Raw genomic sequence first — 285,162 nt, 5'->3', positions numbered from 1 at the left:
CGGTATGATTGTGATGGAATGGTGTTACATGTGTAAAAGTAATGGCGAATCAATTGAGCACCTTTTCCGAGGTGGCGAGGGAGCTATGGACGGGTATTTTCAGTCAAGCTGGGCTATTTTGGGTCATGCCTAAGAGTGTGACAGAACTTTTAGCATGTTGGAATAGGCATCATCATTGTCCTCAACTTGAAGCGACATGGAAGATGGTTCCTTTGTGTCTATTGTGGTGTATATGGACGGAACGGAATGAGAGATGCTTCAACAACAAGGAGAGAAATGTGGGGGAATTATGGAATTTTTTTGTGTTTTCTTTAGTTCAATGGCTGGCTGCTATTGTACTAAAGGGAGGGAATGTTCATGAGTTCTTATTTTCTTTTCAGCTTTCTAGAATGTGATTAGGAGTCCCTTTTGTATACTTCCTGTGTACATGGGCGTTGCCTAGTTTCATTCAATCAATAAATTTCTTATAAAAAAAAAAAAAATACTTAAGGAGCAAAAGAAAGAAGTGTTTTTAAATCCTAATCAATTTCAAATAATATTTTTTTTTTACAAGTATATAGATCTTATTGATAATATTGGCAACAGAAAGTATACAAGATAAACACCTAATCAGAAAAAGAGAACAATACAATAAAAATCAATAGATGTCAATGGCGTGCACCCTAATCAATTTCAAATTTTTGACCCCCAGTATTACTAAATAGAAATATGGTGCATAAACTTTTCATACAATCTTAAAGGTAAACTAAAAGCAAAAACCAGAAAGAAAGCTACTATTTAAGATTGAAATTCTAACCACCAGAAAAACATTGACTTGAAAGCCACAAACCTGGTGAAAACATGATCAAGCAGGTTTGGATTCCACAACTGCCATCCACTTCGAAAAGGTCACTCCATAACTTCAATAAAACCCAAGTTTCACGTAATAAAAACTACGATGAAAAGTTTTATGAAGCATGAAAAATTCTCAAACGACAACAACTGTAAAAAACAAGAATCTTCCATTCAGAGGCAAACAATATTCAACTAATTGCTGGTATTACTATTGGGAATCAACATAAAGGGTTTTTGCAAAGTGTCAAGAAGATCGTGGTATTGAAGTTTCAATTAGAAATTACTATAATCAGGTATTTTTTTCAACATGATCAAGGTTTTTACATGGCACATGATTGACAGAAGGAACCCCATAGGTAAAGGACACTGCAGCTAATAATTATCTGAGGATATATACAGGTAGTAATGATCATACTACATATGTTTCCACAACCACACTGAAGACTAAAAAGATCAACATGGAACCAAGCAAATCAAATACAGAGAAGGCACAAAAATAAAAAAGCTAAACACAAACCCCCAAAAAAAAAAAAAAGCTACAAGCAAACTAATTGTAGTTACAATGGCTGGAAGAGGTGGTATAGCTTTCGAAAAATTTCCAGGACTTGATGCCTTAATTTATGAGGTTGGTTTAGTTTGTTAAAGTCTACTTTATGTTTTTTTTTCACACTTGGGCTACAGTGGATCCTGTTAGACCACTTTATAGTTGCTCTATTAAGACTATAAAATGATTGCTGTTGATCACATGATCCCATTGCTTCCAATGGTGGCAGAGGTATTTTGTCTAGTGATCCAACTGATCTAATTTAGTGCAGGTCATTTTAAGAAAAATCATACTCGCCCACCTCCTTTATGTTAGTTGCTAAACAATCAGATACCACAAATCCTGCAACCATGATGGTTTGATTTTTATTTTTTATTTACAAGTACCACGTGGCAACAAGTCAATTAGTATCTTGATGTTCCCAACCAAAATAGAAGAGTAGGGGATCACAAGCCTATATTATTGTAATTTACTACATTTTATCTTGATTCTAATGCTTGACTGACAACCTCATAGTCATTTAGGCTTGCATCTTAAAGATAAGAAATTCATCTTGTACACTACATACTAGATACATTATTGACATGTCAAAAATTGGTTAAGAGTTTATGCAGGTACTTCAGACATACAAATAGTCACAGAAGTGTACAAAGCCTATAAAATCAAACTAGTGCCATAGGTTGCACCACAAGCATGCCATTAAATCCCACCTTAAGTGTAGAAAAACAATGGATCAAATTCACCAGACTGAAAATGCCTAAATATAGTCTCACCCATATGTTAGAAGCAGAATGCAGTTCTGTTAACAAGTAGTAACAATTTTGCAGGACTCCAGCGGCAGCAAACAAACCTATGTGGCAAACACCAATTCCCTAATAAATCAGCTTTGACTCACAGATTGGCAATTCAAATAGACACACCAAAAAAGTTAGAATGAATGTTGGCTACAAAAAGGGCATGGACATGCCCCAAGCCTTTAATATAAGCCAAAATCCATTGAGCAAATAATCTAACAAAATAACCTGCTCAAACTAATCCGTACATTCCTTTCTCAATCACTGAATGAACTTCAGAGATCAAAACAAAATGTTAAATCAAAACCTTCATTCCTTCAAGAATATCCCATTCTTGATCACCAGGATTATTACAGAAGAAGTAACACATTTCAATTTCTACTAAACTTTCCAAATTATCCTTTAACCTCAATACCTGTAACAAGGTCCCACATTGGGAATATGAATAACCAACAGAGTAGGTATTATAAAGTAGTCATGGGTGTTGTCCCACATCGGCTACTTTTAGATGAATTTGAGCTTTATAAGCAATTTTTGGGAGACTTTATACTGACTAATCTTTATAAGCACTTTCCCTGGGTTGTTACATATGGCATCAGAGTCACCTAGTAAGACCAATCACGTTTTTTTTTCTAGTTAGTAAGGCCAATCATGTGATACTACTAGCACTGCATGACATGATCTGGATGAAGATGTCAAGAATTTAAGAGGGAGAATCTGTAATACCTTAGTCCCACATTGGGAATATGAATAACCCATGTAGAGTGGATAAAATAAAAAGGTAAGTCATAGGTACTAAGTCCCACATTAACTTACTAGGTGAAGCTAGGTTTTATAACCGATTCTAGAGAAGTTTCAACTTGACAGTAGCCTTTTTGACTATATATTGCAGGTGTCTAGGACTTCCCCTAGGTCTTACAATACCCTACTTCTAAAAAAGAATGTAAAATACTCCACAATCCATCAGCCCAAACCATCTTATCTGCGTATCTCAAGGATAAGGAAAAATGAATGACCAAAACTGCACTAATCATAACTCATAATTAATTTAGTAACCTAAACTAGTATTCAATACAATTCCCAGTGGAACACACTCAAATTTCCTCCAACTATCCTACTTGTTAAATTTCATTTACAAAACTCACAAAAAATATCGAACCATTCACGGTTCTACACAGCATGATCGGTGTGTCAAGAAGGAAATAAAACAAACTTGCAAAAAGTCACCAATTTCAGAAAAATCAATACTAAGAAGCGAACTTTTTCTACTAAAAAAATATGCCATCCAACACATTCTTACCACATCCATAAAAGGAGACGGAGTAAACCTTTCCACTGAACTTTCGGCCAATTTGTTGTCTGCTTCGCCGAAAAAAGACAGGTTGAATGGTAAATCTATTGTGGAAAAAAAAAATTTCACCAAAAATCAATTTTAACTTTAAACATAATGTTAAAGTCTTAAGTGAATAATAGCATTATGCATTAGTTTTCACATTAGAAGAAAGATAACTAGATGTGAGAATAAAATTTATCAAAATTATGGAAGAGAGCCTCTTCACTCAGCCAAATACTAAATCAGACGCTTTATCCATGCCACCAGCTAAAGAAATGAAACTTCGTAACAGACTAAATAAAATACACAAGCTTAGTTGCAGGCTGCAGTACATTGGGCGTTAACAACTTGGTATCAAAAACACCCAAAATGTGAAGAACATGTTTCTTTTTCTATAGCCAGTTTTAAGACATTACGGAGCATCCAGCAGAATTAAATTCACACCAAAACAAGCTTGAGATCTTAATATCTAAACTGGCAAGATAACAACCGCAGCATTATTTTTTGTTTTATGGTTAATATTTGCTCCCAGTACCATGAGTATTGCGTGAACTGTCATTAAAGAACCCACCAGATATGTACTGTGATCCTCATACTCATCCAAACAAGTTAATATGCAGAACCCACTTCTACCCTGGATAATCAAGTAATAAGAACGATCATAAGCTGCCTTCCATTCTGCTTCATCCAATTCTCTCTCTATTTTTATCCTTGGTAGTTGGAGTGGAAAGTTAATTAAATAATCTTAACTATAAATAATGTCATTCAATCATGACTTCCACCTGCTAATTGAGTTTTCAAGGCCTCTAGAAAAACTAGAGGGCATCCTAAGTTCATCTAGATAGGTGTTTCTCTTGTATACATCTTGTGCACTTGAATAGCATCTTTTGGGCTTTCTAATAAAGATTTCTTACTTTTAAAAAATTTCAAATATTTCAGACTACCTGCATCTCCTGGCAAAACTCAAATTTGCACTACAACAATCAGAACCTCAGTGAGTACCTTGTGTGTTGCAACTTGTTCAATATTTGCTATTCAATTTCAATTATGAATCATGAACATATAAATTTTAATATAAAAGCAAATATACATATACAGGTGGTACTTGTGAATGCAAAGAAGAAAAGGAGCTGGAAACAAGTCAGGCAGGAACATTAGATGCCATAACTAACACTGAGTTTTAGTGTCTGGACAGCTCAGAAGGGAACAATGACTAGTATCAGGCCATGGTAACAAGAACTTAAAATGTACAAAAATTTCTAGATGTAAAGGTATTGTTAATGCATATTGATTAGCTTTCAAGTATTCTGTTCATGATATCAGCACTGCTCAATGGGTAAACCATGCCTTGTAAATTGTATAGGCGAGAGAGGCCATTAAAATGATACATATAAGAACCTCGGAACTAGATTACAAATATGAAGCCACCAGCACCATAAAATGCAAGCACAACCAGAGGAACTCAGTGTAGCATACTTCTGGATATTTTCCTCTCTTTTATAGTCTCCACGTGTATGATGGTCCTAGTCAAAATTTTAGGCCTTGTTTGTTTTCCAAAAACATCTCATCTCATCTCATCTCATCTCATCTCACCTCATCATTATAACTTTCCCAAATCCCCACACAAAATAAAATAAACAATTCAACTTTTTCAAATTCCAAAACAACAATAATATTAAAAAATATATTCTAACAATATTTTATTCAACTTTTTAACTTTAATCTCAACTCATCTCATCTCATCTCTGAAAACAAACGAGCCCTTAAAGTTTGCAAATAAGAACTTCAATCTTATAAAAAGAGGATGGTCCTAGTCATCATGATAAAAGTTGGAGAGGCTACAAACCTGACACAACTTTTCCAGATGCAAATCATTAACAAAACCAAGCAACCATATCAGACGGCTTTAATTTAGCTATGAAACCATATAAGAGCACAAAGATAAATTCAGGAATAAGATCAGGAGAATTGAAAGATCCATTCGCAAATGATACTGACAAAAATTCCATCTCAAGCATTACAGGTAAGCATCACATGCACAAATGAAATGACAGCAACTAGATAGTGCTAGTTTTGACATAAAACTATCCTGGTGCTAAATATAGATTTCAGGGTCAAAAACCAACAAACTTAACTGCCACAGCACTTCAGTTCCAAAGCCATCTCCATAAACAGGGCAGCAACCTGCAATGACAAAACTAGCATAAACCACCCTGAAAGTAAAAAATAGGCATGATGGGCTAATAACATATTTCACTAAATGCAAATTCCACAACAAATAATTGAACCCAGCTCAGCAATAGTCCATGTTTGAACACATACGTATCAGTCAATGCTTATTCCCATGGCCATCAAAACTGGTATTCTTAGACTTGCTTGCATCTTCAACTGAGGAAGGGTCACTTGATGATCTAGAAAAAAATAAATATTATATTATATATAAACAAAAGACAATAAGAAATGAGATATTTCTAGCCAGTTTAATGGAATATCCAAATAATGAAACACAAAAATGCTAATAACAAGATGTGAGATGACTTACAATTTCTGTTTCTTTGCATTCTGTTTGATGGTCCGTACCATATCCATAGCCATCTTCTGGTGCTCCCTTGTTTGCGAGTGCAGTTCCAAGCCTCCAACTGTTTGGCAGTCAACTTTACAGATTCGGCACCATCCTGTGCTAGCTGCCTTCCTCTTCCTTGGGTTACCGAAAGACTCTGTGTCTCCCTGTAGATATTGATAGGCTCAAAATATAGACAGTGAAACTTTTTTTTATTGGTAAAATACAGACAGAGAAACTGATGCCAATAAATAGCTCTACATACAAAGACCAAGAAAGAGCATCTGCATTACAAAGGAGAAACTTCAAATATGATATAAGAAAATTAAAGGTGGAATAAGCCTAATACAGTGAATTGAATAGGCTTGAGAAAAATGTAAGAATAATGAGTGCAGAAAACTTATACTCAACTGTATTGATTCCACGATCATTTGGAAATCCCTGAAGAGAAAAACTGCTCCTAAATCGTGGATGACCTGGCCTGTTGCCTGCACCAAATGATTCAAAGTCCCCCAGCCCAGGCAGTTCTCCCATCCGTGCATGACCAGGATAGTCACCAAAACCAATTGGTTCTCCCAATCGCAAATGACTAGGCAAGTTACGTGGACCCAAATGTTCACCCATTCGCAACTTACCAGGACCCTCAAACTCACCCCTCTGCAAATGACCAGGCAGAATAGGAAACCTGCTTTCATGGAATGAATTGCCAATTGGATCACCAAACCGACGTGATTCCTTGCCATCAAAATCATCTAGGCCCGACTGGCCGGGAATGCCTCCAAAACCACGTGATGATATACCATGGTATTCTCTAATTGGACTTCTAGGAGTCAGACCATTCATGTGCCGTCGAGCATACCCAGTAACTGGTCCAAGAAAATCTGGATGATTACGACCAGAATCTGGCAAACCAACAGGTCTGTCTCCTCCATCATATGAAGGCAAGAATCCTGAGTGGGCACTGCCAGCCCCAGGACCCAATTTGAAACCAGTATCACTATTTAGCCCATAGGGTCCCATCTCACGAGGCCTTGATGAATAATTCCCAAACTTTGGTACAAACTCTGCATCCAAATGAGAAGGTCTGGGGAATTGTTTGAGACCATCTTCAAACTCTCCTCGGTCTGCACCTTCTCGGCCTACAAAGGAATGAAAACGGTCATCTGGGAAAAGCTTCGACCTGTCATCTCGAAACCCATGTGTCGATGAGGAATCAAGACCAAGTGCACCATTACTTCCCATCACACCAGAAGGCTGACCAACTGAACCCCGTCCCAGAGACCCAGGAAGATGTGGATCAGGTTGTCTACTATCCATGTAGCTTGGCCTATGATTTAGAAACAATTCAGCATCCATCGGATTAGTGTGCCGCTGCTGACCCATCAGACCTTCAGGGCCATGTGGTCTAGCCATCATCCCGCCACGTGAATCAACCACACCAGGAGGTAACATACCAAATGGTGGCCCTCCAACAGATTCACCTTGAGACACTCTGGAAGCCGCAGCATTTATAGGGAGTGCATGCCCTTGACCATGAGGCCCTTGAGAAACAACAGGTAGCGATTCAAAGTTTCGCTGGGGAAAATCATAATACCCCGGTCCCCTCCCAAAGGATGATGTGGAGCCAGGGCCTAAGATGCCACCAGGTGGGGTTTCAAGAGACTGCTTTGATGCAGGGGGCTGCAAATGCTCAGGTGTGTGCCCATATCCTTGTGGCCTAAACTGAGCGGAAGGGTGCCCTCCTGGATGTTGGTGATGTGGAAGCACAAAAGGAGGCGTTTGTAACAATGGAGCACCGGGCGGCCTTGGTTGGAGAGAAGAAGACCCAAAATGCCTTCCCTGATCAGCAATTGCGCCTGGGTGAGAAGGCTGTATAAAGCCCCCAGAATGCACCTGACTGGGTGGAGGAAGACCTTTGTATCCATCAACTTCGGAACCTTGAGAGATGGCTCCTTTTGGGATAAAATTCCTAGCAGGACTACTTGAGACAGGAGCTGAAGTCGTAGTCAAAGTTTGTGAGGCTTCATTAGCACCCGTTGAAGGATGCTGAATCACACTGGCATCCTTCTCCAATTTCCCACTCAGTTTTTCTATTTGTTCAGGTTCATGCAATGGGGGATTTTTCAACAGAAGATCGTCCTTTCTCTCCCTATCTTCTGAAGCAAAATTGCCCAAATGTCTTGGGCTTACTTCAGAAACATCTTTCTTGATCTCAGATACAAGTTCACCTGATTTACTGACATTAAAGTTCTCCAAATTACTTTCCACACCCTCTTCCTTCACCATCCGCTTAACAAGTCCTCCATTTTCCAGGACATGAGATTCACAATCATCCTTGGACTTGATATCAGATTCAGATTTCATATTTTTAACTTCACTAGCATCAACTTCAAGAGCTGATGTTGATGCTGGATCTAAATCATTCGATACCTTTTTGGGAGCATTCTCAGAAGATAATTCAACTGCTCGGTCGCCCATGCCTTTCTCAAATACATAATCGCCTTGCCTTACGGACATTGTTGACCTTGAAGTTGCCCCAGACTGCTGTTCAGTAGACACTTGTACTTGGGTCTCGCTCCTGAGCATATTGTTCAGACTTGCAGATGGTTGGCTTGCACCAGGATGCAAAGGCCTAGCCTGAACACCACCAGCATACTGTGGATATGGCTGTGATTGTACTGCATGATTTGGTACCATAGGCCTTCCGACAACATTTTGAGAACCATGTGAGAATGCTGCATTCTGCTGCAGTTGTGGATAGGCATGAGTATGTTGTGCATATGAATGAGGCGGGACCTGGGGCCTTAATGGAGATGGGGTAGGCATTTTTTGCTGCAGAAATGGACTTTGCGGTACGAAAGGCTGCTGCTGCTGTTGCTGCTGCTGCTGCTGCTGCTGTTGCTGCTGCTGCTTCACATGTTGCTGAGCCATAATCTGTTGACCTGGCTGTATAGGAGGGCGCTGGTGGATTGGGTGTCCAGATTGTTGAACTGGCTGCTGTTGTGCAGGATGGATGTTCTGGACTTGACCTGGCAATGGCAACAAAGCAGCCTGTTGCTGATTTGGAATTGAAGCAGTAGAAGGGGGTGGACGCATAGGAGGATGTTGTTGAGGGAATTGACTTGGAGCTTGACCAGAATGTTGCTGCTGTGGATGAGGCCCACCTTGAGGGTTCATGTGCATTGTATGCTGTTGTGGGGCTACTAGATGCATTTGCTGGTGAGGCTGAGGATATGATTGATGACCCGTGACATCATGGGCTGGTGGATGCTGCAACTGAGGCTGGACATTAGGATTTAGGTAGGGATGTGGCTGGGAATGTTGTTGAACTGGTGCTTGATGATGAGCTGAATGAGGTTGGGGTTGTAAATGTTGCATCTGATGATGCGTCTGTTGATATTGAGGCACCATTGCATGTTGCTGTGGTTGAGGTTGGGTGGGATGGGGATGAGCTTGGGGATACGGCTGGGGATGGGGATGAGCTTGGCCTGGGGCTGGCTGATGAGTCTGTGGCTGAATTTGAGAATGTGGCAGCACTGCAGTCTGTTGCTGCTGTTGCAGGTTAACTTGTGCCTGGTTTTGAAGTTGAGCAACTGCTGGAGCTTGAGCATGTGTTTGTGATGGAGGCTGTACAGCGGGCTGAGGTTGTGGTTGAGATTGAGGCTGGACGAGAGTCTGAGGTGGTGGTTGGGATTGCGGCTGAAGCAGAGGTTGATTCTGACCAGCCACTTGTGGCGGATGAGCTTGCAAGTGCTGCTGATGGTATTGTGGAACTCCCGGCTGTTGATAGGGGTAGTACTGCTGATAATGCTGTTGATAGGGATCATATCCAGGATACTGCTGATAGTATTGTTGATACTGTTGTTGTTGCTGATACCACTGTTCTGGAGTTGGAACAGCAGACTGAACTAAAGCTTGTGATTGAGAATTCGGGTTTGCTTGCTGATTAGGATCCTGTCCAGAAGCAGTAGTTGCTGCAGTTTGAGTAGTCTGGGCCTGGGTAGCTGTTACACCAGCCTGAGTGGCAGCCTGAGTCTGATTGGCAGTATCAGTTCCGCCAGCGGCTGAAGTATCCTGAGCACCCTCTGCCTGCTGCACCTGAGGCTGCACACCCTGTCATCAAACAAGATCAATGATAATCAACTAACCAAAAAACAATTGAGCAGAACATACTTTTAATCAATAAAAATGGGAAACGAAAATTAAGGTTTTCCGACACTCACAGGACAATTTTGGGCATGTTCCTGTACTTGACGATGCACAATTTGGATCCCACACCTGTTGCATACAACAGGAGAATTGCCAAATGCACATCCAGTACAATGAGATGTGCACTCAGATAAAGGTCCCTGCCATGTGCATCCACTCCTGTGGTAGAGACAATGAACTGCTATTTTGCCAATGGTTTCGGCAAGAGTTTTATTTGATTCTACAAGCAGCTGCAATGAGAAGTTATAAAAAATTAGTATAACCGGACAAGAGCATGCATGGGAGTATGATAGAGCATGATGGTGTGAGAAGAACCTTGGAATCTGCTTCAGTCACCAAGTAGCCATCATAAGGGCAAGCCCGTGTAGTACTCACAATGTAGGTCAAACAGGGCTTGCAGTATAAATGAGTGCATTGTGACTGTAGCGCCTCATTTGGGTAAACAAGCAAGCGACAGACAGGGCAGAAGTACTCTCCAGCTAAAGTTTGAATGTTTAATATGCACTCATTATCAAATCCCATGCTGACCTATAAGAACAGCTTCAACTGCCACAATGCATCGACACTTTCACCTAAATTTAAGTTTTACATAGAAGAAACAGACTACTGTCCAGTACATACCTCCAAGAGTTAAAGTTTATGCTACACATCATTGTTGAATCCAATTACAACGTAAGATTCCATGATTATTGTAAACAAAAACAGAACCACAATGCAGCAGGCAACAGTGCACTTGTGGTTCTATAGAAACTTCATAAACAGCTAGAAAAGCAATAGAAGTCTATGCCCGTGTAAAGAGGATAAATAATGAACAAAGAAGAGGATGTAAATCAAAACTAAGGGTCTCATCTGAGCCGAATCAAGCAAGGCCCTAGGAATAGAAATATAGATTACAGCTATTAATCTACACTGACTAAAGATATACAATTATATAAATGCTACACTGATAACACAGTTGGAAGTAACAGGTTCAGATTCCATTGACAACAGTAAAAAATAAATAAATAAAAACTAAAAAATTACCAACATAGATTGGAGAAAACTATGCATCTTGACTAAACAAAAAGGCAAGCCAGAAGAAAAGGAATTATACAAATCTCTTTCACCAGAAACGCAAATCAATAGACAGCAACAAACAGGAACACGAATTATAGCATGGACAACTCATGAAAAAACAAGCTTAGTTGTCAGCAAGCGGCTACTAAAATAATTAAACAATTTCTCAGCAACCAAAAGATTTGCAGAAAAGGATGTGACTATAAATCTCACACCTGAACTTATCTGAAACAGTGTCAGAAGTTTATTCAATAACCTAAACCCTAACCAAGCTATGCCTGAGAAAAATTATTAACACCAGAAAACCAAATTAGGGCACCAGAATTCAACTTAATTCCGTGTACATTAAGAAGAAGAAGAAGAATACGACCAAGTGATTAAGGAGTAGCACCAACGAATTGAAGGGCGAAGATTGATAATGTAAGCAGAGATTGTTAGAGCGAATGAAATGATTCTCTAAGAAGAGTGGAGACAGGGACTCATCCGAAAAAAAAAAAGAAGAGAGGGGAAACACGGAGTGACGCGACGCATAGACGTAAATGTGGGCATAGTGGGAGGGCGATGATTTTATAGTGGTGATGCCAGTAAGGGCTGAACAAACCGACCCTCGACCACAGACCGAACCGATGGTATGAAATATGCCTTGGCGCTGACCGATGGAACCGATTAGGGTTCAAAACATCGACCGAGAAAGATCCAGACAATCAACGATCGGTCTCGGTCGGTGTCTTCCAACTCATTAGAGCAAAGAATTATCACCATCCTCTAACCCAAACCCATATAATCAACCAACCACAAGTCAATTTTCTCATAACATCCACTGCCAACACTCAAATCCCAAGCAATTATTTTCTATTTTCTTCCTAAGAAACCTCCCAACTCGCCAAAACCCACTTTTGTTTTGTCTCAACACAGCTACTAGATATCGATGCTCCTGTTGAGCAGCACGACTCCCGTAGAAGAAAATCAAAATAACAAAAAAAAAAAAAGAAGAAGAAAACAAATTTTTGTGAAGATAGAAAGGAAGGCGATGTCATAACATTAGAAATACCTTATTAGAGCTCGAAGAGAAGCAGAGAGGGCCGTTATTCGAAGCTTAGGGTACCACGGGCTGTAGAAACATCTTCTTAGACTTTGTTGGCTTCAACGAATAAGACCACTGAAGGATGATAGCGATGGCGACAGAGACAGGAACGGTGGCGGCCACTGTGAAGACACTGAAGAAGAGAGACTTTTGAGCAGAGGAGCAGCGTATGAGGAGTGTGCGAGCCGATGAGATTTGAGAAATGTAAAGCGAAGGGTCTCCAAAACCCTGAATTTAGTATCAAAACGGCAATGTTTTGTTTATTACATTCTTTTAACGATTTATTAATATTATGAATTCTGCTACGTAATTACACAAACATCTTTCTAGAATGCTCGGTATCGATTCAGTGGTGCAAGAGGAAGAAAACATTCAAGAGAATACTTGCAAACGAATAAAACTATATAACATTAAATTTTTATTCACAGCATCTTCAACTACACGCATGCTATCCCCACAACGGCAGGTCGTCGATGAGATTAGAGAAGCGATAACCCGACCTAATGGATGAGCAAAGTCTCATTTGATAATCGATATCAACGTGACTCGTTTTTTTTAAATAAATAAATTAAGAAAAAAAAATACACATAAATGCACTAGATGTTAGACTTAAATAAAATTCTCTAATGCGGAATAACACTTTAGAAACGAGAATTAAAGGGTTTAACGCCAAGAAATCTTACCTCCAGTCATTGATGCAATTCACTGTATTTGTTTCGGTTTTCACTGTGTTTGGCTCTTCCAAACTCTTCTCTACTCTATTTAGATGGTGTATTACCGAAGGGAATTGAGTGAGTGAGTTTGGAGACCAAACACATGTATTTATAACCGAAATTCCCATCAAATTTCGGGTTTACGTGTCCCACGTGATCCTATTTTCATGGGATCAATTTAAATTGAATGGAGGAGTGTTTGACCACTTAAAGGACTCTTAAGATGATAGACTCCCACTCACAAACGTCTTCATGAGAAAGAATCGGTCAACATTCTCTCACTTGGTCAACACTCCTGATCTTAAACCCATCAATAATCTTCATTTAAGTTATAAATACATGAATCATGGCGATAGGTCCTCTAATGACGAGTATTACCTTCCATGTATTACTATGTATTCATTCTTTACAATTTATGTGGGAACAATCTCTTAATGAATAAACCCTATGTTTATTCTTGGTCCAATACAGATAAATTTTCTCAAAAATAAATTAAGGTGCACATTAATATGAGAAAAGAACATCAAAATGATTAAGAATTTCATTAAAAATAACATTGTTCATACAATGAAAAATTACATAATGGAACCAAGTCCCATATTCACTATATGATCCTTGAATTTCAACGGTGGCATGCCCTTAGTCAAAGGATCAGCGATCATTAGTTCAGTGCTTACGTGCTCAATGACCACTTTATTTTCTTTAACACGTTCCCTTATGGCTAAATATTTAATGTCGATGTGTTTACTCCGACTCCCACTTTTGTTATTCTTAGCCATAAAAACAGCAGCTGAATTGTCGCAATACATTCTCAATGGCCTAGAGATTGAATCCATAATTCTAAGCCCAGAAATGAAACTCTTAAGCCATACACCATGTGAAGTGGCCTCAAAACAAGAGACGAACTCGGCTTCCATAGTAGAAGTGGCAGTCAAAGTCTGCTTGGCACTCCTCCATGATATAGCTCCACCGGCCATCAAAAATATGTATCCTGATGTTGATTTGCGTGAATCAACACAGCCAGCAAAGTCAGAATCTGAGTAGCCAATTACTTCCAGATTGTCCGTTCGTCTATACATAAGCATGTATTCTTTGGTCCCTTGAAGGTACCTCATTACTTTCTTTGCAGCTCTCCAGTGGTCTAAACCTGGATTACTCTGATATCGTCCTAACATTCCCACAGCAAATGCAATGTCAGGTCTTGTACAGACCTGAGCATACATTAGGCTTCCGACAGCAGAAGCATATGGAATGTTCTTCATTTGTTCTCTTTCAAGGTCGTTCTTTGGGCATTGATTCAAATTGAACCTATCACCCTTCACAATGGGAGCTACACTTGGTGAACAATCTTCATCCGATATCTCTCCAAAAATTTATTAATATAGGTTTCCTGAGACAGACCCAAGATGCCTCGAAATCTGTCTCTATGGATCTTAATGCCAATGACATAAGATGCCTCACCCATATCCTTCATATCAAAATTTTTAGAGATGAATTGTTTCACTTCATGCAGCAAACCCTTATCATTGGTTGCTAGCAAAATGTCATCCACATATAAAACAAGAAAACATATTTTACTCCCACTGACATTCTGGTATATACATTGATCCATAATGTTTTCTACAAAACCGAATGAAGAAATTACATTATGGAATTTCAAATACCATTGGCGAGATGCTTATTTTAAACCGTATATGGATTTCTTAAGCTTGCAAACCAATTGCTCACCATCACTAGAGGGGAATCCTTCAGCCTGTTTCATGTAAACCTCCTCCTCTAGATCTCCATTGAGAAATGTTGTTTTCACATCCATTTGTTGCAATTCAAAATCAAAATGGGCTACTAATGCCAAAATAACACGCAAGGAATCTTTCTTAGATACGGGAGAGAAAGTCTCCGTGTAATCGATTCCTTCTTTCTGAGTGAATCCCTTAGCAACGAGTCTTGCCTTGTATCTCTCAATGTTGCCTAATGAGTCTCTTTTGGTTTTAAAGACCCATTTACATCCAATGGCTTTTACACCATTAGGCAACTCAACAAGATCCCAGACTTCGTTACTCTTCATGGAATTCATCTCTTCCTTCATGGCATTGTACCATAATTCTAATTCTTTGCAACTCATGGCTTGTGAAAATAACTCGGGATCATTTTCGGCTCCAATGTTATAGTCAGATTCTTGCAGATACACAACATAATCACTAGGAATTGCTGATCTTCTTGCTCTAACAGATCTTCTTAATGTTGCACCATCATCTTCCTGAGAAGTAGTATGTGGTTCAACTGGTTGTTCAAAAGTTGTTGGCAACTCTTGAACTACCTGATCTACTAGAGTGTCGTTAGCAACTTGTGGAACTTCAATGATTGGTAGTTCAACACCAGTTGGTACTTGAGGGGTGTTGTAAACAATAACCAATCTATCACTTGAAGTGGAAGGTTGAGATTCTGAATGATCATTCTCAGGAACTATGTTCCTGGTTTGATCGCTCCCACTGATCAAGTCATTCTCAAGAAACTTTGCATTTCTTGATTCCACAATCCTAGTACTGTGAGATGGACAATAAAATCTATAACCTTTAGACCTTTCAGCATATCCAATGAAATACCCACTAATGGTCCTTGGGTCTAGTTTCTTCTCTTGTGGATTATAAATTCTCACCTCAGACGGGCATCCCCAAACGCGCATATGTCGCAAACTCGGTTTCCAACCTTTCCATAATTCAAATGGCGTTTTAGAAACAGCCTTGGTTGGAACTCGGTTTAATATATACACTGTCGTCTTAAGTGTTTCAACCCACAATGATTTAGGAAGATTGAAGCTGCTAAGCATACTCCGCACCATGTCCAATAATGTTCGGTTTCTTCTTTCTGCTACACCATTCTGGTCCGGTGAACCAGGCATGGTGTATTGGGCAACAATCTCATGCTCTTGAAGAAACTTTGCAAATGGCCCAGGTGCTTGTCCATTCTCAGTGTATCTACCATAATATTCTCCACCTCTATCTGATCTCACAATCTTAATTTGTTTACCGCATTGTTTCTCTACTTCAGCCTTAAAGATTTTAAAGGCATCTAATGCTTCGTTCTTGTTATGAAGCATGTAGAGATACATATATCGTGAGTAATCATCTATAAAAGAGATGAAGTATTTCTGACCATATGAGTCCATGTCTGGACTACATATATCAGTATGTATGATCTCTAATATGTCTGAACTCCTATTGGCACCTTTCTTTGACTTGTTGGTCTGCTTTCCCTTTATGCAGTCCACACAAGTCTCAAAATCAGAAAAATCTAGAGTATTAAGTACCCCTTCATTTACTAATCTTTTAATCCTATCTATGGAGATATGGCCTAATCTCCGGTGCCATAATTTAGAGGAATCCTCATTAATAACACATCTTTTAGTGCCAGTGTGAACATGCATTGAATCATAAGTGGTATTGTTTTGTAAATTAATGCAGTAAAGACCATCAGACAAGGTACCATTCCCAACACAATCAGATTTATAAAATAAACTGAATGATGAATTTGAAAAATTAAAGGAATATTCAAAAGGTACTAGTCTTGAAACTGAAATCAAGTTTCTAGAAAAACTTGGAACATAAAAGGTCTTCTCCAACTTTAAAACAAAACCACTAGATAAAATTAAATAGCAAGTTCCAACAGCTTCCACATGCGAGCCCATCTTATTTCCTGATAAGATGCTTCGCTCACTTCCCACTGGCTTCCTTAGGTTTTGCAAACCCTGCAAGGAATTCGAAATGTGGATTGTTGATCCAGAATCAATCCACCATGTGTTAATATTGACATTAACCATATTAGATTCATAACAAACAAGTGAGGTCGAATTACCTTTGTCTGCAAGCCATTTCTGGAATTTGGCGCATTCCTTCTTCATGTGTCCCTTCTTTTTACAGAAGAAACACTTGGAATCTTTCTTAATACCACCTTGCGGAGGTATTTTGCCTTTTCCCTTCAGTTTGGCTTGATTTTTGCCCTTTCCATGCGTTGCCAGCATTGCACTTTCACCCTGTTCCATCATCAGTCTCCCTTCCTCTTGAACACACATGGTCATGAGTTCATTAATTGACCATTTATCCTTATGTGTGTTGTAAGAGATTTTGAAGGGTCCATATTGATGCGGGAGTGTGTTCAGGATGTAGTGCACTAGGAAGGACTCCGACATTTCAACCTCGAGTTTCTTCAATTGAGCCACATTGTCCCTCATTTGCATGATGTGCTCACGCACACCTTTCACACTGGTGAGTCTTAGGGATGAGAACTTCATAATTAGGGTGCTTGCTAGAGCCTTGTCTGAAGTGACAAATTGTTCATCAATGGCTTTTAGCAAGTCTCGGACCTTTTCATGCTGATCGACAGAACCACGAATACCAGCTGATATTCTAGTCTTAATGAACATCATGCTTAGGCGATTAGATCGCTCCCATCGCTCATAAAGTGCGATGTCTGCTGCATTACTGGTATCAGTTACAGCTGGTGGTTCGTCTTTCCTAATAGCATAATCTATGTCCATCCACCTTAAATGAAGAAGAATTCTCTCCTTCCAGACCTTATAGTTATCTCCCTTAAGTTCAGGAATATCATAACGAATATCAGAGAAATTTGTAGGTTGTGAAACTGCATATAGATTACATGTTTATGTTAAAATTGAGGCCTAAATAAATATTCATGTTTTACCAATGTAAATCATGCCTAAAAATTGAATCTAATGACATAAAATTGCCTGTGGGCTAAATTTTAATACCAGTAGATCCAATTATTCTATATGATAGAATTTTATCAATATAATTACTTAATTCATAATTCTAAAGGGTATATGATGAATTTGATGTGTATTCTATCTTAGACTTTTATGATAAAACTATCAAATTATTTACTTCATTCATAATTCCTGTGGGTAATTAATAAATAACTTGATATTTTATCCTAATTAATAATATAAATATAATAAAAATTCCTGTGGGATAAAATTTATTATATTTATGTATAATTAATTACAATTAATGTCTAATATTTCTTATGTGATCCTAATCAATCATTATAATTTTACTTAATTAAAGATGCTGTGGCTATTATCTAATTAACATAAAACTATATGGATCACTAGACATTTAAATTACATAAGACTAGCTTAATATTATGAATTACATAATTTTAACTAATACTCACATGTTATAACTATGCACAAAAGATTCATAATATAAGCATAAATATTGCACAATCTAGATTATAATATTATGCATAACATTTAATCTCATGCTCTAAACTATATACTCATCAAAAATTGCATGTAAAAAGCAAAAATTAATCAATTTATGCAAACTAAATATGAGCATAATAAACAAATATCCTCAATGCATATAATTAAAAATAAAAATAAAAAATTATAAGCACAATGGGCATAAACCCAAAAACCCACTATTCAACCCATTTAAAAATGGCAAAAAAAAAAAAAAATGTGTGCACCAAGTAAACGACATGTCGTTTTTCTAGAATGAAAAAACGACGTGTCGTTTTCCCCATTTCTTAAAACACAGACAGCCTCTAAACGACATGTCGTTTTACTGAAACTCAAAACGACATGTCGTTTACCTTCAGGCTTGATAAACGACTACCGAATAAAACGACATGTCGTTTTCATCAATTAAAAAACGACGTGTCGTTTTTGTCATTACACTTGAACGAGCTCCGAAGCAAAACGACCTGTCGTTTTCATTAAATTGAAAATGACGTGTCGTTTAGTGGTATACGGGAATAAGAATCCTTATGCTAAACAACATGTCGTTTTCATCAAAGTTGAAAACGACCTGTCGTTTAGCAGTACCGAATGAAACCAAAGCAGCTGTAAACGACATGTCGTTTTCAACAAGCCTGAAAACGACATGTCGTTCTCGTCGTCTTCTACCTCCAAACGCAGCGCGATTTTCGCGTTTTACAGTGTTTTTTCACGTCAAAAATGATGTTTTTAATCCCAGAAAGCTTAGAAAAAATATTTCTTTATGATTTCTAAACTTCTTTCAAATAAAAAACGTCCAAAAATCAAAACCCAAAAAAAATTTCAATTCACGGCCAAAAAACAGAGGAACACGGTTTTTTGAATTTAAACATCAAGACAGAGGATTTTAATGCTCTGATACCAACTGTTAGACTTAAATAAAATTCTCTAATGCGGAATAACACTTTAGAAACGAGAATTAAAGGGTTTAACGCCAAGAAATCTTACCTCCAGCCATTGATGCAATTCACTGTATTTGTTTCGGTTTTCACTGTATTTGGCTCTTCCAAACTCTTCTCTACTCTATTTAGATGGTGTATTACCGAAGGGAATTGAGTGAGTGAGTTTGGAGACCAAACACATGTATTTATAGCCGAAATTTCCATCAAATTTCGGGTTTACGTGTCCCACGTGATCCTATTTTCATGGGATCAATTTAAATTGAATGGAGGAGTGTTTGACCACTTAAAGGACTCTTAAGATGATAGACTCCCACTCACAAACGTCTTCATGAGAAAGAATCGGTCAACACTAGAGCCTAGAGATACTTTTGAGCATAAAATAAAATTTAAAGAAAAAAAAATACACATACTAGTGATAACTTTGAGGGAGCTACTTATCATTTTCTATTTCTTTCACCATTTCTTTCTCCATCGGACATGTTTGAAGAGTGAAATATAATGAGAATTTTATAAATAATATTTAAATAGTTTAAATTATGGAGTTTTGAGAAATGAGAGAGAAATAGTTGAATAAAAAAATATTATAAAGTTAAAATATTGTTACAATATAATTTTTAATATTATTTTTATTTAGGAATTTGAAAAAGTTGAATTATTTTTAATTTTTTGTTTAAAAAATTAAAAAAATTGTAATAATTAATTTGAAAAAATTGTAATAATTAGTCTAAAAGCATTTGTGTTTGAATGTTATTTGGGAGAAAGATAGAATAAGATGATATGAGAATTTTGAAATGAAAACTTTTTTTCCAAACAAGCCCTAAACTGTATTCCACCGAATACTTTATTTTGTTAATCAAAATATTGTAATTAAATATTTTTAAGACACTTTACCCCTTTTTGCCAATATTGATATGGACTGACATTTCTTATAATTTTTTAGTCTAAATATTTGTTATAGCTTGAAAATAGATAGATACAACTGAGGTTGTTCGACTGGGTCGAATTTTTTCTGGCTTGGTCCAAAATCTGGTTAATCGGATTCCGAATGCGATTTTCAAATCGAATTTTATCTAATCCAAAAAGCGTATCATCCAACCTATACTTATCCGTACTGGTTATGGATATGAGAACCGAGTATCGAATTTTAAATCCGGTACTCACAACTATTATGATTGTTGCCATTCACGAACAATGCTGGAGAATTTAACCGCAAATACAGAAGGATCTTGGACATGTTGCCGTTGATCTCGAGAAACAGCTATGGCATAGCATCTCCCAAACCTCCATGGCGCACTCCTTCTCATCTTTGTCTTCCACCATCTCTTTCTCTTCACGTTTTGGCAAGGGGTTGGAGCTTTGAGACTTCTTTACGATGGCAGTGGCCAAGTCCACCAAAGATATCGATTCAAGCCTCATCTTGCATGCATATAATAAATGAGTGGGGCTACTCTGCCACCCCACTTTTACCGCTGGACGTACCGCCCAATAGTTTTTTTTTTTTACATTTTTTTAATACATTTTAATATTTTTTAAAAATAAAAAAATACATCAATACACTTAAAAATCACTTCCTTAATCACTAAATTTAAAAAAAAAAAAAATTTGACCAACGGTCAAATAGAGTGGTCAAAATGAGAGAGCAAAGTAGTTTTATTCTATAATAAATACATAAACAATTGAATATATAATATCTCTTAATAGCTTTCGCAGAGAAAATGAAAGTAACGAGGTTTTATATATCGCAAGGCATCAAATGAGCAACGGTGGTGATTAGTGGTGTGCAACTAATTGAGATGTATTATTGCATGTTTTATACGTTTAAAATTAATATATTTTTAATTGTTTTATTATTGGTTTTAGATAATAAAAAATAGAAAAAAATTGATTAAGAGACATAAATTCAAGTTGTAATTTAAATTGATTAATAGTATAATTTATGCTTGATTTTAATACTTGTGATTTAATAATGTTCATTTCCATGCACAACACATTTTTCATATTTTAGTCTAGTTTTATTTTTTATCTTTAATTAATTATTTTATCTCTTTTTGTCTAGTTTCATTTTTTGTTTCTTTAATTAATTATTTATTTTGTTTGTCTAGTTTTATTTTTATTTTTGTTTTTATTTATTTATTTAATTTGTTTTTTTTTTAACAGCCCCTCCTACACGACATGTCGTTTTCTAATAAATCTGGCCTCTACCAAACGACATGTCGTTTTGTTCATGTAGTTTTGGTCTATCTTCAACCTCCAGCATGCATGAACAGCCACCAACCCAGTTGCACCGTGCTCTGCCCAGCCACCACGAAACCAGCTCTGCACAACCCACATGCACGGCCACCTTGCTGGCAGCCATCCACCACTGCGCTACCCCAGCCGTACCCAGCCACCTACACACGGCAGCACCACCGTCTGAAGCTCCACCTGCTGCAGTCCTCAGAGTAAACTCCATGCCACGGCCACCACCATGCACGCAGTCAACCTGCACAGCGCACTGCACCTTGCCCGTGCCCAGCCTCCTCCGTGAACCACCACTTAACGTCTCAGCCATCTCGGTTTCACTACCATGGCACCTCACCTGACCACAACGGACCACCCAGTCACTGCCATGCATCCGCTGCAGCCACGGCAACACCCGCATAAAAGACTCTGTTTTACTTCTAAAAAACAGAGCATCATTTGAGGATATCTTGGGCCTCAAACCAACCACCCTTCTCGCCATGAAGCTCCTCCACATCCAGAGTTATTGAACTCCACGCTGCACTGCTCCTCCACGTCCAGGAAACAACCAACAAGCCACCTCTCCATTTCTGCAACCTCATGAAGACCACCGTAGGAACAACCTCCATCTCTCCCTCTCGCTCAACACTCTCTCCCCACCTCTCGGGCTCTCTCAATCCCGTTACACCGAAAAAGAAAAAAGAAGTAAGTAATGGAGAAAACAGAAAAGAAGAGGGGAGAAAGAACCGGAAGCTAAAAAGAAAAAGAAAAAGAAAAGGCAACACAGCAAGTCAGCAACTGGCATTTCGGCGGGGCATGGAAAAGAACAAACAGCAAGATGCGGAATGAGACAGAACAGGATTCAAGCAGAAAAAAGAAAATTAAGAAAAGAAAGAACCGCAAAATGGAAGAAAGGAGAACACATGCAGAGTGCAAAGTGGAGACACATTCGGTGGAGAAAAAAAAAAAATGTCTATGGGCGAATTGAATAAAGTAGAGAGAGAAAAAGAACCAGCAAAATCACATGCATTTTCCTTTTCGGTCTGGACGAACGGCTAAAAGCAAGAAACTTTAGTTTTCAAAAAAAAAAAAGCAAGAAACTTTCGGCGCGAGTAATTTCCTGAGTTGAGGACCTGGGACGCCGAAAGCAACATTCATTCACAGTGATTTTTGAAGCTAATATAAAGGCCTGAAACGGATGAGAGAGATCGTTAGAAATTAGGAGTAAGAGTAAGGTAATTTTAGTTTGCTCAGTTTTTTCTTCTTTAGCTTTCGGAGAGAACTCAGGTGAAGAGAGGCAGCGCGGTAACGCAGTTGAGAGCCTAATGGAACAGTCGTTGTCGTTGCCAAGCTTCCTCCTTCTCCTGTAACCTCCCATTTTTAATTTTAGTTTTATTTTATTTCAGTCTGAAGTTTATGAAAAATTATTGCAATCAGTATTCATTTTAATTTCAACTCATTTAAACTACTGTCATTTATTTTTCTCACACTTTTAATTCCAACATTTAAATTTATGTCATTTAATTTTCTTGCACTTTAAATTCCTGATATTTAAATTTATGTTATTTATTTTTCTGCACTTTTAATTTTCAGTCAATTAATTTCAGCAATTTTAATCTACTATCTTGCATCGTCCTCTTTTCTTTTTGCAGATAAGATGATATGAGTTGAGATTAAAATTAGAAAGTTAAATAAAATATTGTTAGAATATATTTTTTAATATTATTTTTATTTTGATATTTGAAAAAGTTGAATTGTTTATTTTATTTTGTATTAGAAGTTGAGAAAGTTGTAATGATTAGATGAGATAAAATGAGATGAGATTTTTTTTGAAAACAAACGAGGTAAATTTCTTACTTTTGAAAACAAACATGAATCTGGTTCACGACCAGTAAATTTTAATTTCTATTGCTCTCCTCCATTCATTGTATATATCATCAATTTTATTTTTATTTTATCATTGCAAATATTTTCATCATTTTATACGAGTTTGATTTTTAAGCATTTTTCATGAAGAGATGATTTAAGAATTTATTTATAATTATTACGCAACACTCTCATGTACTTGATATAATCTTTGTTTTGTTCATTTTTTAGTGAGTCAGCAACCGAGCCAGATTTTTTTCTGGTATGGTCCGGAACTCGAAAATCCAAGTGAATCCAGGTAGTTATATGCTCAAATTGGATTCGGCAAGTAAGATTAAACTGGATCTGGTATGACCCGGTTATCCGTAATCGGATTTTATTTATAAAAAAAAAACACACACACACATAAAAAAACACGAAAAAAAATTAATTTTTTCAAATTTTATAAAAAAAATTATATATAAAAATTATATTTTAAAGAAATTATTTTAGTTTGTATGGAGCACTTAAGGATGGATCGAACTTACGCTTTGATATATCATTCCATAATTATATTATTCTAAATTCTAATTACAAAATTAATAGTTATTACAAACTTTTTTCTTCTCTTTTGGATTCAAGAGCAAAAAAAGGAAAAGAAATGATGTCTTTTTTCTTTTTCTTTTTTATCTTCCAGCAAGGTCTTTTGGCATTAATTAGAGATGGATAATTTCAAAGAGGAAAGAACACGCTTAATTTATGGAGATTGTTCAATTAATATTACTGAAGTACGTAGTTGATGTACTAGCTAACTATATTAGATGATCGGTTTCATATAATCAAAGATAAAAAAAAAAAGGATAAGATCATCATCCAGGTTTATGGGGAACATTGAACAGTACGAACTTTATATATTTCAGATAAACTTATCTTGATCAAATTATTCTCTTTTTAAATATATAGGTACGACATACGTACTCTCTCCTGATACAAAAAATTCATTGTGCATGGAATGCAACAGACTAGATCAACATTAATATAAAAATCATGTATGCATGCTACATACGTACTACAATAATATTAATGGATGGAGAAGATCAACATTAATAACATCTTGATATTGTTGTGGTGTATTATTATTTATTTTATTTTTTGTAAATTGATGTTTTACATTGTGATGTAAACAACAATGTAATATGTAATGTGCAAGTATTGTGTGTGTTGATGTATTATTATTTATATTGTATAAAAAAATCATAAAGGCCTATAAAAGAAACCTTTTGAATTGTTAACAAGATTTTAAAAAAAAATTAAAATGTGTTTAAAATGTTTTTTTAGAAAATTTGGGTATGATATGCGAATTTAAAAAAAAAAATACTAAAAAAATATTTTTAAAAGTTTTGAAAAGTAAAAAAAGAAAAAAAAGAAAAAAAAAAGTAACTGATACAACCCAGATATCCAGGTTTACATCCGGTAATCGTCTGGATTTTTTTCGGACTTTTATGAACAGATAATCATCCAATTTTTAAAACTCAAATCCGAATCGGATTCTACACCGTTAATGGTGATGTCCCAACTATGATTATAGGAATCCACATTACCCTTTTTCGTGTGGTTAACTATTTAATAAATAATGTGTGCATCGTGCAGAAAGTACACACCTCGTAAAATGGTGTTTGTGGGCATATATATAAATATATATATATATTTTTTTTTTATTTATTTGATGGTAGATGGTTGGCTATTTCATAGGAGAATGTGTATATTATGCAGAGTGTGTATATTATGCAGAGTGTAGACGTTTAAGGGCTCATTTAGATTTAGAGATGAGATTATATAAATTGAGATGATTTGTAAATAGTAATAAAATTATTGAGTTTAGATAAGATGAGATGGTTTTTGAAACTTCTGGTGTTTGGGTTAAGAAGTGAGATGATATATTTTAACTTTTTGAAGATTTGATACATGTGGGTCTTACCAATTATAATTTTGTTTTATAAATTAACTTTTGCACTGTGCACGTATCACATGCATCACCCACTACTTGCACAGTGGAATCAAAAGTGCACGTAACATCGTGAGCCTCCAACTGTGAGCCCGGTGATTGTCGGTGCCTACTGCCGTAGCAGGAATGGTCTCATTGACCCACGGAGGTCGTGCTCACTGTGGCCCCAAGTCATGGTGGCCGTGAACATAGCATGCATCCATGAGGAGAAAGGCATGCAGCAGGTGCACATTGTCGTGCACCCAAAGAGGCCTTCCCCGTGGATTCATGGGCGAGTAGGGCCACCACCGGCCAACAATAGGATGACCAGTGTTTTCTGTCATCGGCAATGTGTCAGTCGATTGCCCAGGCGACGCTGTCACCACCTACTTCTCCATCGGTCGTTTTCTGATGAGGCTGCCAGTGGCTACAACTGGACATGCCGGCATTTTCTATCATTGACGTGATGGTCCCCGGCAATAGAAAGTGCCAGTGGGACCTTCCCCACCGGTCGCACAACAGCAAACTCCGGATCTCGCCACGAGCTTCTCGCCCAAGGATGGAAGATCTAGCCACCCTCCCTCTGCCACGAGCTTTTCGCCCACAAAATGACTAAGGCACTCCTCAGCCATGGAAGGCCCTCGCCACACCATCTCGCCACCCTCCCTTGTTCACAATATGCTTATTTGCTACTATGACCATTTTCTCACCTCACCACAACTGGCAAGCTTCTTTGCCTAGTGGACTCTATCACCGCAAGAATTTCACTTTGTCATCAGTGAAGTGAGATGATTCTCAATCTGATGAAGTAAAACAAAGCGTTTGGATGAGAGAGTATCTCTCCGTACAAAGTGAGATGATCTCATCTCTAAATCCAAACCAAGACTAAATGGTGTTTAAGGGAAGATTACTTTTTATTAATTTTACGATTCCTTGAAACTTCAAGAACTTATAACTTTAACCGGCTCGCTTTCTCTCCTTGTACACAATCATCTTTTGTTTGCAGTCTTTAGTCACACTCTCTTTGATTTATTATTCTATCTATGCTAAAAATGTTATAGGGATTTTGGTTTTGGGTTTCTAGCTTGTTTCTTTGTTCCAATGTCACGCTCTAGTGTCGATTTAATGAACATCATCTCCTCGTCAATCATGCAAGCATGAACTTGATTGAGACCGGAGAATGACAAAATTGAGAGTCAAGATTTTATGGGAGGAAATACTGCACAGTGGTATACTACTCGTAGAACTCGCTAGTATGGTAGGTCTCGAAGATCATGGGGTAGTGAGGGAAGTGGTTGCGTTGGTAATGGAAGGTAGGGGTGCTACTCGGCCCCTATGGGGTGGGGGTACCCCTTCCCCGCACCCCGCCTTGCATGGGGTGGGGGGTGGGGTTTTCACCCTCGTCCCCCGCCCCGGTGGGCGGGGTGCGGGGCGAATTGGAAAATCCATCCTGTCTCCTTCTACTTAAAAAAATACTATATTTTATTTGATATAAAAATTATTTATAAGTGCAAAAGTAATTAAAAATATATTTATAGACCCAAATTATAAATTTAAATTTTGTAAATATGACTATAATTTTAAAATTATGCAATTTTTAAATTTGCTAGTGCATATTTTGTATAAATTGTAGTATATTAGTTTTTAAATTATGTAGTTTTTAAATTTGTCAATGCATATTTTGTGAACAAGTCTAACAAATTATAATATATATATTTATATATACACAATTTGTAAAATATAAATATATATATTTATGTTTATATATATATAAATGTAAGCGAGGGCTGGTTGGCCACTCGCCTGCTAGGCCTTAGATGCGGGGTGAGTGGAAGCCCGCCCTACTGCCCACCCCTAGTGGAATGGACAAATCCAGATTTTGAGGCCGACGACATGTTGTCGTAAGTCCGGGTATAATTCAGGTACCAAATTTCCAGGTTTTAAAAACCCGGATTTCACCGGGTACCGATCCAGGTTCTTACCCGAATTAATCCGAGCTGGTACCCGAATCACATTTGATACCCGGGTCCGATCAGGGTAAACACGGGTATCACGGTTCGCACACAAATGAACAGTCTTAGATACAACAATACAACATGCAGACTCTGCTACATGTATCTCCATCTTATAGATAATGACATAATGTATACCCAGATATTAATCATAAAAAGTCTATATGTTATGTTATATTTATCTTGTAAGTTTTAAAAATTTATTGAATAAAAAAATATATATAAGAAATCATAACCCAATTGTACTGGACAAGGGAGACAAAATGGAGTTCAAAGGCTTGGGCCAAGTCGGTGGGGATCTGTTGGGCTCCTCACCAAATTGTCTAACAAATTGGTAAGGTTTGATAGTTCTAGGCACGTTGCCCTTGCTAGGAATAGCCAGCAGGGTCCCACAGCCCTCTACCCTGCCTTTGTCCGCCCTGCCCTGCCCCGCCCTTCATGTTGGGGCAGGCAACCCCGCTCTACTAAGACATATATTTATATATAATTTATTAGAATTATATTCACAAAATTATATTGTCTAGGCCTCCTATATAAATGTTGGCTTAGGAGGCCAAGACAATACAATTTTGTTATATTTACAAATTTAAATTTACAATTTAAATTATGTGATAATATGGGCTGAAAAATATTTGTTTGGATCCAAAAATAGTTTTAGATCCAATGGGCCATGGGTACCATTGGATTGGGCGAGGCGGATGAGATATCCGACCTTGCCCTTGGGCACCGGTCCGGGGGTGGGGTGCGGGGAAGCCGCCCATGCAGGTTCACCCCTAGCCCTTGCTGCCACAATGTCATAATGTCGCATCACTGGGAGATCATAACAGATACTATGCATTTCTATAATGAGAAATGAGAACTTTTAAATGGAAGTCTTATACCACACATCTATACTTAATTAATATGTGATTTATCACTTAATGCATTTTTATCTTAATGCTTAAATATGTGTGTATTTAAATAGAATAACAAAAATGACAAATCACATATGGGTTATGTGCAAATGTGTGGTGTAAGACTTCTTGTAGAATTTCCTTGTAAGGGGACTATTAAGGTAGTTAACTCATCTCCTTAAAAGGAATCTGCAATGAAATTCTGGAAGCATCTGAACGCCCTCTGCACTACTAGAATTGATATTGGTCCCAAGATTAGTTACTAAATTACAAAGGAATTATGTACAAATGAAATTCGTCTTCATTTTGAGTAGCTTGTATAAACTAATAAAAGTCCACTGGACTATTGTAAAAGTAGCTTTTCATATACTTGTAAATTCTTTTCAACAGAAATATGTCTTTTAGACCTTTCCTCAAATACCTGCTCTGCATTTTTCATTCTTTTCCTCTTTATGGTATCACAAAGCCAATAAAACTCATGCTCCTTCTTCATTCTCAATACAAAATGGATTTCAATAGTCAAAACTCATAAACATCATCACTTTCTTCCCCACCACCCCTCAACACCTCCATAACCACATCTGCCTCTCATTTCGTCACTTTCAAGCTCGCCATCAACAACTACCTTATATGGCGAGCATAGATCACTCCTTTCCTCAAAGGCCATCAGCTGTATGGTTATGTTGATGGTACTATCCCCACTCCTCCGACCACCATAAATGATCAACCCAATCCCGATTACTCTCGTTGGCTCTTATAAGACCAACTTATTATTTCAGCTCTTAATTCTTCTCTTACAGATACAATACCCTTTCATGTTTTAGATTGTTCTACATCACAACAAATCTGGACCACCTTGCAAACTTTATACGCTACCCAGTCTTCAGCCCATGTCATTCAAACACAATTCCAGCTTGCAACCTTTAAGAAGGGCTTGGAAAGCATATATGAATATTATAACAAAACAACCTCCCTTGCTGCATTTCTTGGTGCCACAGGTCACCTATCTCTGCCTCTCAATTTCTATTTACCTCATGGTTAGTCTCGGCTCAGATTATGAGTCTGTAGTCACAGCCATTACAACTCAACCAGATGCCCTTTCTTCCCAACAGATTTATAGCTTCATTTTGAATCATGAAGCTCGTTTGAATTACCAAAATCAGTCACTTCTTGTTGGTACCCCACTTGTCACACATGCTACTCAACTTCAACCTCTCTTCTCACCCAATAACTCAAATAGAGGTTGAAATCATTTCTCCCGTGGTGGGCATCATGGACGTGGCCGTGGTGGTCAACCATCCAATTTCTTTTATCGCCTAGATACACGCCCTCTCTACCAAGTCTGTCAAAAACCTGGGCACACTGCCCTCTCTTGTTATCATCGCTTCACTCACACGTACCAGCCACCTCCACCCCCTCACTTCAAGCTAATTTCACTAATCTGCCCTCTCCAAACCCCTCAACCACTTCATGGTTTCCCGATATTGCTACCATGCATCATTTTACTTCTGATTTTTCAAACCTTACACTGGACTCTACACCATATAAGGGCCCTAATCAAGTCTGCATAAGAGATGAATCCACCCTTCCAATACAGAACATCAGCTCCAGTCAAATTTCCTCATCTTCTGGCAATTACCTTATTCATAAGATTCTTCATGTCCTTTGGATCACAAAGAATTTAATTTCTGTTCGTAAATTCTTAAATAATCCAGTATTTTTTTAGTTTCACTCTTCTTTTTTTGTTGTGAAGGATTCCCGCACTTAGGTGGAACTTCTTTGGGGTCTCGTTAAAGATGGACTATATGTCCTACCAATGGCTTCAACCAGCATGGAAGCATCTGCACCAGTCACCGAGTCTCCTTAGGCCTTCATAGGCGAAAGAACCACTTCTCAAGTCTAGCATGCTCGTCTTGGGCATCCGTCCTCAAAAACTACTTCTCTTGCCCTTAGTTAGTTTAATCTTCTTGTCTTGAATAAAAATATGTTGTCTCCATGTCCTGCTTGTGCTTAAGCAAAATCTCATGCATTACCTCATCCACCTTCCCCCCTTCAGTCTACTCAGCCTTTTCAACTTTTGTTTTTAGATGTCAGGGGTCCAGCGTATGTGTTGTCCTCACTAGGATGCCCTTTTTATTTTTTCAGTTGTTGATGACTTCTTAAAATATGTCTGGATGTTTTCAATTCAAGCAAAATTAAATGGTTCTTCAATTTTTATAGTTTTTTTGCGATATGTTAGTAATACCTTTCCCACTAATGTCATATCCGTACAATCAGATTAGGGCATTGAATTTCACCCCCTTAATTCCACACTAAAATTTTTAGAATTTCTTACTGAGTAACATGTCCATATTCCCATGCCCAAAGCGGTACCGTTGAAAGACGTCACCGTTACATTGTTGAGACTAGCTTGTCTCTCTTGGCTCGTGTAGTTGTTCCCCACAAATACTGGGTTGAAGCATTTCAAACTACCGCTTACTTAATCAATCGCATGCCCACACCTCTCCTTTAGAATAAATCTCATTTTCAAATTTTATTTCAACAATATCTAGATTATAAAATTTTAAAGGTTTTTGGCTCCGCTTGTTGGCCCAATTTGAGGCCTTTTATCAGTCATAAAATTGATTTTAGGTCTCATCTCTGTGTTTTTATGGACTACAACCCATATCACAAGGGATATTCATATTTACACTTACTTATGGGTCGCACCTATGTATCTCTTGATGTCATATTTTTTGAAACATAGTTTCCTTTTAAACCCACCTCCCTTTTGTCGTCCAACCCATCTTCCACACCTCTAATCTCGTCTATCATGTCTTCTCTGCCTAGTTCACCTTCTATTTCCATATCTGGGCCATTGTTTCCTAACACATCAAGCCTCACGCCCTAAAGCCCATCATCAGGCCCTCATCCCTTAAGCCCTAATCTACTTAACCTAGGCCCTCATCCTATGTTCCCTATCCCTTTGTCCAATTCTTCTTCCCCACTCTACCAGAGCACTTTAATCCCTTCGACACATCATGTTTCTTCCCCGCCATCTTCACCTTCTAAAAAATCCTCTACCGAATCACTTCATCTTTCCTCGTCGTCGTCTTCATCCCATCCTCTCTGCTCCATCTCCTTCTACTCATCTTCATCCCATGGTCACTCGCTCCAAATCTCAAATCCACCGTCCTTATCTTCGCATAGATGGTACAATACTATGGCCTCAGCCCAAGCCCTCTATTTCCTTCACGGTCTCCTCTTCCATCCTAAAGGAATCATCTTCGTATACTGAGGCCTCGAAATGGCTTGAATGGCATGTGGCCATGGTGGCCGAATTTCAGGCCTTACTCCATAATCATACTTGGATTCTGGTGCCCCTTTCCTCTAGTACGTTATTGGCTCGAAGTGGGTTCTCAAAACAAAGCGTAGGACAGATAGAACCCTTGAACATTGCAAGGCACGTCTTGTGGCCGAGGTTTTCCATCAGCAACCAAGGCTTATCTACACAAAGACCTTCAGTCTTGTAGTTAAGCCCATCACCATTCGACTCATATTGTCTCTTGCAGCTGCTTCTCACTGGTCGTTGCACCAACTGGACATCCAGAATGCATTTTTACACGGTGACCTCGAAGAGGATGTGTAAATGCAGCAGCCACCCGGATTTGTGAATCCTGACCTTCCTTCTCACATCTATAAGTTGACTAAATCTACTTATGGTTTGAAACAGACCCCTATGTTTTAGTATATGTTGATGACATTGTTAGTCTTGCTTGGTTTTCTAAGCTTACAGATTGGTTAGTCTTACTTGGTTTTCATTGCTTTAAATCTGACTCATCATTGTTTATTCAAATTGTTGGTTCTGATTGTATCTATGTTTTAGTATATGTTGATGACATTTTTGTCACCGATTCAAATAAATTGCTCATCATTGATTTTATTACTGCTCTTGGGTCCTATTTTCCTATGAAAGATCTTGGTCCTTTACACTATTTTCTGGGTATAGAGGTCACTAGAAATGCCAAGGGTGTGGCTATTTCCCAGTCCAAATACATCACAGATTTGTTGCTGTGCACAAATATGCACAAATCCAAACCAATTGCAACCCCTATGTCTTTCAAGGCTCGGCTCACTGCACTTGAAGGATCCTCCTTTGAGGACCCTCAGCTGTATTGCAGTGTAGTGGGCAGCCTTTAATATTTGGCCTTCACAAAGGCCAAATATCTCATTTGCTGTTAATAAGGTTTGTCAGTTCATGCACTATCCACGACTGCCTCACTGGCAGGCTGATAAGAGAATTCTTTGTTATTTAAACAATACACAACACTTTGGCCTTCATTTTAGTTCATCTTCTTCATTAACACTGTCGATCTTTTCCGATGCAGACTGGGCGGGTTGCCATGATGATCGTAAGTTCACGGGTGGGTTTTGTATTTATTTTGGTTCTCATCTTCTCTCTTGGGGCTCTAAGAAACAACCTACAGTTGCACAATCCTCCACTGAGGCTGAATACAAAGCAGTTGCAAATATTGCGTGTGAACTCATTTGGCTACAATCTCTTTTACAAGAACTTGGACTGTTTCTCAAAGATCCTCTAACTTTATGGTATGATAACCTGGGTGCCACTTATTTAACTCTTAATCCCATTATGCATGCCCGTACTAAACATGTAGAACTCGATTATCATTTTGTTCAAGAACGTGTGGCATCTAATCTCTTCAAGTTTCTTTTCTGTCAAGTAAAGATCAACTTGCAGATATTTTCACTAAGCAATTAGCAGTAGCTCGATTTGCACAATTACGATCTAATCTTACCATTCATCCTGTTGAGCTTGGATCGTGGGGGACTATTAAGGCAGCTGACTCATCTCTTCAAAATGAATCTTGCAATGAAATTCTGGAAGTATTTGGCACCCTCTGCACTAACAGAATTGAAACTGGTGGTCCCAAGATTAGTTACTAAATCACAATGGAATTCTGTACAAACGAAATTCATCTTCATTTTGAGTAGCTTGTATAAATAAGTCCACTAGACTATTGTAAATTTAGCTTTTCATATACTTGTAAATACTCTTTAATAGAACTATGTCTTTTAGACCTTTCCTAATATGTCTTTTAGACCTTTCCTCAAACACCTGCTCTGCATTTTCATTCTTTTCCTCTTTAGGCCAGATTGACAGCACACGCATGCAGATGAAGTATTTAATTAAAACAGATTGGGTAATTAAAGACGATGGCTGCAGCTTCTACAATATTGCCTCTACACTGTCTTGCTTTTTCTGTCACCTTTTCTGTCACCACCTTTGTAGATAAAAGATCATGCAAATCGTTATTAGAGACGTCGGAGACTTGAAGAAATCAGCCATGATTCACAGGACAGGTATCAAATGCTAATGCTTCACGTACCTTATGGAAAAAGCGATAACTGAAGTACGCAATCAACTTATAGATATAAATTTGTCCCGTTTTCATTGCTCACAATATTCTCTCCCTCGTGTCGTCGTCTCCTAGTCAGAAAGCGAATTCCTGGAAGAACTGAAAGTAATGTGCATCGAAACTTCTTACGCCAGGACAGCAGGCACAGTAACACAGAACAATCTATTAAAAGAAAAATAAAATGGTTTCATGGGATAGTTTTCTGGTTTGATTTTCGAGGTTGTTATTATATGTATGTTGCTGCGGCCTGAGCTTATCCCCAGATGGACCCACAAGAATTTCGATGATGTTTCCTGCTGGGCAATGGCTATTAATTATGCATAATTTTGGAATAGAGCAGTAGCATGGCATCGGCATGGGTTGCCATTTTCCGAGTTTGGTTCTTGAGGTTTACGCTACCGCTTGTCGGTTGGCTGGCTAAAAAACATGCGAGCAGGGAAAACAATAGCACTTTGACTTGAACTCCAAGGCACGGGAAATTCGTGTTTGGGGTTGCATTCTGTCGCGTGACCGTGTAAAAGACACTCTTTTTCCCCGCAAAAATTATAGGAAGGGCAATCGAAGATGATTTGGACGTAATCTAGCAAGAAAAATTCAGCTCAACAGTCCTATTTCACATATATATTGAGGAAAAAAATATAAAAGGATAAAAAATAAAAGTAAGATTGCGTTTGGATGTTGAAATGAGTTGAGTTGAGTTGAGTTGAGATAATAAAATATTGTTAGAATATTATTTTTTTTTATTATTATTATTTTGAAATTTGAAAAAGTTGAATTATTTATTATATTTTGTATTGAGATTTGAAAAAGTTGTAATGATGAGTTGAGATGAGTTGAGAGGAGTTTTAATTCCAAACGTACTGTGTGTTGTAAGGTTGCTGAGTAGAATAACTCATAGAGAAATTTTATTTGCAGTCCTCACTTCGAGATTATATGTGCAAACTCTTTATTAAATAAAAAAAAAAAATCATTTTAAGAAGAATATTTTGATAATTTTAAGATACATATGTTTACTCACTTGACGATAATCGAAACCAAACTAAATATCTATGAGACAAAAGTTTGTAATTGTTAAAAGTAATGGTGTAATCTATACCATTATCTAACTTCAAGTTAATAATCATCTAATTTTTAGTAATAATAAATATTAATTCAAGAGCTATTAAGCCATTATCTAACTTCAAGCTAATAATCATCTAATTTTTTACACGCCATCAGATAAATATGAAAATTGATGTTATAGTTTCTAGTACTTTTTCATTTATTAATGATAGACGAGATGTCGTGGTTTGAATGATTGAAAATTGACACTAAAATATATCAAATTCAAGTAGTAATAGATACACATTATGATGGGGTGTAGATATATAATCTCCCGATCTATTAAAATTATAATGGTGTTAATAAAGAAGCCAAATTAATAATTCTTGGATCCATAAGCCCCACCAATTTGGAAGGAGAGGTATGAAATTCGAAGTGTTGTGGGCATGGCAATTTGTTATTTCATCGATAAAAATGAGAAAATTACATTTTATTTCCAAAAAGTTACTTCTTTTATAACACAATCTTTGAATTGTTAAATTGTCAATTTAGAAGATATATAAGTAATAATTTGCTCATATTTTGAGATTTGATCTGATAGGATAATTTATATATATATATATATATATATATTTTAAGGAAAATTATTATCATTCATTCATCAGATAAATTTACATCCATAACTAAATACATTTTGGAATAACCTCATATCAAATATGACATCATAAGCCAAAATAGTGTACTTGGAACTCCAACAGTACACTATTTTCTTTCGTGATTGGTCTGGTATTCACTATTGCTGATATTTTCTACAGACAAATGTCTAAGAGACAACATTCTCTGCTTAAATGGAGACTCAACCTCACAATTTATAGAATTACTTAACTTTCACAGGTAAACATTTGAGAGACGATTTTTTTTTTAATTTTAATTAACAATAAGAAAACAAAAAATGAAAATAGTAAGATAGATGTGAAAAAAGACGGATTACATGGTTTGAACCAACTCTGGTAGATTTCAAAATTTGTGATGACCGGTGAAAGTAACACACTTATCTATTTTCAACCACAAGGTTAGATCTGAAAGGTCTGTGGTGGCGAGTTCAATGATTTTATGCACGTGTCAATAAGAGCTGCTGGAATGGATGGTGCATGAGGACCACGCGCAAATGTGGGTGGCATGTGAGAATCATGTGCGGTGATTTTCGTAAAGCCACCACTTTTCTCCGAAACGATTTTCAACATGTGAATCTGTTTGTGCCGCGCGTATCTCTTGAGAGTTACTGAAAAGCTTTAGATATGTATTTTTTTCCTTAAAAAAAGTAAAATAAAATTAAGTAAAAGAAATTTTGATAGACAAAATGAGTTAATGGAGAAAGGAATGAAGGAGAGGGAAGAGGAGGACTAGGAAGCTGATGCCTCCCTCCTCCCCTTTCGACAAAAATCATATCTGACACCTTTGATTTTTTACAAGAGAGAAAGAGGAGGAAGGAGACGCCTAGAGTTTTTTCTTTTGGCTATGGGCTATATATTGATAAAGTGCCTATTGTAATTTATATTTTAAATTGGAGATTAAGGGTAAACTATTCGCGAATGATAAAAGAAGTGATAATTTGACAGTAAACACCACTTAAATATAAATTTTTTAAAATTTTGAATCTTTAAATTTTTTATTTAATTATTATCTAATCATTATAATTTTTTCAAACTTTTAAATAAAATATAAAAATAATTCAAAATTTTAAAATTAAAATAATAAATAATAAATTAAATAAAAATATTTCTCTTTGATTGTAATCTTAGGAGAACCGACACAATAATGGCCCCTTGCTTCAGATGATTTTTCTGTGGTTTCAACAAGAACAACTTCTTTTTCATTGTTATTTAAAGCACTGGTAGAAGGTTGTTTTTTCTTAAGATCAGCAATCATTTGATCTATTTTTTCCAGAGTTTTGGCCTGAGGGGTTTTGAAATCAATTTTTTGCCATTCTTCTGGTAAAATTATCAAATATTTTTCAATTTTTTTCTTTGACTGATCTTTGGGAGGAACCAAAGGAGTTTCAATTTTGAAAACAAGATTAGAAGTAAAAATAGGCTTTTCAACCTTTTCTTCAATCCTATCTAGCTGTTGTCCGATCGTGTGGAGAGCAAGATTTACAAAATTATTCTGATGAATAATATTTTTTGTTTCTTTTATAACCTTGTCATTCTCAGGATCTTTGGAAACAGTTTCAGGGATTTTAAAAGGAGAAGCACACCGACCTTCGCACTTTAGAAGCCTGCGAACATCATATTTTCCCTACCCGACAACCCAAACTGCACTCACGCTCTCTAGCAAACAGGACTTACCAAGGATACTAGACAGATAGAAAATATATTGAACCAACCAAAGTAAGAACTTAGGGTGGGAGTTGTGGAACAACAAAACGAATGAAATGAAGAGAAGTAAGTACTTCAGTATCTTTTCTGTCTGTCTAGTACCATAATTGTTCATACACTGATTGCTTTTATTTTCCTCATATTTATTTTCTGAAATGCATTACATGCATATGGTTGGTTTAACCGACCATATGCATGTATGCAATATGAAAATAGATAGAAGAAAATAACAAAATATCATTAACATAAAACTTAGTAAAATTACAAAGTTTTTAAAACAGATAGTGCAGATTTGCACTTACAGAAGTTAGAACAAGTTGAGAGCAAAAGATGGTAAGAGAATGAAGATGGTAGGAGAGATGGAAGATAGAATGAGGCGAGTGAGCTCTGCCTAATTCTGAAGCAAGGTTCTCCTTTTATAGCACAAGGAGTTCCTGTTTACAATAATTAAAGAGAATAGTGAAAGTAGATCCGTGAATGAACAATGAATATTGTTTTGAGCACGGGTATAGTCTGGTTGTCAACTTTATGTCTTCGGCTGTCTCTGTGAGTGACTGCTTTTGGCATATAGTGGCAGTGCAGGGGCCATTATTGTGTCGTTGCGGAACCTTACAAATACTTTGGTCATGATTCTCCAGATACCCCAAGACTATCTGAAAATTAATCATGCTATTGTTGAAGACTGACCGTCCAAAAGACTGATCGAGCCCTTCTTTTGATAATTTAACATTTTGTGTCAAAAACAGATTCCGCAACCACACAATAATGGCCCCTGCACTGCCATTATATGCCAAAAACAGTCACTCACAGAGACAGCCGAAGACATAAAGTTGACAACCAGACTATACCCATGCTCAAAACAGTATTCACTGTTCATTCACGGATCTACTTTCACTATTCTCTTTAATTATTGTAAACAGATATTCATTGTGCTATAAAAGGAGAACCTTGCTTCAGAATTAGGGAGAACTCACTCGCCTCATTCTATCTTCCATCTCTCCTACCATCTTCCTTCTCTTACCATCTTTTGCTCTCAACTTGTTCTAACTTCTGTAAGTGTAAATTTGCACTATCTGTTTTAAAAGTTTTGTGATTTTACTAAACTTTATGTTAATGATATTTTGTTATTTTCTTCTATCTATTTTCATATTGCATACATGCATATGGTCGGTTTAACTGCCTACATATAATTGTTCATATACTGATTGCTTTTATTTTCCCCTATTTATTTTCTGAAATGTATTACATGCATATGGTCGGTTTAACCACCTGTTCTTACTTGTGCATATTCTAATTACTTGCCTCCCTTCTTTTTCAGTCTCCCTTTTGGTTTTGCTGTTTTGGTATCAGAGAAAACAGGAATCCAATACATGTAAGCCAAGTTTCTTAATTACACTGAAAATATCACTATAGGTGTAATTTTCGTAATTGAGGAATCCAAAGGCATCAGTAAGTTCTTCTTTCACTTTATAAGCAAACAAGCGAGATAAACCATCCTTAAATCTGAAAATGAAGTTTTAAAACAAGAATTTTTATTATTTAAAATAGACAAACAACTTGATCAAGATATTCATTCTGATAATAAACAAACAAATGATTCTGGTTCAAGCCATAATAATGTGGCTACTGACAATCAGATATGTTTAATCCGTCAAATCATTCCTCCTAAATAGTTTTCAAGGGATCCTTGACATCATTAGTCTGCGGATAACTTGATAGGCATCGTTTGTTCTAATTTCCTTAGATCTAAATATTCTATCAATTTTTTAATATTTTTTAATTTAAATTATTTTATTAATACTTATAAATTATTTTATTATTATTTATAAATTTATCATCTCAAGCATGTAAACGAGGTCTAGTTTTCGATCCAACAAAATAATATACAGAAAAAAATAAAAAGAAAAATAAAGTACCAGAACAACAATTGCACGCAAGTTCTGTACACCGATGGGACCCTGAATAGTGAATACCTAATATTATAAATCCACGTTAGAAACCGGGCAAAGGAGCAAGCCAAGCTGTCGGTCTTCTCAAATCCATTCCCAGCTACCAGCACGGTTTCTTCACTTTGACTCGATTGCAAGGCTCGGACGTATCACTATCCCACAAATACACCGCCCTTTCTCGCTTTCTGCCTCTCATATATTCGATCAAGTTAGTAGAAACTGCTTTGGTTTGATCTAAGGCATATGAAATCGCTACTCCCGGTGTGCTAAGGTACAGAATCTCCACTGAAAGTCGATGATTCTGATATTCTGGCTATTTCATTTATGGCGTTTCTACATTTATTAATCGTATTTACTTGGCTCTTTTCTGAGCTATTTTCATGTAGACTGGTGCATAATCTGATGTGCTCTCAGTACGTTTCTAATTATGATCATGTTGTTCCGAAATTATTTACACAAAAATTTGTATTAGTGTCCGTGACTCCGTGGCTACTAGAATTGATGAAGATATTTGAATTTTATGACGCGGTATATGTTAGTGTTCATCTTCTATTATGAACTTGGTTATGATCAAGGCAGTCGAGAGTTTTAAGAATTGAGTTAAACAAGAAATAGATTGTGCATTGACATGTGAGTTATCTAACTTTTGAGAGGGGGGAGATTCGGATTACACTTCATCATCAAGTAGACAAGATCATTTTCAACTTGTATGACTCGTTTTGCATACGTTTTCAACTCTTGTTTTCTACCGTTTTCTAACATAGTATATGCTTTTGTTAAAGGAAATGAGAATAGCTGGTTGAGCTCTGATTTATCTACTTGCTTGAGTACGATGGAGTTTCTGTCTCGGTTTAATCTTAGTTTTCAGAGGCCATGTGCAATTATTTGGTTATGGATGGCTTTGGTACTCCTGCTGTGGAACAGTAGACAAGTGGTCTCAGATTCCAATTATTTGATTGGGCTTGGAAGCTATGACATCACAGGACCTGCAGCTGATGTTAATATGATGGGATATGCTAACACAGAACAGATTGCATACGGGGTTCACTTCAGGCTCCGAGCTCGCACTTTTATTGCTGCGGAGCCAGAAGGGAATCGAGTAGTATTTGTAAACCTTGATGCTTGCATGGCTTCACAACTTGTAACAATCAAGGTGATTGAGAGGTTGAAGGCAAGGTACTTAATATACTATATCTCGAGCAATGACTCTACTCTAGTGATCAATACAGATATTTTGATAGCAAAAGTAATTTATATGCTGTGTGATGTCTAAACTCTTATATTCTTGGAGGAATTGAAAGCCAAGTTATTTAAAACCTATTGTGATTGGTGCCAGAGATGAAGTTACAGGAAGGAGGTCCATGGCCCCCAGCCCCAAAAATAGTCTGAATTTATTAGGGTTTTTTTTTTTTATTATTATCATTTTATTGATTACAACCATCCAAAAAAACTCTAGTGCAGTCTGCCTCCTACTTTCAATTCCTAGCTTCGTCCCTAAGCATTGCAAGGTGTTTTCAAAGGGAATGAACTTCACTTAATGTTGCTAAATGCCCAAATCTGAGTTTATTAGACATTTCAACTTATATATTCACCTAACTGAAACTACTTACCCAAAAAAAATATTCATCTAACTGAAACTGCCCTATCATTTTATTTGGCAGGTATGGTGACCTATACACTGTAAATAATGTAGCTATTAGTGGAATCCACTCACATGCTGGTCCTGGTGGTTATCTCCAATATGTGGTGTATATTGTAACATCCCTTGGATTTGTACGGCAGTCATTTGATGTCCTTGTTGATGGGATTGAGAAAAGCATTATAGAAGCCCATGAAAACCTCCGGCCAGGGTCTGTTTTTGTAAATAAGGGTAAGGGAAAGAGCTCTTATACTCACTGCCTCCTTTGGATGTCAAAATGTCCCAATGGTCTTGTACCGATAAAAAAACATGTCCTGATGTTCTTGATTTTCTCTCAACTCTTTTTCTCCCTCTCTCTTTCGAAAGGCTTCTTCCTTTAGTTTTTGAATTTTAGAAAATGCTTATCTTGATGGCTGCATGGTCTTATTTTTTTCTTCTACTATGTTGTGCCACCCTTGTCTGGTGTCTAGAAAAAGTATTTGTTCATCTTTTTTAGCCAATCATTGTTGAGATGCAGACTTAGGTTTTGGTTTTTCGACTCACAGGAGAGCTCTTAGATGCTGGTGTAAGCCGCAGTCCTAGTGCATATCTTAACAATCCTGCTGCAGAGCGTGCTAAATACAAGTATGACGTTGATAAGGAAATGACCCTTTTGAAGTTCCTAGATGAGGAGTGGGGTCCAGTTGGTAGCTTTAACTGGTTTGCAACTCATGGAACTTCCATGAGTCGTACAAATTCATTGATAAGTGGAGATAACAAAGGTGCTGCCGCAAGATTTATGGAAGACTGGTTTGAGCAGAATGGTCTTGAAAGCTCATATTCCAGTAGATTTGGAGCCAATGGAATCCCACAAAGAGTCTCAAACTTAATTCCTGACCTCCATTCTAACCGTAAGTTACTAGTTCTCACTTATAACTATAGTGAATTTACCTGTCAATAAATTCTGGAATCTGTACCATGCTGATCCATAGATCAATCGACATGCTGACACCTCTTGTTCTGTAAATCACTAATGAAGCCTGCGCTGTTGGGGCAAGAGTCTGTCAAGGGTCTGAAGTTCATTATTGCAGATGAAAAACATCTACCAGATATGAGTAGTTTAAGAATTAAAAGAAGTATGGTTAAAGTAATTAAAAACCTTATATTACTTATTTCAAATACCTATAAAAAAAAAATTACTTATTTAATTATTTTTTGGCTTTGTTTGGCAAATGATTAAGTTTTCAAACTTTACCGGCATTAACATATGCTTTGGCAAAAGGCACTTGCTTGATGCCTGCATTTGTGCTTTTTACTTGATGTCACTTACACATGGACCCATGGTGGTTAGAGATGTGACTCAAACATGTGCTCCTCTTGTTCTCTGGATTATCCCTTTTGAGATGAAGTCAATTTTGTTTGTCCCAAAAGAAGACTCTTAAAATAGTGATAATAATAATAGTAATAACTCTGTTTTGTCATGTTTTGTAAGATTGTCCTTCTACCTCTGGCATAGATTCTTGTAAATCTCTGTCTGCCAACCCTCCATCATGCTTTCTAGTCGATTAATAGGTGCTCTGCAGCAATATTTAATAGGTTCAAAGACTATTGGTGCATTTAGCTGTTAAAAGTTGGGTCTCACTGCTTCTGAGTGTTGTGGGCTTGATGAAAAATGTCTGCCCACTGGGTATTGGTACGTGGATGAAGGTGATTCATGCTAGTGATTAAGATATATCAGCTTCTATGTTAATATATGTGGAAATCAAGCAAAGATGAATATTTTATTCTGAATGCTAGCAAAAACAAAATGAATAGGTTAAGTTAATATTGGAAATTCTGAAGTATGCAAACTTGGATGTGATATAGATAGTTACAGAATTGTTTACCGACAAACATGATGTCAAGTTGGCACATGTATAGCTGGGATTTTGAAGGATCAAAGTGCTGCAATCTAGGGCACAACTAAACCGTATATTAGGAAAATAAAAGGTGGGATGCGCTTTAATTTATTTATATTTTGTATTCTGTTTCTTTTGCAGACCATGAGTTACTGGAGCTTGCTGCTTCATTCCAGTCACCTCCTGGTAGACCAGCAGGCAGCATTCTGAGTGTTGCAAGACGTGTCAGGGGTGCTCTGAGGCAGGCTAATAAGCCTGGATTTGTATCTGCTTTTTGTCAATCTAACTGTGGTGATGTTAGCCCAAATGTTCTTGGAGCATTCTGCATAGACACTGGGCTACCTTGTGACTTCAATCACAGTACTTGTGGTGGGAAGAATGAGTTGTGCTATGGCCGAGGACCTGGGTACTTATCCCTCTGTGTGCTAAGATCTTTCAATGTTTTTCCTTTGTACCATAACATAAATGTATCTGATGTCTATGTGAATTCTAAATTGCATATATGGTGAACATGGCAGTTACCCAGATGAATTTGAAAGTACACGTATCATCGGAGAGAGGCAATTCAGAAAAGCTGTAGAGCTTTTCAACAAAGCATCTGAACAGTTAACTGGGAAGATTGACTATCGCCACACTTACATAGATTTCTCGCAACTTGAGGTGACACTTCCTAAACAAGGAGGAGGTTCTGAGGTGATAAAAACATGCCCTGCTGCAATGGGATTTGCATTTGCTGCCGGAACGACAGATGGACCTGGAGCTTTTGACTTCAAGCAAGGAGATGACAAGGTACTTGGTAATAGCAATTCTTATGGGCTGAGCATTGTAAAAATGCTCTTGTACTGTTCAGATTTGCATGTTTTGCATGGTTACTGTATACTCTGATGTGATTTCAGGGAAATCCTTTCTGGAAGTTGGTGCGCAACGTACTCAAAACACCAGACAAGGAACAAGTTGATTGTCAATATCCAAAGCCCATTTTGCTTGATACTGGTGAAATGAAGCAACCATATGATTGGGCTGTAAGTTGCAGGCTTGTTTGGACATAATTTATATGAGTGCACATATTTTATGTGAATAGATTGCAATAATTTAGGCCTCGTTCACTTTCACAAAACATCTCATCTCATTTCATCTCATCTAATCATTACAACTTTTCCAAATTTCCACACAAAATAAAATTAACAATTTAACTTTTTCAAATCCAAAACAACAATAATATTAAAAAAATAGATTCTAACAATATTTTATTCAACTTTCAACTTTCATCTCAGCTCATCTCATCTGCGAAAACAAACGAGGTCTTAGTGTCTAAACATGGTCAAGTTCTTTTGTTTCCTATATCAAATTATCTTAATCAGCATGAGTCAGTGTATACCAGCAGTAGTTCTTGTGCTGTTGTGTCAATAAGTGGTACCTGGATGCATTTTACAAAATTTAGATCCGAAGTCCTTTAGCATATGTGCTTGTAGCCTGTTTCTAGAAATGATAATTTCTTAATTTCCCCATGTACAGAATATCATTAGAATGTGATGGTTATGGAGTTTTAGATAAATGCCATCTGACTATTTCTAGCTTTTTTATTCATATATGATTTCCCCAGAATTGACTGATTGGTTTCTATTTGTAGCTAGATAGCTTTCTTGTTATGCATCTCATTGTACTTGGAATGCACCTCTTGCATTTTTAATGAAATTCTTTGTACTTGTAAAAAAAACGAGATGTGACTGATTTGTATAACTCATTTGAGTTCAGATATGGGAAAATTGTGGTTTCTTTTTGAGGTAGCTAGATTGTAGAGGTTGGGGACATGCACATAGTCACAAAGAAATCCAAATACCTGAGGGTAGCCATAAGGTTTTGCATGCATTTTTATAAACTGTTTTTCCTGAGAAATGATGCAATGGCATCACATTGGGGTTTTGTTGAGAAACATGCTATTGGAAGATTGCAACCATTTGATTATGAAACTTCTTCAGGACACTATCTTATCTCTGTCAAAGAGTTGCAAGTAGTTTTTTTTTAATAGTTTTTATTCCACTCTGTCTGATTTATAGTTACTAGTAACCACAAAATATTTTGTATAGATTTCTTCTGAGACCACCATTCAGTCCCCCCCCCGCGCGCGGGCAGTGATAGTATTAGTTACTAAATTTTTCTTTTTATCCATGATTTCTGCAGCCTTCAATACTTCCAATTCAGATCCTCCGAATAGGACAGCTCGCCATTCTCAGTGTACCTGGAGGTAGTGGTTTGCCTTTTTTATTCCTGTCTTCTAGTGTAAAGTTAGTTATATTATCAAAAGATTCATGTTTAGCTTTCTCAACCAATTCTTACACTATATTGTAATGGGGTACTTAAATTAGGCATTCACAGATAATAATAATAATATGAGTAATGCTATACACCACACTCTCATTCCACTTTCATCCCACTATGTTAGATGTGACACAATTATCACCATTAGATGATAAATAATCATCCAATAAAGGATCATCCAATTGTGATAAATATGCCACATCTTTCATAGTGGGATGGTAATGTGGTGTATAGAATTTTCCTAAAAATATTACTGATAAATAATAATAATAATAAGGACCGCATATATGTCTTCCTTGGCAATCACTTCTTTCAGTTGCTTCCAGAAATTAACTACACATTTTTGCTTCTTTATGTTACATTATTTGTTTCTTTACACTAATGATTCTTTATGATTGTTTATGTTGTATAGAATTTACCACAATGGCTGGGAGGCGTCTCCGTGATGCCGTGAAGTCGGTGTTTACAAGTGGTGGTCATGGACACTCCGATAGCAATGTTCATGTTGTTATAGCAGGGCTAACTAATACCTATTCACAGTATGTGACCACCTTTGAAGAGTATCAGGTGCAAAGATATGAGGTTAGTCTCGGTTTCATGAAACAGACATGCATGTGGGGATATATATGGATATATACATCTATATATATATATATTCAAAGTAGAGTCCTGTTACCTATGAAATGCTATTATAAGTGAACTCTTAGGTAACATTATTTAATATTTTCAGTTTAGATAATATTATACCCAGCAAGGGTGACAGGGAGTTGGGCAATGTTACATATGACAACTTTGCATATATAGAACTTGTTTTGTTGTTCATCAACCGTGAAATAGACTACTTATAGAAAAATAGATTACTCATTGTTATTGCTTTATTTCCTTGTTTTTAAGATTTGAGCTGAAGCACTTTCCAGAACCTGATCCCATCCAAATTATTACAGCCAAGGCGCTCAGGATCAGTTTAGAGGCTATAATTGCTTGTGTGATTTCATAGGATAGAAATGTGTGCCATATTGGAATGACTTTAAGATGAGTTTCTTATATACCTTTTCTAAAGCTACTCCTTCAGACAGAACACAGGTGGTCTCCTACAAAACCACAATAAATAATTGTATTGCAATCAAAGTAGTTCTCGGACACCAATTTGTGTTTTTGTAATGCAACAATTGTTACCTATAGTTCTTTTCCTTTTTTTCTTTTTATTGATGTTTTACTTCTCAGGGAGCCTCTACACTATATGGTCCACATACACTCAGTGCCTACATTCAGGAGTTCAAGAAGCTTGCAAGTGCTATCATTAGTGGTCAAGCTGTTGAAGGAGGGCCACAACCCCCGGATCTCTTGGATAAGCAAATAAGCTTACTTACCCCGGTTGTGATGGATGCAACTCCTCGTGGTGTAAACTTTGGGGATGTTGACTCTGATGTTGCTAAAAATTCAACCTTTAAGAAAGGTGACTTGGTGTCGGTTACCTTCTGGTCGGCTTGCCCCCGAAATGACCTCTTGACCGAAGGTACATTTGCCCTCGTGGAGATCCTCCGTGGAAAGGATACATGGGTTCCCGCTTATGATGATGATGATTTCTGCCTACGTTTCAAGTGGTCAAGGCCGTCCCGACTCAGTACTCGGAGTCAGGCAACATTAGAATGGAGAATCCCAGAATCCACACCACCCGGTGTGTACAGGATGAGACATTTTGGTGCTTCAAAGAGTATTCTGGGATCAATACGCCAATTCGCAGGTACATCTAGTGCTTTCGTGGTAGTTTGAGGATCTCTCTACTGTCTATATATCTAAGAAAGTGTTTGAAGGTATTTGTGTGGGATATATATCTAAGGCGAGTGGTTAGGTTGAGCACGTCTTTGTTGTTGTGTATAAGGCAGTGGCTACAGCCTTCAGCTATCAGGTGTTACTGGATCATATTCCTGTATTTGTAGCATTAAACTCATTGCATATTTTGTACCATCAAAGTTGAAAATACTAAAAGAATTATGCTATTTACAATTTTGGTGTGCAACGCAGCAGCACCACTTATTATTGTGAGACCTATTATAATCGTAGAATAAGTCAAATCGCTAACAATTTTTTATATAAATCGATGTGACAGGCTTCCATATCAACATTGTGGTTGGAAAGTTTGCAAGTATATTTATTATGTTATATAAAGTCATTTTTGCATATTCTCGTATTCTATTGATTTGATTAGTCAAAATAATTATTTTATATTAAAAAAAGTGATGCAGTCAATTATATTAATAGTGTACAATTACTTTATCTATTCTCGTAGAATTTTTCCTATTGAATACCGAAGTATTTCCTAGTCTTTAAAATCGAGCCTTTTATTAATTGAATTTTCAAATTTAATTATATCAATTCTCCCGTTGTCTTCTTAATCGTTTTTAGCCTTCAAGAATTTCACAAGTAAAAAAAAAAAAAAGAACTTAAAAATCCCAAAGGTCAAAACGCTAACAAAAAAAAAACCCAAAATATAAAATAGGAAAAAACAGTTTAAAAAATTAAAAATAATAAACAAAATTAAAAAACCATAACTCACAAAAGCCATTATTATCCTTTGTTTGTCATAGGCGTGTGTATTAATAATTATATAAAATGTGTATATGTGTGTGTGTGTATATATAATTATATATATGAGGTGAAACTGCAAATATTAGCAATAAGCTTTTTAATAACCATTCTTTGTATTATTCCAAATATGCATAAAATATTTGCAAAATTATTTGTTATCTTTTGCTTATTTACAAATTATTTGATGCGGTGGATGAATAGAATTTGAAGTTTTGAACCTACCATTGCAACTTTCCTTGAGACACAATTACCAATCACCCCAATACTATTAATTCCGACAATCAGCCATTTAAAATTACCAAGAAATTACAATATATCCCTTTACCTTAAAAATTTATCTCTATTTAAAAAAATTATTATTATATTTTAAAATTTCTTATTACATAATTTAATTATTTTTTCATGATTTAGTGTTATTTGAAAAAAATGATTTTTAAAGAAATTAAAATAAAAACCTCAAAATTTTTTAATATTTTTCAATTTTTATTTTTTGTTTTTATTAATATTAAGGATACGTATGTAAGATTTTTCACAGAGGACATTTTTTTATTATTATTAAAATTGATAATTTGGAGGGATTATAAATTTGACATGAAATTTATTATTTTCGTATTTCTTTCAATTAATCCCGTTCGTTTATACTTTACTTACGCGGAGACACTCCCAGTAGCAGCGCTGAGCAGTAAAGAGAGTAGGAGCGAATATTAGGGAAGGAATAGGGCCGGAGTCTCTTCGACGTTTCGAATCCAAAAATCCTCAAGGTTTTCAGAACGCTCCAATCTCTGCGTTGCCTTCATTATAACTCTCAAAGAACACAAAGGAGAGCGAGAGAGTTGGAGAGGAAAAATAAGAAATGTCGGTACAACAATACCTTGAAAAGCATATGCTGTCTCGGAAAATCGAAGACGCTGTCAATGCCGCTGTTAGGGCCAAGTCCCCCGATCCCGTCCTCTTCATCGTAATTCTCTAGCTCTTTCTCTCTTCACCTCCGTTTGGTTCCTGAGAAACTGCATACAAAATCACACTCTGACTAATTTTCAGCTCCTAATAGGACCGTCTAACTTAATTTAGTCGAGATCTTTATCTGTGATCAATGAAAGCTGAAGAATATAGGTTTTGAAGCTCCGGCTTCTTTCATTTTCAATGATTTTATCGGCAACCGAATAGAGGAATTTTATTATTGATTATTGACTATTCTATAGTTTTTTTTGTTCTTCTTCTTATTTTCTGTTATTTACACTCTCGTTGCCGATTTGCAGTCCAATCATTTGAAAAAAGCGGTTCCGTCCGTGATCACGAAGATCAAAGCGAGGCAGATACTCGATAGCAGAGGAATTCCAACGGTTGAAGTGGATTTGTACACAAACAAAGGGATGTTCCGAGCCTCAGCCCCTAGCGGCTATACTACCGGAATGTAAGGTTTATTTTGCATTTAAAGTATCGTGTTCGGTTGCCGAGAAAAATTTCTGATAAAAATGAAAGTGAAATTTGGAAGTCTAAGATTATTTTATTAGCACATCGACAGAGAAATGAATTCTCGATTATTTTTTTCTTTTCTTTTCCTTAGTTCTCCAAGCAACCGAACAATGTGAAACTACTAAGCTTCTGTTTTTTTGGTTGTGAAATGCTCTTAAGTTATATATTTGCAATCAAAATTGTATCCAGCATTGATGAATTAACAATTGCCCATTTTAGAATTTTCTTCAGGTCGTAATATAGCCCATTTATGGTCATGACCTTGAATCATATGTGATTTGTGGCAGATGCCTTCCAATCACTTTTACGGCTTCACCTTGTTCCAAGTTCTCTAAATTGATGACACGTCTTCATTTTGAACTTAGATTTCAAGTTGGGTTGAACGTTATTACCTGTGTAAGTCATGCCAATATGGCTTGAATCATGCCCCTATAGATTTACTTGGGTTCACTATAAATTATGCAAAATTTCTGTGTGCTGTGTGTGTGTGTGTGTGTGTGTCATGCCCCTATGGATTTCACTACAAATATTGCAAAACCTGACTCCCTGTGTGTACGTGCGCATGCGTGTGTGTTTTTCTCAAGGGCACAAGAATAACAGTTCATTCAAATGTCCCTAGTAACATCTTTACATATATAATTTATGCATTCTTTCGCTTTAGGGAATTCTTTTTTTTTTTTTTATAAGTAAAGTAAGTATTATTAATCCAAGAATGGGCAACAACTGTCAATTACAAATAAGTATGCCCTATCTACGAAGGCACATTAGAAACTAAGAAATCATGAAGGTCCATGCCATTAAAGTCCACAGAAATGACCCAAGTACAAAGAGTCCTAAAAAAGAAAACTTTTAGCTCTGCCATAGATCTCTCTTTGTCTTCAAACGTCCTCTCATTTCTCATTTCACTTTAGGGAATTCTATAGCTTTGGAATACAATTTATTATCATGCTGTCAAATTCTGAATGTCAATCCCAGGTATGAGGCTGTTGAAATACGGGATGGGGACAAGGGAACATATCTTGGAAACAGTGTGACTAGAGCTGTTAAAAACATCAACGAGAAGATATCCAAAGCATTGATTGGTATGGATCCAACACTTCAATCTCAAATTGATCATGCCATGATAGACCTGGACAAAACAGAAAAGAAGGTAGTATTTTTCCTTTCTTATGTGATTCAATGTAATTAGGTACTTATGCAAAAATTCTTATTGTGTGACATTGAAACACAATTTTATTAGACATCTGTTACATGAGTATGCTTAAAATCTGCACAGAAGAAATCATCACAATGATTTTCACATCAGGTCTGAATCTAGTTATTCTCATTTGATAGGTCTGAATCTAGTTAATTTGAGATTTTTTTTTATAAGAAGACTTCCTTAAAAGATGCAATCCAAGTACACAGAAAGTGTACAAGAAATAATTCCTTTGCAAGTTAGGCATGATTGTTTGTGAAACTTCATTAACAGGCCAATTTAGTGAAAATAATATTGGACATTGATGATGAAATTATTAATGCATTTTTCTTAATGCAATGTGGAAGGGGAACCATTCTCGTTGAATACATAATGATTTGGGGTCAAATAATTCAAAAAACACAAAGTTGATAATCCTTTTTTTTTATAGGTAATCAAAGATAATATATTCATAGAAATAGGCATAGCCCAGGTACACAAGAAGTATACATGAAAACACGCCTAGCTAGAGGGTACAATAGAAAGAAGAAGATCATGGACACTACGTCCGTTACAAACTATAGCCCCCGCCCATAGGAACAATGTCTTAAAAAAGAAAACTTTAAGCTCGTCCCTTGTTCTCTCTTGATCATCAAAACATCTAGCATTTCTCTCCCTCCAAATGCACCAACACAAGCATATTGGTACCAATCTCCAAATTGCCGCTACCTAAGAATCTCCGTGTAGTCCTGTCTAGCTTGCGAGGAAATCCACCAATCTCCAAGGCATAACCCAAGACAATCCGACTCTTGAGAAGAAATCATCCCATACAGCCTTAGCCACCTCGCAGTGTAAAAGCAGATGATCAACAAAGTTGATAATCCTACTCAAAGGGTTTGTTGTGTATTTGACTTTTGTCAGTATATTAATGAGTGTACTTTTTATACTGCATAAATAAAATGGGTCTAATGGCCTTTAGTACCATGAATATTTTATTATTCTCCATGCAATCCTTAATTTTGATGTTATATAATTTTTTTATGGGGAAGATTGCCCATCCATTTTTTTAGCGGTGGATTTGCTTTACTTTACGCATTTTTTTAGGCATTATGTTTCTTAGTTATAATCTTCTTGTAGAGTGAACTTGGAGCAAATGCTATTTTAGCTGTCTCAATTGCTGCATGCAAAGCTGGGGCTGCTGAAAAAGAGGTGTGGTGAAATGCAATTTTTATGTGCTTCGATTTATGTACTACTTTAAAGTTCTGAAAAAAAAATACTAGGTTCCCCTGTGCAAATACATTGCTGATCTTTCTGGCGAAACCAACATGACTCTTCCTGTCCCTGCCTTCACACTTATAAGCGGCGGAAAACATGCTGGGAATCATCTGTCCATTCAGGTATAAGTTGGCAAGGTTTATTTAACATCTAGATACATGTTTTTTTTTTATCAGTAATCTAGATACATGCTTATCGTGGTGTCTGGAGTGAGTTGTAATTTGCGTTTATTTTGTTTTTGCTTTTGTTTTTTTTTTTTTGAGTTTGTCAATGCGGAGGTGCCTTTTTTCTAGTTAGGCCAGTGCCTTCATATCATCAGGTTGCATCAGGTTATTTCTCACTCATTATCTAGTCCAACATTATCTGAAATACTGGCCTAAAGTACTGCATGTTATCATTTGAAGATGGACTTATCAAATTTTTTATCATTTGAACAATAGTGTGTCCCCTACATTCTTATAGCACTTCACAGTTAAGCTTTCATGCCAAGATTTAGTGTCGTATTCATGTGTTCATATGTTTTTTTTTTAATTGCTTTTCCATGGAATACCACCATTTGGAGGAGCAAGGCTTCCATGAGAGCTGCTTATTTGTCTGGGTTACTGTAATTGGGAAGATTCCTACTTTGGATAATATAAGAAAGAGGTGTCTTATGGTGATAGAAGGGCGTTGCATGTGCAGAAGGAATAGGGAATGCATAGATAATTCATTTTTCCTCTGTGAGGCAGCTAGTTCATTATGGCAAGCTGCTTTTAGTCTTGTTGGACTAATATGGGTGATGCTTGGGTGGGTGGTAGATCTGTTAGCATGCTGAAAATGGCAATTTGAGAGTCATTACAGTGGGTTATTGTGAAAAATGATCCTGCTTTTGATGTGGTGCATATGGAGGGAAAACAATGACCGAAATGTGAATTCAGTTGGGGGGAGTTTGTTAAATATGTCAAATTTAAGGTGGGCGATGGATCAAGAATACATTTTTGGCATGACAATTGGTTTGGTGTGGAAGATGATCCCTATCTGTATTCTATTGTGTATTTGGAAGGAACGAAACGACCGGGCGTGCAAAGATAGGGAGCGCTCTTTGGAGGAGATTAGATTACTGTTTATGGGATCAAAGATGAGTTTAAATTTCACTTGGTGAAATGGGCCACAATTTGTTCCCCTATCAAGGAAGGAGGTTTGGGTATACGGAATTTGAGAACTTTCAATCAAGCCTTGCTTGGCAAATGGTTATGGAGATATCACCAAGAACGGGATGCCTTGTGGCGAACCGTTATTGCGTTGAAGCACGGGGAATCTTGGGGAGGGTGGTGTTCTAATGCAGTGAGTGGACCTCATGGAGTTGGGCTTTGGAAACACATTAGAAGAGGGTGGGACACATATGCAACGCTTACTTGCTTCAAAGTCGGCAACGGATCTAAGGTAAAGTTTTGGCATGACTTATGGTGTGGTGATCGGGCACTCAAGGATGTTTATCCACAAGTTTATAGCCTAGCAAGAAGGAAAGAAGCTTCTATCGCAGATCTGATTATCTCTTCCCATGGCTCTTCCCAATGGAACCTCACTTTTCATAGAGATGCACAAGATTGGGAGATGGACGACCTTTCGGCCTTTTTTGATTTTGTGTATTCCACTAGTGTGTCGGGGGAAGGAGAAGACAAGTTATGTTGGCGTCCATCTAAGAAGGGAGTGTTCACGGCTCGCTCTTTCTACCATTCCTTAAACTTGCACAACTCAATCCCGTTCCCATGGAAAAGCATTTGGAAGACAAAGGCACCGCTAAAGGCAGCTTTTTTTGTATGGACAGCATCTTTGGGGAAGATTCTTACCATAGATAACCTAAGGAAACGTGGCATTATCGCTATAAATTGGTGTTACATGTGTAAGAAGAGTGGTGAGTCCGTTGACCATCTATTACTACATTGTGAGGTTGCCATGTCTTTATGGACAGATGTCTTAGCACGGGTGGGGTTAGCGTGGGTGATGCCGGAAAGGGTGTCTGATTTTTTAGCCTCTTGGGGAGGTATTAGGGGCAACACTCAAATTGCATCCATATGGAAGATGCTACCTATTTGTCTATGGTGGTGCATTTGGAGGGAGCGGAATGCAAGATGCTTTGAAGATCAAGAAAGATCAATGGAAGAGCTTAGAATTCTGTTTTTCAATACTTTACTCCATTGGTCGATTGTAATTGATTTTCATGGTAGGTCTTTTCATGAGTTTCTTGTATCTCTAAGATAGACATTGTGAACGTGTTCATGTATATGTCCCGTGTACTTGGACACTCTATGTCTCCCTTTTGATCAATAAAAATTTGTTTACCGATCAAAAAAAAAAGATTACTGTTTATTAGAACTCTCTTTCTTTGGGCCAAAGCTGTAGATTTCAATAGCCTCAATTTTCATGCTTTTCTTTTTTCTATTTATTCCCCCTAAATAGGTGTAATCTCTTGTATACTACCTGTGTACTCGGGCTTTGCCTATTCATATTAATATAATATAATCGTTTACCTATAAAAAAATGACAATTGGTGTGGTGAGTCAGCTCTCAAGAAAGTCTTCCCTTCACTTTTTCAGATTGCAAGGCAGCAAGATGCAACTGTGGCTGATTCTATCTCTTTTTTGAATAATAGTATTCAATGGAATGTTGATTTTTTGAGAAATGTGAATGACTGGGAAGTTAGAATGTTGATTTTTTGAGAAATGTGAATGACTGGGAAGTTAATGTTATCTCAGATTGTTTTAGTAGAATATATGAGTTGAAGATTGTCCAAGGAAGAGAGGACAGATTGATGTGAATTCATGAAGGAAATTCCAGATTTTCTGTTCATTCCTATTATAATGCATTAATCTGTCAAGGCGTGTATGTGATTACCCCTGGAAAAGCATTTGGAAAGTTAAGTTGCCGAGTAAGGTGGCTTTCTTCTGTTGGTTGGTGTCTCATGATAAAATTCTGACTACGGATAATCTACGGAAGCGTGGTTTTTGTGTTGTAGATTGGTGTTCTATGTGCAATAAAGATGGTGAATCAGTACATCGCTTGTTTCTACATTGTGAGGTGGCTAAAAGTTTGTGGCATGAGATTTTTGGAAGGATGCGTATAGCTTGGGTGATGCCTAAGCAAGTGGTGGATTTATTAGCTATTTGGAGAGGAGTTGGGAGGAGTCAATGTATTGCTACCATTTGGAAAATGATTCCTTTGTGCTTGATGTGGTGTTTATGGCTAGAAATGAATGAGAGATATTTTGAAGACAAAGAATGGTCATTGGAAGAAATTAGGGAATTTTTTTTCAAAACTTTATGTTTATGGGCTAAGGCTATTGTAATGGATGGTGAAGATATGCTGGAGTTATTTTAGTTTGTTTCTGTCTTTTTAGCTTTTGTATGTAGGTATTTCCTCTTGTATACCTTCTGTGTACTTGGGCTATGCCTATTTTTGGTAATAAAATTCTTATTAATTATAAATGAGTTCTTGTCTTTGCTTTTTTAGTATTAGAATGTAACTAGATGTTTCTTTTGTATACTTGCTGTGTCCTTGGGCTTTGCCTATTACATTGTGTTTAATAAAAATTTGAATTTATAAAAAAATATATATATATAATAATAAATAAATAAATAAAAAAACTGACCGAAATTTTGAAGATAGCACAAGGAGCAAGGAAGAACTCAAGGCTTTGTTTTTCAATTCCTGGATTTTCTTGATTTCTTTTCTCTCTACTTAGTTGTATCTAATGTATATTCCCCGTGTATTTTGTTGATTTCTTTGTTTGTTTGTATTGATCATTAATAAAACTTATTTTACTTATATATCTGTTGTTAATGTAACAACTACAAATGACCCACCCGTGGGTAGCCCAAGTGGTAAGTGTGAACTTGTGTGTATGAGCCACATGTCATAGGTTCGATTCCTCCTGGGATCAAACTACAATTTATGTGGAAGGCCATGGTAGTAGGTTGTTGTGCTAGTCTCCCCGGGGGCTTAGGTTCCATGGGTGAGTCCTAAGGGCTCTGCCGTGGGGTGGTTCCCCCGTCATAAAAAAAAAATATAACTACAAATGAACTAAGAAAAGGTTGTAATGCCTTGGTCATCTCTTGCATAAATGTGCTAGGTGCTCTTCATATATCGAAAGCACTGTGAGCCATTCAAATAATTCACCGAGTTTCTTGAACTTGGTTTTTCATTTATTCCCACACTGTATATTTATTACCCAAGGGAAAAGAAACCACGAAATATGAACTTGGCCCTTGTCTCTCTTTCATGTAATTTTCATTTATCTCTTAAATGAAAAGTAATTTTCACTTAAAAACAATCAAGTTTGGTGACTTTTAATTTAAAGCTGTTTCTATGTCAAGTCTATGACATTATGTGGCTCGTGCTGGGGATGCTTCCTTCTATTTTGGAGATATCTAGTAATCTTCCCAGTGCAATGTAAGGTTTATTAGAGCAGCACATGATTGGGAGGTTGATACTTTTGCTGGATTTTGTATTCTGGTATATTTGATTAATTTGGGAAGGAGAGGTGGAGACCAAGCTTATTTTGGCTAATTCCAAGAGTGCAAGGTTCATTGTTAGATCATTCTATAATGTCCTTGTTACTCAAACAATGCCTTTCCCTAGAAGGATATATGGTGGACTAAGGTCCCTCCAAGAGCTGCGTTTTTTGCCTGGGCAACCTCTCTAGGAAGATTCTCACCATGGACAGTCCAAGTAGAAAAAGATATTGTTGTAATTGAGTGGTTCTGCATGTGCAAGAGGATTGGGGAGATTGTGGATCATCTTCTAATCCATTGTAAGGTAGCTACTACATTGTGGAGTGACTTTTTTGTTGTGTTGGTTTTCTCTTGGGTTATGCCTTGTAGAATGGATCTTTTTTACCCTTGGAGAAACGGCTCCTACTTTCGAAACACGGCTGTGAACAGACTATAGAGGAGACCAAGACTTTCTTTTTTTAGTTCTCTACCCCTTTCGTTTACTTTTATAGACTTTAATGGGCTTAATTTAACTCAATTTTCTTGCATCTCTTCCTCTGTCCAGATAGCTATCTCTATTGTATACAACCTATGTACCTGGAGCATGTCTTTTGAGCTTTTAATGAAATTTTTATCACTTATCCAAAAAATTTAAGTCTATAGTTTCAAACCAATGCCCCGGCATCATTATACTTTTTATCTTCCTTTGTTTTAAAACGCAGCCTTGGATGTTCACACTTGACTTCCAATCATTGTTGAGAGAATTGTTACTTAAATTAATTTTAACTTGAAATATCATCAGGAAATCATGATTCTTCCAATCGGAGCAAGCAGATTTGAGGAGGCACTGCAAATGGGCTCTGAAACCTATCATCACTTGAAGGTATATGATCCTTTTGATTGCCTTGTGAGGATCATATTGGATGTATATGCTCCTTTTTGTGCTAAGATTTAGTGGAAAAGTAGAGAACAAGCGTGATTGGAAGCTTTGAAATCTTATCTCTATAGTTTTTTTGTGCAAGTTTTCTTGGTTGTCTACATTTTTCTTGGTGCAAACATACTATGCACCCTATGTAATCTCAGAATGAATATGAAGTTTCATCCTATGGCACTTTCTAGATGACTTAATTGCCTTGTGAGGATCATATTGGATGTATATGCTCCTTTTTGTGCTAAGATTTAGCGGAAAAGTAGAGAACAAGCGTGATTGGAAGCTTTGAAATCTTATCTTTCATAGTTTTTTTGTGCAAGTTTTCTTGGTTGTCTACATTTTTCTTGGTGCAAACATACCATGCACCCTATGTAATCTCAGAATGAATATGAAGTTTCATCTTATGGCACTTTCTAGATGACTTAAGAATGAAGCAATTTCCGAGTGTTATCAATTGTCTTGTTATATACTCAATTTGATTGTCTGCATTGAATAGTCCAGTTCTATTCATAAACAGTTGTGCATTACACATGGTATTTTCTCAAAAGAATGTTTTATGGAATTTAAAAATGTTAAATGTAATGAGATGACATGCTTCCACTCATTCATTTTTTGTAATTTCTGTAATAAAAAGGCAGGCTGTTATTACCGAAAAATATGGTGCACATGGATGTAATGTTGGTGAAGATGGTGGCTTTGCTCCAAACATCTTGAGGCAAGTTTTTCTGTATATTTCAATGAAATCCACCCACTTCCTCTCCCTTTAGTCCACAAAAAAAGAATTCCAAGAAGGGAAAGGAATACTTGCCTATGCTATACATAAAACTGTGCTTTTTCTGTTTCTTAAAAGTCGCTATCTGCTCTTTTGACTTCCAAGCTTCTGTGCATCATTTTAGAGAGGCACAAGGTGTTCTTTGTATGATATATTTTTATCTATTGGCAGCTTTAGAGAAGGCCTAGATCTTGTAAAAGAAGCTATCGGCAGAACGGGGTATGATGAGAGAATAAAAATTGCACTTGATGTTGCTGCTACTGACTTTTGCATAGGTGATTTATTCTTTGCTGAAAAACTATTCCTTCAGCATATAAATTGAAATAAGAATTCGTTCATAGTTGACTATCATGTTGTTTGTTCCATTTAGTAGTATTTTTCAGTATCCATTGCATAATAACAATTAAATGTTAAAATATTTAAGGTACATTGAAGAGATACCTTGTTCTGACAGATCTATCCATAATAAACACCTGCTTCCATGCTACCAAAAATTCCTATCTATTACTCCTGCACTGTGCATTGGGTCCATTTACTAGGATGTGCTTTTCTGAACGAACATTTCCTGCCCTATTATCCACTAAAGATTTGCTTTCTCTTTTCTCCATAATTAGGCACAAAGTATGATCTGCACAGCAAAGTTCCAAATAAGTCAGGGCAGAATTTCAAGTCAGGAGAGGATATGATTGAGTTGTACAAAGAACTATGTGTTGGTATATTAGCCTGTTTTCACTTTTTTTTTCCCCCCCTCTGCTGCCTTATTTCTTCAACTATGACTTAAATGTTGTTTTCTCTTCTATGGGTTCTTAGAGTACCCAATTGTATCAATTGAGGATCCATTTGACAAGGAGGACTGGGAACACGTCAAGCAATTTTCCGGTCTTGGAATTTGTCAGGTTTGTTTTGTATTGCATTATATGCGATCTTTGGCTAGAGTCATATGTAATTTCTTCGAAATTAAATTCTGCCTACGTAAGGCATGATGCTGTGGTATTAGGTCCCACATTTTGGAGGGAAGTGTATATACAAGAAAGTAAATACATTTGGATGCTAGGGGTTGACTTATGTTGTGGCTTAACATCTGTGCTCAGTATATCGTCCTCCAAAATTTACAGAAGCTGTTCTGTTGGATGCCTCTGTTGCTGTTGACTTTTTTTTCCCATGTTCACCTAAAAACATTTAGGCCAGATCACTTTTACTGGGTGGTTTTGCAGGTGGTAGGGGATGATTTGTTAATGTCAAATCCACAACGTATTCAAAGAGCAATACAAGAATCGACTTGCAATGCTCTTCTTCTCAAGGTATTTAGCCATCTTCATATCAAAATTTGAGGCTGTGGTATTTTTTAAGTGATTGTGGTCATTTTGTTGATGAAACGATTGGGACCACCCTGATCTTGAGAAACGAGGACAAGGCTTTCAGTGCAACTTTCAAAGTCTGATGGTTTTCTTGTTCAACTTTAGGTAAATCAGATTGGGACCGTGACAGAGGCCATTGAAGTGGTGAAGATGGCAAAGGTTGCTAATTGGGGAGTGATGACATCTCATAGATCTGGGGAAACTGAAGATTCTTTCATTGCCGATTTATCCGTTGGACTTGCCACTGGCCAGATCAAGGCAGGTGCTCCTTGCAGAGGAGAGCGGCTGGCAAAGTACAACCAGGTACGCTTTCTATCCAGAATGCACTCATTTTTTTCTTATTGTGTTTCCAGTTACTTAACAGCTGAATTTAGAAAATCACATTGACAGTTAGTATCAGTGTATCACTAACAGCACAAAGCCCTTGATTTTTCTTTAATGCACAAAGTGACAAGTTGGATCTGATCCGAGGATATGCTTCAGTGGATGGAAACTTATTATCCCCGTGTCTATGGTTTTTATACAAATTTAGACAGTCTGGTCAGTTTTTATGGTTAAGATGGGAGGCAAATGAGATGCAAAACTTACAGCTTAGTTTCTTGCAGTTGCTTCGAATTGAGGAAGAGCTTGGGGAGCAAGCAGTTTATGCTGGTCAAGATTGGAGGTCGTCATCCTGAACAGTCCCCACAGGTTTTACCCTAGGCCGCGCCCCCTCGGCATGTTTTGTTGGGGGTGGGGGCTTGTTGTATTTAAAAGAGTTCGTATGTCTCATCAATTCAAGTAGATTGGGTGTTCTGTTGCAACGGGTGTTCTGGTTTTTCTGTTTTGCTTGTGAGTTGTGACAATTTTCCTCTTAAATTGAGTTCTTTCAACAACGTAAAAAAAACTAGTACATTAATTTGGCTTCAAGTTTCACTGTACATCATTACTTCAATTTCGGGAAAGTCATGAACACACTCGAGCAGGATTATTCAAGCCAGTGTCATGGATTTACTGTTTAATGTTCCAACCAACTATTCATTATTCGAGTACCAAATATTTTGGAACATAATGTCACAACACCTCAGAGGAAACTCAGGAGAGAAGCAGGTGCTGAAAGTAGGACACGAGAATTTCACGCAGCCAAGTTACTTGGACCTTACCTCGTATAAATTAAAATCCTCATAGCCAAATAGTTAACAGTCCACTCAATCTATTCTTGTTCATTCTGAGTTTTCCGAAACTTGAGATCAATTTTCAGAAACCATAAATACTACAAACCAACAAAAATACATACGACAGTTCCTCCTAATCTAAATCACAAAACATAAACAGATCCATCGGATTTGTAGAATTCTTCTAAACCGCCAATCGATTGCCCACAAAGATATAAAAACCAAGTATAAGAAACATATTCTCAACTGGGTTTTAAAACACGGACAAATTGCGTGCACGGGGGGGAGATTGAGTTGAGTGCTACATAAAACCTAAACTTTAGGGCCTTGTCTCGTCTTCGTCCTCTTCTATCTTTGGAGCCAAGTAGAACCTAATATAACCCATCTCTGCAATCTTGTATTCAACCACCACAGGAAGCTCTGAAGACAAGCTAATCGTAACCATGCTCGACAAAGGGGTTGCCTTTGTAAAGGAATTCATATACCTCAGCGCAAACGTCAATGACACTGGCTCATTCATCTCTATGATTGTTGCTTCTTCCGGCTGCAAATTTCAGGTAAGTCAATCAAACTCGGATGGAACTAAAAATGCAGTAATACCCATGTACACGTTTTCATCAAGCCACTTCCTGGTGCTAAGATCGTATCAATAACACTGGAGAAACTAACAACTATACCAATAGACCATACCTTGTCTACCGTGGTATTCTGCCTGCAAACAATATTTGCTGTTCCAATATCACCTCTTGTGGAGAACTTCACACCTTCCTTAGTCACAGAGATGACAACTGCAAGCACAAATAGCCCAATATGTTTAGAGAAGTACACAATGGGATGAACACTTGGAAAAAAGAACTACAAACTCACAAGTCCAACAACAAACCCACAGTACCAGTGTCACCAATACTGCTGAGATCTTTGCAAATCCTAGCAAACTCGGCTGAAGGCATCCGAACAATAGCATGGTATTCTGCCTCTGGAATTCCAAGGTGCTCGCTATCAATGTCCATCAGCTTCATCTCAAAATCAGAAATCTTGTCTTGCGCTTTTATCCATCCCCGAATGGGAAGCAGAACAATCAACCAGACAAGCACATGTCAGATAATTCAGAGTTAATTGTTCTTTTTTTTCCCTTTCCAAATTATAGCATGCTTATACAGTTTTGAGCCACTGGAAATTAAAAGAAACGATTAAAAGTATAAAATGCAATCTCTACCCGACTCCTTTTTTATAAATCATGACAGGAAAAACGATTTTGTTGTTTAGATTCGAACTAGCATTCATCCTTTAAATTTCCCAGAAGACCTTTCGTTTTTAAAGAAAGGGGGACATAGAAGAGAATTGAATTGACAGAAAGATCTTAGCCATCAGTTTCTCACTGAGAAAACAGAGTCAAATAAAGTAAGCACGAATTGAAACTTATATGTACTGGTGCCCTTATATTTCTAAGGCTTAATTAACCTCAACTAAATTTGTTTTCTAACCAATAAACCATGACTAAATGGAACTACATAATTATGCGATGGTCAAATAATAATAGTAATTTCTTCTCGAAGCCCTACTGACATTATAGGATTAAAAATTGCATCCCTCTTTCTTACAACGTGTTCACAGCAACCAAACACAGCAAGTTGTCTTGAGAATCTACAAATCAACCAACCAGCAATTTGGACTAGCAGGACTATACCCCACTTAATTTTAGTACAAAAGCCCCAACTGCCACTAAAGCCCTATGATTTTCAAAATCGAACCTACAAAAATGAAGGATCTCAAGAGCCCAAAAAAAAAAAAAAACACTTACTGGGGCTCTCGAACATGAAGGTGACGGTGTCGCTACCATCGTCGGCCTTGATGGTGATGATATCATCGTTTCCAGCGCACTTCAGCATCTTCGACATGTTGTTGAGGTTCATGCCCATGGAAATGTTGCGGTCACAGCGGTAGTGCTCGAAGCCCTCGGATCTAAGGAGCAGAGCAACCAGAGCAACGTGACTCGAGTCCATGGCCTGGAGCGAGAACCCAGTGGCCGAGCAGTCAAAATTGGCATCGTTAACCAAGTCTTTGATGGACTCCATAACCTTCTTCATGAGCGAGCCCTGTACTAGACGGAGTTCCAACATCTTTCTTGGATTTTTCCTTAGGCTTAGGATTAGGATTAGGGTTAGGGTTTGAGCCTTTGCGAGGGAAATGCCGAGATGGTGACGAAAAAGGCGGGTAGATTTTCGAGCGGGGTGACGGGGTCGAAATGCGGGGCGGATTATATAGCGTCAGAGGTATAGTGGGAAAAGTCTTTTGAATTCTGTAGGGTTCAATCAGTGGGTTCGAGTGTAATTTCGTTCCCGCCATACGATTTCTGCAAAGCGGATATTGATTATTTAATATCTAAAAAAAATCTATATATCATGGATAAATATTTAATATCTATATATCTTATATAAAAAAATTTACGCATTGATATAAGAGGAATGCTTTGGAGCAGCCGGAATCCGCAGCATACCATCTAAATTTTTTTTTTTTTTTCACTCAATATACTAGGTGTGCGCCGGCTTTCATAAACAGTAAACTTATATTTATATTTTCTCTTGATATAATGTAATACGATCTATCTATCATAATATATTATTGATTAAAAAAATACACCAATCGGAAAGATTTTTGGATAGAAATTATCGTGCAGTGCTGTCCATCGTTAAATCGGGGGCTTCTAGAGCCGTACTATAAAGCAATAATAACGAAGGTAATGCACGAAAAACAATATTATGGAAAATATTAAATATAATAAAAAAAAATTTACAAAAAAAAAATTATTTATTAATATATTAAAAATCATAAAATTTAAAAAAAAATTAATAAAATAATTTTATAAATAAATTGTGTTTAGTTTTCTATTTTTTCCTTCTTATTTTAATTGGTTAATTACAAATACAATCTTCGTCGCACGTTTTTGCTAAAAAAATAAAAATAAAAATAAAATTCCTATATTATAAATTTCATGAGTTTGGTGGAATTTAAATTTTTTTTTTTTAAAAAGTTATATTCTCAAGTGATGTGTATTGTGTATTAAGTGGTGGAATTTAATTTAAATAAAAATTTATTATTTAAATGATGCATATTGTGTGCTTTACACGTAAATTTAAGAATAGAATAATTCTAATTAAAATAGTTGCAGATGAACAACAGAGTGATATAAAATTCCACCGAAGAGTGTTAAAAATTGGAGGCATTATCTCCAAAATAATAAAAAAAATAAAATAACTACTTCACCTTGAAAGCAATAAAAATTGTTAGATCAGTAAAAGTTAAAAAAGAAAAAAAGAAAACAACGAATACAACCAACCCTCTAGGCACTAGCTAGTAGCTGCCTCAGTAACTAACGTATATATAGACGATATATAAGCATTTTATTTTGATGGGAGAATATATTTAAACCATATTTTGTTACTCATGATGATTGATAGATTGTTTAATAACTGTAACATACGGATCCCATAAAATAGTTTTAGTCTATTTATTTAATTTTAGTCTAGTTATTATTTATTTATTAAACTTTTTTTTTATTTATCAAATAGTATTAGTATTATTTAAGGGATAAATGTTGGTAAATTATCAATTTAGATTTTTCTAGGTTTTTGAATCTTAAATCACGAATTTCCCTTAAAATGTACTTTTAATTTTTATCTTAAACTCTCATTGACCAGATAAATTTTAAGTGTTCATCTTAGTCTCAAATTCTCAATACCAATCCCGCCACCATCATCTCCATTCAGAACCTATTATACACACAATCCGTATAAATCACAACTTCTTCAAGTCCCTTCGTGTTTATAGATTAATCATCAAACTCTGTCAAATCTTATTTTAGTAGCCATTGTTCGACCCAAACACAACATGTCTATATATATTCAACCATTCCTATGCAAATTCAACAACACAATGTTGGTTTAAAGGGGCTGCAAAAGAGACAATAGTGAGAGAAAAGTTTGCTTCAAGGCGCATTACAATGTCGCTTTCCTTAAGACAATATTCGCCCCCACCAATAACGATACACATACGGGTTACAAGCGAATTTGTCTCAAAGATACAATGAAAGCTCAGAACAAGTCTGTTTATCTAACTGCATTATACACACACGAAATTAGATCTCGAATACCCTCAGATTTTGCTATTCAATCAATAAATTATAAATATGTTATCTCGAGAACAAACAGATTCTAACAAGTTTTGAAGAAGTGAAAATTTTGAGAGAGAGAGAGAGAGAGTTCGAAATTGAATTCTGAGATCCTCAAATGGCAGGCCAATGGGTCTATTTATAGATAACCAAAGGTTGTGAGCGAAAAGTCATTACGCTTCGTGTATTTGAAAACTGTTCGGAATAGGTGTATATATATATATATTGTGTTTGTTGCCATATTATATAACAGTTGGACTTGGTCCAATGGTCACCTCGTTTCCATTACAACTGGCTAGCGTGAGTTCGAGTCACATAGGGGCGCATTTGGGGAATTTAAATTTGGTTTTCCTATGCCTTGTGCATGTAGCTCCTTCTTTTGCATTGCTACGCCTCGTGCACGCCCACATGCAGTGCATTGCGCCCTTGAGCCCATGAGTAGCAGTGCTTCATGGTTTTCATAGCATCACTGTAACCTTCCCCATATCTCCACCATAGTTTTCCTCTTCACCCCTTGTTTTATGTTGCGCCATCGTGACTCGCTGCTGCCAAAGCCACCACCACGTTCAGCCTCCTCTCTCGGTCAGTCCCAAATCCGTCTCTGACGATATATCTGTTTCTTCGATTCTCCTTGGATAAGCTCTACCACCCAAGTCTTTTGTTCTCCTTTGTATGTTTTATTGAGTGAAAACTGAAAGAAGCCCTTTGTATTTCGTAAGCCTCTGTGATGCTTTTATGGTTTATTTTCTACTTTTTCCAAAATATCCATGTTGTACTATTATAATTTTCTAGGTAGTAGAGTATTCTCAAAACTTGAGAATACTCTACTATTATTTATTATTTTATTATTATTTTTCACTTACTTTTCACTATTATTTACCATTATTTAATATTCTATCATTACTTTTTCATTATTTTTCACTACTATTTACAGAATATTTGAGATCACTTCACTATCCAAACGTAACTCAGACATAACATAATAGTTATTAAAATTAGCATTTTCTATAGTATGAGTTCAAATATTAAATGGAGCATCATGATACGATTCCTATAATTCTTAGTGATGTATAGTATTTATTTTAGGTAATGAGTTACAAAGAGAATATTCGGAATCAACATTTCAAAGTAAGTAGCTTGATCATAAATTAGGATTAACATACATTAGATAGTTATATATATTATTATTATTATTAAAACCATTTCTTTGGAAGTCAATATTTACGTATCATGTATGTCATCATATTTGCAAGCACCCTGCCATTCATCATGTTTCATTCTGCGTATTATAGTTATGTATGTATTATGCATGTCATTCATCTCACGTTATATAAGACACGCAAGTTTTTATAAGATCAAGTATAAGATAAAACCATAACATTTAATCAGTTAGTCATTCAAACGCATGGTACCAATGCAGTTTTAGGATGGGCATGCAAGCCATTGACTTAAGCATGGTCCACCGTAATATGCTAGAGTAATGCATAGTCGCTTTCCTTTACTGCAGCAGGAGAAGTTAGTGCACAACTTTATAGAGTGGGTTAAGTATGTTGGCCAGCTAGATAAATCAGATAAATCAATCATGTATAGTATGAACATCAGTATGATTAGTCATGATTTTAATTCTCAACATGAAATATTTTATGAAAAATCTTATATTAAATATGTTTATGTTATGATGAGTTTCTTACTGAGTCATCGACTCATTTTAGTTTTTGTTTATATTTTTTAAACCACCCCAGGTAAGCATGATGATGAGTACAAGCAGATGGACCAGGCTTAGTTGGAGCAGTTGATTAAATTCCAGACTTTTTAGAATAAACTATTTTGTTTATAGTTTATTTTATTTGAAATTATATGGATACATGTTTATATTAAATAATTCTTTCTATGAAATAAGTGTTTATTTTATTAAAAATGAGATGTCTTGACGGGATTTTTTATAAAAATACGTGACACTCATAGTCTACAGGAATGGAGTGTTACAATAATACTTTAACATTATAGATTTTTCTACTCCTTAATATTGCATGATTGATTAAACTGCTCACACTCTATATGATATATTTTTTACAAGTAAATTGTTTGAAGAGTTATGCCTAGCTACATGGGTTTGCGACTCTGCGTAAACGAATACACTGTTTATATGAGGGTCTGTTTACATGGATCCTGTGTGCCAAGCAATTTTCTTGTTTGAAATACCACCTCAACACTAACAACTATTGGGCACGTGTCTCTTGACAGTCACGTTTGTGTTGCTTATAAATAGTAAAACAAAGACAAACAAAAAATCAAATTTTGGATTGACAGTTTGTGTCGAGGAGGGAGTCATTGGGCGATGGCACAATTGCACAATCACAACCTACTGATGGAGGTAATATGGAATGGAGGACGAGGACAGATCCCATCCCAACCTAGCCCAATTCATTTGAGTGGAGAAAAGATATTCCAATCCTATGTGAAATTACCGTTTGTCTTAAAAACTACTCTGTTTGTATACCATAAGAGTATCTCATATTATCTGTGAATAGTACTGAAATAATAGTGAAGTAGTCTGAAAGTATCTGAAAATAATTGTGTTTCCAAACAGACCCTTAAACCAATGAAAAAGAGATAGATTTAATTATTTATATTATATTCTTAATATTTCTCCTCATGTGTGGACAAGACTCCTTATTAATGAGTGAACCCAATACATTGAATATTAAATTAAATGAGATAGAATATAGAGTAAAGGTTTGGACTCAGAACCTTTGCTATGATACTATATTAAATCACCACTTATCCCAAAAACTATGAAAATCAAATCAAGACTCCAATATTCCCCATCACGTGTGAGTCAAACTCTCCCTCAATGAATGAGCCCAAATGTTATATATATAATTAATTGGGTAGAGCGTAGAATTAGGGTTTAAACTCATATTCACAATCCTTACTGTTACTGATATTACGCGCATCAGATTTGAAGTATTCAAAGCTCCACCAGATTTTACGTTGCTGATATTGCGCATCAGATTGGTGGCTTACGTTGTAGTATTTTTTATTTTCAAAATAGTTGTTGTACTGGAACAGAGTTAATAAAATCTCTCTATAAATCGTACACGCTGTATACATTGTAAAATTAATGGAACAGATTTTTTGCTCATGCAACTTTTCCTCTGTTAAGCCTCTGTTAAATTCTACATGGTATCATAAAAGCCGACAAGACTCATGTCTACTTTGATCATTCCCACAATGTCTCCCTCCCCAAACACCAGCCTTCCCACCTTCAACCCATCTTCCTCTGTCAACCTTACGAAACTTACACGTACCAACTAGCCAACATGGAAAGCCACCATATTACCCTACTTCAAAGGCCAGAAAGTCTTCGACTATATCGATGGCACTCTCCAAAAGCCTGTTAAAACCATTTATGCCTCTGATGGCTTCACAACCCCAACCCAGCCTATGATTTTTGGGAAACCCAAGATAACCTTATCATTAGCTGCGTTAATTCTTCCCTATCAGAGGAAGTACTAATTTAGGTTGCTCATTGCAACACATCTGCTGAAGTTTGGTCAACGTTAATCTTGGCCTTTGCATCACAGTCTCGAGCCAAAGCAATACATGTTCGCTCTCAACTCTCTACTCTGAGGAAAGGAAATCAATCTACCACTGATTACTTCATGACGATCAAACGTCTCACGGATGAATTGGCTATTGCTGGCCAACCTTTGCAAAGTGACGATATTATCACTTACTTACTTGATGGACTAGGTCCAGAATATGATTCTCTTGTGTCTTTGGTCAATCACCGTGCTGACTCCCTCACCTTGGAAGATCTTTATTCCATGCTTCTAACGTGTGAGGCCCTCATTCAACATAATAACCAACTTCTTTCCTTGCCCACTGCTTCGGCAAATGTTGCCACCAAGCAACAAATCTCTGGCGAAAGGGGTCGTGGCCACTTTTATACTTCTCGTCGTCCCAGAAATTACAAAATACTTGTTCTCAGTTCAAAAATTTTTTCAAGATAATCATGTTTATTTTGAGTTTCACAGCTTTTTTTTTCTACTTAAGGATTACTCGAGGAATGTCCTTCATAAAGGATTCATGTCTTATGGCCTTTACTGCTTCTCTCCATCTCTTCAATGCTGTCTTCCTTCTGCTTTTATTGGTGCACGGGTCTTTGTTGCGGACTGGCATCGTCACCTTGGTCATGCTTCCTATATCACTGTTTGACATGTGCTTAATAATAATAATAATTTACCTGTTGGTTCTAATAATAGACAAAATGTTTGTCCTGAATGTGAGATGGCTAAAAGCCATAATTTACTTTTTTATGCTTCAACTCATCCTATTTCCAAACCACTTGAATTAATTTATTCCGATGTCTGGGGGCCCAGCTCGGTTATTTCTAGCTATAGATCTCGTTATTATGTTTATTTTTTGGATGTCTTTACCAAATTCATTTGGGTATTTCCTTTAAAATTAAAATCTGATGTAGAATCCATCTTTCTTCAATTTCAACAATATGTTCAAAGGCATTTTGATTCAAAAATTAAGATTATTCAAGCTGATTGGGGAGGTGAGTATAGACAGTTAAATCAATATTTTAAAAAATGTGGAATTCAACATTGTTTAGCTTGCCCTTACACACATGAACAAATGGGTTCAATTCAACGTCGACATCGCCAAATTGTTGAAATGGGTTAGCTTTGCTGGCTCACTCAAATTTACCCAAACCTTATTAGGAAGATGCTTTTTTAACTGCCACTTCTATTATTAATCGTCTCCCTTCTAAAGTTTTAAATAACAAATCTCCTTTTGAAATGACCTATAATCAGAAACTTAACTATTTGTTCATGCGTGTTTTTGGATGTGCTTATTGGCCAAACTTGCGTGCTTTTAACAAACATAAAATTGATTTTCGCTCTAAAACTTGTATTTTCCTTGGTTACAGTCTCTCACACTAGGGCTAGTAATGTCTTGATTTAGCCACATGAAAAATATATGTATCACGCCATGTCATTTTCGATGAGTCTTTGTTCCCATACCAAAAAGGATCTTCAGTTTCTGCTCCTCTTGAACCATAAATATTTTTCCTACCATCCTCTCTCTGTCACCTAAGTACTTACACTAAGAATGCAGATCCTATCATACTTCCACCTGATCCGTTGCCAAGCACTCAGATCATTCCACAAAATCAGGAAAATCCGGATATTCCGTTATCATTGTCACAATCGGATGCTGCCTTCGTACCAGATAGGAATTCTATTCAAAATTCAAGAGATGTTACTGGAACCACAAATGCCATCCTGAATTTTTCTCCAAATGGAACCTGTTGCGCAAGTTATACACCAGCAACCAAACCGTATGATGACAATATCTCAAACACAATCTCTCAAACCGAAAGCATTGTATGTTGGTATAGCCTGATACCCACTACCTCATTGTTTAATTACTAATCATGTTTTTTGTCCTACAAAACCAACATGTTTTTCTGAGGCCTCTAAATATCATCAATGGCATGAAGCCATGGATATTGAGTTCAATGCCCTTGTAAAAAATGGCACGTGGGATCTTGTCCCATCCAAAACAAGTAAGAACCTTGTTGGCAACAAATGGGTCTTCGGAATTAAAAGATATGCAGATGGCAATATTGAGCGTTTTAAAGCCCGACTGGTGGCAAAAGTGTATCATCAACAACCTGGTGTGGACTTCATAGAAACCTTCAGCCCTGTGGTTAAACCAGGGACTATACGGTTGCTTTTATCTCTAGCTGTTACACGACAATGGCCTATTAAGCAAATTGACGTTCACAATGCATTTCTACATGGTTTACTACATTAAGACGTTTATATGCAACAACTACAAGGATATGTTCACCCTGATTTCCCAGAACATGTTTGCCGTTTAAAAAAATGTTTATATGGACTTAAGCAGGCCAAGGCCTTGGTTTTCCAGACTAACCGAAAAATTGCAGCACATGGGGTTTGTTGGATCAAAGGCAGATCACTCATTATTCACTCTTCACAAGATTGATTTTTCTATCTTCATCCTTCTATATGTTGATGATATAATCATCACTGGAACGTCTTTCGAATAAATTAATTTATTTATTCAGCAACTGGGCTCGACTTTTCTGGTGAAAGATTTAGGCAAACTTTCCTATTTTCTCGATGTAGAAGCATTGTTCGATGGCAGTGATCTTTATTTATCACAAAGGAAATATGTAGCCGACCTGTTACAACGGGTAAACATGCACGAAGCTAAGCCTTGTTCAACTCCAATGAGTACCACATGCACTTTATCTAAATACGATGGCACATATTTTTTAGATCTGCAACTTTATAGAAGCATGATTGGTGCTTTACATTACTTGGGTTTTACTTGTCCAGATATTACTTTTGCAGTGTACCGTGTTAGCAAATTTATGCATCAACCAAAGGATATTCACTGGCAAGCCGTCAAACGGATTCTTCAGTATCCAAAGTTCACAGTTGGCTATGCACTTTATTTCTATAATAACTCAGATCACTCTCTTCAAGGATTCAGTGATGCAGACTAGGTTATCGACAAAGATGATAGACGTAGTGTTGGAGCCTACTGTATTTTTCATGGATCAAATTTAATCAGTTGGAGCTGCAAACAACAACCAACAGTTGCTCGTAGCAGCACAGAATCAGAATATAAATCACTCTCAAACACAGCAGCCGAATTAAGTTGGATCCAATCGGTTTTGAGTGATCTGCAGCTTCCCTTAAAAACCAGTCCAAAATTGTGGTGTGATAATATTGGAACAACTTATTTGTCATCTAATCTAGTTTTTAATGCAAGAACAAAACATATTGAAATTGATTTTCACTATATTCGGGATCAAGTTTTGGCAAAAAAACTTCATGTCTCTTTTCTTTCCACAAAAAATCAGATTGCTGATTTATTAACCAAACCATTTTCTTCGGTTCGGTTTCAATATTTACGTGACAATCTTCATGTTCAAGAATTGTCCATTCGATTGAGGGGGCGTATTGGAGATAAAAGTTGAAGTATTCAAATAATCCACCAGAATTGATTTATCTTGCTGTTATTGATATTGTGCATATCAGATTTGAAGTATTCAAAACTTCACCAGATTTTATGTTGCTGATATTGCACATTAAATTGTTGGCTTACGTTGCAGTATTTTTTATTTTCAAAATAGCTGTTATACTGGAGCAGAATTACTAAAATCTCTCTATAAATCGCACACGCTGTATACATTATAAAATTAATGAAACAGGTTTTTTTGCTCATGCAACTTTTCCTCAGCCTTCCTTTGTTAAATTCTACAGGAGTGGATCCTCCCGTCCTATTACTCTTTTAATATTTAACTTCGAATAGACTGTTACTATTTCTTCAATTTACATTATAAAGTATAAACTATCAATATGTTTCACTTTTTCAAGATTTAATTGTTTAAATAAATCAAAAGCTGATAAGCTGACATAACTTAAATCTTTCTAAATAAAAAAATATTTCCTTAATGTTAAAAAAAAAAAAAAAAGAACAATTAGGAATCCTCGGACCCGTAGCATTTTTCATTTTCATTGATTTTATCAAAAGTTTAATTAAATATAAAATACGATGAATTTTATTAAAAGAGAACTGTTGAATTAGCTAAATAAATAAGTGTAAAATTTTAAATTATAATAAATAGATATATTTCTTTAAATTTAAAGGATTACTATTTATTCATCGAATCTATTTTTTATTTATTTTTAATCTTTAATGATTTTTTTTATTCACGTTTAATCTTTAATTGTCTTGTAATAATAATGTAAGAATTAAATTAAATTATTAATTAATATATAATTAATATAATTATAAAATATGAAAATAAAATAAAATATTATTATTAAAAAAATAATATTATATTATTATTTTAATAAATTTAATAACTAATTCAATATAAAATTATAGATAAAAAAATTTTAGATATATAAAAAATATGTAATTTTTATCAAAATTTAAATACGAATTTAATGAATCTAATGCCAGTGGAAGCGATTTCCTTCTTCCAACTCTTCCAGAACTGCCTTTCCATTACCAAATTCCTGCTTTCCAGCCTTTCTTTGCAGATTTCAATGGTGGATTTGAAGCCCCAGACCGAAATTTAATTCGCTGAGATATTCCTCTGTAGCGCTTTCGTGGCTTGTTTCGCCGAGGTACTGCTTGATCTCTCTGGTTTTGCTTACTTTAGTAGATTTGTTATTTTAGTTCACATTTACCGGTTTGGTTGATTTAGTATGGTTACCAAGTGTACTAAGCTCAAAGAACTCACTCACTAATCTGGTTGTGGAGAATTTTAAATTAAGCCCAGGTGCTAGTTTTTTTTTTGCATTTTTATTTTGGAAATTTAGTTATCTGCTCTGTACTCATTTTGGTTCTAGGAAATGTGCTATGGGCCACGGCTGCATTATAAAGACATTAATAGTCCTTTACGACTAGCTTATCATCCAACACTGTTATCTTCATTTGTTTAATCTTCTTGGACTTCCAATACCCTTCTCATTCTTGAGCAGTTTGAAATTCGGCTTTGAAAACGTGTTTTGTTTCTAAACATTTTGCATTGTGATGATACTACAAACCTGCAACTTGACCATTCAAGACGTTGATTTTGAAATGGGTGCATTGAGCTGTTTCCGATTAACTAAGATAGAATGGGCTTACATGGTCTTTACTTGATGATTTTTGCTTTTAGCCCAAGTTAACGTGTCAGCTTTTCACAATCTTTTGGAATTTAAGCAGTAAGATATGATGATGCATGCTCTATGCACATGGGTTCTTTACTCATGGTATGGTTTTATCTTTGAACAGTAAAAAAAGAGATGGTGGAAACCAAAAACAAATAAAAGAGAAATAAAAAGCAGAACGATCTATAAAACAATTGATATAGTTGGAGTATGATTCTTCAACTGAATTAGTACCCGCCTGTGTCTATCTCCTGTCAAGTATACTCACCAATCACAATGCTTCTTTGGAATCACACACATATTCATGCACACATACACCACAATTAGAACTCAAAATATGAACTGCTAAAGTCAGGCTTCAGCTTAGTAGATGGAGTGGGTGTACCCAAATATACGGGTTTGGTGGGTACTATTGCTATGGAAGAGGGTTTGTCGGCACTTTGGAAAGGCATTATTCCAGGATTACAACGCCAGTGTCTTTATGAAGGCTTAAGGATTGGCTTATATGCTCCTGTGAGTTTATATGCTTTTTTGATGAATATGATTGATTACTCGGTGATAATTTTTTATTTGTATGTGTAAACTGCATGCTGGACAGGTCAAAACATGTCTTGTTGGCTGTGAATTTATTGGAGATGTTCCTTTATACCACAAAATACTTGCCGCTCTTTTGACGGGTGAGTATGAATAGTGACTGCCCTGCTTGCAGTATAAAATTGTACACAACATGCATAAAATTTGTGTTCTGTCCAGTGCTCAAACTATCATCGCCATTCCCCGGTTTTTTAATTTACTGAGTCAATACATTTCACAGCAAACTCTTGAATTTTTTGAATGTGAAAATTTTATTACATTTTTACCTTGACAGGTGCTATAGCAATTGCAGTGGCTAATCCAACTGATCTTGTCAAAGTTCGACTTCAAGCTGAAGGAAAACCGCTGGCTGGGGTTCCTAGGCGCTATTCTGGAGCTTTGGATGCTTATTTCAACATAGTGAGGCAGGTCAGTTTACATGCTAACATGGATATTTTCTCTTTTAGCTTCTAAGTGAATTAAGTGTAATCATCTTACAAAAATTAGGAAGGATTAGGGGCTCTCTGGACTGGGCTTGGCCCAAATGTTGCCCAAAATGCTATAATAAATGCGGCTGAACTAGCCAGTTATGACCAAGTTAAACAGGCAACATCCTAATGTTAGGTCTTTTCGGTTGAATATGTAAGTTGTTGGGTTCAGTTCATTCCAAAATGTCCTAATTCTCTATACTTATGCAGATGATTTTGAATATTCCAGGGTTCATGGCCATGTTTTGACTCATTTGCTAGCTGGTCTACTTGTTCTTTTAGCCATAAATCATACAGTTTAGAGTCCTCAAATAGTCAATTGCCCTGCTATAAAAATATTATAGGATTTTCCATTGACCAAGTAAAAGTTATGTCTTGGTTGATGGGTATAGAATTTCTCTTTCACGTGTCCATGGAGTTTGAAAAGTCCTCCACATCTGATTTCTCTCTCTCTGAAAGTGAATCATAGACGTTTGTTGAAATTTTGCACCTCTCAGGGAAAAATCATGACACAGCATTAAACAATAAGTATAATTAACCATTTTGGATTGGGTAGTAATGGACCAATTAAAAACAAAAGAGTCACATACTGTCTCTCATGCGTGTAACCTTGTAAACAGTGCTAATAACACCGAGGCATTTTAAAAATTTCATGGTGACAATAATGATGGCGATGATGACAATTTTGCTACATAAATGAATGTGCATGTTTTCTTTGCATTGCCAAATTTTTTCTGTTATTGAAGCTGGTTTCCAATTGTAGCATAATCTGCATAGTTTTTTGCTGCAGCCTTTAGTGTGGCTATGCTAATGAAGGATTGTGATCAAATTTGTTTCTTATCATATGAAGCAATTTTTTTATTGTATTTTAAGGATGAGCTAGTCAGTCAATATTGGCTTGGATGCCATGCTTGTTATGTTCCAGGTGAAATCTAGAATGATTCAACATACAAAAATACATTTGATTGCTTCATCAAAACTTTGAAGAGTGAGGTATGTTGAGTTGTCTTGGAAGATAAAAAGAAAATTGTCAATAATATTGGCTCTCTCTCTCTCTCTCTCTCATATACAGTGCAGGATTAGTTAAATTGGAGGGCAGGCATGTGCCATACGCTTTAAGTAATAGGCTAGGAGCAAGCTTCTGAAAATAACTTATCATGGGAGTTTTTTCTTCCGAATTGTATCTTATCCTCCTTAGAAACAGGTTGTCCGATGTAGGGTGAAGCTGTGAATTCAATACCCTCTGGCCCTCTGCGTGAGTGTGCAATTTACAAAATAAAAGTTCGATTAAAAGCCTGACATAAATGTTTGTATGAAACCATCAGTTGCAGTAATTACCAGTAACTCTTTGAAACTAATATATTGCAGGGATTTTTTGCCTTTTATAAAGGGGCTGGGAACTTGGAATGTGATTATGTTTCTAACCCTTGAGCAAATAAGATTTCCAAATGATGTTCATGCATCTTGGTATTGAGTTTTGGCTAAATTTGGGGCGCACTGGCATACAACTGATTCTGGAAATTGTTTTCTATACCACCAGCTGTTGCAGTTAGAGCATACTAGTTCTTGTGTCTTGCATATTGAAAATGCACTAGAATTTGGAATATTAAATAATTTAATGCTAGAATAAAAGAATTGCTTATGAACAAATGCTAGCAGGTTATGGTAGGTTTCATTCTGTTGGACAAACCCAATCACTTTAGCATACAGTATACTTGAGAAAATAGCATTGGTTGACTTGAGAAATTACCATCGACTAGGATGGATTTGCCGAGATTTTGGCCTCGGCTTTTGGTAAAAAATTGACCACGGCCTCCTGCTTTTTTATTTGTACCGTCCAAAAGTGGACCAAGCTTTCTTTAGTTTCACTTTGGAGGTTCTCATTCATGGAGTATTGATCTACTACTCAAAATTTTGTTTCACTATATCTCCAGTGGCAATGAGTTCCATTGATCCCGATTTGCACAACTGCATGTCATTTTTAAGAGTAATGCTACATACAGTCGTGGAATGTATAAACGCTGTGCAATTACGTTGAAAAAGAGTGGAGTCTACTATTAAAAAGTTAATTTCTTTTTATTTGGATCTCATATTTATTCATTTTTTTTAAAACGACTGCACGACGCTTGTACACTCACGACTACAAGTATCATATCTCCATTTTTAATGTAGTTCTGAATTGGACCAGTGAGGTTCATACAATAGTGGGTGCGATTCTGGAACAGCAGGTCTGTGTTTGCATTCAAGTTTTAGCAGGCATTGAACCATATGATGGTTCTCAAATTTGAAATATCCTCCTTTTTAACTTTTTCTTTTTAAAAAGTTATTTTCTTGTTGATCTTTCCATGACTGTCAGTCTTTGGAAAAGCTTAAAAGCTATGAAGTGTTTTTTTAGTCACTTTGAGGGTTTGCAGTGGCTTATATTGTTAAGCTACCTACTTGCAAGGTGTTACTTAAACAACTCTATAATGAAAAATCTGGACTGATTATTTATCGAAAAATTATAATTACAGTCGTGAGTGTGTAAGTGCCATGCAATCATTTTGAAAAAGTGAATAAATATTTTAATAGTGAATTTTATTCTTTTTCAAAACGACTGCATGGTACTTTCTCACTCCACGACTGTATGTAACATTATTCTAATTTATCTGCATGACAGGCCAAGAAATTCTTCGGACAGTGAAGTCTAAAATCCATACTTTAAAAAAAAAAAAAAAAGTCTAAATCCATGATATTCCTGATTGAGATTTGGCAAGCGGGAAGGCAGAGCATGTGCTTGGAAAATGTTTCTTCATCCGTTCTAGAATTTCTTTTCCGGAGAGATTAGATTACCTCTACATTTTTTGTATTGTACCCACTCTTTTATATACGGTGTAGTTTTTGTAACAATGAATTGCCAAACTAGATTTACTTGAAAGGGAGTCCATTGTTTCTCTAGGCCCCTTTTGTGATGGCACAGAGCTGTTTTCCTCCCGTGTCCTGATGTATATATGATTACGTTGGAATGAGAGAAACCATCATATTGTGCAATGTTCAATATTGTTGAGTTTTTTCTTTTTCTTTTTTCACAGTAACATCCTTATCAACCAGGACAATAAGGTGTTAATTCTTTCGAGCGGAATGAAATTTTCACAAGTTCGGATCTTTTTTCGTCTTATGATCTATGTCAAATTATTGTGATTGAACCTTTATGCCGTTTAGGAGACTAAAATCTCTTAACATAATTCTACATTCAAGATTAAGAGCTTAAGATAGCTGTTCTAGAAAATTATAGGGAGAGAGGAAGGACTTTTGTTTGCACGTTCCCTATTTTTTTCAGCAATCACAAAACTACGGTAGGTAAGATTCTTATTTAAAGAGTTTCGAATAGCGTGGTTAATTAAATTTTCTAGAAATTAATTAAGTATCAATTGTGGAGAGTTAATTGACTGTTTAATGTGGAGACTACATGGGTAATGGGGTAGCTATTTACTAACACTAACCTCAAAACAGAGCTGTAATCTATAGCAGGGTTAACGTTAATGAACATAGAGTTTCATCTCCTTTGGCATAATTTCTGTGGACATTGGAAAACATGACGTCCCATCCACCAAACTAATCGAGTAAAAGTTCCTGTAACTAAGCTAAGACCATGATGGTAAACTGCTGTCCATGTCATCATCATCTGCATAGGAATTTTATGTCATTAGGTTTGTTTAGATCTCGTCCCGACTGTAGATTATTGTATACTCTCATCAATTGGTCGGATTCACTCGAGTTGATTTGAAATGAATATCATAAACTATGGTTTCTAGTACATAAAAATGGCACTAGATCCATCAATTAATCATGTCTGTTTAATCCAAAACATAATGGAAAAGCATCAGTACTTGGGACAAAACGAAGTGGTCCTAGGTTCTTAAGCCTAGAATCTCTAGGAACAAAATCCAACTCGAGAATAGCAAAAGGTTAAACATTAAATTCATCTCGACTTCATCACAGCCCTAATGATCTAAAAACATCAGCAAAATAAGCTAAGCTAATAATTCCAAAGGGTGCGTTCCACTCTACCTTATGTCCTGGCGACCAGATAAACACGAGCCCTGATGACTGACCCGTTGCCAAGCTTGAATCCAGGACTAACTGGGAAACCCACGATCTGACCCGCAGGTACTCGCCCACCGGGAAATTTGACAACGCTCTCCATATACTGTGGATGGAACTCAGCTCCACGACTCGCCTCGAACTGACTCGGTGCCGGGTCGAGAGAGAAGGCCAACAAGTGAAGCAGCCACACGGCCTTGGTGAGCATTAAGAACTCGCCGTAAAATTGACTCCTTGGGTGGTTTCCGGCCAGGACCTGGCGGCGCTGTTCTAGGTCCCCAAACAAGGACTCTTCCATCTTGGGATGAACCACGGCGAGGTACTTCTTGGAGCAGAACTTGCCGAAGTGACAGGTGGGCATGATTCCGAGAAGCTCGGAGGGGTCCATCGCCTTCATGTCGCGGTACTGGGTGAAGCAGTCGCGGCGATACTGGTCCGGGTTGAGAAGGGAGGAGAGGCTGCCGTCCATGTAAAAGGTCTCGTGGTCGAATCCTTGGAACACCTTTCGGCAAATGTAGGATTCCAGAGCATATTTGGCGTGCTGTGTTGCAACGACTGAGCAAGCTGCGATGGTGGCGGTAGTGGATGTAAGATCGTCGGTGGCATTGGCAGCAGCTTCGATAGAACGCACGGCTGCAGCAATGTCCCAGTGGGCAGAGCGCATGAGGGAGAGGAGGAGCATCGTGAAGGACTTGGATGCGTCTTTCACCTGCTTCATTGTGGTCTCGAAAACTTCTGGTGCTGGCCCTGCCATGACTGGGACCAGTAAAATTATGGGTATATCAGAGTTAACATTCTCTAGGTGATTCATCCCACTCGTTTGAATTTCTAAAGACCATAATCAGAAGAAATTAAAGAACTTGGATGAAGAGTTTTTATCCTAAGCAATAACCTGTCTTTGAATGTCTACAAAGCGGTGTTTCGAAGTGAAATCGGTACCCATTTATGGGTTGTTTTTACCTTGACCTTGAGGAGCGGAGACGACCTTCCGCTTCGAATAGTGAGACCTGGAGCTTCCCTTCTTCCCGTTGGTTCCAGTAAGGCTTAGGCTCGAGACCGCAACGGTCCTCAGCTTCTCCTTGAGATTCTCGACCTCCACTTCCCTCAGTTTCACCTCTCTCTTCAGCTCCTCCACCGCCGCCTCATACGGCGCCACCACCTCCCTCACCGTCGCAACCCCACTTCCTCTCCCTCTTCCTCTGCTCTTCCTCCGCGTGCTACCACCAGTGAGGCTGGTAGTCCTTCTGAATCTCTCCCTCAACACTCCGAGCTTCCTCAGCTCTCCCACCACAGCTACGTCCGCCACCCTCATCTTTTCTGGGTCCCAAGGGCAATGCGCTTCTTGTAGACTCGCGTACGCTCTCTTCATCCCCGAAACCGTGTCGAACACCTCGTTCATTAACCTCTCCATCTCCACCACTCTTTCTACTCTCACCTCCTCATTCATCCCCTCCCAAGCCTTCAGGCTTTCCTTTTCTTCTTCTTCACTTTCTCTTTCTTCCTCCTCTTCTTCTTCGTCCTCGTGCTCCTCCGAAAGTTCGTACTCGTCATCGTCGTCTCCGACTCGATTCTCGCCAGAACCGTGGCGACCGGCGGCGAGTGGGTGCAGCAAACAAGAGGCCGCGACTCGTTGAATCAGATCCGAAAAATTCGTCACCTTGCCCGCCATTTCCCTTCTCCCCTTCGCCTCGACCCGTCCGTCCCTGTCAAACAGTTCAGAGAAGAGAGAGAATTAAGCGGTGGATCAGCTAAGCTCACGCAGTGACTCAGCGAGTTGTATATTATTAATTCTCCCACTCTCAGCGCTATCGACAACAGCACAGACTGCCCATGAGGGTGCGCAAAATAATGAACAACCACCCCACAAAAAAAACAACAAAAGAAATGTGTAACTTATGAAGCTCATTTAAGGTAATCCTAACCTTATGTAATACTTCGAGACCAAAAAGAAATAATCTTTACGGCTGTTCTGGATCTCAGTAGAACGGCCTCGAGAATCGAGACTGAAAATCTTCAAATTGATTCTTTTCCAGGCTCTCTCTCAAGTGCACTTTTCTTTCCTAGTTCGCCGGGAAATTGCGGCCGGTGCCCCAAATGAGGCACTCCGTTCACCGGTAGACAGGTAGCCAAGCGGCGAAGCTTCGAAGGAGTGGACTTTGTCACTCTGAGGCCAGGAATGCTGTAGCTAAAAGGAGAATGGACAAGACATCTAGTGCAAGCTAGAAAATATCTGGGTCGTCCACGTGGGTTGGATACCCATTTATGTTGGTGTATGGTACAGATTGTGAGCCTATACTTTTAGAAAATAAGGACCACCAGATAAAATGGGAATCTATAGAGTTTGACTCTGTTGAAGCCAGTCACGTGGACGTCCTCGTTAATAATAACTACTTATAATAAGGTGGGGGTGTCTTTTGCTTGATCATGAATCTAGATTATTGACCAATGAGTCCATAATAAGCCTTTTTTTTTTTTTCTTTTTTATCATATTACAGACCCAATATGTCATTTCTCTTGTATCAAATCCAAATTTAGCAGTTATCATCTCATCATGTTTGATGTTGCAGTCAGAAGATAGGGTAGCATCTGGAAAGACTCCGGAGAAATCATTTTCGCAAAAACGGATTTTATCGGCAGTGTGAACTCAAACCTTGAGAAGCTATAACAGCTTTGATGGCCGTCAAAGAAACGAAAATGACTGTCTAGAAAAAATAATCCTAGAAGGGGACTCAACCATTACCATACGAGCAATCTCAAACTACTCTCCAATGCTGAATTGGATTATGAACTCCATTATCAATGATATCAAACACCATCTAAGCAAAAAAAATCCATCGATCATAAAATCGATATTCGCATAATCTGACGCAATAAACAGCAACAATGCAAACCTTTGACAACATCCTTTTAATCCAAATTCTCTCTTCTTTGTTGAATTTCCATGGTGAAAAAGACCCACCTTATCTACATGTATAATCAAATACTTCTAACTTTGTATTCCTATATTATGGTTTTTATATCAATGCCAACTTACTCCAAAAAAAAAAAATCCAAATTCAGCATAAACAACTAACAATTAACAATGCAAAAAGAAAAAAAAGAAATAATGCCAGAGTTTCTAAAGATGATGAGTAGCAAAACTCTTTTTGTTCTTCCAATAGAATGAAATGATCTAGGAAATGATCTTCTATATTTATATGTTTGTTTAATCTTAATTTATATAAGGTAGAATATCAAATGTTGCACTAAAAAAATCCAACTTTGCATGTCATCTTACATGTATCCAAACATAAAACAAGAAGAAATTACGACTCTGGGGATCTAATGATCCATCTTAACTGCCAAATCCAAGAGTACACGATCCCTAATCCACAATATATAGAGATCAGCATAAGGGGAACAAAAGGAAGCCTTTCACCAAAAAATATGGAATGCAAAAGCTGGCCCCATATCTCAACTACCAAAAGACCAACCAGATAACTCTTCTCAATACCCCTGATAACAAACCCTCCTTTCTTGGCAGCCACGTTGGCAATTCCTTTTAATTCCAATCGACCAGCTTCTTTCTTTATGGGTGCGGTTGCTTTAGCTTCTTCACCATCAGTGAATTGTGCAGAAAATACTAGCCACATTATAATGGAGTACAACAGCAGAAGGAGTACTTTAATTGGATATTCTCGGACTTCAAAGAGAAGAGGAAACAATGAGTAGCTGGATACTGCAAAGAAGTAGAGAAAAGCATTACTAAATTTGGTGAACAACTATGAAGTTAAGAAGTAAAATGCCAATAAACAAAATATCTGTCACGGTTACAATTCAGAGTAGCGGTATTATCAATCCTCATAAAGTTGCGTCTTCGGACCATTGTCGTGGTATCGACAAAGGACTACCCTTGGTTCCATAACCTTTCAACCCATCCCACATAAAAAATTATAAACAAATAAATACTTGAAAAAAGAGTGAATGCGAAAGTAAAGGTTATTTAGGTAGAACAGGTATATTAATTCATGCCAAAGCCCTAAATTATTAACTGTTAATCTATTTGACTGTTTCAGAGGTTCTAACTGATCTATTTAAAAGAGCTCCATCACTTCAAAACTCAAACTACTTAGACACTCCCCTACATAAAATTAGAAAGATGCTAGGTCTACAAAGAGAATTACGAAACTTAACAAGCTAATGCGTCTTGATGTTGTACGTCATGTCAGTTTGTAAGTTTTATTTTTTTAATTCTCTTTGAAGACCTAGCATTTCTCTAAAACTTACGACTACCAAAACAAAATGATAAAGTTTCAAGATTTTTCTTTGGCCTAGCATAGCATTCACAATACTTTCCTTTTCTTACCAGATCTTTTGGAGCTAAGCTCAACTTAAAAAGGTCTTATCTGAGAACTACACCATCACTTGTTCATGATTACCCCTCAATTTAGGGTCTTAATTATTTTAGAACTGAAGATATGATTGAATTTTTCAGAGTTGATGTTTTAAATAAAGATTTCGTGACTGCTGCAAAAACAAGGAAAGTGCTTTCTTTCCAGTTAGGATTAGCAGTACGATATAAAATGGCTTCACATAATAATCATCCAGCAGAACTATCAAGTAGGATAATATGAATACTAAGCACTGTGAAATTTATGCATAAAAGTGAACAGTACTTGAGTTTATGGCCAAGGCCACACGGTGAGAGAAAATAATAACTCTAATTTCCCGGGCAGGTGGGGTGAGGTTTGGGAGACCAAAGACGGAACCCTATATGGTACTGGTTCTACCTTCTCCCAGCATACACAAGAAATCATGCCAAGGGATTATGCTTGCTCAGGGAATTACTTAAATCCAAAAAGCGATCCAAAACCACATATCAACTAAAGATGATTTTTAAAGCAGTATTAGAAAAGAGGCAGCAGAAGGAAACCGCCGAGATAAAGATACAGCATCAAGAAAAAACTCAGACCATAACATATGCACTCTGAGGCAAAAAAAAAAAAAAAACTAAGTAGGAACCAAAAGACTCACAAGTAACCCCTACTAACTTGTAACGAGATGACAGGAAGGAAGAAGCATACCAATGGATAGCAAGTAGTAATGCCTTGCACTGTCCACATTCTGCACCGCAACAGTGGCAAGGGGAATCACAAAGTGAAGCAATGCTTTCTCATGAACATGCCACCCAAACAAGAAACCACAAGTGTATGCATAGGCTACCCATCTAGTAACCATCCCTGGCCGGGGTTCTCTCCAAGCCTTAATAAGACAAGGGGATAGGGCAAGCAAGACAATTATAAAGGTCGCCAAGGGGGTTATCTGCCATTTTATTCATTCAAATTTAGAAATTAAGTCTAGTTGACATTTAGAAATAAAATTAGACAAATTTAAAAAAACAAAAAATAAACAAAACAAATAAATTAGATAGACAAAACAAATCTCATAATAAAATAACCTAACCCTTCCTCCCAAAAGTGAGAAGTGTTGAATCATCAATCAGTAATCTCTTATAAAGTGGCCAGTTCATGAATCCACAAATAAGCTTAAGAGTTAATTAGAGAGCTTCCCTCCCGCAACTAGGTTCTATTGTCCAAATATTAGAATGAGTAACGCCAAATGACAAGAGCCAGTGAACTAGAAAATGGTGAGGAATGTCCTAAGATCTATGGCATCCAGTTCACTCTGATCACTGCTCAATTATGAGTATCTTATTCAAGCTTTCCCTATAGATTTACCTGAGGTAGTATAGAAAATGGCGAGGAATCCCCAACTAGCCCCCCAGTGAATGAAGCTGCCGGTGTCGGGATGGCGAACCCAAACTTTCTAAGGAAAAAAGCGAGTAATTTATCTAAAATAATATAAAACACCCAAAAATTTGGAGCCCAGAATGCATGGCAAAGCCCTCTGCCAAAAGGAAACATGCGGTGAAGGACTTGTTGTATCTGCAAGGCAAGAATAAAATATCTATAAATATTGAAGAATAAAACAAGCGATGAGTGATAGCTTTCAGCTGTTAGTTGTCGAGCAGGAATATTATGCTTATGCTAATCACAAAAACATAAGCTTTAGGCAAATTTCTTTCAGACGAAATCATCATTAAAGGGCAGCATGCTTGCATTACATTGAGCCCACAGTGACTCTCTCAACAAAACTTAATTTGCTTCTCATAACTTGAGATTTCATAGACACGATGAGTTCCACACCACAAGATTAAGATGTGCATAAACATAAGAAGCCAAAGGAATGTTTGTCATGAAAGCAAAAGTGCACCAAGCTCTCCTTTAGAGACCTTCAGTGAAGACTGCCAAATAGGTCAAGTTCGTGAACCAGCATGTTTCCTTTCATTGTCCTCCTTTATCCACTCTTTAACTGACTGCACTAATGATCCTTCAAATGCAACATATGCTAACAAAAATCAAGAGTATCAAAGGAAAAATAGGGAAGAAAAGGACCATTTAATCCTATAGAGAACTATTTCATATAAGAATTACAATATGTCAACACTGGGATGTACACACTAAGAATAAGATTAGCAAAAATATGGGTATGTTGCTAGCAATGAACACGTGATTATCACACAGTAAGATTCTTGAGAGTGAAAAAAACTGTCCATTAGACCAAAGATACTCATTTTGAACAGCTTTCTGACTGCATCAGCGTGTGCATGAGGCTTCAAAACTGAGTCAAACATGTTACACTTGTATGACACGTGTCCACATGCTATTAAGAGAGTCACAAACTTAGATACTATTAACTACTCTTGTTTCTTTTGCCTCACCTAAATAAAATACATATGCTCAAACACTAGCATCAGTTAATTTCTGTCGAAACTTGAAAAAAATTAACAAAAATAAGACAGAGAAACCTCTATTTCTACTGTAGAGGTTTAAGATCAATGTTGACAAGTTTGACCATATCCTTTAAAATGTAAAAAATCCACGAAGGAATTGAATATTTTGATAATCAAATCCTGTATACACACATTCATTATAATGAATCTTGAACCTCCATTTTGTACCTTCAGCTCTTAATACATTTTAGAAAAATACTAGGTTCATAAAGCGATTTTGCAAAGGTAAATTTTACGGACTGATGTGGCTAGATTTGACACGTTATATCTTTTTTACAGTAGAAAGAGCTTTATAATCTGATGTACTACAATAAGCCACATCAGTTTGTGAACTTACATTTGTGAGATCTATTAGTGGACCAAACATTTCTGGATTAAAGATTCCTTTGCATAATTCTTGTAGTTTGTTCCCTAAACTAGAACCAACCAGACTTCAAAATGTAGTCAAGACACAGATAATTAGTACAACTTACATAAACATGCTTATGGGTGAGTTTTTGTTCAATAATGATGTTGTCACGTATTTTCTAGAAATATTTTCTTAATTGAGGATTTCTGCTTCTTTTTCTTCTTTTTGTGCTTTTAGTTGGGAATCTCAAAGACAACTCTTTGGATTCACATCAACAAAAAGAAAATAACTGTTTTTGTTTTAAAAAGAAAATTTTCTAGATCAACATGATACATTAAACAAGGACATTATTTCGCAAGATCTGACAAAGCATAAATGCAAATTTTAAGCTTTGAATAACCAGCTACAAGCAGTGAATGATATGCTATTAAGTTTTTTCCACAAAGGCAAAAGCATAACAGAATGGCACATAAGAGCAACATCGCCACCTAAAATAAGCATTACAAATAAAATGGCATAACAAATAAGAGTTAATTTACCTGCCCATGATAGACAAATGGTGCATAGGCTGCCACAAAAACTGCCGTAACCACCGCCGCCAAAGCCGAAAGCCTGCGGAGGCCCCTCACCAATCCACCACAACAATAATGCCGCAACAAGTAGACAAAATAAACCGGCGCTGCCACTGCAAACAAGTGCTTGAAGCACAGCAAAACCGCGAAGAAAAACCCACCCATCAAGTCCCTCCCTTCCTCCAAATATGAAAGCGATATGAATAAGAACCCCAACAGAAATCCATTGTACTGGAAATGGACATGGTCCACAATCACAAGCATTGGGGACCAAATGACCAATACCCAGATCAAAGTTCTCCTCTTCGAATCCAAAACCTTAGTCAATCTATAAACCCCATACAAAATACACAAATCAGACAAGATTACAGTGATTCTCTGGAACAAAACCACTGTGTTGGAGCTATAGTTGAGACCCTTTAGCAGGTGAACGATTTGGGGGTCGATGAGGTTGGCGAAAATGGAGAGGAAGCGCTCAAAGAAAGCAAAGAACGGAGGGTAGTCAAGAGTCCAGGGGCTGGTCTCGTCAGAGTACCACTGGGAGAGAGGCAGGGAATGAGTGAGAGCGAGCCAGTTGCGGTGAACCTCGAAGTCCGTGCTGTGGTAAGAGGGGATGAGGAGGAGCTTTACGCAGGTGGCTATGCCAAAGAACCATAACAGGTGTGGCATGGATGTAGCTCCTTGAAGACCCATTTTTTGGAAGCCCGTGAAGCCAAGACTCACTCAGGCATCCCTTCGAACACCTTGATAACGTTTAAAAAGATGCGCAAAATAACGAACAGCCCAAAGAAATGTGTAATTAATGAAGCTCATTTACGGTAATCCCAACCTGCTGGTATACTCCTAGAGCAAACAGAATGAATCATTGTTGCTTCTCTGGATCTCAGTAGAACAGCACTGAGAATCGAGACACACAGCCAATGAAACACAGCCACGTCAGTTGTTTAACTTTGTTAATGTGAATGCAACTACAGCAGAGCAAATGGAAAACATATGGAAATGTCTAAAGCCCGTCGCTCAAGATCTCTCCCCCGTCACTCTCAGGCTCTCTCTCTCCCCTCTCAAAATCAAACCCAAGCAATAGAAAACAGAGCAGAGGACACCCAAACTGAGGTCTCGGTATCTGATATCCGTTTCACTCTGCCTCAGAGGTCATTTTTTCCGAACCCAAACTCCAAATTTCTTTATCAACCACTCCCTTCTAAAATCTGAAATGTCTTTTAATTTTAAATGTTAAAAAGAAAATAGGATAACACAGGACTCAATCCCTCAAATTTTTTTTTTGATAAGTAATAATCTTTATTGATGTGAATGAAATTAGACGATGCCCAAGTACACAGGAAATATACTAAGAGAGGCACCTAATTACATTCTAGTAGACTAAAAAGAAGATAAAAAAACTAATGAACATTCCCTCCCTTCAATACAATAGCAGAAAACCACTGAAAAATAGAGAATACAAAAAAGTTCCAGATTTCCCCCATTACATGCTCCTTGTTATTAAAACAACTGTCATTCCTTTCCAACCATAAACACCACATTAAGCACAAAGGAATCATCCGCCACACGGCTGCTAATTGGACACTACTATGAGATTAATACCTCAAATATCCCTCAAATATCAGCGCAAAAAGATTAATTTTACGTACCAAAACTTCCAGGTATCTTCAATCTTTAATTTTCTTCAAAATAAAAAATAAGAAACTCGCATATATGATTTGAAGTAAGCCGATAAGGCTTCCGTCCAGGCCCTTATCTGAGAAAAAAATAAAGCCAAATGTTGGGCAGGAGGTATAAGGAGAGAGTCAGTCCCAAAAGAAGGTCATCCTTTCAACTAAATCAAGGATAAAAAGAGGTTTGACAGGGACAGAAAAGAGAGGTTTTAGGCGGTACGTACCAGTTGTTTGCCGAGTTGAATAGCAGCAAGCCGGTAGCTAGGGTTCTTGCCGAGGCAGCTCCCACAGAAAACACACACGTCTTGAATCTTGATTTCATTGGAGGCTGCGCCTGCCGCCTGGCGTGTTCGCTGTTGGGTTTAGTATTTTTTTTTTTTTTGGGTGATGAGGGAAGGGAAGGAGGGAGGGAGAGAACGTGAACATGTTTTTGTTGAGGAGAGAGCGACGGAGGAATGGGTTTTATGAGAGAGAGAGTTTGCCGAGAGTGAGGAGAGAGAACGCGACTGTGGGGGAACAACGTTGGTATTATTCGACATCAGGATCTACATTGATCAAGACTATATAACGCTCTGCTTACCCATTGGATCAAATTTGAATTTTTTTTTAAAAAATATATACTTATCCCATTGATCAAACTATGTAACGCTTTGCTTACCCAATTACATAGTACGTTTATCCAGAGAAACGTTGCAAACCTCCCACAAACTATATAATTCGCCGTTTGCAATGCATTTGAAAAAAGGGTTTATTATAACTTTTTCATAAAGTATATGAGTGTTTTTTAGGATATTTTTTTATAGAGTATAGAATGTGGGATGGTGAATAGTGACTGATGAGAAGAATTTTGACAAAGATTTTCCCTTTGGTTGTTGAGAAACACACAAAGGGAAAAAGAAAAAAAATAAAATAAAATTTTGACAAACATAGCAAAATTGATAACCAAACTTCAGGAAACATATTGTTCTTCATGATAGCATGGTTCTCAAAGCGACCTCTAATATCCGAAACAAAAAAGTCAGATGGCACATTAAAGTGTTTTTCCCCTTTGGTAGGCAGTACTAGCGACAACCAGCGAAGTTGAAAAGGGTCATGACCACCACTTCAGGAAAGACAGCAAACAAAGTATCAGCAAGAAAAACACCAAACCGGCATTTTTCTTGTAACAACTTGCTTCAGCCTTTTGAACTATCTGCAACTGCAAGCACCAAAGACAGAGAAGTACTATAAGACATAAAGCGAGACTTCCCACTAGAACTACTAATGTTTCAATGAAAATAAACTACAAAGAATAATATATTCTTGATCAGTTCAAAAAGAAATCAGAAAAACTTTCACTTTACTTTTCTATGTATATTTAAAGGCATGAAATCCCTATTGCATGAGCAGTAAAACATCTCTCTCCATATTCATATATAATCTCGAACTGTTAATTCATGATTGTATTGCATTGGCATAATCCCTTTGTTTTCTTAATCCTTTCCCATGTGGTTCTAAAGATGATGATATAAATGTGACAGATTAGATACAGCAAATTGAACGTTATCAACCCAGTCAATAGATATGACGACCCAATATAAAGGAACCAAGAGTATGACTAATGTCAGAAACTGCATGGAACTCAACATTAGCAGAGAATCAAAGCCCAGTTACCTTTTCTGAGGTGGTTCCAATGATTTGTCAAATATGTAATGATCAGCAACATGGCAGTTAGCAACGGTGATGTCTCTTTGCTTCGTTGCTTCGGCATTTTAACAAAAATCTATCATGCCGTTATGCAAACCCAGTTCCAATACCAACATTCAAACGACAACAGAAAGAATCTCCCATTCTGGGGATGGTAACACTGAGCCTCCCCTGTTGGAAATCAAAGAAGACCCAAATCCAAAAAGAACTGAAGTGGTAGCAACTAGCAACTCCTGATTTCTTCTTGACACTAGTTTATATTAAGCAAAAGTAAATCAAATTGAAAAAAGGAAATTCTTTCCCGATTCTGCATTTATGGGTCATAAATGAACTTGCCATCAAGCCAAACGCAAGGAATGTGAGCTATCTTGGACCAGTCTGGCCCTTGATCCTTCTTGCAGCGTTCTCTTAGCAAAGGACATCCATTGATATACAGTTGCAGGAGGGAGGGAGGTAGCCCATCTTTTGGAAGGGAAGTGAGCTTTTCACACTCGAGGATCCGAAGTTCTGTCAGAGAGGTCAGGACTCGAAAGCCTTTAGAAGACAAATATTTCAAATTCGGGAAGCATCGGATAGCAAGGCAGGTTAGAGAGGAAGGTAACATCATTTCTGGAAAGGACACGAGATCGATGCATCCACCATTGATGCCAAGGTGTTTTAGAGAAGTAAGCTTGTGCAACCCCAACTCAAACAAGGCTTCATTGATGTTGAGATCATGAAGGTACAGTGATGTTAAGCTGGTGGGAAAACCTTCTTTCAGAACAGATACAATGCTTGGACATTCACTTATTTTCAATAATTTAAGAGAGGCGAGGTTGTATATTGAGTTGGGCAAGGTCTGCATTTTCTCACAATTGAGAATCTGAAGAACTCTCAGGTTGGCAGGGAGTAACCCTCCATCCTGGAAGAAATCAAGTGCTGGACATTTGGAAAGGTAAATCTGATCTAGATGGCTGAGGCTATGTATGCCTGTGGGTAAGGAGTTTAGGTTTTCACAACGTGAGATCCCAATATATTCAAGAAACGAGTTATGATGAAACCTCTTTGCTATTGACTCCAGCTTTTGACAAGACCAAATACGGAGGTATTTAAGTGTTGCAGGTAACTCTCCACTTGATGTTAAGGATTTGAGTGATGGACAACCAATAATTGTCAAATCCACAAGTGATGTGCTGCTACTCAAACAATTGGTATCACCATCGTCCAGTAAAATCAGCATATTCTTGCAATGTTGTATCTCTAGCTGCTTTAGAGTTGGAGGTAGCTGGCCTATAGCAAAGTACTTCACTGAATCACATCTATCAATTAGAATATACTCAAGACACGTACCGTTGTACATCACTGTCTTGGGTAAAGATCTCAGGACAATGCAATTGCTGATCATGATTTCTTTCAATGTGGATCTAAAACCCAGTTGTAACTGCTCTTCTACGTCTTCTGCCACAAAAGAAACTAGTTTGGGACAATTAGAAATCTTTAGAACATGAAGACATGGTAGGGGTCGTTTTAATCCTGCACCATTTGACCAGAAAGGCATCAGCTCCTCACAACCATCAATAGTTAAATCTTCTACACTAGTCAGTCCTTCCATGGTAAGCCCTTCTATTTGACGTGTGAATTCTGAAATTGTTGAAAGACACTTGAAGCTTAGTGAGCTGAAATGAAGCTTACTTCTGCATATCACCCCTTTGGATTGCTCAATTTCTAGTTGGCAGACTTGTGGAAAGCTTGAAATTGTAACCACCAAATTCCAACATCCATTTATCACAACTTTTTCAAGTAAAGGAAGGTGGTTTGGTAACTTCCCCAATAACTTGGGACAATTTTGAATATAAAGCTGTCGCAATCGTGGGAAGTCTCCATAAGGGATCCAATTTTCCCATTCCCACATATCATCAAAATACAAAGTCTCCAAGGATATAAAAGGTTGGGAACAACTTTCCCCATACAACTCGAGACCAATATTCTTCACGCTGGTCATGCCTCCAATGAAAAGAACTTTGAGTGATAGTAGTTGTCCAAATGGTGGCAATGATACACATTTTTTACATTCTTCAATCTTTAAAAACACCATATTTGGAAATGAAGGACGTCTAAGCCAAGTTGGAAATTCTACACCGCCATAGCACTTGATAGTGAACTCTTTCAAAGTATTGTGAGGTTGTAGCATGTCAAGTACCTCTAATTCAATTAGTTTGTGTTGTGACTCATCATCTTGTGGCTCAATAATGTTGCTACTCCATTCAAACATCAACCCGCTAAGATTGGGCTTGCCAATGAGATTGGCATCCCTGGCATCCTTGGATTCAATCACGTTCTCCAATCTTGAAATGCATAGCATCCCTTTAAGATGAGATAGAGGCCCTAGCTCCTTTACTTTGGAGCAAGTACCTTTTCCAACAAACATATTAGACAATGTTTGAAGAGAAGTTAATTTACCTATTTGAGGAGGCATTCCTTCCAATAAATCTGCATTTAGAATATTGAGATGGCGCAAATTGAGTAGGTTTGCAAATGTTGAAGGTAATTTCTCTATAGGACAATTCTCTAATAGCAGTGTTTGTAAGTTATAGAGAGTGGTTATTGATTCAGGCAGGCTTTTGATTTCGGTATGGGAAAGATCAATGTAACGTAAATGCTTCAAATTACCAATTGAATCTGGTAGCTCAGTTATGTAATAGCTACTCAAAGAAAGCACCCTCAAGTATTGTAATTTTGGTAACAACTGAAGAGGAACAGTACAGCTCAAGTAACAGCACCTTGGAGAGCTTAGCAAAGGTAGAAAGGTATGTAAGTATATAAGTTGATAGAAAACCTCAAACTTTTTGGTGCCATCAAATGAACTGACCACATAAGACGAGTGCCGAGCCTTTTTGGAAATCTTTCCTTTGGTACTACCCTTGGATCCATCCTCTATTTTAAAAAATGTATCTCCTGCAATTGATTGAGCCAAATCATTGATGAGGTCATGCATAAGAAATCGTGACTTATTCTCACTTGATTGTTGAAAAAATGATCTTGACACCAGATTGCAGAAATACTCGCTACCCAATTCTTCCATTTGCTTTTCCCCTTCTTGCGATTGAATTAAACCTTCTGCCATCCATAACCGAACCAACTGCTTCTCCTCAAACTCGTAGTCCTTGGGAAGTATTGAACAGTACGCAAAACATCTCTTTAAATGTGAAGGGAGATGATGGTAACTCAACATAAGAGCCGGAATAATGCCACTTATCTCCTCTGGTATATCCCATATCTTACTGTTCAATACTTTTTTCCACTCATCGAGGTTTTGTGTACTGCGTAAGAGGCCCCCGAGAGTTTTAACCTCTAAAGGCAAACCTTTACATCTCCTTACTATTTCCTCCCCAATATATTCAAGGTTAGCATGCATGGAGAAGTCTTCTGTTTGCAATGCATGTGTAGTAAATAGAGACAAACAAGCATCATTTGACAACAGTTGCAAGCGGTAAGCTTGAATAGTACCTATCATTGATGAAACTCCCTGATTTCGAGTTGTGATGATAATTGCGCTTCCTGGACCACCTGCTTGGAAAGGAGCGCTTAGGCGATAGTCCAATCATGGTAGTTTTCATTCCAAATATCATCCAGAATGACCAGAAACTTCTTCCCTTTCAAGTTCTCCTTTAGTTTAACTTGTAACAAATTTAGATCATCCTCATCACAACTTTTGGAGCTTATAGACTTTAAAATTGTTTTTGTCACCCTAACGACGTCAAAATCTTCAGAAACACAAACCCATGCTTTCAGATCAAAAAATAATTGGACTTTTTCATCATTGTATACATGCTGGGCAAGAGTTGTCTTTCCTATACCACCCATGCCAAGAATAGGAATCACAGAGACTTTAGCATCGCTACATTTCTCACTTAGCAATAACTCAAGTATAGCCTCTTTATCTTTTTCCCTTCCCCAAAAGTGAGTCTCAGTCACTACAGAAGTCGGAGCCAGTGTACCTCTTATTTTATATGGCCTACGACCAACGTTCTCTTTCAAATTCAGTTCACCTTTCTGTGTTACAATATCATTGAAGCGAGCAGTTATTTCCTTTATCTTTGACCCCAACCTAGTGTTGATCTTAACAGTTCTTGGAGTTAAAGCAGTACAACAAGAAGGGATGAGATTCCGTACCATACTAGTGCTAGCCTGATTTTCATTCATGAATTTGCGTCGCAAAGCTTCTGTAGCGAACTCATCCAGTATATCTTCCACATCGTGGGCCAGATCTTTGAGATCATCCAGCCACTGTTTCACAGCCCTGCTAGTGTATTGCTTCTCCTCCGCATCGTCAAGCACGGCCTGCAATCTTGACAAAATTTTACTCCACTTGTTCAGCTTTTCTTGGATTCCCTCTTGTCTTACAAAATCCAGCAACTCCCTTGACATCTGTTGTAACAGCATCTGAATGAACGCAGAAAGGAAGAGCTCTCCGACTGCCATGGTTTTCTAAAAGTTTTTTTACGAAATGTATTGTTCTTTGAGCTATTCTGGGCATCAGTCCATATCCGCAGCACACGTTTTTTTTTTTTTTTCACTCAATACACTTGTCCAGCGGATGTTATGTACAGTAAAATATAATTTATATTTTCTCATTTTCGAATATTCAATACCGTGGGCTAATTCTTATTATATACAAAGTTTACATAATTTGGAAGCTAGAAACTGTACGGGAAAAGAAAGTAAGACAAGAAGTTAGCCAAATATACAGGAATAGTAATGCTAAGCCGTGGAGTAAATGTTTATGTAAATGTCGGTAAAAATCGTAATTTGCCGACATTTGTTAGGTCGATAATTAGCGGCACATATGCCTATACGTCGATACTTAAATATATATTTATCGTTTGCGTAAATGTTGACAAATTAGAAATGATTTAACGGCGTTTATATTTCTTGCAGTTATAAATATGCCAGAACAATAATCTTTTATAGATGGTTATAAATATGCAATACTTAAGTGTCGGCGCTCGAGTTGTGTCGATAAACAAACGCTAGTAATAGTGTTATCGGCATTTATTGTCAAATTGCTGGCGTTTATGAGATGCCGGCAAATTACAGTTTTTTTTAAGTTAGTATGTAATTAAGTATCGTGAAGTAATTTTAAAAAAGACTAGAGTTTATTATTAAAAAATTATTATTATTTTATGTAAATTTTATATTTATTTACTTTTTTTAAATAATTACAAGATATTTGTGTACTCACTACTTGAATGTGTGTCTAGAGGAGGGCTTTAGTCAAAAAGTAATATTATATATAGTTATAAAATAGGCAAGTATCATATCGTCGTTTTAAAAATAATAGAATCTATTATTAAAAAATTAATTTTTTTTTTTATATAAATCTTATATTTATTATTTTTTTTAAAATGATTCATTCCGCAGTTACCATTTCTCTTATCGTTTGGATTCGAAGATGAGTTGAGATGGATTGTGAATAGTAATGAGATAAGTTGTGAATAATAGTGAGATTTATGAGTTAAAGTTGCTGAATAGTAATAAATAGTAGTGAGATGAGTTGAGATAAATTGAGATGAATTAAGATGAGCTGAGATATCTTTCGAATCTAAACGTCTAAATATTGCGTCTGGACTCTTCTCACAAACACTGGGTAGATACTAGATAGGAAATGGTCAAGCAGTCAAAACAGTTGTGTTTTGCAAGAAGAGTACTGCTCTAGTATGTGTTTTTTTTATGTTTTTTTTTAATTACTTTTTTACAGATTTTTTTAAATATTTTTTAATATTTAAAAATAAATAAATAAATTTGAATATTATTAAAAAACTCTTTTTTAATTATAAAATAAAAAAAATATTAAAAAATACTTCATTAATCACGAAATAAAATTTTTTATTTTATTTCATAATTAAAAAAATATTTTTTAAATATTGTGAATTTTTTTATTTTTTTAAAATATTTAAAATTAAAAAAAAAAACACATAAAAAATACATGCTACAATCAACGGTAACTCCAGCAAGAGCAATCAGCAATGACTCTTAACATTATTCTTTGCGAGAATCGAAACGAGCCCCAAGAATGCGTTGAGCTAGAAACTCGCGGGATGGCTAGAAGGAGCTCAGGCCCACATCGCAAGGCCCAGCGTCTCATGAATTTAAAAGCCCCATCACGGGACCCACGATAAAGGCTGGCGAGGTAATTAGAGGAGGACAAGTTAAATCAGTCAAGAGAACCTAAAACCAATTAATATAAAAGTCTCATTACATAATATGTAATGTTGAGACTTCGCGAAATAACTAGAAAGACTTTAATACTCTCATAGGGGCCCGTGGGGTGCCTTCTTGGGCCTGGACCTCCATGGCCCAGCAAGACACTTGAGGCCTAAACCATCTCCCAGTAAGATCCGGGGTGAATCACTAAAGAAAATATCTGTCCAATTATCTCAGTATTGTTAAGATATTCATTTATTCATTTAAAATAGATGGATAACTCAAAATAACAAGGACTCAAGTTTTAAATAATAGATGAGACAGTTAATCCGAATTATTCTAAGAAAGCAACTTCTCTATTTAAAGAGATCAAATACGTTAATAAAAGTCTGAAATATTTTAGTTCTGAGATTAAACATATCGTTACTGATTTAGGCATTGAAAGATCTTCTTTACCCCCAAGTCGGCTTGCTCTTTGGTTGTAAGAGGTCAAGAGTGTGCAACAGTAAAACATCTCTTAAAAATAAGATAAATATTTTATTTAAATAAGGTTAGATAAAAAAATAAATTTATAAAATAACATATTTTAACATAATATATATAATAATAAAATTATTTTTATTATAAAATAAATTTAATAAATTATATAAAATTATCTCAATTTATAAATTTATTTTTATTTATATTCTGATTTCATATGCTAGATGTTTCACTGAAAGAGAGAAGAGTGAAAAATTGGCTCCGGCGACCAAGCCGTAAGCCCGTTTCTATCTTTGGGTTGAATTGCCCAGAAACAGACAAATCCCTCACGTGTAAAGACGAATCTGCTACTATTTTTTGTTGGGATTGTACTGGAACAATCATTTGATTAGGATAATGCTAGTAGACCCAAAATGATCTCCTTATTTTACATTTACAGACTAAGTGTAAATATTTTATTTTTAATTATTTTTGAAGCATCTATAAATATTTAAAAAAAAAACATTAATTTATTAATAATCATTAATTTAATTATTAAATAAAAAGAATATAGTATCGACTATACATCACACATTATTAATGAAATATCATTTTCATCAAATGATTTATTATACACATCAATTTAATAATAAAATAATTACTCGAATTGAAACCGCCGATAACGATATTTCACAATTTTACGATGGTTGCAAAACAATTGATTTCCTCGAACCTATTTTTCTTCGTTTTAGCTCGATCCAACATCATGAGTAACATAATTAAAGTTTCTTTGACTTTTAGATAAATGGTCTGACTTTTAGACTTTTTCTTTACCCAATTGCGATCATCGTGCTCAATAATTCAATACAAATGGTAGGGTACATATTTTCTGTCCTCCTAATCAACCATAGCCATCAGCTCTGACAATGGATAAGCTTCCCAAGATATTTCTTTAAAAAGTTCTGATTTTTTTGGATCACCAAAAGTCCGTACGCAATAAAAGCAAAGCAAAAGACTGATAGAAAATATCTACCCTTCGTTCTCTTTCTCTGCATATAAGCCTAGGTCTACCTCTGAATTCTTCCTCAAAAGCTCAATACGAAAAAGGAAAGACTTTGTAAGCTTTGTTTAAGGAGCAAAAATGGCGTATAGTGGGAGGCCTAATAGGAGCGACGTTCATTTGCCGGCGGAGGAAGAGGCGAGATTGGAAACTAAGACGAGAGAGTACTTCGATGAAACGGCTCCAAAGCGACACACCAAGCCTCAGCGTAGTGAGTATTCTTCTAAGTATGTCGATGCCATCTCTTCTAACAACAAAAACAACAACGACGATGTTATTCCCGAACTCGTCGAGTTCCAACGTCTCGAAAACGATCCCCAGGTCGGTTAGAAAAGCTGATCCTTCAAGCCCCTGTTTCTTAGACACCTTAGGTTTTGTGAATTCTGGGACGTTCTGTAATATCGTTTGTTTGTTTTGCTCTGTTTGGGAAAGCAGAAGCTGGTCTACAATGGAAGAGAAGCGACGGAGGAGTTTGTGGAGACAGAGTATTATAAGGATCTCAACGATGTCGACAAACAACACCACACGGTATTATTACTTACCCATTTACTATTTTGTGTACAATTCACCACTGATATCTACCAAAATGATCTACATTGATTGCCAATTTATTATTGAGGAATTGGCTTGACATCTTTCACATTGAGCAATTCTCTCTAAATCGATTTTACGAGATGAGTTAGACCATTTCTCAGTTAATAGGCAAAAGAAAAAAAAGAAGAAGAATGCTCAAATGAATCAAGTTTTTCCATTCATGGATTCGATTAATGGAGAGAAAGTAAAAGGCAGAAAATGCTTAAGTAGTTTCATTATCGGTTATTACAATTGGAACGACAGATTCGTCAAAAATTACTGAGGTACTGCTTTGGATTTGCATATTTAAAACTATATATGATATTATTCTTATTTAAATGGACATTTACTTAACATGTGGGATGATGAAAATTAAGATCAAAGTTGTTGTATGAATATTGTCAACCACTGCAGACAGGAACAGGGTTCATCAAAGTGGAGAAAACTGATGGCAAAGGCTTCAACTTAGCACCTGATTCTGACACCAGCTACCACGGCTCTTGCCAATCCAACCCAGCCACCAATGAATGGATCCCCACATTTGATAACATGGTACACAAGTTTTCTTGCTTTATGAGCATTTTTAATATATATATATATATATATATATATATGATATGAAATTTTGTAAATTTAATGCGTATGAATTTTTCTTTTTCTTTTAGGTAACTCATGCTTCAGACAAGCCAAACAGGAGCGACAACAACTAAGTTGGGAAGATGGGTGCCATTGTCTTCAATAAAAGATCTAGTTGTTGTTTCATATTTTCTTGGAATGTTGTTATTGTAATCTCGTAAACAAATTTCATTTGAGGGTGGTAATTTAAATGGCAAAGGTAGTGATGAATTTGGATAGAAATCCAAAGCTCTTGTCACGGAATTTAGCCATTATTTGTATTCAATGTTGAACTCAGAACTCTTTTTTTAAGGAATTTTATCCCCTTTTTATATGAGAATTTCTTATATCTAAATATTAAAAAAATTCGAAATAATAATTGTTTTCCTTAAAATGGTATTTTCTTTATATAAAGAGTGAAGAGTTGTGGCTTCTTCAAAGACAAGTTGGAATATTTATAATCCACCATCAAAATTAATAATGATAGTTAATAATTATTTAACAATCAATTACATATAAATCCTGTTGTTTTATTAAAAATACTTTTAATTTTATATAGTTTTTAAATGACATTTTTATATATAAATAGGAAATCTTTATTAATAAGAGCAAAAGGAGTTCCACATTGATGAAATATGGCTTATATTATACTCCAGTGATGTACAAGCTAGCTGCAAAAACAATGTCTCGCTTTATGGCATTGGAAGCGGTTTCCATTTTCTTGTAGAGAGCAGAATTACCCATAATGGACGCAGCATTTTTAAATTCGCGGCATGTCTCATCCAGTCTTACAATGGTGCGTACTATCAGACCTTCAGGGACATCTGTAAGTTCACAGATATCTGCAAATGGAGTTCCCTGCCACAATAAATTAAAAAGGAAAAAGAAAAAAAGAGAACTTTGTGAGATGCTGCTGAGCCACTCCAAAAACAAGTGATATGGGGATATATGTTTGTTTAATTTGAGAGTTCCTGAAAGAAAACCTTTGCCCATTCGTAAACCACTTCAACAAGACCAAACTTGAGATTGTCTTTGACATACTCTTCAGGGTCTATCTGTAGTTGGAACTGGGCTTGAAGCTCCCCAAGTCTTATTGCTGTGTCATATAATCTGGAAAGAAACGCCATCGATGGTTATCAAGTAAACTAATTATCATATCTTTACAAAAAACAAGGATAAAATGATTTGAGGGAAAATTGGGAGAACTAACCTCTTTTTGGCCTTAGAAAGCTTAGGTATAAGGGAAGGTTCAGAAGTATTCTTCTGTTGAAACACAAAGGCAGACATTAATGCCACCGCTTCTTCTGGTTCCAGATCGTCCAGCTGATTCTCAAATAAACATTCTGTGCAAATCAACTCCTCCCCTGAGTTCATCTCACATGCAACACGGCCTTTTAGTTGAACAACAAGGTCAGCATCTATACAGCCAATTTCCTTTAGAACATCTATCTGCAAATGCATGGCGTAAAATGTTGAGCAGGTTACTGGGGAATTGAGTGTTGAAACAATTTACCTTGGAAGATCAAATCATAAGATAAACAATTATGAAGAAAGATGAATGCCATGGAAACATACCCGGCCCTGAAAATAAGGCATCTGTTGAAGTGCTTCATCTGACATTTGATATCTAAGAGCATTGACTTCCTCTCTGTGCCCCTTTATCTCTTTTGCTAATTTAATATGTTCTTCCAATTTAATACACCCATGACACTTATTCTTTGCCATCTTTTCCAATAGGGCAGTCCGCTTCCTGTAAGCTTCAACGATGGTCACGTCTTTCAACTTCAGATCTGAAATAGAATCACCAAGTGTTTAAATATACCCCCACTATCAGATTAACAAAGCTAATTTGCTTGATGTTCATCAGGAATGAATGCGTTTACAAGTCAAATTGTTTACTTCCCAAAAACTTCACTTATTAAGCTCACTGACAAATGGCCGTACCTTTCACCGGATCTAGGGCTGGAGGGTACTTATTTCCATCAATCAGATTCAATAGCTGTTGAACCGTCTGGGAGAAAGCAACACTACTAACATTTTCAAGAAGCCGAACCTGTTCAATTTTGATTTTGCTACCGCATATGCATAAAAACTCTCTGCTATCAGCTCCTCTAACCTCATAACTCATCCCAGCGGAAGCACCATAGTAAGGCAATTTTATGTTGATGACCCCTGATCCTTTATGAGAAGTGACAGTAGAAAAACCCTCATCTCCAAGGGGACGTTTTGCTTTTGGTGCCAAAAAATAACCGTCTGGGAAATCAGAACTTCTTTTATCTTGTGAATTACTGCTAGCAAGGGGAATTTGTGCTGTTGATGGTAAATCAGGTCTCAACACTAAAACAATGTACTGCTCGTTATTAGCAGAAAGTGCTTTCACAACAACTCCAAGCAAGTGGTCCTGGGACTGGCAATTATGAATGATATAGGTTTAGCTTCCCTAACCCTCACAAACAATTACATGGAAAATTATTTATAATGTAGTTTCATGTGCTTAATGTGCTGTAATACATGAAGTATGAATCTAACAGCATATTCCGCTAATGTATGGCTGCGAGGGTTACCAGCATCACAACAGCACTAGTCAGCCGTATAAACATGGAAAGTACCAAGCCACCTCACTTAACTTTGCTATTAATGTCTCTCCCTCGAGGGTGAATTGTAAAAGGCAAAGTAATGGTTACAGAAAAATCTAGTGTTTTTTTTTTTTTGTCAAATCTTAGTTGTAATTCGTTCATTTTTGCTTCTATATATTTTTTGTCCCTTTGTATTAAAAGTATGTCTTCCATTATAATATGCCAACCAAAACCAACCCGCATCAGATGACGGTATCAGTTCTGGTCCCCAAAGTAGTTCCCGGTTCAGGGTTCAGAGGGACAATGCATGCTGTAGATTGAGCATCACTAATCAAGAAAATACAACTGTATACCAGCAAAAACATTTTTTAATAAGTTAAACCAGCAGGTCCAGCACACACTATAAATAGGAACTCACCGATTGTGATTTTACTACTACCACTCTTCCAGTAGTAAGAAATTTTTGGGCAGAAGGGGACTGCATGACGGCGTCAGATATCTTGTTGCTATGTTCTTCAGCTTCTGAGTACATCTCATAGTATTCCTCAATGGCTGGTTCACCTTTTATACATCTACATGCAAAAAAAAAACAGACTTCAAGCATTATACATACAATGGAAGAACAGAAAAAGAATCATTTGCATAGCATTTTACAAATAAGCTGGAATAGTCCCCTTACCCTCATGTCTCAGATTGAAACATGCAGAGGACAAAGAAGGAAAGGATTGACCCACCCTAAGAAAAATGAACCGATGTCTGGTACATCCATATGAAATTGTTAGAATATAATGAAATTCTCAAACAAGTCATCAATGCTACTTCCAGGCCTATAGGATGTATAGCGTGACCAAAACTTTAGTGTTAAGGGTCTCCTTTCCCCTTCATAATATGTGAAATTGAAGTGGAGCCACAAGGACCTTGTCTGAAATCTGTTTCGTTGAAATAAGATGCTTCAATTTTTCCAAGATCAATACAAGTTTTATTATGCTGGAAACTCGTACTTCTTCATACCTATGAGTTATATATTGCTCCTTCAGTCTACTTATAAAAAAGCATTCCGAAAAGTATAAGAACCAACTTTAAAGAATGAACATCCAAAACATGGAGTAAGAGAAGATTCCAGGATAAAGTTGCATATTAACAAAAAAAATAAAAAATTATGAAGCATTATGTCCACCAATTAACAATCAAGATTCTGTCGACATACTCAATTGTTTTTGTGGGTTGAGCAAGCTTTCGCATCAGAAGTTGTTCTTTCTCAGGAAGTTTTTTCTGAGCATGGAATTCAGCAAAGCTTCTTTTCAGCATGTCCTCCACCTGTAGTTGAAGTCCCATCCAAACTTAGTTAAATGAACTCACTTGATTGGTTAAAAAGAGGCTGGGAAAAAACTTAGGAAGGGCAGTAATCTATAACAGAGTGCAGGAGACGATCCCTTGGACCATGAAAGTGAAAAGTCAAACCCTTGCACAACTCTCGGAACATGTAAGGTTCTTGAAAAACGAAAACCTTGATGCAAAGTCAGTCCCAGAAAAGTTTGTTGTAGATACAGTTACTCACCCCCAACACTTTGGCTATCATGCTGAAAATATTTTACATGCACAAAATCTTTTTATTGCTTTCCATTCATGTTTTACAGAAGGTATGATGATGAGTATCTGAATGGACATCCTAAGCTACAGAAGTTTGGAAAGAGGCTCTGTTTTCTCCGAGAAAATTTTATCCACGATCCTTTATCAGAAAAACGTTGAAATTAATTGAATGTCTACCTTTAATTCTTCAACACGAAGAAGATGCAGGATCATGATATAGGTCAGCCGAAACTGAGATTCAAGCTTAGTTGCACTCCCAATTAAAACATGCTTCAAGTCGCACTCCTCTGGGATTTCGTCACGGCACATTATAACAGCTGTACCAATCTTATCAAGTCCTCTTCTGCCAGCACGACCTGCCATTTGAGTGTATTCTCCTGGCAATAATTGTCTAAATTCCCTGCCATCAAACTTCCTTAAAGAATCAAAAACAACCTGCAAAAACCTTCATTACGTCAAAATTGAAAATGCAAAATTTCCAGCCTGCAACTAGATAAAGCATAGCATATGAGTCATATAATGCCTTCACACTATCATTACATACTCCCGTTTATAATTTTATGGTAAAGCACAACTAATTTCATTATGATTGTTAATTCTCAATGCTTCTATTTCTGAAACATTTAACTATACACACAATCATCAGATATTCCCATTTACAATTTTGTGGAAAAGCCCAACTAATATCATTATGATATTTACCAAATTCGAGAGGCCTTCAGGGTAATCACCAAATTGCTGCAGTGTGGAATATGATTCCCTTATGTCTCATGTGGTGTATTTGGCTGGAAAGGAATGGTTGGAATTTTGAAGATCGAGAATGCTCTTTGGATGATCCTAGATGTTTCTTCTTCCATACCTTCTTGTGGACTTCTGTCATTGTTCTCAATGGTACTAGTTTCCATGATTTTCTTGTATCCATTTCTAGATCCTAACTTGTAGCTTGGTTTACGGTATATGGTTCGGTCGTATTATAAGGTGTTGACTGTTCAGCGAATTCCTCCTTTTCCTTGGAAGCGTATTTGGAGGTCTCATGTGCCTTCCAAAGTTGCTTTTTTTATATGGACAGCATCGCTTGGGAGCATTTTGATGATGGATAATTTGAGGAAGCGTGGCCTTATTGTTGTGGAGTGGTGTTTCATGTGTAAGAAGCATGGGGAATCTGTGGATCATTTACTTTTGCATTGTGAGGAGGCTAAGGCATTGTGGGATGAAGCTTTTAGTAGAATCGGGTCGGCTTGGGTGATGCCTTTGAGAGTGGTGGATCTTCTGGAATGGGCTATATGGTTGTTCTCAAGTGGCTGCGGTGTGGAAGATGATTCTTTTGTGTTTTATGTGGTGCATTTGGTAGGAAAGGAATGAGCAGTGTTTCAAAGATAAGGAGCGCACCTTGAAGGATATTTGGAATCTTTTTGTGTACTCTTTATTGCAATGGTTTTCTGCTTTAGTGATTAATGGAGCTTCAGCTCATGACTTTTTGTTGTTGCTTTCTACTTCCTAGAATGTAATTAGGTGTTATCTTTTGTATATGCCATGTGTACATGGGCTTCGCCTATTTCATTCGTTCTAATAGAATTTTCTTTCTTACATATAAAAAAAAATCAATGTATACTTGGGCTTTGCCTATTTACTTGATAAAATAAAATCATATTTTACCTATAAAAATATCATTATGATTGTTAATTCGCAATGTTTCTACCTCTGAACATTTAACCATACACCAATACAAACAATGCAACCCCAATGTCCGCAGACCACACATCTTTGCTAGGTGATAATGCAGACAACTTCAGGCTTCCAGTCAAAACCATCATCTAGGTTATGTAAAAAATGGACCAAAGTTAAGAAGCTTTAGCACAACCATGTCCATAACAGCTACTCTGCTGCTTGATGCTTACATTGCAAACAGAATATGTACTAATTATCAACGCAACACCAAATTAAAGGTTCATAATGGGAAAGCCTGCCTAGAAAGTGTTGTACTTGGGCTAAGCCTTTGCACCCTTCAATAAAAGTTTTGATTACTTATTAAAAAAAGTCTGTCTAGAAAGTGTTGATAAATAGAGGAAAATGTCTTCTCGAAACCCCCCCCCCCCCCCCCCCCCCCCCCACATAAGATTAGAATGATGTCTGAAGTTTGCTTATAGCAGCAATTACCCAAAATAATAATTGACAGAGAGAGTGATCTTAAAAGACCCCACGCAAATCCAAAATATACAATAAATTGTAAACCTAATCTGACTTTTCATGCTGTAGCAGTAAATAACTTCGAATTAAGGTAAAATCATAAAAAGGCATCACCGTTCTAGCTGGAGCATTAACCCCCATTGCAAATGTCTCTGTTGAAAATAAAACCTACAAAATACAAACACAGAAGCATCAACCCACTATAACTTCTAAGACGACCGTAAGAAATCAAATACACACAATAATAGTGGCTAAAACTCGGTCTAATTCTTTATAAAGAATTTGATCGCAGCATTTTCTTAACATCTTAATAGCATCAGGATAGCAGCAGCAGCATGTTGAAAACCCTAATCTGAACATTATAAACACTAAAACAGTCCAGAAGTAAGACGTATTTACCTTGACCACACCACGGCAAAAAAGCATTTCAACAACTTCCTTAACAATTGGAAGCAACCCTGCGTGATGGACACCAATTCCTCTATGAAGTAGGCTTTGAACTCTAACAATCTGCACATCACAACATTTTATTTCCTGCAAAACTCAAATGCCGTATAAATTGACAACGAATAATCTTTTAGCTGCCAACCTGTGGCAAATTCCTGTCAGACCCCTTCAGACGGGAAAATGCTTTGTCACAGAAAACACGAATCTCACTTTTCTCAGAACTGCTAGTGAGATCAGTCCCATACAAACTATCAGCTGATTTATCACAGCGATTCTTTGAGAAACAAAATATCACCACCTACACAAACAAGGCAAGAAAAAGCTCGAGTTACATAACATTTTAGGCCCCGTTTGGATAGTGAAAATATTTCATCTCATCATTACAATTTTTTCAAATTTCCACACAAAATATAATAAACAATTCAACTTTTTCAAATCCTAAAGCAATAATAATATTAAAAATAATATTCTAACAATATTTTATTCAACTTTCAACTTTCATCTAAAACCATCTCATCTCACTATCCAAACCGCACCTTTGTGATAACAAATCCTGTTTATAACCTCTTTTGGAAGATGCAAATGGGGTTACAAAAGATAGTGCTTCCCCTTCCTGTGCTACGGAAGGAACAATAGGGCCAGACAAAGCGACACGACAAGGATCAGTGGGGGGTGGTGCAAAGTCAAGCAATGTTGGTGGAGGGGAGGAACCTGTAATGGTGGCAGAAACAATGGACACTAGCGGTTTGTCGTTGGTGCCTCATGTGAGGGAAGGTTTGGAATCGGGAGTGCAGTTGGGTACGGTGGCTGGAGATAATGTTGGTCCCTTGGTTTCTATCCCTCCGTTAAACGATATAGCGAGTTCACCATCAGATTGGGTTCTGAATAAAGTTAACGGACTTCAACAAATCCTGGGGCTTTCATATGTAGAACAGGGAGAATATGAAGATCAATTTAAAGCTCTACTCACTGCGATTGAGACAAGTTACGCGCTTGAAATCAAATCACATTTTAAGAAAAGCAGAGAATTAAAGCATCTTCTATGTTCAATTAATTACGATGCTAAGGGAGGTAGCTCAAGTCGAGGGAAGAATAAAGGGAGGACATTGTGAAGACGATCTCGTTGTGGGATGTTCGGGTCGAGGATTAGTTTTATGGAAACAAGGGGTTGGGGTTGGGGAGGTGTGTCCAATTCAGGCTTTGTGTATTTTGGGTAGGTTTCATGGGATTTTTGGGTCATTAGGGGCTCTCTTGTATGGGCTAGGTGTTTTCTTATATACGTCCAGTGTACTTGGTTACTCCTATTGATTTATATATATAATATTTTTACTTAAAATAAAAAAAAATAACAAATCCTGTTTATGATAAAAAAAAAAATAAGCACATCAAATTTTAAAAATAATTTCATACCAAAACCAAATTGTAAATTCATCTTTTTTACTAGTATCCAAATATCACCATAAAGGAAACGCCTCTAAATTATCAGGGCTCCTTCAAGAACAGCAAGTCGCAACTGACCATTACCAGGGCAATTAATAGAGTAATCTACCATTTCGTAGATATTGCAGTAGAAAGAGCACGTTTCTTGTGAGAAACAAATATTTTTTTTTATAGGTAATCAAAAAGTTTTATTCATAGAAGTAGGCAAAGCCCAAGTACATGAGAATAACCTAATTAGAGTTTACAATCGAAAGTAGAAGATCATGGACGCTAATAAACTGAAGATGATGAAGATGAATAAAAGAATAAGACTTTTTTTGCCTTCTCCATATTATGGATGAAAACGGGAGAATTTATCAAAAATTTTCCCAAAATTTAGCTTTTATAAACTTCAAAAGTTTTCATGTTTTCATTTATATTTTATATCTAAGAAAGAAAGAAATCCAGTATTAACACATAGTCTGAAGAAGTTCAGAGCTTCGAAACCAAAGTCTGAAGAAGTTCTCAGTGACATATTCAGAATTACCAAAATAAAACATAGCCTGAGTAACCAAGATAAACTGAAGGAAGATGCATTCTAACATACAGGTAACAGTGATTTCTTTGATAGCTTGTTAATAAGCAACAAGCACAAGGAAGCATCAGATCTCCTTGACCCCCAACTATTCTGGCCGTTCCCATTTTTCTGGTTCCCCCCACCAGTCCCAGGTAAGCTTCCCTGAAATTGGCTACCAAAATGTTTGTTCTGTTTTCCCCGGCTAGAATGTTCAGATCTCTGAGATCGATGCCCGTCATGAGTAGCTGAGGCTCCAGCATAAGATCCACTCCTACCGTAAGATCCAGTACCACCTACAGCAGTCAAAGCCTTTTTCTTGAATGCGTCTTTAGCAGCCTTTAGTCCTTGAGGCATAAATGTTTCACTTTCACATACTTTGTAAAGTTCTCCAGAATAAAATAGGCAATGCTCCAGTGGTACTGGTCTTTTTGTAGTCCTGATAACAAAAACACAATAGCAAAAACTTACACACAGGAAATTCATAATGTAAATTTTCTTTCTGCTGCGTTCGTGTTTATGCAAAGCAAAAAGGAAAAAAATATCAAAATAAAGCAAGAAAAAAAGCGGTAATGTTAAAAAATAAAAAAACCTCAAGATACTGAAAATAAATTGAATGCCAGTTAGCATACCAATTCACTACTTACACAGTTAAACGGATTTCCTTCTGCTTAGTCCGACCAATCCAGTCAGCAAACTCAACTGTGTTTGGCACCTGTAAAATGGTGATAAATACTTCATAAAACATGTTAACCATCTTGATGCTATAAAGAGAGAGAGGCATGGCAAAAACAAGTCTAAACAACACAGAAATACAACTAGGGCTGCAAATGGTCCAGTCCGGCGATGGACCGAACATTTTTCCGGACCGGACCGGACCGGACTGAACATCCAAAGGGACCGGACCCGGTCTGGTCCGGTCGGTCCGACCTTTTTTTTAAATAATTAATAAAAAAAATTATTTAAAATACTAAATTAAATTAAGTGACTTATTAATGTGGATTATGTAACAAACTCAATAAAAAAATATTTTATATGGTCAATGATAATAAATTAGATGAAAATTATATTATTAATTTATATAATTACTATATAATTAACTAATTGATATTATATATTTATTAATTCATAGAATATTAACAAGTGTTAATAGCATATTTAAAATTTTATATTGTTAATAGTAATAGGTTAGATGAAGATATATATAAAATATTGTTAATTTATAGAATATTAACAACTATTAATAATATATTTAAAAATTTATATTGTTAATTGTACAATTATTATATATAAAATATATATAAAATATTTTTATTTTATTTTATTTTTCATTCGGTCCGGTCCGGTCCGAAAAAGCCTTAGACCGTGGACCGGACTGAATGTTTTCGGTCCTCTAAAATGTGGACCGGACCGGACCGGTCTACGGTCCGTTCGGTCCGACCGGACCGTTTATCACCCCTAAATACAACTGATAAATATCATCACGAGCAGAGCTGCTAGAGAAGTATAATTATGTGGTAACAAACGAATTTGTCTGGAAGAAGACCTATTAACAACTAATTTATAATATCAGGAATTAAGGCGTTCACAGTACAGTGTTAGACAAAGTATGTAACCAACTTCACTTGTTACCCAGCATGCTTCCATCCATGCAATTAACTTAGAGCAACCTCCACTCACAACCGAGGAAGGAGGTTCTGGAGGTAGCATTTCAGACATTGAGTAAGCAGGCAAAGCAATGCTAGAACTGAAAGCAACTTCATCAATTCATAGATCTAAAGCTTAAATGAAAGTTACATACAAATATGGACCAATGGCTACAACTCATCATAATTTCAAAGATTGCAAAATCTATGTTAAAATCATTGAAGTTTCATAACTTACTATCAAAGCAATTAATCTCAAAAGAACTTTTCATTAAGTACATGCATATTAAACAGAGACAAATACCGTGGCCGAAAGAAGAACAAAATTTATATGTCTTGGAAGCATGATTATAACTTCTTCCCAAACAACACCTCTTTCAATATCATTGACATAGTGCACCTCATCGAATATAACCTGTTTCCTCATAGCGAAAAAGCAAGAAAAAATCCTCAGGAGACTATAGAAAATACAGAGAATGGCAAAAATAAATGGAATGACACCACTTTATCTGAAAAAGGAAAGGCAAAAATTACAGTTAAAAATGAAGGATCCCTTTTACCCATTCAATGTCACGTATAATATCCGCACCCCGGTAGAGCATTGACCTTAATATCTCAGTGGTCATGATTAGACAAGAAGCCTCTGGCCTCAAGCTAACATCACCAGTGAGCAGCCCAACATCAAATTTCCCACAGAAATCCCTATATTTTTGATTGCTGATGGTTTTTATAGGTGCAGTATATACAGCTCTTGTGCAGTGCTGCATGGCATTATAATCAAGAAAAAAAATTAGGATAAGAGTCCAATACTTGACAGCAGCACATGCTTGAATTTTAATATTCTAATACATGAGGTGGAGTCTCAAAATTCAGGAGATCAGAAAATCAATATTTTTTTTATCAGTAAATACATGAGATGAATTTTTTGTTCTAAGAATTTTATTACAAAATCAATATACCACATTCAACTGCTAAATCACTTAAATATTGGTGGCAAAAAAAATAAAATACAATATGACATCAGTGCAAGGTCCAGTCATACTTTTGATGCCAAAGCAAAAGCATATTCCGCGACGACTGTCTTTCCAGCTGACGTATGAGCAGCGACAAAAACTGATTCTCCCTTTTCGAGATAATATATAGCCTGTAATTATTAAAATAAAATAAAATAATCTCATTTAGGCCGCAGATAACATGATTCTCAGCCACTCTTTAAGTTATCACAGTTATAAAGAAAATAAAAGAAAAATTAAATAGCACCATGCACAAAGGATTTACACTTGTACGAATGCATGTCAACAAAAAAAACCTGCATACTATTGTAACACAAAAGCTTTGATGACAGTAGCAAGAAAACCATTTCTTCACAAACAAAATATAGATGTTGCAAAGAAGAAACAGCAATATATCCCTCAGTGCTTCATCTCCTAAACAAAATCATGTTTATGAACTAAGAATTTTCTAGCAGTAGAAAACTTAATATATAAATGGATCGTAGAAGAGATATTTTTTTGATCGGTAATCAAAGTATTTTATTCATAAAAGTAGGCAAAACCCAAGTATATAGGAAGTATACATGAGAAATACCTAACTAGAGTTTACAACTGATAGTAAAAAGTCAAGGACACTTAGTCCGTTACAAACAATAGCCCCCACCCATGAGAACAATGTTTTAAAGAAAAAGACTTTCAGCTCCTCCATTGTCTTCTTGCAGTTTTCGAAACTTCTATCATTTCGTTCCCGCCATATACACCAACACATACAAATAGGGACCATTTTCCAAATTACTGCGACTTGTGAATTCCCTCGGAGACCTCTCCAGCTAGCTAGAAAATCCACCAATCTAAAAGGCATGACCCACGATACGCCAAGTCCTGTAAAAAAATAGTCCCACAAGGTCTTCGCCACCTCACAATGTAGAAACAAATGGTCTACTGATTCACCCTCTTTCTTACACGTGTAACACCAGTCCAACACCATTATCCGACGTTTCCTTATGTTCTATGGTGAGAATTTTGCCCAATGCTGCCGTCCAAAAGAAAAAAGCGGCTTTGGAAGGAGTTTTTGTCTGCCAAATGCTCTTCCATGGAAATGTGTACATGCCTGGACTCGTTAAAACTCTGTGGAGTGATCTGACAGTGAATTTAACTTTCATGGAAGGGCTCCAAATCATCCGATCCATGGTACCCTCGGTCATACATACAGAATACCAATGCTACATAGAACTTTGTAATCTCCTCCAACTCCCAGTCTTGAGCTGCCCTAATGAAATCAACATTCCATTAAGGGGAGCCACTAGAAAAAAGCAAGTGGTCTGCTATCGTTGCATCCTTCACTCATGCAAGCCCAAATATGGCAGGGAAAGTGTCTTGAAGACTTCGTTCACCACAGCAGTTATCATACTAAAATCTGACACGAGAGTCATCACCCACTACAATATGTGTATGTTTCTGGAAAAACTCCCAATTTTTCCTTGTGTATTTCCATATGCCCACCCCATATGGACCATGTACCTCGTTCGAACACCAACCACCACATGCCTCCCCAACCTGTGCATCTATAACAGTCTTCCACAAGACCCACTTTCGTGTCAATACCGCCACAACCATTTACCCAATAGAGCTTGGTTGAACTTCATCAAGTTGCGAATCCCCAATCCACCCCCAGAAATTAGAGTATAAACCATTGACCAATTAACCCAATGGAACTTGAACTCATCCCCCAAAACACTCCACAAAAGGTTGTGTTGTAACTTCTCAATACGGTTGGCAACCTTTGCTGGTAGCGGGAGCAAGGACAAAAATAGGTAGGTAAGTTGGAAATAGTGCTTTTAATTAAGGTGAGCCTACCATCTTTAGACAAATACACCTCTTCCAAGATGCCAGTCTGCGTTCCACCTTTAAAGGGAGCACTCAAAGGTAAGCCAAGATACTTCAGGGGTAGAGAAGATACCTTACATCCCAAGAGGAAGGCTAGAGCTGCTGCTTCGGGAACAGTCCCCACTGGTACCAGTTCAGACCTTGAGAGGTTAACTTTTAAACCTAAGACAGCTTCGAAACAGATAAGTAGAGCCCTCACAAGTTGGATATGCCTGAGATTTTCTCCGCAGAGATGAGAGTATCATCCGCAAACAATAGATGAGAAACATCAATAGAGCCATAATTACCATTCCCCACCGAAAAACCATAAAGAAACTCACCTTCCACGAGGCCCACAATCATTTGACTAAGAGCTTCCATGACAAGTAAAAAGTAAGGGAGAGAGTGGATCCCCTGTTTCAAGCCCTACGAGTCAAAAAAACCCACTGGTGAACCATTCACCAATATAGAAAAGTGTACTGTTGAGATGAAAAATTCTACCCAATTTAATCATTTCTCACCAAAACCACATATTGTAAGTAGATAAAATAAGAACTTCCAATCTACATGATCATAGGCTTTTCTATATCTAGTTTGCAAAGTAACCCTGGTTCTCGAGATTTGAGTCGTCCATCCAACACTTCATTAGCAATTAAGACCAAATCCAGGATTTGTCTGCCTTTGACAGATGCATTTTGCAGCTTCAAGATTAACTTTTCCATCACCGTACTCAAATCGGTTCGCTAACACCTTGGATATAATCTTGTAAACCCCATTCACAAGGTTGATGGGACGACAGTCTCAAACATCCACTAATCCCACCTTTTTAGGATAAGTGCTAAAAAGGTAGCATTTAGACTTCTTTCAAAACTAGCATTACTATGGAATTCTTGAAATGCCTGAATAAGGTCGCCCTTTAACACTTCCCAACAGGTTTGGAAAAAGCCCATTATGAAACCATCAGAGCCTGCGGCCTTGTCACTAGCCATACCTCTAACGACTTTGCGTACTTCTTCTTCAAAGGGCCTCTCAAGCCACCCTTCACATTGTGGATCTAGTACAAAAAAAGTCAAACCACCTACTGTCGGTCTACATGGTTGTTGTTCGGCTAGTAGACGTTCATAATATTGTGTAATGTGGTTCTTGATAATTGAATGGTTCGAAGATACTGCTCCATCTATCATCAACTATCAATAGCGTTTGTTCCTTCAGTGCGAATTAGCCACCCTATGGAAGAACTGTGTGCACTTGTCTCCCTCCTTGAGCCATAGTGCCTTTGATTTCTGTCTCCAAGAGATCTCTTCCATCAATATGACTCTTTCAAGTTTTGTAACTATCTGACTCTTGCGAGTTGATTCGGATTCAAAAAGAGTTCTAGCCTCCTCCTCACCCTCCAAACCCTGTAGCTCCTCTAGAAAGGAGTGTCACTGTAGACCTACAGTGCCAGAGACTTGTTCATTCCATTGCTTCAAATCTTGTTTCTGCACTTTTAGCTTTTTCGCCATTATAAAGCTTGGAGAGCCTTGGAAATCATAAGACCACCATTGTCGTACCCTGTCTACAAAACCGTCAGTCTTAAGCCACATATTTTTTGCATTTAAAATACCTTCTGCCTCCGTGGATGCCTCCACAGTCAAAGGATGGAGAAGTGGTCTGAGCATACCCTAGGTAATCTTCTCTGAGTTACCTCTGGAAAATGTAACTCTCATTCTGGAGTTAGCTAAAATCCATCAATTCTCGACCAGGATGGAGTTCACGTGTTAGACCAAGTATACGAACCTCCCATGAGCAGAATATCCATAAGTGTCTGCTCTGAAATGAAGTAAGAAAAATCCCTCATAGCAAGTGTGATGTGGGACATACCTGATCTCTCACTCGAGAAACGAGGGACATTGAAGTCACCCCCTATGCAACTTGGTAACTCCTACCAACTAAGAAGTCTTGCCAATTCTTCCCACAAAGACCTTCTTTTCGCATCAATATTAGGGTTGTAGACTCTGGCAAAAGCCCACTGGAAACCATCCTCTACATTCTCAAAGGAGCACGCCACAATGAATTCACCCACACAGTCCTCTAACCTTTTCACCGCCCTTTTATCGAACATAATAAGAACACCCCCAAATGCTCCTTTAGAAGGCAGATACAACCATCGAACATGACGTCCCCTCCACAAACTTCGAACTATTTTCCTTGTAATAAATTCTAGCTTGGTCTCCTATAAACAAATGATATCACCTTGCCATTGATGAAGTAAATTTCTGACTTGGAGCCGTTTGTTGTGCTCATTCAGCCCCCTTACGTTCTAAGATATTATTTTTGGTTTCTTATAGGATTCATCGTTACCCGTCCCTTGAGACACCCCCAGCTAGAGCTTCTCAGCTTCTCTCCCCTCCATCATCATTCATAGCCCATGCTAGCCTTTTAGAGTTATTTTTCTCTTTTTTTGTCCAAATTAATAGCAAGATCCATTGTAGATTGCGCACCTCCAGCTTCAATAGCTTAAGTAACGCCAAAAATTTTTCCTCAAAACCCTCACATGTTATCCCCATACAATGCTTGATCTCTTTGGCTTTCTTAATTATCCAATTTGACACCCTCGGATGAAACAAGTTCAATGGAGTAGGTTCTACCTAGGGGTGTAAACCGGTCGGTTCGGACCGGAGAAACAGACCGGACCGACCAAATGCATGGTCGGTTTCGGTCCAGTAAATAGGGAAATTTCGGTTTCGGTCTGGTCCCGGGGTGGAGATTTCCCGGACCGGACCGACCGAATAAAAAATAAAAATAAATAAAATATTATATATATTATTTATATAATAATTATACAATTAACAATATAAAATTTTAAATATGTTATTAATACTTGTTAATATTCTATAAATTAACAATATTTTATATAAATATTCATCTAACATATCCCTATTAACAATATAAAATTTTAAATATGTTATTATCATTTGTTAATATTCTATGAATTAACTAATATATAATATTAATTAATTAATTATATAGTAATTATATAAATTAATAATGTAATTTTCATTTAATTTATTATCATTAACCATATAAAATATTTTTTTATTGAGTTTGTTACATAATCTACATTAATAAGTTACTTAATTTAATTTAGTATTTAAGAGGGTAAAAAGTTCTGTTATGATGGGGTTTAGAAAGACAGTCCTTATAGAATCGAAGATATTTGAGTTAGTGCATGTAGGAAGCAGAGCTCTATGTATCATTGAGAGGGGAAGGAAGGTGACTAAACAGTTGGTAATCAGTTTCACCACTGCGAGATGGGTTGTGCAGTCTCTTGAAGGATGTGGTCAAGCAGATGCCAAGAAGGATTACATAAAAACCTTCAGTTATGGCAGCAGTGCATATATTGCTCAGAGATCCTCTAATGCATTCGGTAGACATATGGCCTTTGTGGAATATAGAGGTGGTGGCAGAAGAAGCATCATCATTGTCCCTGAAGATGCTGGAAGTCAAGGATGGAGAAGGCTGGCGTTGGAGATCAGTGAGATGAGTGGTGGTGGGGTGAAAAATGCAGGGGAGAAATATGGGAGGGAGGTCCCCAATCACTTTCCTGTACAGAACAAAACCTCATTCAAGACCTATGCTGAGGCCGTAGTTGGTGTTGATCCAGCCATGAGAGGAGCTGCTACTAGTCCAGATTTTGAATTGAAGGGCAATGATGGAATTTTGAAGAAAAAGGACAGAGTGGAATGGCATGACAGAGATGTTTACACAAGAAGGGATCAAGATCCTCTGATCAAGGGGAAAGTAGCTAAGAAGATTTCCCTACTTAGAATAAAGGAGGAACTGATAGCTGAGAGGGAGAGGCTCACGAGGTTAATTGATAACATTGAGTTGGACATGGGCTTGGACCAGGGGTCTGGAATAGTAAGTGGAGCACCTAAGGCTGTGAGAACACAAGTGCAGATGTTGGGCCAGCAGAAGGTAACAGGAGGAGTTGGTAGACCAGACAAGGAGTGGGCTGTTCAGCATACAGGCCCAAGAAGAAGGCTTGGAGAAGGCAGGTCTGGAGAAGGAGGGCCCGAGAAACAGACATGGAGATGGAGGGCCAAGCTCTCAGGCCCATCCACGTACGAGGTGGGGTCATCATCCGGCGCGTCTCTACCGGCGACGGAAAATCACCGGACGGGACCACCACAGACTTGGGCGACGGGAGCAGGCGAACTGGTGGCTGGTATCCCGGATGATGGGGGAGTGACGGCGGCGCCGCCGTCAAGCTCTAAAGAATCTGATACGGTTCTCGAAGCAGAAAATGTCGTCGAACCTGGTCCAACAACCACGAAATATCCACAGACCACGCCGACGGTTGAAATGATCACTCTCTGGAGGTCGGAAATGGACTGTACTGAGGTGAGGGGTGGTGAGGTTGTAACGGAGACAACGGGATGCGCGTTGGCGCTGGTTCCTTTCGATGGTGAAGGGGGACCACCACAGACTTGGTCGACGGGGGCAGGCGAACTGGTGGCTGGTCTCTCGGACGAGGGGGGAGGGACGGCGGCGCTACCGACAAGCACTAAGGAACCTGTTACGGTTCTCGAAGTAGAAAATGATGCCGAAGAGCCACAGATCACGCTGACGGCTGAAATGACTGGCCTATTGAGATCGGAAATGGATTTTGGTAGTGCAGGGATAGCAGACACAGCTTCCTTGGCGTATGAAGATGAGTGTTGCTGGGAAGACCCTCTCCCACTGATATCCCTGCATCCGTTTAAGAACAGTAATTCTCAAGCTTCAAATTGGGTCCTGAACAAGGTAAAGGAGATGCAATTCAGCATGGGGATTTTATGCAATGGTTTTGAGGACCAGCTCATTGCTCTCTTTGTAGCTATGGAAGCTGGGAAAAATAGTTTGGGATCACCCAGGGAGCTTGCATCAGCCAAGAAGCAAGCAAGAGAACTCCATAGACTGGACTGGACAGTAAATGATGGAGTAAATGGAAAGAGCTCTAACCGGGGAAGAGTGAGGGGAAGGGCAAAAGACGTGGTTTTATGAAACCAAAGATTGTTTCTTGGAACGTAAGGGGGCTGAATGAGAAAGACAAACGTCTTATAGTTAGAAATTTGCTTCGTAAATGGAAAGTGGACGTTGTATGTTTACAAGAAACGAAACTTGCGGTTATTTCTCTGCGTATCATTAGAAGTTTGTGGGGTTGTAGTCAAGTGGGATGGCATTATTTACCGTCCATTGGAGCATCTGAGGGCATATTAGTAATGTGGGACAGGAGGGTGGTGGAGAAAATTGAGGACTTTCTGGGAGATTACGTGGCGGCATGCTCATTCAAAAATGTCAGGGATGGTTTTCAGTGGGCATTCGCTGGAGTTTATGGGCCTAATCTTGATCGGTCCAGAAGTTTATTATGGGATGAGTTGGCCGGTATTGGCAGCGTATGGGACCTACCATGGTGTATCGGTGGTGATTTCAATGTCACTCGTTTTCCGAGTGAGAGATTGGGTGGTTCGGGTTTCAATCCATCTATGGTAGAATTCTCTAACTTCATCTCGGAGCAAAATTTACAGGATCTTCCTCTTGCAGGTGGCTCTTTCACTTGGTCTAGCAACCGAGATATTCCATCTTGGTCTAGGCTAGATAGATTTCTAATCTCACCGGATTGGGAGGCTCATTACCCAGACCTTATTCAGAAGAGATTACCTAGGCTATGTTCGGACCACTTTCCCATCCTTTTGGACTGCGGAGGCATTAGAAGAGGTCCAAGATACTTCAAATTTGAGAACATGTGGTTGAAGTCTGAGGGTTTCCTGGACAGAATACGTCAATGGTGGTCATCTTATCAGTTTCATGGCAATCCTAGTTATATTTTGGCATGTAAATTAAAGTCTTTGAAAAAGGATTTAAAGGAGTGGAATGCACAAGAGTTTGGCAATGTGGAAAGCCAAAAAATTGTTCTCTTGGAGGAGCTTAAGCGCTTGGAGGGTGTGGAAGAGGAGCGGGTACTACTTGAAACCGAGCAGGCGCGCAAAACTCAAGTAACTGCAGACATTGAACGGTTCTATCTTATGGAAGAAATATCTTGGCGACAAAAATCTCGTGCTTTATGGTTGAAGGAAGGGGATAGATGCACCAAGTTTTTCCACCAAGTGGCCAATTCGAATAGGCGGAACAATGCTATAGAAACTCTGATGATAGACGGGGTGGCCTCATCCAACCAAACCGAGATCTCAGATTACATTGTCAATTACTATGATAAGTTGTTTTCAGAACAGTTTTCGTGGAGGCCAAGACTTGATGGACTGGCTTTTGATGTTCTTGATCCGCAGGCGATGGAACAACTTGAAAGGCCGTTTGAGGAGGTAGAGGTTAGATTGGTAGTTAAAGGTATGGCGGGCGACAAAGCCCCAGGTCTGGATGGTTTTACCATGGCCTTTTTTCAGTCTTGTTGGGATGTACTTAAAGAAGATATCATGGGGTTTTTCCATGAATTTCATGGAAGTGGGCGATTCGAGAAAAGCCTCAATGCAACCTTTTTAGCACTCATCCCTAAAAAGCCTGGTGTAGTAGAGGTGAAAGATTTCCGTCCCATTAGCCTGGTGGGCGGGTTATATAAAATCTTATCCAAAGTATTGGCAAATAGGTTGAGCAAAGTAATGGAAAGTTTGATCTCAAAGCCTCAAAATGCCTTTGTTAAAGGTAGACAAATCCTAGACTCAGTACTTATTGCCAATGAATGCCTGGATAGTCGTATTAAGTCAGGAGAGCCCGGACTTCTTTGCAAGTTGGACATGGAGAAAGCTTATGATCACGTCAATTGGGGATTCTTACTTTATATACTTGAGAGATGTGGCTTTGGCATTAAATGGCGTACTTGGATCCAATACTGTATTTCTACGACCTGTTTTTCTGTATTGGTGAATGGAACATCAAAAGGCTTTTTCAAAAGCTCCCGAGGATTGCGACAAGGGGATCCCCTCTCTCCACTTCTTTTTGTTTTTGTGATGGAAGCTTTTAGTAAGATGATTGCAGGGGCAGTGGCGGGTGGTTTCTTATCAGGATTCTCAGTTGGTGAGGCAACCTCAAGTTCGATAAACATCTCACATCTCTTGTTTGCTGATGATACTCTAATTTTTTGTGAGGCCAAACAAGAGCAAATCCGAGCTTTGAGGGCTTTTTTATTATGCTTCGAGGCCGTGTCAGGGTTGAAGGTGAATTTGGCCAAATCTGAGGTAGTGCCAGTGGGGCTTGTACCCAATGTGGAGAGTTTGGCGTCCATCTTGGATTGCAAGATATCTCAGTTGCCCATGAAATATCTTGGTTTACCATTGGGTGCGGCTTTTAAATCAAAATCCATATGGGATGATGTGCTAGAAAAAATGGAAAGAAAATTAGCCGGTTGGAAGCGGATGTACCTATCCAAAGGGGGTCGGGTGACTCTCATCAAGAGCACTCTCTCCAACTTACCAACGTACTTTCTCTCATTATTCCCGCTCCCCGCCAAAGTGGCTCATCGTATGGAGAAACTTCAACGTGATTTCCTTTGGGGAGGGATAAAGGATGAGTTTAAATTCCACTTGGTGAAATGGGCCACAATTTGTTCTCCCATCAAAGAAGGAGGCTTGGGTATTCGGAATTTGAAATATTTCAATAATGCTTTGCTAGGCAAGTGGTTATGGAGATTTCACAATGAACAAGAGGCCTTGTGGCGAATCGTCATTGCTTTGAGGCATGGAGAATCATGGGGAGGTTGGTGTTCCAATGAGGTGAGTGGGCCTCATGGAGTTGGGATATGGAAACATATTCGAAGAGGTTGGGATACATATGCAGCACATACTTGTTTCAAAGTCGGAAATGGAGTGAAGGTAAAATTTTGGCATGATTTATGGTGTGGTGATCGGGCACTCAAGGAAGTTTTTCCTCAAGTTTATGGCTTAGCAAGAAGAAAAGACGTATCAATAGCGGATTTAGTTCTCATCTCCAATGGTCTTCCACAATGGAACATTACTTTCCTTAGAGATGCACAAGACTGGGAAATGGATGAATTTTCGGTGTTTTTTGACCAGGTATACTCCACTCGTGTGTTGGGGGAAGGAGAAGACAAGATTTATTGGCGCCCTTCTAAGAAGGGAGTTTTCACAGCACGTTCATTCTACCATTCCTTGACCATGCACACCTCAGCCCGTTCCTTCCCATGGAAGAGCATATGGAGGACAAAGGCACCTCTAAAGGCAGCCTTTTTTGTTTGGACAGCTTCTTTGGGGAAGATTCTTACTATAGACAACCTGAGGAAACGTGGAATCGTAGTTATGGACTGGTGTTATATGTGCAAGAAGAGGGGCGAGTCCACTAACCATCTCTTACTACATTGTGAGATTGTCAGGATCTTGTGGAACGAAGTTTTTGCTCGATTGGGTTTAGCTTGGGTGATGCAGGAAATGGTATGTGACTTTCTAGCCTCGTGGAGAGGTATTCGGGACAACCCTCAAATTGCATCCATATGGAAAATGATACCTATATGTCTATGGTGGTGCATTTGGAGGGAGAGGAATGCAAGAAGTTTTGAAGATCAAGAGCGATCGATAGAAGAGCTTAGAAATCTGTTTTTCAATACCTTACTTCATTGGTCGATTGTAATTGATTTTAATGGCATGTCTTTTCATGAATTCCTTGTATCTCTAAACTAGCAGGCACAGGCGTTGCTCTTGTATATGTCCCGTATACTTGGGCTTTTTGCCTCCTTTTGATCAATAAAATTTTGTTTACCGATCAAAAAAAAAAAAAAAGTATTTAAAATAAATTTTTTTTATTAATTGATTTAAAAAAAAAAATAGGCCGGAACGAATGGACCGGACCAACCGGTATACACCCCTAGTTCTACCCCCTCAGCAGAGGACTTACCCCTTCCGGCGTCCACCCACCTTTCAGCCGTCATCACCTCTCCCCTTGTAACCTCAAAAACAACCATAGCCCTGTCCAGTGCACCCTTCTCTGAATTACCCAGGCCTCCCACTGTCTAAGTCAACAAAAATGGGTTTCTCGGGTACTAGACCATTTTCTGACGCCGATATGCCTCCTTGCACGGCATGAAGGTCAGACGACTGCCCAGACGTCGCCGATTGGAGTTTCAATGGCTTCCCGCCGTGCTCTAGCCCTCCCGACGAACCTCTTGTCGTCTCCTCTGCAGGGATCTGAGATATCTCCTCCACCGGCGCCAAGGATGGCACCTTCATGGTAGTGGTGGCGGGATGTGACCCAAAGAGGGCCAACGCATCGTTTTGTGTCTTGCCGGTGGATGGTGTCTCTGCCGTCGTCGAAATCACTTGTTGTGTAGCCTCCTCTGACGTCAAAAGCCACACTGGCATGCTGACCCCGCTGCAAAGATGGCCAGGAACAGCCCCAGGAGTTGCATCGACGAGGTCCCGTGCCGATGATGACCCAGCATACCAACAAGCCCAGTTGAGGATGTGGAGCCTTTCTCAAAGAAGGGCCTAGTTCTTTTCAAGCACCATTTCAGTTTGGGCTGGGCTTGGCATGTATAGCCCGTTTGGATCTTGGCTTTCCCTTTATCAGGCCTTAAGTGCAGTCCATTTCCTTTAGACTTTATCAGCTTAGAACCAGTTGACCGTTGGCCTTGTTCCAAGCCCAAGGCCTGGCCCGGCTCCATTTTAGTTGAAAGAGTTTCTACAGCTTTCGTCAATAAAATGATTTCTTCTTTCAAACCATCAAGGACTCCCTACATCTCCCTTTCCACTGAGGCAGCGTGGGACAAGCTACCACCACCCCTTTCAAGAATAGTCCCTCGACCATTCTCTGCCACCCCCGCATTTTCTTTTTGCAGCAGCACCAAGGAGTGGCTTGAACCACCCATTACAATCGGTTGTTTCCTAGCGCCGCCCCTCGCTTCTTCTGCATACAAGATTTCCTGCCTCCCCAGCCCCTTTCCTTTGTCTGCTGCTTTGTCCATGGGTGTTGCCGACGTCGGCTTCGTATTTACCAGAACATGCATATACAGAGCATGTTTCATTTCCTTGGAGAGGTATTTCCAACCCCCCTTTCGTACCTTCTGGGATCACCAAAGGACCACTATGCCCACTGCCGCCGTATTCAGTTACTTCTAAGTACCGCATGAAGTCATTCGAACGACAGTGTACAAACCGAGCCTTCGTACCATCCCGATACGACTTGTAAGTTCTTGCTTCCCTCCGATGAGGTGCATTCCTCCACTACATTGGCCAGCCAACGAGCACTGCTTTGAGAAAAAAACATCTCTTTGGTGGTCTTTCGACTCCTCTATGTGATACGAAACCAGTTCCCCCCCTCTAGTGATAATACAAACACCTTCGTCTCTATCAAAAGGTGTTTTATAAAACCCATCTTAAACGAATAGCAGCTAAAACCAGTAGAAATCTTATGGAGTATAGTTCTGACAAAGGTCACCAGAGCAATTTTCCATTGTAAAAGTGTATGGAGAGAAAAGTGTACCCAAATAGACAATTAGAATGGTGCAGAAGAGATATGCATGGACCAAATACCTCTTTCTGAAATTTGTCCAATTCGAAAGGGAATTCTAATGCCATATCAGGAACAAGTTCATAGAAGCGCTCTGCAATCCCTTCACTACCTCCAATAATAGCCCAGGCCTGCTAGTTGACAAAGTTAAAAAATAAAAGAACAACCAACGGCGAAAGAGGCAGACTGCACAGCAAAAACATGAGATTCTCAAATCTAAGAAAGTTACCTCCTGCTGCTGTGCACCACCATCACGATTCCCATCCAATGTTAATGTTGATCCTCCTGCTTCTATTGACAAGATATCATCCAACAGAGATAATTCTGGCTCATTGGCACCAATGGATGCATCATCCTTAGTTTCTTCAGTTTCTGATTTAACAGATTCAGCTTCTGATGGTGCACCTTCACATTCAGCATTGGAAATCAGCCCTAAAAAAGACTAAAATGCTTGCAAACTCATCTTCCCTAGGCTAAGTTAGGTTGCCGCTCGGATAGACACCACTCAATACTATCTAGTGGTGACCAATTTTCCAAGTTACAACACATCTAGAAAAGTGATACCTAGGTGTTTTGTACGTGGAAATGTAATTCTTGTAGAAAACCACTAAATTATTCAAATACAGTAACATTTTCCTGGAACCATTCCCATTATAGAAAAAACTGTTAAACGAAAGCAAATCCAAAATTAGAAAACAAAATAAAGGTTACATGTCTCCGGACCAATGCCTTTCCATTTGTAAAAGGCTAATTGACTTTGTAATCTTAGGGCTCGTTTGGACACTTCGAGTATCTCAGAATTATGTGAATAGTAATGAAATGATCTGTAAATAGTAGTGAAATGGTTTTAGTTAAGATATTTTATTGGGTTTTGGGAAATGAGGGAGAAAAGTTGAATAAAAATATTATAAACTTAAAAAATTGTTTGAATATTATTTTTTAATATTATTTTTGTTTTGAAGTTTGTAAAAGTTGTAATGATTAGATGAAAAATTTGAAAAATTGAAATTTAAAAGTGTTTTGTGTTTGAATGATGTTTGGGATGGGAACTTGTGAGAAGTTTTGAGAAATTCTCATCTCATCTCATTACCCAAACATACCCTTAATGTACTTATTTTCATACTTTCTTACTTTGGCATAGCCCTTCGTTGGGCTTTCGCCCTTCACCTATAGGGTGCAGCTTGGCTTGATTTAAACTTGAAGTACCCAGAACATATATAAGCACACTGCAAAATGAAAAGGGTGATGCATATCCCTAGAGAAAAAAATGAAGCAAGCTATGTTCATCTTGCATTTAAACCAGGAAAATTTGCAAGAGGTTCATAGTAAATGACCTGTAACATTATGGGGTTTTTGTGTTTTTATGTGCATCCCAGTTAAACTGCTTTAATCTTGAACCCATAAATAAACCAAAACTATTTAAAGTATGTTTTATGTTTCTTTCCCCAGTAAAGCATTAATCTTATTTAAATTCAACAATAATCCGAATCAAGTCACAATCCTTACTCTAATAGTTAAGTACATCTCAAGCGCTCATGAGGACTCGAACCCATGGCTCCACCCCCAACAAATACCAAATTCTGAAACCCGATAGTGAATGACTTAATAACACCAAACTTCTAATGCAACTTATAATAAAAGTTATGCTTCTTCAACCCTACATGCATTAGAAGTTGGACAATGCATTTGTTTTAAAAGAAGTAGATGAAAAAGAATTCATTGCTTTTCCCTTTGCCTACCTTAATGAGAGATCGAGTGGAGAGAGAAAAACAAATAACTTCTTTTAGGGCCTATTTTTCAATCTCTTCATAAGTGGAGAGACTTGGAGGACAGTACAGACCGTCCGTTTAAACCTTTAAAACACAATCAAAATCGTAACGAAAAACAAGTTTTGGAGATTTCTCTTCCCTCTCAACAACAGATAGTGGGGGCAGATTGACTTTTTTTCAACTCCTCTATTCTATCCTCTCACAAAACTTCTCGCCGAATCAAATTGGCAAACCAACTATAATCCAGTGTAAATCCAAGGATATTCAAACTCTACTTGGATCAAGACCACATACAGTTTGGCCCTCGAGTTGGATATAAAAATCATAGTGAGCAGGCCACCACAACCATCTCATTTAATAACATCCCTGATATATGTATGAGATGAAAAATTTATTCGATGCAATACTAGAAAAACCTCACTCATTCATAAGCCCGAGCTGAGCAAGCCTAGCTCAGCTTCATGGCAGTTTTCACATGAGATCATACTTCATAAACGTATGAATCCATGAAAAAATATCCAAGTGTACATAATACATACCATCTCCCTCAGATTCAGGGACAACATCCTCTTCCCAAGCCTTCTTGAACAAGTCATCAAACTGTACAGATAACTCACCCTGCATAAACAAGTACCACACATCATAAGCCAACCATAGAACTATAACAATTCATGACCAGACAACTACAATCATTCATAACCAGGGGATTGAAACTTGAGGTGGTGGGGGGCAAGTTGAATTAACGATAATTGCTGCCACCCCCCTTAAAAAGACCCTTAATATTTACTTTACATTACTTATTAAAAAAAACTAGTTGTTTTACATTTTTTTAATTGACACTAAAACCCTTGATTTTTCTCAAATTATTAAAAAAAAAAAATCTACTTCAATATAATTATTAAAACTATTTGTTTTACATTTTTGTTTTAACTTGACACAAAAACCTTTTAGTTTCTTTTTTTCTCAAATATTTTGTGGGGGAAGGGGGGCTTTAAATTCATCCATATTCATGACACTAGGAAGTCCAAGCTTGAGTGGGGATTTACATATAAAAAATAAATATAGTAACTGATAGATTTTTACAAGTTTCGAAGCAAAAACAACACAGTGGAGCAACTCACCAGCTTCTTATCGTTTGTACTCTTGAGACTTTGGTCCTTACAAACATTCCACGAGTATGGGTAAGCCTAGAGAAGAAAGTGATAATTCACGAAGGTTGTTAGTAATAAAATAGAAGAATAACACAGTAAATTTTTTAAAAGTTCTATGGATAAGTGATAAGTAGAAACCTTGAGATTGCCGAGGTCTAGTCCTTTCTTCAAGCTTGGAAGACTGACCTGAGCAGGGCCGCCATTCATAACTTCACGTACCCATTCACCGTTTAAAGCACCTTCAGGAAGACTTCTTTCTAAAGATTGAGAATCATCCAAACCTCCAGGACGAAAAGGTCGGTTGTTGATGCTTCCCCTTAAAAAATCTTTTGTAGGTCCAGCTGCACGAGGCAATGAGCCAGAGTCTTGAGCTCCAAGCATTAGTTCTGATACATCCACCTAAAACAGTGTAATAAACCAACTCCCAGGCCAAAGTCAGAAACAAAGACACCAATTGAGGATAATACCAAAACCAGATAATTCTCTTGGTGTTTTATTATCAATCATAAAGTAGCAATACAAAATGATGGAACTGTTGTTAAGCTAAATGGAGTATCTGGGACCGACAACACATGCATTGAAGAAGTGAGGACCTCATACCTCCACAGAATTGGGTTCCCAATTTTCTTGCATCGATCCCTTCTTCTTGCGTCTAAATGGTAACTCCCATCTAGGAACCACAACAGAACGCGGTAATGATGGCTCTGGGTGTACTTTTGCCTCTTCAAACCAATCAAAATCCCACTGCCTTCCAGATTTTTCAGGAGAAAATTCCTCAGGGTCTAATCTTGGTGAGAGATATGTCTCTTCTATATATGCTTTAATGGATTTGGGTGTTTCCTTAGCAAATGCTGGTGGCTGAAACATAAACTAGATAAGTTATTAATTAAAATAACAAGCGCCCCTTTTTGGCACCAGATCTTTTTTAGTTACTGAAAATGAATAGGCTGAAGGTAAAGCGTCTTAAATTAACTTGAGACGATAGACATTTCTCAAGGCATTAACAACAAAAAGTTTTCAAACACCCAAAAAAAGTCCTGACTTCGTTACTTAAAACTCTACGTTTCTAATTGCAGGTCCAATTTGAAAGTGTATGCTTCCCTTAGCTTCCAATATTTATACAACTTATATCGATATATATTCCAAAATCTCCTAGCCAGTTAAAAGTTCAAATGCATGGGTGCCAAAAGCAAAAAATGCATAAAACTGAAAGTGTTGCAACCAAATTTAATAGAAACGAGTGCCCAGAATTATCTCTTATGCATGAAATCAGACAACCAAAATAGTTCTCAAACTAGACAACGATTATATACATCTGTAAGTGATTAAAGCAAAATCACATCGTAGCGAAACCCTAAAATCCATGAACCATAATAGAGTTCAATAGGCACAAAGTGAATTAAACGAACTGTATAGAGCTATTTATTTCTGAAGCTTAGTGTGAGACGAGACACTGACCGGAATGAAATCAGGGAGCAACTTGACAGGGTTGGAGTGCTCAACCGTTGAGATGGGCTCCACCCTGAGATGGCCACTGTGGCCGGAGAATCCGACCCGGAAAGATAGCTCGTTTGCTGCTTCGATTTCATCCATCCGATGCTCCATGGCCTCAGACTTTTCGCTCGGAAAACCGAGTTTTTGGTACACACTGCTGGTTTTCTTGTTGGGTTAGTTTTTGGATTCGCAGGGTTTTTGATTTTCGCGGGTTTTGAGTGAGGAGTTGGGAAGGTATGCGGTATATACTAAAAAAAATTAATAAAATATGAAATATATATAAAAAAATTATTTTTTTAATAATAGATTTTTTTTATTTTTTAAATCTTTATATATTTCACAATTATATATAAAATTACGTATATTAATAAAGATGCATCCAATAAAAAATACAAATCTATATTTAACAGTATTTTTTAATTTGATTTAAATTAAATTAATTTAATGTATCTACGACAATCAATTTAAAAGCTACATTTATAGATTGTGTGGAAACAATTATCGAAGTTTGTGGTCTGCGACGAGAGAATTATACAAATAAGCATTCAAATGCCTATACAGAAAAGTACTGTTTATGAACCATTTTTTGATGGAGAAATTACTTACATCAGCTTACTGTTAATGTAATCCTCAACACATTTAGTGTTGTTGAGTTTAAAAAAACAAAAAACAAAAACAAATACAGTATGCAAAGAGTGCGGCTGATGCGTAGCCGTGCTCTTTTCAATAATCTACCAAAAGCATTCCACTTGATATTAATTAAAATTCTATTATTAATAATAAACATCAATTATAGACATCTATACAAATTACATGAGGAATGTTTCAACAAAGCATAAAATATTGTTGGCATTGCATAAAGTTATGTAGGAAATACTATATTCAGAAATCAAACCATATTTGGTAGTTTATAAGCAGTAGCAACAATCTCATGGAACTTAATATCGAGAAAGTACAAATTCAGTGGCTTGAAGCAGGAGATTGGGTGGTTTAAGACATATATAACCAGAAGACCATTTGTCCTAAAGCAACATACAGAGAGAATTGCATTAGTTCCAACTTCCATATGAAATTATAAAAACCGAATGTTAGAAAATTGAATAATTGTATGCATAAACCCTTCAAGTGTTTAGAAAACAGACCAACAACGAAAAGTTTGTTTCTCATGTTTCATTATTTCTGAGTTTAGTATCTCAGCTTTCATGAGAGAAGCTAGCTGCATTTGGTTTCTTCATCTTGACATAGACCAAGTGTTGAAGTTTCAGTTATATTGTTGGAAATAAGAAGTGTTATTTTCGCTAAAGCGGAAGCATTATCGTGAACGTTAGTTTCAAAAAATTTAACATTCGAAAACGATTCAATCTCTCTTATACAAATGACTTCATTGTTGTTTGAATGAGGAGAGAGAGTATTCTGAGACTGTGTTTGTGTTTGAATTTTATTATTTTGAGTTTTTTTCAACTCAGCATATCTCTCTCTTTTTTTTGATAGATCTATTCATTTTTCTTCTCTGATTGAGCAGCATTCAAATTTCTTCTTACTGGATATTTTTCAAGCTCTTCAATGTTTATTTATAGAAGTAGTTAGATAAAAATGAAAACAATTAGTGTTAATAATGTTTAAATGTATTTCTCCTTTTAATAATATCGTCTTATCAATCAACATAAGGTTATGGAAGGATATGAATTTTGCGTCGATTTCAAGATGTAATCTGAAAAACAATATCAAATATGTGAGTAGATATGTATAAATAAAGAGATATGATATATAACAAATATTATAAGCATTTATAGCTAAAGCAGAAAAAAAAATCAATTGATTCCAAATAATAATTTCATATAGATTATATTAAATGAATCAAATGAGATAGCACGCTTTAGATTATAACAAATCTATTAAAAGAAGTTAATATGATGAAAAAGGAAATATTCATACAACAAACATATAATGTCAACAATTTATTTTAGCTACAAGTGCATTTATATAAATATAAACAAATTTAATAACATTTTTTCAGATGATATAGAAGGGACCATACTAAAAAGTAGAGGATAAGTAAAAGAACAGTAAAAATTGAGAAAATTGACAACAACCATCTTGAAGAACAGTAAATTAAGAATAAAAGCAACAAATATGTAAAAAAACAAAAAAAACATTAGAAAAGATCTTCCTTTAATAAAAAAATATTGACCTTTGCATTAAGACAGAAGAGATAAGAGTATTTTCAATAATTTATGATCTCTAAATAGAATACGCATTATGAAGCATTTTTTATATGAGAAAAAATAGAACATGCCAGAAAGTAAATGACAAATAAAAGGACTGTGGAAGTAGAGAAAATTAACAATAAGTGGAATGCATAAGAGTGAAATAAGAACAGAATATCTGTTACAAATAACACATTAAAAAGAAGAACATAATAATTGTATAATTATATTTGTTAAATAAGACTATATTAACCAGATGTAATAAATAAAATCAATATTTACAAAATTAGAAATTAAACAGAATAAAATACTGCATCAAATGAAATTTCTTATTAATAGTCTTATTAATAACAATATTAATAGCGTTATCAATATGAGATTTGTTAATAATATAAAATCTTATATTTAACAATTAATATTAGATTTTGAAAATATCAAACTTAATTATTAATAAATTATATTAAGCAACAGTATATTAAAGATATTAAGTGATTTAATAAATATGTACATCTATTTAAATTATTAATAAAATATATTTTCTTACTTTATGAAGATTTATAATTATAATAATAAAACTATTATTGTTAATTTTAATAATCCGTAGACTCTGAAAGGTACTCCTCGAAGGTGGCTGTGTATCCCAACATGTTCTCCAGCGGCCTTAGGCTGCCTTTCTGCAGTCCAGCTCGTGATGTGTTGGACTACCTGCACTTGGCACCTGTCCAGCTCCACTCATATGCGTGGAGGATCCTAATATCATGTTGCATCATTTTGTGGCAGGCGTTGGAGGAGGTAGGTTTCGAGTACACTTTACTCATTGCGCTTGAGTTCCTCCTTACCAACAATTTTTTGAAGCAAAGTGGCAACACATGCAGCTTCAGGTCCATTCATGAGTTGGCTTGTTTGGAGCTGCAATATAACAGGGTGAAGGGGTGGAGTCGGCTCTTCTTCTTTTTGTCCAACAAAGGGTGGGAGTTCTCAGTCAGGCACGTTAACCAGCATGACTATCCTGTTTGCGCCATCTAGGGGGTTGTGGGTGACGACAGGAGCTTCAGACCATCAGTAACTCTCGAGGAAGTGAGTCGGATCGAGGTCATTCGTGCTTGGGTGAAAGCCCATCCAAACGTTGTTTTTTCGAGGTCTTGCTAGACGAGGGCAACCTTCGACAATACTTGCATCCTTTGACTAACATGCATTTAGCCAACTGGACCGTACCGATGTAAGCGATTGTGCCTTATGTCTGTAGAGGTTCCCCTAGCCCGCTAGTGGAGGGAAAGGGGAAGAAACCCAGAAGGGAGTCTCCTGCCAAAGTAGACTCCGACGAAACGTCCATTCCCCCTCTAAAGCAATCTTCTATTGAGGTGCTCGTTCCGCGGCCAAAGACATCGTTGCCGAATAAGGTGGTGGTGACCGTACCGCCTTCTCACACCACGCCTTCTTCTTCTTCCCCACGAGGGGCGAGTGGCTCTGATTATCTTCAGCAAGTTTGGGCTAATCCTTTGACGACCAATCTTATACAGTCTAGGGGGTTCTCCCAACTATTTCAGAGGCTTTTTCTCCGACCATGCTGGGCAATGTGAGGGTTATGAAACTGTCGCTTGGAGAGGAGTTACTCTCCATGATGGGGTCCTTTTGGACCGTCCTATTTGAGAGTCCCAGATAGTGCCCCCGTCCCCAGACATTAATATTGAGAGGGTTCCTTCACCCTTATTTAAAGAGCGTCCTGCCGAGAGTGAGGATCTTCTTGACCGGGTTTCTATCCCAGATTCTCCAATTGTTTATTCCCCTAAAGTCGAGGCTGTCTCGACCAAGCCCAATTTGGAGGGTGAGGGAGGTGATGACGTAGTGTCTAGGAGGGAGATAGCGATGGTCGTGTCATGGGCCGAGGGGGTTCTGGCAGATAAATGGTGATAAATAAGAGGAGATATAAAAATGATGTATTTATAGTTATTTTTTTAATATATATGATATATATATATATCGGTTGGATGGATGGCCAGACAATCCCACCGCCTGGGGCCAGCACCTACCTCCCGCTTTATGCATGGGCGGGCAATCCCATCACCTAGGGCTAGACGGGCCATACATGACTATTCCTTTCCATCGAGTCTCTTAAGCCACAAACACTACTAGCAACAATTCACATAAAATACATACGGCCACAAATTTCATTCAATTTAGGGGTGACAATATGTGACACGATCCGTTAACCTAACACGAACACGACACGATAAAAGCTTGTTAGTATTTAGTCTTAACAGGTTCGGGTCAAAATAGATTGATTTGTTAAGACACGAAAGCTTAACATATTGATAATGGGTTAACCCATTATAACTTGTTAGACCTGTTAAGAAAGTTAAAATTATAATTATACCCTTATACCTAAAAAATAAAATTGTTGGGATTTTAATTTCGATATTTTTATTGTTTGGATTGTAATTTTGGACTTGTTATTAGTTTTATATTTTTTATTATAGATATTATGATTTTAATATTTATATAAAATTGTGTTAAACTTAATTAGATCAAATGGGTTAATCTTGGATCTGTTAAACCTATTGACATAAACAGGTCAAAACAAGTTGACACGACACGACCTATTATATTAATGGATTGTGTTAAGATTTGAGATTTTGACACTATAAGCTTAATGGCTCGGGTTAGAATTGACCTATATAGTATAATATACATATTTTGACACGACACGAATATGACCCATTAATACAATTTGACACCCTTATTTCAATCTCGAGTATGAAGTACTCCATGTTGGTCGATAAGAGAATGAAGCTACTCATTTACTTGCAAAACATACTTATTTCGTGTGGGACACTATACAACAGTAGCATCTATCTCCAGATTTCATTCAATCTCGGATTCTATTAGATGCTTTGTTCTAATGAAGTTGCTTGCGCTAGTATATTTTGTTCTTCTTTATGAATGAAACATATTTGTTAAAAAAAAAAAAACACATACGTGCTAATTCCCGCATTTCAGTTCTTCACGTTCCCTCGTTGTTTTACCACTTGGCGAGCGTTTGCTGGTTCCCACACAAACCGCAGAGAGCCCAACCGGATGGATGCTTCCACGTATTCACATAGGTGGTAAGTGGAATTCAATCGAATTGAAGGTAGTTTGGCGTCCGCTTCTCCAGAAGCTTCCCCAGGGCCCTCCCTATAAATACTTTCCGCTCTCAAAACTAATAATATTTAATCCACATAAACTAGCAGTGAAATAGCGAGGGTGATACCGGTCTCTGCGATTGCGTGCAAAACTCGAAGGGGGAGGTTTCTGTGCCATCGGTTGCTATGGTAAGTTCTCGATCGTTAGGCTATCTGAAGATGTTGATTTTCTGGACGTCGCTGCGCTCTCAGTTTCGATTTTCTCTTTCCTGAGAATTTTTAGTATTAGATTGTTCTTTCTCCGAGAACTTTAATTTAGGGTTTTTCCATTATTCCGGATAAATTAAGGAATGCTTGTTGATCCTCTCTGTTCGATCAAATCGTGCGGCACCTCTGGTAAAGATTGATTACGAGAATAATTATTGATTTTCTTATACCGAAGATTCTTTGTTCTATGGATTGATTTCTGATTCTCCATACTGATAAAAATTTAATAACGAAAATCTTACGGCCAGGATAATAAGCCTTAGTCATGAAGACGCATTCTCTATAAAAAACAAAAAAACAAAAAAAAGAAAGAAAATGAAGAGATTTTCTAGGTAATATTTCTATGCTGATCCTGGTACTTATGTCACGAGAAATAAAACCCTTAGAAGAAAAAGTTATTGATTTCACGTTCTAAGTATTTTCGATTTTTTAAAAGAGAGGATTAAATTGGTTTTTCCAAGGTTTCAGATGTATAGGTTGGTCTTTTTTGACCATTGGTTTCTCCTAGAGGATAGTGTATTCTTACCGAAAACATGTTAACTTACGAAAAGACAAATTAGTGTGTTTCAGCAATTAATGCTTTGCTTGTTAATTGGTTTCAATCGTGGTCGATGCCAAGAAAACTGAGAATTCAGGCTTTGTTTGATTTAATAAAAAAATTGTTCGTGGAAATGTATGATGTTTTTTTTAACACTATGATGTATGCTGTGGATTTACATGCTTGTAAATGTCTCTTTTCTTTGGCTGATTTATTTGTTCGCATTGTTGGGTGAACCTCTGTAGTTGCATTGTTATTGGGTGAACCTCTGTAGGTTTTAGTGACTGAAGGTTCAGTAAATGATGCCACATGTGTTAACAGTTTTTCGACTTATCAAAAAAATTTTGTTCGCATTATTTGTCTTAGTACTAACTATTTTCTTTTTGATGGTGTCACAGATGTCCAGAAGGTCAAGGTGCATATTGTTCTGAGAAGCAATGGTGATTTTTGTATTGGTGTAGTTGTATGAACGCGAAATTTTCTTATTTGCATTTTCTTCAAATTTTCCAGGTATTCTCGCTCTCCTACACCACACAGGCGGTACAGGAGGTCTGTCTCGAAGTCTGTGTCAAGGTCACGGTCAAGGTCGAGGTAGTGCCTTAAACTACCCTTTATCTGTGCTTTTAGATTCAATTTTCTCTCTTTATTTTATTTTATTTTATTTGTGGTTGTTTGACATGCTTCTTTTCTGGCTCTGACAGGAGTCTTTCGAGTGATGTGGAAAATCCTGGTAACAATCTGTATGTGACAGGATTGTCACCTCGAATCACAAAGAGAGAGCTTGAGAAGCATTTCGCAAGTGAGGGAAAGGTATGCCCATTCATATTCATCGTAGGCTTTCTTTACCCCTGCTAAATTTGCCAATTCCAGTGATCGTGGCTTGGCAAATTCACTCTAGTTTTCATTTATTGTTCGATGGGACGGTAAGGCATTGTTGTGTTTCTATTCCTGGTCATTTTATTTTGTTGGGCTGTAGAATGTTGTGCATAAGCTTACCTACCAAAAAAGAAAAAGAATTTTGTGCATAATCTACTGGAATCTGAATTCTTCGATGTGGTCTATTAGGTGATGGAAGTTCATCTTGTAGTTGATCCATGGACCAGAGAATCTCGTGGCTTTGGGTTTGTTACAATGGCTAGTCTTGAGGAGGCTGAACGCTGTGTTAAGTATTTGAACCATTCTGTACTTGAAGGCCGTGTGATTACAGTGGAGAAGGTAGTAGTTCCTGGCTTTTCTTTTTTGTTGACTAATGGCTGCTTTATTAATTGTTGGTTACTGTGATCCATTCAACTGTATGAGAATATTATATGGTTTGCTATCAGTTATTTGAGTTTGAAAGTTGTTTGCTTCTTTCCACTTGAAGCTTTTGTGGCAGCAGGTTAGCTGTGTGTAGCAGCTCTTCGCCAAATCAAACCACAACTAAACAAACAAATCAAACACATCAAGTATCAGACATGGGGTTGTATGCCCTGAATTTCCCTCTCTTTTTCTCTAGCTATTTAATCTCAAACGATGTTACAGATTCTTATTGCTCTCTCTCTCTCTCTCTCTCTATATATATATATATATATATATTTGGAATGCATTATGTTTGGAAAAAGATTCTTTCTAGCTGCGCCCCTTATTTCTTGAGTTGACTTGTAATTCTGCATTTTCATGCTTCAATTTTCATTTCTTGCAGGCTCGGAGGCGAAGAGGACGAACACCTACTCCGGGAAGGTATCTTGGACTGAGAACAATTCACGGTAAGAATGTTCTTGTACTCATTATTTTATGTGTGCCTTTGTTTGTCTTGAAAATACAGTTGTTTTTGTTTGTCTTATTTTCTTACAATTTTATTCATACAGTGCGCCATAGATCTACCAGCTACTCTTCTCGTCGATCTCCCAGCTACTCCCCTCGGCGATCTCCCAGTTATTCTCCTTACCCAAGGGGCTGGAGCCGATCGCCACGGTACTCATATGAACGTAGTAGGAGTAGGTCATACTCCCCCTATTACCGTCGGAGGAGGTCATACTCCCCTTATTATGACCCGCGTAGGTCATACTCATCTTACTACAGACGCAGGTCATACTCACGGTCACAATCCCCTCATAGCAGATCACCTGTCAGCTGGCGTGATCGGTCTTACTCACCGGATGACCGATACAGTAGGAGGCACCGCTATTGTTACCGATCTGTCTCTCGAAGTGTGTCACCAAGGCCAAGGAGGATGTCAAGGAGAAGCTACTCGAGCAGTGTCTCACCCGGGCCAAGGAGCTCTAGAAGAAGCTACTCAAGAAGCCCTACCCCTAGAGCAAGGAGCACCAGGAGGAGGAGTTACTCTCGAAGCATTTCTCCCAAACTGAAGAGCTCTAGGAAGGCGCCATCATCAAGGCGTGGGTACTCGAGAAGCTATTCTAGGAGTCCGAGTCGAAGTTCAAGGTCTGTTAGTTCAAGGTCTGATTTAGAGTGAGAAACTCTCTCTCTGCCTATCTTACTCTTTTAGCTAGTTAGGGATTCTGGTCCTATGGACAAGTAGTATACCTTGTATATCGGAGAATCTTATGGTTTGTCTTCTTATAATAACAGTCGACTTCTATTATAAATTGTGTGTGATTGCTGCCGTGTTTGGTTTATTTGTCGAAACTGATATGTGCTTGGATGATTGCTCGTTTTGATCCTCTGTTATATTTAGGAAGTGAAGACATCACTGCCAAGTGGGTCGAACCCAAATAAGCCTTTTGACTTTTAATCGTGCCTTTTCCATCACTTGATTACATTTGGTTATGCTCATATAAACAAACATTAGGAGGAGAATGGTAACTTCCCTTCTTTATTGGCTGCTTGTGACAATAACCATTAAAAACGGTGGGGATGGGTGTAATAACTATTTAAGTAGAACACAACTTTCGTTAGGTCGATGAACTTGTAGCTAATATTCTGCACGCACAACAATTCATCTACAGATCCATTACGTTGTGTAGCTCTATTTCAATTTTGAAATAGAAAAAATGCACGGGTTTATTTGATGGTTTTAGAAAATACCGAGGACTTGAAAGGAATTGAGATATGTTATGGCACACTGGCCTATCTCTGTTCTGATGTCGTTGATATTGTTTATAACCATTGATTTTTTTCCTTTTAGAGAAGAAGAATTAATATTAAGAGTAGATGAGTAGTGTTACATTAACACAAGGAAATGAGTATAGCAGTATAGCTCACGGCATTATACACCACATGATAACCACATTATTCCAAAAAATAAAATAACATTACTGATCCCTTATACAAATTTCTTAACATATAATAGCAATAAGGTTTTCGCAGAACAACTATGAATTTATTTGGCAAGCACCGGATACAGATCCTTTTTTTTTTTTTTGGGTTTGTGCTTGATATTTCCCCTCTCCTTTATGTGCTCTGCTTATTTCTTATAACACAACGTATTATATGAAGGCTAAAACGAGCAGTACTGTTGAGGAAATTATGGTACACGGCATTCTGCTATGTTCCAGATTTCTTTGGCATACTGAGAGATTGTCCGGTCACTGCTGAATTTGCCACTCCCGGCAGTGCTTAGTATAGACATCTTTAGCCACCTTTTCCTATCCCTGCAGGCAAATATATCATAACATCATTTAAGATGTCAAAGTGCAGCGGCATATTGTTAGATGTTCTAATTTAACCCCATAACTCGAAATTCCAATCTGTTCAATGGTGATCAAAGTTAATATACTAAACTTCATGGAGTCCACCACTTTATAAATATATATATATATATATATATATATATATATTTTGGCAAAGTTCAATATTTACGGTACTGCTCAATTAAATAGCATTAAGATCCTACTTCAACAATGTTCTCAAATAATAAATCACCGTTCCACGCAATAACTAAGTAAGAAGAACAAAAATAAAGCTCTTGCTATATAAGATTAAATCCCATGACTTCTCTGTCCAAAAATAAACTAATTATGTGCAAAGTCCTCATGCGCTAATTGGGGTATCTAAGGTAGGCCGCAATTATATTATTGGCTTGCTCATGCTTAATTCTTGAACTTGGGTTGACTAGGCTGAAAAGCGGGCTGTCTAACTACTTATGAAAAGAGCGGGCTGTCTAAGCTAGGTGGTAGTTTCATATCAAGGGCAAAGATTGACTTATTTGGTAAGATTGACTTATTTGGGATGGTGAAGGAGCTGCCAAAGCCAAGTTTGAACTGTTTACTAGCAGTTTGCATGTTAACAAAGCCCAAATTTCAGTGTAGGTAGCATGAAGTGTGATTTTATGATTGAGGGGTGCTGATAGCTTACTTGTAAGCTTCATCTACTTTTGCCTGAGCATCCATGTAGCTTGGGAAGTCGTAACCAACAAGAAAATAATCACCACGTCCATAACCAGTGTTTCCCTCTAGCGACTCAAGGAGTGGATTGTAGTCATAGCTTCCAAATGCTCCACTCCTAATAAAGTGCTTGGCCTCCTCAAATCGTGGATCTGGTTTGAACTGTCATTCACAAGAAGAGCTGATCTCAGATGAGGAAAAATTTGCAGCAAACTGGTAAGCTTATATATTCAAATACAAATAGGGAGAGGAACACTAGGAAAAATGTGATAAGAAAAAGTCATTAACTTGGGAGAATGTAGAAGGATAAGCAAACACTAGCTTTACCATCTTATATGTCAATTCATTGCAAATTGTCGCTTGAAAACACTTAAGAAGAAGTAAGTTACAAGAGTTTTAGCTCAACTATAGAAATGGAAGGTCTATTTTTGAAGTACACGTCAATTTTTTTGTGGTAACTATTTTACTTGTATCTAGTTCTAGTTCTTGACTAGTTGCAGTAACTATATGTCCTGTGTACTTGGGCTTTGCCTATTTTAATTTCTATTTATAAAATTCCTTTTACCTATGTATAAAAGAATTATATGTTTATGGAACCCGTATATAATAATGTCATAGTAACCCTGGCTTTAATTTATATTGATTAGGCTCTGGCAAGCAGCTATTCAGGCTCTGCAGCACTAATGTCATTTCCCTATTAGGAAAAGGTGAATACAAAGAAATTGACTTTGACCAAATATAATAAAATCTCAAACGTCAATACCAGTCCATTCTCTCTTTCCTTGCGCAGCCTGGGTACTTCATCTGCAGTTGCACCAAAGAGGAAAAAGTTCTCCTCCTGAATTTCCTCTCTGATTTCCACATTAGCTCCATCAAGAGTACCTATGATGAGGCAGCCATTGAGTGCAAATTTCATGTTGCTTGTGCCACTTGCCTCCATGCCTGCAGTACTAATATGCTGCGACAACTCGCTCCCTGGAATAAGCATCTCTGCTACAGATACATTGTAATTTGGAATAAAAACTACCTGAAATTTTTTGCAAGTTTTGAGCAGATAAGTCTATAATAAACCTTACGAGCAATGTTGGCATATGCAGATAATACGCGTACATGTGCAAGAGAGAGTAATAATTTTGACTAAAGGGAGAAGAAATAGCATCCCAAGAGGCTAAGTAATAAAGATTCTCTACTTCAACTCTTTCCGAATATAGCCTCGGGTAGAAGATATTCAACCTGAAACTCTACACCTCCCTGCCATGCATTGATATCAATGACCAGCTTGAGTACGTATAAGAAAGAAGCATCATGAACCTGCCTTTCAACAGGTTCACAGCAAATCCATCCCATTAACATATACAAGGTAAAACGAAAGTAGCATGCATGGTAGCCCATCCCATTCTGTCTATTTAATTGCTAACATTTTCTTCTGGAGCCATAGAGCTGTACATACATAGCAATTCCATCAACAGAAAGAACAAACTTTTGTTCATGGGCAAAGCTCTGTGTCAGTTGATGATGGTAGGCAACAGTGAATCACAGACCCTGATGTACAATGGGAACTCGTAATCCTGTATTTATGAATCATTAACTTTGTGTTTGAAAAATTACCTTCAGATATTTACTGACTTCGGGATCATTGTTAACAACAGCACCGACATCATTAACCAGCTTCACTATTCTTTTAGCATTTGTATATGTTGCAAATGCCTTTCCCCCAATCATGATGGTGCGTGGAGTAGTGTTCTTTCGCTCTTTGGGGCCCATTTCCTATAATAATTCGGCTTCAAGGGAGTTCTCAAAGATGGTACAAAAATTATGCAAATCAAGGATGATTGTGTGTGGGATGTATACCTTTAACTTCTTGTACCTATAAATTGCTCCCAGAATGTTCAGCAGCTGTCTCTTATATTCATGAATGCGCTTGACTTGTATGTCAAATAGGCTATGTGGATCAATGCTCTCCCCAGTCACTCTTTCTATGTACTCTGCCAAACGCTGCTTATTAGCCATCTTTGCAGAAGCCCATTCAGCTTGAAAGTCTGCATTGTCCGCAAACTACTTGGAAAAAGCATCATAAATGAATGTAAAATTTATACACCACAGGAAACAGTCTAATAATGGTGAAAAAGAAAAGTATTCAATATATTTTAAATAATTTTTTTAATACATACCTTTCTAAGACCTGTAAGTTGGTCAAGGTTGGTAACCCATTGTTCAGATTTTAACCATTTGGTAATGATACTACTGAGCTCAGGACTGCAAAATCGGAGCCATCGACGAGGAGTAATGCCATTGGTTTTATTTTGGAACTTTGTTGGCCATATAGAAACATAGTCCACAAATAACTCAGACTTCAAGATATCACTATGTAACTGGGCAACACCGTTTACCTGCAAAGGGATGGCCAACGATAAATTTCAAATTAAGAATTCAGATCAAATAGGGGGAGACGTGGTTTCCAGAGAGAGAGAGAGAGAACAAAACCAGAAGATGAAGGATTGAGTAACAATACACAGCCAATAAAAGGTAAGAGCAAAGGTGATAATGACAAGCATTCTTTGGACAAAATCAGACAACAGAAACATTGCAGCTTTAAGCAGCAAGTTCATGGATGACACTTATGCCAGATACATAAATAATTCTAACGAACAATTATTCTGTACACAGCTAAATAGAGTGTTGCATGAGCTAAATGAGATACGCTCTTTGTGGATTTCCAAGAATGGACCTCTTACCGTATGTGCAGAAACCACGCATAGATTTGCCATCCTCACAACTGGCTTTTGGGGATTATTATCCAAAATGCGAATGCTCATAAGCTTACTTTCAAGGTCAGTTCGTGTCTTACATATCATTGCTACGAACTGCATGGTATTTACAATTCAAGAGTCAAAACTCAAATATCATCTATACAACAGATGGTACAAAGGGAGTGAATTAAATGGGTAAGCGGTATACTCTCTTGTCAATTTCTTCTATGATCTCCATATGGCGAGGAAGAAGCTTCCGCATCACAGATTGTGACCATTTCTCAAGTGCTTCTGGAAGGACCGTGTGATTGGTGTACGCAATAGTCCTAGTTCAATCATTAATTCATAAAATTGAGCTACAATCAAAACTGCACCGCAAGCATGCTGAAAGATTACAAAAGAAAGAAGCTTGTGCTCCGACTCAGTGAAAAAAGTTCTAATGAACATAAAACACAGAGCACCTTGTTGTGACATCCCAAGCTTCATCCCATCCAAGTCCTTCATCATCCAGTAGTAATCGCATCAGCTCTGGAATTGAAAGTGTAGGATGAGTATCATTCAGTTGTACTGCAACCTTGCTAGGAAACTCAGACCATTGCCATGTTCCCTTCCCTAGCCTCCTCTCCTTAAATCTGAATATAATGTCCTGTGAGTGGTTACAAGATTAGAGCCAAAGATTGTGAGAACTGAATACAAGACAAGCAACTGCATGAGGCTTTCTTATCAGTAAATACAAGGAAAATTAGCCAGTAATAATTTCCATTAACAGGATGTCATTGCCGACAGCCAAGTGTTAAAGTGCTCAAGGCATCCACTATGCAACAACTTTACATCGTCTGAGTAGAATCCCCTGGGAGCATAATTTGAGTTGAGGACCTCCATTGGTTTTTATGTTCAATAGAGGTTACCTATGCAACCCCATGCACTATAAGCAACATACTATGAGTTTGAATCTCTATCTAAGCTAAATGGTTTATTCTTGCATCAGTTTCAAAGTATCTTATCATTTCTTAGAATTTGGTGCCATGTCAGTACAATCACAATGAGAAAAGTCAGAGTGATCAGAAGAAAGAATGAAATAAAGAAGGAATTAGAAAACCTGAAGTGATGCACTACAGAGAAAGAACTGCTGCTTCAGCCGCAAAAGCTTTCCATTTTCTGTGGCATCCCCAGGATAAAGAACAGCACAAATCTGCAAATGAAGAACTTAGTACTAATCCATTTCAGGAAAATGTCAGAACTGATGACCAACCTGTTGAGCTTGAGAATGAAGCTGTGCAGCAGCTTCATACTGTCCGTCATTAAACTGGAATAGATTGAAATCCCCAGCACAAGCCTTTGCTTCCCAGATACGAAGACTAATAGTATTCTTGGTTTTGTATCCTGGAATTGGCACATCGTAAGCTAGAGCTTGCACCACCTCTCCATCAACCCATTTTCGGCTGTAATTTACAGAGAAGCATCTTCAGTGAGCTTGTTTATTTTAAGAGCAACCAAGTTGCATATGAACTTCAAAAGGAAAGCCATCCTTAAACGTTCATGTTTTAGTGGTCATACCAAACATCATATAGAGTAAAATATATAAAACTATGAATTAATTATGCAATTAAAACTTACAATCCATTAGGATTAACCTCAACACGGCCAAAGAATCTGACAGGATATACCACGTCATGCCTAACAACTTCCCAAGGACTAAATTTCTGCATAATTTCCACAAAAAGTGTCGAGCATTCCATGAATTATGAAATATGTGACAGAATTTTCATGAGAAATAAAAACCTCAAGCCAATCCTCAGCAATTTCTTCTTGGCCCTCCTTAGTGATCTGCTGCTTGAACAGCCCATATTTGTACCTCAAACCATACCCCCATGCAGGCAAATTTAATGTTGCCATTGAATCTAGAAAGCATGAAGCAAGCCTTCCAAGACCACCATTTCCTAGAGCTGCATCTTTCTCCTACAAAGATGAATTTCTAATGACCATAAACCTACTGATATAAACTGCATAAAACCCATAAAGTGAAATCAGATTTATGTTTTGGAAGCCCGTGTAATTGGGTTGAGGCACTATGATTATTGATGGCTCTCAACCACAAGGTATTAGTGTCACTTCCTGTTTGTGAAAAGTGGGACCCATTTTAATCTCATTCCTCTCTCCACACTGTTAGGAGGAAACTGTTTTAATTAGGTGGAATACTAAGGACTCAATCTTCACAACAAAGATTACATTCCCACTGATTTTTTGAGCCCAGGATTATCCAAAACCTGAAAAGACCAGTCATATCTCATTTAACCACTTAAATTATGTGGAATGCTTGCTATAGGTATTGACAGTTAGGGAGTGTAAAATTCCCGAATCTGTTGAATGGAGAGAACATAGACAGAGGCTCCAAAAAACAAGTCTTACATGTTCTTTTGCCAATGAAAGCTTAGTAACAAGAGAAAAAAGAGAACTACCTGCTCGGCTATTTCCTCCAGGGCATGTCCCAACTTTTTCAAAGCACCGCCATACGCATTTTGAATGTCCAGATTCCCAATAGCATTAGTTAAAGCTCGTCCTTGAAGATACTCCATTGATAAGTAGTATGTTTGTTTGGGATCAACATTGTGAAAATGACGATAGGTCTCATTCCATTGCTGCACAAGCAATCAACAGTAACACCATTAGTCCAGCTTTTGTGCATAACCGAATACAAGTAGCCCAACACTTAGTACTAAGAATAAATGTAATCATATCACTAAACTCAAAACCATGCGCAAATTCCTTCATTTCTTCCATATACACTTTGATGGTATTATCCTAATAACAATATAAGATCATTTCTTACTTAAAAGCATGCCATTAACACAAAAATAGAACCAAGCGATTATTTCTCAAATTTTCTAGGTTACATAAGAATCTTACATATGCGTAGGTCATTACTTCTCCGAACAGAACTTCTAAACAATTACATTGTGCAACCCCATGGTGCTAATTTGATTGAAACAAATTACATACAGATACAGTCAAACGTTACAAACTGGACTAAAAGCATCATGTAGAAATATCTACAAATGAGTCTGCTTTGAAACGTCCTGTCTTGCATTTATGTTGAAATCATCTATAGAGTCAAGCCTTTTAGCCGATTTTACGTATAAGAAACAACAGAAAACGAGCACGGATCGAATCTGAGACTAAAATTTAACATCAACAGCAGAGGTAGCACCTCCAAAAGATGTAGTCCACACACTATCACAAAAGTGAGCTCCAAATTACATGTATAAAATCACCGCTATGTACACCAAAAAGAGGAATGCAATTCGGGAAATTAGCACGATATCAAAACTTTCTAAACATGCTTAAAAATATTACTTGTACAAGACGATCGCGAACGCTGTCGGCAGTCGCATAGTACGCTTGCTCAGGTTCAAACTTGAAAGGAGAGAAATGAGGGCTGAACTGCGCGTGGTAATTGATATTCGATGCGATCTCCGCTGGCACCTCGGCCAGTGGGTACGCAACAGCCGGGACTTTAGCAGAAACGCCATAACCAGGGGTACCCTTAGCTTCTGTGGAAGCCGCCATGTCTGACACTCGCTAATATAATCTGTAAAAAAATAAAAAAAGAATACAAAGTACTGAGCCCAGTAGAGCTTGCAGTTGCGAACAAGAGGTTCAAAATGCAAGAGCACAGAGAGAGAGAGAGGTAGGGAGGTATTGATAAACTGAAAAATATCCGAGTAGAGAGAGAGAGAGAGAGAGAGAGTTGCGAGGTTCTGCTGAATGTTGATTGATATTAAAGGGGAAGAGGACAGAGAGACTGTGTGTGAAAGGGAGTTTTTGGAGTGGTTGGAGGAAAAAAGGAAAAACAAATCACAGAGAAGGAAGAAAAGATTGAATTGAACGTGACGAATGACGATCACAGGGGAATGAAGCCAAGGGGTGATGGGTCATCATGGGAGGGAGCTACGGGTAGTGGAAGTGTCACGCGACGCCCGGTGTTTGGATCATTTTTCTCTCTCTATTTTTTTTCTTTTTTCTTTTTTTCCATTCCTTAAGAGCATCAGCATTCATCTAATCAAAAAGAAATTTTCATCAAAATTTGATGATTTGAGCTGGTATTGGATTTGGTATACTATCAAAGCTCAAGCTTTGAGCTATAGTACTTTCATCTTTATTTTTATATTTGAAAATCTACTATTCATTCTATATTTTTATTATAAAATATATTTCTTACATTTGTTATAATTTGTGTAATATAATTCTTTTATCTTTTCTTTTGAATACCCTTTTTACTAATACTATTGCATGATGGTTTTATTTTCTGGCTATATTAATATATATATAGTTAGTGTAATTGTAAAAAATAAAAAAAATAAAAAATATTATTATTAAAAAATAGTATTATATTATTATTTTGATGAATCTAATAACTAATCTAATATGAAGTTATGAATAAGGAAATTTTAAATTTATAAAAAATATATACTTTTCATCAAATTTTAAAGATAAATTTAATGAAACTAATGATAATGTTATAGGGGATAAATTTTCGCAACAAATAATCAATTACAACAACGCTAAAATAGAAAAGAAATTGAATCTCGAGACCAAAAACTTAATTTCAAACATTCAAAACCAATTCATCAAACTATTTAATTGTAAGTTTAAAACATATTATTTTATTATAAAAAATACATTAGTTAAAAAAATTAAAAATTAAAAACTGGCTTACCATCTGGTGGTGGATATATACAAGCCACCTATTTTAAAAAGGGAGGAAGGACACGTGGTCGCGTTCAAGCACAAAAAGATTTTAGCTAATGGTTCATATCATAATGCCTCTCTTTGATATCACGAGGCTGACTCAACTAAAAATGGATCAACATCTTCTGTAATTACACAAAGAGGCTGGCCAACATTTCCTATTGAAACCAAACCCATTGCTGAGAGCATTAGTTATGGCCTCAACAAACTTTAGCCAGAATTTGACTAAGAAATTCATTTTTATAAATTTAGCTAACTATTTTTTATCATTATTAAATAACAGGCTCAACAAATCTTTCACTGTTCTAATAAAATATTATTTTTGAACTTTTCATTTATTTTAGTTATAATTGTAATTTAAATATTTATTCGTTGTTAAAAAACTACCTATTAATTTTCTAACGTTCATATTATTCCAATGGTTATATTTCTTCAACAGATATATTTTTTTAACTTATATTTCTCGATATATTTCTCCAATGGCTATATTTCTTCAACGGTTATATTATTTCACTATAAAACATAATATTTCTTCAATAATATTATTCACTTCAACTCAAGTGAATATTTTAATCTAAAAAAATTATTTGGCTAGCTCCTTTGGCTCAACAAATTTGGCTAGTGATTTAACTTGAAGTTAAAATCACTGTTGATTTGTTGAGCCAATTGTAACACGTTATCTTGCACTTTAACTATTCTTTAACTATAATTTAACTTTGTTGAGCCCATAACTGGTGCTCTGTTTGCTATTTGAATTTTTATTAGAGCCCAACAATTGAGATTCCATCTACGACTGGACCTTGTTATTGTCAACTTAAATAACTTTATATTTATTATTTTTATCATATATTTAAAAATAAACTATATTTATATATATATATATGTATAAACTATATAAAGAAATTTTACAAGTATCCGAAATAAGTTCGAATTCGTCCCAAAAAAAAGGAGTTATTTATATAATCTTTTATTTCAAGCTCGACTCGTTTTTAACTGTCTAATTCACTTTTACAAAATTTTTCATCTCATCTCATTTCATTTCATCTATTTATTATAACTTTTTTAAATTCTCACACAAAATAAAATAAATACAATTTTTTCAAATTCAAAAACAAAAATACTATTAAAAAATTATTTTCTAATAATATTTTATTTAACTTTTAACTTTTATCTCAATTCTTCTCATCTCCTCTCCTTTCCGGAAACAAACGAAAATCAACCGAACTCGACGTACATCCCCTAAACACTTTCACTAGATATCTCAATGAACAGACGCAACTTCTTGAGATCATGCACTCCATGCACCACGTGTATGCATGTCTCGGCACTTTGTGATTTAACGGATTGCGAGCACTACAGTAATGCTCATCCAGTGACCATCAAATTCTGAGTCTAGTGATTCATAAAGGCTACAAGAATGCAATTAACTGAAATCAAAGCCAGGGGCGAGAGAGAGACTGCAATTAACTTAAAATTCATAATCTTGTCTTCCACCTAGTCTTATATTTACTAAAAACACAAACAACTCGTTATCTACATGTCTTCTTAGATTTCAAAAGAATGAGCACAAACTCACAAGAATTATAACAAATGAATATATCATTTTGTATTTCTACATTAAGAAAAAATTACAGATGAAATAATGATGTTTCTCTTAAAATCCGCTTGCCGCTCAATCATGCAGAGATAAATTTGTAGCTGTCACCATCTTCAACACCAAAAGATATATGTAAACTCTTCTTAGCATCTCTCTCGGGAAAGTTTGCAGATTGAGGAGAACTAGGAGGGAGAGAATGAGAACTGGATCTTTCTCTAACATCTTTTCGGATATTCCATAATACCTCGACACATTGTTTCATGGAAGGTCTTGATTTTCTCGTAGGTACAAGGCACAGGTGAGCTAGTTTGAGTACCTTCTCCACTGCCATGACTGATTCTGGGCTCCTTTGCAGCCTTTGATCCATGGCAATTACTGCCTCTCCTTCGTTCAGTTTCTTTATTGCCTGCATACAAAAGATGTTTTCATCTGTCTTGCCAATTTATTGATTGGACTGAAATGTATAACGTCACATAACCATCAAGATACCTACGAGGTGCACTAATTAAACAATGCTATGAAAGCTTAGTCCCTTTATTAATTACCATGAGACCCCTTTCATTTTTTTCTTCAAAACAAGTTGCATACTTATTCAGTTATGTTATTTGGGTTTGAAATAATTGTGCTAAAAGTTATCTTTTGGTGTAAATAGTGAAGACATGCAAGATGAAATGAATATAAAGGTAGTGGGTGCTGGGGTAACATTGGGAGTTTGTTCCGTTCTAAATGGCTGAGAAAGAAGGATTTAGACTTTGCTATTAGACTTTGCTCAAGTGCTTCATTGTTCTACACTTCCTCTCTATACACTGATTCTTTGAATGTTTATTTTACTTGAATCCCTTATTGTTGAAGAATAATCCCACATTGGCTGTGGACAAGGTCTTGTACATGTTTACAAGGAATGAACAATCATTTCTTGCAGAACCGGTTTTATGAGATGAGTTAGGCCCATTAATTTCTTCATGGTGTCAGAGCTTGCCATAGGACGAATGAGGGCCCACACTACTTACCCCGTGACAAGGACCAGAAAAAAATATTGGCTTGCACATGAGGGAGGGTGTTGAGAAATAATCTCACATTGCTTGTGGACAAGGTATTGGGCATGTTTATAAGGAATGAACAATCCTCTCTTGGAGAATCGGTTTTATGAGATGAGTTAAGACCATGAATTTCTTCATTTATCATCTCTTTTCATCTTGGATGTTAGTTCTCAAAATCGAGTACATACTCAGCTTTTATTTGACAACTATCTAATCCATTCTCAACAATGTTAGGGTGACACCATAGTGATACTTGTCTCTGATACATGGGAACAGGCTATATGAAGTGGAAGATGTGACTGGTCATGGCAACTATGACAAGTTTATGTGATGACTGTCTTATATGCAATACCAGAACAAGGTGTAAAATGTTGGGCTGGAATGGTGTGACTCCAGTTTCACGCAAAATGTCTAAAACAAAGTGACTGGAAAGTTTGATCTTGTCATGGTGATAATATGATAAGTTAAATGGACAATTAAAAGTATTTTCTCAGGTAGCTCAGACAATGTCAAATAATATCCTGGATTTGATATGGTCTGGCTTGGATTTAGATTTGCCTGGGAGTGTTCTCTAGACTTGGTTGGAAGTGGGACTTGGACTTGGACTTGGTATAGTCACGATATAAAATAATCCATCAATCATCATCTTCCAGATGAATGGAATCCACAAGCCATTTTGATTGCTTGAGCAGTGTACCATCTGACATATACATCCTTCTAGCATTATGATTTTAGGCCCAATTTTCAGCTTTTCAAAAGAGGATCAAGATGGTTATATGCACTTTAATGCGTCTAGATTGATTACATCTACTTTATTTTGAGTCACTTGTGCACAAATGCCGGTATTTTAGTATTGACATCAATTCTTACTTAACCAATGTAGATGCGCAATATATGAATCAATGGGAAACACAAAAAGCACCGACTACTTGTACTGCTGATTATGCACAGGTGAAATGAAATGGGAAATAGAATAATGTCAGGTTCTCAACTTATAACTGAATTGGAAGATTTTATTGTCTGAATTGGACTATGTTTAACTCTTAAAATGTTATGACCAGACATGGATTTGCATGGTGTTTAAAGCTAAAGTTGAGTAATAACTAATTCGTTGTGTACTTCAAACAGATTAGGTAATCTTACTCCAATGAGGCTAATTCAGAATGTTACCAGGTTAATTCCTTTATACTGTTTCCAGGAAATAAGAATACATACCCATCTTATTGTTACCCGCTCACTGATTGATCTCTTCGTTTCAATGGGTTTTCTTCCAGTCATCAGTTCTACAAGCAACACACCAAAGGAGTAAACATCACTCTTATCGGTGAGTTGATTCGTCCTGAGGTAGTCAGGATCCAAGTAGCCTGCCGTTCCTTTGACTTGAGTTGAAACATGAGTTGCGTCAGGATCTGTTGAGCCCAATCGTGCAAACCCAAAGTCTGCCACTTTTGCACGCAGTTTCTCTGTTATGAGAATGTTTGATGCTTTTATGTCTCTGTGGATTATTGGATGATCTGTTAAATACATGAAAAAAGTTATACGTCTCCAAATGCTTTTTCCAATAAGAAAATGGTGACACAGTTTTGCTGTTGATTAAGGAGTTTACTTCTCAACACTGGCATACATTGTACCTTTAAATGACTTTTTAACTTCCAGAACACACGAGGAAAATTTCTCATGATTTAGCCATTTGGATCGGTACATTAAAGTCCATGCATTTGAACTTCATGCAAAGTAATATTACTACACTCTTTTAGACATCTTCGAATTATTTATGAGAATAGGAAGTTGCCTGAAGTTAGAACATAGCCCTACTTTTGACTGAAATCATCTACATACCTGTGTACATGTGAAGGTAGGTAACTGCATGAGCAATATCGATTGCAATCTCCAGCCGCTCTGCAATTTCGAGTCCTTTTCCCAAGGTACCTGCAATGAAAGATGACTAATGTTTTCATTTTCCTTTCCTTGTTATCAATTCAGCCACTAAATTGAGCACCCACTCTTTCTGCTTGTAGGTAAACTTTTCAAGCAATTACTACTAAAAGAAATAAGTAGCCAATACCATTGAGGTGGTCTCTGATTTCTAACCATGCCTACCTAAGAGCCAACCAATTACTCAACTAGCAGATTCTAAATTTTCAGGTGAAAATGGATTGTAGTTTTGGCATGGAGAGTGAAGGAAAAACTTCTATTTTTCTGAGAAGGAGAGAGAAGGAAGGGCTTGAGATCTCATAATTCTCTCCCACATTACAAAGCTTCTCGGTTAATGACAATGAAAGAAATATTTAGTTATTTATAGCACAATCTTATTCTTAGAATTCGTCTTTTGCTATTTCCAAACCTCAGCATATGCTTAGAATACATTATCTAGCTCTTCTGCTTTATGGAATGGAAAAAAATCAGGGATTTAGTTGTGTGCTTTGGTTTCAGGGGAATTTAGCACATACAGCTCACGTATATATACCTGACATCTGTTTCAGCTTTTAGATTTTACTGACTATTATATCTCATAGTTTTTTTTGTAAGTAAAAAATAAGGCTATTATACTTCATAATTAGAGAAATTATAGTCGGTTGACTTACCATCAAGATGTTCCCGGAGTGTCCCATTGCTGACATATTCAAGCAGAATGATCTTCTCATCTTCATGCTCCAGATATCCATACAACCTTACCAAATTCAGATGCTCAATCGTTGACAAGGTAAGCATTTCATTCTTGAACTCCAAGTGGTTTTCATGTTTGTTCTGCCACATATTTTCAAGCCATTATGCATCTTGATGGAAAATCACTTTTATCTATGCTTCTAAAAATTATTTGGTCTCATATTACCTATATCCTCTCCTTTGACCACGTCAAACCATTAAGTATACAGACAACAATTCAAGCAACATTTTTCTGGTTACAACGATTTTGATTTTACATAATCACATGCAAGTTACAGAATTACCAATCAAAAGCTATCAATCAAGAGACTTAATATCCTCATGCATGATACCGTACCTTTCTAGCGCGCTTTATTGCAACAAGAGTACCATCCCGGAGCCTCCCCTTGTACACTGTCCCAAATCCGCCTTCCCCAATTATATTAGCTGGAGAGAAATTTTCGGTTGCCTTGTAAATCTCTTCAATGGAGAAATTCCCAACTTGACCATTGAAAACACAGGAAGAATAACCAGAGCTAGAGGACTTGAAAATTGATGAACTCTTCGCGCTGCTCCCCGAAGAAGGATCTATTGAAACTGCAAATAGGAAACACTAGTAACACGGTACCCATTTACCATAAACATTGAAAGTGCAGGAATTCGAGCTTCTTTAAAAATAGTAATGTCTTGACCGTGTTTTAAGCCAAGTTAAATACCCCATGACTTGACATCCATATTTACGCAATTGGTTGCCTTATGGCTTATACTGCCGCTGAAGATGTCAAGCTATATGCGTTAATGGGGGAGGAGCTCGAGCTTTGACCAATGTAGATAAATAGGAGATCTATGGATCCTAAATTTCCTAACCTTTGAACATCAACGAAATCAGAAAACTTACCCGAATTCCCTCTGGTTCGAACGATATTTCTGCTGGAATCAGCTATATGATATTTTGAGTCGACCTTCTTCCGCCAGAAGAGAACAACGGCGAAAGCTCCAGCAACTTTCTTTGCTGCAACCTTGAAATATTTCAAGGCAGAACGAGTTCCATTGGATGCGCTATTGCCGGCCGGTTCATCTCGGAGAATGAAGTTTTCCTGTCTTTGGCTCGAGGGGAAGTTGCGGGGACTTGGTGCTTTCTTCATCTGCAGAGGTGATGATGAGTTTCGCCGGTTTGAACGTATATTACCTTTTTGGCTTTGTGGAACAAAACTAACACATCATCTGACAAGAATTTACGGGAAATAATAGACTATGTTGCTTGCTCGTAATCTTCTCATATTTTTATTTCTGGGAGACCTTTTCAAGCAACTCATGCTGATTTTACCGACAACGTCGAATACTACAAACCAGCACGACAGATTTGGAAAGGTCAACCAACTTACCATGGTAGTTTTCCCCGCTTTGAATACAGAAACTTCCTGCTTAGATTTTTCCAACCTCGATTTTGACCCCCGTTATTTTCAATAATAATATGCTCTCTACTTCTAAAATCTTTTTCACCAGATGCTCTCGCCTAGTCTCAGGTTTATTAAAAATCATTTCATATTATCATTATAATTTTTTTAAATTTTAAAATAATAATTATATTAAGAAATAATATTATAATAATATTTTATTTAATTAATCTAAAATTATCTCATCCCTCTTACCATTCTTATCCTGTCTTATTGATTTAAAAAAAATAAAAAATAAATACAAAAGGGAAATCGAACTTAATTTGCATGATGTACATGTGCTTAATTGATGCCCTCCAACATTCAAGCCTGCTCAAAATAGTAAAGTACCTCTTTTTTCTTAAACCATTTCGATTGAAGGTGAGTTTGACTTTTAACAGGTGTTGTTATCTTCAAGAAAAATCTCAGCTGTTACCGCTGGTCTGGTCAACTAATTTGAATCAGCAATTTGAGTCTTTTTTCCATTTGTCTTTTAAGCTATAAAAGATATTTGGATGCGAGGACTCAGTTTCCAGATATCACTCGTGAGAGAAAGTCTGCAAGGCCATTGACCACCAATTCTTCTTTGCTAATCTTTTGGATCCATGGCCTTGAAACGATCTGATCCGTTGAAAAAGTACTTTTAAGGGATCTTTGAACAAGGTGAGAATCTATATATGAATACAAAGACAACTCAGGGAGAAAGAACTGCGGATGATCCCAGCAGGACAGTTCTTTAGAATCCACTATACTCTACTGTACATCTCTTTCAACTCCTAATTTTTAGAGGAAAATTCCCATTTTCCAACCTTCTCCGCCTTTCTTCCGGCATCGGAGCCTTTTGTTGCCATTAGTCACAGCTGGCCGTACTATCGATCAACTACATATGGTGTTTAGCAACAGCATCAAATCTCAATCTCATCAGGAAACTGTTAAGCAATAAAGTAATAAAAGAAATATTAGTAATATTAAAATGTGAATGAGTGGTCAACTAGGCACAACAAAACTAAAAGATTTAATCCTCGTTTGGTTACACAGTTCAGATGAGATGAGATGTTTTATTAAAAGTTGAATAAAATATTATTATAATTTTATTTTTAATATTATTTTTGTTTTGAAATTTGAAAAAATTGAATTGTTTATTATATTTTGTAGAAGTTTAAGAAAGTTATAATGATTATATAAGATGAGACGAGATAATTTGGTTTGGTTTTGTGTACCAAACCAGACCTTAATGCTCACATTCTGTCAAGGCCGCATGCTTACGAGAATATCATGGAATTATTATTATTTTTTATTTTCATTTATTATTTGCATTATAAACAAGACATGCTTAAGAAACCATCTTTAAGTAATACTACCCTGGAACAGCCAAAACATCAATTTAAAACCTCAGATAAAAGAGCGAGTTCAGAAAATCGACACAACTGGATATGATACTGACCTGTTTCATCAAAGTTTACTCTCTCTCCAGTAGAACACAGGATGTAGAAAAGGGTAGCAAGAAAGTATAGTAGTGATGTAAGCAATAGGAATCCTTGGAAAGAACCCACCAGCTCAACAAAGAAACCAGCTCCAACTGTTCCGACAATCGCAGCAAATGTTCCAGCTGTATTCGACATTCCTGAAACCAGAAATGTAGTACTCAATTGTAATGGTCAGACACGAGGTACTTTCTTTACTCATCAGGTTCAGAAGCAAAACATATTTTGCATGTTTAGTCGTTCCTGCTAAAAAAAACTAACATATGTTATTCCAAAGTCCATTTCTCCATAGCTGACATTGGAAGTTTATCGCCCAATATGGGGAACCTGAGATATTGTTGATTTCAAAGCCAATCATTGCATTGTGGAAGCTACTCTTTATGGAGGAAGACACAAGGGAGCTCAAGATAGCGGTGACCACAATACAAAAACATCAAACTTTCTATTCGACTTGGAGGTTGACCATTTTAAAAGGAGAAAAAGGCCACTGCATAAGGACAACAAAAATACTTCTAGGAGGTCAGCTATTACTGTAGTATGTTTTTATGTAAAGCGGGTTTTTTTTTTTTAATAGTATGTTGTTTCAAACTACTAAGAAGTTTTCAAATTGATATGATCAGGTGACAACACATTTCAAATGAATAAATTAGATCAGAGCAAGTCAGAGAAATAATGAGATGAACAGAATATTACCGTGTAATACGCCAGAATATTGTGGAGCAATCTCCTGGTACCAAAAAAATATAGTGAAAGGTTAGAGGGGAGCGCAACGTCCATTCTAGTTAAGCTTAGTCATTAAGAGGATTCACAGTATTGACCTGAAGATTCACAAGAAAACCGGAATGACTGAAAGATTTCAGACCGACGGCTAAAGTAAGCCAAGCAGAAGCAATTGATGGATGCTTTGCTGTGGTTAAACCAATAAGAGCAATCCCAGGACCAAGAAAACCAATCGACTGCATAGAAGATGCAGATTTCATATAATTCAACACGAAGTGAGAAAATCGAAAATTGAAAAAATACAAGCAGAAACTGATTAAAGAAAGGTACAAAATGAAGTATGGTGTCAACAACCTATGTTCCATCTTCAGTATCACCAGAAACTTCCACATTGCAAGATAAATTTACCACACTACTTAGTTTTAAAAAGATCGTATAAAATAAAATAAATTTCTTTTTTGGTTCTAATTTCTTCTCTTCGAGTTAATTTTCAAAGAACGTACCTTTAAGATTATTTTATGCATGTGTAAATGAATGCCTCATTACAGTTAAAACTAGTAGATAGGATTCATTCCCCTGATTTCTTGATCAGATTAAAAATAAAAAACTTCAGAGCTTAGGAGTGAGAAATGACCCTGTGCTGCAAATTAAATTGATGATAAAGGAAAATGCTGCACCTGAAAGATCTTGCGAGTCAAAGTGACGCTTATACCACTTTGTATCAACATGTCCGACCACAAACCACCAAAGTATCCCATGATAGCCATCATACTCCAAGGAACAGCACTAAACCATGCGGCTTGTCTGAGGTCAACACGATATATCTGCAGCAACAAATTGTATTTTGTAATAGGTAAAAAGTTCAATTAGGCATTATTACTCCTGACAAAGAATCATAGATCATAGCCAAAGTATTTGGACTTACCGTGTTAAAATAAATGGGCATCCAGGAAAGAATAACGAAAAAGCCCTGCAGAAAAAGATGAAATATGAGTTTGCATAGAAATCTATAATCTACAATAACAATGATGAGTGTACACACAAACACCCACACACAATCTGAAAATGAGTTCGTATTAACCTCACACACTCATAAGCTTTTTCTCTCAATTAGACTTTGCACCATACTAAGGTAGTCTTATGTGTGCCCCCCAGCACCTAATTAAAATGGTAATTCTGGGATAATTTTTCTATAATGTTGGGGGAAGAGGTGGCAACCAAATTGTGATATACATATATGGGATTCTTTTACCCTTTCTTCAGATGGGTACACAATTGGTAAAAAACACTACTTTTGGGACAGAGGAGGCTGTTATCAAGGCAGGAGTAGACCTGCTACTGGCCAATATGATCAAATTAAACAATATATTTAGCACATGTTAACAAACTTCTAACATGATCCTTGGAAGAAACTAGTGCAAGATATGAATGCAATTACCCAGCTATGCATAGCATTTGCAACGATTAGGGACCATGTTGGCAGTTTAGAAAGCAAGCGCCGGAAAGGTGGGATCACTTTTGTTGTCTTAGGTCTATTCTCCATGGGAAAGGATTTTTGCCTCTTGTCCAATATGTACTCCAATTCATATTTTGATATCTGAGGATTTCGGTCAGGAGTACTTGATATTGCGGATATCCATACCAAAACCCACAGAAATCCAGATAATCCAAATATAACAAATGGTCCAAATGTACCACCGCGTGACATGAGGATGGGAGAAAGTGTGAGTCCTATAGCACTTCCAAGCTGAAAACCAGCCATTGCAAGTCCGACAGCCCTGGCTCGTTCTGTTTGAGGGAACCATCTATAAGAAAAAGTTCACAAGTTCTTTAAAATTTTAGCTTCACCAACTTCTTAAACTACAAGAATCTGTTCATAAGTGCGGTATGTCTATCATAGATAGATTGTAATCATTGTGAAACATTAGGTTTTTAAACCCTCTATACCTGGCCACCATATTGTTCATGCAAGGAAGAGCTACTCCTTCAGCAACGCCAAGCAGAGCTCGCATCGCAAGGAGGGCCCACAAAGAAGTCTCCGCAGCCCAGGGAGTAAGGTAGGTAGCTAGTGACCACAAAGCCACACCCCAAGCCATGACTAACTTACCGCCATAATAATCCACTAGGGCCCCTCCAGCTATTGGCGAGATCAGGTATCCCCACAAGAAAGATGACTGCCATAAGTGTCTATCCAGGAGTCAGTCGGAAGTAAAAGCAAATGAGATTTTATGAGAAGAAAGAACTCAATATCATAACTACTCGATATAAAAATCCATGAAGCCCAAGTTTGGACATTAAGCACGACACTTCACATGGATTCCTCTTTTTTCTCTTAACAAGTACTTGGAGTCTATTTGATATGGTAAACTGAAAATATGGCTAAAGGAAAAATCATATACATAAGCTGCTTGATTTTCTACCAGATCATTGGAAAATTAATCATCATGATTGCATTCCAAGTCTAATACTGAAATTGAAAGACTAATATTTCCTAATTTTTAATAGCTATTAAGTTATTTACTTTCGATTCTATTCTACATTATATATATGACATTTAAAATGGCCACTTAATGCATTCAAGATTGCATATTGACATGTGTGTGTGTGTGTGTGTGTGTGTGTGTGTCTCTCTCTCTCTCTCTCTCTCTCTCTATATATATATATATATATATATATATATCAATAACAATATCGATTATTTTGGCTTCAAAAAAATTTCTTTCTTGGCAACCAAAGAGAACATTTAGGACTAAAAATAAAGCTCGACGAGTGTGTGTGTGTGTGAGAGAGAGAGAGAAATAGAGAGTGAAGGTAAAAAAAAACACCTGAACAATACCAGAAAACGATCGGCTCCATCCGTGAGAGAGAGACAAAGGAACGATCGCCACCGACATCACAACTCGGTCCGCATTGCAAAGCGCCAGAGCCAAGGCCAGCATCGCCACCACTTTCACCCTCTCCGAAGTGATAAACTCGGCGAAACTCGGCGCCTGCACTTCGTTCTCTTCCGGCAAAGGCCCGAACTGAGCATCGTTGGAGAAAACCCTAAGTTTGAACGAGTGAGGATCTCGAAGCTCAGAGGATACCTGCCGAAGTCCAATTCTCAGTAAAGAATTCGTCAATGAAATGTTTCCGAGGCAGCATCCGTAGGACAATTGGACGAAACGCGAAGAAAGTTTGATAGTTTCGGTGGCTCGGAATGCTGTGAGAGAACTGCGATGAAGTGGACGATGAAGAGCGATTGCAGAGCTCATGGCGGGGGACTCCGTCGGTGAAGAGAGAGACAGATATTAAATATTAAATAATGTCAGCCGCCGGTGTTATAAACTTTATATTTGCTAATAGCTAATATATGCTGAAATTCCTGACCTGCCCCCTCAGCTGCCCATAGAGCTAGATGTACGTTACTACGTTTATCGATTTAGAAGGTGGTTTGGAGGGAGGGAGGGGGGTGAAACTGAGATTTCGACTTGTTAATTATTGTCGTCGATGTCGCGACTATCCAAGAATTCAATTTCTCACCTAACTTTTTCTCTAATTTTAAGTCAAATTTAACATTTAAATACTTAATTTTTAAATTATTAAATTTATTTCAATTTAAAATTTTGTTATAAGTAATATTCATAATTTTTTTCAACTTAATACATATTTACATATGAGATCTATAATATTTTTTAACTTTTTATAAATACATCTAAACTCATCTTAAGTAAGATTGAGCACCGACCAAGTTAGAGTCGGTATGTCCATCCTCCGACTCTGACATGTTCATCAAGTTGGAGTCGGAGTCGGAGTCAGATTTTAGACTTTTTTTGAATTTTTTTTGTACTATTTTCAACTTCATATTTATCACACTTTTTAAAAAAGAATTTTTTATGTGAGCTTTTAAATTTAAATTTTTTCAAAATTTACAATCTAAAATAAATAATTCACTTTTGTTTCAATTTTACTAAAATCATAACAAAAAATAAAACTAAATAAAAACGAGTAACATACTAATATACTTAAAAAAATTAAAAATAACTAATCATTATAATAAACATCCACTCTCATCATCCATAGTCCACATCCAACTAATAACTATAATGAATATCAACACTCATTATCCATCAATCACATCTAAAATATCTACACCCATTATCCATATTAATGATAATAATATTTTCTTATAATGACTATAACAAACATTTTTTTAAGTTTCAATTCTGACAAAAAAAAAAAAAATTCAATATTTTTTAAGTGCCAACTAAATTAAATGTTTCCAACAACAAATATTAATGCCCAACAATAAATTAAATGTTCCAAGTGTCATTCTATCATTCCAACTTCCAAGTTGTGCCTAAAAAAAATATGAAAATATTTTAGTTAAAAAATTATTTTTTGACCTACATAAGGATGCATAGGTAATAGGAGGTTTTAAGTTTTTATCCCATATCAGTAACAAGGTGAATAGTGTATAGAGATTCCTTTCATACTGGAGGTTAAAAATAGTGCAACTTCAGTTTCCATTATACCATGTGCAGACAAGAGGTCGTACTTATGGATGAGATTACACTTAAGGAGGTATGTTTGGATTCGCAAGTCATCTCAGCTCATCTCAACTCATCTCATTATTATTTATTACTATTCAGCAACTTTAACTCACAAATTTCATTACTATTTACAACTCACCTTATTACTATTCACAACTCATCTCAAATCATTTTAAGTCATCTTTAAATCCAAACGTCTCCTAAATGAAGCCATTATAGAAGAAGGGGAGCATGGGATCAGAGAAATCACTTCCTGTTTTGTTACAAACAAATGAATAAAAATGCTTATTTCTAGACTAATTCCATCCAACACTTCATCCAACAAACAAAAAACCACTTCCATCTAACACAGATTCACGTTTTATACAAAGAGAGAGAAGACAAAGGAAGAAGAGAGTAAGGCTTACCATGTCGACCGCTGCCTGCAACGGTAGTTAAATTGAATGGGTGTAGCCTGTGGGTGAGGGCATGAGGCCGCACCGGAGGGAGGGGGGTAAAAAATGGCGGCATTTTATTATTAATTATATGTTATAACTTATCATAGATTTATATAATACTTATAACAATTTATTATATTATAGTGTCTAATTATATTATCGACTTATTATGTTTTTATAATTTTTTCCATTACTCAATTTAATTGTTAGTATTAATTAATGAAAATTATTATTTAAATTGACTTGTACTATATTTTTGTACCATAGGTGATTATTGACAATTACATATTATTATATTATAGCATTACATGTTATAGTCTATAGACTTATACTATAGTGATTAATTACATGTTATCGTCTATAGACTTGTACTATAGTTTTTATATATAGTGTTTAATTACAAGTTATTAACTCATTATACTTTTACTATAACTAGTGTCTAACTTATTCTTATTGATAGCTAAGGTATAATTTGTATTATATATTAGTATAATGGTATTACATGTTTATACGTTAGTAGTTAGTTACATATTGTTTTACTAAAGTATTACATATTATTATATTAGTTTCTAACTTAATTATATACTAGACTTAGTATTCTATATTTAATTTATTATACTAGTCACTAGTGATTATATATTATATATTAGAACATTGGTTATTATACATTACTATTATTATATTATATGTTTTTATACTTTAGTAATTATACATTTCTATTACATGTTATTATACTTATGTTATTATACATTAGTATTACATGTTATTATATTTATATATTAGTAATTTATTGTTACATGGTAGTAATATTGTGATAGTATGATATTTACATATAAACTATTATTAGTCAATTTGGTCTATATACATTATAGTATGGAGTTAACTAACTATATAAAATATAATTATATACAATTTTTATGATTACTATATAGAAAACACATATATATTTATAAAATATATATAATATTGGTGTTGGAGTCGAGTCAGATTCCGCATATCAGAGTCGGATCAAAGAGGAGCCGATCCGCCGATCCGATTCCGACTTCTTAAGAGAAAAAATCTCTGACTCCGACTTGTTGGAGTTAAAGCAGAGTTAGATTTTCAGATTTTTGCTCAGCCATAATCTTAGGTGGGCCCCACAAAAATTATTTCACTATCTCAACTTACTACTATTCATAAAAAATTCAAACTTAGCTCAACATCCAAACGAGACTTAATAGTAATAGTTCGATTTTATCGTTAATATAATAATATTCTTACACTTTCTTTATTATTGTTTTACCATTTAGCCTTTTTTTTTTTTTTTTTCATTTGCTCTTTGATTTGAGTCAATTTTTTTAAAATTGAATTTATTTTATTCTAAATTATGTAAGAAAGTCATATTCTAATATTTTTAATCCAAATTCAATTGGCAAAAGAAAAAAAAATAGCTGGATAGTAAAGCAGTAATAAAGAATGTGTAAAAGTATCATTATTCTTATCATTAACCTATTTTTATGAAAAAAATAAATAAAAGAAATTGTTATTTTTTTAAACTCAATAAAAAGGAGATGGTTAGAATTGAACTAAATAAAGAAAATATTAGTATCTTAATAATTGTACTATTATCCATCTTAACAATCATATCTTAACAAGTGATTAAAATTATGACTCTATGAGAAGGTTAAATATTAATTTAAGAGTAATGCAAGATAAAGTTTTAAGTGCATAAATTTCACGTATTTCTAATTTATTTTTACATTGCACAAATATATTTAAAGCTGAGAAGTTACAATCAATATTTTGAATTTTCGTACTGTTCTGGCTGGTACGAGGCCGATATTTCGGCCTTTATCTTTATCTTTTTTTTTTTTTTTCATTTCTTTAAACTGTAAATTTATTTTTTGACCCTCAATTAAGATCAGATTATTTATAATTTATATATATTTATATATAGACTATTTCAAAACGATATTCAAAATGATACCGATAACGAAATATCTCGTTTCAATAATTTGACCGAAACGTTCACAAGTATGGTATTCAAAATATTGGTTACAATGTCAACAATGTAGCTCTCAACAATCGGTACAAAAGACTTCTCACCAAAATTTTCTACACCGCATTTTTGATTGCCTGTCCGACAAAACTCTCAGTTCAAACTTCAAAGAGGAAAAGTTGTGAATTTGGGACCTTTTTAGCTTGAGGTTTCGGTGCTTTTCCTTCCTAATCTTGGAAATAAAGTTGCAATTTGTTTGCAAATTCCTACATTCTCAACAACCAACGGGAGAACAAGCTACATGACAAGTCTTTAAATAATGAGAAATGATACTTGCAGTCGTGAGTGTGTAAGTATCGTGTAGTCACTTTAAAAAAATAAATAAATATGAGACTTATATGAAAAGAAATTAATTTTTTAATAATAGATCTCACTCTTTTTCAAAACGACTGTACGATATTTAAGCATTTCACGACTATATATAACATTACTTTTAAACAATTGACATGTGCTGCTTCATTAAAAAAACATGTTACAAGGATATGAGATTTACACATTCCCTAAAACTGCAAATGTCATTTTTTATACTTTTAGGTACTAACGTGAAAAAAGAATTGAAAGATTAAAGTGATGGAAAAGAAAACATGGTGAATGTGAAAAATATAATCACACGTAAAAGAACACGCATGGTACAATGTTCTTTTTGTCTTCATTTACACTTCTTTAATGCTCGTAAACTCACAATAATGGTGTCTGCACTCCCAATTTCTCATAAGAAGTAACGCTACATGTAATCGTAGAGTACACAAACATAGCACAATCATTTTAAAAAAGAGTAAAATCTCTTATTAAAAAATTAAATTTTTTTTTTCATGTAAATCTCGTATTAACTCACTTTTTTTAAAGAGATTGTGCAGCGTTTGCACATTCCACGACTGCAAATATCATTTCTCTCTTTTAAGTGAGTTTTATGAATCACCAAGCAGGGAATCAAACACTGCCTCCGAGCCAGTAATAAGAAAAGGCACAAGCAGCACATGGTTGTGGAGGCACAAGTGAAATTCAAGGAACATGATTATGGTGAGCCGCATTCAACTTAGGGTGTAAAAGAAATAATGTCATTGTTTCATATTCATACTCTGTTTTCGAAACAGAAGAAGACGAAATCAAAATTCATGTTTATCCTCTCTGCAGCTTTCCAGTATTCATATCTTAGCTTACCAGCAAATTACTACAGCAATTAAACATGTTCAGGAAGAAAATGAAGTCCAAATCCCCAACTCCTTTCACTACGAGATTGAATACTCCACTACGCGAAGAAAACACTTGTCAAGTGAGATTTAGAAAATGCACATAAGTTAACCTTCACAACATTGATGTCAGTTGGATTTAGAACTCAGAGTTTGCTGGCATGTCTACCAAACAATGAATGCCGGCCTTCAGCAATAATATCCCCAGTTGCTTTGTTCCTCATAAGCACGATTGTTCCAGCATAACCTCCTTTTTTCCCTAAAACCCTTGAGGTTATCTCTAACTCATCCTGCAATTTGCCATCTCAGGAGATCAAGATGTTATACCAAAAAGGTGCAAAAACAGATCTCAAGCTATGATCTATGAAAACAAGCTCACTTTGAAACTAAAAGCATTGCTATTTTACTGATTTGTTTTTTCATTCCCACGGTCCACCAAACAAGAAACTAAAATACTGGAGAAGAAGCTATAAGATTTTCAAATTACTCAAGCTGTTTTTCATATTGAAAGCTAATATAACATAAATTTAGGAAATGTGTCCAGCCAATTAAGTTGGCCATTGCATTTTTCTTTTCATTTTTGATCAGAATAAAAAACAAGTCTAAAGAGCTTTCCCTAGAGGACCAGACCTGGCGCTGAGAACAAGATTTAAAGCTAAGCTTCTCGTTCCAAGCATGAAGGTGGTCAGGTAACTTCGAGCCGAAAGATATAGGAGTTTCCTTATAAAGAGTTGGGGGCAGCTCAAAATCTGACAGATGTGAGTCTTTTCTATGGCCTAGAGCAGTGTGTGTTAGGAAATAAAGAGTACTGTACTCTGAATCACTTCTATACTTCATGCTTGAAGACAAACATGTGGACAATCTATTTTTTCCTTAGACATGGACAATCCAATTAGAAGACCAACAACACACCCAAAATTATGTCAAACATTAAAAAAATTGCTGTAAAGGAAGGCTAGCTTACATTAACCTTTGCAGTAGAAACAAATGAGATCGACATGTCCACTGAAACATTCATTGGGAGACCCTCGACATGGACTACGGCGCCACCAACTTCATCGACAAGGTTTGCGATTGCACCTGAAGCCAAATTTCCATTTCTATCCTGCAAATTGGAATCCCAACATAAAGAGCATATCTTTTTCATACAAGCTCATTTATTATTGATCCTAACCATAAGAGGAAAAATACAGACATTGAAGTATACTTCACAGCTCTCTTCGGGAAAACCCCACCAATTTTTTTTTTTATAAGTAAAAGTAAGATTTTATTGATAGTAAAAGGCATAGCCCACCCAAAATTAGTTTAGTGATTTCAACAATACCGCTTCTGAACCCATAGGAGTTGATCGGATATACAAGAGATTAGCCAAAAACTTAATCTTAAAGCTTAATCCTATGTCTTCAAAATATTTACTCAAATTATTTTGTATCAATCACGATTGTAGCCGGTTACCAATATGGGACTTTAACCACTCACACCCTCCACGCTCGAACAAAAGTTCCATATCAAATTTTCAAAACAATTTTCTGGATTTCAGTATTCCTAGCAAACAATGAAAACGTCTGGCATACAAATATTATAGCTGCAAACATCTAGGTTCAAGTTATACACCCAAATATAAAGCTCTAATAATCCGATCAAAAAACTAAATACACAAACGAATCGCTGAGTGAGGGGTTCGGAATCTTACAGCGAGGCGAGGGGGAACCTTGAAAGTGCAGGCCACGAAACCGGGTTCCACGCGGTCGAGTCGAATGCCTCTGAGGGAGAAATCCTCGTAGAAACTCCAATCCAAGCCAGGTCGGTGAGGATGGATGGTGAGTCCCGACACGCTATCCGATTCTTCTTTGGTCAGTTCCAGAAACTCCCTGGCCTTGTCCATTGTCTATATTTTAGGGGAGGGTTGTCTTGTTCTTGCTCTCCGAGACTTTCTGCAAGAACGCAGCTTGGAGGAATTGTATTATTGTACGGTACTTTCAGATAATTATTTAAAATATAAAAAGAGAATTCTTATATTTTTAACAACAAATTTTACAAAAATAAATTTATAAATAACAATATTTTATATAGGTTATTGCTAGGCTATATTTAAATATATTTTTATTTGGGTTTTTATTTTTATTTATATATTTTTAAAAATTAAAAAAATACATTAATATATTAAAAATTAAAAATTAATTTCTTAAATATTAAGTAAAAAAAATTAAATACACAAACGGTCAAAATGAGAAGACAAATTAACATTTTCTTTTTATATAATAAAAATAATTTTATGATTTGATATACCATGTTTAATGGTATTGAAAGATGCGTGATGTTTAATAACATATTCTCACTTCATAATCCAGTTTAATTTTATTTTAAGGAAGAAAAGAAAAAGTAGTGGACAATAATTTAATGGACGAATAATCGTTGTGTGATGAGAAAATCTTAAAAATTTATCGGAGAGGGATATGAAGAATAAGAGGTTCCCTATTATTACTATTAAACTAGATATTATTACACTTATTATATTCCTAGTTCACGCTATTGGTATAGTTATTGGCTTTTTGGTATTATATTATATATATTGTTCATATTGTTGTTATTTTTCTAATATGGAATATAATTTTGCTCATAACATTGGTTATCGTAATCTTTATGATTTAAAATGTTTAGCTTATAATTCAAGGGTTTTTTTACTCTTTGTATTTTTTATAAATCATGGATATTCAAATGATTCTATATTCTTTTAATATCATCTCTTAAGAAATTGCAATGATCATTCCATTCATCTATTGTCGTCTGTCTACTTAAAAAGACTAAATATTTATTAATCATTGCTTATTTATCTTATTTCATTGATTGTTGTTTCTTGTTAAGATTGAATATGAAGAAGAAGAGATTCAAGTTCATAATAATCTCATCACATTAAAAATCATCGCGAGAGTGTCTTGATCTTTTGTAATTTGTTAAAGTGGGTGAACAATGAATGTCGCAAATTTTTATTATGTTTTGAAAATATTTTTGTTCATGCATGCTGATAATAATCATAATATGACGGATCCTAATTATTTGAAAATTTCCTTATCAAGTAAGGATTTTTTGTGAACAATTTGGTTACGCTCAATTGTTACCTCATTCTAGAAGACATAAGAAGTGAAAAGGAAATTATAAGAGTTATTCTAACAATAAACCAAAATATAAAACATCTTATAAAAAAATAAATAATAAACTAATTTATAATAAACTAATAAAAAATACAAAAAAGTATAATAAAAATAAAAAATAAATTGTTTGCTATAAATGTGAAAAAATTAGTCACTACAAGTCAAATTGTAAAGTCAAATAGCAAATTAAAAAATTAGATATACCCGAAACATTAAAAGAAAATTATTAAAAATCTTTATAATTCCATCAAGCGAAGAAGAAGAAAATTCTTCGAAAAAAATGTATAAGATAAAAGAATCAAGCCTAGATAATATAAATCAACAAAACAATTATACTACTTTATATTTACAAACTATGAGTAAACAATTAGAGAGAATCAAGACCCAATTATCTCCTATTAATCCTACTGTTAAATAAGAAAAAGAAACTCCATTATTTATTCCCCATAAAATTTCATCTTATTTAAAAAATATTTTTTCTAAGAGTAAAAATGATTTGTTGGAACAAATCTCTAATAAGTTAGAAAATTAAATATATCTAATATTGCTTCTACTTCATTAAAACTAGGGGTGAAAAACCGACCTATCGGTTCGATTTAGAGTCGAAACCGAGACCACACCAATACATTGAAAAAAAGAATATCTCGACCGAAATCGGCCGGTGAAGGGGAAGAAAACCGTCGATGTCGGTCTCGATTTTCTATGGGTTGGTTCGTCGACATCGTCGGTGGCGTGAAGAGAGAGAGAGAGAGAGAGAGAGGAATGAGAAACACAAACAGATTCACAAAGTTACACGTAAACTCGAACTCCATCATCACAGATTCACAAAATTACAAGATATACAAAAAATATCAAATGATTCACAACAAATATCACACTATCACAACACTATCGGTACCCTCTATGAGAATAAAAGAACCTTGGTCCCCATCAACGAACCTCAACGAATTGGAGATGGGAACTTGAAACGACGCAAATAGATGAAACGGCGCAAATGGATGGAGGGTGGGAGGGAGGGACGACATCGGAGAGAGAGGGAGCTGAAAGGGAGATGAGAGAATCTGAGAGAGCTGAGACTCGATAGGGGATGAGAGAATCTGATAGAGAGAGCTGAGACAGAGAACGGGCGCAGAGAAATGAGAATGAGAAGGGGGAAAGGAGATCTTAACCTAATCATGAAATGGCACCATTTGGTTAAGACCAAACGACACCGTTTGCTTTTTTTTTTTTTTTTTCTAACTAGGGGATTAAAACGACGTCGTTTCACTCATTTAAGTGAAATAGCGTCGTTTTTTATATAGATATAAAATGAAAAAAAAAATAGCAGAACCGGTCGATTGGTTCATCGATTTTTCACTGGGTCGAATGGAGACTGAATCGAAAAATTTCGATTTGAGCAAATATCTGCCCCACGCCAGCTGGTTCCTGACTCCGACTGTCGGTTCCAGTCGGTTGCGACCAGTTTGGTCGGTTCCTCTACACCCCTATTTAAAACAACCCTATATTAATGTATTAAGTAAAACAGACTCGCTTACCTTATTATCTGATTATGAAATTAATAATATCAAAAGCCAATTTAAAAATATAGATATCCAAATAAACAAGATTAAAGGATATTGTGTTAATGAATATTCTGTTAGAGATTCTAAATATCATGTTTCCATTACTCAAAATTGGTATCTACGGCCAACCTCACCAGATATGTAATTCGAAGAAAAAGAACATATAGTAAGATTTGATTTTTTACCAGATATATTATATGAATAGAACATAGATGAATTATTTGAATATGAAATATTAAATCATTTTCAAGAAATGATTATGGTTGCTCATGTTTATAAAAGAAATTTGAAAACATACTATCAAATGACTCACATTCTTGTTACAGATTTCACTGGCTAACTAAAGGTTGGTGGGGCCTTTATGATTTAAAATGTTTTGCTTATAATTCAGGGCTTGAATTAAAAAAAAAATTTGATGGAAAGAGTTAATAATCTTAATAAAAAACAACAATTAATGAAACAAGATAAAGAAGTAATGATTAATAAATATTTAGTCTTTTTAAGTAGACATGCGGCAATAGATAAATGAAATGATCATTACAATTTCTTAAGAGATGAGATTAAAAGAATACAGAATCATTTGAGTATCATTCATAGAAAAAGCTAGAAGATGCAAAAGATGGTTCCAGCCTTTACTTACCTTGGAAGAAAGAAGATGCACTCAGTTGGGAGAGATGCCTTTTCCAAAGATGTAGAACGTTACTACAGAGGCCTTTTTCAAAATGAACTTACACTCTTGCCCCTCGGTAAAAATTAAAAAACAAAGCTGACAAGGCACTTGTTAGCAACACTATGGCTCCTATCGAAAATGCATCAAGGTAAGGTTTGTATGTAAAGGTTGTATTGTGAGGGATTGTGTACATGACTAGATGTTGATGAAATATGGTAGGCCCATTAACTGAAAGGTCCAGATTTTTTTTTTTTTTTTGTTGCTTTCCAAAGGGTCCAATTACTGTAAAGGGTTCGACCCAAATCCAAATTCCAAATGTTTGACAAACGACTTTAAAATGGTTGCATGATCCGTTCATTTCATTTCAACTAGCTTAAATGCCAAAGCCACAAATGAAATTGACCCAAACCCAAGTTGAAGCTCATATCCCCAGTGCTAAAGCTGGCTTCTAAACAGTCAACGTTGCATAATAATACACAACTCGTGCAAGGTTATGAACCCCACCTCTCTCTCTCTCTCTTTGAAAGATTATTTCCTAGTAGTTCGGGTGTTAAACCCCCGATTATGAAACTCACGATCCCTAAGGATTAGGGGGTGGTGGCATTCGACCCAAGTTAGCTCAACGTAGGAATGATACCACATTATGCTAGTTAAGCTAAAAAAATATCATTTTACAATATATTTCGCAATCATGTTTTAATACGAGGGATATTATTATAAAATATCATATAAAAGTAACATAATTTTATAAAAATATTCTCATTTTACATCATGTATTATGAAAAGTATTGTAAATAGTGTTATGTGTTTATCATTACTCTTTTAAGAAGGGTGAAGATGGGTAAATATTAGTTTCTATTTTTCATGGGTTGTACTTGTTGTAGTGGAAGATTTTCTTAGGGAATTTCCACCCCTTAATAAATATTTTGCATCTGAAATACTTGGGATAAAAGGGGAAAAAAAAGGGAACAATTTTGGACAACATTGCAAAAGCACAAGACCCAACTCCAGCAAACTCAAGATGAATTTTAAACCCGATGAGAGCAAATCTGTTAAAAAAAAGAGCCTGCACGGGTAAGCGGATTTTTGAATAAATAATGCGGGTGATATCTCCCAGGTATCCATCAAGAACCGACGAGGACAATAGGACAAGGGGCTAGCTTTTTGTCGAAAAGTGAGTTTTGAAAGAGTCTTATAGAGGCCGAAGCTAGAGCAGATGATGACATGCATCAAGAAAGAAGTTCGATGCCTGACTAAAAGTAATTACTTTATATTATTTGGCTCTTCTTTCCCGAACTTGGTCCTTGTTTCAGCATCATACTGCTCACCCTTGAACCCCTCCCAAAACAAAAAGGATGAATTTCAAAGCCAATCGCGGTGTCCTTTGTGAAGTTGACTTGTATTGGTTGAGACATTCGAGCCCTTTGATTGAATTTTGGATTGTTAAATGGGAATTCTTTACCAAATGGAGACCAACCAAATTGCCCAAAATCTGTGAGCGCCCCAGAAATTGTCTAGTTTGCTTTGCGTTGCAATCTACTTCCAGTGCAAGCGACACTCATTAGCTTTCTTCCTTTTAGTGTTTGACAATCAAAAGTCGAGGAGGAATGATAGGAAAGCTGTCGCCTCGCCTCGCCTCGCCTGTGTTGCGCCTCTTTTGTGAAAAAAAAGCCCCCCCCCCCCCCAATACCCCCACCTTAGGTTCTTTTTGTTTTGTGGTACTACTCCTACTCATGACTCTTCTCACCTTCTCTCTTCTTTCTTTGAGGGACTTCTGTTAACTTTTTAATAAAGTTGTATATACTTTTGTTAAGCCTTGTAAGTTGTAACTGTTTCATTTATCTATTTTGTGCCATTTAATATGGAACCAACGGTCCCTGCAATCCCCTAATCGAATTGGAGGCAGATGACTAGAGTAGCTACCCTAAACTGTGGGATCCACATCCTCTCTATTGCACCAATTATTTATAAGAGAATTACTGCATCTACATACATATCAAATTCACATATTAACATTATTTTATATGATATGTTAGATTTATTTTATAATAAAAATTTATTTTATTTATAATCTGGATAGAGAATCTTAGAAGATCTATATTATATGAATAATTAGAATTTTACCTTACTTTTACAATCTCTTTTAGAATATATGGGAGAGAATCGAGATGGTTGGTTCACAACATTAACATCCCAGAAACTGGTTTCTTAAAAAAGTTTGAATATTTTTAATACGAAATGTCACAATTGGCGACCATAGATTTATGGTTGGAAATATAGAAAGAAGAGTTGGATAAAATCCAAAACAAGAAGTTAAGCTAAGCTTAAAGGGTGTGGGGGGGTTTATCCAGGGTTTCCATTTGTCACACTCCACATCTCTGCTCTACTGCTCCTCGTACCCTCACACAGTCCTATCCCCTTTACTCCCCCACTCTTTCTATATCATGCAACGACTCTTCGACGGTCTACTTCTCCGGCCATGAGCTCCCAACCCAGATGCCGCCTCTCCAGTTGTCACCGCCACCCCACCAGACCGGTCACCGGCTTCTGCGCCTCATGCCTCCGAGAGCGTCTCGCTTCCATCGACCCCGCCACCCGCCACGAGATCCCCACCACCTCAGCAGCCGCGGTGCTCCGCCGTAGCAAATCTTTCTCCGCTGAGGGGTCCTCTGCTGCGGCATCTGAGCCGCCGCGTCGTAGGTCTTGCGACGTTCGGGCCCGGAGCACGCTGTGGGATCTGTTCAACGTCGATGACGAGCGGAAGGGCCTGAATAGGAGGTTCGAGGTGGAATTGGGGGGACTAGGGTTTGAACTGCGGGAGGAGGACGAGAATGAAAATGAGAATGAGAGCGAGAATGAAAATGAGAATGAGAGCGAGAATGATGATGTAGAAGAAATTAGGGCTTCTGAGGACGTTATTCCGGATATAAGCAATGAACCAGAGAATGGGATCGTGGAGGAAGGGATAGAGTTCAAGACGATGAAAGAATTCATAGATCTCGAATGGCGGAGCAAGAAGAGTGGAGGAAAGGATTTCAAGGACATCGCTGCGAGCTTTTGTGAGGCGGCTTCAGTGTTCAGCAAGAAATTGAGGAAATGGCGGCAAAAGCAGAAGATAAAGAAGCACAATACTGGTAATGGTGGTGGTATCGTGGAGGCTGAGGAGCAGAGTGGGAGGCGGTGTAGGGAGACCCAATCGGAGATTGGGGAGTACAGATTTGGGAGGAGATCTTGCGATACGGACCCAAGGTTATCGGTGGATGTGGCGAGGTATTCGTTCGACGAGCCGAGGGCTTCCTGGGACGGGTATTTTATAGGGAAGGCGTATCCGAGGCTTACGCGAATGGTATCCGTGGAGGAGAGGGTGAATTTGGGGAATGAGGAGGAGGAGGAGGAGAGGAGTCCCGGTGGTTCAGCTCAGACGAAGGATTACTATTCCGAAACTCCATTTTCTCAGAGGCGGAGAAGGAGCTTCGATCGCTCCAATTCACAGAGGAGAGGGGGAATAACCGAGTTTGATGAGTTGAAATTGACATCCAATGCAAATGCAAAAGTGTCTCCGGAGAGCACGGAGTTATTCTACGGGGCCAAGTTGCTGGTAGCAGAGCAAGACGACTCGAGGGATCGAAACTCAAAATGCGTGAAAGACGTTAGCTTGGAGAATGTTGAATCTGTTTCGAAAGATGCTGCTACTTCTGCGGCAGGTGGGATTAATCAAAAGGGTTTGAAGAAGTTGAACAAGTGGCACAGAATGCGGAATATTTTTGGGTTGAAACAGAGGCAGAGCAAAAGTAAATGTGGGGATGAAGAAGGAGAGTATGTTGGAGGTAATGTGGTTGATCGACAACTTGGAGAGTCTTGGCAGAAGCTGAGGAGGGTGGCTAATGGAGAAGCAAATGGGTCAGTGAGTCAGAAGCTTATTCGCAGCTATAGTGTTAGCTGTAGGAACTCCTGCAAAGTGGCTGGATTGTTCAGTAATTCGGGTGGTGCTGAAGCCAAAATCAGTGGTCTGAAGAGAAGAGAGGAGGTAATGCTGCAGCACAGTAGGAGTGCAAGATATTCTCCAAACAACCTTGATAACGGCCTGTTGAGGTTCTATTTGACGCCATTAAGGAGCTACAGGAGAAGTAAATCTGGAAAGAGTAAGCTACGGAACTCGTATTCTATAGCCAGGACTGTCTTGTAAAGGTTTTATCTGCTCTTCCAAGGCATTTGTTGTAAAGACATATATAAACGTGTTTGATCTCGTTCTTGTTCTTGGAATAAAAGCATATTATATTGTTATCTCTTCTCTGATGAACTTGTTTATCTAATAATTCCAATGAAACTACTTTATTTATTTGATGACATTTGACAACGAGAATTTACATGGCAAAATAGCTTAGCATTTGCGGTTGTAGAATCATTTGTTCAAAGGTGCTCCTCATGTACCTTATATGGTAACTTATGATCCAATTTTTCTCGTAGCTGGAATATGTGAGACTTTCAATGATGTAATTTCGGCTCTAGATGTCTTTGAAGTCACTGATGGATCATGGTTTGGAATGTGACAGTGGGACAGTGAAATGCATCCAAGTAATTGTGCCAGTGACACTTTGATTGAAGGAATTGAAAATCGTTCTGGAGCAGGATCAGGTAAACTCCCTGGAAGTTTATGACGACTGATGTAAATTAACTCTGATCTTCGTCCAACTTAACCTGAGAAACTAAATATTTGAGATTGTAGTATTGAGTTTTAAAAGGTTAAGCCTGTCTACTTTAAACACTTGAATAGAACTTTCTGATGATTGAAGATAGTGTCAAGTTTCTTAGTTATGCTTTCTACATCATGTGTAGAGAATTGTTTCAGGTCTCCCTGGTTCTCTACATTGTTTGCATGCTCCATTTAATCCATTTTCATTGATTGGTAGAAATGTGGAATAAACTTATACTAGGTAGAAAGCATGCTTTCACTGATCAATCAAGATGAAATCAGCTGGCAATCCATTAAAGATACAAGATACTACCCCTACATCCAATGAACTGCAAAAAATTCAGCCAGCTTCATCACTGTTGTCCCATCACGTCCTGATCATTCACACATTTATGACTTGGTTAATTTCAGCAATGTTACACTTGCGCCATTTCTTTGGAGTCGAGGGCCTCTATATTGGCATCATCACTATCATCTACATTATACCCTAATCTAGCTGCATCCCGATTTCTTTGAATCAAATACATCAAGGGCAAACTCGCTACACTGTGGAGCAATACACGAAGCAGCAAGACGCTTTCTTAACTCTTTGTTGGGCACCAGAGGCTTTTGTGAAGGTTGTGCTTGTGTGATTGGTATTTAATAAGAGTTGAAAAGTACTTATCAAAAATAAGAGAGTCGAAAGTTGATGACTCGATGGCTAAAAAAACTCTTTCCCATTAAACTGGCAACTTCAAGCAGCAGAACTCGTGTTGGATTACAGCCAATGGTTTCGCTTGGGGTGGTGGTTCAATGCTTCTACTTTTGGGTCACTTGGGGGCAACATTCTTCACGGACATGAAATAACCCTAACTGCAGCAGGACTGCTCTCGCACCCTTGTGCTTGGAAAAATAAAGGGTGTTGTTTCATATAACGATTAGAGTTCTACAAAACCATTCAACTTTTATTTAAGCCTTCATTTCACAATATAAAATAGAACGGCGCTTAATGTTTCACAAACCCATTCAGCATTCACTCAGGCTTCACTTACATGATATAACTCGAAACAAAAGCTCACTCCACATCATACCCCTTCTCTTGAAGCTCCTGAATGACCTCATTCCTCATTCTCAGCCACAGCTTCTGAGCTTCTTGCTCGAACTTCTTGTTCTGCAACTCCTTCTGATAGTTAAACGCATCCTTATCCGTTTCAATATACCCTTTTGGACCGATTGTGGTGCCGACCATGCCCCCTTTGGCAATGAATTCTTGCATTGCTTCTTCATCACCCGGATATGGAAACTCTCGCCGCTCGTAGAGGTGGGCTAACTCTTTTTCTTCCTTGGGCCGAGGCTTCAGCGTCCACCAACCCAGCGGTGATGTTTCGTTGTAGAGCCAGGCGGCACCAAATATCGTGTACGTGCACAACAAAGCTTTGCCAATTTGTTTCCAGAAGTAGTAGTCCTCTTTGCCCAGTCCTACTTTCTTCAAGTACTTCTGGGCATTCATCGATTTCATCAGTTGGAAACCTGAATTACAAATTAACGCCAAAAACAAAGGGCTTAAAATGTTTCATCCAACTTTTCAGTGAACAGTTGGAGGCAAGTTAGTTTACGTCTCTAATAAACAAATGAATGAAAAAGGTTAAAAAGAAGCAGAGGAGACGTTTCGATATAAGAATATTGATCTCGACATTCCATCGAACAGTTGGGAGGCAAGTCGGAAAAGGCATTCACCCATATCCATATGCGAACTGAAATAATATCTTGGTTTTACCTGTCTTGGCTTCTTGATACCGTTTGCGAATCATCGAAACTAGTCAGTGTGAAGCTGAATACTGAAAGTTGGGGGTGTCCGACAATTCTATGAGGAGGGGGGTCGCAACGGAAATCTTATGGGAAACAGATTTATAGAAGATCTCTTCCGGTTCCAGCCCACGAGCACGGGTTTGGACCAAGCCACGCACTACTACCTCAGTCTCACCTCACTTCATAGATTGAAATGACACTTGTCATCATTTTGGATTGTCTCGATTTTTTTTTATTTATTATTATTTTGAAAAAGAAAATCAAAGATTGATGACAATTTCGGCTAATTATAATTGGATAAGAGTGCATGGGATATTGATATTTTACTTCGAGTTTTCCGAAAAGAAAAGAAAAAAAAAAAAACAGATTGCATGATCAATGATTGTTGATAAATCACATATGAGTAATTATTTTATAACTCTTTTATAATTATTTTACAACACATCTTTAAACAATGTATGAAATTATGTCACTCCATTAAAATAAAATAAAAAATTAATATTATAAAATTCAGATTTATTTATAAAAAAATTATAAAATTATTATTTTTCAATCATATATATATAAAACTCGGGTCAAAATCTGGATTGGATTAATTCGAGTCGGAGCAGACTCGAATTTTGGGTTGATTTTCTTTTTCTTCATTCTTTCTCTTCCTTCCTTCAACATGCTTGAGTGCAGCATGCTTCAAACTTCACTTTAAACTTGCAGTACATACTATAAAAATAAATATTGAAAAAATAATAGAGTATGAGTGATTTGCCTTGTGTGCAAGTTCTCAAGTTTCGGCTGAAATTTGCTTGAATTCTGCAAACACGGCACTCTAGACGAAGGCCAAGGGTCAAACGTATTGATAATGCATCCAAGGCCCTTAGCCCCTATATGTGATATATTTGGGAGCCATTTTAATGGGTTTTTAATTTTACAGCACTCAAGCATGCTGAAAAAAATATATAAAAAAAAAAACTCTGAATTCCAGCTTTAAAATTCAGTATCCGGATCGAGTGTATCCCAACTCGAAACTAGAATCCGGTCTTCTAAGTTCTGGATGAACAGTCCTATGAAATGTCCCAACTTTGCCGCATAATTTGCCACGTGAGCTGATGACCAACTGATTTTGGACAGATGCTCCTTTTTTTTTTTTTTTTTTTAAATATAATATAGATTGAAATGGAGATGAAAGAATATTGTAGAGCAGAAGAGATTTTTATGGCTAGATATTTTCTTTTATTACTTGTGGTTAAATACATGAAAGCATAAAAGAGCGGAACCAGAAAATTTAGTTTGAGGGGTTAAGTTAAGAAAAAATAATTTTGGGGGGTTAAATACTAATTTTTATATAATTTATTTTATAAAAACACCTTCTAAAATCTTTTTTTTAATCAAATTTTAAAAATTTTGGGGTTAAGCCTTAAGTTAGTTCTACCCTTGAAAGCATACATCCTTTATATAGGATGAAAATTACCAAAATTACATTGAGATAAAATAAGATAAGGAATCTCCTACGTCTATCAACAAAAGCTACCAATCTTTTGTACTGATAGTGTTAAAGTGTTTTTTATTTTAATTATGAAATAATTTGGGGGAGAAGCCACTGTTTGGGAGCAGCCACTTTTGCACATATTATATGGCATCATCTAGACTATACAACTCCTAAATTTGAAATTAATGGACTGAGAGAGAGAAATGAGGAGAGAGAGCGGAGATGAGAGAGAGAGAGAGAATGGAGTCGAGATGAGGGATGAGAGAGAGAGTTGATGAGAGAGATAGTCGAGGAGAGAGAGACGATGAGAGAGAGAGAGAGAGTCGAGGCGAGAGATCTGATGAGTCGAGGAGAGAGAGAGTTGATGAGAGAGAGATTACGAGAGCACTGGAGAGAGATGATGAGAGAGAGAGAGGGGTCTGGTGTGCTTTGCAAAAAAAAAAAAAATGAAAGAATAAGAAACATTTACGTACTGTGTGCATTGTGTGCACCGCTACAGTTGATGCTATATAGAAGGACACCTTTTTTATATATTTAAAAAAAAATACAAAAAATTAAAAAATAAACAAACACAAATGCTAAAAAAACACATTTCAATAGCTTTTGTGGGCGGGATTCCTTAGTACCTATATCATTTTCCATAATATAAATAATCCAGTCATTATATATAAAAACGATTTGGTAATTATAAAATAAAAATCAATCACTAACAACTACTAACCCCATTGAAACATGTTTAAATCGATAAGGTCTGTGCAGCCCAAAAGCTAATCTCATTTTGTTACAGAGTATTTAAAAGAAGCTGGTTTGATCCCTTCTATATTTAGTATTGCCATCTGATCTATATTGTAGGTTGGAGAGAGAGAGAGAGAGAGAGAGAGGGACTCATAATTATTAGCATATTATGTTGTACACCACACTCTCATCCTATTTTAATCATATTAAGTAGTATGTGACACATTCATTATCATTAGATGATAAAAAAAATATGTAATAAATGATTATTTAATAATGATAAATATGCCACATCATACTTAATGAGATGAAAGTGTAATGATAGTATGGTGTATAGAATTTTCCAATCGTTAAACATGTGATCGAAGAATTTAAACATGTAATTCTCTAACGAATTAGGATGATATATCAAGATGATGATGATGATGGTCATAATAAGCAGTTATCCTTTAGCTTTCAGAAAACAGAGTTTTAGAATCTGGAAAATCCGTGAAAACCATGTTTCAACTACAATATATATATATTGTTGTGGCGGACAACCCATCGATCCATGTATCTCTCATCTACCAAACTACCATGTCCATGACTTTCTTCCATTCGGTAGTTTTCTAGCTCCTAGCAGTACCGAACCCATGTCAAATTACCAAAATATCTAACCTCTAATATATATATATCTTGTGTAAAATTGTCGTAAACTCTATAGCTCGATCCTTAGTTTTCTGAAACTCAAAACAATTTAATTAAATATTAAAGACACCAAATTTAATTAGTCTTTGATTAGTTCAACCTTAAGTATTTAGTTAGAATAAATCAAAGAAAACTGAAAAAGTACTAAAACTGGAAGTAAGTACTCTGTTGTCATCATGTATGTATGTCATCTCATTGACTCAAGTCAGGTGGATTAAGCTAAGATTATCCACGTTTTTATTTATTTAAAATGTTAGCTGGGGTCTGGTGTACGAACTATAACCGAAATGGTTGGACCAAACCCAGTGGCTGATCACCTAGTCCATTTGAAAATCAGCATCATCAACAAAAGCTCTAGTACTAGTACTTTTAACTAATTAATTAGCTTCACAAGCTTGTCTATATATATAAACAAGAAAAAAAATAACAGAAATAATTCTATCTAGCTATCTGGGTGGCTATATATGTATGTATATATATATATATATATATATATATATATATATATATATATATAATGGCTTTCCTCCCAAGTATTCTCGGGCATATATCCACCTACTAGCAAAAACGACTTGGCAGCAGAGAGATTAATGCACGTCGTCGGTGATCTCTTTATAAGCCAATTCCCGCCTTTGTCATGATCCACGCATCGATCTCAGAACTGCAACAGATCAAGAGAAAAGAGAGATACAGATAATTGGTCATAAAAATGGCGCCATGGATCATCCGAGTTATAGTACTGATGCTAGCTGTGGCGGCTTGTGGTCTGTTTCCGGCGTCAGTGGAATGCATGGTCCGGCACTACAAATTCAACGTATGTATACGTAGTACTTGAGTTTGATCTGTTTTTGATGCATATATATATATATATATATATATATATATATATAATATGCAGCACTTCATCACGTGTTTTACACATATACATGAATAAATTAACTACTGCATGTTAATTAAATGATCATGCATGTAATTTAAGAAGTTTTACTTAATTGGTTAATTAAGTAAAACAATTAACCATGCATATACATGAATAAATTAACCACGCTAGCTTGTGACTTGATCCGCCAGCCATGCATGCATGCACTTTAACTTGCTTAATATTATAACTTGCTTTCCCTCAAATTATATCATTGATATATATATGTCGTTTAAAATACATTATATTCGATCGATGGATGTGATAAAAAATAATAAAATTAAATAATATAAACCTATTAATTTTGCATGCTATCTCATGCGCAAGTACTTGTTTTTATCAACTTGCAAATTAGTCCTTGTTGTTTGTATACGCCGTATTAATTTTTAACTAACAAGACTAACCAATGCCGAATGCTCGAAAATTGGAAAAAAAAGTAATGATCATCATTTTAATTCTCATCATCTTCTTATCATTTTTTGATATAATATTAAATAATTAAAAATTATTTATTATATTTTATTTGTAAAGCTATTATCTAATATTACATTATAAAAAAAGATGATGAATAAATATATAAAACATGAAAACCATTTAAGCGGGAATCTTGGCCAAACAGCAAAGTACTGGTGGTGTCGAGGAAGCCACCAAACTTAATTTGGTCGATGTCGGGCACTATGCCATATGTACAGTCACATTACTAATAACTTAAATTATATATATATATATGGAAAATGATAGATTTAAGGCTTGTAAGTCTCGTGTAAAATTAAGGAACTAATTGCTGATAAATAGCATTAGTCATGAATATCTAAATTAATGCGGTGGCTAATTAATGTAATAGGTGGTTATGAAGAAAGCCACAAGAATGTGCTCAAGTAAGCCCATTGTGTCAGTGAATGGAAGGTCTCCTGGTCCCACCATTTATGCTAGGGAGGGCGATACCGTGCTGGTCAAGGTGGTCAACCACGTCAAATACAACGTTAGCATCCACTGGTTAGTAGTTCCTTAATTTCCAACTTTATAGGTAAACTCTGTCTTATTGTGATAATTTAGTATTTTTCATTCATTTTTTAATTTTTAAATTAAAAAATAGTGGATGAATAATTAATACCACATCCATTTGATTATTGGTAGGCATGGGATAAGGCAATTTCGGACGGGTTGGTCAGATGGACCAGCGTACGTAACACAATGCCCAATTCAACCAGGGCAACAATACGTATACAACTTCACCATCACTGGCCAAAGGGGTACGCTGTGGTGGCATGCTCACATTCTTTGGCTCAGGGCCACTGTCCATGGCGCTTTAGTCATCTTGCCCAAGCGTGGAGTTCCTTACCCTTTTCCCACGCCGCACAAGGAAGTCGTTGTTGTATTAGGTACAATCTTGATCTCCTCTTTTCTTAATTTGGAAAGTAACCCTTTTAATGGCGAGAAATATTTTAGAGACAAATAGATTATATAAAAATAAACTTAAAAAGTAATATGATTTTATCTAATAAGTACAATAAATTAAAATTACGTCATTTTGTAAGTTTATTTTTAGGTAATTCTTTTATATCTATAGCACTTTTATGTAATTAAAGCCCCTTGTCTCCCTTGATCTAATAATGCATGCTTGGCCATAAGATCAATCCTTTTAACTTTCAGTCTGGTTTTTCAACTTGTAGGTGAATGGTGGAAATCAGATGTTGAAGCTGTCATTAATGAAGCTTTAAAATCTGGCTTGGCCCCCAATGTTTCCGATGCTCACACCATCAATGGCCATCCGGGACCTCTCTCAAGCTGCCCTTCTCAGGGTAAAACACCTAGCTATAGATAATTAGACTATGAAACTATGACCTTTTGAATTTAAAGTGGAGAGCAATATTAATTACTTTTGTTGGGATTTTCACCATGTTTATATATATCAATTGCAGCAGGCTTTAGATTGCCGGTAAATACCAGCAAGACATACATGCTACGAATCGTCAATGCTGCACTGAATGAAGAACTTTTCTTCAAGATTGCTGGTCACAAACTCACTGTTGTTGAGGTTGACGCCGTGTACACAAAACCTTTCAAAACCGACACCATTCTCATTGCACCAGGCCAGACCACAAACGCCCTCCTGACCACTGATCTTCGAAGCGGCAAGTACATGGTTGCAGCCTCGCCTTTCATGGACGCACCCATTGCAGTAGACAACGTCACTGCCACTGCCATATTACACTACTCGGGAACTTTAGCCTCTTCCGCCACCATTCTCACTGCCCCACCTCCCCGAAACGCCACACAAATAGCTGCAAACTTCACCAAATCCCTCCGAAGCCTCAACTCGAGAAAGTATCCCGCTAGAGTCCCCTTGAAAATCGATCGTTCCCTGCTATTCACCGTTGGACTCGGTGTAAACCCCTGCTCTACTTGTGTGAATGGCAGCCGCGTGGTGGCGGATATCAACAATGTTACGTTTGTGATGCCCACCATTTCACTTCTCCAAGCTCACTTCTTCAACATAAGTGGTGTTTTCACTGATGATTTCCCTGGAAACCCATCAATAAAATATAACTATACCGGCACGCAACCGGCGAATTTCCAGACCACGACAGGGACGAGGCTTTATAGACTTGCTTACAACTCAACGGTACAGCTAGTTTTGCAAGACACTGGGATGATAACCCCTGAAAACCATCCTCTCCATCTGCATGGTTTCAATTTCTTCGAGGTTGGAAGGGGACTGGGTAACTTTAATCCGAAGAAAGATCCGAAGAAATTCAATCTTGTTGACCCTGTGGAGAGAAACACCATTGGAGTACCTTCTGGTGGATGGACCGCAATTAGATTCAGGGCAGATAACCCAGGTAATTAATTAAACTCCTTATTTTGCAGATCTCTGCTTCTAATTTCCAAGTTCCTTAATTTTGCGCATTATATATATAATACACTTCGTTGAATTCACTGCTAATTTAAATGGTTTTGTTAGGGGTTTGGTTTATGCATTGCCATTTGGAAGTGCACACGACATGGGGGCTGAAGATGGCATTTGTTGTGGACAACGGAAAAGGCCCTGATGAATCTCTTCTACCTCCTCCAAGTGACCTTCCCAAGTGCTAGCTAGCAATTGCTCAAGAACTTTTTTGCATAGACTCATCGGAGACGAGAGAGAAAACTGATCAAAAAGAGATCATGGAGAAAAGAAATCAGATTGGAATTCTTTTAGTTTTGATCTCATATCATTTTGTTTGTCCCGACCTATTTACTTTTGACAGTTTGAGTGCTTGTAATTAAACTTGTCCAAAGGAATATTTTTCTAATTTTACAAGCTACAGATTATATGAATTCATCACATATATTTTGGAAGAAAAAAAAATGGCTTGGTTTTTTTATCTGATAGTATATTCTAACATCGAACATAATCTTCATTGAAAAACTTTATGGGCCTAACTCATCAAATAAAATCGGTTCTACAAGAAATAATTATTCATTCTTTATAAATATTCTCAAGACTTTGTCCACAGGTAATGTGAGATTATTCTTCAACATCCTCCCGCACGTGCAGACTTGTATTTTTTTTTTGGTCCTTATCATAAGATAAGTAGTGTGGACCCTCATTCGTCCTGTGACAGACTCTAATACTTTTGTTCACAGATAATGTGAGATTATTCCTCAACAATCATTACAGAATTTTTTTCTTTGAAGGATTAATTTGTTAAAATTATCAATTATATTAAAAAGTTTAAACTCATGAAATGATGTAAATTTAATTATTTAAACTATGTTATATATAACACTTTGAATTGTCTCATTGTGAGTCAAATTCCCCGCCCATGAAACCAACGTGTAAAATATTTACTTAAATCGAGTGAAATATGGAGTAAAAATGAATCAAAAGCCTGATCCATGCTTCGATCCTGTATTAAATTATTATTTATCTTAAAAATTTAAATTGACGGTGACTGTTGGAAAAACCGAAATGAATAAATTCCCCCCAACTAATTAAGAATTGATCAGAGAGGGATACGCATGCATGCCATTCATTTTGCTGGGGAGATAGGCAGCAACTAGGCCTTGGCCTTGGCCTTGATTTCCTTTCAAGCGAAGAGAAACAGAAAAGCGTAAGCAATGGGTATGGCCACCCAAAACTTTGCAAAAGGCCTCCTTCGGGTCCTTCCTCCACACACGTCTCCTTCAAAACATTAAAATAAAAAATAAAAAAAATCTTGAGCCCCAATTTTTTTTTTAACTCCAAAATTTATCCTTAAATATATATATATATATAAATGAATTTTGCTAAAATTTGAAGTCTCAAGACTCTAAAAGTTTTAAAAGGAATAAAATATCATTTTCTAAAACTAATAATTTTTTTTTATCAATAATATTGTAATTCTATTCAATCGCTCTAAAATCTTATTTATTTGTCAATCGACAGGTTAATGCATAAATTGACAATTCTTTTAATCTTAAATTATGATTATAATTTTGTTTTGCATCACTTTATATAGCAAATAAATAATACACTATGTAAAATAAATTAGTATTAAAAATATTAGCTCCGCAAAAGTAAGACGCCCTCTTTTAATATATATATATATATATATATATATTTTGAAATTTAGTTTTGATTTAAAGGGAAATTACTGTTTGTCTTGTTTTCATTTTCATTTATATGATCGTAGAAAAGTACTATTATAGATCTCACGAACGGTCGTGTCTCTTAATGAAAAAACTATTTATTTATAAAAGGAATTTTTTTTATATATATTTTAAATATCCTTCTTTACTCTTTAGGATAAAACTTGTTTAGGAAAGTGTATGATCTTTTATAAAGTGATGAGAAATTTTATTTGTAGTTTTTATTTAGAGACTGCATATACAAACCATTCATTAAATAGAAAAAAATATAATTTTAATAAATATATTATTATAATTTTAAAAAAATTTTAAAATAAAATTAACTAATTTTATAATAAAATCCTCAAATAGAAACTGCATTTAGTATCTGTATTACTCTATATAAATTACCGTGTCCTACTTTGGTGTGATACGATATTTAATAATCTAACATATTATAATCTTATTTATTATTTTATTTTCATAAATATCATTTATTGAGAAAGTTTTTATCTATAAGCATTGCTACTGGACTATTTCAAATTTGTCGCTCATATGATTCTTTTGACGTAGCACAGTCATGTAGTATTACATACTTTATTAAAAAATTAAAAAATATATATATATTCAAAATAAAAGAGCATTTGAAAAACATAAAAAGATAAAAATTAAAATTCTAGATTCTATCTATCATTTTTATATTTGTTTTTATTTTTAAAAAATTACGTGACATCACACATCAAGATGATCATTAAGTGATAAATTTAAGATAATCAAATAATACTATTTTTTTTTTTTATAAATTTTGAGAAATTGAGTTTAATTAGAATGTGAATACGTCGCAGTACGCCGTTGTCGCGCTCACGTAGCCTTGATCTGCTTCTTGTCAGAATGTAACAATGCTGGAACCTGAGCTGTGTATGGAGATGGCCTAGGGTTTCGAGAATAAGCACGAGGAGGACACGGAGATCGGAAGGGAGACCCCAGAAACTTCCGTGAAGTACTTCACTTTTAGGGTTTCGAGAATATACTACTAATTAGTCTGTTAGGGGGCCGTGGGCCTTCAACTGAGTCAGTTTAGTGGTTTGGGGTTTTGAGTCAATTTTATTTAATTGGGTTGGGTCATATAATGGGTTGGACTCTTAATAGCCCGATCCGTTGTCGTTTACTTCTATATCTGCATTATGGGCTTCCTTATTCTGTTGTTATTGGGCCTAGGGCCTAGCATTAGACGAATCAGTAGTATATTGGCAACAAGGAATAATCTGTAAAGCATCTGGAAATCTAATAGCAAAAGGATAAAAATCCCAGTTTTTTCTTTGAAGGCGCGAGCGAAGTGAGCAAACCATTATTTATTCTTTTTGCTGTTGCAGTGGATGTGTAACAGAGGACGCTTCGTTCCAATTGCAGGCGAGCTGACTACGAGGCTACCGACTCCTTGGGAGAGTGGTCTCAGAATCGATACCCAGTCACAACACATTTGCGGCTTTTTTTGACTTTTTGGGAAAGTAAAGGACGACCGACGTTTAAAACCGCATCTTTCCATTTATAGAAACAAAACTAGCCATGATCTCCAACCCTATTCAGTCTATTTACGGCACATTACGCTTTTGAATGCATCAAAGTCTCCCTTCCCCCACGACTGTATCAATGGGCATACGACATATTCACTTCAAAACAAAAATTAAAAATCAATAAATTATGATGATTACGTCAGATTCTTAATAAATAAATATATATAATATTTTTATAAAAAAATTAATTTTTAATAATAAATCATATTTTAAAAAAAAAAAAAAAATGAATCTTGCACAAACCATAATTGTATATAATATTTTTTAATAATTTTTTGTTGTTTTCAAATATATGCAACATAAATGCTTTGAGTCTGAGACTTAAAAAGTATTTCAAATGATTTTTTTTTATTTAGTAATTAAAAAAATATTTTCTAATAATATTGTGAATTTTTTATTATTTTAAAATTATTATGATGATTAAAAAAATATATAAAAAAAAACAAAAATTAAAAATTAAAAATGATTCGGACTGCTTCTCGATAGCTGTAGCATAACTCTACATGGAAACAGACATTTTTTTATCATTTGTGATTTTATTTTATTTTATTTTTTTCCATCACTTTTATAATTAGACTCCGATAGTGACGCGTGACGCCAGCAGTATGGACTTATTGTGGAACGTTGATAACAATGAAGGGCAAGCAAGACAATTCAGGAACTAAGCTGTTTCAACGAAAGTGGTTTCCATTGAAAACAGAGAGGGTGCGATATTCGAGATTGCAAATTAATGACGATGGATTGGTGGCCTATGTGGTCCATTCAGACAGAACATGCATGAGTTTTTTTTATTTTTTTCAACATGGATGAATGTCACATGTGATTAAAAACATCTTTTTTTTTTTTTTTTTTAATTCTTCAAAATATTTAATAGAAGAAAATTTCGTAAATTGATATTGTTTGACGGTTTACCTTCCTTCATATTATTAAGATTTCTAACATTTTTTTATTAATAAATTAGGTCCACCATATGATACAATGATGTATTCCTTCATACTATGTTAAAATTATAAATTAACATAGTATAAACTATAGTAATTTGTACAACTATTTAAAATAATTGGCGGCATGTCCGGTCGACAAGAAAAAAAACGTGTTACATTCGACACAAAAGCATATATGCTATAGAGATCATTGTTGAGACTTTTTTGTTAGAGTGAGGTTATTATGCTACCCCACTCTTACTGCTGGGTGTACCGTTCAGTTATTTTTTTTTTTTACATTTTAATACATTTAAATATTTTTAAAAAATAAAAAAAACACTAATACACTTAAAATTACTTCTTTAATTACCAAATAAAAATTTTTTTTTGACCAACAGTCAAAGTGGGAAGGCAAAATAGTTTTATTCATTTTGTTATAAAACTAGTGTTGTAATAAGAGAGCATGTTATGCATGGCACAAAGGAATTTTTGGATTTTTAGAAATGTTATATATCGGAAAAAAATATATATATATAAAAAAAAGTTTCTAAATTCATATCGTTTTATTTGTTATATTGGGTTAGTAATTTTTTAGTTATAAATTAAATAAGATGTATAATAGTACTCAAAGTACAGCAATTTGAAAAATAATTTTTATAGACCCAATATTCTTTTAATTTTTGGGCCCAATGCTTTGGAAGAGAGAACTGGTATAGACACGAATAAATTATATAAAAATAAATTTATAAACTGACGTAATTTTATGAGATCCGTTATATTTATTTTATAATAAAAATAACTTAATAATCTGACGTATCACATTAAATTATATAAATTTATGAGATTATTTTTATATAATCTATTTATAAGAGTATTTTTTTTTTTTTGGGGAAGAAGACAAGGCAACTTGTCTGATCTTTAGTTCATTATGCACATTCGGGGTTTGAATGGTGCATGTATGGGTGGCTTCGATTTCCACCAACCAAAATGTTCAAAACAAAGAAGCATGAAAGAGTACATGAATGGTCTAGGCTTGGTTTAAACAGTGAATTGATATTAAATGAAATGATATGAAAGTTGAATAAAATATCGTTAGAATATAATTTTTATTTTAAAATTTTAAAAAAATAAATTATTTATTGTATTTTATTTAAAAGTTTTAAAAAATAAAATAATTAGATGAAATAAGTTAAGATGATTTTACTAATGCTAAAAATGATCAAACTCCTTGCATTGTCCCGACATCATGATGACATATTCCAATTTTTGTGAACCACCGAAACAAGTATTGCCTTCTTTGTTTTCTTTCTTCTTAGACACAAGCATATGAATAGATTAGGATGTTTGTCTATAATTCTTAAGAAGTTATATATATCTTGTAAATTTTTGTTTTATTTTTTAAACCACCCCATTTGTTGTTCTATCAATTATTTTAAGTTTTTACCAAATAGTTATCTAATTTTGAAGTCTTAATAATTTTCCCATAAAACTAAAGAGAGAAAAAAAGTAACCATTGAGGGTGGTGGCTCAGTGGTCCATGAGTTTGTCAATGGATACTACGTCTTGGTGTCAACTCTCGTAACGGGAAATGCTCAGTATTATTGGTGACCCATTGACTTATGGACTATTAATGCCCTCGTGGGATTGTGGTTAGGCTATGGCTAGGTTCCTCCTATATGACTTCCCAGCAAATTGAGTGCTATTATGATCACGTCTTGATAGGGAAGCCATCTCTGGTCGTCCCCTCCAACCCTTTATCGTCGAGGGAAAAAAAAAATTGAGAAAAAAGTGAGAATAAGCTAGCAATTACATTCATAATGTCGGTCCAAAATTGGAAGTAGAATAATGCATGGACTCAATTCACTTTGGTGTTGCATGTAGGCGAGAATAAAGGCATCATAAAGACAACCCCATCGGTTAGGTACGGATCATCAAGGACACTTAAGGATGTGTAGTTTCTTTTATTCGAGCAGCAAGGCCCAAAGGGATAAAAAAATGATCCTACCACAGTTTTGTAATTGATTTTAATTGCTAGTGTATTTTGATTTTTTTTAATATTAAAAAAAAAATATAATAGCGGTCCTAGCATTTTAAAATAATATTTCACCGTTAATGTAGCACCATCCGAGAATCCACTTTTCACACAAATTAACGATCATCTCATCTCATCTCATGATTATAATTTTATCAAATTTTTATATAAAATATAATAAATAATTTAATTTTTATTTTTTAATTTACAAACTATCTCAATTCATATTTAAATCTAAATCACTTATAAATTGGTCGCACTGTATTAAATTGTTAATAATGGGCCTAGAACTTAGGCCGGGTTAAGCACGAGGTATGGGCTCCTCGATGATACATGTGAAGACAACTCAAACTTGGTGGGAAAAACAGTCAGTACCCAAAACAACCTTCTCTGAGGTAATTCCGTGGGGGGGATAGGATGGTAAAAGAGGCAAAAGGTAATTTAAAAACGAGTGTTGTTGTTGGGGACCGGGAAAACCCAGGGCGTGTAGAGTTTCCACTTTCCAAAGGGTGGGGGGGTAAAGAAAAGAAAGGAAAGGTTAAGACAGGGACAGGAGCAATGCAGCAGTTGGTCACATCTGAAGGGGACCGCTTGGTTTTATTGGTTGAGGGACGGTGGTGGACGACCCACATGGTCGGCGCGTGGATTCCTGCTTCTCGTCGGAGAGTGACAGCTGTACTGTTTATGTGGGGCCTAGAGAAAAGCAGAGGTGGGTCCTACCCAGCTCGTGTATAACTTATTCGAGATTGCACTACACGTGCTAAGGAAAAAGCTTTGTGGAGAAGGGCATCATTGTCCTCCTGCTCAAATTCCACTGACCAGCTAATGTGAACAAAAAATTAAAATAAATTAAAATAAATAAGAGGGCTTGGCGAGTGGAGATGTGAAAGCCAAAGCCGGTGGTTGGATAGCCATTAGGTTAAGAATGGATTAATATACGAAAAATATAAATATTTGATAAACTAACAAATTTTATAAAAATAAATTGACGTGTCATTATAAATATCGTGTCATATAAAATACATTAGTTTGTAAATTTAATTTTATAAAATATTATTACGGCTGTAATACTTATTTTTAAAAATAAAGAAATAAAAATAGATTTTATAATATTTTTTCAAAAAATTATATAAAAATAAATAAATTGAGAAAATCATTTCAAATTTTCCGCTACCAAAATTGTTTTCACTTATGTGTGGGTTGGGACCAATAATTATGTTTCTTTCCCTTATGACATGGATCCAGCTAATTGGAGGGTAACCCCTGGTTGGCTGCTTCTCCCTTGGACTTGCATGGTAAAGGCCACTAAAGAAGAGCCACGTGGTGATAGTCAGTGGCCATTGGAGATGGGACCCATCTTCCAAGATCATAACCAATACAATTATGTTGGGGGGTAGACTGCCCAATGAGAAGCCCCAGTAAGTTATAACAGTGTGGAGGGCCCCCCCCCCCCCTCTCAAGCCAGAATGTAAAATTTACCACTGATCTAGACCGTAGTTTTGGCGGCTACCTTTGTGGGCCCCACCGAAGGAAAAAGTATTTGATGAAATCTGGTCAATATTTCTTAAAGTAGTCTCATCACACGGTCGAGAGCAATGATGGGTTGCATTTGTTGTTGCCCCCTTCCCCCCTCCATTGACTAGTGCAGTACAGGTGAGCTTTCCATCTTTCATCATCACCTACCCGCCACCCGGCCCTGTTTCTTTCGCATCCCTTAATTTATAAAATAAACAATTTTAATTTTAAAAGAAATATGTTATTTCTAGCATTATTAATTCACTTAATAAATATTAATATAATAAGTATATGTTGATTTTATTATTATATTTATAAATTTTATGTTTTTATCTGTAATTTCATGTATCTGTTATTTTAGGATTAAATTAAGTGGAATGCTATTTTTTTAAAATAATTTTATAAAAATAAATTCATAAATTGATATAACTTCTTATAATATACATAAAATTATATTAATTTATAGATTTAGAGATCTTTTTGTGAATAAAATCTTTGTCTTTAATTAATACTAGCATATAGGAAAAAAAATTGGCTTTCTTTTTTTTCCATATTTGGTTATTTTTAAAACAAAATATAAATTCCGAAGAAAGAAAAAAAAAAAAAGAAAAAAAAGAAAATACAGAACTGAGAGAATGTCTGTATTATTATAAGAGGAAACTTTTCCATAAGTTGCACTATCTCCAGACACCATCTCCACCAATCAAAGCCCACCACCTACAGCTTTTCTCTCTCACTGGCTAAAGTTCTTAAGCAGAACTAGATTCATTCCTTGAAGCTTACCAACCTGCTTTTTCAGCTTCCCTCAATTTTCTCTCTTTCCCTTCGTAGTTTCACTCAACTTTTTTTTTTTTCCTTTTCTTTGTTGCTGATGCCACAAGGAAAAGGGAGAAAGAACAGATCTTTACCAGCTTTTTTAAACTGCTTCAAATCGTCAAGAGTTCAGAGTCTCCCTTGTTTTCCGAATTTGGTTATTTTTCCTACCTTGCTTTGTTTCATGGTTCCTTCTTAGTTCCTTTCGTGAGGATTCAGCTTCTTTTTCTTTCCCAATTGAGATGTGAAGTGGTTGCAGCCAGAGATACAAATGTTAGTTAGCTCCAACTTATAAAGCTCTTTCTTTTTTCTTTTTTTCTTTTGGGAAAGTCTTACCTAGAAGCCCTTCTCTCTTAGACTTCTGATCATTCCTGGTTCAATTTCATGGAAGTTTTCTCGGTCTTCACTCTGTAGTTCTGTTTCTCTGTTTTTTGTTCCTTGGAATTCCACTGGGTTCAGATCTCAGCAGTGGTTTTAGGGTTTCAGAATGGAGCACCTAAGTTATTTTCCTTTTTAATTTGTTTTGTGGGATTTTCTTTGATTTTTGAAAAGGTGGGTCTTTTCTAGATTCCTCAGGGGTATGCCTACGCACAAAAAGGTATTCTGATTCCTTTCAAAATGCTTCTTGATTTAACACTGATATTATTGCTTTAAAACCTCCACCACTCTGCATTTTCCTGTCTGGGTTCTACTTCTCCCCTCTTGCTCTGTCTTTCTTCTTTTTCACCAATTCAAAATCTTGAGCTAACTCTTCAATTCACAATCACAAAAGAATACAGAAGAGCAATCGCAGAACTGTGAACTCGTTCATATTTTGCTGGTAAGATACTGTAATTTGCATGGTAGTTAGAAGTGATGAAGTGGGAAATGGAAATTCTCTCCCCTGCAACCTATATATCGAACGCGAATTGGCTTCTTGACGAAAGCAAGAGTACGAAATGGACTCCTGCCGAGAACAAGATGTTCGAAAACGCGCTAGCGGTGTACGATAAGGAATCCCCGGACAGATGGCCCAAAGTGGCGGCGATGATCCCTGGAAAGACAGTTTTGGATGTGATGAGGCAGTACGAGGAATTGGTGGCTGATATTAACAATATAGAAGCAGGGCTGGTGACAATTCCAGGATATGCCGCCTCGCCATTCACATTAGATGGGGTGAATAGTAATGGCTATGATGGGTTTAGGCAATCTTACGGCATCGGCGGAAAGAGGTCTTCGTCGGCTCGGTCTGCCGAGCAGGAGAGAAAGAAAGGGGTTCCATGGACAGAGGAGGAGCATAAGTGAGTTTTTCCTATCAAATTCTTGTTCTGCTTAAATTTTACGTGATGGTAAAGCTTAATGTGTACGGCACAAAACTTTAGTACTTGATCTAGGATTTTTGCAGATTTAACGACATGGGTATGTACCAAAACGCAATCCGTATATGGATTCCACACACACACACACACACACACACATATCATATATATATATATATATTGAAGTCGAGATATTTTCATTTATACCAATTTGGTTTTTCTGACTTCATTGGTTGTAGTTATATTCTCTTTCAGGTAGTTTGCTATGTATTTAGTTTAATCTGTGGTCTCATCTTCCGCAGATTGTTTCTGATGGGGCTGAAGAAGTATGGCAAAGGAGACTGGAGAAATATCTCGCGCAATTTCGTTATTACTAGGACACCGACACAAGTGGCCAGCCATGCTCAGAAGTACTTCATCAGGCAGCTTTCGGGAGGGAAAGACAAGCGGAGAGCTAGCATCCATGACATAACTACTGTCAATATCGTTGACATGAAAATGCCTTCACCGGACAGTAAAAGACCCTCTTCCCCTGAGCACTCTACGGTGCTTCACCCCCAGCAGCAGCAGCAACAGCAGCAGAGAAATTCCGCCGCAGCCACACCCCGAACACCTTTTCAATGGAACCAGTCCAATGGGGGAGCAACCATGGCTTTCAACACAACACATGGGAATGTGTTCATGACCTCTCCATATGGGATTGTTAGCTCTTATGGGCAAAAAATGCAGGGTCACAATCTGCAAAGAGGTGTTTCCCATGAATCTTACATGGGAGCTCCAAATATGGTTTTCCAAATGCATTCTGCACAGCATTACCCCCTTGGATGATCACGAGAGTACCAGTTGTTTTGTATTCTCAAGCCATATCCTTATTCTGTTCTCTAGTATAGCTTTTTGTTTGTGCTTCTAGCTGGTTCTATGTGAATATGTTATTCAAAGAACTGGGGTTAGTCCATAGTATATGAATTTGAAGAAGTAGATGAGGATTGTGTTTTCTCGGTTTCTCTTGGAACTTCAAATTCTGAGCTCTGAAATTGAGCGGAAGGAGAGTCTCAAAGTACTTGGGTTGCTTTGTACAAGTCTCAGTGGTTCAATAGAAGTTTTCAGGTTTTTTATTTTTTTTTGGCAGGATCACATTTCTTGTACTGTTGTCAAGGATGGAGTGGCCAGTTTATGGAGAAGGCATTTAATGATGAGCATGGTGCATGACTCTGATAGAGACCATTATCATGCAAAGATATGCTAAACGTTTTTGAAGCAAACAGGGGGATTACACAGCTGACCGTCCATTTGATATACCTTAAGGCCTATTGGATACCGTGATGCTTGTCTTATTTTATTATTATAATTTTTTTAAATTTTTATATAAAATATAATAAATAATTAAATATTTTTAAATTATAAAATAATAATAATATTAAATAATAATATTATAAATTGTGGCAATAAGCAAACAAATGGAAGCCCCAAGCTTGCAAGAGGAATGAAATAAAGGCAATAGTGAGATAAAGTTACTTCAGACTCCATAGTTGCTCATCGAATTCAATGCCCATTTTGTTATGCAACTTATCTATCTGTCTAACGTGACCAGTTATGCCTAAAAATAAACCGAGTTGGATCAAATAATTGAAATTGTTCGACCGAATTAGATGATCTAATGTTCACACACTGTCCGAAAATCCTTCATGGGCAGTATTAAAATTGTTGAATCTCAAAATCTGCAGCTACACGAGCAGAAGCTGATCTAATGAATTTGATGAAACATTGTCGGCAGCTAACCGAGTCACTTGGCACTCGGTTTGGTTTTCCCAAAAGCCAACTTTTCTTTACAAGACTGTTAATTCTTTCTCGCCCCCTAAAAATGGCCTAGTGGACTGTGCTTGACCTCCTAACCATAGTCGATGCTGACTCCACATGCACTCACCAAAGCATCATATGCTTCAAACCCCCCCCCCCCCCCCTTACTTTTCTTTACTTTGGTAATCTGTCTTTCATATAGGGATCTTTTTCAAGAGATCCTCTTAGAGAGAAAGAAGATCCCTCCTAGAACCATTAATTAATGATTAAAGTACAATAATCATATGGTATAAAGTAACAGATTCATGTTGGATTACCCATTAAAAGCCTTTTTTTTTTTTTTTTCTCTCTCTCCGAGTTCAAGGAATACTCATTACTGGTGGCAAAACAGTAGCAACAGTGCAAGACTCTATGTTCTAAGAACTGATCATTAAGTAATCTCAAACCACAAATGTGATAGGATACTATCATATAAATAATTTTAAGATAGAAATACTATTAATTTATATTTCAAGAGTACTTAATAATTTTTTTATTTTGAGTCTGAAAAAAGCAGCTTTTTTTTTTGTGATTCTGAATGTACGGAACCAACAACCAATCGAGCCAAAATTTTTTAATGGTTTCACTGTTCTCTACATCTTGGGACAAGTTGTGTGATCTCTTTCATGGAGACAAGCCACATAGCTTTTCATTATGAAGGAAAGAGTTCTTTACCTTTTCTTAATCAGTGTAGATTACACTTTACTAGCTCTATACGGGCTTCGAGATTCTCTTTTTGGTGGGGGAAATTTCTTTGACCTCACATTTCTTTTGTTTTGTTTTCTTTTCTCTGTGTTGTTTTTCCTAAGACCAAGAATCTTCCTCCTAATTAAGTGCTGTGTTGAGCTAATGATGATCATATAATAAGACAGAGTGAGTAATATTATTGCCCAATATTTATTAAGTGAAGTTGCACGCACGCACGCACGCTAAGTCGTGCTACTACTGGATTGCAGCATTGAACTTAGGGTTATTCATCTAATATGGACATGGTAGCATAATGATTGATGAACCAAGTTAGGTTTTGTATAGAGTGCAAATCCCATCTTTTTCAGATCAGCTGCAAAAGTCCAATGATATTTTATTCACAATAATTCTTTTATGGACCAAGTTAGGTTTTGGATAGAGTGCACATCTATCTATTATCAACTATAATTTTCAAAATAGGAGTTTTGATTTTGATTACCCAAATTAATCATCTAACTTGTTGATGTCATGATTCGCTATCCAAACAACTCCTCCATTCCCCGGTCGTCCTACAAGATGGAAGGGATGGGGGCTCGGAATAGTGAGGGTCACCTCCAATGGCCAAGTCAATGCAAGCCTTGTGAATTAACTTATGAGGAAAGAGATTGGAAGTAAAGAAAAACATTCACAGAGCTAACCCCTGAGGGGGCAGAAGCATATATATATATATATATATATATATATATATACTAGGCTATGGTAGTGTGTTGGTACATTGGGTGAGGCCCTGGTGGCGGGAGATCACTTGCCAAGTTGATCGTAGTCATGATACCTCGTACCCAGGTTGTACTGTCTTCCTGCCTTTTGCCATCCTATAGGTCGATTATGTCGGATTGTGGCCATTCTAACAAACCTGGGTCCATGCTGTGGCGAGTTAACCTTGCCAGTCATTAAATGAGGCGTGCTCCTATCCTGGCGCACCGCCCACTTTCTCTGTTTGACTAGCTGTTGGTAGCCTTGGTCAGTGGCCATCCCTGACCTCGCGTACACGGCTCGTTGGCCAGTAGATGTGTCAGGCCTTCTAACTTGGAAGACCAACGCTTCATGCGTTGATCATCGTTGTTCCTCCCTGGGCCTTTCAGGTCAGCCCGTCTTATGCTTTTATTTTGTTTCCCTACTGCTGGGCTACCCCGGGGCTTGTCTGTGCCCCTTGGGCCAGGCCTTTGCGTCTCGGCCTGTTGTAGGAGGCAAACCCCCTTCATAGTACCCCACAAATTCACTCCACGCACATGTGGTGAGAACTCAAATTGTTTCCTGTTGTTCCCTTTGGATCAATTCTCCCTTGCACATGCCTGACACCTTCTTGCGGCCGGTGGCAAGAAGAAACGGCATCGGGCGAGCCGTGGCGCCGTCGGTGAGGCCTCCAGGAGCGAGGTTGGTGGTTCCAGTTCCCACTTTGTTTCGAGGGATGAAGGGATGGCTATCCTCCCTGAGGTCTCGCTACCCTCCTCTCGAAGGGCCCCTATTCAGGAGGTGTCGTGCCCTTTATTTGTGGCGACAGTGGCTTCGTCAACCTCGAGACCTATTGCTATTGGGGAAGAAGGTCATAAAGAATTTCGGATGGTTTTCTTCAACGCCTTCCACAAACCTACACCTCGCGGCCCCCCAATGGAGGTGGAGTCGTTTCCTCATTTCGAAGAATCACCTCCACTGGTGCACCACGTTCCTTAACTCATGGTACTCGAAGATCCAATTCCGGTCCCCAGCTACCTGTCCGAGACGAGGCTGAGGCGGGCCCTTCTTTCTTCCCAGAGGTTAGCAACGACCGTGTCTCCATCCCATCGCCTTCCCACATCCATTCTTCATATCCAAACATTGGTTCTTACTTGGTTCTAGAGGAGGCTGTGCCACAATCCTCCTCCGCGGGGGAGCCTGCCCCTTTTAGAACAAAGGTTATTGTCAAGATCGAGGGAGCACCGACGCAAGTTGAAGTGCCGATGAGGATTGAAGAACCCTCCTCGAGGGCTGCTGCCTTCAAGGGGCCAGCGATCGAGCCAAGGGAAGTCAACGCTGAGGGCAGCCGACCAGAGGCCTGTAACTCAGTCCCCTCCCCCAAGTTCCTCCTGGGCTGGTCTGGGCCCTCCTGGCAATTAGGGGGTGCGGGGCCATCCTTGTATGATGGGGTTGAGGGGCCTAAGGCGACGGGCCTGGGCTTTGAGAGGGCTCGGGTTGAGGCGATCGATTGGGAAGCTCAGAAGCTAAGGTTTCTCTTTGCCCAGGTATCTCTTGTCTGCACTCCATCCAATTCTCCCAAATCTTTCATTCTTTTAACACGATTCTTGGTGCACGCCACGAATCAACTGGCTGCTACGATCGTGGAGGAGCGAGGGGAGCTTGAGGAGGAAAGCCGAGCGCTTCGCTCCCTAGCGTAGCTTGCTCGCTTTGAGGTTTGCAAGGCAAACTAGGAAGTGGAGGTGGTGTTTCTCAAACGCAACGTCCTGGTTGAGGACTTGGACGCGTTAAGGGAGCACAACAAACTCTTGTGGGAGAAGGCCAGGGAGCTTTGGGACTAGAAGGTCTTTGCGGAGGGCAAGCTGGGCAGGATGAGGGAAGAGCTCTCCCAAGTTGTCGCGGAGTTCATGCACTTTAGGGACGAGTGCACCAGGCTCCATCAAGACCTAGAGAGGCGAGAAGAGGACTTGGAATTGGCATGGAGGGGGCTTGTAGAGCTCTGGGAAGAGAGGGGGTAGCTAAGCAATGCGCCTTGGAGGCCGGACGACGCTTGCGGCTGTATTGCCTTGGCCTCTTATATAAAGGTTGGCCCAGGAAGCCAAATCAATCCAAAATCTAACTCTAATGAGTTTACATTTTTTTTTTATATTTAAAAATTTTATTTTATTATTTAAATTATATTATAATTTGGGTCTAAAAAAATATTTTTAGACCAATTTTTTTTTTTTAAACACAATGTGATGGGCTAGGCGGGGGGCGGGGAGGATGAGATTTTTTCCCCCGCCCCTGCCTCCCGGGGGCGGGGAAGAAATCCTCAACCCAAGCATGGTGCGGGGGAGGGTACCCCCTGCCCCACACCATGCGAGTATCACCCCTAGTGGTTGTGAAGGTCAGCAAGTCAAGAGACTTGTGTTTGACTAGCCATGTGGGCGGGCTCGAGATGCTCTAGCCTGGCCAATGCATCGCGACGAGTTTGGGACTCGGTTTGTCTGGTTGCGAAGGTAGGCACAAGGGACTTGTGTCCGACTGGCCATGTGGGCGAGCTCGGGATGCTCTAGCCCGACCAATGCATCTCATTAAATGAGGCGTGCTCCTGTCCTAGCGCACCCATTTTCTCTGTCTGACCAACCGTTAGTAGCCTTGGTCAGTGGCCATCCCTGACCTTGTGTACACGGCTCGTTGGCCAGTAGATGTGTCAGGTCTTCTGACTTGGAAGACCCACGCTTCGTGCGTGGATCATCGTCGTTCCTCCCTGGGCCATTCGGGTCGGCCCGTCTTATCCTCTTATTCTATTCCCTACTGCTGGGCTACCATGGGGCTTTGTTTGTGCCCTTGGGCCGGGCCCTTGCGTCTCAGCCCATTGTGGGAGGAAAACCCCCTCATAGTACCCACAAATTCCCACCACGCACATGTGGCGAGAATTCAAATTGTTTCCCATTGTCCCTTTTGGACCAATTCTCCCTTGCACACGCCTGACACCCTCCCGCGGCCGGTGGCAAGAAGAAATGGCATTGGGCAAGCCATGGTGCCGTTGGTGAGGCCTCTAAGAGTGAGGTTGGTGGTTCCTGTTCCCACTCTTTTCCGAGGGATGGTTGCCTGCCCTGAGGTCCTGCTACCCTCCTCTTGAAGGGCCCCTATTTAGGAGGTGTCGCGCCCTCTATTTGTGGCGACAGTGGCTCTGTCAACCTTCGGGGCCTACAGCTGTTGGGGAAGATGGTCATGATGAATTTCAGATGGCTTTCTTCAATGCCTTCCTCAAACCTGTACCTCGTGGCCCCCAATGGAGGTGGAGTCGTTTTCTCATTTCGAAGAATCACCTCCGTCAGCGCGCCACATTCCTTAACTCATGGTACCTGAAGATCCAATTCCTACTGCTGGTCCCCAGCCGCCGAGACGAGGCTGAGGCGGGCCCTTCTTTCTTCGCGGAGGTTAGCAACGACCGTGTCTCCATCTCGTCGCCTTCCCACATCCATTCTTCAGATCCAAACAGTGGTTCTTACTTGGTTCTAGAGGAGGCTGTGCCGCAATCCCTCTCCACGGGGGAGCCTGCCCCTTTGAGAACAGAGGCCATTGTTCGTTGCGGCTAGGTTCTATTCCTCCTGCCAAATCTTCATTCGCTCTTTACAACGCTGTGTTTTCCTGTCAGAGACCTCTTACTTCTGCCATCTTATCTCCCATTTCGATTAGTCTTGCCTCCATAGTCTTGGACTGATCTTCTTCTCTCCGTGTGGTCTAGGAATGCGTCATTGCTAGCATGCGAAGGACACACTTTTATAGGATGGATCCCACAGACGGTGCCACTACTGATGTCATGTTTCGCTACCCGAACAACTCTATTGTGTTCCTTGGTCGCCCTGCAAGAATGGAAGGGATGGGGGCTCGGGGTGGTGAGGGTCACCTCCGATGCCTAAGTGAGTGCAGACCTTGTGAGTTAACTTCTAAGAAAGAAGATTGAAATTAAAGAAAAATGTTCAGAGAGCTAGCCCCTGAGGGGGGAGAGCATATATATATATATAGACACACACACACACACCCACCTGATTACACACACACACACACACCTGATTGTGGTGGTTCCTAGCAACTGTAAATGGTAGCGTGTTGGTACATTGGATGAGGCCTTGGTGGCGGGCGATCTCCTACCAAGCCGATCGTGTCATGCTACCTTGTACTTGAGTTGTATTGTCTTCCTGCTTTCTGCCATCCAACAAGTTGGCCATGCTGGATCATGGTCATTATGACAGATCTGGGTCCATGCTGTGGCGCGTTCACTTTGCTAGTCTTTAAATGCAGTGCGCTCTTGTCCTGGCATGCCCACTTTCTCTATCTGACCAGTCGTTGGTAGCCTGGGTCAGTGGTTATCCCTGACCTTGTGTACACGGCTTTTTGGCCAATAGAGGTGTCAGGCCTTCTGACTTGGAAGACCCACGCTTCGTGCGTGGATCATTGCCATTCCTTCCTGGGCCTTTCGGGTTGCCCCAGCTTGACTTAAATTTAAAATGAAATTTAAGTCATTTTCTAGTCATTTTTTTTAAAAAAAAAAAGAGGACGGTACCCCAAATTTTATTGATAACCCTCACTTGTGGCGAAGGAAAAACGTGGTTAGAACTCGACGCCTAGGGGATACAGATAAACTAAAAGGCCAAAACCCTGGCATAAAAAAAAAAAAAAACTAAAAACATCCACCCAAAATATCAATTACCTATAAAGTACAAAGTAGAGCACAAAAATCAAGACCAAACCAAAAAACGAACCTAGGCAAACAGAAACCTGAAAAAAATAATTCAAAAAGGATAAAAACAAATAAAAGCAAAGCACCATACCTGGGATAGCACTATGAGATCCACAGATAAGGAAGACCAACTCTATCCATACGAAGAAGACCTCTTAACTAGCTAGGTAAATCACTATCACCTAACCAATCTAAATTTGAGCCCCTAGCTCCCTGCTTGGCAAGAAAATCAGTCATATCATTTTCCTCACAAAAAATATGACTCGCTGTATACTCCATGCAAGATAAATAGACATGTAATTAATCCCATAAATCCTCTAAATACCAAATATTATAATTTCATTTAGTGATCCAATTAACAAGAAGTTGAGAGTTAGTCTCAATCTCCATCCGATAAAAACCAAGCTGATGACAACGACAAACCCCTTCTACCAAACTTTTCATTTTAGCAAAATTATTAGAACCCTGCCTCAGAAACACAGAATAAGCCGCATGTAAATTACCACAGTCGTCACGAATAACATCCCCTGTTCCTGCCGGTTCATGATTACCCAAACTACTACCATCAGTATAAAGCTTCATCCAACCCTGTTGAGGGCAAGACCATCTCATCACATGAACCTGTTTAGGTTTTACTTGTAAAATCGGAATATCTAGAAGATTTAAAATAGCCACATCTTGGGTGGAGATCCTAGAGACTTTATAATGGTTAAAGTTAAAGTTATCAAAGTTAAAGTTATCAAATTGTTGAATCTATTAATCAATCATAATTTGTTGATATTTGATATAGGATCATAATCTTGAATGATGTGGCGCTTTGATAATATGGCAACTTGATGACTTGGCGTGCTAATGTGGCATTTGGTCGGCTTGCATGAATATTCTTATAAGAAATTTTATTTATAATGTTAGAATGCACAAGTCCCGAGCGTTCTCTTTGAAAAAGTGGTTAAATTTGTGACCCACGTAAAAAAAAAAAAAATTTATTTTTTTAATGATGGATCCCACTTTTTTTTATAAGAAGTGCGCAGAACTTACACACCCTCCTACGACTATATCTAGCTATTATCTCATTCCATTTTTCTTCAGTTCTTAATTCAAATTTATGTAATTAGTTCTTTATTCTGCATGCAGCACTTTGCATGTGGCAATGCTGTCATGAAATGCCTAGTAACCACCCCTGTTACTTGCATATAGAATATTCATTCCCATCCATTAAGCAAAGAATTCAGGACAAAATGAGCAATATGGTTTATTCCAACAAGGTTTTTTTTTTTTTTTTTTTTTCTACAGTAGATGACAAAGCTAACCGCCATCTTTTAAAAAAGGAGAAGCATTTCTGCAACTTGCATTGAAAAAGCACATTGGCCACTTTATTCGTAAATTTTGATAGACATCTTAACAAGTTGTAACCATTTACAATAGCATCATTACTACACACTTTCGGTCATCTAGTTTCTGAAATGAAATATTATTCAACAATATTCTGATTCGTTAACTGCTTTCAGTTAATCAAATATCTCAAATATATGTATTGGAGTGAAGCTTTATAAATTTTATGGAGGGAATGGTAATTAAATAATGCACACGATTTTTTAAACTGTTTTATTATTTTACAGAGATTTTTGAATAATCTCTGCTAGAATTTGTGTTTGAGTTCTGCTAGAGCTATTGAAAAAGTAGTCCGAATCATTTTACCGAATAGTTAATTTCATTTTTTTATTTTTGTTTTTTTTTAAAGTATTTTTTTAATCATCATAAATATTTAAAAAAAATAAAAAATTCACAACATCATTAAAAAATACTTTCTTAATCACTAAGTAAAAAAAAAAAAAAACATTCGGGATATTTTTTGGATTCCGAATTATGGACCCAAAGCATTTCTATTTGTGTTTGGATAATGATAGGTTATACGCGGACACTTCGCGGCCGCAAATGGAGCCACATCTCTTCCGACCAAGTGTCCATGTATCTTATCATTATTATTTTAAGTTACATGGTGATGCTTGAAGATAGTCATATGCATCCACGAAATAGACCTAACATGTCTAAGTCAAGAAGAAAGCCTATTATCAAAGTCTAGCAAGTCTAGATGGTCTCCCAACTTTATTCTGGATGGGATGTAGATGATCACTTCGCACTCTCTTGCCATGCCATCAATGCCTTTAGGCCTCATGCCTCATGTCCGGATGCACTTTTGCTTATTGAAAATGACCAAATTTTATATAAGAAAAAATACTTAGCTAGAGGACAAAGGAATTCTATTCATTATTTCTGAATGATGTGAAAACATTATAGTTATAAAATAAAAAAAAATAAAAAATTATTTATTTTATAATGGCTAACGTGGCAGGCTTCTACGTCAGTGATCTTGTTCTATCGTTTCATATTGTTACCAAACATCAGTCATTTCTTGAAATTTAGAGGTGAATTCAAGACTATAATAGATCATGAAAACCTAACATGATATCCATCCTCAGCCTGTCAGCCACGCATCCCATATATACAGACTGCTGAACATGGCCAAACCGCTTACTCTTATTCAACAGACCATAATTCATCTTCAATGAACGGCATGCATGTTAAAGAATATTTGTGCGGATACAGTAATCTGAAAATAAATGCGACTTTGAGGCGTGTTGATCACTATCTTTAAGGTGATAATTGCCCCCACTCGAAAGAGTTTGCTACCGGGTTACAAGCAATTCACCTACAGGATACAACAAAGTCACCAACTGCAGATAGCAATTCTGAAGTTTTTCCTTCAGAGTTTCTCTACAAAATTGTGCAAGTGACTGAAAATATGAGAGAATGGAATGAATAAATTCGTGGGTCTCATCCCCTATTTATAGAGAATGAAGTGACACCATGTGAAAGATCACAACTCTTAACTTGTGACTTTTCAACTGGCAGTTACTGGTTTAAAGGTCATATTGTTTCACTTAAAGACCAAAGGGGTATGCCTGGTCAAGTGGTTGGACACCTCCCTTCTCCAAGGGAGGTCACTGGTTTGAAACCCACCTTCACCATTTCTGATGAATATATTTTGAAGCATTGCACCCATCCAAATGAGTCTTCAAACGGGCCGGTTCGGCCCATGCATTGTGCCTCTTCCCATGCCAAGCATTGTGTTTGTTTGGCCCAAGCATAGTGTCTCTTCAGCCCATGCGTGACCTCTCTTTGGACCAAGCATTGTGTTTCTTCGGGCCTGGCCCACGCGCCCCTTAGGCTAATTCCATGCCTTGTTAAAATTAAACAAACAAAGTGTAGCTATGGTGGTTTGAACTCATACCCTTTCATAAGAAACAACACACCCTTACCATTGAACCAATGCATCTCTTAGAGATAATGGTTCACTAAAATAAATAATAACCCACATTCAATAAATTCACATATTTAATATCACAATCTATAATAAATATAACAATCCCCCACTTAGATTGCGATATTAAATTTTCAGTCAAATACTGATATCCTCATGCATACGAGAAGGTATCTCTCGACTTAAACCTTCAATTAGTGTAAGTATCTCAAATTCTTAACAAAGTCAATGGTGGCCTAGGCTTAAACCAAGACTCTATACGCTAAGAACGGAAATACCACACACATGATTCTATCCAATTTTAGCGAGATAACTCACCAAATATTTGCACTAATTCACGTGCTCCATCCTGGCATTCATGAACATTTACAAAAGTAAACCTTAAACTTTTGCTAGAAGTTGTCCCCACCTCTTATGTTCACATAGGTAAAGTTCCTTTCTGTGTCTCTGTTACTTCAGACATTTATACAACTATTGAACTTCATTAAGAGTATAATACTCATCCTACATTTAGCGTAACAGCCAGCACTGACCATCCTGGAAGGGTTTCTCATATTAAATTAAATTTCAGTGCTATCCCAGCCACATAACTGTAACTTGTTATTACCCATTAAACCTTAGACTATTTATTAATAGTGTAAGGTTGGGTTCCTATTACAGGTGACTTTTAAAAGAAAGGTTTCAAACCCATTCCACTAGATGTACTATTCACCATATCTCTCGAGAGTCCCTTTGTGAAAGGATCTGCCAAGTTTTTACTTGACCGCACATATACAATAGTGATAATACCATCACTTATTAATTGTTTGACATATTCATGTCTCAAACTAATATGTCTAGATTTTCCATTATAGACCTTACTATAAGCCCTAGACATAGTAGCTTCACTATCACAGTACAAAGAAATGGCTGACATCGGTTGTGGCCACAACTTTATGTCATATAACAAATTCCTCAACCATTCTGCCTCTTTGCCTGCTGCCGCCAAGGCTACAAATTCAGATTCCATTGTAGAATGTGAAATACATGTCTGTTTCTTAGAAGCCCATGAAACAGCTCCACTACCAAGGGTGAAAACCCAACCAGACGTAGCCTTATTATCACTTGCACTAGTAATCCAACTAGCATCACAATATCCTTCTAGTACAGCAGGAAAATTGGTATAATACAGTCCTAACGAACTAGTTCTTTTAAGGTACCCAAGGACTCTACCAATTGCTTTCCAATGCTCCGTACTAGGATTACCCGTATATCTAGAAAGTTTACATACGGCAAAGGAAATATCTGGCCTAGTGCAATGCATTGCATACATTAAACTGCCAATTGCACTAGCATATTCTAACTGAGCAACCGCTCTCCCAGCATTCTCAGTTAATTTAAATGAAGAGTCGTATGGGGTATTTGCTTCTTTAATTCCTAAGTGTTGAAATTTAAGAAGCATTTTCTCAACATAATGAGATTGACATAAAGCATAACCCCCACTACGTTTCTTTACTTTGACACCCAAAATAGTGTCAACTTCATTAAGATCTTTCATTTTGAACTTTGAAGATAAATACTTCTTAGTTTCAGATATTCCTTCCATATTTGTTCCAAATATAAGTAAGTCATCAACATAAAGACATATTATAACACCATAACAATCTGTGAATTTAGAATAAATACACTTATCAGCATTATTATGCCTAAATCCATGGGATAAAATTACTGAGTCAAATTTCTCATGCCATTGTTTTGGTGCTTGCTTTAATCCATACAATGACTTAATTAATTTGCAAACTTTCTTTTCTTGCCCATGCATAACAAATCCTTCTGGTTGTTCCATGTACACCTCCTCATCCAATTCACCATTTAGGAAAGCAGTTTTAACATCCATTTGGTGTACATATAAATTATATATTGAAGCTAGTGCCATAAGCACTCTAATGGATGTAAATCTAGCCACTGGGGCATACGTATCAAAATAGTCTATGCCCTCTTTTTGTTTAAAACCTTTGGCTACTAATCTGGTTTTAAAAGTTTGAAGAGACCCATCTGTATTGTATTTTCTCCTAAATACCCACTTACAACCAATAGGTTTTGATCCAGGAGGCAAGTCTACTAAAACCCAAGTATTGTTTGACAATATTGAGTCCATTTCATCATTTATTGCCTCTTTCCAAAATGAAACATCTCTAGAAGTCATAGCTTCTTTAAATGTTTTTGGATCTTCTTCTATATTTAATAGAATGGGTATCTTATTTAAAACATCATCTCTATTTCCTTCCAAAAGGAAAACAATAGCCTGAGATGACACAAAATCTGGATCCAAGTTTTTCTCTTTTCTAACTCTTTGACTTCTTCTCGGTTCAGTCAATGTGTCAGGAATTACACAATTCCTTTTCCGACTCAAGTTAGATTCTAGTGTTTGAGTAGGATCTGATACTGCTTTAGAATCATTATAGAATTTATCTTCAATAAATTCCACATCCTTTGATTCTACTATAACGTTAGAATTCAAATCCAAAAGTCTATATGCTTTTGAATTCTCAACATATCCTACAAAAACACTCTTGATTGCCCTTGGACCTAATTTTGTTCTTTTTGGGTCCGGAACTCTATAAAAGGCTAAACAGCCCCATACCCTTAGGTATTCCAGATTTGGTTTCCTACCTTTCCACAATTCATATGGTGAAATTTTGAATTTCATAGAAAGTATTCTATTATGCAAATAACATGCCGTGAGCAATGCTTCTCCCCATAAATTTAAAGACAATTTTGCATTCAAAATCATAGCATTTACCATATCAACTAGTGTCCTATTTTTTCTTTCCGCTAAACCATTTTGTTGTGGGGTATAGGGTGCACTAGTTTGATGTATTATGCCATTCTCCTCGCAGTACAAAGAAAATTCAGTAGGAAAATATTCACCGCCTCTGTCACTGCGAAGAATCTTAATTTTCTTTTCCTTTTGATTTTCAACAACAGACTTATAAGATTTAAACATATTGAAGGCTTCGTCCTTACTTTTCAATAAATATACATATGTATATCTTGAGAAATCATCAATAAAAGTAATAAAATATCTATTGCCTCCTCTAGTTAAAATACCATTTAATTCACAAATATCAGAATGCACAAGTTCTAATAATTGTGTATTTCTGTCTGTTTTAGGAAAAGGTTTCTTTGTCATTTTTGCTTGAATGCAAATTTCACATTTAGCATCATGTCCATAATTATATGGAATTAAACTATGTTTAGACATAAACTTTAAGGATTTAAAGTTCAAATGTGCTAAACGATTATGCCACAAAGTAGAAGACTCAACAATATAAGCAGAATCAGAACTTATTTTATTAATACTTAGTTTATACATTCCATCACAAGAGTACCCTTTTCCAACAAACACTCCCCCTTTGGAAAGAATTACATTATCAGACTCGATTACGGTCTTGACACCCTTCTTACAAAGCAAATTTGCTGATACAAGATTTTTCTTTATTTCTGGGACATGAAGAACATTAACAAGAATAAGTTTCTTCCCAGAAGTGAACTGAATTTCCACAGTTCCTTTTCCCACAACTTTTGCAGAGTTGTGATTTCCCATTAGTACTACATGTCCATCTGCTGCATCTTCATAATTTTTGAATTGAGATCTCTGATTGCAAACATGAACGGTAGCGCCTGAATCATACCACCAATCAGAAGACTCAGTTGTTGTAGCCATATTTAACTCTGTAATCATACTAATGTGCATTTCAGAGACCATGGCCACAATTTCTGAAGTCTCCTTTTCGATCAGATTTGCACTATTGGGATTGCCATTTTCTTTCTTGTATTTCTTCTTGTACCTGCATTCACGCTTAAAGTGTCCCTTCTTTCCGCAATTGTAACAAGTTTTTATTTTCTTGGACTTGTCACCATTGTTAGAAAAGTCATTAAATTTTCTCTTATTTCCTCCAAAATTACCTTGAAACTTATTTTTCTCATCAACAAAGTTCACTTTAGAGCCATTTTGAGAAAATAATTTCTTATCACGAATTCGAGTTTCCTCTTCAATTCGTAAATGTTTTTGAATTTGCTCTATAGTGAAATCTTCTGTTGTGTGCATAAGTTTCTTTCTATAATTATTCCAACTTGGAGGAAGTTTGGCAATAATAGCCCCGACTTGCAAAGGTTCAGAAACTTCAACATTAAGATCTCGAAGTTTATTCACCAAAACTTGCAATTCATGGACTTGATCCATCAACGAAGTATTATCATTCATTGTAAATTCAAAATATTTCATAATAAGGAATTTATCCGTACCTTGCTTTTCGGTTCTATATTTTAATTCCAATGCATCCCAAATCTCTTTTGGTGACTTGATTGATGTAAACAAGTCGTAGAGACGATCGGAAAGTGTATTTAGAATGTGTCCTCTACATACCACTTCATCTTCTTCACGCTTCTTGTGTTCTGCCTTGATTTGATCATTATCGTCAGGTTTGGGTTCTGGAAGTACTGGCAAGTTCGAATCCAAAACATACGCAATCTTCAATGTAGTAAGAATGAACATCAACTTGTCTTTCCAGCGATTAAAATTTGTTCCATCAAACCTATCTAGTTTGACAAAGTCTTGATTCATCATCTTGAAAGTCGTCATATCAGATTCTGATCCCATTGCGATTATCACCTTAAAATTGTTAAAGAATATTTGTGCGGATACAGTAATCTGAAAAATAAATGCGACTTTGAGGCGTGTTGATCACTATCTTTAAGGTGATAATTGCCCCCACTCGAAAGAGTTTGCTACCGGGTTACAAGCAATTCACCTCCAGGATACAACAAAGTCACCAACTGCAGATAGCAATTCTGAAGTTTTTCCTTCGGAGTTTCTCTACAAAATTGTGCAAGTGACTGAAAATATGAGAGAATGGAATGATTGAAATTCGTGGGTCTCATCCCCTATTTATAGAGAATGAAGTGACACCATGTGAAAGATCACAACTCTTAACTTGTGACTTTTCAACTGGCAGTTACTGGTTTAAAGGTCATATTGTTTCACTTAAAGACCAAAGGGGTATGCCTGGTCAAGTGGTTGGACACCTCCCTTCTCCAAGGGAGGTCACTGGTTCGAAACCCACCTTCACCATTTCTGATGAATATATTTTGAAGCATTGCACCCATCCAAATGAGTCTTCAAACGGGCCGGTTCGGCCCATGCATTGTGCCTCTTCCCATGCCAAGCATTGTGTTTGTTTGGCCCAAGCATAGTGTCTCTTCAGCCCATGCGTGACCTCTCTTTGGACCAAGCATTGTGTTTCTTCGGGCCTGGCCCACGCGCCCCTTAGGCTAATTCCATGCCTTGTTAAAATTAAACAAACAAAGTGTAGCTATGGTGGTTTGAACTCATACCCTTTCATAAGAAACAACACACCCTTACCATTGAACCAATGCATCTCTTAGAGATAATGGTTCACTAAAATAAATAATAACCCACATTCAATAAATTCACATATTTAATATCACAATCTATAATAAATATAACAATGCATGGGCCACATGCACAGTTTACAAGGCAACAACAAGAAACCGGTTGAAATGGGACTGTGGCAGGATACAACAAAAACATGGAGATGGAGTACAGACAACTTTCATACCAGTGGAAAATCTGTTCATAGATCAGCTGTCTCTGCGTAAGTTGTTTTGAGGAACTAATCAGTTTGGAGATTTCTCCTTACTGTATGCCAAACCAAAGCCCAGGGGAAATGAAGGATCATATGAAATGACTCCAACATGCAAAGGCAGTTGTTCAACTTGTTTAAACCATGTTAGTGGTAGTCGGCCTATGAAGTCATGATCCCCAAAGACAACATCAGCAATACCTCCGGCTTCACTTCCAGGCAGCCAAGCAACACTTAGAGCATCTATCTTTTCCAAAAGCCCTGGCTCCAAAACTAAGGGTCTTCCAGATACTAAAATCACCAATGTGGGGATGTTGTCAGCGACTGCACTCACTATGTCGTCTCCAAACAAGGGGATTTCGAGCTCTGAATTATCACCAGGTGTCTCTGCATAGGCTTCTTCACCAACAGCTACAATGGCAAAAGATATGTCCCGACGTGCTAAAGTGTCTGCTGATGGATATTGCTCATAAATTACCTCCGTTTCATCTCCCACTTCTTCTTTGATGGAATCCAAGATGGTTGTGCCTAAAGTGCAACGACATTTTGAGTGCCAATTTGCATCTAAGGCATTATGTTCAAAAAAGAATAAAAAAATAAAATCTTCTGATGGGAAAATTGTGGTCCATAGATGCCATATTGAAACGTTAAAAGATCAAACCATGTTGCAACAAAAATAAGAACCTGACTGGACATAGCAAAAATACTGTTTTTCTTTCTATGTTTATTTCTTTTGAGAGTGGGATGGTGGGATAGATGTGAACCTAGGCATGCTTATGGAAAAACATATTGCATGATACATTTGACCACCAAAGAAAGTTGTGTGATCATATATCACTATGGAAACAGACCGAACGGAGTAAGCCTCTTGCATATTTTAATATCTTCCAAAAATGGATTACAGTTTAGTCAAATTAACTCTGAACTAGTAGGGCTGGGATTAAGACAGATGACAACTGGCTTCGGTGATAAACTTAGATGCATATGAACAAAAACCAGTCTTACAAAGGTGAATAGAAAGAACAACAAGTAAAAATTAAAATATTAGCAAGTAGCACAATGAATGAAAAATCAGCCTTAAAAGATAAGAAATAATCATTCTTAAATGCTAAATAACATCACTTTGATAGTGAAAGTCAGCATATTGCTTGGTATTCATAAGAGTTGCTGTAACAACCCAATCCTAAGATTAGGATATAAGATAAGTTTTATGTAAAAATTTTTCATACAGCTATAAATTTATTATTTTTGTTATTATTATTATTGTATTATGATTATTATTACTATTTAAGATTTTATTGTTATTAGGATAACTACTCTCATATTTTATTGTTAGTAAGTGCACGAGTAAAATGATTAGAAAAATATGAGAGATTTAGGATTTAATAATTGAGGTTTAAAATTTTGAACTGATAGGCTCGACTAAATGATCGAAGATCTAAAATAGAAACATAGAAATAGTGTGATGGACAAGTTTGTAGGTTACTTGAGGTATTAGCAAATTCCGAGGACGGAATTTTTATAAGGAGGGCAGTTTGTAACAACCCGATCCTAAGATTAGGATATAAGATAAGTTTTATGTAAATTTTTTTCATATAGCTATAAATTTATTATTTTTGTTATTATTATTATCGTATTATGATTATTATTACTATTTAAGATTTTATTGTTATTAGGATAACTACTCTCATATTTTAAGTTCCACGTTTTCCCTCCTCTCCGCCCCGCACGTCTCCACTCCCATGCATGCACGTCTCTTTCCCTAGGGTTTTATTTTTAGGGTGTTCTCTACCACCTATTTATATATATATATATATATATATATATGTTTATACACTAGATCTTCTGCATAAAGAAAACCTCACGCCGCAGACCAAGAACCACTTCGAGCCTTGCTCAGCCCCGCTACCTGTAGTGCTGTCGACTTCGTTAGACCAAAACAGAAACTAACGTCGCATGGATTGATCAGAAGAGCATGACTCTGTTTTTCTCTCACGAAACAGAGCACCCAATATGTTGTGCCGCGAACCATCATCAACCACGGCGACTCCATGCTGCTCAGAACACGCCGATGCCACCACTAGCCACCTTGGAAGACACTGGACCATCCCCAGCCGCGAAGACACGCCGCAGCAGCCACGGACGTGAAGGCCGAAGCCTCTGTTTCGCTTCAACGGTAGCCACCTAGAGGGACGTCGAACCACCGACCAGCCACCACAGAAGCCGCCGACCAGCTCTCCCCCGTGGCACCTACTCCTTTTCCGACAGCCAACGACCGTCGCGCAGCCCATCTTCGTCGTATACCTCCTCTCGGTGAGTCCTCTGTCTCGCACGCCCCTCCCGTTGCCTCTGTTTCTCTGCAGAATGTATTAGTTGCTTTTTAGGTTTATTTCACTCAGTGCAAGTGTTTAAAAGATATTACTTTTATACCCTTTCTAATCCCTTCCCATAGTATCTTCAGTGTTTTAAGTACGATTACATTTATAGCTTTATTTTTAAGTGTATGTTAATTATGAGTATTAATATGTCATTATATTTGAAGTTGAGTTTAATGTTATTAAATGAATATATTAGTCAAATGCTCATTTTTATAAGAAAGTGTTGAAAGAATTTAAAATGTGTTTTTCAGTATATTTTGGAGCCTATTATTTTAATTAATATTCATTTATCTATTTAGTCAGATTTTAATAAAATTAGTATGTTATGAATATTTAAACAATATTAATATTTATTGGATTTCTTATAAGATTGAATAATTATGTTAAGAAAGGAAATTTATTTTAAGAATTTAAGTTCTATGACTTATTTTAAAATAGCCAAGTATTCTTCTATATCATAATATGTTATTAGTATTTAAGTAATTTAAATACTATGAATTATTTGATTTTAGTGTTAAGCAAAATATTTGTTTGACTATCTTTTAGAATTCCAAATTTAGTTAAGATATTAGTATTTATTTATTGTTTTCAGACAAATTTAGTCATAGTTATTTATTGATTATAGGTCTCAAGTTACGATGTATTATTCAAGAAGAAACGCATCGAGGTAAGTAAATTTGATCATAAATTAGGATCATCACAGTTAACTTATATGCATGTATTATTCAAGCCAGTTCTTTGATAACCATTATTTATGAACCGCTCATGTCATATACAAGCATGTCATCCAGCATAGCATACGATTATGTCATTCCGCATCACGTTTAAATTCAGAAATTATGATTTATGTATGTAATATGTCATGCATCTCATGTGTATAAGACACGTAAGCCATCTTAATTTCAAGCGTAAGATAAGTTCAGATCAGTTAATAAGATGGTCATTCAGATGCATGGTACCAATGCAGTTCAGTTTTAGGGTGGTGTGCAAGCCACGAACACAGTCGTGGTCCACCATAGTATGCTAGAATACTATCAGCAGTTCCCCTTGCTGTAGCGGGATGTGGGGCTGGTGCACAACCTTGCACACAGGGTTAAGTGTGTTAGCCAGTCAGATAAATCAGTCAGTTAGTTCAGATAAATCAGTCATACATAGCATAAGCATCAGCATGAATAGTCATGAATTTTAAGCTCAGCATGAAAGTTCTTATGAAAATCTTATGTTTATTCGTTTTCGTTGTGATAGATTTCTTACTGAGTCATCGACTCACTTTAGTTTATTTTCATGTTTTTAACCACCCAGGTGAAGATGATGATTACGAGCAGGCAGGCCAGGAGTAGAATGAGCATTTTAGTTTTAGTTCAGACTTTCTCAAATAAAACGTGTCTTTTATGACATGAATTTATTCAGTTTATTCCTTTAATGTTTTTGGAAGACAAATTTTTATTAGACAATTTATTTTAGAATAAATTACTTCAGTTTATTTTTCAATTATGAAATTAGAGAATCGCTTGCCGGGTTTATTTTCATGAAAAATACGTGACACACCTAGGCTACGGGAAGTGGGTGTTACAGTTGCATACCGATTGTAATCCTTCCACTGCCTCCATACCAAGTTTCTGTCCACCCCCCACACTGATATCCAAGATCATCAGCATGTGTACCAGCAACAAGAATTGTTTTAGCATTTTTGTCCAAAGGAAGAAAAGGTCTGTTAGGATCTTTTCCATTTTTCAGAAGGACCAAGGACTTGCGGACTGCTTCACGTGCTAGATCTCGATGCAACTGCAGGTAGCTAAAGCTTTACCTCAGCTTTGGAGAAATAAAACATAGGTTGCATGCTACAGTTGGATGTTATTGAAGCAGATGAAAATGCACAGAAAGATAAAGTTAAGGCCAAGTGAAAATAAAGAAATTTTTTCGAACCAAAATGATAAAGATGAAACTGTTATTGTATCTGATGATGGCCAACTGTGACTGTTCCGATTATATCTCTTATTGTACAAATATTATAAATATACAGAGATATGGCTTTCCTGAAGCAAGAGAGGAAACCATTTTCAATCCATTTGTTAACTAAAAGCGTTCTTTCTCTTTGTCCCCTTCCTACTCCTTACTAAAAGCATTGTAAATCATGACAATAAAATTGTAGCAACTGTTTCTATTTCTTTATCAGGATCCACTCTTTTCTGAGAACTCTAATGAGATTCACAGCCTTTATAAATCCTCCTGCCTTCACCTCTCCCTTCGCCTCTCTCTTCAATAAAGATTATCTACTCTTTCATTATGTAATTGCCAATGATCCATTCTTCTAACATAATGGTATGTCATTGTTTTTCTAATTATTTTTGTGAAATTAAGGAGTTTCAGGTGATAGTAAAGTTAAATCACTAGCTGTCTGTTTGCAGTGATCAAATTTTAGCCACAGGTTCAGGCCATTCCCACTATTTTCCCAAGGGACAATGTGGATGAATTAGAATTTGAGAGAAAGGACCTAATCAATTGCGTTTTTCAATCATTTATGGGAAAAAAAAAATAATCCACTTCCTGATGAGAACTTGTTTTCCTCTCTTCATCTATGGTTGTAATAGAGAGAAGGGCAGAATAATGATCACCTTCAAGGAGAGTAGACTAATTTAGCTTGATGGAAATAGAGAATGCTTTTGATTAAATATTTAAAAATTCTACAAACATTACCTTGCAACCAACTTTATCAAGCAAAGATCTATCTGTGAAAGGAAATTCAAAAAGACCGGCAACAAACTTCACTCTAAGAATTCGTTCAACTGCATCATCAATCCTGGTAATCGGTATCTCCCCTGATTCAACCAGAAATATCAAATCCTCCACGAATAGTTTGTATCTCAAAGGCACCATCACCTGCATAATTTTTCATTCAGGCAAAGGAAGGCAAAAACAAAGCAAGCAACCTTAGGTGAGGCTTTGGAATTGTATTTCACTCCCTACCATATCTATTCCTGCATTAACAGCAGTGGAAATGCAGTAACGATAGTTTGAGCCATGAGGTTTACTTAGTCGGTCAAGTCCTTCCCAGTCAGAAATTACAATACCCTGCAAGAGAATTTTGCCCAAAAATTTATCCAGATGCGGAAAAACTGTAATTTTAGCCAAAAATGCAGTTTGATTACTGTAAATATTATATCTCTAATAGCTCCCCCACCCTTTTTTTCAATTAAGAAAATGAAAAAGAGAGAGAGAAAAAAAAGAAGAAAATCAGAATGAGAGTTTTCATCAACTAATCAAGATGAAAAATTAGAGACTAAAGAGATAGCAAATAATCAGCCAAAATTTGCAAAAACTATTTCGCCAGCAGAATACCCATACACCCAATTATAATACTGTGAATTGACAAAAGAAAGAAAATAGATTTGCTTCAGAATATGAGTATTTTTACCTTAAAACCTAGCTTATCTTTTAATATTTCTGTAAGGAGAAAGCGATGGGCATGAAGTTTGTGCCCATTCCAGCTAGTAAAGGATGCCATAACAGTGGAAACTCCCTGAGAAATGCAGTCCAGATAAGGTGCCATATGGATCCTCTCGAGGTCCTCATATGATGATATGGTATCTCCCTCATTTATTTCCCTGTCCGTACCCCCATCTCTGACAAAATGCTTTGCGCAAGCAATAACATTGTTTCTGGAATCAAAAGTGGACTTATGAGAGAGTCGAATGAATGGCTGTTAATGGAGGAACTCACAATCAAGCTATATCTACATTATGAATGGAAAACACAAAACAAGGTAAGTAAAAAAGCTTGAGATTGTCAAGAGGTATGTTAGTTGTATAACCATCTAAGATCAGAAGATATGAAAGCAGGACAGCATAATTTTGGATAGACAGTGGAGTATACCAAGAGAGGAAAAAGAAGAAGGAAAAAGTATTTCCAGATTCCAAGTAAATCTCAAACAAGTTTTAATGGCTTTTTCTCTACCTCCCAGCCACAAAAGGGTAGCCTTTTGGGTGTTCACGGGGTGGCTGGCCCTGCAAACCTGTGACAATGGAAGTCATATTTCTAACAATTTCAGTGTCTTCACTGTAACTCTTGTAGCTTCTCCTGTTAGACTTAAATAAGATTTTCTAATGCGGAATAACACTTTATAAATGAGAATTGAAGGGTTTAACGCCAAGAAATCTTACCTCCAGCCATTGATGCAATTCACTGAAAAAGTTGCGTTTCTCACTGTGTTTGGCTCTTCCAAACTCTTCTCTACTCTATTTAAATGGTGTATTACCGAAGGGAATTGAGGGAGTGAGTTTGGGGACGAAACACATGTATTTATAGCCGAAATCCCCATCAAATTTCGATGTTTACGTGTCCCAGGTGATCCTATTTTCATGGGATCAGTTTAAATTGATGGAGGAGTGTTGGACCACTTAAAGGACTCTTAAGATGATAGACTCCCACTCATGAACGTCTTCATGAGCAAGAATCGGTCAATATATTTAAATGTATGAGAATCAGTTTTAGTCTTGAAACTAAAAGGTCTTTTCCAACTTTAAAACAAAACCATTAGATAAAATTAAATAGCAAGTTCCAACAACTTCCACATGCGAGCCCATCTTATTTCCTGATAAGATGCTTCGCTCACTTCCCACTGGTTTCCTTAGGTTTTGCAAACCCTGCAAGGAATTCGAAATGTGGATTGTTTGATCCAGAATCAATCCACCATGTGTTAATATTGACATTAACCATTTTAGATTCATAACAAACAAGTGAGGTCGAATTACCTTTGTCTGCAAGCCATTTCTGGAATTTGACGCATTCTTTCTTCATGTGTCCATTCTTTTTACAGAAGAAATACTTGAAATCTTTCTTAATACCACATTAGGGAGGTATTTTGTCTTTTCCCTTCAGTTTGGCTTGATATTTGCCATTTCCATGCGTTGCCAGCATTGCACTTTCACCCTGTTCCATCATCAGTCTCCCTTCCTCTTGAACACACATGGTCATGAGTTCATTAATTGACCATTTATCCTTATGTGTGTTGTAAGAGATTTTGAAGGGTCCATATTGATGCGGGAGTGTGTTCAGGATGTAGTGCACTAGGAAGGACTCCGACATTTCAACCTCGAGTTTCTTCAATTGAGCCACATTGTCCCTCATTTGCATGATGTGCTCACACACACCTTTTACACTGGTGAGTCTTAGGGATGAGAACTTCATAATTAGGGTGCTTGCTAGTGCCTTGTCTGAAGTGACAAATTGTTCATCAATGGCTTTTAGCAAGTCTTGGACCTTTTCATGCTGATCGACAGAACCACGAATACTAACTGATATTCTAGTCTTAATGAACATCATGCTTAGGCGATTAGATCGCTCCCATTGCTCATAAAGTGCGATGTCTGCTGCATTACTGGTATCAGTTACAGCTGGTGGTTCGTCTTTCCTAATAGCATAATCTATGTCCATCCACCCTAAATGAAGAAGAATTCTCTCCTTCCAGACCTTATAGTTATCTCCCTTAAGTTCAGGGATATCATAACGAATATCAGAGAAATTTGTAGGTTGTGTAACTGCATATAGATTACATGTTTACGTTAAAATTGAGGCCTAAATAAATATTCATGTTTTACCAATGTAAATCATGCCTAAAAATTGAATCTAATGACATAAAATTGCCTGTGGACTAAATTTTTAATACCAGTAGATCCAATTAATCCATATGATAGAATTTTATCAATATAATTACTTAATTCATAATTCTAAAGGGTATATTATGATCTTGATGTGTATTCTATCTTAAACTTTTATGATAAAACTATCAAATTATTTACTTCATTCATAATTCCTGCGGGTAATTTATGAATAATTTGATATTTTATCCTAATTAATAATATAAATATAATAAAAATTCCTGTGGGATAAAATTTATTATATTCATGTATAATTAATTACAATTAATGTCTAATATTTCTTATGTGATCCTAATCAATCATTATACTTTTACTTAATTAAAGATGCTGTGACTATTCTCTAATTAACATAAAACTATATGGATCACTAGATATTTAAATTGCATAAGACTAGCTTAATATTGTGAATTACATAATTTTAACTAATACTCACATGTTATAACTATGCACAAAAGATTCATAATATAAGCATAAATATTGCACTATCTAGATTATAATATTATGTATAACATTTAATCTCATGCTCTAAACTATATACTCATCAAAAATTGCATGTAAAAAGTAAAAAATTAATCAATTCATGCAAACTAAATATGAGCATAATAAACAAATATCCATATTGCATATAATTAAAAATAAAAAATAAAAAATTATAAGCACAAAGGGCATAGACCCAAAAACCCACTATTCAAGCCATTTAAAAATGGGAAAAAAAAAATTCCTTCTTTTATTTTATTTTATTTTATTTATACACTGCACCATATAAACGACATGTCGTTTTTCTAGAAGGAAAAAAATGACGTGTCGTTTTGCCCATTTCTTAAAACAGAGACAGCCTCTAAACGACATGTCGTTTTACTGAAACTTAAAACGACATGTCGTTTATCTTCATGCTTGATAAAAGACTACCGAATAAAACTACATGTCGTTTTCATCAATTGAAAAACGACGTGTCGTTTTTGTCATTACACTTGAACGGGCTCCGAAACAAAACGACATATCGTTTTCATTAAATTGAAAACGACGTGTCGTTTAGTAGTATACGGGAATAAGCATCCTTATGCTAAACGACATGTCGTTTTCATCAAATTGAAAATGACCTATCGTTTAGCAGTACCGAATGAAATAATGTGCTGCTGAAAACGACATGTCGTTTTCAACAAGCTTGAAAACGACATGTCGTTCGCGTCGTCTTCTACCTCCACACACAGCGCGATTTTTGCATTTCACAGTGATTTTCACATCAAAAATCATGTTTTTAATCACAGAAAGCTTAGAAAAAAATATTTCTTTATGATTTCTAAACTTCTTTCAAATAAAAAACGTCCAAAAATCAAAACCCAAAAAAAAAAAAATTTCAAATTTCGGCCAAAAACAGAGGAACTGCGATTTTTTAATTTAAACATCAAGACAGAGGTTTTTAAAGCTCTGATACCAACTGTTAGACTTAAATAAAATTCTCTAATGCGGAATAATACCTTTATAAATGAGAATTGAAGGGTTTAATGCCAAGAAATCTTACCTCCAGCCATTGATGCAATTCATTGAAAAAGTTACGTTTCTCACTGTGTTTGGCTCTTTCAAACTCTTCTCTACTCTATTTAGATGGTGTATTACCGAAGGGAATTGAGTGAGTGAGTTTGGGGACCAAACACATGTATTTATAGCCAAAATCCCCATCAAATTTCAGTGTTTACGTGTCCCACGTGATCCTATTTTTATGGGATCAGTTTAAATTGATGGAGGAGTGTTGGACCACTTAAAGGACTCTTAAGATGATAGACTCCCACTCATGAACGTCTTCATGAGCAAGAATCGGTCAACATCTCCCCCATCAGGGATCTCTACATACCTGTCAGAACCCCCATGTACAAATATTATCGAGAGGTCTAGCACATCATCCTTGATTGTGATTTATATAGCGATCTTCTCAGAATTCAAAAAACTCTGTTGATTTATTTATAATGCAAGAATTAACTAAATTCTCGAAATAGCAACCATTTTATGAAAAATAAGTCTCCAGAAAAAAGTTAAATGTATAATACTTACAGCCACACAAGGAGCAAAAGTATAGTGAATGCCGCTTGCCCTAACTTCAATGGTCGTTGCTTCCCCAATCCTTCGAGCCAAATCAGCATCCCTGTCGCAAGTTCAAAAATACCAGTGGTTCTGAAGCTACACCACTAAAAACCTTCCATTTCGGTCCATCATTTTTGCCGAACCGGACTGTTTGGTCGGCCCATTCGGTTTATAAATATATTTTTTTTTATAGAAAATTAATACAAAAATTAATTAAATTAATAAAATTTAAATTAAATTATCTCTTTAACATTTTATATATGATTAATAAATATTAAATAATTCCATTATATATATGGTTAATAGTGATCTCTTGGATGAAAATTATACAATTATTATATAAAATAATATATATTATATATAATATTTAAAATATCTATATATACACACATTCGGCTGGTTTCGGTCTGGCCCGATCCAAAAAAACTATACCCCAAGACAGACCAATAAAACTATCGATTCGAACTGATCAATTTTTCCAATCCACACCAGTAGTCTTACAACCCTAAGAAGAACACAAAATACAAAAAGGATTGCTGTAATGGTTCTTTGTCAGTCAGCGTCCCTAGAAAATAAATCATGTGCAACCAGTTAAAGCCAAAATACAAATATTAAATCCACCTCTTTTCTTTAGTTTAAATTTTTTTAATAAATGGTACAAATATCATACAGTATCAAAACAAAAATTCTGAATTCGAATTCTAATACTACACTCTACTCCATTAAATTTAATATTCCACACGTCAATCCATTTATAAAAGAGTCTCGATCACAATTGAGGAGATCAAGTATAAAAACAAAATATAAATGGTTAAATCAACTACTAAAAAATGAAAAAACAAATAGGGTTGTTATCGAGCCGAGCCGAGCCCATTTTTCGCTTGCCAAGCTCGGCTCGACTCAAAATATTAGAGCTCGAGCTCGAGTCCAAGCTCAAGATTTTTTTTTTTTTTTATTCTTTGTTCGAGCTCGACTCGCTAAGCTAAACACTTAACTCGAGCTCAAGCTCGTTCCACAAACGAGTTCAAGTCGAGCCGAGCTCGAGCTCGAATTCGAATTGTAGATTTTTTTTATTTTTTGAATAAGATTTAATAATTAATAAATTAAAAAAATAAAAAATCTAATATTAAATTTATACAACTAACAAGTAGAATCTCTGTTGAATTATAAAATTTTATAAAATTTATAAATAATTAATATATAACTAGTTGATATTTATCTAAAATAACAATATATTATATGCTTACATATATTATTAGTACATACACTTAATATGATAGCATATATCTATTTCATATATTGTTCCCACATACTAGTATATTAAATTATTAAGTTTTATCGACTAATGATTATATAAATTATAAAATATACTTATGAAGTATATTCACTATATAGACATAAGTAATTAGATTACTTATTTATATTTTATTATAAAAGTAGTTTGCTTATATTATTAGTTACTACATATATGTGTATATATACATAGGTATATGTATATATTTATTAATATATGACTGAGTTTTAATCGAGTCGAGCTAACGAGTCGACTCGAGCATAAACGAGCGAGCTTTAACGAGCCTTAGCCGATTCGAGTCGAATTTTATCGGGTATGTGTCATTTACAATTTGAGCGAGTATCTGCTTACACGAGCGATCTTTCTTTTCACAAGTCGAGTTCGATTCAAATTTAACCGAGCGAGTACCGAGCAGGCTATCGAATAGACTGATTCATTTATAGCCTTATAAACGAAGGACATTGGTTGATTGCTCCTGCCCTTCACCCGTTTGCTTCATTCTATTATTTTTTCCTATAGTTTCACATGAACTGAACAGAGAGTCCGGGAATATTGATACTGATGCGATAACGGAGTCCATGATTTTTCCGTGAATGATGGTGATTTAAGTGCCATTTCTAAAAAGCTAGACTTTTAGATTATCAGTTTTTTCTTTCTTTATGCATGTTTTAACTTCGTCGAGAAGTGAGTAATTATGTAAGAAACCAACCCTGGAAGGCAGGGACTCAGTCTAACATGACCAACCTGGTAGCTCCGAGGCCAACATTGTGAGGAAATATAGTGGCACCATAGACATTATTGTTCCCATGAACAGCATCAATACCGTATATTAGAGGTATCCCGAGTCGTGACTCCAGCGCAGACTTCTGAATCCCATCAACCATATCAGCCCAATCCGACGACACTGCTTTCGCAAAGGGTCCAGACGCAGCAGCACTCAGTATACTCTCTACAAAGAGTGTCCGCCAATTGCAGGGAAAATTTTATAACTGAAACACGCGCACGCGCATACATAAATATGTAATCTACGTAGCTAAAACCGAACGCGAACTTCTATATGTTAGTTGCTTCAGAAGTTCATTTTCAATGGAGTCCAAATGACTCTTCAGTTTACTAGAGAGAGAGAGAGAGAGAGAGAGAGAGGGAAGCACCGATGGAGAGGTCTTTGATCGCGTCGGGGGTGGCGACACGGCGCTCAATCTGGGTCATCTGACCGACCTTCTCTTGCAATGTCATTCGAGAAAGTAGGTCTTTGATACGAGCCTCTACGGGTGCTCTGGGGTCTCTGTAAACGCAATCCATGCCCTCTACTTTGCTCATTTCCGATGATTCAGCCTCGCCAGTGAGCTCGTACTTTAGAGGACTTATGGATGGTGGCGTCGGAGATGTCTGTGTCCTTGTACTTAGCGAGAAAGACAGGTAGGTAGTTAATGGTGGTTGGGACCTGCTATCCCGCTGTCATGGCGCAGGCAGGCTTACCTGTCCTTCTTGCTCTTCCTAAAATTATAATTTTTGTTTTCTTGTGCCAAGCAAAAAAAAAAAAAAAAAAGAAGTGCTCTTGTTAGGTAATTAAAAGTCAAATCTAACTTTCTCGAGGGTAAGGACTGGATTGATTATGTTGGATTTTATCAGAAAATATGAGCTCCCCCTTATCACGTTACATATTTTCCAAGGGGGTGAGCTTTGATCTTCTTAGCTAGGTTCTACTTCTGTTTGAAAACACAATTATTTTTAGATATTTTTATATAATTTTATTATTATTCACAAACTATTTTTTTACTATTTATAAATCATCTGAAATACTCATAATATCCAAACGTAAGTTGTCTAGTTTTACATTTAATGATCACGAATTAATTTAAATTTAATATAAAGTGAGAAAGTTGTATCAATAATTTGAAATTATCTGATGATTTTTTTATTCTTTGTCTTCTTTTTTCTATATCTATTTTTTATTTACGGTTGGTAATAAAAGAAAACCATATTTAGAGAATTCTACAATCAAATATTTTTCTTCTTTTGTCAAACTATTTAATTCAATCTAAATGGTAGTAATTCTAACAAGGATAATTTTAACAACTTCATAAACCTATTCTCTTAGGATATTTAAAATATTTTAACTTTAATGCTAATTTATTTCATGCACCAATTAGAGTTATAAAAGGACAAGGAGTGCATAGTATGGTTAATGGTTTGACTTAAGAGAAGTGTTAGGTTTTCAAAGAGATATTATAAAAGTAAAGCTTACAAACTAATGTGGTTAGATATAATTTATTTGATTTACTTTTATTTTAAAAAGAGTTTTACAATTTAATGTAATACGATAAGTTATATTAGTTTATAGTTTTACTTTTATGAGATTTTTTCTTCTTTTTTAACAAACATTTATCTTGGCTTAATAATAACATCCTTGCTCATAAATGAGAAGTCATGGGTTTGGATATTTATGTACATGATTATTAAGAAAGATGGAGATTTATATTGATTATTCATGTTTGTTATGAACTCATTAGGTATAATTCACTCTTGAAAACTAATTTACAAGGGAAGGGTGCCTAGGGGCTTATAAACCATTAATCAATCCCATACTTATTCGATATGGGATCATAACAACCACCACGCTCCGCAGCCGACGTTTACGGTGGTTTCGGCGCACACACGGGCTGGTTGTGCCCTAGGTCTTTTTTAGCTCCAGGCGAACACTGCCATGCCAGTATCACCTCCTATGCTGCACGATTGCAACCGTCGTATCATGATGTTAGAAGTAGAGTGACTCTGATACTATTTGTTATAAACCTACTAGGTAGAACTCACTATTAAAAATTAGTTTACAAGGGAAGTGTGTCTAGAGATTTATAAACTATCAACCAATCTCATATTTACTCGATGTAAAATCGTAACAATGTCATCGATTTCCCAATAATGGGGCTGAGATCAAATTATGACTCAAAATCGACACGAGGAAGGTGAAGAGGGTAGAAGGAACCTTGGGAGTCGGCCAGTCGCATAAATGTGAGTAGAGTAATTGTATGATGGGGACCATTTCAATGCCAATTGCCTATTGATCGGAATGGGTGGTGGAGTTATATACATTCAATAGATCTTAATTTTTTCTAAAAAGATTTTGTAATATGTGAAAAAGTATTACAATGTTAAGGGATCTAAAAAATTTCTTGTGTTTTGATTGAAAATATGTTTGGGGAAAAAAATTTGTTCGAAGCCTTTTTTTTATTTGTGGGAAAATAGTTTTGTTTTTTATGTTTTTTAACACAAAAAAAAAGAAGAAGATGTAATTGATTAGGTAAAAAAATATTTTTGAGGTTGTTTTTGTGTTTAGAATTTAGATGATTGGATTGAGAATTATTTTTTTTTCCAAAGAAATCAATGAAATATCCCACACTCAAATTAGGCATTAATAAGCCAATTCAATCTCAAAGTTATAAAGTCAATATTTTTTTTTAATTTTTTTATTATTATTTTTTTTCTTGTTGTAAGATTGCGCAATCCGCGTAAAATCCCCATTTAATCGAACAACTTTTGGCAAAATCTTGTCGATGGTCAAGCTTGAGATCTATTAACTCCTACATTTTGAATAACAATACATTTTCATATATGGAGCATTTTCATTGCACTAAAAAACTATCATTTCTATTTGAAAAATATTCTAATCACAAAGTGATTGTATAAAAATAATCCTACAAAGTGATGTGGCTTCATATAGTTTGTTAGATTGTAAAGTTATTTTTATTATAAAACAGATCTGACAGATTACATAAAATCACGTCAGTTTGTATGATTATTTTTATACATATATGATGATTTGACTTTCAACAATTAGAACCATCTTTCCAAGGAAATTTGCTACAGATAGTTGCAATGTACTAGCTTCATCACCCACTTAATCAAAGCAAAAATGAACCACCAAAAGTATATTAAATTGGGCTTCATTGATGGGGAACTTTGAGAATCAACAAGACCAGGGATCAACAGCCACAAAACTATTTTTTATTTATTTTCTTGAATCTCTTGTATGGACATTCAGACTCACCTTCAAATTAAGGATAAGATAGTATGAACTTCAATTAAACTTCGAATAGGGAAAGAAATGGTTCTCACCAACCTGCGTATAAGAACATTGTGGCTGGTTAAGCTTTGTAATGAAATGGGTTAGTATGGCTAAACAACATTACTTATTTTCTGTGGCTAATCTCTCTCTTTCTTTTTGTTTCAATTTCTCCATAGAAAACGATCAAAAGTCTTAATCAAGCTGCTTCTCCCCTGGTTTAGTTTGGATTTTCAGCTCTCCCTATACCCACCAGCAAAGTATCTCATCCAAAACCAATGCTTCTTCCATGCTCTTACATTTATTTCATCAATTCGAATTCCGCCTTTTCTTTTCCGGACAGCATTAAGATGGAAAATGGACACATTACCATGATCCATGCTATGGAGAAGAAGATCCCTGATTGCATCTAGCATAGCATTGCGAGGAATGCTTGAGCAACAAGGAAGATGTAAAACATGTCCATGCTAACAGCAAGAAGACTCCAGCACTTTAAAATAGAAATGATATCTATGGGTTTATGCCACATTTTTTTTTTCTTTTCTAGATATAATATAGCTATTTTGTAACCATATAATTTAATCCATACCTACACTTAAGTTTTTGGATTAGATGAGGTCTTGATATCTTATACCAAGGCTTTACTGGAAGATGAGAGATTGCTAATATTTATCTTCCTAAAACCTTGTTAATATCATCTACTGAGTTTAGAAATTTAGTGGGGAATACGAGACAATAATAGATTGGAGCCAATAAAAAGCCTGCCATGAAGTATCCAGCCACATAGGGCCATCATACATATAAACAGATGAACAAGGCCAAACAACTTACGCTTATTCAGCAAACCATAATATAACTTCCACAAAAAGGATGGATCTGTCCCATGCACTCTATACAGGACAACAATTATAATTAGGAGCCAGTAGAAATTGGCCTGTGGGAGAATAAGAAATACATGGAGTACAGACAACTTTCATACCAGTGGAAAATCTATGAGCCAGCTGTTTCTCCTCAAGTGTTTATGAGAAAATCTTATTTTTTGAACCGGCCTTGATTACCTAACTAAATCAGTTCGGAGACTTCTTCTTAGTGCATGTCAACCCAAAGCCTAGTGGGAATAAAGAGTCATGTGAATCAACACCCACATGCAAAGGTAGTTGCTCAACCTGTTTAAACCATGTCACTGGGAGTCGACCCTCGAATTCATGATCCCCAAAGACAACATCAGCAATTCCTCCGCCTTCACTTCCAGGCAACCAAGCAGCAATCAGAGCATATATCTTTTCCAAAAGCCATGGCTCTAAAACTAGGGGTCTTCCAGATACCAGAATCACCAATGTGGGGATGCTGTCAGCGACTGCACTTATTATGTCAGCTCCTTTCAAGGGGATTATAAGCTCTGAATTATCACCAAGGGTCTCTACATAGGGTTCTTCGCCAACAGCTACAATTGCAAAAGCGAAATCTCGACGTGCTAAGGTCTCTACTGATGGATATTGCTCATAAACTATTTCTGTTTCTTCTCCTATTGCTTCTTTAATGGCACCCAAGATTGTTGTGCCTAAAGCGCAATGACACCATAAGTACAATGGCAGTGTACATCCAATGCATTATGTTAAAAGGAAATAAAAGAGCAAAGCATGCATAGATGTTTCTTCTCCTATTGCGTCTCGTCCATAGATGTTTTCTCACAACAAATATCCAATAAAACATCGATTTTTGTTTTGCCATAGAAGAAAAAAGAAAATTTACTTTGCACCCCTAGACTACCACCCATTTTTTGAATTGCACTCCAAACTACCCAACAATTTGTTATCCCAAACCACCAATTTCTTTCTTGCATCCTCCATCCAATTCACACGTTATGTATGACAAAACCCTAAAACTTTCGAGCAAATTGTACTTATAAAAAAAAACATTCGAGCAAATTGTCTGAAATGCCTTTGCTGAAATTTATTAGAAGTACAAAAAATAAAAAATAAAGGGACCACCCACGGGGTGGTCGATAATGGCCAGCCCTTCTGTGGACCAAGGGGTGGCTGACACAAACCATTTTTTTATTTAATTTATGACTTTTATTTATTATTCTCCTTGTTTATTATGTTAATTATAATTTAAGGGTAATCAGGTATTTTTTACATTTAGAAAGAAGGTGTTTTAGATAATTTACCTGATGGCTTTTGGGTTCCGTCCAATTAGCCTGCAGATGGATGTTGGTTTCGGTAGTTTAAGGTGCAAAATAAAGTTCTCCAAAAAAGACGACAGAGAGAAAGAGCTTGACTGACATAGCAAAATACTTTTTTCCTTCTTTAACTATGAGGTTATTTCTTTGCTTTATTATTATTATTATTATTATTATTATTTTGTTTTTTTTTTTTGGGGTTGTGGAGGGTGTAAGAGATGCTTATAGAGTAACATATGGCATGATTCATTTGACTACTCAAGATAGATTTTTGATCATATATCACTAAAAAAACAGAATGAACCTGAATAAGCCTTCGATTGCTTATAGTGTTTTTTCTTGTATACTTCCTGTATACTTGGACTATGTCTATTTACTTATTAATTAAAAAATTTTATTACTTAACCAAAAAAAAAACTGATTCAATCATCTTCCAAAAGCCAAATGCAGTAGGTCATAAGTGTTCCGTGCCTTTCCTGGAGAAAGAAGACATATTCTCTGCTTAGGACAATATGGATGCAATGAAGGGGCTTGACCGAATCATCGCCTTCTTTTCAAGCACCATTAGAGAGTGAATCAAGATGTTCTTGAAGTAATTTTATCACTCTTTTGAGGTGGTTATCTTCCAAAGGAAGTAAAGCACCACAAAATTTTTCTAATTCCCAAAATAGAAAATTCTACATTAGTCGACCATTACAGGTGTACAGTCTTTGTAATGTGAGATACAAAATCATCTCTTAAATCATCGTCACCAAATTCAAGCATGTTATTCACAAACTGATATTACCAATGCACTCAGTTTTTGTCCCTGGGAGGCTTTTTCATGATGGCACCATCCTATCTCACAAGCTAATCCACGTATGAAACACAAGCAAGGAACCCAACAAGAACCCACAAAAATTAAATCTCGCCTTGATACATAGTCTAATATTATGGTCTGAACAGTTGATGAGCAATAGCAAATCCACTGTACACCAGCAAAAATATTTAGGGTCAAGCAGCATGTGCAGTGTCCCAAACACAAAATCAAAAGAACCAGGCAAAGCAAAATACCTCAATCGTCCTATGTTCATGCACTGGTCTACAAAAATGGTGTTTAAAGATGCAATAGTATGAGCTCCAAAAAATATTGCTTGATATTTTTAATGTATAACACTGAAACTACATACCAATTGTAATGCTGTGGCTACTTCCTTTCCAATCAGCTGTCCACCCGCCACACTGATATCCAAGATCATCAGCATGTGTTCCAGCAACAAGGATTCTTTTAGCATTCCTATCTAATGGAAGAAAAGGGTTCTTGGGATCCTTTCCATTTTTCAAAAGAACCAAAGACTTGCGGACTGCTTCACGTGCTAAATCTCTGTGCAACTGTAGAATATTTCAAAGCCAAAGCTGTTTCTCAGTTTTGTAGTACTAAATTCGTTGAGGTCACACACCATAGTTAGATGCTAATTACAAGCATTCAATTATTGCCACAATGCATTATGATATGATCTACATTATTTCAATGAAAACAGTGGCAATACAAATGTTTCTGACAATATTTGTCCTCATTATTGTTGCACGATTAAGGTTTCAGGTGATACTGAAGTTAATTTTTGAGGCAGCCAAAATAACTATCTACTAAAGTGATAGAATTTTTAGCAACTAGTTCAGGCCATCACACCATCCTCCAGGGGATTAGAATACGAGAAGGGGCTTATAGTTTAATTGGTTGAAATGTACCACTCATAAAAATTATACTGTAGGTTTGAAGAGAGGCCTATAAATTTTCCAATTTCCCATCATTTATTGGGAAAAGAACAGAGAGAGAATCTACTTTCTGATTCAAAAAATGTCTCCCCCTCTTTATATCTATCACAGATTAAAGGGCAGAAGAAGGGTCACATTCAAGGGAATGCGCGGGGCTTGCAAACCCTAGGACTGCAAATATCATTTCTCCACATTCAAGAGAGAGATACTAATTCATCTTGATGAAAAGAGGGAAAGCTTTTTGTATTTTTTAGAGAGATGCACTTAAACTTGCCAAAAATGTCAACACCACCATGGTCTAAATTTTTCAAAAGTTACCTTGCAACCAACTGTATTGAGCAAAGATCTACTAGCGAAAGGAAATTCAAAAAGACCAGCAACAAACTTCACTCTAAGTATACGTTCAACAGCATCATCAATCCTGGCCATTGGTATCTCCCCTGATTCAACCAGAAATGTCAAATCCTCCACGAGTAGTTCATATCTGAAAGGCACCATCACCTGCGTCTTTTCTTTGTCAGGAAAAGAAAGATAAAATAATGGATGCAACTTTAGTTTAGGCTTTGGAATTGGATTTCAACCTATACCATGTCTATTCCTGCATTAATGGCAGAGGAAATGCAGTAACGATAGTTTGAGCCACGAGGTTCACTAAGTCGGTCAAGTCCACGCCAGTCAGAAATTACAAAACCCTGCAGCAGAATATTGCCCCAAAATTTATCTAGACATACCACAACTTTAATCTCAGAACTCAAAAAAATAAAGGACTTCGATACTATAATTGCAATTTCCCTCATTGCTTCCCCAGCCCTCAGAGACCCACATACTTTCAATTCAGAAAAAAATTAAAGAAAGAAGATGAGAAAACAGACCTAGAGATTAACTTATCAACTGATTGATCAACAAGAAGAAAATTTGGAGACTGAGAAGCTAGAGTATAATCGACTAAATGTGCCAAACTACTTTTCTGGTGATTTTCCAAATGACCAATTATGATACTGTAAATTGACCAAAAAATAAAAATCAGTTCGTCTCAGAATCAATACCAGGATTTTTACCTTGAAACCTAGCTTATCTTTTAAAATTTCTGTCAGGAGAAAATGGTCAGCATGCAGTTTGCGCCCATTCCAGCTAGAATAGGATGCCATAATAGTGGAAACTCCCTGAGAAATACAGTCCAGATATGGTGCCATATGTATCTTCTCTAATTCCTCATATGATAATATGGTATTACCCTCATTTATTCCCCCATCAGTTCCCCCATCTCCTACAAAATGCTTTGCGCAAGCAATGACATTGTTTCTGGAATCAAAAGTGGTATTATGAGAAGAGTCCATCGGATGTCTGCTACAGAGGAATTGACAACCTAGGTATGTCTACACTATGTGTAGGCATGCTATATTATGGGTAGGTATGTCTACATCATGTGCAGAAAAAAGGAGACAAGGGGAGTACAAAGCTTGGAACTATGAAGAGTTTAGTAGTTCAAATATTTAAGAATCAACTTATATGAAGACATGAAAATATAATTTTAGATACAACAAAAGTACAACTAGGGAGGAAAGGGGGCAGCAAAATCAGACTGTTCTTCAGTTGTCATATTTATTTTCCTCACCAGTACCAAACGTTTCAAATGATAGCGAATGTAGAAATGAACTTGATAATGAGTAAATATATCAAAAATTTGGTCATTAAAGAAATGCATATAGAACAATATCAACGACTTTTCTCTACCTCCCAGCCACAAAAGGGTAGCCTTTTGGGTGTTCAAGAGGTGGCTGGCCCTGCAAGCCTGTGACAATGGAAGTCATTTTTCTAACAATTTCAGTGTCTTCACTGTAACTTTCATAGCATCTTCCCCATCTGGGATCTCTGCAAACCTGTCAGAACACATGTAAATTAAGTTCTCTTGATCATATCTTGTACACAAGACCTAAGGGTCATGGGGTATCAAAAAGGACGTGCTGGCCAAGAAATTTAACAGAAGTAGTGCCATAAACGGGGAAAAAAAGCAGAGCAGATGACAAGAAGACACAACTCCATAGCCAACAGTAGGTGTTCAGTGTAATAGGATTTTATCATAAATTAGGAGATGGTTTACCAGCAAGGATCTTGCTTACAATTTACATACAGAGGTTCTAAACATTCAGACTAGTTTGTTAACTTCTTTACAATACAAGAATGAACCAAATTATCGAAATGGCAACAACATTCATAGATAAAACTCAGTCAATATCGTCCACAGACATTCCCAAGCACAAAGAACTGCAATCTTCTTAAAATTAAATACCAATTGCCAAATTTCAAGCAACAATGTGTTTAAACGTAGTTGGGTTGCTGGAGGAAGCTTTACCCATGATGGGTATCGCACTGTAAACATCATTTATCAGTTAAATTCAACAAGTGGAACCACTTACAAAAAAATAATGCACCAGCCAAACGTTACATTACTTTTATAACACTTACAGCCACACAAGGAGCAAAAGTATAATGAATGCCGCTTGCTCTAACTTCAAGAGCAGTTGCTTCCCCAATCTTTCGAGCTAATTCTGCATCCCTGTCACAAGTTTTAAAGTACATGTGGTTCTGAAGCTACAACTGGCTGCTAAAAATCTTATAAGAAATGTCAGCAAACGAATATTATTTTTTTAAATTTTTATATAAAATATAATAAACAATTCAATTTTTTTAAATTTTAAAATAATAATAATATTAAAAAATAATATTTTTTTAAAATTTAATCTTTCATCTAAAACCATCTCATTTCATCTATAAATCCAAACCGGCCCTAAAGTTAGCTGTTATATTTCTTTGTAATTTAACTACCCCATAAATGAAATCCTTTTTTATTTTTTATACCCATGTTTCGATTACTAAAGCATAAACTAAGCTGGCGATTCCCAACAAAGGATATTAATAGATTGTTCTTTCCCTTCAACTGTTTGCTTGTAAATTAAGACACAAAATCTACCATTTCCCCCCATCTTTTGTTTCCAGCAGTCTTTTCATAAACTGAACCAGAAAATCAGGAAGACAAGGTCAGAGTCCAACACTAACCCGGTAGCTCCAAGGCCAATATTGTGAGGAAAGATAGTGGCACGATGTATACTATTGTTACCATGAACCGCATCAATCCCATATATGAGCGGTATCCCTAACCGTGACTCAAGCGCCGACTTCTGAAACCCGTCAACCATATCGGCCCAATCCGACGACTCTGTTTTCACTTTCCCAAAAGGTCCACTCCCACAAGCACTAAGTATGCTCCCTACAAAAAATAGCCCATCAAATGCAAGGAATTTTTCAGGAATGATTTTTACAAACTCCTAAATAAATAAATTCTACGTAATTTTTTGTAAAATAATGAATTCAATTTTAAAAAATTATAAAAAAAAAACAATTCTTTACAAAGAACTTGTATATAATTTATCTATTCGAGACTTTTATTTAACATTACTCGAAAATTTTTTACGTCATGTTTTTCTTTCTTTTTTTAATGTACTTTTGAAGGAACAACACCTATGAAAATTTTTAGATATGAGTTCATTGCTTGTAAATTTGGTCCGATCCTAATTAACGAAAATATTATGTTATTTATAAGTTTGAGGTGTATTACACTGTTTATTCTTGGACTCATTATATTTATAAACATAGTTAAAGTATTAATGAATTATGTTATTTAGAAGTCTAGCGTGTAACACATCACTTATCGTGAGTAAGTTTGTGAGTCATTATATTCATAAAAGGATTAAAGTACAAATATATTTCTAGAAAAATAATGTGGCACTTGAACAAGGAGGTAACGCTTATTAGTAGTTTCATTTATTTTTATTGTAATCTTATTTTTTAAAATAAGAACAAAAAAATAATTTTTCCTATTGCAATTCTACACTATTTTCCGTTAATTAAGATTGATATGGTTTGTAATGGATGGATTATACACAAATATTATTATTTAAAAAAAAAAACAAATTCCAAGCTAAAACAAAATACAGTAATTAGTGACTAATGAAATACATGCAGACATAACATTAAAAAAATTCTCTGAAGTCTTTGTATGAACTTGAAGGCTTTAAGTGCAAGAAAGATAGATATGCAAAAAGACCATTAAATATTTATTTATTACTTAATTAATGATGTTCAAAATTAAGGTTGTAAACTCTATTTAATAGCCTGCTCGGTTAAACTCGAATCGAACTCGACTTGTGAAAAAACAAAACTCGTTCGTGAAAGCAGTTACCCGCTCGAATTATAAATGATACATACCCGACAAAACTCGACTTGACTCTGCTAAGACTCGTTAAGGTTCGCTGGTTTATGCTCGAGTCGACTCGTTAGCTCGGCTCGATTAAAACTCATTCATATATTAATAAATATATACACATACCTATGTATATACACACACACACACACACACATATATATATATATGTAGTATCTAATAATATAAGCATACCACTTTTATAATTAAATATATAATATGTAATCTAATTATTTATGTCTATATAATGAATATACTTCGTAAGTATATTTTATAATTTGTGTAATAATTAGTAGATAAAATTTAATAATTTCATATACTAATATATGAGAACCATATATGAAATAGATATATGTTATCATATTAAGTGTATGTATTAATAATATATGTAAGCATATAATATATTGTTATTTTGCATAAATATCAACTAGTTAGATATTAATTATTTATAAGTTTTTTAAAATTTTATAATTTAATAGAGAATCTACTTGTTAGTTGTATAAATTTAATATTAGATTTATTTTATTAATTATTAAATCTTATTAAAAAAAAATTTCGAGCTCGAGCTCGAGTTGAGAGTTTAACTTATCAAGTCGAGTTCGAACAAAAAATTAAAAAAAAATCTCGAGCTTGAGTATTTTGAATCAAGCCGAGATCAGCAAGCCAAAAATCGGCTCAGCTTGACTCGATTACAGCCCTATTCAAACTATTTATATCGATAATAATCAATGTTGTAGAACCCATTTTATATGAACAAGAACTTAAGATTCTTAAGCTCATGAATGAACACGGAGAAAAATTAATTCAATAGGACAATTAGAGCTGTACAAAAATTAAAAAACTCAACTCCGGTATCGACTCATCATTGTCAGAGTCAAAGTTTTTTTTTTTCTTTTAAAGTCAGAACTAGATTTGCTGCCTAGCTGACTCCAACTCTTATAAAAGCATGGATTATTTATATATTGATCATATATACTCATATAAAAAGTCTATAATTTATATAATAGTATCACTATCATATTTCTAATTTATTTTTCAGTTGTTTTATTTTTGTTGGTTGTAGTTGGAAACAATACTTGGCTTGTTGTTGAGTAGCTGATTGTGTTTCTTATTTATAATTTATTAAGATGATGGACATTGTCATTGGACCATGATAACTTATGGTTGCTCTTACTTGTTAGTTTTTATTTTGAGGCCTTATGTGTTAGCTTGTGCCTTAATTAGCTAGATGATTGAGCATTTCTTTTGTTGTTTTTAGTTGATTTGGGAGTATGAGACTCTAATATGAACGATAGCATATTAAGAATAACCTAAAAAGGACTTACTATATACTTAAATTTCTTTAAAAATTTTTATTTTTTTATTTTTTAGGTTTACATAGCATATGAAATATTTTTAGTTATATTTCTTGTTTTTGGATATCTAAAACCTGTTTCTTATTATTTTTATTTTTGTAATGTTTTTAATAAACTTGAAACTTGAAAGCCCATAAAAAAATATTAATACGTAAAGTCTTGTTTAAAAATGAGCTAAATATTAAGAAAAAAAAATTTTAAATTCGACTCTGCTCCAACTCAATCGGAATTTAAATTTTATGTAAATTGGAGTAGGAGTTCGAATTCAAACTCAAAAGGTCTAGTTTGTTTTCATAAATTATTTCGTTACATTTAATAAATAATTAAAATTTTTAAATTATAAAATAAAAATTATATTAAAAAATTATATTTTAATAATATTTTATTTAATTTTTAATTTTTACTTTATGTAAACAAAAAGAAAAGCTTGTATGTCGCTTATAGTTGACCGCTACAGTATATCACTCTGAATTTATTTTTTTTACTTAATGATTAAAGAATTGATTTTAAGTGTATTTGTGTATTTTTTATTATTTTTAAAATATTTAAATATATTAAAAATATATTAAAAAAATAAACACAATAAATAACTAGCGGTATAAACGATGAGTAGCACCGCTCTGTAAACAAACAAGACTGTCAAATTGCAATCAGATTTTCTAATTCCGACTTCGGCTGAGTAGTACTCAGCCCTATTCGGAATTTAAAAGAAAAGAAAAAAGAGAAAAACATGTTTTCGACATACATATACGTACAAACGTTAGCAACGTCTTCCACGGGAATAGAGAGAGAGAGAGAGAGAGAAGCGCCGTACCGATGGAGAGGTGTTTGATGGCATCGTGGGAAGCGACGCGGCGTTCAATCTGGGTCATCTGGCCGACCTTCTCTTTCAACGTCATTCGAGGGAGCAGGTCTTTGATACGAGCCTCCACGTGTGCTTTGGAATCTCTGTACTCCTCGACCTCCGCGGCTTTGCTCATTTTTCCGATCGGTCTACGTGCCTCCTCAACTCAACGACACCTTCCACCTAGCCACAGCAATGCAATACTGAATCGACACACACACACACACTTCAACCACCACATGTTACACATGTACTTGTCTTGTCTTCTCTTAAAAACCAATTACCACTGCCCCTTTCTTATATCTATTTTAACAGTGTTCCACGTTGGAATGGGACCCACCTTGCACTTTCGTGCTGTCTTCTCTTCTAGGCTTCTAGCTCCACATGCGGCCCTTAATTCGAGAGTCAAGAGTCAAAATTATTTGGTCCTTGTTTGACTAAATAATTCAAGAGTCAACAGTGGCAGCTCAGTGGATAGGGACCACACGCCCACTGGTCTTTGATAAATAGTTTTCGCAGCTAACGCTTCCGTAGAAAAAGAGAGATCCTTACCACCGGTCGGTCTGGTCTGATCTCTTCCAAATAACAGCTTTTTAAAAATATTTGTCACGTAAAATTTCCGATACTCAACTCATATGTCTGCATAACAATGGATAAAAATGTTAAAAGAAACAAAATTTTCCTTAGTCCTTTCTTTCTACACCCCCTTCCCCTTGAAGCCTCCCTCTCCCTCTCCCGGTGCAAGTCCATCTCTACCATCCTCAAGTTCTCTCTCTCTCTCTAAACTATAAGCTTCTTTACAAATAAGTTTGTCAACGGTTCGGAAATCAATGACACCATTTGTATGTCAATTTTCATTTTTTACATTTTTTTTTTATAGAAAAAATCATTAATGGAGGTTGTGGAGTATTTTGGACAGCTTCTTGATGGGTTCGATTCTTCTTGTATTTTTTGCAAATCTGTTCAACAATTTTCTACAAGTTCAAGGTCAAAAAAAAAAAAAAAAACGTAAATCAACATCGTAAGTTTTTATTAATCAAGAGAAACAGTTTGCTAAGAATGAAGAGAGAGAGATTTTATTGAGAATGAGGAGATCATGGAGAGCTTGCGGAAAGAAACTGTGCTGAGCATGAGCAGAGAGAGATTGTTTGCTGAGAATGAGGAAAGAAAAAATTTGCAGAAAGAAATTGTACTGAGCGTGGTTTTATCAGATTAGATAATTTTATTACACCTAATGTAAAATTTCATACATGGCTTGTTTTTATCGAGGGCTGTTAAAAGCTCAAGAACAGTCGAACCGTTTCAAAGATGACCTCATAGAAAAATAACATAAATGAGAGCTTTGGATAATAGTAGAGACGAGATGGGTTGATATGAAAGTTAAAAATTAAATAAAATATTGTTAAAATATTATTTTTATTTTAAAATTTAAAAAAATTAAATATTTTATTATATTTTATATAAAAATTTATAAAATTTATAATAATTATATATGAGATGAGTTTTAACAATTCGAAAAACAAAGACGCATAGTCAAGGTTGTCCCTTGCCATCAGAGTGAGAGAGAAGTGAAACGATTGATAAATAAATAAATACCGGATGTGATTTAAATATAAAACCTTTCACCCACTCTCTAAAAAGTTGTTTTCAAGTTTGACCGACAACTATTTAACATACGTCAGATAAATAATATTGTTATTTTATATTTTATCATTTCAATCAAATTTGTTAATGTCATATTTTATGTTGAAGTTCATCTAATCAATAAAAAATAATATACATCATCAATCCATTAATATCTCTCATTTATGCATAAAATTATATTTAGCACTACTCTTTCAATATAATCAATAAAATTATATTTAAATTTTATATTTAAGTATTAAGATAGAATGATAAAAATAAAAAATCATATATTAATTATGAGAATATTTTCGTAAAACCACCTCATTTTTTAGGGTGGTGAATGTTTTCCATTTATAGAGTTGTAAAGAGTGTATATATCTATGGTAATTACAACTAGAATGGAAAATATGTACAAAAATAAATAAGCAATCTCCTAAGATCAAGGGTCAATCATTACACATATAGGAAGCCTCTAATTTAGGTGAGGATATCCGAGAATCCTCAATATCCCCCTGCAAGCTAAGTGTCGGGTTGGAGCAGACGCAGAGCTTGGAGTGAAAAAAATCAAACAAAGGCCGAGAGAAGTTGCTCGTGAAGATATTGACAATTTGCAAGTGAGAAGGAACATGTTGAGTGCGAATTGTGCCGGCGACAACGAGTTCCTTGAGAAAGTGATAATCTAACTCAATATGCTTGGCCCACTTTGTGATAAACTGGATTGGAACTAAAAAAAATTGTACTTTTGTTATCGCATAAGAGAAAAGGTTGATGTGTAATAGGAACTTTGAGATCACGAAGGAGATGCGGAAGCCAAAAGACCTCGACAGCGATGGGAGCAAGAGCGAGATACTCGGATTCGTAGTTGGAACAGGCAACAGTTGGTCACTTCTTGGCACTCCAGGAGACCAAATTATCGCCAAGATAAATGGAATAGCCAGAGATGGAGCGACGAGTATCAGGACATCCTGTCCAATTAGCGTCAGAGTACTTAATAAGTCCAGTGGATGACGACGAGCTAAAAGTCAAGCCGAAATGAAGTGTTCCTTTGACATAGCGAAGGATGCGCTTGACAGCATGAAAATGATCGTTAGTTGGGGCGTGCAAAAATTGGTTGTTAGAGTTGACAACATGAGTAATATTAGGATGCATAATGGTCAAGTATTGCAGTGCACCAACAAGAGAACGATAGAGAGTAGGGTTTGAAAAGGGGGAGCCATCGGCAGACAAGTGATGGGACACAACCATGGGGGTGTGAACAGTTTTGCTGTCAAGAAGTTGAGCCCGAGTAAGAATATCAAGTGCATATTTAATTTGACTGATGAAGAGACCGCCAGAAGTAGGTGAAGCCTCAAGACCAAAGAAATAGCTCAGAGCACCCAGTCCTTGGTGGCAAACTCAGAATTGAGCTGTCGGGTAAAGCTGTCAAAGCGAGACGAATTATTTCTAGTAATAATGATGTCATTAAAATAAAAAAGCAAATAAACAATATCGTGCTTCCTATAAAAAACAAAAAGAGATGTGTCAGCACGACTGCAATAAAAATCGAGTTTGAGCAAAAAGGAGTTGAACTGCTGGAACTAGGCACATGGGGACTTGCTTCAGACCATAGAGTGCCTTTTTTAATTTGCAGACATGATTGGAAAAGCGAGGGTCAAGATACCCGGGAGGCTGCTCCTTATACAAACATCTTCATGAAGAATGTCGTTGAGGAAAGCGTTCTTGATGTCTAATTGACGAAGGGGCCAATTGTTGGTCACGGCAAGAGAAATCACAATACAAACAATAGAAGCTTTGACAATAGGGCTAAATGTGTCAGTGTAGTTGAGACCAGGCAATTGCGTATAACCCTTGGCAACAAAACGGGATTTGAGTCGCTCAATGGACTCATCGGATAAATATTTGGTCCGAAAAATCCATTTAGATCCCACAATGTTGGTATTGGTGGATCGAGGAGCCAAATCCCGCTTTGACTTCGTCATCCATGGCAGTGAGCCAAGTGAGATTCTTAGCGGCAGACTTGAAACCTTTGGGCTCAGTAGTAGTAAGTAAAGCATGAAGAAGTCCGAAAAAGCCCAAAATGCTAAGATAAGTCGGATGACGAGGCTTGAAGATGCCGGCCTTGGCTCTCGTGAGCATTGGGTGGGAGCCCAACGGAAATGCCGCGATGGCAGAGGGCAGCATAGATGGACAAGCAGCAGGAAGGCTGGTGTTATGCTCAGCAGAAGCAGGATTAGGATCTGTACAAGGGAGTTCCATGGGCTGCTGTAGGAGTAATGGGCCGAATTCCTGAAGTGCAAGGGCGCCCATGTGCTGAAGTATTTGCTGGAGAAAGAGAGTCATGGACTTGCAAAGACTTCAGCCAATGGTTCAGCACATATATTAGATGGGCTAGAACTGGGTCGTGTAATAGGTGGGGGATGAATTTGGGACAAAGAGTGTAGAGATGGTGTATGCGCCAGACTAGGTTCTAAAAAATTTGAGAAAGTTAAGGACGAAATGGGTTGGGCTTGATAAGTGTTTAGAGAGGGAAAATATGACTCATCAAATTGGGCATGTCTAGTGATATAAATCCAAGAGGTGGTGGGTCGAGGCAACGAAAACCATTGTAAGATGGACTGTAGCCTAAGAAAATGTAAGAAATACTACAAGGTACAAATTTATTAGGCATGTAATCATGTAAATAAGGATAGACACGACAACCAAAATGATGAAAATTTTCGTAATTCAAAGACTTACCGTACAAAATCCCAAAAGGTGAAATACCTTCAAGAAGAGGTGTTGGCAAGCAATTAATGATGTAAGTCGCAGTGTTAAAGACGTCAACTCAAAAATGAGGGAAACATGTGAATGAAAAATGAGAGCAAGTCTTCTTTCAATCACATGTCGATGTTTGCGTTCAGCACATCCATTTTGAGTGGGAGTGTATGGGCAAGAGATTTGATAGTGAATACTTAAGTTACAAAGATGAGCTTATAAGTGATAGCTAGTGAATTAAACTAAACACCTCCATCACTTTGGAAAATTTTTGTGTGGGCTGAATATTGATTTTCCACAAAATTTTGAAATTGAATAAAAATGTCATAGAAATCAAATTTTAATTTCATAGGGTAAAGCCAAGTGAAACGAGAATAATCATCAATGAATAAAACATAATAGGCAAAACCCAAATTTGATTTTAACAGAAGAATGGCCCTAAATGTCGCAATAAATAAGATCTAACACATGAGAAGATCTATTTTCATTATGAGAATAAGGCAAACGATGACTCTTAGCAAGTTGACTTGTAGTGCAAAGCGATGAAGTAGACAGCAAAGATGTAAGAAAAAGATGCATTTTTTTATTGAGTAAAGAAATAATAGAAGGATCTACATATCGAAGTCATGTGTGCCGTGAATCATATGAAGCATGTAAGGATTTATTTCTAAGGACAGAAAGAAAAGCGGGATTTCCATGCTCCAGCACATATAGACCACTATCTCTTTTACCAGTTGCCACCACTCTTCATATTTTGCGATTTTGAATAGCAAAAAGATTATTAGTGAAGGTAGCAAAGAAAGGAAAGTCAGACGTTAGCTTACTAATAGACAACAAATTTTTAGTGAGATGGGGAACAACTAAAATATCTAATAATTGGATATTTAGGGAAGGAGAAATTGTACCGGTATGGGTAATGGAGAGAGAGGCACCATTCCCTACTATTACACAATCTTTACCCATATAATTTTCTGATTTGTCCAATTGAGAAGAGTCGGTTGTCATATGTGCCGAAGTGCCCATGTCAAGGTACCAGTCAGACTCGAAACTCTAGAGATAAAGCAGGCCTTGGTGAAGGCTTCGGCTAGTTGAGTAGAGGGTTCGGTACGATTGTAACAGTTACGGCAACGGTCGGCAGTATGTCCTTCGTTCTTGCATATTTGACAACGAGGAGTGTAATGGCCAGCTTACCACGCCCCTGTCTAGATTGGTTGCTGCCGGTACTGCCCCCACGATTTCACCAGTTGCAAGATGAACCTTCCCTGCAATTTTGAGAAGAGTCTTTCGTGGTAATGAATACGACAACACATGGGGAGGAAGAGTCGAGAGATTTTTGAAAAATCTCAAAACTCTCAGCCTTGGGTACAATGTCCACAAACGTTGGGAGGGGAGTGATGGCCATTTGAGCTGTGTAAAAATTGGAAAAATCAGCCCCTAAACCACACAGAAACCAGTGTACCCTATTTGCTCAGTTGACGGGACGACCGATGGCATGGAGTGGTCACAAAGGGCCTTAAATGCGCGGGAATATTTAGCAACCATGCGAGTTCCACACTTCATCAGTTGAGGCGTAGCTCCCGAGCTTTGGATCGATGGCTGAAGGCATCCAAGGTAAGCTAGACGTCATGAGGAGTGGAGAGTCCGATAGCTTCAACCATGGCTTCTTCGGTGAGAGAGGAAAGGATCAAGCTGAGAATGCACTGGTCCTTCAATCTCCACACCAAGTGTTTGTTGTTAGGTGTAGAAGAGCTAGCGTGTTCAAAGAGGGGTGGTGGTACAATGGTTCCATCAACGTGATCCAGTAACTCTTGGCTCTTAAGAAGGGGGAGATGTTAACTCTTCCAAAGTAGGTAATTGGAAGAGGACAATTTAATGGTCACCATGTGAATCATGGTGTTGAAAGGAAGAGTAGAGGAAAAAGGATCAGAGGCTATTGTGATCAAAGGGAGGTTAATCCGAGTATTGCTCTGACACCATGAGAATATTTTCGTAGAACCACCATACCTTTGAGGGTGGTGAATGTTTTCCATTTATAGAGTTGTACAAAGTGTATACATCTATGGTAATTACAACTAGAATGGAAAATATGTACAAAAATAAATAAGCAATCTCCTAGGATCAAGGGTCAATCATTACACATATGGGACCTCTAATTTAGGCTAGGATATCCGAGAACCTTCAACAAATTAGGTGAATGTGTGTGGTATAAGACTTTTATGTAGAATTTCTCTTTAATTTAATATAACACATCAAATTGTAAATTTTTTTTTTTTATTACTAACTAAATATGATGTACTAAATTAGACAATGCTAGCCAATAATATCTTTGAGATGATTCTCTTCGTAGGCCTAACACTTTTTTGTATAAAAAAGTATTTATAGATGTGGATGAAATACACAATAATATAATAAAAATTATAATGAAATTAACATTCAAACGAAACTAGTTTGGATTGAGACACAAAAATCTCGCTCTCTTTAAGAAGATTTAAGCCCTCTGTGATGTACAAAGTCTTAAATTAATTGGTATAGCATTACTCATCTTGATTTGATTCCTTCAAAATACAACAGTCCAACTGATCGTTGTATAGCCCGAACTAAGTTTTCACAAGAGATTGAGCTCAAAGCTCCATACCAAAAGAACACATTTCTTTTACCTGGAAATACTCTCAAAAATATATTCTCACCAATTTGTTTTCCTTATCTCTAAAAGTATATTTATTCTACACACGTACCGAAGGACCAAACAAATATATATATAAGTAGACAAAAAATGACCCTGGACGACAAAGGACGCGCGTAAACATGAAAAACAATAAAATAAGAGAAATATTTTAATCATAAATGAATTGCACAAAAGTAATCTCACAAATTGATGTGACTTCTCGTAGTTCGTCAGATTGTAAAGTTATTTTTATTGTAAAGTAAATTTAACAAATCACATGAAACTACTTCAGTTTGTGTCATGATTACTTTTGTGTAACCTCGTTGTGACTATAGCAGTCCTCATAAAATAAATTAAAAGAGCCAACTTAACTACCCTTCAGAGCCAACGTTAACAACTTCAATCGGCTACTTTATAACAAGCTCGTTAAATAACGTTGAAGAGATCTTGCAATTGAATGCTACCAATCAAGATTCAAGCGTATGAAAGCAACGGTATAGAAAATAGTGAGAAACAAACGTTACTACTTACTAACCAAGAGATTCAGCTACTGGCCGTAAATCAAGAGAATAAAGGCGGGCTTGATAACATTCAAGCAATAAATCTCATAACGTACAGTAACGCATGAACCATTAAAACTATTAACGTATTAAAAAACACGTTAATGACCCTTCTCAATATATATCAAATGCTACCGTAATAGCAATAAAAAAAAGGTTACAAAAAACTCTATTTATTAAAAAAATACCAACAATATATTTTCATTATTTTTATAAATGTAATGGAATAACAAGCTGTGATATATTTATATATCCACGAGCTTGTATGTAAATAGCATAATTATATTTTTAATGATAAACAACTCATTGATCTAGGTCCTTGCAAATTTTATTAACCAAAACCGTGCAATTGACCCCTACAGTACTACTGGCAAATGAAATATATATAGTTATACGAAGAATCAGAGACATGTTGTTTCATTCTAAAAAGGCATTAGCACAGAGAGTAAGATCATGTAGTTGTTAACATATGTACTAAATTAGCAACTGTTGGTTCAAGTTGAAACCTATAATAAATTACCTCCGATACATGAACTAGATTAGTTTATCTATAGCTCAGCTCAAAGCAAGCCTCTTTCAAATTGGCATGATGATCATATTAATGCAGCTCGACAAAAAATGTGAGGCATTTCAGCTTCACTTCTATAAACTGGTTAATAAATCCAGCATGATCTGTTACCTACCTTCCTCTCTCTCTCTCTCTCTCTCTCTCTCTCTCTCTATATATATATATATATATATATATAAAGTTGGATTCGACGCTCTCTCTGCATGGCCATCATTTGCCCTTCTGGGTTGGCAACCACCTCTTTGGATGTTGTTTCATTTTTCAACGAATCAGTGATCTTAAGCTGGCAAATTCATCTTCCCAAATAATTATGTATACTCTGATCTAATCAAGTCTTCAGATTCACCTTTGAACTCCTCCACTGCGTCTGATCTATCATGGCCCTCAACTTTAATTGGCCGATCAGTGACATTCATATATGGTCAATCAACTTTCCGAGATAGACTTAATTGGAAGATCAAGATTAGATGGGTCCTGTTTAATGTCAAAGACAAAGGTGTCAAATGTAAGTATGGTGCCTTCTTTGCCTTTTTTCATTTTCTTTTTGCAGTATTGCAAAGTAATGAAAATGCATGATTTGGGGTAGTCGATGATCATTGAAAACAACTGTTATTATGAAACTTCATTCTTAGAGAGCACTTTAATGCCATAACATCTGATGAATTAGCTTTGCCATATGGAGTTTATTAGTTTTTCCTCTTTGGTTTATTGTTTGGTGTAGGGATAGTTCAGTTGGGATATGTGTTTTTTCTTTATTTTTTTCGCATCTTCTCCTAATTGTTTCCTTCTATCTCTTTCTTGTTTAAAGTCAGATGATATAAAATGCAAAATACTAACCTCTTCTACAATAGTTGCAGGGACGTCCGGATTTTCCTTTTCAACAGCAAGTTTTGATGGATCTACCGCTTCACATTCTGTCAACTTTTGAGATTCTTCCGAATTACATGTAGTATCACCAGACTTTGGCAGGTGAATTATGGTGTCATGTTCATGTAGTTTTCTTGAATCTACTGTTTCTTCTTCTGTTCTTGAATCTTCGATCTCCTCCAATGATTTTAATGGACCGCAAATAGCTTCACCTTCACTAGATTTTCTGGAGTTCGCATCGAAATCTTCTATGAGTTTTGAACCAGTAGGCTCATCTGGTTCTGGGGATTCCAAAACGGTCTCCTGTTTGATAAAGGGTTGGGGTTCACCTTCACTTTTTTCAACAGACTTAAATTTCTCGTTGGCTCCCTTCTCACTGACAATTGGGTCATTGACTTTGTAAATGGTGCTGGCTTCTGCAATAAACTTCCCTGGTTCCTGTTCGATGTTATAAATGAAACCCATCTTAGACAAATCATCTGTTGTTTTTCTACTATTCCCTGGATTAATTATTTTTCCTCTTTCTTTCTACATGCTTAAAGATATACCTAATAATTATTTGTTGGAGTTGGAAAAATATTGAAAATGTAAAAATCATGTTAAATATTATATCATTCATCAAAGAAATATAAGTAGAGATAAAATCCAATGGTAATTGAATAAAACTAGATGAGGCATATCTCAAAAACGGGGGAAAAAAAACAACTTTAGGGAACTAACTATCGAAACTTGTGAATAATTCAGGAAATATGGAAAACTGTCCTTCCCGTACCATTGTCCCAAGTATGTTATTGTTGTCTTCTATTGATTTTGATAGGCCAGTGCTAGCTGTGTGACTGATCCATGTTTCTGATTCATCTTTGATGGCTTGATAAGATTCTGAATTTTCGTTTCCATCCTTGTCATCAGGCTTGGGTTCATTCAAGTTGTCAACAGTGCTTGTTTCTTCAGTTGACTTCTCTGGAGGATTGCATGGTTCCTGTTTAGTATGAAGTAAATATATTGGTAAGAATATTTCATTTTTCACATTGAAGCATCTTTGTATATCCTGATATTTCTAGTTATGAAAGCAACACAAATGGACACGTTATACGCCAACATTGATATGCATGTTTTGGTGGGTGTGGGTGTGTGTGTGTGTGAGAGAGAGAGAGAGAGAGAGCGAGCAAATACTAATCCTAAGAAGTAAAACAAATACACACGTATCATATTAAAAAAATAATTGAGGCACTATTTAATATAAATATACTCTTCCCATTTCCTAGTTACAAATAAGACTAGGCTTCATAGGCTCAACTATGATGTTCTTTCTTGATCTAATGTATGCACAAAAGTATTCATTATTGTAATAGGATCAATAACCAGCAAATTTTCAGAACCACGATTATTAGATGGGTAAGTACTTGAATCCTCCACCGCATATTTTGCATTTTGAGGTCCAGTTGGAGTTAAATTCAAAGTTTGTTGTTTATCCGATGAATTAGTATTTGTAATGTCCTCCAAAAGAGATTGTAAGATATCCATGTGTATGTTTTGATTTGGATATGATGAGGCTTGACCAATTTGGATATTTTCTGCTAATATGGAATTTGGAGATGATGAAGAACTTGAGTTAGTAGTGACCTCTTCAATCACCCACTCTTTCCGTGCAACTGATGCATTTGGGTCATCAGAATTATGGTATATCCCAGAAGCTCCACTTGCTATGACACTTTGTTCATCTCCATTCTCTTGAATTGATTTCAAGTTTTCTGGAGCTAAATTCAAAGGTGGTTGTTCATCCAGTGTACTGGCTTTTTCAGTGTTCTCCAACTGAGATTGTAAAATATCTCCGTGTATCTTTGGATTTGAGTTTGATGAGGCTTGATCCATGGGGGTCTTTCCTGTCGATACAGACTTTGGAGATAAGGATGAAGAGTTTATAAGGATGTCTTCGATTGACGACTCTTGCTGCTCTGTTGATGCATTGGGATCATCATAATTCTGGTTCACCCCAAAAGCTCCTCTTGGTAAGACACTTTGTTCATCTCCACTCTCTTGAATTGATTCCAAGTTTTCTGGAGCTAAATTCAGAGGTGGTTGTTCATCCAGTGTACTAGTTTTTGCTGTGTCCTCCAAATGAGATTGTAAAATATCTAGGTGTATCCTTTGATTTGCATTTGATGATGAGGCTTGATCGATTGAGATGTTTGCTGTGAACAAGGACTTTGGAGATGAGGATGAAGAGTTTATCAGAACATCTTCAGTTGCTAACTCTTGCTGCTCAGTTGGTGCCTTGGGATCATCATCATTCTGGTTCACCCCAAAAGCTCCTCTTGGTAAGACACTTTGTTCATCTCCACTCTCTTGAATTGATTCCAAGTTTTCTGGAGCTAAATTCAGAGGTGGTTGTTCATCCAGTGTACTAGTTTTTGCAGTGTCCTCCAAATGAGATTGTAAAATATCTAGGTGTATCATTTGATTTGCATTTGATGATGAGGTTTGATCGATTGGGATCTTTTCTATGGACACGGAATTTGGAGATGAGGATGAAGAGTTGATCAGGACGTCTTGAATCGCCAGCTCTTGCTGCTCAGCTGATGCATTATGATCATCATAAGTCTGGTTTACTCCAGAAGCTTGAATTGATATGGACTTTGGAGACGATGATGGCCTTGAGTTGATAGTGACCTCTTCAATCACCAGATCTTGTTGTGCAGTTGATGCAATAGGATCATCAGAATTTTGGTTTACCCTACAAGCTCCACTTTCTACAATACTTCGTTCACCTCCACTCTCTTGAGGCGATTTAAAGTATTCTTTGGCCTCAATTGGCTTTATGCTCTCATTTTCAGTTAGCTTTACTTGATTTCCTCCAACATCATCACTAGGCTTTGAGTTCTCCTCAATTGGTTTCTCAGAGTCAGATATGGCTTGATGCTCAGCAGGCTTTTCAATTTCTTGCTTGTTCAGTAGCTGCCATCCATCATCTGAGTCTTCATTCATCTTCAATTCTTCCATGTTGGATATTGCGGGGTCTGTTGTGAGATTGAAATCATAGACAACATTCGTCTTGTGAGGGTATGATAAGTCCTGATCAATTTTCATGAGACCAAACCAAAGGGTGAGTATAAAAGCTAACTATTCTTGTTTTTACTTCTTAAATTGAATATTTTATTAGTTTAGGTACTAAAAAGAGGTAATAATACTCAGAAAAAAAAATTATTGAAAGTTATTTGTTAATTTACCATAACATAACCTTTGATTTTCAAATGATTTCATTTGAACATCTTCAGATTTGAATTTGTGTGCTGTTACAAAGTATATATGAGAATATCTATAATATCATAAAAATCACTGACCTCTGGTTTTTCAGAATGAACTTCATATGAATGAGGCACCAACTCCAATTGCATTGTTTTTTTCAGATTTCCAAATGGAGACGGATCTGAATAATCAGAAAACTGGGATTTGGGTTCCAAAACTCCTTCAACTACTTGTTTGACATCATCGTGGATTTTGGGGTCAATGCTTATTGACCAAGCTTGACTGTCTCCAGATATGTCTATTGTTGAGGATGACAATGAACTCAAATCAGTTGATTCTTGATCATCTACCTTTAGTGGATTTATAGCAACAACATCCTCAGAAGTCTCGTTGGGTCGGGACAATTCTAATCCTACAATATCCCCCTGGCTGACTTCATGTGTTCCTCTTGATTCTTCTTCATTTTCCTCTATTCCAGATTGATGATATGAGGTTCCCCACATTTCTTCACTGCCAAAAGTGTTTTCCTTTTCACTTTCCTCATCATATGTCAATGATTCTCCATCTGTGGCTGAATTGGAGCCATCTACTGTTAGTGGAGGTGAACCAACTTCTGAGACCTCCACCTGCAAATCGGAAGCTATGGAGCAGTTTGAAGTCTGATAAGAGCACTGACCAACAAATAAACCCCGGTCACCCCTTCTGTTCATTTCATTTGCTGATGGGCTAGAATCAAATGGGTCATTTTCAGGCTCAACCACTAAACAACTTGTAGACTTTTGAGCAGGATTTGATTCCACATCTTCTAAAACCCCTGCTACATAAGCATTGAAGTTCTGTTCATTTTCTATAGATGAAGATAATGAGTTTGACTCATCACTGCTGCTTAACGACTCCATGCCGTGAGATCTTTCCATTTCCTCCTCTCCTTTGATGTCATTCGGGTCATTTTTTGTATTAATATCCTCTTCATTCGTGATTTCCACTGAGTTTATTATCTGATTGGGAGCTTCTGCTCCAATTTCAACAAGACCAGGGGTGCCATGAATATCTTCTTTATGTAATAATTGTTCCATTCGCTGAACATGGTCTCCAATTCCTGCAAGGAAAGAATATATTTAGAAGCAGAAGTCACAGAAGTTTTCTAATCAAGGAAGAAGAAAGAAAGCATTTTAAGTAACGAAGATCTCAAAATGGCATTACTTGGCTGCCTATTGAATTTGGAGTATCCCGATCCCTCCAATACCCCTTTCCTCTCTGCAACCAAAAAAGGGTTAAAGCTTTTGCCGCGACGATCTTGCTTGGATTCCAATGGGAAAGAAGGTCCTAAACTGAAACTTTCATGCCTGCAGAATAGCGTTTCCTTATGAGCTGCCATGAATTCTTGATGAAAACTATCTCCCCTGAGATTAGGCTTTTCTTCAAGTGGGTCATAGGGAAGGTCAAATGGGTTCTGTTTCGGAAACAAAATAGAAGGAGCTGTATCAGGCAATTCTAAGCCTTCAGTTTCGTCTAGAATGCTTAGATCAATAGTGTTGTTTCTTGCAAGAAAAATTGGAGAAATTTGATTAGAAGGAACACTGCGCATGCCACCCCAGCCCCTTTCAACCTGCATGCTAAATAACTTTCTCGCTCTTCTTTTTGCAATTAGACTTTCCAGCCTCCTGTTCCTTTCTATCTCTGAAAAACCCAAATCCATAAGATTTTTCTGATCATCCTCTGTCCATTTCACAGCACTATTCCTATCCTCCTGTGTCTCTTCATCATCATCATCGTCTGCTTCTTCCATGTTGGGAGCCTCTATCCTAGTACCACCAACATCAAATTTACAAGCTTGTCGTGTGCCATCACTTGACTTGATTTGGGACTCTAAATCTTCGGAAGATAAGAATGGGCGGTGTTTATCAAGACATCGAATATCTTCAGCTGCCGAGACATCAGTAAAGGCTCCATGTTTAGAAGAATAACTTTCTTCTTCGTTCTTACCAGTTTGTTCATCCATTTCTCTGTTCTTTCTTCGCCTACTTGTTACCCTCTGTAAGTAAGAGCAATCATTTCTATTGAAAGCAATATCATATTCAACAGACCCAGAATTCTTGTGTAACATCCCATTTTTCCTTCTTCCATCTCCTTTGACACAACGGATGTAGGACTGTTCCGAACTCCAAAAGATTCTAAGAAGAATAGCAATACAGACTATAAATGGGGAAGTGTAGGCCAAAAAGTTGAGGATGAAAGGAAGAAATATGTATACGAGGAAGAAGAACATAGAAACCGAAAAAGCAAATGGATGATTCTGTATAAATCTATAGCTGATATTTACAGAAAACTCAAGGATTCTACAAATCCAAGCTTCAACACCCTTTACATCAACACCCATATCAACTTCTTTCGACACTGTAAAAGGAATAGATTCCAACCAATTTGAATATATAGTTCACGACCCACCTCTACAAACTGATGAACAAAAATACCCACATTTGGAAGAGCACCCTAAAAGTCTGTCTGCACAAATTTAGAGTTGGGGATGAGTTTATTCATAGAAAACTAAAAGAAGTGTGGGAAACAAATGAACAGAAAAATGGAGAAAAGAGGTTAGCTTTCCACGAAAATGTTTAGCAGTCAAAAGCTTAGCTTTGTTCCCCATAGCTCTGGGATTGGTCTGTCATTTTTAGAAAATTAATGTTTGGCTAATAGCTGTTGGAGATCCTAGAATTCAGTAGTTTCACATTCTATTTATCTTCCTATGTTGGTGGGATAACAAGGACAAAATAGTAAACAGGTATAGCAAGGACCAGTGGTCGTTACATTGTGTAGAAAAAAAAGTGTATTTGTCATTTGTCATAAGGTCTCTCCCATCACGACCTTGTGGTTGTCAGTAATCGACGTTTACCTCCGCACATATTTATTATTAAAAAAATGATATTTTCAGTATGAAAAAAAATATTTATAATTATAAATTATATAATCGTCGCATAATCATTTTAAAAAATATGAATAAATTATAAAATTTATATAAAAAATTAATTTTTTAATAGTAGACTTCACTTTTTTCAAAATGATTACGTCGTATTTATGCACTTCACGATTGTACATAAAATTATTTAAAATTATTTTTTTAATAATAGACCCAACTTTTTCTTAAAAAGAATACGCTCAATTTGTACACCCTTAAACTATATCTACCATTACTCTTTACTATTTCATGAATAATGAGCCTTTAGATGGAAAGTTGATTTTCCTTTTGGTCTCACGCTTAATTTTCCGTTTTAGCATTTCTTTTGTTCCTCAAATAATGCCTACTAACTCTTTGCAATTGTTTAATCAAGTTGGATGGTCTAATGTTAGATAGATATACACATTATTTGAATTCTATTATATTTGATTTCGCTCGTGTATTATTTTCGAACTATATGACTTTATGAGTTTGTAATACTATTCTATATGCTTTTAATATACCATTCAATTTGGCCAAAATATTTTAAAAAAAAATTATTTTGTCCCATAAGTAAAATATAAAATTATAATAATAATAATTTTCATTTTTTCAACAAATATTTGTCTAAGAATAGTAAGTTCCCTTAATTTAGTTGTCGTTTCATTCTTATTACTCAAAGCGAAAACTTAGGCCCAATAATAAAGAAGATTTTTGCAATAATTTACAAGTTGTTGTATAAACACACAACTTATTGTGAGGTTTATTATTTTCAAAACACAAATAAAATTTTATACCAAGTGATATTATAGATCTCCGCTTCAATAATATATTTAGTACAATTTATAAGCAAAGTCGCATATAAATTCTTTCAAAATATAATTAATAATATTATCATTTACTTAATTGCCCATTCATTTGCATTCCTTAAAGAAGGACTGAGCTCTGGTCGGAGCTATGACCGTTTATTGGGTTAACTCAAGACCCTTTTTTGACTTCTGGGCTCACACCAAAGCCTAATTTCGAACCCGTAAATAAATATTAAAAAATTAATAAAAATATACAATAATTTAAAAACTAAATAACATGTAGCCATAAGTTATAACAGTCTCATTTATTACAACACCGAATACTGACTTTGAGATAACTACATAAACACTAAACAACAAACACTATTAACAGTTAACAACATGTGCATTTGTGTAACAATGATTTCACTTAATGGTCATACCTGAAATGAAGATATAAAGTCGCAATCAATACAAGGAAAAAAACTGATAATAAAAAATTGAACACGGTAAAAGTAGATTCTCACCAATAAGGGGGGTTCTCCATAGTCCATACTCATAGTCCCTCAATTTCATCCCACCTCTCAAGGAGCTTTCGTCTTAGACTCTCAGTCATCGGTAATTATGTTAGGATTTAACAATTAGGTCTATAAAATCATAAACATGATAAGTTAAATAAATGAAACATTAAAAACAATTAAATAATCATTTAAAAGCATATAAAGTTACCCGATTCAAGCCTATATCTCGACATCAACGGCAACGGTATCTAATCCAATGGGTGTTTCACTTATCCAATTCTATGTGCAAACGAAAGCCTCCATGGTTAACGGTGAAAGGCATCTCATTAGTAATTATCATATATGCAAGCATTTCGCTCAACATCTTCTTACTGTATTGAGAGATGACTAATTTCTTAACCTGTGTACCATCAGTGATCGTAAAAGTTTCGTAACTGAGCTTGGTCTGATAAGTGGTCGCTAATGTCTTCGCGATCTTATACCACTGGCAACAATTAAGATGTGTTATTAATACATTGGTGCCTTATTTCTTCGAATGGCAACTACAAAGTTGCTTACAGTGGTGGCATCTTGCTTGCGGGTTCGCACGATTACTAGGAATTTTGGTGAAATGTTCTAATGTCCACGATCTTTTTTAGAAAGTTGTGGTGGTCGATCATACTCAATGGGCATCTCTTCCTATTCATTGAACATATCTCCATCTTCTATATCTACTGGGAGTCGAATACTCGCACAGGAAGTGGTTGTTCTAAATGTGGCTCTAAGGGTGGAAGTATCCACCTGTGTATGAGCAGTAGCACTGGCATCTGTCGCATTCCCTTGTAGACAATCGTCTCCATTAGATGTAACATCTATATCACAATCAAAGAAGCTGAAAAAATAAATTAAAAATAAAAAATTAGTTTAAAAAAATATATTGTGCATATATATATATGTGAAATGGCTGAAAAGTTGGAAACAAGTGTGGCACTACAATAAAGATTAACACATTGCTGCTTTCTAAAAAGATTAAAATAAAGTATTTTTGTTTTTTGACAAGTAGAAAAAAATCAAGCGTGAATGACTAAAGAAGAATACATAAAGATTTGTATAAATCATTAAATTATAAATTGGAAGCCTGCTGCCACAAAGTCAATCTCTAATGAAAAATATTATCCAAGCAAATTTCAAGATAGGTAGGGTAAGTTACACTAGGGTAAAAACATATGGCATGAGACTAATATGATTAGGGGTGTAAATTCAAACTGGAAAACCAGACCGGACCGGACCGAACCGGACCGATTTTACTAGTTTTGAACCGGTCCGGTCCGGAACCGGTTTTTAAAACGTAAAAACCAGCCGGTTCCGGTTTCGGTTCCGGGATTTTTTGGACCTGACCAGACCGGTTGATTTAAAAAAATAAAAAATAATATTTTTATATATAAGTTTTATACAAAATATTTTATATATATTAAATATTAATATATATAAGTTTTATATATAATGTATAATTATAAATTTTTATGTGAAATTTTATATATAACATATATATTCATATATGAAATAATTTCTTATTATAATTTATAAATTATTACATAAAATGTTAAATACTAAATCAATAAAAGTTTATAACTAATACTAATATATAACTTATAACTATACCAATAGTCTAATATTAATACTATTATATAGTCTAATATATTAATAAAGGTATAAAACAATTTTTTTTAAATCAAAAATTTTTTTTTAATAAACAAATTTTTAATAACAAATTGTGAAATTTACATTTTAAAAAAATCGAAAAACCGAACCGGACCGGACCGGAAACCAATAAAACCGGAAGTATCGGTTTAAGAGGATAACCGGTGTGTAATCGATTTTGAAAAATACAAAACCGATACATACCGGTTCGGTGCTAGATTTTATCCAAAACCGGACCAGACCGGACCGGTTACACCCCTAAATATGATCACTATGCATAGCATGGAAACCAACTAAGAAAAATAATTAAAAGAGAGAATTTTCTATCTTCTTAAAATCCTACAGCTTTATAAACCAAAGAAACCACCGATAAGAAATTTATCATCTCAGAATTCTTACTGCCAGATTTTTCTATTATCAAATACTATTACTGTCTCCCTCAAAAAGAAAACCCAAAAAAGAGTTATTATATACTAAGAGTCATGTATATATGGATGGTAAATATTTAATAAGAGTTCATCTAAGTTGAAATTCCTCAAAACTCTTAATAATCGACAATGATTGCTAACTCCTTAGGAAACTTAGAAATCTTACATCTTACTTATTTTGGGTCTTTACTATAAGTTGTAAACAATGAAATCTTTTTTTTTTTAATTAGTACTCAAAGATTTTATTAAAAAATACAAAAAGTGTGTTGATTTTGTGTTTGGCAGTCCGATCACTTTTGCGATAACCAAGCTCACGCTACCTGCAACTGAGAAGAAATGGCTTCGGCGACGTCCAGGGTCACTCCGATGTCAAAGTCAGTAAACAATCATCTAGTGATAAGAACAATTCTGAAGAATAGTAAGAACAATCGAAATTAAGAGAGACCTCCCGTAGAAGGGATGACCGTTATTTATACCTAATCCGAGTTCCGCTGCCGAGGGGGATCGTGGCATGTCAGGTGTCAGACCTGCTACCACTCATTTTTTGCTGCCACAGTGTGTCAATCCGAGTCTTAGGCGGCTGAGGGAGATCGTGGAGTGTTAGCCGTGCTAGTTCAGTCCTGCTGCAACATTTTCTACCAGGGTTGTGTGTCAAGTCGTGGGCGAGTCGTCATTCATAAGTGGAGTGCACCGTTGAGTGCTGGGTCTCCTGATACATGCATTGAATGTGGCGTGCCTTCAGTCTGACGAGTCCATGATTGGGCATGTTCAGCCGTCCGCGTGTAGTTGGGCATTCTGTTCGGCGCTCTGCGATAGGGCTCGGTAGGCTGCTAAGCTTCGAGACGATCTGATTGAGATATCCGAGCTCGACGCTAAAAGGCCTTCCCGAGTAGGTTTGCGGTCATGAGCTCAGCACGTGGTCCTTCGGCCCGGACTTTTAGCCCATGGGAGGGTTTTGTCTTGGGGCCTGGAGTTCCGTGACTTAGGGTGCGTTTGGATGTTAAAGTGAGTTGAATTGAGTTGAGTTGAGATAATAAAATATTGTTAGAATATTATTTATTATTATTATTATTATTTTGGGATTTGAAAAAGTTGAATTGTTTATTATATTTTGTGTTGAAATTTGAAAAAATTGTAATGATGAGTTGAGATAAATTGAGAAGAGTTTTAGTTCCAAATGAAGCCTTAACCTCTTTGGACCTAGGCCCTTCTGGGATGGCCCCTCCCTCACAAGATGTATGACATCTTTTCAGTCTATTGGTTCAAGCTACATTTCTTTTGCCCATACCTTGCCCTTTAATATCATCAACTTTGACAAATTTTCAATTTGACAATATATATACATTTTCAATCTTCTATTGAAAATGACCAATAGACCAGCTAACGGTCCTCATGATAAAATGACCAGCTAAACCCAGTCTTCCAACATATACATTTTCCAGACGCTTTTGTTCATGAATGCTTCAACTAAAATTTGTCCAATACTAAAAAGATCTTAGAATATCCACATGATCCCTTAATTCGAGTTCAATCTTCTATTTTTCACCAAAATTGGAAGCGCATTATTCTCAGTAGAGCTAAAAAATTGATCGGAAAGGATATGGGAGCTCCTCATTTATATATGCCAGTCACCCCATCCCTAAGTACTTCAAGCCAAAATTTTGTAAGCAACTCCCTTTACAGAACCAAGGTGAAGAGATACTTACCAATACAAAAATATTGACATAAGAATTAAAAAAATAATAATAGAAAAGAGAAGTTAATATCAAGATGGAGGTTAGAGCACCCCCAATGAGTTTTGTAAAACTCATTTTTATGTAAAATTTGAAAAAAAGTAGTTCAAAAATGCCTCTAATGGATCATTTATTTTCAAATCTATTTTACATTTTGTTATAGTGTTAGCTACATTTAGCATGAACTATTCACAAATGTAAAAATATTTTATTTATTTATTCTCTTTTCATGTACTTTATCTTTCACAATAATTTCTCTCCTTATATTTTTTTTCTAACAAACTATTAAATAATATAATATAAAAAAAAATAAACTGATGTATGGTATATTGTAAAAATTAATATATAAAATAAAAAAAATAAATTTTAATGATATATTTTAAAAAATAAGATACATAAATCATTATTAGAAGTGCTCTTAGGTCCTTAAAGTTTAGTATGCAAGGCTGAACGCTATTCCAATAGTAGAAAACGAATTTGGTGGTGAAAGTCAAAGCCATTCATTATATTGAGCCATTCAAGTGTCAGGGCTCATGATATAGATAAAATGAAAATGAAAAAAATAAAAAATAAAACTTGTAAGAGACCTGGTTAGAGGTTGATGATTAAAATTATTTTGTTAAATTCAAGGCATTTGTCCATTTGGAATGGAGGCTGAGTGTTATACTCGGTGTTCACAGGGGAAAAACTAAACATTGTATTTTCTTATTTTCTTTTTAATAAATTAGTGGGTAAAGGGGGAGAGCAAGACTGAAATTCTCCCTATGATTGTAACCATAAAAGCATCATTTTTGTCAGTTTCAATCCACACTTCACAGTTTCATTTTCACAAACATCTTCCATGCATACACTGGTGCCATTTTACATTTACAAGCAATCCAATAGGCCAATGCCAACAACTAGACTCAAAACAACTAATTCTAGATAATCCAACAACAAAAAAAAAAAAAAAAATTACAAAAATTACATGATTTAGGGAAAGAGAGTGAGGTGATTTAGGGAAGAAGGAAGAAATGGATCTTGCGTTTTGAACCCCCGTCTGAAGAAACGATGTCGTTCCATATTAAGTGGAACGACTTCGTTTATTTTTTATTTTTTAAATGTAGATGTAATTTTCGTTTTACATTTGATTTTTTATTTTAAAAAAAGTTGGAGTTTGGAGCTCTGTGAAACTCTGACTCCGACAGTAATCTTGGAGTCACTCCGACTTTGATTTTGCATTCTGAACACTCCGATTTTATTAGATTCGGAATCAAAATTGAAGTCAAACAGAATTATAATCGGAATGGAAGTCGAACGGAGTGTGTAGGATTTGAGCAGCCCTACCTTAAAGTCACAATTCAAGCCCAAATAATTCAAGAAGGAAGCCCAATAGATCAAAAATATTGTGAGCCCACCGAACATCAGCGGAGTCCGTGGCCTAAAAACTTCAGAAGCATCAGCAGCATGTGGTCCTCAGTCAGCGCCGAAGGGCGTGTTCCTGATTTGCGCAGCTAAGCTGCCACCGAATCACTTGCGATCCGCAGCTAAGCTAAGCTGTTTTCAACACGTGTCGGATAAACACGACCTCCGAGCATTAAACTCATGTGATCGGCGTCACAGACAATTTCCCCTAAATGTATTTCAAACCAATAACCAATAACGGACGACGTAATCGTACGGGCCGCACTTCAAATTCAATCCGTCCGTCTCTGTGTGTGTCTTGTCTCAGACCTTGGCCTAGCTCCTTCGGTAGTGTAAAATATCTCTTCCTCTCGAGCACAGACCTGCATATACATACAAGGATATATAAAGAGAGAATTGTACAGATATATATTATTTATATTTTTAATTTTCAAATTAATTTTGGTTTTCAGGGTTTCGGAATGTCATCGGTGGATTCTCTATGTCCTATACTTCACCAAAATATCCATTTGAATTCGTATCGGAAGCTCCATCACTGTTATGGATTGCGCTTCTTTCGCGGTCAATCTAGGTTTTTTCACCAGAACGTAAACCGTTATATCCCGAGCTCTTTACCTTTCCCGTCGACCAAGCTGTACGGACAACATAATTGTGTTTCAGGGAATTCGGAGAGGTTCAGTCTTTGGGGAGGTTTTAATAGGGACTGCGGGTTCAGAAAGAATCGGATTCGAGCAAGTAGTCAGGACAGCGATTCGGCTACCGGTTCGAGCGGAGCGAGTGAGGGCGAGGGGAGCCAGAATCCCCCAAATTCGGGTTCTTCGACGCCGAATCGGCGGAGAGAAAAGCAAGGGAAAGGGAACTGGTGGTGGCCAAATGGGAAAAAATGGCAGTGGCAGCCCATAGTTCAGGCTCAGGAGATTGGAGTTGTGCTTTTGCAATTGGGGATTGTGATTTTCGTTATGCGGCTTCTCCGACCCGGGATTCCGCTACCGGGTTCGGAGCTGAGGTCTCCGACCACTTTCATAAGCGTGCCGTATAGTGAGTTTCTGAGTAAGATAAATAGCGACCAGGTGCAGAAGGTTGAGGTTGATGGGGTTCATATCATGTTTAAGTTGAAGTCTGAGCCGGGGAGTCAGGAAACTGAAGTTGGGGGAGCGAGTAGTAAGTTGCTTGAGTCCGAGTCTTTGCTTAGGAGTGTGGCGCCAACGAAGAGGATAGTTTACACAACCACTCGGCCTAGCGATATAAAAGCTCCATACGAGAAGATGCTCGAGAATGCAGTGGAGTTTGGGTCGCCCGATAGGCGGTCGGGTGGATTCTTGAACTCTGCATTGGTAAGCGTTTTTTTTTCCCTTTCTTTTCCTGTCGTGGCGTTTAGTTCTATATCCCATTTTTGTTTACCTACGCTGTTGAATACATTGTAGATCATCCCTAAGTGTATAATCGTACATTATGTTTCATCCCACATCATAACCTGAGTTAACAAACATAACATGCAAGAATAGCCTAAAAGTTCGCTTCTTTTCCTCCACTGGCATGTAGACAATTACCCAAGTATCAGGTAAATCTCTTTGCTGGTAGCCAAGAATGACGAGTCCTTTTCTGCAATCACAAGTTTGCTAGCGTAATGTTCTTGACTCATACGGTATCTATATTGTTGGTACGTCAACTAGCGGTTGTCTATTATGATGCACATAATATAGATTTTCTAACGCTTGCAAAATATTTTTTTTTTTTTCAGAAAAATTGCAGACTTAAGAAAAAATGGGGCAACCCTCCCAATGTTATTTTGTAGCTCAACTGTTATTGTAGTTTATTCAGAATCACAAATATGCCATACTTCAAGAAGTTACTTTACGATGAATTTAAGTTTTGCTAATACATAATATGTGTGCTTGAATAAAGAAACTAAAGATAATACTTTATTATTTTGTTAGGAGATTAAATTCTACAAGGCTGAATTCAGAACTGAAGTAAAAAAAAAAAAATACTTGAGAAAAAAAGAACCGAAGTAAAAAATAAAATATCGCTTCTGTAACTGCATTTTTTATTGTAGTTTGTTTCTTGTGAGCTCTAAGTTCTATATCTTGGCTTTGAATTTTCGTTTGTAGATAGCTTTGTTTTACGTTGCTGTACTTGCTGGGCTTCTCCACCGGTTTCCTGTAAGCTTTTCCCAGGTATGAACCACATGCTTCTTTTTCTCATACCTCTGATAGTCAAAACTAATGCAGTGAATATTGGCATGTATGCAGCATACAGCTGGCCAGATTAGGAAGCGGAAATCTGGGGGTTCTAGTGGTGCAAAAGCATCTGAGCAAGGTGAAATAATCACATTTGCTGATGTTGCTGGTGTTGATGAGGCTAAGGAGGAGTTAGAAGAGATCGTGGTATGCTAGAGACTACTCAGATTATCATTAAAAAATTTTCAAAATATATATGGAGTCCTAGATGCTTCCTTCTCATTCAGTAATTTTTTCAATATCTTCCTGGGCATTTAAGGGGGTATATTCATGACTTTCTTGTATCTTTTTCTATTTATAGTTGGATAAATTTCTTGTATACATCTTGTTGTACTTGGAATGTGCCTTTTGCACTTTTTAATAAAGAAAGTAATTTTTTATTGTGATCTTTGTTTGCCAGGAATTTCTTCGGAATCCTGATAGGTATATACGACTTGGTGCTCGTCCTCCTAGAGGTGTTCTCTTGGTAAGTTTTCAGAGACTAATAATGAATGTGGGCCTCATTATGAACCTATGAATATGAAGTTATGATGTAACTAGAAAGTTTTGATAACTGCTTGGGTGAGGCCAACCCTTCTAATTCTCTTCGTAAAGATGTCCTATACCAGAAGTTAGTTATTGTTTCCCGCTGTCCAATCTACAAAATTTTCTGGTTGACATTTTTCATGATTTGCACCAGATGGTGTAAGATAAGCCAGATATCTCCTTAGACTTGAGTTTTTCCTTTGCTGAACTCTTGAATGCTTTCCATCCAGTGTTTGTATGCCATTCAATGTTGGTAGATTATTACCTGTGATATAAGTTTGACGTGCAATTAGTAAACGTGGCACTGTTTATCTTACAGGTGGGTCTTCCTGGGACAGGTAAGACTCTTCTGGCAAAGGCTGTGGCTGGGGAAGCTGAAGTGCCGTTTATTAGTTGTTCTGCCAGTGAGTTTGTAGAGTTGTATGTTGGCATGGGTGCCTCCCGTGTGAGAGATCTATTTGCACGGGCAAAGAAGGAGGCACCATCAATAATCTTTATTGACGAGGCAAGAGTCTAGAAATCTCTTATTGTGTTGGATAATTTATGTTCAATCTTCGAAGTTGTCAATACATTTCAGGTTACATTTTTTTTTTTTAATTTTTAATTTTTTTTTAATGTAGATTGATGCCGTAGCAAAAAGCCGTGATGGAAAATATCGAATTGTTAGCAATGATGAGCGAGAACAGACCTTGAATCAGCTGCTCACTGTAAGCTTACCGAGCCATAGTTTTCCAGTTTCTTTAACATTTTATCTTAGTCACTGATGTCAATCAGTGTGTTTAATTATATTTCAGGAGATGGATGGGTTTGATAGTAACTCAGCCGTGATTGTTCTTGGAGCAACTAATCGCTCAGATGTATTAGACCCTGCACTTCGTCGACCAGGGAGATTTGACCGAGTGGTTATGGTTTGTATTCTTGTTCTCTTATCTGTCCAAAATCCAAATGTTGAAGTCTGACAAAGCATGTGCTCCTTAGCGGTTATCCATCAATAATGCTCGTATGGTTACTTCGTCTTCATTTAGGTGGAACCGCCCGATAGGTGTGGAAGAGAAGCCATTTTAAAAGTACATGTTTCCAATAAAGAGCTTCCTCTTGCAAATGATGTTGACCTTGGTGGCATTGCCTCTATGACTACTGGTTTCACTGGGTACTTGCCTCCTTTTTCCAATCCATCTAGAAGCTGCTTCTTCTTTACAAAATCCTTTTTTTGGAAACCGTTGGAGTGAATCTTTGATTGTTTGTTTAAACTTTTGTTCAGGGCTGATCTTGCTAACTTAGTAAATGAAGCTGCTTTGTTGGCTGGAAGACAAAAGAAACTTATTGTGGAGAAAATTGATTTCATTCATGCAGTGGAAAGATCAATAGCTGTAAGTATTTAGGTCTTTGTCTCTGTCTGTCTGCTAGAAAGATAGATAGAGAGTTCTTTCTTTGGGTATGCTTATGTCTCAATCACGATCATCTTTTTTCTTCTTAAGCAAAATAGTTATGTAGATTGTAGTTTGCTGACTTATGACTGGAATGACACACCTGAATTGGTGATTCTCTCTCCTCCTAGTTCCAAATTGGGTCCTGACATTAGTGCTTTTCTTGATCTGGTTTCTTGGGTTTATTTATTTATTGGCACCGGGTGTCTAGGAACAGCATCCCGACTAATCCTAGGGGTGCACAGGCCCTTGGCAAGGAGTTTCCCGCAAGTGCACCTCGGGTAATTCAAGGGGAAAATCCCCTAGTCTGATGGCCCCTAGAGATTGTTTGCACCCAAGGGGATTTGAACCTTAGACCTAGGGGGGAGCATACCCCCAGGCCCAAGGCCTTTACCACTTGAGCCAACCTCTAGGGGTTTTCTTGGGTTTATACCTTCTAAAGATTCCTTTCCTCTTATATAATCACATATACTTGTGCTTTCTCCTTCCTTCTCCTGAGAATGTCCTTATTTAGATATTTTAGTTGAGTGCATTTTGTATTGCACTCTCGATTTCATTGTCCTGGTACTTGAGGCTTTGCCCCTTCTTGAAGGAAAATGTTTAGTGCAATGTAAAAATCTATCAGTATGTAAGTAAACTTATAACTAGATTAACTAATGGAGAAAATAAATGTAATTCCTTGTTTTAGGGCATAGAGAAGAAGACAGCTAAGTTGCAAGGAAGTGAGAAAGCTGTAGTTGCACGGCATGAAGCTGGTCATGCGGTAGTAAGCACTGCTGTTGCAAGTCTTCTTCCTGGACAACCACGTGTTGAGGTAAATCATTGGAATTGTTTACTGGAATGTTTTTAGTTCATACTTCTTCCTGTTTTCTCTTGTTATGGAATTGGAAAATACTGAACACTGGCTCCTTGAAATATGGTATCGCAAACAGAAGGGCAGTGCTAGAGTTGCTGGAACCCTACAAATGATAGCTCGCTACCTAGTAGAAATACCTGTTGTTAAAACTATCCCAATAATTAATTATCCTCATTCCATACTTTATACATTTGCATTAAAAATAATTTGGTAGGGTCTGAAAAATGGAACATATTGATGGCTCATCTCTTTCTAGAATGCTTTTCCCGCTACATCTAACGTTTGTGGCTATCCTGATCAATGGTTTCTTTCAATGCCATTTGATCCCGGAAACACCACATATATTATTTGTTACCATCGTTAGAGACTTATAAAAAAAACAAAAATAATGCTTCTCTCCTTTGTTGTGCATGTTTGCTTCTGTTATCTTTGGGCTGGAACATAGTGGTTTCTTTCAATGCCATTTGATCCCGGAAACACCACATATATTATTTGTTACCATCGTTAGAGACTTATAAAAAATAAATAAAATAATGCTTCTCTCTCTTTGTTGTGCATGTTTGCTTCTGTTATCTTTGGGCTGGAACATAGTTTGGTGTAAGGAATCTCATTTGGATGGGGAATTGTGTCATAACATCATTCATTTGAAAATTATATATTGTTTGTTTTGAGATCTGAGTGTCAAGTTTAGCAAGCTTGAAATAGTAGGAGATTTTAGGACCAGTACACATTCTATTAGTGAAACTAATAACGGACCTTTTACTTTTTGTTTATAAACAAATGTTGTTTAGCCTTTTTCTTATGTACTAGACAAAAGTTACTTATAAGGTAGAAAATGAAGAAAATTTTCTAGAAATGTTTGAAAAGAAATTGTGAATCTGCAGAATCCAGCATATGGTAATTGCTAAATGTTCTTTCTTTATCAGAAGTTAAGCATATTGCCAAGGTCAGGAGGAGCACTAGGCTTTACTTATACGCCTCCAACAAATGAAGATAGATATTTGTTGTTCATTGATGAGTTACGAGGCCGCTTGGTTACTCTTCTTGGAGGGCGTGCCGCTGAAGAAGTGGTTTATTCAGGTCGTGTGTCAACTGGTGCCTCTGATGATATACGGCGAGCAACTGATATGGCATACAAGGCAGTAGCTGAATATGGCCTTAATGAGACCATAGGCCCTGTTTCTATAACCATACTTTCTGGTGGTGGGATTGATGAGTCTGGGGGAGCTGTTCCTTGGGGAAGGGATCAGGTCCTGTGATTTTTACTTTGTTGCTGGGCTCCTATTATATTTACTGTAAAGACTTTTTTATAATTAGTATTTACTGTAAATACTGATATAGAATGACCATTAACAGGGGCATCTTGTCGATCTTGTTCAAAGAGAGGTGAAAGCATTGTTGCAATCTGCTTTGGACATAGCACTTTCAGTTGTGCGTGCTAATCCTACTGTTTTAGAGGGCCTTGGTGCCTATTTGGAAGGTGATACTCACCCACTCCTATGTGTGCGTGTGCATGTGCGTGTGCGTGTGCGTGTGCGTGTGCGGTATATATATAGGGGTCTGTGTGTGTGTGTGTGTGTATGCATATATCGGTGTGTATGCACACTTGTCTGTACTGTTTACTGCTTCCTTGGTAATATTTTCTGCACCACCACACAACTTGCTAGCATTCACATGACGTTAAGAATTTTAAATTCTGGGTCTGTCTGGCAGAGAAAACGTGGTGGGAAGGTTTTCCTGATTATGAAAGCTATCAGGCTTAGAAAGTAAATAAACCCAGCCAGTTTATAGATTTATCAAAGAACATAACATAGCAGATAATGGAAGAGAGACAGGGAAAAGTAGAATCATAGGGGGAGTTCAAGAGGTACATAGGAAGGAAATATAGGGTCCTTGATCAAGAGAAAAACACTCAAATCTCTATTAATCAAGTTTTTTTTTTTTTTATAAGTAATAAATAGTTGTATTGATAAAGATAGGCATAGCCCAAGTACACCGGATGTATACATATGAGTACACCAAATTAAGAACTAGAAACTGTTACAAGAAAGTTATGGAAGCTGAGACCATTTAACTCTAAAGTAATGACCCACATAAATAAAGCTTCCAAAAAAATCTCCTAAAATTCTTCGAGGAACGTTCATGATCCTCAAAAAGTCTATCATTTGGTTCTCTCCAAATACACCAGAAAATACAAATAGGAGTCATCTTCCACATTGCTGCAATCTGTGGTGTCCCTGCAATCCCTCTCTAGCTAGCTAGTAGTTCCACCACCCTTCCTGGCATTACTCAAGCTAGTCCCATACTGCTGAAGAAGTAATTCCATGTCCCTTGCAAAATCACAATGTAGTAGTAAATGGTCTACCGATTCCCCACTATTTCTGCACATACAACACCAGTCCATAATTATAATTCCCCTCCTTTTTAGATTATCAATGGTTAGGATCTTGCCTAGAGCTGCTGTCCAAACAAAGAATGCAGCCTTGGGAGGTGCTTTACTCCTCCATATGTAAAGCTTCCAAAAAAATCTCCTAAAATTCTTCGAGGAACGTTCATGATCCTCAAAAAGTCTATCATTTGGTTCTCTCCAAATACACCAGAAAATACAAATAGGAGTCATCTTCCACATTGCTGCAATCTGTGGTGTCCCTGCAATCCCTCTCTAGCTAGCTAGTAGTTCCACCACCCTTCCTGGCATTACTCAAGCTAGTCCCATACTGCTGAAGAAGTAATTCCATGTCCCTTGCAAAATCACAATGTAGTAGTAAATGGTCTACCGATTCCCCACTATTTCTGCACATACAACACCAGTCCATAATTATAATTCCCCTCCTTTTTAGATTATCAATGGTTAGGATCTTGCCTAGAGCTGCTGTCCAAACAAAGAATGCAGCCTTGGGAGGTGCTTTACTCCTCCATATGTTTTTCCACAGAAAATTGGGCCTAAAAGTATATCATAAAAAGAGCGAACCAAGAATTTCCTTTTCTTAGAAGGTCTCCATTCCATTGTATCTTCAGCTGGAACCCCAACAATGACGTTATACAGCAGGTTGAAGAACTCCTCCAGCACACTCACTTCCCAATCTTGTGCCTCCCTAGTGAGGTTGATATTCCACACCTGTGAACCATGACTAATTGCCCTCACATCAGCCACCATAACTTCCTTATCTTGTGCAATTCTAAAAATATTAGGATAAGCATCCTTACGAGTTGAATCTCCCACCCACACATCCTCCCAAAAACTAATTTTGTTGCCATCTCCCAAACACAGCCAAGTGTTACTCGAATAATCCCCCCACCCTTGCCTTATATACTTCCACAACTCAACCCCGTAAGCCCCCCTCCCCTCATTAGAACACCAACCTCCCCATACACTCTCATACTTCGCATCAATCACCTCTTTCCGTAAGGCTTCACTCATGATTATAACGCTACAACCATTTCCCTAATAGAGCCTTATTGAAGAACCTAATGTTACGGACCCCCAACCCACCATCTCTCAAAGGAGTACACACTCTATCCCAACCAACAAGATGAAATTTATTCTCATCACCTAGACCACTCCACATAAAATCGCGTTGGGTTTTCTCAATCCTAGTTGCAATGCTTGCCAAAAGGGGGAATAAAGACAAGAAATATGTGGGAAGGTTAGATAGAGTGCTCTTTATAAGTGTGATTCGCCCCCCTTTCGATAAATATAACATTTTCCACCCGGCTAACCTACACTCTAATTTCTCTAGCACCTCCTCCCAAATTATCTTGGCTTTGGAAGTTGCTCCCAACAGAAGACCAAGAAACTTCAATGACAGCGAAGAAACCACACAACCCTATATGTTGGCCAATCCTCTAATATTTCTTTCCTCACCCACCGCAACCATCTCTGTTTTAGTAAGGTTTATCTTTAATCCGGATGAAACATAGTAAGATGGCCTTCAAAGATTGAATATGTCTTGCTTCATCCTCACAAAACAGCAACGTATCATTTGCAAACAAAAGATGAGAAATAGTGGTGGAGCCATGGTTAGCAGCCCCCGCTGAAAATCCTGAAAAAGACCTCCCCTACCGCAGTCGACACCATTCTACTAAGAGCCTCCATCACAAGCACAAATAAGAGTGGTGATAGTGGATCACCTTGTCGTAGCCCCCACAAACTATTAAAGAAACCCACAGGATCACCATTTACCAAAATCGAGAACCGAGCTGTAGTCACACAATGCTTCACCCACCCCTACCATCTTTCCTCAAAACCACATCTACTTAACAAATAAAACAGAAAATTCCAGTTGACGTGGTCATAGGCCCTCTCCATATCCAGTTTACATAAAATACCCGGTACTCCCGACTTAAGCCTGCTGTCCAAGCATTCATTAGCTATAAGAACCGAATGCAATATTTGTTTACCTCTTACAAATGCATTTTGGGACTTAGAAATAATATTATCCATAACAGTGCTCATCTTGTTGGTAAGAACCTTGACAATCATCTTATACATACGGCCCACAAGGCTAATAGGCCTGAAATCTTGCACCTCTATTGCACCTACATTTTTAGGGACAAGTGCAATAAAAGTAGTATTTAAACTTTTCTCAAATTTTCCAAACGAAAAGAATTCCTAAAAAACCTGCATAATCATCCTTCCCACCACCTCCCAACAAGTTTGGAAAAATGCCATCGTGAAGCTATCTGGACCCGATGTTTTATCCTTATTCATTTTTCTTATTACTAGTCGTACATCTTCCTCTTCAAATGGTCTCTCTAGCCAAACCATACTGTTTTGATCAATGGCCTCAAAAGCTAGACCATCTACTTTTGGTCTCCATGCATACGGTTCCGTCAACAGTTGTTCAAAGTGTCCAGCAACATGCTCTCTAATTACTGCTTGATCTGATGATAAACCTCCATCAATAGTCATGACTCTATGGCATTAAACCTCCTATGTGAGTTTGCAATTCGATGAAATTTTTTTGTACATTTATCCCCCTCCCTAAGCCACAATGCCCTTGACTTTTGCCTCCACAAGATCTCCTCCATTAATATCAACCTTTCTACCTCTGAGACAACTTGGCCTTTGCGTTCATTCTCTTCTTCCACACCCTCCCGTCTTTGCAATTCTTGAAGGAGATTCTTCTTTTGTAATGTTACATTACCAAATACCTATTCATTCCATATCTTCAAATCCATCTTCAAAACTTTCAATTTTCCAGCCAAGGCCTTGCTCGGGGTGCCCTCTAGTTGATATGAATTCCACCATTGCCTAACCGATTCCACAAACCCCTTTGCTTTTAACCACATATTCTCAACTTTGAACGGTCTTCTACTCCTTGAAATTCCTCCACAATCAAAGACTATGGGAAAGTGATCAGAGCGTACCTGAGGAAGTCTTTTCTGACGTAACTCTGGAAATTGTGTTTCCCATGAAGGAGAAATGAGGAATCTGTCCAGCCTTGACCAAGCTTGGTTGTTAGACCTAGTATTGTCATCTCCCATGAGTAGTAAGTCCATGAGTTCTAGTTTGAATATTAAATCTGAGAATTCCACCATAGCTTGATTTTATCGCCCCTCCCCCGATCTTTCGCTAGGAAATCTTGTCACATTGAAATCTCCACCAATACACCAAGGAACATCCCACCAAGTACATAGGCCTGCCAGCTCATCCCAAAGCAACCGTCGTTCATTATCCAAATTGGGGCCATAAACCCCAACAAAGGCCCATTCAAAGCCATCTACAGAATTCCTAAAGGAACATCCCACCGAGTAATCTCCCACAAATTCATCAATGTTCTCCACTACTTTTTTGTCCCACGTGATCAAAATTCCACCCGAAGCCCCCTTTGAAGGTAAGTATGTCCATCCTACATATTGGCAGCTCCAAATATTTCGAATAGTTCTTGTAATAATCTTCAACTTTGTTTCCTGCAAACAAATAATGTCCATCTTCCATTATCTTAACAATGATCTTATTTGGAGGCGTTTATTAATCTCATTCAACCCCCTAACATTCCAAATTAGAATTTTGGGCTTCATTTATCAACAAATCTAGCCCTCCCTTTATTCCTACCACGACTTGCACTCCCCTTCTATTAATCAAGTTAAGGAGACGTTTGGATTCGCAACTCATCTCAACTCATCTCAGTTTATCTCAACTCATATCAACTCATTTCACTACTATTCATTACTATTCAACAACTTTAACTCACAAATCTCACTACTATTCACAACTCATCTCATTACTATTCACAATCCATCTCAAGTCATCTCAAGTCATCTTCGAATCCAAACGTCTCCTAAAACTCGCAAATAAAAATAAATAGATTAAACTTGAATTTTGTTTGTTACCGTGGTACTTTTCATAGACGCCAAAGTCTAATAAAAACTTGTCAAGAATCTATCACCAAAATCAAGCAATTTAGGAACCATATATACCTGATTTATCCTGAACTGAAACTAATTACCTAATCAATGCCTTAGATTAGCTCAAAGTCTAAGAAACCACAGTTAGGAGTCTTGGAAACTTGTTGAAAGCTCTCTACCATGTATTTGCAGTAATTTGATCGGTGAAAATAAGAATAAGACCTGTGTTCATGATATATACTAAGTGCGTTGACATATAAAAAAAATATATATATACTAAGTGCGTGACCACTTCTTCTGAGTCTGGGGACTGGTGAAAATAAGAACGTTGTTCAGGTTACCCTGAGCTTATGGCCACTTTTTAGTCTTGGGACTGTCTCATTAGTCAACTGGGTAACATGCAGATTGGGATTTTAAATCAGTGTTAGTTATATCATAGTAAGTGTGCCTACAGTTGGCCATGATGTTCTGATAGTGTTTCTTGTTCAGAGAAAGAGAAAGTTGAAGGCGAAGAGCTACAAGAGTGGTTAAAACTGGTTGTTGCCCCTACAGAACTTAAAGTTTTTATTGCAGGCAAGCAAGAGTCTCTTCTCCCACTGCAGACTGGCTCTTGAGAATGACTACCCCTTGTTCTTCTACTTTTTTGTGTGAAAGAAGTTAGTTACCAAGCTTTTAGCCGGTGATGCGTAATTGCATCAGTGAACTCATTCTCCAGATTGGTCATGGCTCACCCTTACCACTTTGTAAATTTCAGCGAGGTAAATTTTGGCTTTATTTATCGGCTTCTACATCATGTTCCATATCTCACACTTCACCAGCTTAAAACCAGATATAGTGAGAAAGGGCTGAAGATTTATCTTGGTCAGAGGGCTCTCTATTGTCGCACGTTAACACGACACATTTGGGTTGCTGGAATCCATTGTACATTAGCTTTTATAATTTTATTCACCTCTATACAGAGTCTGGGATTGATTGAAAAGAATGTCAGTATCTTCAATTGTAATTGCTATTCAGTTGTATATGCCATGGTTCCAATCATATCGCTCCACACATGTTAGGTCAGAAAGTCCAGATGAACGTTGTGAGTGCATTTAGTCATTATAAAGGGCTTCTTTCATCTGTAGGGGCATTCTTCAGGACCACAAGTCATTGGATTTGAAAGAGAGCCATTTTTAAATTGATTAATTTTATTACTTTTTAATTATTGATCTAACTGGAAATGGTGCAGTACCAAACCAAAAAAGGCTCATCAATCGCTAACAAGTTTTCTATCTTTTCTTCTTTTCTTGTTCTTATTAAGCTATGGAAACTAACATATATTGGCTAGCAGGGCGAGTTAACTTTTCAGGCTCTGGTTGTTCATGGACTGGTAATTAGATGGTGTCGTTTGGATTCAAAGATAAGTTGAGATAGGTTATGAATAGTAGTGAGATTTGTAAGTTAAAGTTGCTGAATAATAGTGAATAGTAGTGAGATGAGTTGAGATGGACTATGAATACAAACGAGGCCAGCTGACAGCTTGAGGCTGACCACCAAAATAACACCAAGTGAAAGTTTGTTGGGCTTTAATAGATAGATCATAGATAATCTCTAGAAAGAGAAGCTCTTCATCCTCTCTAGAAAACTCAAATCTCTAGAAAGAGTGTCTTCGCTGAAGAGGAGGGTGAGAGCTGTGATATGCTTTCCACCCTCCTCTCCATCTCCATTTCCTTTCCACTGTGTGAATACACTTCCATGGTAGTGTTTATTTTTCTCTCCTCCCTCTATCGGTTCGGTATTTTTTTAGATCTATTGCACTTCGGCCACAATCAGTTGACATGCGCCCCACCACGCCACCCTACTACCGTTGATCTATTGGGACTACGCAAAATTGAGGCAAAAATCTTAACGCGTGACCCTCATGCTCGGCTTGCTTCTGTGCGTGAACTTCACGTGCTGTTGTGCCCTGACGACTTTGTCGGCTACACACGTTGTACCAGCAGGTTCCTCATCTCAAGATCTTTTAGATCTGTCCCACCTCACCTCCCAACCATCGGCGCGTGGCCACCACAGAGGCACGGGAAGACAGATGATTTGTCGCAAATCTGTCAATTTGATGCCGATTTTTTTATTATGTTATCGCGTTTTCTAATCGATAATCTTGAAAAAGGGATCACAGATCTCTCTAAAAAATATCTCAAGACAACAAACTGCAGTGCACACATAGCTTACACTGCCTCCAGCAGTGGTTTACTTAAAAATCATCTTTTAAGATGGTGTCGCGCCCTCTTTGTAGGGCATGGGTGGAGACCAAGAAATTGGTCTCAAAATCGGTTTTATTTTCATTATTTCCATCACTTTTGCACTGTAGTTATTATACAAGAGTGTTTGTTGGAGAATTTCACCCCCTCTTCATATATCATCTTTATTCCAATGAAATTTCCTTGCTTTATTGGGCTTTCAACAATTGAAGTACAAGTACACTTTTTCTAGCAGATAAGGATCATAAGGTATATGACAGCTAGAACTGAAATAGCAGATAATAACAATAAGAGAAATGATACTTGCAGTCGTGAGTGTGCAGTCGCCGTGCAGTCGCTTTGAAAAAAGTGAATAAATAAGGGACCCACATGAAAAGAAATTAATTTTTTAATAGTGGACCCCGCTCTTTTTCAAAGCGACTGCACGGCGTTTGCGCATTCTACGACTGTATGTAGCATTACTCTAACAATAATTAAGAAAATAACAGACGAGGGGAACAAGAAAAAAAGATAATAGAAAGACTCGCCTCATTTACAAGCTCTCACAAGTGATAAGTTTTATTAGCTCTAGGCTCATACCAGATGTAAAAACAAAAAAATAAAAAAAATTTACTCATCATCTTTATACGATATATCTGTTTTTATTTTTTTCTTTTAACAGATGCATACCGTAAAGTTAATGAGTAGAAGAGCTCAAAAATAAAATGGCACACTTTTAAGAAGCTTCCTTCTCTAATAGTATTATATAGTGATCAACTTTTAAGAGGCTTTAATCCCTTAAAGACCGTTATTATATTTCCAACGACAGAGAATCTAGATTATTTGTTTATAATCCTTTTTACCCAAAGAAATGAACGAAGGGTGTTGATGATTTGAAGAAGTGATTCATTGATATTTTGGTCAATATCAGTGTTGCTTTCGAAAGCAACCGGACCCTTTCATCCTTTCGTCAAGAGAAGATGACAAGATCTCTTAACCCGGAAACATGCTTTTATTATTATTGTTGTAGTTATTGGGACCACATTTATATTGTGATTGTGTTTGAGAGATTTCATAATATGTCGTGGTCCATGTCAAAAAAGTTATAATCCATGCAAAATGCTTGGTAGCCAGTTCTTAAACTGGCAGCATCATTATAATTAGCGAGAATGTGATTGGCAATGAGAGAATATCGGATCTTTAGTTATTCCCAACATGGCTTCTGTAGTTTGGCAGTATCTTGCTCCTTTCCTAAGGTAAGAAACGATCTTTCTCTTGAGGAAAAAATTCGTTCTAATTCAAGAAAGTTGACCCAACATTATTTGAAACAATTCGTTCAAATAATTTTTTTATTTTTTATTTTATTTTTTCGAGATCCCTTTGAATATGTGATTAACTTAGTTACGTTTTAGATGTTAAGTTAAGTTCTTTATAAATAATAGTGAGTTAAGATAATGGAATGAGTTCTGTAGAGATCATCTAATATGAGTTTAAATATATTTATTGGAAGTTGAAAAAGGTTGTAGGTCATACGTGTAAATAAGTATTAAGTTGAAGGGTCATGCTACAACTCCTGCTGGGGTGTTGTATTGTTTTACGTGTGTTTTTTTTAAGTTATTTTTTATATAGATCTTTTAATATTTTTAAATATTTTAAAAAAATAAAATAAATTTAGAACATCATTAAGAAAACATTTTCTTAATCATAAAGTAAAAAAAAAATCATTAAAAATTATTAAAAAAATTTATATAAAAAAAAAACTTAAGAAAACACATAAAAATACATTGCTAGACCCCAGCAGGAGCTCCAAGCGGGAGCCCCAACGGAAGATTTAGCATTTTTTTAAGTTGAAAAAGATTGTAGGTCTCACGTATAAAGATGTTTTGAATTAAGATGAGTTTAGTGATTTGAGAGTTAGATATTTAGATGTTAGAAGTTGTTTACATCTGAACTGAACTCAACTGAATTGTTAAGGAACCAAACGAGTCCTAAATTGACCCCACATTATATGCTTGGTTAGCATTAATAGTTAAAAAATAAGATTTTTTTTCTATTTTATTTGAAATGGATGTGACCCATTTAATGTAAAACAAATGTGCGTGATGCTTAATGACCAAAATATCAATTATTTTAAATAAATAAATAAATACTATACACTTTCAAATGAAGTAGAGAACATCTTGTTCCTAAAATTTAAATGTCCAAAAATAAAAGTGTTGTACAGTTTTAGGATGCCTAATTCATATACTTAATTGAGTAATGCTATTATAAGATTTATATATCATTATTTACATGATATAATTTGATTTTAAAAATAAATCTTAAAATTTGAATTTCACGCATTAAATCTTACCATTTAAATAATCTTGATGACATGTTCTATAGGCTAACTTGAAAATAAAATAATTCTATTTAATTACTTCCCACTTGAGAAGTTCTTAATACCACTTGAACATTAACTTTATAAACTTGAAGAGAGATTTGAACATTAATAGGAATCTCTGCGTATTACTCTCAAACTTTTGAACTTTCTTCTTGTTGAGTTCACTAAAAGCAAAGATTAAGTCTATATTTAGATGTTGTACTGAACTAAATTTTTTATGAATAATAATGAGTTGAGTAGTAAAAGTAGTTATGTGATGTTCATCTAAACTGAATTTAAAATGTGTTTAAATGTTAAGATGAGTTTAATATTTTTTATAAAAAATTGAAAAAGATTGTGAATCTCACGTATAAATATGTGTTAAGTTGAAAGATGTTGTAAGTCTCATATATAAGAAGATTTTAAGTTGAGATGAATTTAACTGAATCTTGCAATCAAACGTACCCTAAGATAACATTCTCAATATATTAAATTAATGTGTATTTCATTAAGATCTATCGTCAAGATTATATCACGTTACCTTGGATGGTTCAAATTATAATGATATGTTCTTTTAACTACATAAGTACATCAAGGATATGAACAGTTCTCGTCCCCGAGTCAAGACAGTACACCAAGAAAGCAACTTTAAGAGGGTACTCTTTTTGTCATTTACAGTGACTTTGAGAGTAGAGACCGACCGTATAACTTTAAGGTGCAGTTTGTTTTTATAATTTTTTTTATAATTTTATTTAATTATTATAATTTTTTAAAATTTTTATATAAAATAAAATAAATAATTTAATTTTTAAATCTTAAAATAAAAATAATATTAAAAAATAAATTCTAATAATATTTTATTCAACTTTTAACTTTAATCTCAACTTATCTTATTTGTAAAAATAAATAAGGCTAAAGAATTAATATTTTTTTGGATAATTATACAAAAAAATTTCTAATTATTGTCTGTATGATTTTTTAATAAAAATATTTGTGGCTCAAAATTACGAGGTGAGAAAATAGCAGCGGTGTAGGAAAGTCCTTTTTTTTTTTTTCTTTTTTTTTTCTTTTTTTATGACTAGGTAATTAAGCTTTGGAAATATAAAAGGAGGATACAAGAAAAAGGGTTGTTTTACATTTTTTAGGAAAAAAATTATAGCAATTTAACGAAGTTGATTTTTCCTCTTTTGGCCAATTAGAGATTCAATTTAATTGCATAAAAATGGGTGAAAAAAAGGTGTCATATTTAATGTGCTTACCAATTTTACAATAAATGAAAAACAAAATCCATTTAATTCACCTCATCCTATTAGATGCTATTTTTTTTTAAAAAAAATTGAACAAGAAAATTCACTAAATATCACCCGCTCTCATTTTGTATTTCAATTATCAAAAATTAAATTTACAGTTAATATTTTTAATTTATATCAATTTTGCCTTTAAGGTAAAAGACAAAATAAATATAAGAATTGAAAAGCTTCTCTAAAACTCTAATTTATAACATAAATTGAGATTTGTAATGACATAAACAAGTTATAGTTTGAGACCCGGTTTGAATTGGAAAACACTCTTAATTCATCTCATCTCATCATTATAATTTTCACAAATTTTTATATAAAATACAATTAAGAATTTAACTTTTTCAAATTTTAAAATAATAATAATATTAAAAAATAATTTTATAACAATATTTTATTTAATTTTTAACTTTCATCTCAACTCATTATTCAAATCTAACCTAAATGGCTAATTTTTAAGATGGAGTGTTATTCGTTATTATTTTTAATATGATATTAAATGATTTAAAGTTGTTTTTTATATTTTATTCATCAAATAATTAAATAATAATTTAATATAATTAAGAAATGGTAATTAAAAAGGATAAATAATAATTTTGAGTTCTTAGTTATAAAAAGCTAAAATAAAGACCCGATAGGGAAGTCACGCGAAGGGTGTCAGAACTGGTATTGGTTTCTCTATATGCATCTTTAAAATCACATATTTTAAAGATTGATTTTATATATTAAGAAAAACTTTTATATTAGATTATGCATCTTTGAATCAAATAATGATAAAATATTATTATTTTTAATTTTTTTCTTAAAATTATTATTTTTTATATATTTACAATTAGCACCATGTGCTCAAAAATACATATTTCATATATCTAAATATTACTAATTTCATATATCAAAATGATCAATTTTATCAATAAATATTAATATGTACTAAGAAATATTTTGTATCATTAACTTGATATAAATTTCATATATCAAAATCATTTTAATACAAATTACAGAAATTTGATTTTAATTGGTATGAGAGAGAAAAAAATATTAAAAAATAATGTTTAGAGAGTGAATACAGCTTCTTTAAATTTGAAGAAGTATTATTCATAGCTATATAAAAATTTAGAAATGCATAGATAAATGTAGATGAATTTAAAGATATTATGTAAATATGAAGATGAAGATAAAGATGAATAAGCCATTGCTAGTGCAGAGCATTAGCATTGGATTGACCATCCTATTCTTTAAATTTTAACTAATATGTAACTTTTTCACTTTTAGCTAATCATTCAAAATTTGAAATCTACATTAGATTAGTCATCACACTCTCTATAATAATAAAGTATTATTATTTTTTATTATTTATATTTTTTAATTATTTTTTATTTTATTTTCATAATTTTTAATAACCTTCAACAAATCATATTCATTTTTATTTTTATAATCTAACAATCTATAATATAATTATCTCATATGTATGTAGATGGTAAAATTTCATATAAATAAAAATTTCATATTTATAATATAATAATCTTAAAAAATATTTTTAGACTTATTATAATTTTTTTATATATTTTAAAAAAATAAATTTATTATAATTTATAATTTAGATAAAAATAATTTAACTAATTTAATATCAAATAAATATGAATGATATTTATTAAATTTAAAAAATCATTTAACTAATCAATGCAAATGCAAATGCTCCGCAATCGCTTTTTGGGTATCTTTTGGAAGTAGTCCCGTGCTTCCTATAAAAGCCTAGCCGCCCACTAATCTTAGGCGTGTGAGATTGTGAGCTCAGAACTTCTCAGTGAGAGAGTGAGTGCTAAGAAGATAAGCCCAGGTGTGTGTATCAGGTTTCTCTCTACTTCCAATCTTCTTCTCCCGTAAATCTGTAGTTTCTATTGAGAACTCAAAATTTCCATGCATATTTTCGTTTCGGAGGCACAATCACTTCGATTTATTGTTGTTGTGTTTTTTTAATGAATGCTTATGTAGGTTGTTAATGTTCTTTTCGTTCTGTTTGGTTGCCGTGAAAAACAAGGAAATATGATTGCAAAACGCTACCTTGTATTCAGCTCTACTGAGTATAGGTTTTTGTTATTTTCCTTCTCCAACCAAACAGTGCCTCAGACTACAATTTTTGTTGCAAGCGATTTTTCAACGATTATTAAGTATTTCGAGAATATAGATGCCGTATATTCTATATGATGTCACTGTTCACATAAACGTCAGTAATTAGTAATTATCAGGCCTTTTATGTTTTATTTTAGTCTTAAAAGCTAATTTTTTTCCATCGATTTACTGGATTTGCGGTTTATTAATATATACAGTAAAAATTAGGCCTGATTTGTTTTTATGTACCATCTCATCTCATCTCATTATTATAATTTTTTCAAATTCTAAAAAAAATACAAAACACAATTCAATTTTTTCAAATCTCAAAACAAAAATAATATTAAAAAATTATATTCTATCAATATTTTATTCAACTTTTAATTTTCATCTCATCTCATCTCACTTGTGTAACTAAACGAGGCCTTAATTTTCATGTGATCTCCAGGCCAAACCCCTTGAAAAAAATTGGGACAAAAAAAAAGTATTTAAAGAGAGACTTGCATGCAAACCTGAGGCTTGCTTTGTAAATAATATTACTCGGATTTGTCGTGTATGATTGGTTGTCAACTAATTGTAACTTTTTTATTACTTGAACAGTGTTCAGATCGGCCTATAGAGATGGCATCACTGCATGCTAGTTTAACATCAGCTGTGTGCCAGAATGGAAACCATGCTGCTTCAGCAAAGTACCCAAGTACTGCCTTCTTGCCAGGGTTTGATGTGGTTGGGCGGGTCTCAAGCGCATCTAAGAAGGAAACATTCACTTTGTCTGTTAGCTCGAGCCCTAGAGCCACATTAACCTTTGATCCCCCAACAACCAATTCAGATAAAACCCAACAAAGGAAGCATACAGTTGATCCTGCTTCTCCTGATTTTCTGCCACTTCCATCCTTTGAACAATGTTTTCCAAAGAGCACCAAAGAATACAAGTACATCTCTTGCTCTTCTTCCACTGTTATATGATGGATTGTTTTCGTCTTGATATGTTTGGTTTGCTAACACTTGTCTACTCATGGTGTTCCTATTGACACCCACGTAAAATACACTGAGTTGGATGTATTTGATTGCAATGAATTGATGCATGATCTGCCATACAGGGAAGTTATTCATGAACAATCTGGTCATGTGCTCAAGGTTCCCTTTCGACGCGTCCACCTAGCTGGGGATGAGCCTAACTTTGACACTTACGACACAACTGGTCCTCAAAATTACAGCCCTCGCATTGGTATGCAAATTACGTTCCAGTTTCATATATCTACCCTTGTTTGAGTCAAAGTTACATGGCATTCTGACATGTTTATTTTGGTGCTGATTGCTTTGAAGATAGTTTCTTTTAGTGATAGTTCTATTTTTTTTTTCCTGTAAATCCTACTTAGGTATTACTCATATATACGTTTTGTGTACTTGGTTATGCCTATTATTATGAATAAAACTTCTTGATTACCTATAAAAAAAAAAAAGCTCTATTGGCTTTTTCTTCAGTGTCTTTCTACTGTTTGGGCATTCATTTTCATATATTACTTGGCCAGTTTGGATTGACGTCATTTTTTAAACAGGACTACCAAATCTGCGCAAAGACTGGGTTGACAGGCGGGAGAAATTAGGTGTTCCCAGATACACGCAAATGTACTATGCTAAGCAGGGAATTATAACTGAGGAAATGTTGTTCTGTGCCACTCGAGAGAAGCTTGACCCAGAATTTGTGAGGTCAGAGGTCGCTCGTGGGCGAGCAATCATCCCTTCCAATAAGAAGCACTTGGAGCTGGAGCCAATGATAGTTGGAAGAAACTTTTTGGTCAAAGTGAATGCTAACATTGGAAATTCTGCTGTTGCTAGCTCTATCGAAGAAGAAGTTTATAAGGTCCAATGGGCAACTATGTGGGGTGCGGACACTGTCATGGATCTCTCTACAGGTCGCCACATCCATGAGACACGTGAGTGGATCCTACGTAACTCTGCTGTACCAGTTGGGACTGTACCTATCTATCAAGCACTTGAAAAAGTGAATGGAATTGCCGAAAACCTTACCTGGGAAGCTTTCAGAGACACCCTGATTGAACAAGCTGAGCAGGGTGTAGATTACTTCACTATTCATGCTGGGGTTCTGCTACGATACATCCCACTAACAGCGAAGCGAATGACAGGTATTGTCTCACGTGGAGGATCCATTCATGCAAAGTGGTGCTTAACTTACCATAAGGAGAATTTTGCATATGAGCACTGGGATGACATACTTGACATCTGTAATCAATATGATGTGGCCCTGTCAATCGGAGATGGGCTAAGACCTGGGTCCATTTATGATGCAAATGACACTGCTCAGTTTGCAGAGCTCTTGACTCAGGGAGAACTGACCCGAAGAGCATGGGAAAAGGATGTACAGGTAATAAAATTTGAAAAATGTTAGAGGCCTTTGCCATATCAATGTGACAATTGGAGGAATTGACTGAAATTTAAGCTGCGTTTTTACTCTTATGAGGTTTAAATATATCTTCTGATCTTACTACTGTTGAAGTCCTGTCCTTCTTAAGTAGAAATAGGGTGTGTATTTTACAACATTTTGGATATCTAACTTCTACTGCTGAAAATGTTAATTTTGAAAATGTCTAGTTTTTGAAAGTTGCCATTCTATTAGTTCTTAGTTTTACACTGGCTTATCTTTGCACCAAAAGAGAGCCTGTGCATGGCTATCATATTGTCATAAGATTTGGTGAACATAAGCTACTAGTACATTTAATTAAGCTATTAATTGGTGGGGATGGTGTAGCACCTGTGATTGGACCTACTCAGTTCAATTGGCCTTGGAAGAATTAATTAATGGAGTTACTAGTTTTTTAGTTGAATAAAATTATTTGTTCTCTCAACATGACAGATTACTTGGTGAAATATAAAATGAAATGGAACTTTAGGGTACCAACATATTTAACATTGCACTGATTATGATCAACTGCTGCTCTTTTTTTTTTTTTTTTTCCAAGTTTTAGTTTGAGCAATCCATCATTATTACTCAACAATTTATGCATTTTCAGGTCATGAATGAAGGGCCTGGACATATTCCAATGCACAAGATTCCTGAAAACATGCAAAAACAGCTGGAATGGTGTAATGAAGCACCTTTCTACACTCTTGGTCCTTTAACTACTGACATCGCCCCTGGATATGATCACATCACCTCTGCAATTGGTGCTGCCAATATTGGAGCTTTGGGCACTGCTCTTCTGTGTTATGTAACTCCGAAAGAACACCTTGGGTTGCCAAACCGGGATGACGTGAAGGCTGGAGTTATAGCATATAAGATAGCTGCTCATGCAGCTGATTTAGCCAAAGGTCACCCACATGCTCAAGCCTGGGATGATGCATTAAGCAAGGCGAGATTTGAGTTCCGGTGGATGGACCAATTTGCTTTGTCATTGGACCCTATGACTGCTATGTCTTTCCATGATGAAACCCTGCCAGCAGAAGGTGCCAAGGTAGCCCATTTTTGTTCCATGTGTGGACCTAAATTCTGCTCTATGAAAATAACAGAGGATGTGAGGAAATATGCTGAGGAGCATGGCTATGGAAGTGCTGAGGAAGCTGTGCAAGGTGGGATGGATGCTATGAGTGCTGAGTTTCTGGCTGCTAAGAAAACTGTCAGTGGAGAACAACATGGTGAAATAGGCGGAGAGATCTACTTGCCAGCAAGTTCCTTGAGTTCATCAGAGAGTTGAAGGTCAGTATGTTTAGATTTTCTCTTTTCTTTCACCCCCTTAATCCTCATGAAATGCCTTCCCGGAGCTTTGTTTTTTTCCAATTAGGATCTACAACTTTGAATTTGAAAATAGTGATCCAAAACTTGCAGCCTCCTGATTTAAAAAAAAAAAGAGGAAGAAATCCAGTAAATATGTATGGACAAAGTTTTTTAAATTTATTATCTGGCCGAAAAATTGATGAATGCTGCATCTCATGGGCATGCCATGTGCTTCAAGGGGACATCAAGCCCCCTCTCATGTAATAGGAGCTGCTGAGTATAACAAGCACTTCCCTTTTGGCAGGGTGCATCTAGATCATAATGTTTATTTTTCCTGATGCCAGAAACAAGGAAGGCAGTAGATGCCACAGTATCGGTTTAGTTTAGAACAAGCAAAATCAGGCCATTTGTGTTGGGTAAACATAATTTAATGTGATTTATTTGAAGTGATACACATGATGGATGCTTGTATGCCTTCCAACACCTGACATATCGGATTAACATTTCTTTTTTGCATGCTAAATCCCAACTACAAGGATAATCAGGATGAATGATATCAGATGCTTTGTGCAAATTTTCTCACAAAGCATTTTTAGGTTCTTTTTCCCCCATGTTAAAACGGTAAATTCTGACAGCATGTAATTTGCAGGATCAAAGGTACGAGGATAATCGGTTTGGAAATCTTGGAGACATGGTGCATGATTGGCATATCAGAACACTTTTGGAAAGTTTAGTTTGTTTTGCTTTAAGACATGTCTATTTTTATTCTGTCTGTTTCATGTGCTTCCTCAGTAATAAAAATGCTCTCGCACCATGTTTAATTTTCATCTTCAATTTCTTTTGCTGGTGAATTGACATAAGAGATGCACCGGGGGTGCCTGAATCTGCTTAAGCTCTAGCTAAAATATGGCTAGGATGTCAGGCAGGTCAGGCTGAGACAGTCCCTTTGAACCTGAACAGGATAATGCCTGCGTAGGGAGCGTGCATTTTCTTTTTGCCTGTTTTTTTTCTGTGCTTGCACAGGGGGGGAAGCTTCTATCCATGGTTCGGGATTCCTGATCCATGTGAGGCAGATTCAATCTCATTGCCAGGCTGATATAAGTCGTGGGGCTGGGAAGTAGCTGAAACTGGCTTCCATGTTTCTTCTATGCTCCATCATAAGAGTCTTGAGGAACAAAATGAATGATAAAATGTCCGCAAATTCAATCAACTGCACTGGCCATATATAGTATATACATTGACTTTGCCTAGTCTCTGACATAGGCTTATAAGATAAATATACATACCATGTTATTAACCTTGCGATTTATCATGAAAACGAAACTAGAATATTCATTTTGAATTTTAATGTTATTGACGAGGGCAACGATTTATTTATTTAGAAAAATCTCTTATGTATTTTCTTTAATTTTATTTTAAGAAGAAAAACTTGTTCTTAAAAAGCGGATTTAAACGCATTTCGGAGCATTTTATAGAGTTTTTCACACCCTATGGATTGTATCTATTTAGTTATTTTATTTATTAATAAGATGTGAGAGGACTAAAATACATATTGTTTCACTTTAAAAATATACTATTCATTGAACTTGAAAAAAATATAAGTTTTTTTTTTTTTTGATATCGGGTGTCTAAGAACAGCATTCCGACTAATCCTAGGGGTGGTACTCGGTAATGAGTTTTCTACAAGTGCATCTTGAGTAATTCAAGGGAAAAATTTTTCAGTCCGATGACTTTTAAAGATTGTTTGCACTCAATGGGATTTGAATTTTAGACTTGGGGGAGCATACTCTCAAGTTCAAGGCTTTTACCACTTGAGTTAATCCCGAAGGGTTGAAAAAAATATAAGTTTTTTATAGAAAAAATGATAAATTTACAATTATTTTACAACTAATTTATTACTTTACTTAAAATGAACAGTATTTAAGTAAAATTAAAATTATTTTTTAATGAAGTGTCATAATTATATTAATTGATTTAAAATGAATTATAAACTAGTTAAAGAATAGTTGTAAGTATATGGTATTGATAGTTTGACTTTCTCTTAGTGTTGTGTTGCATAACTTCTCAATCGGTACAACCTTTGATCGCATGAAGTTTTCTTTGTTCCAAATGAGCATTCTAGTGGGAGAAGTTTGCTCCCAATCACCTTTCTGTCTGTACATTCCATGATAAATTGGAAACCTCGTGTTGTCATTCGGGTTTCTCGTGTGCTTAAGATAACGTCTCGTTGAGAAAGTTCTCTCACATGAATCGAAGCAAAAGGTCATGTAAATTGGATCTTCTATATTCTTTTTCTATTTCTATCTTTTTTTTTCCTCTAAATATTTTTATCCTATCTGTTGTGCAAGAACAGTGGAATTATTTTGGCATGGTTCCGTGTTCTGGTATTGTGTTTTGGACCTTTCAGTCGGTATTATGTATAAATTATTAATATTTATTATTTTAAAAAGAATAATGCTAAATAGTGTGGTGTATTTGTTTAAAAAAAAAAGATTTATCTGTAAAAAAATTAATTTTTATATGTGAGGGGAGTAATCCCTAAGGCTGGGCCAGGAGAGTAATCTCTAGGGTCGAGCTAGAGAGAATGAGCCCGGTTCGCAAGGCCTGAAGAGTCACAAGGCCGAGGACAAGGGCTAGGCCAGGTTAGCCTAGGGGGACTGGGAAGGGAAGCCTTTGAACAACGCGTGCTGGCCAAGGGATGGAAGGCATGCATGTCTGACACCCTTACTAGCCGTCACTCAGGGACAGCCCTAGTCCTTGAACCTTGGCGTCTGGACAGACCAAAGGGATGGACACACCAGATCGGTGCCACACTGCATTTAATGGGATGGAAACAGGCACGTTACGACATGGAGCCATGCCGCGTTTAATGAATCTCAGGTTTAGGCATGCCACGACGTGCCTCTTAGGGTGTCAGTAATGACCATGATCAAGTCTGGCAAGCCTATTGTGTAGTAGAGAGATGGCAGGGACACCCGACCCCAATACGGAGCGGCACACCCACCACCTCTCTCCCTAGGATTGCCCCGACCAGATATAGATAGCCCCTCCCTTAGTTAGGAGAGGGGTTCAGACACTTTAACACTTCAGTTCATTATTCTCCCAATAAATTCATACTGACTTTAGCATCTGTTATGAACCCACTAGGTAGAACTCACCCTTGAAAACTAGCTTACAAGAGAAGGGTGTCTAGGCGCTTATAAACCATCAACTAATCCCATACTTAGTCAATGTGGGATCGTAACAACCACCACGCTCCTCAACCGACGTCCACGACGGTCCCAGCGCTCACACGGGCTGGCTGTGCACTAGGTCTTTTCCTAACTCTGGGCGAACACTGCCATGCCGGCATCACCCCCCGTGCCACACGTTTGCAACCGTTGCAACATGGCTTTAGATGTGGGGTGGCTCTGATACCATTTGTTATGAACCTACTAGGTAGAACTCACCTTTGAAAACTAGCTTACAAGAGAAGGGTGCCTAGAGGCTTATAAACCATCAACTAATCTCATACTTAGTCAATGTGGGATCGTAACAGCATCGAAGGTGTTCCCTGCCACCCCGAAGCCCTCATTTCTCTCTAGTTGCAGGTGGATGGGTTAGGCTTTTGTGGAGTTGCTTGGACTGCGAAACGTAATATCAATACTATAGATTACAATATAGGTTTTATATTTCCTCATAATATAATTTTTCTTTTAAAAAAAATAGTATAAGAATTATCGAAAAATATCGCATCAATCCAATCCAATAAGATAAAAATGTAAACACTAGTACGAGTCGATGCAACGTTCAAACTTTCGGAAACCTGTAACAATAAAGAATTGGAAGTGCAAAAAAGCACCAAACTGGAAGCATCTCCCGCGGCCGCGGTGGAGGAAAAGAATATCGTAAAAGATCCATTTCCGAAAGGAATTACGGCCTGAGGTTAGGATTCGGGTTTCTAAGCGAGTAAAGCTGAAAACCCTAAAATTTATCTTCCTTTTGTTATCACATAAGACTCGCAGTCTGTAAGAATTGGAGGAATTGAGAAATTGAAGATGGCTTCCGAGAATACGCAAATTTATCATGAGCGGCAAAGATTACAGTTCTGCCTTTTACACTCGCTCAACAATCTCTTTCAGGTACCTTTTCCTAAACCCATTACTTCTTACAAAGGTTTGTTCGGTTGGTGAGAAAATTTCTTGCCATCTAATTTCTTGAACCTTCATTCTACTAGTTAAAAAAAAAAAAAAAAAAAGAAAGAAAAACCCCTCCATTTTCTCCCTTGTTCCTGGACTTTTGCCTATTCTCATGATCAATAAAATTTTGTTTACCGATAAAAAAAAAAAAAAAAAAAGAAAAGAAAAGAAGCATTCATATTCTAATTTCTCTTGTTTGGAACCCATGTTAATGTAACTCGCTCTTCTCCACTCTACAACGCCCAGAACAACCATTCTTTTTTTTCTTTTTTTTTTTGACATACCTGAACAACAATTCTGGTTCAGGAGAGGCCAGGGTTTTATGTTTAAATGGGATTTTTTTCCTCTGTTTTTCAGCAGACGAACATAACTTCGCATGTGATCTTATTTTCGAGATGAAGTATATAAAATATTTGTTTAATTTGATCTCCTACTGGGTTCGTTATTCATATAAAATCATCACGTTTTGAAACAGCAAAAGGACGCGTTTACTCGAGCTAGCTTGAATGAAATTGCTGAGAAACTTGTTCTTGATGATCCGAACAAGGTGACCTGGACGCCAATATCCGCGCTCTTTAAGCCTCATCATAATACCATTACGGGAAACTATGACATAAATGTCCTAATTGCAGCCTTGGAAGGGAAAGGGAAGAGTGTAATCTGGCATGATCGACGGAATGGAGCGTCTATGATTAATCTCGATGCATCCGAGGAAACTCTGATGGGTATTGTACTCAATGTGTCGGTTAGAAAGTTTGGTGGGATTTGGAAAGGTAGGCATTGGGTTGCGTTGAAAAAGATTAATGGTGTTTGGTATAATTTGGACAGTGATCTTGTTGCTCCTGAGACTTTTAAAGATACTGAAGAAGTTAGGGGATTCTTAGATTACATCATTGATAATGGTGGGGAGGTTTTGCTTGTCATGAATGAGAAACAGTGAGCTTTGTTTGCTTGGTATCAAATTCTCTCATAGAACTCCTGAATGTTTGCATAAGATGTACATGTACGAAACGAGACTTAGAGGCAATTTAAAAACAAATTTAGTTTCATTTGTTTTGCATCGGTTTCAATCAATACCCAAGTCTTATTATCTTTTGAAGGCTGGACTTCTTGATAATATGGGAGAAATCAGTTTTTGAGGGGTTTGTTGCTAGCAAGTTTTGTTATAGGAGCTATCAGGATGGTCTAGCAGGTAGTTGTTTTTTCAGTTAATTCTTTTGTTCCTGAAGGACTTCTGAACACAGTTGAAATTCAGAAGTTGCTGGTAAATAAGCATTTGGTGGAACAAGAGAACTAGGAAATACTGAGCAAGACTCTATGACAGTGTGACTAATCTATTATTTTCTGGGTTAAAATCCTAACAGCCTCCAGCATGAATGGAAAAAGATATCTCACACTTGCCAATCCTTCTGATTACATATGAGGTGTTAAGTACTTATCAAAAAAAAAAAAAAAACATATGAGGTGCTAAGTGAAGATACATCTGAAAGCTGTTGAAGAACGAGTGATATTGCATCTAAAAGTAATTTTTAATCTGTTTAGCTTAAAGATGATAACCAGAGAATCGTTATACGTTTATGGTTTGGAAGTAGTGTTTAAGCACAATGTACTCTGACTAGAGCTAGTTTCTTAGTTTTTCTTTTCTTTTAAAGCGATCTGGTTTTGTTGTTTTTTTTTTTTTTATAAGTAAAAAACTTTATTGAATGAAACTAGACGAAGCATGTGTATACAGGAAGTATACAAAAGAAGTACCTAATTACATTCTAAAAACCTGAATAGAAAACAAAAACTCATGAGCATTTCCTCCCTTAAGAATTGTAGCCGAAAACCACTGCAGCAAAGAAGACACAAACAATTTCTAGATTTCCTCAACAGTTCGCTCCTTGTCATTGAAGCACCTCTCATTCATTTCTATCCATAAACACCACATAATATACAAAAGAATCATCCTCCACGCCGCTGCCAACTGAGAGCTTATGTGCCGCCTATTCCATCTTGCTAGTAGACCCACTACTCTCATTGGCAAAACCCAACCCAGCCCAGCTCTACCAAGAGTCCCAATCCATAACTCTCTAACCACCTCACAATGTAAGAGTAAATGATCAATCGATTCACCATTTTTCTTACACATGAAGCACCACTCCATAACAACTTTGCCACGTTTCCTTAAATTGTCAACTGTCAAAATCTTCTTAAGTGCGGCTGTCCAAGTGAAAAAGGCAACTTTAGATGGCACAAACGCCCTCCAAATACTCTTCCACGAAAAAGAGAATTGTTGCTGACTAGACAACATCTTATAATAAGATTTAACTGAAAACTTTTTGCTCCCCGTGTATTTTCACAACATTTGATCTCTCTCATTTCCTCCTATATTTAGAGAATACAAGAAACTAAAAAAATCTGCAATCTCATTAAGTTTTCAATCCTGTACGTTTCTAGTGAAAGTAACATTCCAATACACAGTCCCATTAGCACTACTTAACACCTCTGAAATAGTAGCCTGCTGATTTCCAACCAAGCTGAAAACTACTAGGAAAATAGAATGAAGAGCTCTCTCACCACACCATTCATTGAACCAAAAACGAATTCTTGCACCCATTCCAACCTCAAACCTAATATGTTTTACAAAAATATCCTACCCCTTTCTATTATATTTCCATAAGCACGCACCATAAGATCCTCTACCCTCTTTAGAGCACCATCCCTTCCAATCACATTCATACTTTCGATCAATAACCTCTCTCCACAATGAGTCCCCTTCCATTTGATATCTCCACGGCCACTTCCCTAATAGTGCCTTGTTAAAATTACTCAAGTTTTGTACCCCCAAACCTCTATTCACAATTGGACAACACACCATATGCCAACTTACAAGATGTAATTTATTCTTCTCTCCCATACCACCCCACAAAAATGCTCTAAACAACTTCTCAATCCGGTTAGCCACACCAATCGGTAATGGGAATAAGGAAATATAATACGTGGGAAGATTGGAAATTGTGCTTTTAATAAGGGTTAGTCTTCCCCCTTCAGATAAATATAAATGTTTCCAACCTGACAATCTTTTCTCAACCTTTTTCTAAAACACCATCACATATATTCTTTATTTTGAACGACGCTCCCAATGGAAGCCCAATATATTTCATTGGAAGAGAAGCAATTTTGCAGCCCAACAAATCCGCTAAATGGTTAATATTCATCACATCTCTCATTGGTACCAATTCTGACTTGCCCAAATTCAGCTTGAGGTTCGAGACAGATTCAAAGCAAAATAATACAATCCTTAAAGTTTGAATCTGTCCACTATCAGCATCGCAAAAAATGAGAGTATCATCCACAAATAATAAATTGGAGATTGAAATAGTACCGTTATTATTATTTCCCACCGAAAAACCAGAGAGAAAACCTCCCTTACAATA

General features: G+C 36.5%; 23 protein-coding genes, 1 non-coding gene and 3 pseudogenes across 43 annotated transcripts in view; 13 read left to right on the top strand and 14 right to left on the bottom strand.

Moving 5' to 3' along the window:
• LOC108998470 (filaggrin-2-like) overlaps positions 1-12,623 on the bottom strand; it is a 14,812-nt gene extending 2,189 nt beyond the window's left edge. Inside the window, exons 1-10 of one of the 6 annotated variants that reach the window (XR_001997332.2) lie at positions 12,382-12,623; positions 10,590-10,820; positions 10,289-10,504; positions 6,477-10,178; positions 6,048-6,232; positions 5,828-5,916; positions 5,641-5,689; positions 3,473-3,567; positions 2,152-2,228; positions 830-981 (exon numbers count right to left, since the gene is read on the bottom strand). Coding sequence is in view for 2 of the 6 variants with exons in the window: in XM_018975021.2 (XP_018830566.2) it covers positions 5,835-5,916; positions 6,048-6,232; positions 6,477-10,178; positions 10,289-10,504; positions 10,590-10,796 (4,392 nt within the window). In the remaining 4 variants the exon portion in view is untranslated. Of the gene's footprint in view, positions 1-558; positions 982-2,151; positions 2,229-3,472; positions 3,568-5,451; positions 5,690-5,827; positions 5,917-6,047; positions 6,233-6,476; positions 10,179-10,288; positions 10,505-10,589; positions 10,847-12,381 lie in introns of those variants that run through there. The other 5 variants (XR_001997333.2, XR_001997335.2, XR_004798281.1 and 2 more) reach the window with 5 other exon arrangements.
• Positions 12,624-39,040: 26,417 nt separating this feature from the next.
• On the top strand, positions 39,041-46,939 carry LOC109007403 (neutral ceramidase 1-like). Its single transcript, XM_018987065.2, has 10 exons — positions 39,041-39,335; positions 39,847-40,240; positions 40,726-40,934; positions 41,249-41,593; positions 42,722-42,986; positions 43,099-43,369; positions 43,477-43,602; positions 44,762-44,825; positions 45,312-45,481; positions 46,124-46,939. The coding sequence occupies exons 2-10, from the start codon at positions 39,897-39,899 to the stop codon at positions 46,670-46,672; spliced, it is 2,343 nt and encodes a 780-aa protein (XP_018842610.1). The 5' UTR covers positions 39,041-39,335; positions 39,847-39,896; the 3' UTR covers positions 46,673-46,939.
• A 1,193-nt stretch (positions 46,940-48,132) lies between these two features.
• Positions 48,133-59,925, top strand: LOC109007404 (cytosolic enolase 3). Its single transcript, XM_018987066.2, has 13 exons — positions 48,133-48,446; positions 48,748-48,902; positions 49,940-50,114; positions 51,279-51,350; positions 51,422-51,538; positions 56,688-56,768; positions 57,455-57,531; positions 57,760-57,863; positions 58,203-58,301; positions 58,399-58,484; positions 58,803-58,889; positions 59,052-59,249; positions 59,552-59,925. Exons 1-13 carry the CDS (start codon positions 48,342-48,344, stop codon positions 59,621-59,623), a joined length of 1,428 nt encoding a protein of 475 aa, XP_018842611.1. The 5' UTR covers positions 48,133-48,341; the 3' UTR covers positions 59,624-59,925.
• A 191-nt stretch (positions 59,926-60,116) lies between these two features.
• LOC109007405 (proliferating cell nuclear antigen) lies at positions 60,117-62,379 on the bottom strand. The gene is made up of 4 exons (XM_018987067.2): positions 61,902-62,379; positions 60,993-61,145; positions 60,791-60,888; positions 60,117-60,644 (listed from the first exon to the last, which is right to left on the bottom strand). The coding sequence occupies exons 1-4, from the start codon at positions 62,218-62,220 to the stop codon at positions 60,420-60,422; spliced, it is 795 nt and encodes a 264-aa protein (XP_018842612.1). The 5' UTR covers positions 62,221-62,379; the 3' UTR covers positions 60,117-60,419.
• Positions 62,380-72,302: 9,923 nt separating this feature from the next.
• On the top strand, positions 72,303-75,432 carry LOC109007399 (mitochondrial uncoupling protein 2-like). The gene is made up of 4 exons (XM_035685130.1): positions 72,303-73,495; positions 73,581-73,659; positions 73,851-73,984; positions 74,969-75,432. The coding sequence occupies exons 1-4, from the start codon at positions 73,400-73,402 to the stop codon at positions 75,026-75,028; spliced, it is 369 nt and encodes a 122-aa protein (XP_035541023.1). The 5' UTR covers positions 72,303-73,399; the 3' UTR covers positions 75,029-75,432.
• A 2,368-nt stretch (positions 75,433-77,800) lies between these two features.
• Positions 77,801-80,354, bottom strand: LOC109002245 (protein GRAVITROPIC IN THE LIGHT 1). Of its 2 annotated transcripts, none has more exons than XM_018979907.2 (3): positions 80,049-80,354; positions 79,087-79,829; positions 77,801-78,882 (listed from the first exon to the last, which is right to left on the bottom strand). In XM_018979907.2, exons 2-3 carry the CDS (start codon positions 79,793-79,795, stop codon positions 78,095-78,097), a joined length of 1,497 nt encoding a protein of 498 aa, XP_018835452.2. In that variant the 5' UTR covers positions 79,796-79,829; positions 80,049-80,354; the 3' UTR covers positions 77,801-78,094. The 2 variants fall into 2 exon arrangements, with proteins under 2 accessions (XP_018835452.2, XP_018835453.2); XM_018979908.2 differs by having other exon boundaries at positions 77,801-78,873; positions 80,049-80,319.
• Positions 80,355-81,352: 998 nt separating this feature from the next.
• LOC109002243 (probable dolichyl pyrophosphate Glc1Man9GlcNAc2 alpha-1,3-glucosyltransferase) lies at positions 81,353-88,096 on the bottom strand. Of its 2 annotated transcripts, XM_018979904.2 has the most exons (7): positions 87,777-88,096; positions 87,529-87,635; positions 86,709-86,776; positions 85,847-86,622; positions 83,844-84,050; positions 83,190-83,427; positions 81,353-81,844 (listed from the first exon to the last, which is right to left on the bottom strand). In XM_018979904.2, the coding sequence occupies exons 4-7, from the start codon at positions 86,570-86,572 to the stop codon at positions 81,432-81,434; spliced, it is 1,584 nt and encodes a 527-aa protein (XP_018835449.1). In that variant the 5' UTR covers positions 86,573-86,622; positions 86,709-86,776; positions 87,529-87,635; positions 87,777-88,096; the 3' UTR covers positions 81,353-81,431. The 2 variants fall into 2 exon arrangements, with proteins under 2 accessions (XP_018835449.1, XP_018835445.1); XM_018979900.2 differs by having other exon boundaries at positions 85,847-86,776.
• Positions 88,097-88,473: 377 nt separating this feature from the next.
• LOC109002239 lies at positions 88,474-93,761 on the bottom strand (annotated as a pseudogene).
• A 2,978-nt stretch (positions 93,762-96,739) lies between these two features.
• On the top strand, positions 96,740-98,462 carry LOC109002246. The gene is made up of 4 exons (XM_018979909.2): positions 96,740-97,261; positions 97,376-97,468; positions 97,928-98,065; positions 98,179-98,462. The coding sequence occupies exons 1-4, from the start codon at positions 97,022-97,024 to the stop codon at positions 98,221-98,223; spliced, it is 516 nt and encodes a 171-aa protein (XP_018835454.1). The 5' UTR covers positions 96,740-97,021; the 3' UTR covers positions 98,224-98,462.
• A 259-nt stretch (positions 98,463-98,721) lies between these two features.
• On the bottom strand, positions 98,722-126,552 carry LOC109002238 (DExH-box ATP-dependent RNA helicase DExH11). 2 transcript variants are annotated; one of them, XM_018979889.2, is made up of 23 exons: positions 126,298-126,552; positions 125,440-125,697; positions 124,978-125,238; positions 124,810-124,875; positions 124,228-124,306; positions 122,149-122,324; positions 121,943-122,050; positions 109,610-109,711; positions 109,128-109,328; positions 108,872-108,982; positions 107,569-107,636; positions 106,955-107,360; positions 105,071-105,226; positions 104,881-104,991; positions 104,596-104,649; positions 102,472-102,729; positions 101,912-102,021; positions 101,123-101,276; positions 100,073-100,535; positions 99,704-99,918; positions 99,339-99,577; positions 99,112-99,238; positions 98,722-98,986 (listed from the first exon to the last, which is right to left on the bottom strand). In XM_018979889.2, exons 1-23 carry the CDS (start codon positions 126,442-126,444, stop codon positions 98,774-98,776), a joined length of 4,083 nt encoding a protein of 1,360 aa, XP_018835434.1. In that variant the 5' UTR covers positions 126,445-126,552; the 3' UTR covers positions 98,722-98,773. The 2 variants fall into 2 exon arrangements, with proteins under 2 accessions (XP_018835434.1, XP_035541022.1); XM_035685129.1 differs by having other exon boundaries at positions 122,149-122,312.
• Positions 126,553-131,750: 5,198 nt separating this feature from the next.
• On the top strand, positions 131,751-135,095 carry LOC109002235 (serine/arginine-rich splicing factor SR45a-like). The gene is made up of 7 exons (XM_018979886.2): positions 131,751-131,851; positions 132,866-132,882; positions 132,978-133,058; positions 133,169-133,277; positions 133,533-133,682; positions 134,149-134,212; positions 134,315-135,095. The coding sequence occupies exons 1-7, from the start codon at positions 131,849-131,851 to the stop codon at positions 134,920-134,922; spliced, it is 1,032 nt and encodes a 343-aa protein (XP_018835431.1). The 5' UTR covers positions 131,751-131,848; the 3' UTR covers positions 134,923-135,095.
• LOC118344595 lies at positions 132,715-132,773 on the top strand. Its single transcript, XR_004798375.1, has one exon. It is a non-coding gene; the product is annotated as a small nucleolar RNA snoR74 (small nucleolar RNA).
• A 592-nt stretch (positions 135,096-135,687) lies between the features above and the next one.
• LOC109012557 (alpha-glucan phosphorylase, H isozyme) lies at positions 135,688-143,424 on the bottom strand. The gene is made up of 15 exons (XM_018994258.2): positions 142,897-143,424; positions 142,002-142,181; positions 141,325-141,501; positions 141,160-141,245; positions 140,795-140,984; positions 140,642-140,734; positions 140,004-140,188; positions 139,751-139,868; positions 139,528-139,656; positions 138,964-139,182; positions 138,644-138,847; positions 138,401-138,559; positions 137,556-137,819; positions 136,764-136,954; positions 135,688-136,060 (listed from the first exon to the last, which is right to left on the bottom strand). The coding sequence occupies exons 1-15, from the start codon at positions 143,107-143,109 to the stop codon at positions 135,934-135,936; spliced, it is 2,535 nt and encodes an 844-aa protein (XP_018849803.1). The 5' UTR covers positions 143,110-143,424; the 3' UTR covers positions 135,688-135,933.
• A 2,330-nt stretch (positions 143,425-145,754) lies between these two features.
• LOC108980789 (calmodulin-binding receptor-like cytoplasmic kinase 2) lies at positions 145,755-151,453 on the bottom strand. Of its 2 annotated transcripts, none has more exons than XM_035685128.1 (7): positions 151,362-151,453; positions 150,473-150,719; positions 149,933-150,171; positions 149,514-149,676; positions 148,768-148,857; positions 148,144-148,442; positions 145,755-146,294 (listed from the first exon to the last, which is right to left on the bottom strand). In XM_035685128.1, exons 2-7 carry the CDS (start codon positions 150,717-150,719, stop codon positions 145,968-145,970), a joined length of 1,365 nt encoding a protein of 454 aa, XP_035541021.1. In that variant the 5' UTR covers positions 151,362-151,453; the 3' UTR covers positions 145,755-145,967. The 2 variants fall into 2 exon arrangements, with proteins under 2 accessions (XP_035541021.1, XP_035541020.1); XM_035685127.1 differs by lacking the exon at positions 151,362-151,453 and adding an exon at positions 150,960-151,003.
• Positions 151,454-151,558: 105 nt separating this feature from the next.
• On the bottom strand, positions 151,559-156,517 carry LOC108980788 (probable anion transporter 4, chloroplastic). Of its 2 annotated transcripts, none has more exons than XM_018951793.2 (9): positions 156,040-156,517; positions 155,162-155,388; positions 154,653-155,019; positions 154,140-154,184; positions 153,892-154,038; positions 153,313-153,450; positions 153,188-153,221; positions 152,455-152,634; positions 151,559-151,939 (listed from the first exon to the last, which is right to left on the bottom strand). In XM_018951793.2, exons 1-9 carry the CDS (start codon positions 156,466-156,468, stop codon positions 151,932-151,934), a joined length of 1,575 nt encoding a protein of 524 aa, XP_018807338.1. In that variant the 5' UTR covers positions 156,469-156,517; the 3' UTR covers positions 151,559-151,931. The 2 variants fall into 2 exon arrangements, with proteins under 2 accessions (XP_018807338.1, XP_018807339.1); XM_018951794.2 differs by having other exon boundaries at positions 155,162-155,401; positions 156,040-156,118.
• A 4,740-nt stretch (positions 156,518-161,257) lies between these two features.
• LOC108980791 (acyl-coenzyme A thioesterase 13) lies at positions 161,258-163,381 on the bottom strand. Its single transcript, XM_035685126.1, has 3 exons — positions 163,105-163,381; positions 162,376-162,516; positions 161,258-161,701 (listed from the first exon to the last, which is right to left on the bottom strand). Exons 1-3 carry the CDS (start codon positions 163,294-163,296, stop codon positions 161,558-161,560), a joined length of 477 nt encoding a protein of 158 aa, XP_035541019.1. The 5' UTR covers positions 163,297-163,381; the 3' UTR covers positions 161,258-161,557.
• Positions 163,382-169,090: 5,709 nt separating this feature from the next.
• Positions 169,091-171,647, top strand: LOC109012363 (protein OCTOPUS-like). 2 transcript variants are annotated; one of them, XM_018993948.2, is made up of 2 exons: positions 169,091-170,937; positions 171,263-171,647. In XM_018993948.2, the coding sequence occupies exons 1-2, from the start codon at positions 169,275-169,277 to the stop codon at positions 171,343-171,345; spliced, it is 1,746 nt and encodes a 581-aa protein (XP_018849493.2). In that variant the 5' UTR covers positions 169,091-169,274; the 3' UTR covers positions 171,346-171,647. The 2 variants fall into 2 exon arrangements, with proteins under 2 accessions (XP_018849493.2, XP_018849496.2); XM_018993951.2 differs by having other exon boundaries at positions 169,092-170,937; positions 171,349-171,647.
• Positions 171,648-172,405: 758 nt separating this feature from the next.
• LOC109012364 lies at positions 172,406-173,447 on the bottom strand. The gene is made up of 2 exons (XM_018993952.2): positions 173,245-173,447; positions 172,406-172,997 (listed from the first exon to the last, which is right to left on the bottom strand). Exons 1-2 carry the CDS (start codon positions 173,276-173,278, stop codon positions 172,543-172,545), a joined length of 489 nt encoding a protein of 162 aa, XP_018849497.1. The 5' UTR covers positions 173,279-173,447; the 3' UTR covers positions 172,406-172,542.
• Positions 173,448-176,716: 3,269 nt separating this feature from the next.
• Positions 176,717-180,452, top strand: LOC109012365 (laccase-4-like). Of its 2 annotated transcripts, none has more exons than XM_035685124.1 (6): positions 176,717-176,995; positions 177,945-178,096; positions 178,238-178,482; positions 178,774-178,902; positions 179,023-179,943; positions 180,066-180,452. In XM_035685124.1, exons 1-6 carry the CDS (start codon positions 176,891-176,893, stop codon positions 180,194-180,196), a joined length of 1,683 nt encoding a protein of 560 aa, XP_035541017.1. In that variant the 5' UTR covers positions 176,717-176,890; the 3' UTR covers positions 180,197-180,452. The 2 variants fall into 2 exon arrangements, with proteins under 2 accessions (XP_035541017.1, XP_035541018.1); XM_035685125.1 differs by having other exon boundaries at positions 176,755-176,995; positions 179,026-179,943.
• A 7,983-nt stretch (positions 180,453-188,435) lies between these two features.
• LOC108988686 (transcription factor DIVARICATA-like) lies at positions 188,436-191,033 on the top strand. Its single transcript, XM_018962012.2, has 2 exons — positions 188,436-189,830; positions 190,151-191,033. The coding sequence occupies exons 1-2, from the start codon at positions 189,406-189,408 to the stop codon at positions 190,674-190,676; spliced, it is 951 nt and encodes a 316-aa protein (XP_018817557.1). The 5' UTR covers positions 188,436-189,405; the 3' UTR covers positions 190,677-191,033.
• A 15,640-nt stretch (positions 191,034-206,673) lies between these two features.
• On the bottom strand, positions 206,674-219,596 carry LOC109007645 (annotated as a pseudogene).
• Positions 219,597-223,035: 3,439 nt separating this feature from the next.
• LOC108984861 (beta-glucosidase BoGH3B-like) lies at positions 223,036-232,952 on the bottom strand. Of its 3 annotated transcripts, XM_035685123.1 has the most exons (10): positions 232,641-232,932; positions 229,268-229,478; positions 228,677-228,767; positions 227,945-228,090; positions 227,269-227,512; positions 226,798-226,902; positions 226,529-226,711; positions 225,625-225,826; positions 225,509-225,536; positions 225,306-225,422 (listed from the first exon to the last, which is right to left on the bottom strand). In XM_035685123.1, exons 1-10 carry the CDS (start codon positions 232,804-232,806, stop codon positions 225,386-225,388), a joined length of 1,413 nt encoding a protein of 470 aa, XP_035541016.1. In that variant the 5' UTR covers positions 232,807-232,932; the 3' UTR covers positions 225,306-225,385. The 3 variants fall into 3 exon arrangements, with proteins under 3 accessions (XP_018812487.1, XP_035541015.1, XP_035541016.1); XM_018956942.2 differs by lacking the exons at positions 225,306-225,422; positions 225,509-225,536 and adding an exon at positions 223,036-223,834 and having other exon boundaries at positions 232,641-232,952; XM_035685122.1 differs by having other exon boundaries at positions 224,658-225,536.
• An 8,258-nt stretch (positions 232,953-241,210) lies between these two features.
• Positions 241,211-246,891, bottom strand: LOC108979207. Of its 2 annotated transcripts, none has more exons than XM_035685120.1 (6): positions 246,160-246,891; positions 245,052-246,055; positions 243,073-244,782; positions 242,483-242,689; positions 241,681-242,148; positions 241,211-241,317 (listed from the first exon to the last, which is right to left on the bottom strand). In XM_035685120.1, the coding sequence occupies exons 1-6, from the start codon at positions 246,743-246,745 to the stop codon at positions 241,270-241,272; spliced, it is 4,023 nt and encodes a 1,340-aa protein (XP_035541013.1). In that variant the 5' UTR covers positions 246,746-246,891; the 3' UTR covers positions 241,211-241,269. The 2 variants fall into 2 exon arrangements, with proteins under 2 accessions (XP_035541013.1, XP_035541014.1); XM_035685121.1 differs by having other exon boundaries at positions 243,334-244,782.
• A 7,751-nt stretch (positions 246,892-254,642) lies between these two features.
• LOC108979230 (ATP-dependent zinc metalloprotease FTSH 9, chloroplastic-like) lies at positions 254,643-266,989 on the top strand. Of its 3 annotated transcripts, XR_004798280.1 has the most exons (15): positions 254,643-254,777; positions 254,898-255,779; positions 256,557-256,622; positions 256,698-256,832; positions 257,086-257,151; positions 257,530-257,715; positions 257,831-257,917; positions 258,005-258,118; positions 258,236-258,360; positions 258,472-258,580; positions 259,326-259,451; positions 260,420-260,743; positions 260,850-260,973; positions 266,334-266,602; positions 266,674-266,989. XR_004798280.1 is itself a non-coding variant. In XM_035685119.1 (14 exons), exons 1-14 carry the CDS (start codon positions 254,658-254,660, stop codon positions 266,456-266,458), a joined length of 2,589 nt encoding a protein of 862 aa, XP_035541012.1. In that variant the 5' UTR covers positions 254,643-254,657; the 3' UTR covers positions 266,459-266,989. The 3 variants fall into 3 exon arrangements, 2 of the variants coding, with proteins under 2 accessions (XP_035541012.1, XP_018805408.1); XM_035685119.1 differs by having other exon boundaries at positions 266,334-266,989; XM_018949863.2 differs by having other exon boundaries at positions 254,684-254,772; positions 266,334-266,989.
• Positions 259,723-259,840, top strand: LOC118344645 (annotated as a pseudogene).
• A 6,447-nt stretch (positions 266,990-273,436) lies between the features above and the next one.
• LOC108979240 (phosphomethylpyrimidine synthase, chloroplastic) lies at positions 273,437-278,918 on the top strand. Of its 3 annotated transcripts, XM_018949892.2 has the most exons (7): positions 273,463-273,573; positions 274,433-274,764; positions 274,933-275,060; positions 275,392-276,218; positions 276,865-277,547; positions 278,215-278,222; positions 278,459-278,918. In XM_018949892.2, the coding sequence occupies exons 2-5, from the start codon at positions 274,454-274,456 to the stop codon at positions 277,543-277,545; spliced, it is 1,947 nt and encodes a 648-aa protein (XP_018805437.1). In that variant the 5' UTR covers positions 273,463-273,573; positions 274,433-274,453; the 3' UTR covers positions 277,546-277,547; positions 278,215-278,222; positions 278,459-278,918. The 3 variants fall into 3 exon arrangements, with proteins under 3 accessions (XP_018805432.1, XP_018805437.1, XP_018805424.1); XM_018949887.2 differs by having other exon boundaries at positions 273,437-273,560; positions 278,215-278,718; XM_018949879.2 differs by having other exon boundaries at positions 278,215-278,718.
• A 2,419-nt stretch (positions 278,919-281,337) lies between these two features.
• Positions 281,338-282,792, top strand: LOC108979256 (josephin-like protein). The gene is made up of 2 exons (XM_018949903.2): positions 281,338-281,686; positions 282,219-282,792. The coding sequence occupies exons 1-2, from the start codon at positions 281,603-281,605 to the stop codon at positions 282,681-282,683; spliced, it is 549 nt and encodes a 182-aa protein (XP_018805448.1). The 5' UTR covers positions 281,338-281,602; the 3' UTR covers positions 282,684-282,792.
• Positions 282,793-285,162: the final 2,370 nt, after the last annotated feature.

Source organism: Juglans regia, chromosome 14, assembly GCF_001411555.2.
Source record: "Juglans regia cultivar Chandler chromosome 14, Walnut 2.0, whole genome shotgun sequence".
Taxonomy (NCBI): Eukaryota; Viridiplantae; Streptophyta; class Magnoliopsida; order Fagales; family Juglandaceae; genus Juglans; species Juglans regia.
Note: the sequence above shows the minus strand (reverse complement) of the source record. Positions and strands in the feature narration are given on the sequence as shown.

Excerpts from the sequence above, each read along its gene's own strand:
- LOC109007403 (XM_018987065.2), top strand. The coding sequence starts at position 39,897 with ATGGAGTTTCTGTCTCGGTTTAATCTTAGTTTTCAGAGGCCATGTGCA. Across the intron at positions 44,826-45,311 it reads CATTCTCAGTGTACCTGGAG|AATTTACCACAATGGCTGGG; the intron begins GTAGTGGTTTGC and ends TATGTTGTATAG. Across the intron at positions 45,482-46,123 it reads ATCAGGTGCAAAGATATGAG|GGAGCCTCTACACTATATGG; the intron begins GTTAGTCTCGGT and ends TTTACTTCTCAG.
- LOC109007404 (XM_018987066.2), top strand. The coding sequence starts at position 48,342 with ATGTCGGTACAACAATACCTTGAAAAGCATATGCTGTCTCGGAAAATC. Across the intron at positions 48,447-48,747 it reads CCGATCCCGTCCTCTTCATC|TCCAATCATTTGAAAAAAGC; the intron begins GTAATTCTCTAG and ends GCCGATTTGCAG. Across the intron at positions 56,769-57,454 it reads AAACCTATCATCACTTGAAG|GCTGTTATTACCGAAAAATA; the intron begins GTATATGATCCT and ends ATAAAAAGGCAG.
- LOC109007405 (XM_018987067.2), bottom strand. The coding sequence starts at position 62,220 with ATGTTGGAACTCCGTCTAGTACAGGGCTCGCTCATGAAGAAGGTTATG. Across the intron at positions 61,146-61,901 it reads CTTCATGTTCGAGAGCCCCA|CGCAAGACAAGATTTCTGAT; the intron begins GTAAGTGTTTTT and ends GATGGATAAAAG. Across the intron at positions 60,889-60,992 it reads CAGCAGTATTGGTGACACTG|TTGTCATCTCTGTGACTAAG; the intron begins GTACTGTGGGTT and ends TTGTGCTTGCAG.
- LOC109007399 (XM_035685130.1), top strand. The coding sequence starts at position 73,400 with ATGGAAGAGGGTTTGTCGGCACTTTGGAAAGGCATTATTCCAGGATTA. Across the intron at positions 73,660-73,850 it reads ACTTGCCGCTCTTTTGACGG|GTGCTATAGCAATTGCAGTG; the intron begins GTGAGTATGAAT and ends TTACCTTGACAG. Across the intron at positions 73,985-74,968 it reads ATTTCAACATAGTGAGGCAG|GTGAAATCTAGAATGATTCA; the intron begins GTCAGTTTACAT and ends GTTATGTTCCAG.
- LOC109002245 (XM_018979907.2), bottom strand. The coding sequence starts at position 79,795 with ATGGCGGGCAAGGTGACGAATTTTTCGGATCTGATTCAACGAGTCGCG. Across the intron at positions 78,883-79,086 it reads CTCCGCTCCTCAAGGTCAAG|TCATGGCAGGGCCAGCACCA; the intron begins GTAAAAACAACC and ends TACTGGTCCCAG.
- LOC109002243 (XM_018979900.2), bottom strand. The coding sequence starts at position 86,572 with ATGGGTCTTCAAGGAGCTACATCCATGCCACACCTGTTATGGTTCTTT. Across the intron at positions 84,051-85,846 it reads CATTTGTCTATCATGGGCAG|ATACAACAAGTCCTTCACCG; the intron begins GTAAATTAACTC and ends CTTGCCTTGCAG. Across the intron at positions 83,428-83,843 it reads CATTTTCTATACTACCTCAG|ATAACCCCCTTGGCGACCTT; the intron begins GTAAATCTATAG and ends ATAAAATGGCAG.
- LOC109002246 (XM_018979909.2), top strand. The coding sequence starts at position 97,022 with ATGGCGTATAGTGGGAGGCCTAATAGGAGCGACGTTCATTTGCCGGCG. Across the intron at positions 97,262-97,375 it reads GTCTCGAAAACGATCCCCAG|AAGCTGGTCTACAATGGAAG; the intron begins GTCGGTTAGAAA and ends TTGGGAAAGCAG. Across the intron at positions 97,469-97,927 it reads TCGACAAACAACACCACACG|ACAGGAACAGGGTTCATCAA; the intron begins GTATTATTACTT and ends CAACCACTGCAG.
- LOC109002238 (XM_018979889.2), bottom strand. The coding sequence starts at position 126,444 with ATGGAGCATCGGATGGATGAAATCGAAGCAGCAAACGAGCTATCTTTC. Across the intron at positions 105,227-106,954 it reads CAAAGAAATCACTGTTACCT|GTGGTGATATTTTGTTTCTC; the intron begins GTATGTTAGAAT and ends TTGTTTGTGTAG. Across the intron at positions 102,022-102,471 it reads TTCGTGTTGAAGAATTAAAG|GTGGAGGACATGCTGAAAAG; the intron begins GTAGACATTCAA and ends CTTCAACTACAG.
- LOC109002235 (XM_018979886.2), top strand. Across the intron at positions 133,278-133,532 it reads ATTTCGCAAGTGAGGGAAAG|GTGATGGAAGTTCATCTTGT; the intron begins GTATGCCCATTC and ends GTGGTCTATTAG. Across the intron at positions 133,683-134,148 it reads GTGTGATTACAGTGGAGAAG|GCTCGGAGGCGAAGAGGACG; the intron begins GTAGTAGTTCCT and ends CATTTCTTGCAG.
- LOC109012557 (XM_018994258.2), bottom strand. The coding sequence starts at position 143,109 with ATGGCGGCTTCCACAGAAGCTAAGGGTACCCCTGGTTATGGCGTTTCT. Across the intron at positions 139,657-139,750 it reads TAGAAGAAATTGACAAGAGA|TTCGTAGCAATGATATGTAA; the intron begins GTATACCGCTTA and ends AATACCATGCAG. Across the intron at positions 139,183-139,527 it reads GCGTGGTTTCTGCACATACG|GTAAACGGTGTTGCCCAGTT; the intron begins GTAAGAGGTCCA and ends ATCCCTTTGCAG.
- LOC108980789 (XM_035685127.1), bottom strand. Across the intron at positions 148,858-149,513 it reads ACTCCGGGAACATCTTGATG|GTACCTTGGGAAAAGGACTC; the intron begins GTAAGTCAACCG and ends CTTTCATTGCAG. Across the intron at positions 146,295-148,143 it reads AGCGGGTAACAATAAGATGG|GCAATAAAGAAACTGAACGA; the intron begins GTATGTATTCTT and ends TTTTGTATGCAG.
- LOC108980788 (XM_018951793.2), bottom strand. The coding sequence starts at position 156,468 with ATGAGCTCTGCAATCGCTCTTCATCGTCCACTTCATCGCAGTTCTCTC. Across the intron at positions 155,020-155,161 it reads ATGAACAATATGGTGGCCAG|ATGGTTCCCTCAAACAGAAC; the intron begins GTATAGAGGGTT and ends TTTTTCTTATAG. Across the intron at positions 153,451-153,891 it reads TGACTCGCAAGATCTTTCAG|TCGATTGGTTTTCTTGGTCC; the intron begins GTGCAGCATTTT and ends TCTTCTATGCAG.
- LOC108980791 (XM_035685126.1), bottom strand. The coding sequence starts at position 163,296 with ATGGACAAGGCCAGGGAGTTTCTGGAACTGACCAAAGAAGAATCGGAT. Across the intron at positions 162,517-163,104 it reads AGGTTCCCCCTCGCCTCGCT|GATAGAAATGGAAATTTGGC; the intron begins GTAAGATTCCGA and ends TCCAATTTGCAG. Across the intron at positions 161,702-162,375 it reads TTTCTACTGCAAAGGTTAAT|GATGAGTTAGAGATAACCTC; the intron begins GTAAGCTAGCCT and ends GGCAAATTGCAG.
- LOC109012363 (XM_018993948.2), top strand. The coding sequence starts at position 169,275 with ATGAGCTCCCAACCCAGATGCCGCCTCTCCAGTTGTCACCGCCACCCC. Across the intron at positions 170,938-171,262 it reads GAGAAGTAAATCTGGAAAGA|CTGGAATATGTGAGACTTTC; the intron begins GTAAGCTACGGA and ends TTTTTCTCGTAG.
- LOC109012364 (XM_018993952.2), bottom strand. The coding sequence starts at position 173,278 with ATGATTCGCAAACGGTATCAAGAAGCCAAGACAG. Across the intron at positions 172,998-173,244 it reads GTATCAAGAAGCCAAGACAG|GTTTCCAACTGATGAAATCG; the intron begins GTAAAACCAAGA and ends TTTGTAATTCAG.
- LOC109012365 (XM_035685124.1), top strand. The coding sequence starts at position 176,891 with ATGGCGCCATGGATCATCCGAGTTATAGTACTGATGCTAGCTGTGGCG. Across the intron at positions 178,097-178,237 it reads TACAACGTTAGCATCCACTG|GCATGGGATAAGGCAATTTC; the intron begins GTTAGTAGTTCC and ends GATTATTGGTAG. Across the intron at positions 178,903-179,022 it reads CTCAAGCTGCCCTTCTCAGG|CAGGCTTTAGATTGCCGGTA; the intron begins GTAAAACACCTA and ends TATCAATTGCAG.
- LOC108988686 (XM_018962012.2), top strand. The coding sequence starts at position 189,406 with ATGAAGTGGGAAATGGAAATTCTCTCCCCTGCAACCTATATATCGAAC. Across the intron at positions 189,831-190,150 it reads TGGACAGAGGAGGAGCATAA|ATTGTTTCTGATGGGGCTGA; the intron begins GTGAGTTTTTCC and ends CATCTTCCGCAG.
- LOC108984861 (XM_018956942.2), bottom strand. The coding sequence starts at position 232,806 with ATGAGCAAAGCCGCGGAGGTCGAGGAGTACAGAGATTCCAAAGCACAC. Across the intron at positions 226,712-226,797 it reads TTAATGCAGGAATAGACATG|GTGATGGTGCCTTTCAGATA; the intron begins GTATAGGTTGAA and ends GAAAAGACGCAG. Across the intron at positions 225,827-226,528 it reads TCAATACAGTTGGTTGCAAG|TTGCACAGAGATTTAGCACG; the intron begins GTAACTTTTGAA and ends AATATTCTACAG.
- LOC108979207 (XM_035685120.1), bottom strand. The coding sequence starts at position 246,745 with ATGGAAGAAGCAGACGATGATGATGATGAAGAGACACAGGAGGATAGG. Across the intron at positions 244,783-245,051 it reads TTCATTCTGAAAAACCAGAG|GACTTATCATACCCTCACAA; the intron begins GTCAGTGATTTT and ends AAAATTGATCAG. Across the intron at positions 242,149-242,482 it reads ATAACATACTTGGGACAATG|GAACCAGGGAAGTTTATTGC; the intron begins GTACGGGAAGGA and ends AACATCGAACAG.
- LOC108979230 (XM_035685119.1), top strand. The coding sequence starts at position 254,658 with ATGTATTTCAAACCAATAACCAATAACGGACGACGTAATCGTACGGGC. Across the intron at positions 258,361-258,471 it reads ATGACTACTGGTTTCACTGG|GGCTGATCTTGCTAACTTAG; the intron begins GTACTTGCCTCC and ends ACTTTTGTTCAG. Across the intron at positions 258,581-259,325 it reads CAGTGGAAAGATCAATAGCT|GGCATAGAGAAGAAGACAGC; the intron begins GTAAGTATTTAG and ends TCCTTGTTTTAG.
- LOC108979240 (XM_018949892.2), top strand. The coding sequence starts at position 274,454 with ATGGCATCACTGCATGCTAGTTTAACATCAGCTGTGTGCCAGAATGGA. Across the intron at positions 275,061-275,391 it reads AAATTACAGCCCTCGCATTG|GACTACCAAATCTGCGCAAA; the intron begins GTATGCAAATTA and ends TTTTTTAAACAG. Across the intron at positions 276,219-276,864 it reads CATGGGAAAAGGATGTACAG|GTCATGAATGAAGGGCCTGG; the intron begins GTAATAAAATTT and ends ATGCATTTTCAG.
- LOC108979256 (XM_018949903.2), top strand. The coding sequence starts at position 281,603 with ATGGCTTCCGAGAATACGCAAATTTATCATGAGCGGCAAAGATTACAG. Across the intron at positions 281,687-282,218 it reads CGCTCAACAATCTCTTTCAG|CAAAAGGACGCGTTTACTCG; the intron begins GTACCTTTTCCT and ends GTTTTGAAACAG.